At 39.3% G+C, this 288358-nt stretch overlaps 1 protein-coding gene, 2 long non-coding RNA genes and 1 pseudogene across 4 annotated transcripts; all 4 read right to left on the minus strand.

The window, feature by feature from the left end:
* Positions 1 to 11729: 11729 nt before the first annotated feature.
* Positions 11730 to 16031, minus strand: LOC306665974. Its single transcript, XR_013765152.1, has 3 exons — positions 15861 to 16031; positions 14700 to 14849; positions 11730 to 13158 (listed from the first exon to the last, which is right to left on the minus strand). It is a non-coding gene; the product is annotated as an uncharacterized lncRNA (long non-coding RNA).
* A 37201-nt stretch (positions 16032 to 53232) lies between these two features.
* LRRC1 (leucine rich repeat containing 1) lies at positions 53233 to 178409 on the minus strand. The gene is given in 15 exon segments (XM_079147641.1): positions 53233 to 54663; positions 56213 to 56349; positions 57365 to 57537; positions 64150 to 64265; positions 73633 to 73716; positions 75525 to 75643; positions 77775 to 77919; positions 80256 to 80330; positions 80696 to 80759; positions 81047 to 81103; positions 94301 to 94390; positions 98192 to 98270; positions 130954 to 131034; positions 131037 to 131070; positions 176980 to 178409. Coding segments are annotated over 15 exon segments (1572 nt in total). The 5' UTR covers positions 177139 to 178409; the 3' UTR covers positions 53233 to 54504.
* A 15908-nt stretch (positions 178410 to 194317) lies between these two features.
* Positions 194318 to 194897, minus strand: LOC306666937 (ER lumen protein-retaining receptor 1-like; annotated as a pseudogene). Its single transcript has one exon. The product of its transcript is annotated as an ER lumen protein-retaining receptor 1-like (transcript).
* A 78907-nt stretch (positions 194898 to 273804) lies between these two features.
* On the minus strand, positions 273805 to 281228 carry LOC306665930. Its single transcript, XR_013765146.1, has 4 exons — positions 281130 to 281228; positions 277825 to 277868; positions 277308 to 277519; positions 273805 to 274778 (listed from the first exon to the last, which is right to left on the minus strand). It is a non-coding gene; the product is annotated as an uncharacterized lncRNA (long non-coding RNA).
* Between the last annotated feature and the right edge of the window lie 7130 nt (positions 281229 to 288358).

Below are 288358 nucleotides of genomic sequence, written 5' to 3' on the forward strand. Positions count from 1 at the left end.
CAACTTGTTACAACTTTGAACTAAATTATCTGCTTGAGATTTTGTAAAACTAGGGTTTGTATAAATTTGGACCACAAATCAAGTAACAGTCCCTGGTTCAAGTTCTCATGGGAAATTTCTCTTTTCCCTGTCTCCACCAATGTGTGACATTTCCTTGCTGGCCTCTCTTTTTGGTGGGTGAGGGGTCTGCTTCTCCTTTCCCCTTCACTGCCCTGCAGCCCTCAGGTTTCTTGGGGGGTTTCTTCTTAGACTCCTCATTCTTGGCCATAGTTTTTTCCTAGTGGTAACATAAAACATGGTGCATCTTGCCAAAAAGGCATCTCAGATATTATGAAATATGGTTAAAGAAAAAGGAGAATGCATACCAGTGGGTATGTTGATAGTCTGCTCCAGGTGTGAAAACATCCTTTAGAAGTTTTATAAGATGGAGAAAATAATATTCACTCAAACTCTTCTAAGTGGGAAGTTTAAGTAAATTGGAATAAACATTTGAGAGCTGCTATACACTGAAATTCCTGAGGCGCACGCTTGAACCATAAACCACCTTCCAAGGTGTATGTGGGTGGTTCGAGTTCATTGATGAATGATTGTTGAGCCATGTGGGGTATGGAAGCGGGAGGCAGCACAGAATTCTCCAGATATTGCAGGAGCCACAGTGCCAATGGCCCTCCTTTCCTACAGCCCCATCCTCTAAAACAATCAAACATAAATATAAAATATCAGTTAGAATGGTCCCCAAATACTTATGCCCATGTGGCCACATATCACAGCATGTCTTGAGAGAGAAATCATGAGGGCATGAGCCAGGACATGGTGGTGGGGACAGAGAAGTTAGGATGAGAGCTGAAGAGGTAAAGGTGGTAGGATGGAAAGACAGGGACTGCAGGGACCTTGGTTTCTGGCTGAGATGACTCTGTGTATGGCAATGTTATTAAGTAAACAGAAGGCACGCACACACACACACACACACACAGTGCATTTGGGAGACTAGAAGAAAATTCGACTATTTGGGGATACACTGTATTTGAGGTCTCTACACCCAAACATAATCTAGATAATAGACCATTCAATACTCAGTTGGGAATGAATGGAGGAAAGGTGAGATCCTTGAAGCTTGGATACAAATAGCATGCCAAAGTTAGCCAGCTGAAAACACTCATAAAACTGGAAATGCCGCTAAGGTCTGAATGTGTTACATAACACACATCTGTGGTTCCTTCTAAGAACGCTACACAATACGCACAATCTAATGCAAATGCAGAAATGAGGGTGAGAACCTGGAAATAACTTGTCAAGGGCACTCACTAGGCCTCCCGATTGTCATCATAGTGTGTAAAAGGAACTCGGTAAATATTGGTTGACTGATGCCACCACATAATGAGAGCCTAGGTCAGGGCTCTTTTCACCTGCCAGATGGCTTCCCTGGTAGACAGCTGCTACTTCCGTAATCCCCTGTCCCTTCTTGTCTCCCACCCCTTACACCCTCGTATCTCTCTTCCTGTCCTTCACTCCTCTGTCTCCCATCTTTCTTCCTTGGTTCTGCAGTGTTTCTTTAATCTACTGCATTTTCATCTACAGATGACCCAAAACCATTTACAAGGAACCAGCAAAGTAGAAAACAAACAAGATAACAATGAAAACAACCAAAAAACACAAAGCATCAAAAACAAGGCAGACAAGCACCATACGTGTCAGACATCCGTACACTTTAAAACTCACAGCAGTTTAATTTTGCAAATAAAAAAATTACATTAAGTTTAAATTAGGGAGATGTTTTTCCAGAGAGCAATGTACAAACATTACAAACTCAGACGCTCACTGGGATAAGACTAATATTACACAGTGGTTGTGATCCTTTCTGACTATAAAATTTTTGCTCATGTGTGGGGCATTATCTCTTTTCCTGCTTTCTTGTGTGTCTTCTGAGGAGAGAATTTTCTCAATTATGGTGGCCACCAGTGACCTTCTTCACAATGTCTTATTGCAAATTTTGACTTGGGGGACCTGTTTAGTACATTGTGTAAGTAAAGGCCTGCATAATGTATTATTTTAGGGTATAAAAAACATTTTAATCTGTTAAACAGGGGCAGGAGGCAGATGAATTCCTTACAGAAATATCAATGCTCATAAACAACCTTGTGGTTCACATGATTGTGCTGAGGACAGTGGCTATTTCTGTTTACAAGATAACTTTTGCCATGAAATGAAAATAGCACAAGCATGTTTACTCATCCAATCAGCTCTTTTGGTAAGGAGAAGGCCAAGAGATGATTAAAAACAATTTTTAAATGTTTAAATATTTAAATTTTTGTGCATAAGTCAAATTTAATTTTATGACATTGCTTGACATGCACATAAAATGTAATCATGTAATTTGACAAAAATCAAAGGGATCATGCTTCTTTGAACTTTTTAGCAGGATGAAAAGGATTATTTCCCTAATTCCCCCAGCATATTTCAAGCACAATGCTGAAGGTACACGTGCTTTTTAATGATTGTAAGGAGGAAACAGAATGTACAAAATCAAAGAACTATGGGGTCTATCAATTATCTGCCTTGAAATAAAAATCACAAATAAATAAGGGCTGGGGATGGATCTCAGAGGTAAAATGGCCCTTGTTTTAATCCCCAGTACCAAAAGAAAGAAAAATAAAAATAAAATGAGACATTGCTGTAAGCACTCCCCAGTAAGCCTGCTTCCTGCATATCTCCTCCACCTCAGAGTCTGTTTCCCAGAAACTCAACTTACCAACAGTAAAGCAAATCCAAAAGTAAATAAGTTTTTAATAGTAATCAGGAAACAATTTTCTTATTTTCTCTTCAAAAATTGTAAAGAACAATTTTCATAAAGTGGAAGCTGAGCACCAAGCCACCCACAGATTTAAAAACAATGCCTGTACATTTGTTCAACCCTCAGAAGAGGGGCTGTGCCAAGAAAGTTCACAGGAAAGTTTATCTCAAACATACTACTGGAAAATTCCCACCTTCTTAGCTTGGTTCTATTCCACCTGAAATGCTGTAACCTAAGAAGCAGGCAGAGGTCTCCTGTGATTAACCTAAAGTGATGCATAAATGTGGGGAAATTTATGTCCAAATACACTGTCAAGTGGCAAAGAAAATGTGGGTGTCTGTTGAAAACACCCCCAGGTTGGGTGAAGCTTTTCCCTTGAATGTTTAATAGGATGGAGAAAAAACCACACGTGGTTCTTATTCCATTATATTATATGACCTTTCTTCCCCAAAGTGCAAAAGACATTATGAAACTATATTTCCCTTTCAAAAGTTAATGTTCACAATAGGCCCGTTAAGTAGGCAAATGACTTGCCTCTTCTGTTATTATCAACATGCCCTGTTTACAAACCCAATCTCTCTCTCTCATCATTGCGCCTTTCTCACTTCATCAACACACCCACTACATCTCACTTTTCCCTTCCTGCCTCCCATCCTGCCACAAGCCAGTAAGCTTCCTCCATCACTTCTTACCAATTGCAAGAGACCATAGATGCTAACTGATGAGAAGCTTCCTAGTGAATTTGCTACCACTTTGCCCTTTTATTCAATTTGACTCTTCCCTCCCTCACAATCAAAGACCAATCTTGGGGGACACCTAACTTTGGGGAACCAATTGAGAGCTGGAGTACTTTGTACTTTTATGTCTGTCTCTCTACCATTACTACCCCTGATTTTATTTTCTCTAAAGAGTTTTATAAACTTTAGGACTGGGGCTGCCCCTGGAATTGGTCACTGGACTCCCTAAACTGATTTGGTTTCAAGCACAAGAGCAGCAACTGTGGGCAAGTCAACTATCCTATTTGTGCCTCAGTTTCCTAACCATTCAAATGTGGATAACACCAGCTCACAGCATTGTGAGAATAAAAATGGATAGAGCTAGTATATGAACTGCATCCCAACACATGATAGTAATTGCTCAGTAAAGAGGAGCTATTGTCTCTTTTTGACAGAATGTTGATAAAACCATGAGTCCCTTTGATGTGAGAGAGACTTAAGTCTAACAAATAGAGTACAGAAAGAAAAAAACATCATAACCTTGCAATAGCCACACCTGGTCCTTAGACCCTTGCAGAATGACTTGCTTTGGGCTTGGGCCTAAGCTGTGTCCTGGATCAGCTCCCACCTGAGAGTTTATACTGATGACAACTGCCCCCTGATCATTACTCAGCACAGGACTCTGGGAATTGAACCTGGGGTCAACATCATTTTCCCTGCAGAAGCAGAGTGTGGAGGTTGAGGGATGGAGAGAGATTTTGGAGAGGTGCATGAAAGTTGGAAGCAGTGGAAAAAGAATAGAATAAAAAAGGGGAGACCGCTATGGATGTATTTAAGATCAAGGCTTTTTTGCTTATTTAGGATGGGATTTAAAGATTTTTCATATAAGTGGCTGGAGATATGGGGGCAAAGTGGATCATGTGTTGAGCAAGCTCTTAAGAAAGAAAGGATCAGAGAATGACTAGGAGAGCTATTTGGAAAGAGGACTAAGATCTAGAGAAAAGAGAATGATTTTACTTGATAAAGCCTAACTTTGCTCCATAAAATAAGGCTAAAATTCAGACAGCACCTAAGTGGGCTGCTTTAACCATTTTTAAAATATCACATGTCTTCCTACAAGATGCTAAGTATTTTCAATCATGACGCCTACTAGTCATGCAATGATGTTGCTCAGGCCATCCTATAACAGTAATGGAACCCAGAAGTGATGTGAAGGGCATACTCCAGCTTCTGAACAGTCTGACAAGGGGATCATCCCTGGTATAGGTCATAGAGTATCCCAATGTTGGCAGGATAGGCTATGCTGTTGGCAGGGTCCAAGGCACAGACTTTCTGAGGTTGGTTGATATGGCAGCCAAGATCAGGGTGCTCAGATGGGCACCTAGCTGTAATAAGAAAGCGGCATGTCCATCACCCTCTAGTGGCAAAAGTTGCAGGTGATTTGTCTATAAAGAGCCAGAAAGTAAATAGTTTAGGTTTTGAGGGCTATTTGTTCTCTATACTTTAAAAAAATAGGTGTGGCCATGTTCATAGAAAACTTTATTTACAAAAAGAAAATATAGACCACAGTCAGTGGTCCATAGTTTAAGAACCTTGGGACCTTATTATTCTAGTAGGGGATCAAAAATGTTTGATAATGCACCTTATAAGCCCGAGGGTGAGGGCTGGTGGCCAAACAAAAGCCTACAAAAACAGCCCAAGCAAGCTTTATTGGAATATGGCTCTTGGGCAAAATTCCCAGCCCTCCCGGGTACAGGTTAGGGTGGAGAGCGGGAGAAAATCGCATGTGGTCCCAGTTGCCCAGGCTCTTTATAGGCCATAATAGGCGGGGGTCCTGCTGAGTGATAGGTGAACGTAGGGCTCAGTGGGGTTTATCTGTCCGTGTTTGATTGGTTGCTCTCTGGCGCGCTGCTTGCTTCCTTAGTTGTTCTGCTCCCTCCCATGCAGCCGCTTAAGTTCCCAACCTAACACTCCTGAAGCACATTGCCTTAGCAGGGAAGAACATCATTTACAAAGGGACCAGCCATTAAACACGTACTAAAAATGAACACATTGGAAATCATGATGTGTTAAATGATTATCTCTACTACCCAGAATTCTAGGAAGGTAGTTTTTACGATTTTTCTTTAGACAATAAAAAGCAATGCCTTTTAAAACTTATGTTTCAGTCTCTACTTCCATATCAGGTACCCAATTTTGAGGGTGAGGAGGGGGATAATGGATTAGGGGAGAGTAAGAAGACTTGGAACAGTTGGACGAGGTGATCTGACTGGTTTGCTAAGGTCCCTAATGATTATTGTGCTGCATGAAGAACACAGGGGAGATTTGGGAACCTGATGTGGGGTGTTTCCCAATCTTGAGATCCATGATTGGGAGATTTTCTCCATCAGTCCAGTTATAAGGGCAGGTTGTGAATCTGGAGATGTTGAGTAAGAGTTGGTTCTGACTGGCAGACCAGCATGTGGGCTAATGTGCCATCAGGCAAATCAGGAAGTGTGAATATAATCTAACCTCATCTGGCCATCAGACCCGCAGTCTTTTGTCTTTTGTATACTTTAACAAGAGCCTAAAAGCACAAGGCTAAAAAGATCAAAATGCTCTTAAGCCTGCATATGCTTCAGGGTAAGAAAAGACCTGCTAAGCATTGAAAACCTTCTACTATATTTGTCATCTAATTTTCTAGAAAGTCTTGGTATTATTTCCACTTTGCAATTGAGTTAACTAAGGCTTGGGGAAATCAAGAATATCACCCCATTCCCACCAGGTCATAACATTAAATAGGTGCAAGTTTCTTACACTAGAGCAGTGGCTCTTTTAAATGTATTTCTTGGAGGAGGAAGAGGAGAAGCAGCAGCAGCAATAACAGCAGGGAGCTTGTTAGAAATGCAAATTCCTAGGTCCTACCCCAGATTACTGAATCAGAGACTCCCGGGAACAGGGCTCAGCAATCTGATGCATGCCCAAGTTTGAGCATTACTGTGCAATATTATCTTCAAGAAAAAGAGGATACTGTAATATATGCCAAGTTCTGTTGGTGAGCAAGATAGGTTCAGCTATGCTAAGCAGCCCTGTGGAACCTAAGGAGCTAAGGGTGAGAGACATGGCATGTCCCTCACATTAAGCAAAGCAAAACTAACATAAAAGGTGTGAAGAGAGGGAAAAAAACCACAACAGAGTTTTATATTTGTTCTTGACACTGTTTCTACTACCCAACTACCTACTACATGGATTTGCTATACTTGAGGTGTGGAACAGACTAGGCAATTTGCCAGGAGTCAAATTACCACAATGACAAATACTGAGTTTCATCAAACTGCTTCTACCTAGGTCCCAGGGACACACCACCTTTACCTACCAACAGGCATTAGAATGAAGACAGGAGGCCATTGTTGGGAAGGGATTAGACGTCAAACAAGAATCTCACCTGCTGGTCATTGTTCTACACTGAACACCTTTCAGGTGTCCAGGTGAGAGAACCCAGCATGGATGAGAGTTACTTAATAACTATCAGGCTCTGCAAAATGCCTCCCAGGTGCATTTGCCATCATCTGTGAGAAAGAAGGCAGAGCAGGAGCGTGACAACTCCCGCAGCCATCTATGGCAATGCTCCTGGCCCTCAGCTGTTCCAAAATGATTAGAACCACAGGTAACCCCAACCCTACAGACCCAGCCCACAGCCTGTTCTCGAAACTTCCCAAAGTAACTCCGAAACTCACCCCACCCATTATGCCTCTAGGCCAATGGGCAGGACAAACTTCAGGAAGAACATTCAATGCCTGGACAAGTAACTGTGTTGTTTTGTTTTTCCAAGCAGTGCTGAGCAAGGTTTAAACAAACAGCACTCACACCTACAGCTGGAGGAGGGGCAGGAAGCTTCAGTCAGGTGTGTTAACAGGAACACAGGACACTCGGGGACCCAGACAGCAACAAACTGTCTCCCAGGAGAATCCATTTCCAATGAACATTTTCTTCAGGTGCTCAGTGAAGTGCTGTTTCATGGTTGCTTGGGCAACTTTTAGCAAGCTGCTTTTTTAAAGCAGTAAACATCCTTTATGACTTACCTTGAGAAATCACCTAAAGAGTTATTGTAGACTGGATTTATGCGGTATCAGGTTGTAGGGTGTCGCGTGCTGTTACACTCTGGGACAAGCCTGCTTCTTGCCATGGGAAGAGTGCACAAGACCTCCTCTTGATACTACCAGGGCGACAGAGCCAGTTTCAAATAAAGTTGACTACTGCTTAGTCACACAAGTTTTCTATTCTTCCTGTTTTCTGCTTCTTTGATTAAGAGCTAGTTCCTAAATTAGAGCAATCATTATTTGTCAAATCTTTCACAACAAAGATTTTATTTTTTAAAGGAGGATTTTAAATAAACCATGAGTCAGTCACCTTTCTTTTTCCCCCACCCCCAACTGCATGAAGGTTGATCTGCAGCACCGTAGGTTTCTAAATATTCATTATCTATCTTTTCTCCAAGGGAAGGCTATTAAAAGTAGTGAGGTAAAAAAAAAAAAAAAAAAAAAGAAAGGAAGAAAGAAAGAAAAAAGAAAGAAAGAAATCATTCCTAACTAATTAGCTCACTCTAGAGCTAACTGCCAATTTTGGGAACATGTCAAAGCTCTCCGAGAACAGGTTACTGAATCGTCACTTCAGTGAATGTTGAAAATATATCAATTTTTTTCTGGTCACCCACTAACTAAATAAGTTATGTCCTAAGTTTCTTATGATTTATAATGAGATATGATAAAGCAAAGAACTCCTGACATTTCCATAGCAATTACCTTGGACAACAGGATGGGGACTGGATGAGAGGTTTAGAGGTTGCAGAGTCGGAGCATTTGCAAACACATCTAGACACAAGTGAAGACCAAACTCTGCATAAATTTCACTCTGCTTTATGCCAGTCCTTGTCTATAACCTAGGCCTAAATCACCTCAAATGCTAAAATAGAACAATCACCACTATGATAAATGTGACTCTAAATTAATTACAGGTTTGCAGTATTCTGTCTGGGTGTGGGGAAAGGCAAAGCAAAATAAAGAAGTCACTGAACAGACAACTGGTCAACTGAGATGTGAATTTAAATTCAAACTTCTGTCATTTATTGTTTGATCTTGGGCAAATTATAAACTGAGTCTTAATTTTCTCCCTTGCAAAACAGAAATGCTACCATCTACCTCATGAGGTTGTCCTGGAAAATTTAAATTGGGTTCAGTGAGCTGTGTGGGCACCTAGTAAGTGCTCAGTGAATGGGACAACTTCCCACACCCTGGACGGCTCATTAGGGTTAGAAGTTAGATGTTGATGTCTCAAAAGAGATATGAGAGTCAACTCAATCAGATTCTCGCCCAGTCAGAACTCAAGAGCCCTTGGCTAAGGGCCAGGCCTGTCACAGTGACTGCCTGGTCTCACAGTTTAAATTACCCCATCCTTCTGGCCAACTGGCAGGCACAAAAACTCATCTCCAACTCTCTGCACAGCCTGCTGAACAAAAGTAAGCAGATCAGGTTCTTCTGGTTGGCTTCCTTTTCCCATCAGCTGTGTGCTTTTAAAGGAGAAAACACCCTAGCAAGAGGGGAATGTGATCCACTCTCCAAGTAAGGTTGTGCTTTTTCTCCCAGTAGGTTTTTCTCCATGGATGATCCATGTTTTAAATCTGCTTGTCCCTCCTGATACATAAAAGCCTCGAGCTTTTTTTTTCTCTCACATAGCAAGAGGTGAAAAAAGAAAAAGCTATGAAAATGCAGGGTGAAATAAAGACAATGACCACCACAGACCCAAGCCTAGGACACATAGGACATGGCAAAGTGGGGCCATTTTGTGGTATACAGAGCCTTTTCTCAATTCAGTGTATGATGGTTTCTTGGTAGAAACTAGTTCTATCTTGAGAACTAGTTATTACATTCAGTTAAAATGGGGAGGTTTCAGAGAGACCATTGCTAAACTTACTATTAAATAAGTTCACCAGACAAATTGATTCCTTCATACATTACATAACCCAAGGGTCTGTAGATAAAAATGGTAGGTGAAAAAAGAAGGTTTTCAGGCAAAGTCTTCCTTGTCAGAAGTAGTATGTGTCCTTGTTCCTCAGACCCTGCCCACCTGATGAATACTATTGGCTAGGTGGTAGGAACCAGAGCTGCTAACACACTAATGGCAGAAAGAACTGTAATAGCAGCAGCACCCACTCCCTGAGTTTGTGTTTTATGTATCCCATTTAGTCCTCCCTCTAACCCTCTAAGACGTATTTTGCTCCATTTTAGAGATGAAGGACCCAAGACCACAGAGGTCAGCTTATCCTAATCTGTGTTGTGGACCGTGAGTCCAACCTATCTCCATACACATAGGATTCCAACGGCATGCCATGTAGATTCAAAACTTTTAAACCAAAGTGCTATTTTAAAGGGTACACTTGATCTCTGCTTTTAAAAATATTATTTCATTGTGCCATCACAACTTCTTATGGATCTATCTTAAAACATAATTTTGTCCCTCTAAGATGACTCAGTGCTGATTTTATATTGATAATTTTTGAAGGTGGGTGATGGGTATATGAGGGTCCACTCTGCAATTCTGTTTGTTTTGAATTTTCCATAAGTTTTTTTTTTTTTTTTCTTAATTGGCTCTTGGAAAGTTGGATGAGGTTAAGTCAACAATAATTGGTGAAGTGAGATTTCAATTCTCTGAGGATGTCACTGAGCTGCGATATCCCTATCCGCCTTCTATTACTAAGCAGCTCCAGTGCACAGTCCCTCTTGAGAAATTTGTGCAGCCTTACCACACACCTGGTAAGCCCCTGGCAGCGTGCTGGTCTATTTTATAAAGATGGGCCTGGCTGTTCAGAGTCACTCTCTGACACTGAAAGAATTTCTCCCAGGAGTCACCCTATCAGGTGCATCTTCTCAGGAGGGTGTGGTAGATCTCACTGTAGATGGTGAAAGGGCTGCTCTCAGGTTGGTGAAAGCAATTCCACTTCCTTCCTTCCCTCACAGATAGCCAGCTAGTAAGTTTTTAGATAAAGTTGTTAGGAATATTCCTTTAAACTTTCCAGGAAAAAAACAACATCTGGCAATTATTTTGCAATTTCTTATTGTCCCTCCTTTTATCATCAATAACTTTGATGATTTTATTTCATCTAGTTTCTTTTGACTATTTTATCTGCCAAGTGTAAATCCTTGTCAAAAAGACGGAATAAAGGACTAAGAAAAAAATGTGGATGAACAGATCCTACTAACCTCCTTTCCTGCTTCGACCAGTCACTTCCACAAAACAATAGAAAAACACACACAACCAAAACAACAACACAACAAAAAAACAAGCCAGGCATCTTATTCCTCCTCTTGCCAAAGGAAGGGCCCATACAGGGAGAGTGGTGGCCAAGCAGTTTTGACACGCTTCAAGAAAAAGTCAGAAACTTTTGATACAGCCTCTCAAGGGAAGGTATGCTGTCACATAATTCACTTTCCCTTCTTGAAAAATGTTTGGTAGGTTCTCAAGTTGGGATTGTTTGGTTGGTGCTGATTCCATTGTGAAGCTGAAGTTGGTTTTAGCATATGAAGTTAAAGAGCATTACAGCTCTCCCAGCATAAAAGATTAAGATGAAAATAACAGGTCCCTAAATAAAATCAATTTGCTTATCTATCATTGGCCCATGTGTTAGAGGCATTGTCTTTATAGGTTTAGACAAAACTACAGTATGCCGAAAACTTAAAATGGAGGGGGAAAAATGGATTCCCATGGATTAGGGAGCAAGTACAAAAGCAACTAGCCAAAGCCACTGAAATGCCATGTACTTTCAGGTCAATGAATAGTTTTGAAATATACACAACCTAAAATGCTAAGCGAACCCAGAGTAAATGTAGAAGAAGGTATTATATATGGTTGTTTAAAAACAGGTTTTCAAGTAATCCCATTGGGCAGACAGCTACAATCCAAAATTATAAGCCAGCACTGAGGGTAGTCCTGGGCTCTGGCCTGCGTGGGAGTGAGGACATGTGAATGTGGTTCCCATCAGAAGCTACTCGAAACTGGAAACTTACATATTAAGGATGGAAGTACACTGTCAAAGAACTCAGCTACCTACTATCATTCGAACACAGGAAGGAGCAATTAACTTTAAAAGCTATATGGTCATTGTCCAGATGAGTTTATTTCATGGAGAAATTCCCCCCTCCCATCCCAACCCCCCCCCCCCCCCCAAATAAAACCCACATGATATGATTTTCCCAGACACAACACAGTGACTGGCACTTTTCAATTTTCTTTTATCACAGCATACAAAAAGAGATGAACAGAAATACACCAAAGTATACCCCATACCCCTTAAATTAGCAGATTTAAAATTAAATCTTGAATCAGTATTTTGTTAGACTTGATTTAAACTCTATTACAAATTAAATTGCACTTATAAAGATAGTGACATTTCTATGACGGTAATAGTAATTTTATTGTGGTCTTATATCTGGATATAAAACTTTTAAAGCTTCTTCAATAAGAATCATACTTTCTTTTGCAGTACATAATTTGTTTATCCACTGAATTCTGAACTGGTTTTCTCTTTTTGTGCTTTTCTGCTCTGTTATACAAATGGCACACACCTTTGGAGGAGGCACAGTCTGATGCTGCACTCATTCGAAGAGACTGGTAAAAAGTTAAAAGTGTAAGAAACAAAATATTAGCAGTTTAAATCCTTTGGTTCATATTTAAAAAAAAAATCAACCGATACAATTTACTAACCATTGATATTCATCTTTTTGGTTAAAACAAATCCACCAGGTAGATTACTGATTAAAATGCAACACTGCTTTAAAGTACCACATTCCTATTCTCATCTCACTGCTTGAGGACGCCACTGTTTATAATCGGTTTGACAAGACGCAGGGTACAGTAAGGCACAAGTGGATGGTACAAATAAAAACAAATACTTTAGGATCGGTTTGTCTTCTGCACAAATACTAAAATATGTACCGTCTTCAGGATAAAATAACAAAAAAGAAATACATACTTTTTGTTATGAAATACCTATACAAAAATTTTAAATTTACACCATCTGAGCTGCCAAAAAAGTTTTAAAAAAGTATCAATTTTTTTTTCCCCCCAGACATAAAACTAGCTCTCATCAGTAGGTTCAAGAGAACTTGGGTTCAAAAGGTCCAGCACTGTATGGAAAGAAAGAGGATAAAAATTCCCCTTCCTGCTCTACCTCTTCCCCACATAAGAGAAAAACAAAGGCAGATGTTTACAGTAGTGTATTCTACTATTACAAACGACTGAAATTCAAAAACAAACAAAACAAAACAAAACAAAACACCAGGCCAGGAGACAGCTGGGCAATGTTGGGTTGAGGAAGGAGTAAGGCACTTCCTGGGCGGGAGCAGCATCCCAGACCCTGGCCACAGGAGGCGGCAGGTGACAGCAGGTGCTGGGTGAAGACACGGCTCCTCAGAAGCAGACAGGAACACCTCGACAGCAGGGAAGACACGGGAGGTAAGATCTGCAAGCGAATGCTACCAGAAGTGGTCACTCGGTCGATGGCGTGATTGACCTCGTTTTTGTTTGAAATCCAGTCCTTTAGCAGCATTCATATCATTCCGTAAATTCTCTACTGTCTTTTTCATGTTCTTTAACTCCCCTGGGTGTGGAGTGGCTCGCCTTAGGAGCGTCTCTAAAACAGTGGAGTAAAAATTTTGGTTTTATTCCATGACATTTTCAAATATGCAGCTTCAAGGTGTTAGCATTCCCAATACAAATCTTAACAATCCTAGAAAGTATTAACTAGTGTGGGTGGAAAAGCTTTCTTCAGCGTTTTGTGCATTATCAACTGTTCACTGACAGCTAATGGAAGATGAAATGCTGTCATGCAATTTACCTATTCTCGATAAAAGGATTACCTATAGAATAAAAACACTAAAATGAGATGAGTATAAATAAAAACAGTTTCTACAAAGAAAAATTTAAAAATTTAAGATATAATTATGGGGTGTAGAGGAAGAAAAAATAAAGGAATAAATTCAAAAGTCCTAAATTAAAGTCACTTTAATGTTCTATTTACACTCAAAGTGTTCTGGCTTCCTTCAACCCTTGAGGCATGGGCGTTGGAAAGAAGGAAGCAAGAGAAAAGAATTTCATTTCTTACTAGGCTGCTGAGTGTGCTATTTACATGATCTACTGGTGAAAGTTCACATTCTCCTAATAAAGACCATAGCACTGGAAGTTAAGTAAACAGGGTATGGACGATTTTTAAATTGTGTATTATTTAATGTTAGATTCCCTCTGCTCATAAAACAGGATTTGTATCATTAAATGGCTGGACCTGGAGTTTCAGGAGACATGCTAGGTAACAAAATAATGGAAGAGCATTACTGAGGCAATGAAATAGCTGGTGAAATAATCATACTTTAACAAGTCTTGTGGTCAGCATTAATGAGACACTGAGCTGAAGTTGTAGGGTCATCCCTAATTCTCATTTGCTCTCCACTACTGTAAATGCCCCAAATCCTATCTGGTGACAGCTGGAAAAACAAGTACTGTAGGCAAGAATTTAAAAACTGCTCTTTGTTTTGGGGCTGCAGGTACTCCCTCTAAGCACTGATTATGAAAATCTTAATTAGTACAAGGAGTTTAAAAAGCCAAAGTCAACTGGTAGGAAGATGTCAAGAGCTATTGCAGACTCCCAGAGATGCTGGATATCTGAGAGACATTTTCAAGTATGAGTGAAAGAAGGGGTGAGCAGTAGTTCTTTCACATGGATTCCTAATTACTGAATGACAACTCGTTAAGTAATCCAACTATGATCACCAGTAGTGTACATGAGGGCTAGTGGCCTTGTTTTATGAAGGAGGAAGGAAAGTCTGGTACTAAGACACCACGGCATAGCCATAACCCGGGAGAGAGGAAGAAACTCCATTCACAACAAAAGAGAAAAAAAATCCCCATTTTGAGGAAAATATGAAGATGGGGAGAAAGAAAAAACTATCACAAAGAAAAAAAAAATGCACCATAAACTATTCAAACAACAACAAAACCTTCATTTGTCTCATTTACATTTTATACCTAGAAATGCCTAGTTTATTTTCTAAAAAAATTCCTAAATGCTGAAGACAAAATTATTGCATGAAAACAAATAAATGCTTGTTAGGTGCCACTCTCAACCTTGGAATTTTGAATTTTGAATTTTCATGAAGGCAAAGAACCTCCTTTCCCATACCGTTTCATTGTCGTCTTCATCTTTTCATCTTCCAAAAATCGAATTGCGCTGACCCTGTTTACTGCACGCTTGTTCCAGGCTTCCTCGGAGACGTCGCTGACCAAGCTCTCCAGGGCACCACAGCGGGGCAGATTCTCTGTAGTGACAAAGATCACATCAGCAGGGAACGCTGGCTCATGGGACAGGCAAGGGCTAGGTTGCAATTCTGTGGCTGACTGGGCAGAATCCACATGGAGAACCAGGGATAAGACAAAAGAGGGCAACCACTGTCTCAACTTCCAAGTCTTTGTTGTTGTTGTTGTTTTTGTTGTTGTTGTTATTGAAAAACAAAAATAATAGCAAAAATAAAACAACACAAAGGTACTGAGAAGGGCTCTCCCTTTCTTTTAATGATGTATAATTCTTTCTGAGATCATATAAAACATTTGCTAAATGAATATGAATGAATACGTTTACTATTTCATTATAAAATGTCCATCACTTCAAGAGTCCTTTCTCACAATTCTCTGACACAATCACTTCAAATTTCTCTGACGGTGATATGGCTGTATGTGTTGGATCCTGGTACTTTCCTTAGTGACATTCTACCACATTTTTTCTTGTAGGGTCTTAAAAGCTCACCTACCACAGCTGGAACTCAAAAGGTAGTTTTGGGAACACCCTGCGTGGGAACTCTGATTCTCCCATGGTACTCCAGTTCTATCAGACCAGTTCTCATAAAGGATTTAATATAGCATTTTTGATTAGTGTGACTATTTTTTTTAAAACCACACAATTTATACACAAAGATACAATGACTTGAAGTAACTCAATGGTTTAAGGACAGTATGCCAGTGGTATTAGGTGCTAATCTTCCAAACTATCAGTTTGGATTTAAGAGCCTGCTACCTTGTTTTGGAGTATTACTTTTTCAGCCTTAACTATAATTCAAAAACCAAGGCTGCTTACATAATTTCAGACATGATAAACAGGTGTGAATACAGGATGTAGGGGAACCTTCCCAGAGAAGCCCCACAGTGACCTCCCCAGGTTGCTGCTTCAGAGCAGATCAGACAAAACACAATCACATGTGAGGATGGGAGGCCTTATGCAGAGACCCCAGCTCAACTCACTCTGGCAGCCATACGGACACTGTCCCTAAATTCACCTTGGCAAGGAGGTTCAGAAGGCAGCTGTGGAAGTAAGACACAGGTTAAAATCTTCTCTCCTGTGCTGTGGTCTGTGTCTGTCTGGAACGTGAGCAGAGGCTGGGACTGGTTGTCAGATAACCACAGGGCCTTCAACTTCAAGGTAGTCAGTGATAAAGGCAGATGCAACACCTGATACCAAACCAAAGGAGATATCACAATCTTGAACTTTGTCAGTAAACCAGCCCTCATCAATAAAATGGAAAGAAAATAAAAAGAGTTTCCTGAAATTGTGGGTCCAAGTGTAATAAGACGGTGTCTGTAAGATACGAGACTTGCTCTTCACAAGGTGATTCTTAGTAGGGTACCACACTTGCCTTCACTGACACCAGCTCTCTCATGAGGAATTCCAGGCCACAGGGCAAAAACATGAGGAAATCGCAAGATAAAATTTAACTTCTCTTATAATTTAGAGAGAGAGAGAAAAATATAAAAGTCGGCATAACTGAAGGACCTTGAAGCAGCAGTTCTACTACTTCCAATGGCCAGGGTCCTCACTGACAGGGCTGATATGAGGTAGGAGCACCTGGCAAGTCAGGGTGAGAGGAAGGAGCTGCTATAGTGTTTAAGCTGCAGCTAAAATCAAGATTGAAAATCATTTTTCTCTGACTCCATTTGCTTCCTCTAGGGAGATTATTTCACATATTCCATTTAAGTTTGTATCTTCTAGTTTCTAGACACTGCCACTTCCTGGACTCCTAGGTGATAATTAACATGTACGCTGGACTGTTGCTGTTTCAAATGGGGTAGTCCCTATGAAAGCACTTTAAAACGTGACACCTAAAGACTGGTTTTCTACTGATGTTTGCACAAATTGGCAGAAACTAGTCCAATTTATTAGATAAAGACTATGACCAGAAATCACAGTACTTGGTACTTGCAAAAAAACCTGTTTTACTGCATGTACTGGGCCTCAGCCAGGGAAGATTTTGCCCCAGCGGACATCTGGCAATATCTAGAGACATCTTTGTTGTCATGACTGATGCTAATGGTATCTTCTACTTAGAGGACAGGGAGACTGTAAACATCCTATAATGCACAGGGAGGACCTCAAAACAAACACTTATCTGGCCAAAATGTCAACTGTACCAAGGGTGGAAATGTGCTTTAGTGAAAACCAAAGCTTCACATTCATCAACCAGTTCGTGAAAATAACCAAACCTCTATGAATACCAGGAATGTAAAGTTTAAGAAATTTAAGGTCATACTTTATCAGATGTTTTCACTCTAAGAATGACTCCATGTTACTAAATATGTGAATTATAAATTCACAGAAGGGAATTTACAAGAGAGATATACACCTATCTCTAACTTACATGGGAAGTTTATCTCTATCTTACCAATAAATTAATGTCGCATTATCAGACAGTTATACCATCTTAAACTAACAAATCTTTTGAGAAATACATTATAGCTATGTAGAGATAATGTATTTCAATATTATAAAACAAATCTGAGTGAAAGGTAGGCACAAACTGGTTATGTTACTTTAATAAATGAAGTTAAAAAAAAGTCACTGCATAGAGAATATTAACAGATACATTAACAAACTTTTTATACTACCATGCTTTGAAAACATTTCTTATGCATTAGCTGATAGAGATAAGAAAATATTTTCTTATTAATGGGTGAGGTAAAGGCTAGTCCATTCCACATGCGGGTACAGGGTACAGAGCTAAGTACAGTGCCCTTGGAACTTAAAAGGGAGCAAGGTTCAAAAGGGAGGTTACACTCCCACGTAAGATACAATAACACTGAGACTGCATATGTGAAGTGCCCTGGAAAAGACTACTTATTGAATACTATAGTATTTCATTAATTAGGGCCACACTGGTTGAGAAATAAGTATTTTTCAATCCTAGACTCCATCAGTACAGTGAGGATGTCCCAGAGAATTGAAGGCCAAGGAGATTCCCAGCTCCACTGCTCCTAACTCAGAAGTATTTGTTCCTCAAGTGGGACAGAAAGTGAAATCTCTTGTGCTTACACAAAAATTATTTCTTCTTCCACCCGAAGTCTGTTATGCATACATTCAAATGCAAGGAAATGAAAGACATGTATTTGCCAGGGGTTGTGACAGGGATTTTTTATTTTTATTCATTATGTATTTTGAAAGCATAAAGAACATCGGACTCTTTCATTTTATGGAATAAAAGGATAGTTTCTTTTAAGAAATTTCCCCTATTTCTTCTAAATAGGAGTTAAGCTAATATCTTCTAAAATGCTGAAAGTTTCAAGTCTTGGGCAAAAAGATTCTAGTCAGCATCTTTATCTTTCTTAATCATGACAACAGAAGGAAAAAAAAATCAAGACTTGTAAGCTGGCATGAAACACAGATACTCAAACAGGGTCATCGTAATGCCTCAGACTAATAACTGGCTTCCCAGCTGAACGCTGAAGCAAAGGTATAAGTAAGACGTAAAAGGAGCATCTCTAACAACGGCTTCAAAGGACGACAAACCCGATGATAAAAGCTAAAATAAATTACTAGACTCGACAACAACAGATCTTATAATCACATTTCAACTCAGACTAATGAGTTGTCTAAAACACCAGTTTTCTCACAAATAATCCAAGTGCCAGCTTTGATATGCTGCTCACCAAGTGCACAACACATACAAGCTTGTTCTCAACCCTCTTGTGGATACGAATGTTGCCCATAATGTGAGAGCAAAACAGGCCCGGTCCCTGCAGTCTGCACACAGGCTCTCAGGCTGGGCCAAGCTTTGCAGTGACTCACTGTGGCCTGGGGAGAAAAGACACACACTCCTTTGTTTCTCTTAGGTGAACGAACCATCCCAGCTACAAATCAGAAAATAGATAAAAAATACATCCAGGTTTTCAGAGAAGTTAAAAATACATTTTTGGTTAAGTCCAGTACTTTCTATACACTATAGAATGAATAGAATCAACACAAGAAACCACAGCTCCATTTGTACACATCTCATATGTTCTATTTAGGATCACATCCCCCAGAAATAAAAAGCCTGCGGTTACTATTTATATCAGTGCTACAAGGACCAAAGCAAATGAATAACCACACTCTGAGCCTCTTGACTCCAGGTATATCAGTGACCAGTCCAACCTGCAGTGACCTTCCATGCCCCAGAACTACCACAGCAAATGCTTGCTCAAGCTTAGTTAATAACTAAGCACGGACTTCGGATTAATACAACAGTAACCTATGGTTGAGCACTTCTTAGGATTTAATGTTTCATCTGTTTTTTACCCCTTTCAAGAATTTTTTTTTTTTTTTGGCGGGGGTCATGGGGAGGGAGGTGCCAGGAATTGAACTCAGGTACACTCAACCACAGAGCCACATCCCCAGTCCCATTTTCTATTTTATTTAGAGATAGGGTCTCACTGAGTAGCTTAGTACCTTGCTTTTGCTGAGGCTGGCTTTGAACTTGTAATTCTCCTGCCTCCACCTCCTGAGGCACTAGGATTACAGGCGTGTGCCACCATGCCTGCTGAATATTTTTAGTTTTAAGTGAAGTTTTCAAAAACATTTGAGAACCTAATCATTGAAAATATTCAAATGATACCAGAATCTCTAAAAGGAAAGCCACTTGTGCCCTCAAGACTCCATCCTTCCTCAAGGGAAACTACTATTAACATTCTGGTACACTGCAGAGATAAGGCTTTGTTTGGGGAAACAAGAAAATAAAATGAGAGTGCTATATATCATTTCTCATTCAGCATCATGTCACTTTGCATAGAAATCTCTCATTTTTTGTTCCTTAACATTCCAGAGTATGGTTAGACTGTTGTATTATCTTTTAATACTTTAATTATTGTTTTAGTTAACATATATACAGCATGACACTCAAAGGTATGAACAATTTCCCCATTGATAGTCCCTATTTCTAGTGTTTGATACTACCAACATTGTAAGGAAGATCCACAAATACCCAATTTTGTATACTTGGTGGATACTCCCATGGCGAGGGTTTAAAAGTTAAGGTTAGCTGGTGATAACAGACCCCTGACTCCTTACTGTCACAGAAAGTTTGATATTTAGTTCCTTATGATTTGGATCTGGAATGTTTCCCAAAGGCTCATGTGTTAACAGCTTGGTGCCAATGCAGCAATGTTCAGAGGTGGGGCTTTTGGGAAGTGACTGGGTCATGAGGGCTCCAACCTCACTGGTGCATTAAAATAATTTGCATTATTTAATGAATCAGTGCATTAAAATAATGGCATTATTGGGAGGTGGGAGAAACTGCAGTTGAAGGAGTGGACCCTTAGTGGTGCCTTTGAAGACTATATCTTTTCTCTTGTCTCTTTCTTTCTCTCTTTCCTTCCTTCCTGGCTGTCATGAGGTGAACAGCTTTCTTCCACCTAGCCCTTCCACCATGATGTTCTGCTTCACCGCCATCTCAAAGCAATGGAATCAGCTGACCACGGGTTGAAACCTCTGAAATTGTGAACCAAAACAAATATTTCCTCCTTTAAGTTGTTCATGTCTGATATTTTGGCCACAGTGATGAAAAGCTGACTGATACAGTTTTCAAGAGTGCCTCAGAGTCATCCTTGCTCTAAGTAGTCCTATCAGACCTGTAAAAGAGTTTCTGCAAACTAGCATGTAGTTTCCCTGCTGGCGTGTGTTAGTTTTATATGCCTGAAAGAAGAGGCAAAAACTTCTGTTGTATGTGGTATGATTTCCTGTAGTGTGATGTTTCTGGAAGCCATAGGGCTGATGTGGCAGCCTTTCATTCTGGAAAGGCTTTTTTTTTTTTTTTTTTTTAATTAGTTTCAATACTGATACTTTTATAAAAGTAGTGATTAAATATTTTAATAGGCTTAAATTTTGGTTATGAACCTATCTGTGCATGGACTAAATGTCACACTTAACTGACTCAGATAACAACTATGTTACTCAACTTTTTAATTGGATTTCTCCACCCCAGCCCAAGCATTATAAAAATTTAACTTTCCTTTCTTCTGAGAACTGGAGAATGAGGCCTCCACTCATGTGAAAAACAGTTTTTAGAAATGAGGCATCTGATCCATCCTTCTGCTCAAGAATGAACAATGCAAACGCATGTGGCAAAAGCTAGGGAATGTTTGAGTCACTGAGTTTCTCCTGCTGGAGGTGAGAGGTCAGGACAGAATGGCTCTGCTCTAGTCCAAAGGCTCAACATTCAGCGGAAACTGATCTTGAGCTTCTAGCAACCACTTAATGGTCTTAAGAATCTATCAAGATGTCCTGAAAGCATTAACCTTTACTTTAAAAAAGGCGAGCATTCTCTGAGGCCATAACTCACCTCCAGATCCAAGTTTATTTAGCCCTGATGTCCACGACCCATTAGCAAGAATGAAAAATGGTGGCTTGCACCTGACCTGAGTGGCCAGCAATTCAGCACTTAGGAGACAGTCCCCTAAACACTCCATACACTGTTGGACTTTACCTTACGTAAAATCACCGACCAGCTTTCCCTCAACAAACACATTTTGTCCTATCTAACCATATCGCATTCAAAAGCGATTTTTAAATTCCTTTTGGTAATGGAACCCATGACATTAGACATTCTACAGTGCCAGATTATTCACTATACAAAACTACTGACATTTTCACTTAGTCATCAGTTCTTACCAGGCATCTACTATGTGCCACGCACTGTGAAGAGATAAGTGACACAATGACACAGAAAGCACAGTATCTACCTTGAGGTTACTTCAGGTGTCAGAGTGTTTGACCATGTAAACGGGTAATGGTCACAGAGTGCTGTAAAGGCTACTATAGGAAACTTCTCAAATGCAGATTCAAGGGAGGGCTTCCTAGAGAAAGGGAGCTTGCTGATGAAGACCAAAGGTAGGGAGATAGAGAAGAGGGCCTCAGATTCAAGAATGGCTTGTGTAGGCTCAAGTGGAAGAAAGTAGGTATGACATTGGGAGGAGCTGAAATTAGCTCAGAATGAAACAAAGTTACATTCTATAAAGGTAAGGAACATATTCCAGAAACTGGTAAGGGAGCCAGAACTTGAGAAATAGTGCTGCTGTAACTTCAGGGATGATAGAAGGGTGAGTCTTAACTTTTTTTTTTTTTTTTTTTTTTTTTTATTATGAAGCATTGAGACATTCTGATATTAGCTGTGAATCCTCTTACCACAAAATTTTCTCTGCAAACACAATTATATTTACAATTTCAGAGTGTTCAGAGTCACTAACAAAGCATAGTTCAGAATCCTGGTTAAAAATGAATTTGGTCAGATGTAGTGGCACACCCCTGTGGTCCCAGCCACTCAGGTGGCTGAGGCAGGAAGATGGCCTGAGCCCTAGAGTTCTGAGACCAGCCTGAGCAACATGGTGGGATCCTGTCTCCAAGACAATAATGACAATAACAATAAAACTAAAATTGATTTGAGCTTTCTTTTTTTTTTTTTGCAAATGAGGAAACTGAGCCCACTGAACTCACAAAAGTTAGTTCTACACAACAGGAGAGAAAATCCTAAATGCTCCCTTCTCAGGCCAGCACTCTTATTACATTACTGTACTGTCGTCCTAGGAAGCATTTCTGTGGAAATGTCCACTTAAACATTAAAATACACCATACTCAGGTTATCCCCAACCTTCTCTACTCTACCTAGCTCAATTACTCCAGTCCCCATTTTAAGAGCTTGCTGGAGGCCTGGGCCATTCAACTCATCAGTACAATATTCTATAAGACACAGCAAATGTGGTCAAGACTGGGTGTATGCACGCTTTCTCCTCCCAAGCAATGCAAACTAAGACCTGCTCACCTGTTTCCTGCCACATCTAGGACATGGAGCTCTGTCGCCTGTGACACCTCTGCAGGTATTCGAGTTAGTCTATTGTCACGCACGCAAAACACAGTGAGGTTGCAGCACCCGCCAATCTACAGTGGGGAAGAAAACACACGGCTTTTTCAATTTTGTGGAGGGACATGGGGCATGGTATCTTGTTTATTAAACAGCATGGAAATACCACATAATTGTAAGCCTCATTGATGACCAAATGTGATTCATTTAAATTATACAAAACCTTAAACATACATGTTCTGCATTAAATTGAGAAAATAAACTCTACTGGTTAAAAAACTTCACTCTGGAAAAAGGAAGTTATTTTCCACTGCTGATAATAATCCAAATGCATCTGCTAAATGTATGAACCAAACTATATAAGTCCAGGCAAACATTATTTGTAATATAGGAGTTCAACAATTCTAGTTTCAAAAGTGAGTCCAGAGATGATACTGATACATACACGTATACGGTTCGAGACCTGCCAACTATGTTGACTTCAAGGTTCTCAATTCCCTAGTTTAAGAAAAAAAGCAGGGGTTTGGGGAGGTCTTATGGATTATACATTAATTTCTACCATACCTCTATTAATAACTTTTGATCATTCACAAATCAATTGTGTCAATTCTCTTTCCCTTTAGGAGACATAATACCAACAATATTTTAGCAAAAAGTAAAATTGGCAATACCACATTCATTCTCTCAGCTTATGATCTGCTGATAAAGCATATAAGCCAATATCTTCATCCACATAATATTCTTTCTCTCTTTTTAAGTAAGCAATTTGAAGGTAACTGAACTTATATAGAGTCTGGTCTTCACAACAGCGCATGAATGGAATTCAATGATTCCCTTCAGCCATGGGCTGTGGTTTTACAGTCAGAAAAACTGGACCAAGGGGGTGAAAAAAAATAACTCTATTCCAGACACAACAGTCTGCAGGGACTCCATAAAGTACTAATTCTGGTATTCGCATCCTAAGAGTGATCACTAGAAAGGCTTATGAAGGAACCTATTGATGTCTCTCCCACACATGGAAAAATACTATTCCAGGCCTCCCACTGGAGAAGGAGCAAGAGACTTGAATCCTGGTGATATCTGATATATCTTGTGCCCTTCTCTATTGTATGTGTGTTTAATATGATAATATACTCTAAAAAGCAGAATGCATATTTATAAATTTACTACACTGTTACCCTATGTATGTTTTCATTCTTTCTCCCTTAAGTGTTAATATAAATATTTCAAAGTAATTTATTTAATCATAGTAGTAACCACAATGGATGTAAAAAAGTATAATAAGCATTAAATACACTAAGGACTAACTTGTCTCTTAAGCACATGGAAAGCCACTCACCAAATAGAAATGTTATGAGATTATTCCCTTTTTTTCCTCAGTATCCAAATATTCATATTTTTCATCCTGGAAAACCTGGTTTATTCACGGTACTCTAACATATACCTTTTATTTTTTTATCCTAATTTTTTTGTCTTTTTAAATCTTACCAATCACCCAGAATTAGCTCACTGTCCTCTAATCCCTCCAAAAAGTCTTTCTAGAAACCTCTGGTCTATAATATGATAAACTGCTCTCTACGTTTCCTTCCTAATTATTGTATAACATGCTGGAAGGACAAAATACCTCCTGAAGATTCTTAAGATCATGTGACTAAATTCTTGTTTAATTTGTATATGTTTATATATAATCGGCTGCTTGACAAGTATAATACCCCTCCTATCTATGGCCATGTGTAACCTGTATACCTACCAAATTTTTCCATTTAATTGTTTAAAAATTTACTTGCTTGTAAAGGACTATTACTTAGGTTATCTGTTTCTCCGTGTAGGAACAAAGATAATGAAACTCTTATTTGTTCTAGTAAGAACCACAACAGTAGACTCTCTTAAGTTTAATAAATACAGAGCCCCAATAATAGTATCCTAGAAGAGACAGACAACTGGATCTTTCATGTGGCTTAGCATTTCTTTAGTCCTTTGAGCAAGGAAATCATCAGTTTTACTGAGAGGTCTAGGAATATTATGGAAGGAAAGAATTCAAACCCTGATCCTTTTGAGTATTGATATTATTAGATTCTCCCTGATAAATTTAGATAGTACTGACAAAGATCTTGTGGGAAGGGATACCCATGGTTCCCACAGGGAGTCTGTCCCCTCCCCCACCCATTGTAAGGGCATCTGCATGAGGTCCACGTGCTATGTGGGCCTGAGTGGAGGAAGGTCTTCCAGGTGAGCACTCAGCTGAGACTGGAGATACCTTCAGCCAGTCATACTTGCCTAGCTTTGAAGAGACAGACTTTATTTCCAAGAGTGGCAATGCAGATAATATCAGTTATGCATGTGATCATCCCAGGGGACAGTGAGGCTGCAGTGATTCTGATCCCCAGCACCACAAAGAAAAGAGTGAGAAAGAAGAGATTAAAGGAAGGAAAAAAAGGAAGGAAGGAAGGAGGGAGAGAGGGAGGGAAAAAGTCTAAGTCCCCTAAGATAAACTCCAGTATAGATCAGTTCTTGGAAAACTCAAACTATACTTAAAAAAGTTTTAAAGCACAATGAGGAGCACAAAGTGCATAAATAGTGCCTTGTGGGGGGTTATTTTTTAATGCTTTTATTAGTGCATTCTGATTATACATAAGGGGCTTCATTCTGACATAAGCACACATGCATGGAACATGATTTGCCCCATCTCAGTCCCCAGTGCTTCCTCTTTCTCTCCCTCCTCCATTCCCATGTTCTCCTTCCTCTACTCTACTGGCCTTCCTTCCATATATTTATTTTTAATTGGTGCTTTATAGATAAACATAAAGGTAGAATGTGTGTCCATAGCATAATTTTGTCATTTTCGTTCTGCAGTTCCTCCCTCTCTCTGTGACTTCTCCCTTTCCTTGTATCCCCTCCTCCCCTCTAGTGATCACACCTCTATTTTCATGGGATCCATCTCCACCTTTTTTCCCCTTATTTTGCTCTACCTTTTACATATGAGAGAAACATTCAAGACTCTTCACTTTTGAATCTGGTTTATTCTGAACACTTCAGATGAATACCTTTCCATACAAATAGCCAATAATGCCGTTATTTCACTGACCTTCCAGGAACTTACTAGATAATTAGAGTAGTTAAATTACATCTTTCACCTCTCCGTTCCCTTCCAGATACTGAGAATGGAAAAGTCCATTAACAAGTCCATCTGCAGGAAAGCACATCTTGATGCTACCATGGCAACACACTACCAAACACAAAGGAGACCAGTCCTGAGAGGACAGAGAGAATCATGCAGCCCACCACTAGCAGGAGGCAGAAGCACCTCAAAAGTGATAGCTAGGCAACATGGTCATTTCCACACTGCAGTTTTTAAAACCAGAAGTACATTGCTTTAGTTATTTAATTACACAGCTGCAAAAGAAAGGCCTACAACTATTTTCTCTTAAAACCTAATATATTCTATTTTAAAGGAAATATTCTCTCACATACTTACACGAGTGCTCTATCTCCACAGCTTCTTGCTATGGACTGACTCTTCCTTCCGTTTTTCATTAGCTGATCTGAGTTTGTCTGAGAACAACCAAGAAGTTTCCTTTCCCTCTAATGAGTTCCAATGGGAACTTTGCAAGTTAGCTCTTAGGAGATTTCAGAAGCCTCTACCCGTGTCCTAAGAGGGAAGGTAGGGCCAGATGATTGGCTGCCTCACTAATATCCTACATGGAATACTACAGCACCAGATCCAGCAGAGGCTGGCACCGGGAAGAGTTTAGAACACTTACAAAGAAACTATTAAAATAAAGTAAGATGTCCAATGCCTCTGACTCTGAAAGGGCAGGGGAAGAAAATTCATCGATCAAAAAATTCATTTTTAACTATACATCTTTAGAAAATTTTCTTCATGGCTATTAAATTACTGAATTTTATTTATAAATACCTAAAATTCTATCATGCCATAAAGACATTAAAAACATCTCCCAGACCCTAGAAGTTTTGATGGCATTTCTTCATTCATCTTGAAGTCAGTGAACACTAACTGTGTATAGGGTCCTGCCAGTGACTAGTGTCCCAGTAGTGAAAAGCAAACCAGGAAATCTGTGTGAACCAGTATTCTCCAACCATCCCACGTCAGGGCACTCTTAGCAGCACATAACCCTCTTTTTACAGGAAGCATTTAAGTTAGGGATTCATTGGTAAGCAGGTCATATTCTTCCTACAGGATTATATAAATTAATATGAACAGAGCTTGGCCTTCATCAACAATACTTCGGGAATTTATGACAAAACAATAAGAAAATCTCCTAACAGGCAGAAAGTCTAATTACAGGAAGAGACCCAGTGGGGGCAGAAGCACTTAGTTTTTCACAATGGATAATCCCACCCTGGCTTCAGCCCTCCAGGCCCACCACCATACTTAGAAGCCTGCTCAACTGGCTTGCTTTCCCTTCCATCCTGGACCAAATTCCAATATGTGAGTTGTGCCCCAGCCCAGTAGGTTTTAAACTAAAGATCATAAACTCCTGTGAATATATTTTTGAGAGAAGCTTTTTTTAAGAAATTATCACGTTATGATTTCATTTCAAAAGTAATTACATTTTTTTCTAGAGAACTTACATGACCTTCTAATGACTGTGGGACCCACGCTGTCCCCCTTCCCTTTGCATGTATGTTTATGATCACTACTGTGCCCACGCAAGGCCAAATAACACCAGTGGGGAAGGTTGCCCTAGAATTGAGTGAAAAAAAAATGGTATGAAAACTGAGCTGCCATACAGACCTTGGAAGTCTAGAGAACCCAGATCATTAGGTCTAGAATGCTCTAGAGTGTATGAATCTCTTCCTCTAATCTCCTTTCCCATATCTACTTTTTGTTTTTTAGATTTGGGGTTTTGTAGTAAAACAAAAATTAAATTGGCTTATCTAAATAACAGATGCAGGGTTAAAACATTCATTGTTTAAAAGAGAAAATAATGATAGTCATGATAATGACTCATGTGACACTCTATCATTCTCTAAATCCTAAAAGTTGAGGTGATACTTAAATAAATTTCTCCCCCAGTTAAACTGGTTGCAAGCAAATTAATGTTAACAGATCAAGGTCATCTGACACTTTAAGGCTATTCATGGGCATTAAAGAGGCAGTTTAGCCTACTTGTTAAGAGCACATCCTTTAAAATTGATATCTAGAGTCAAAGCAAAGTTCCAACACTTAGTAGCTGAGTGAACTGAGTGACCCAGTTTCTTATCTGTAACACAGATGAGATTGCAATGGTACCTGCCTCTGTAATCATTAAATGCACTTAATATACATAAAGCACTTTGACTCTACCTTGAATATAGGAAAAACTTTACAAATATCATTATTATCCTTTTCACAGTATTGTCTGATCTGTAGATTTAATTTAGTTTCATGATCATATAAACATAAACAAGAGTGAGTATATAACAAGCTTGATTATGGATTGCATTCAAATAAAAGCATTGCTTAATTGACACGGGTGAATAAGAGTGTTTTTTGAAGAGTTGCACATTTTACACAAGTTTTAAAACTCTTTTCCTAGCTATTGCTTATCCCACAAGCTTCACATGTTGCATAATGAAGATGGTATATTCTAGTGTCTGGGAAAAATATACTTTCCCTATCAAAGATGACTTGAGGGATAATAGCTAGTGATTTCTCAGGCAATTTCATCTGAAATTAAACCAATTATGGCCAACTTACCATCCTGCTGCAATTTTAGAATATGATTCACTGAAGGGATCGACAGAGCTTCCAATGGAAGAGTTTCTAATGGAGATGGAAAGTCATGGCCCTGCTTCCCCAACCTCTGAACAGAAAACAGCATGGCAAACACCCTGAGTTAGAATCTCAGTCATTTGAAAAGATTCAAGTCAACTGATCCCTGAATCATGTGGTTCCACATTTCATTAGCCTCATTCATTTTTAACCAGGTGACTAGGCTATGTGAAGGAACATGATTCAGCTCGATTGAGAGAGAGGGAGGTAGTTCTATGGAAAAATGAAAGATGAGAAGGCTGACCAATACCTTGGACCACAAACATATCAAAATCACATTTATCAATATCAATCAAATGTTGAAACAGTATTCTAATAATACAGTACTAAAATTTAATAATAAAAATGAAATAGCTGAACTAAAAATAAAGTTTTTTTAGAACATTACTGGCAGCTTGAGGTGGTGACAAAACTGGAGACAAGGCAGAGAAAAATCAGAGCGACACTTCCTGCTCTGTGGAAAGACTGGCTTCTTCCCTTGGGAAGCAAGAAGCCACCTGAGGTTTTCCAGGAGCAAGTGACTAAGGTAAACAGGACAAGGCAATAGGAACACAACACACTATAATGACACAGAAGGTGACCAGACTTCAGGCAAGGATGGGCTTTCATGAGGATGCCATGATGAATTTGTCTGGATAGTAATAAAAGATATCTGAGTTCGAGCCGAAATTAGGTGCATCCAATTTCCGTGAGTGGGGAATTCCAGTTCCCTCTAAAACTACTTTTTCCATGGTTAACAAATATGAGTGCCTACAGTGCTGCCCCAACAACCCAATTGTCACAGTTAGTCCCTACTTAAAAAGCAAGCAGAGCAGGGGCAGATGGAGAAATGCATTGGTCAGGCTGTGGCAGGCAAGTGTTTCGCATATCCTGGAAATACAGTCATCACGAGAAAACCTAAACTTGGGTAGACCTTTTCACCCATGTTTTTTCAACTTTGTATTGTTTATTTTGAAAGATGTATGGCAGATGAGGAGCATCGAAGACTTTTAGATGATTGGAGCCAGTAAAGACCAACCACCATCCTGAAGTCCTGTGGGCTCAGTGCTAGGTCCTAGGAATACAAAGGTGGTCATGGCGATGGAGAGATGTGACCTCAGCAAGGAAGTTTCTCTTGGAGAAAAGGCTGCCTGTTACCAACTTTTCAGGTAACCACTGGGATGAAAGTTCACAGAAAATTGGCCTTATCTATTTTGTGTACTACTCTATCCTCTGCTCCTAGGATAGCACTTAGAATTTGCCCAGTAAATCGTTGCTTAATGATGAGGTGAATCGCTGACTATTCCTTTGGCCATTCTAGGAAGTTCCAGGTTTCAGGCTCCTAAAGGTTATATCCTTCTTTCTCTCTCATTTGATTTCCTTGAATGATTGTCAGTGGCTGGATATTGAAGCACTTTTAAATGTAGGTGATACTTAAACTATTGCTGTTATTAAACGTCTGATTAAGTCTGCTCTCATGGCAAAAGTATCTTGCCTAGTGTTGATACATCATTCCCCTCTCCCTTGGCTTCAGCTTCTTCATCTACAGTGTGAATATAATACCTCCTACCTTCCCCACCCAGAGGATCTCTGGGAAGAATAAAATGAGGGATGATGAAAAGCTCTGTGAGCAGAACTTGACCTGCAAGCACTGAATGAATAGCTACATATTCATCAGGGTCATGACTTTAAATCTGTTCTGGGGCTCTGAGGAGTTCCTGTTTGCTAGCTGAAGATTAGTTTTCTGTTTCATGAACTAGCTGTACAGAAAGCCTACTATTTGCTGACAAAAGTGAGACCCTGGAAGAAACTGACTGTGATGAAGAGATCCACCCACAGATGCTTTCTCCCCTCTTTGTTACATGTAATTATGAAAATATCAGCATATTAAGAAGTTGAAAGAACTACACAATGGATATCATAGATCCATGCTGTAGACTGAATGCTTGCCACTCAAATCCATGCGCTGAAATTCAAGTCACCTGTGTGATGGTGTTAAGGGGTGACTTCTTGAGTCCTTGATTAGCAGGTGAGGGCAGAGTCCTCAGGAATGGATCAGTGCCCTCAGACCTCAGAGAGTCCTCTCACCCCTTCTCTTATCTCATGCCTTGATCTTGGATTTCCAAGTCTCCCAAACTGTAAAAATTAAATTTCCGTTTTCTATAACCCACTCAGTATGTAGTATTGTGTTACAGCTGCCAGAACAGACTAAGGCAAACTACCACCTAGATCTCCGGTGGTTGACACTTTTCTTTGTTTACTTTATTGAAGTTCTGTCTATCTATCATTCATCAATAACTATTTTTGATATATCTTAAAGTGGGTCATACAAACAAGCATATTTTACATTAAGTATTTCCGTATATATCATTCACCATGCTTTGATATTTGTTTACAGTTATAAGGTAAAATTTGCATATGGTAAAATGCAAAATTCTCAAGATAACCATATAATGTTTTAACAAACACATGTAAAACTCTTGCCACTTTTTTAGATCCTAACATCATCCATATAAACAAACAAGTTGCCTCTCACATAATTTGAATCTCAGTCTCCTAGGAGAACAAGAATTCCTAAAAACAGGAACTAGGTTACTCTATACCAGATAGCAAGTTGGTCAATATAATTATATTTCTTGCAATTTCAAAGAATAAACTCCTCTAGGATTATATCAAATCCTGACATTTTCAACCCTTAACCATCATTAACTCACAAACATGCTTCTCCAGTCCAGAAGAGAAATTTTTTGGAGACTATTATAAAGAAAATAATGTTAGAGAAAAGGATTCATAGCTAATAAAGAACATCATATAGTTTATATATTTTATCTAAATGATCAAAAAGTTGTCAGGCATCTGTCAGCCACCAACCAGTCTCTAATTCACTGGCAAATTCAGTGAGGATTATTATTCACTTTTTTCCACCAGGTAAAGTTACAGGAATTTAAGAAATGAGTATAATAGGAGGTTCATGGCTCTTAGGAGATGAATGATACACAAGAGGCCCGTGATACCCCCAAAACTCCATGTGAATCTAACAGGGACAAAATGCACATTTATCTGGGGAAATGACAAATGAGTAGATAACTATATATTAAAAACCTATACCCTAGAAGCAAGTTCAGTGATATTCTGGAAGGGCCCAAGAGCAGAAAATAGAAGAAATAAACATAAATCACTAAATCCAAAAGAGTCCCTTAAAATTTCTGATAAGCAGCAGAGCATTGAACTTGAGTTTTCCTTCTTTCCTTTACTCCATTTATCACTGATTGTAGGTACTTGACCATAAGGTACTATTACTGACGATAATCACACAGCCCAAGGACAAATCTTGTAAGTAAACAGAACAGCTATTGTTACTTCCTCCTGGGGACAGGACATTGAGACTCAAAAGGACTTGATTGCTAACTCACATAGCTAGTAAAAAGTAGAAATTAGATTGCTGGTTTTCCGCATCAAAAACATTTTCCCATAACGTCATAGGACATTGCATTCACACAGTTTCAGAAGCTGAGAAAACAGGGGTGGAGGTCTAAGATTGTGAGAGTTCATCTGCATCCTCAGGGCCAACAGAGAAGAGGTGACCTTCAGAAAGCATCAGGGACTGTCCCTGTTTCCAGAGTCCCCATTAACTAACATTCACTTGAAAAATTCCTCAAGGACCTTGAAGAGGAGGCTTTCTGGTCACCCTCTCACCAGTGTTGCCCTTGCAACTGAGTCAGAACTCCATGTCCCTGCTCCCTGGCTCCCTTCCTTTCTTATGTCCTATGAGGCGTCTTAAACCAAGATGATACATCAGGAGTGGGTGTCGAGTAGTGAGGTTTCTGGAACTGTTTCCTAAAATGTGTAATACCTGGGGGGGGGGGCGGGAAACACATCTAGGGAACCCACCAGAACAATACTGGGGTCCAAGAAGAATGAGGCTTGTGTGTGGGTTAATCACTTGGTCAGGAGAGTTAGCAGCCTAGACTTCAATCCCAGTTTACTTACTGGTTCTGTGGTCCTGGGCAAGTTACTTAATCTCTCTGTGCCTCAATTTCCTCATTATAAAATAGGAAATACATTTGTACCTACCTCATACGGTTATTACAAATATTCTAGGAGTTAGTATGTGAAGCTCTTAGGACCACGTCTAGTGTAGAGCAGGTGCTGTGTATCTTTATGATATATTGGACTGAGTGAGATTCATGGAGCCACTCAGAAACTTAAATAACTATGTAAGTTATTAGTTGTCCTTACATTTTTAGGTTCTTGAGCTCTCCTTGAAGTTGGGGTTACCGGGTTGGAGGGGAGTCAGCACTCCAGCTGAGAGCCCTAATGTAAGAAAACCCACGAAAACCACGCCGGACACAGAAATCACATAAGGGAGTTTATTAAGCAGAGTGTCTCCCTGCAGGGTAAAAGAGAAAATGAGAGGAAAAGAGAAAGGGCGTGTGCTAGAGAGAGGGGAAAAGCAAGGAGGAGAAAGAAAGTGAGTCGGGGGAGAGAAAGCATGAGAAAAGATGGCGGGTAGCTATCCTTAAGCAGTTGAATTCTGCCGGGTTAAAGGAACCAATAATGGAGAAGGATTCTTGCAAGCTGACTGATGAACCAATAGCTAGCTAGGATGTTCACAGACTGACAGTAGTTGGGAGGCGGGGAAATGGCTGCAACAGAAAGGGCAAGGGAGCAGGTTTATACATTACATTACACCTAACATCTGCCAGATAAAGGGGAGACAGAACAAAGGGAGAGCCAGGAATGAGAATAAAGAAAGGTCATGTGTTAGGTAAAGCCAGAAATATGACTGGGAATCATAAGGTGAAAACTTACCTGATACAGCACAATGAGAAATCTGGATTAAAAAAAACTATCCACACACCAATGCCTGAGAATATCTAGGCCCCAAGTCCGGTGGGAAATCTAAGAAATTAGGTAAGAGAACCATGACTCCAGTGCTGAGATTGTCGAGGGCAACATCCACCATGAGTCAAACAGAGCCTTTACAACGTACCTCCCAGCAGAGGAAGCAGGTGGTTGTACTCCACGTGGTTTTGTCTTGCTTCTGGCAGACTGGCAGCCACAGGGCAACCTTCCCCACAGGGCAACCTTCCACTCGGGAGCTGTTAGCACAAGTTCACATAGAATTCACACTGCTTGTGTGATTCCCCAATTCTCCAATATGAAATTTTACCTTAAAGAGGTCTCTGACCCAAGAACTTTAAATTCAGAAACTTAAAGATTTCTCACAGATAAAACTTTAAAAAAAATCAGACCTCAGTCAGATATCAGCAAACACTGAAGAAATATGCCACCTTGAATGAAAATCAGCAAAGTGATAAATCACAAAAGCAGACCCACAAATACCCTCAAAACTGGAGTAATTGTATAAAATCTAAAATAAGCTTGTTAATATTTTGAAGCAATAAAAGATAATTGAAAGTATTATAAAGAAGCAAGAGACAATCACAGTTGACCAGGCATTTCTGAAAAAGGACAGAGAACTTCTAGAAATAAACTCTCTATATAGGTTGAACAATTCATTAGATAAGGTTAATGAAAGACTCAATGAGGTAGAATTTAGATCTGAAGGAATTACCCAGAAAGCATTATGGAGAAATGAAGTGATGATGAACAAATATGAAGAAAAAGGGAGAAGATACCATTAACAAACCAAAAGGAGGTAACTGAAAGAATGGGGAGGGGCAGTATTCAAGAGAGTCTATCTGACAACTTTTCAATACTGAGGAAAGATTCTAATCCTCATATTAGGAAACCCAAGCAAGGTAAATAAAGAGCAATATCAGATAAATCATCACAAACCTGCAAAACACCAAAAGAGAAAAAAAAATCTTAAAAATTGTTAAAAAGAAAAGACAAAGAATTTATAATTTGACTAATACCTAATTCTCACAGAATAATGAAGCCTGAGCCGGATCTATCTTCAGACATCTGAAAAAACTGTCAATCTAGAAATCTATATCCCATAATCAGACCTGCGGTAGAGTAAAATAGTTGAAATAGACACTAAAATTTTTTCAAAACCGTCTTGCATGTTAGTAAAGAGCTGCAGCCCTGAGCCCCGCCCTTCTCAGGGCCTTCAACAACCCCCTTCCCAGAATGACCCCTGACGCCAGAGTGTGGCACAGTGGTGAACCTTCAGGACTGTCACATTCCTCTTGCCCTCCCTGTGTCCCACCCTCCCAGGGACCTATCAACCCCACCACCTATCACCCACCAGCCAGCCCTCTAATTTCCCACTTGTCCCTATCTCTCCTCTCATTTCCCCCCTGACCAAAGCAAGTCTGCAGCCCTGTGGGGAAGATGGCACCCTTTCCAGAGCGCGGACATGCAGGCAGTTGCCCAGCACCCATCTAGTTTGCCAAGCTGTGGCTGTCCACTGAATTCTCCTTCTCAGTTATCCTTCTGTGGCCACTAGGGGGAACCATAGCCTCTGAGGATTTACCTGAGGGAAGTGGAGAGGGATGGAGGGGAGGCTGGCAAGTAATAGAGGCCTACTGGTGGTCAGTGCACAGTAGGCACTCCCATGGCAGGAATCCTCAATGACTCTACGCCCAGCCTATAAACTAAATCAGTAGTTACAGTCTTCCCACAAAGAACACACAAGGCCCAAGTGGCTGAGAAGCGAGTTCTCCTGAGTATTCAAGGAACAGATAATTCCAAGTTTATGCTAGCTAGTTCTTTCAAAGAGAGGACAACAGGGAACACTCCCTAACTCATTTAATGAGGCTTGTATAAACTTGATGCCAAAACTAGACATGACCATTATAAGAAAGCTAAATTCCAGGTCACTTAGAAGCATGGGAGCAAAAAATGCTTTAAAAAACATCAGTAAGCCAAATCAAAAAAGATATAAAAATGATGATACAGCATGGTCAAGTTGAATTTATTCAAAGGTACAAAATGGATTCAACAATAGAAAATCTAGTAATGTAATTCACTACAAAAACAGATTCAAACAGAAATCATGTTCATCTTACTAGATGCAGAATGAGCTCCAATAAGAATCAGTAACCATTTGTTTGTTTCTTAATCTCTTATCAATCTAGGAATAGAAAGGAACAAGCTTAATCTAGTCAGTTTACCTATTTAAAATAGCACACACACACATGAAGGCAGATGCTGTGGTTCATACCTGTAATCCCAGCTACCCACGAGGCTGAGGCAAGAGGATCTCAAGTTCAAAGACAGTCTCAATGTCAGCTACTTAATGAGACCCTGTCTCAAAAAATAAAAAGGATTCAGGGAGATGACTTAGTAGAAAAATATCCCTGGATTCAATCTCCAAAATTATAAAAAAAAAAATTTTTTTAAATATTTTGCTTATTGGTGAATCATTCCAGGATTCCCTTTAAAGCCAGGATCCAGAAAAGATGCCCACTGCTAAAAATGCTCTATTCATTACATTGGCAATATTTACTAGTACAAGTAAGAAAAAGAAATATAAGCTGTAAGGACTAGAAATAATGAAATCTTTCAGTATTTGCTAATAAAATGCTTATCATTATAGAAATCCAAATTAATTTATACATAAAAGCTAAAGTTAATGAATTTAGCAAATCTGCAGGATGTAAGATCAAGGCATAAAAACTATTTGATTTTACAAGCCAGGAAAAGGAATTTAAAAGAAAAAGCAATTTAAAGAAGGTAAAACTGGGACTGTTTCTGATAATGGGAAGATAAGGTGAATTTAATTTGTGTTAACCATCCTACACAGGAAAAACAGGAAATCTATTCGAAACACATTGTGTTTTATAGCTGAGAGGACAATGAAATGAGTTTATCTCTATAGAGTATCCAAAAGACAGGCACGGGAATTTCATAGAGAATAGAATACTTTTAATTCCTGAATATTTATCAACTTTACTAGGTCAGAATATTATTTCACATATATGTCATGAAATATTCATATACACATATGTGTATACACACACATGCACACATGTATGTAATTTGACACCCAGCAGGTTAATAAAAATGAAAAGTCTAATAATAGCAACAGTAGTCGAGGATACACAGCAATGGGAACTGTTATTCATTGCTAGTATGAATTGAAACTACTTAGGAAAAGTGTCTCCCAGTGAGTCAGACATGTACATACTCTTCCACTCAGAAATCCTATTCAAGGATGGTAATCAAACAGAAACCCTTGCAGATGCGTGGCAAGAACCATGTTCAAGAATGACCACAGGAGCATCATTCATAAGAGAAGAAACCATGATGCCTTGGCGTCAGCCAAGAGGGGACAAACATACCAATACTGATGTCTTCACGTCCCAGGACATCATGCCATGGTGAGAAGGAACACCAGCCACACATATCACCATGAAAAATCTCAAAACGTTACCTGTGAAAGAGCAAGATCCCAAAGAACACAGACTATCATTCCATATTATCAAGTTCAAAATTGGGCAAAACTAAACAATGTGCTGATTAGTGATAAATGCTCATGAGGTAAAATTAGAGAAGCAAAGGATATATATCAAATATTCTGGAGCATGGTCCCCTCTGGAGTGTAGCACAGAGGGACATGAGCAGTCAGGGTACACAGAGGAATTAACAATCAAGGGTATTGTTCTATTTCTTGAGCTATATGGTGTGTATATATACATATATATATATATATATATATATATATGCTCATCTTGTTTATATCATTATGCTTTTAAAATACACATAAGAACTCTTTATGTACATTATATTTATTGATTTAAAATAACAAATTTAGAAGTATACTTGAGAATGGGGAGATGTTGGCTGGTCCAGCAGTCACATACTAGAAAGAGAAGTGGCTTCTGTGGTATTCTCTGAGGACGTGGGGAGGTAGTGGCTCCCTCAGGTACAAATTAGTAGCCTTTTCACAAAGTTGCTCCTCTGGCTCACTGATGTTAGGCCTCCCCTCTAAAACCAAGCCCTTGGTCCCTAAAGCCAGGGTGTCCCCTTTCTAATTCCATAGCAACAGGAGTACTTATTCCACACATACCTTGTTGTGAAAGCAAGTCATTTTGCAAATGATCTGTGGCAAAATGAAGGTGAGGCCACAGCCACTGACGTCATTGTCACTCCCACACCTGTGAAGCCAGCAAATCTCAACTGGAATATTCCAGAATGCAAGTTTTCTTCCACTTGACTCCTTTTAGCCGCTCAACTAAGTTAATTCTGAAGACAAATTTATCCTCTGTGACATTTGGACTTAAAATGGACTTCAAGTCAAGACACTTTGCTCAGGAGAATCTGAACTCTTAAGCCAAACTCCTTAGGTTTTGATCTTCACCACAGCGTCTTCTGTTTCCACAGGATTCTCGCTAACTCAAAAGTTTCCCTGATTCTATTCACTCTCCTCTCCAAAAAGCTGCAGAGGAGGAGTGGAAAATAACACACATTCCTAATTCTGATATATCTGAAGTGCAAAAGACAATCAAATACTCTTTAAGTATGTACGAACGTAGTTCACCAGAAAATAGGCTCAGTTCTTAATTTCCGTGTGTTGTATTTTCTCACTTTAAAACAGTCTCAATTCTCAGTTCAACTTAATTTTCAAAATCACATCATTTTAACTTTCAGCTCTTTTTTCTTTAATGTTGGCAAAAATCGCTTGGAATAACAAACACATTTCTGTTTTCACAAGTTAAAAATACAGGTGAGAAAATTTTAACTGATTTACCAAATGAGCCTGATGTAGAGAAAAGTCATCATAAAACAATATTACGTTTTTATCCTCTGCTTTCTCTAGGCTTTTGGTGAAAATTGAGGCTGTCCCTATGATTTCTCTGGTTACTCAGCTAATGCAAACATCCTCAGCACAGAAATGTGAAACTCCTGGCCCCTATCACAGTCTAAGCAGGCGCAGATGTAAAGTGGTGCCTTCTGCCCTTGTTCCAGCAAGGCCGGGCCCCAGGCAGGACTCCAGCCCTGCAAGAAAAGGCAGGATGAGCATCTCCCCTCTTTTACCTGCTGGCATTTCTCCTCTGCCTCTGCCAGCTTGCTTACCTGGTATGGAATTTCCTCTCCCTCCAGTGTTGAAGAGAGAGGGAGGGGAGGAAAACTGGGAAGGAAGGAACATTCAGCCCTGGTTGGCACTGTTGAAAGCTATTTCCTGCACTCTGAGCTACCAATGGCAAAAGGCTACTGTTTCTCTCCTTGGCGCTTGTGTGGATTTCTTGATGATCCCCTTCATCATGTGGCTCTTCCCTGCAGCTCTCTTGCCTCAAACATATGCATCTCTATCCTGTTTTTTTTTCTTGAAGTTTCTAGTAATCTCTCTAGTCCTAACTTCAGTTTCTCTAGGCTGAGCTGTATTAGCTCCACCAAGTGGCCACCTTGAAGAAGACCTGAGATTACCCTGTTATGGGGCACAACTTAACCGAGAAGTCCAAATATGAGAGTCTTTATTAAGCCGGCCGGCTGTCTGTCTCACACAATGCCCCAAAAAATGGCTATTGGGAGAACAGCCCCGACCATGGGGTTGTAGGGGTTCTTATACCAAAAATCACATTAATCATAAGTGTCTGTGGCCATGATTCGAAATTACACATTAACATCATGAGATCATCGACAGAGGGGGAAGTGGGTCAAAACGACCCTTACACCTAGGTACAAACTAAAGAATGGTTACTAACGTCCACACACTGTTCACATGGTACATTGTTTAGGAGCAATTGGAATAAAAGAGAGCAATTTTTCTTTACATAGGAATTATCATTCTGTATTGTTAAACATGTCACATTGAGCACAGAGGCAGGGTGTTCCCATGGGAGAAGCTTATTTCCTACATAACATGGAGTCTCAGAGCAAAATGGAGTCTGTTTAGTCATTTCCCTTAGAGTCTGGCCTATAACATTCTCATGGAGCCAGATCTGTCAGCCCATCACAACCCCATGCTTCATCTTTAAAGTTACCTGAATGTCATCCAGGGAAAGACTTGGGACAATTATGCGTGCTCTAGTCCATCCCAAGAGCTCTCCTTTACACCACAGCCCAGCCCATCTCCGGATGTTTAGTCCTCTCAGGAGACTGTCTATCGTTAGCCCATGCTGACCCTATACCTCTAAGGGGCACATCTGTAGCTGTCTAGAGGCTGTCTAGAGGCTCTTACAGGTCTTTAAGACAGGGGCAGCCACCCTCACTCTCTTCCCTGGTGGCTGCTGGTGGGGGAAGGGGGCTCATAGCACTGAAGCTTTTTCTACATACTCTCCCACTCTGGCTGCTTGACATTTCATGTCCTCATAGGAATGACATTCAGAACTCATCAGTCATCTCTGTCTCACCGACTCTTCACAAATCCCATGAAATTACTGTTTTCTGCAAAGGATCTCCAACACAAGTTTCACTTAATATCCTGTCCCACCAAGTAAAGAGTGAGGCAGCTAGGACTTAGCTTGCTCAGGGCAACTGAACAGATAACATAAGGAAAGGTATGATGGAGTGAGTGTTTCTCCAAGCAGGAAGTGGAGAAACACTCAGTTTTCTTTCAAAGAAGAGTGTGGCAGATGTCGGGGCAGAACTGAGTGGACAAGGGATTTCCACTGTAGATATGGGTAGAAGAAACAGGTTGATTAAAGGGAGAGGGGTAAAATTTCACAGCAGATGGGATATGAAGATGAATAAATAAAAGATAAATAAGCATTGTTCTGTATCTACCTAGTCTGAGGTCCTCCTTTTATCATTCCTAAATGAGGTACTCTTTTCTGCCGTCTGATTTTATATTACTTCCTCAGTAGAGAGACAAATTTACTTATTAGTAGCAGCAGAAAAGGAAGGAGCTACTCAGTTCTTCAAGCGTGTTCAGAGGTTGCACTCTGTTAGATCCTGGAGGAATGAGAGGCAACAAGACATATCTCTGCTCACAGACAGTTCATTTCCTAGATGGGGGAAAACCTCAAGGGTTATCAGAGAAGAAGACCCTGGAAACAGGTTGAGATAGATAACTGAGGTGCACCAGAAGGACCACATGTCGGAAAGGTCATTCCAGTCAGAGGGAGCTGCACAAACCAACCCTCTCTGAAGGTTAATGGTGCTTGTAGCAAAACTGAACAGGCTGGTGTAGAGCAGCTGGAGCAGAGAATCCTATGCTTCCCCAGGAGGTTGCCCCTTTTGGAATTAGTAAACATAGAGCATTTTATGAAGGGAAAACAAATGAGATTTGTATTTTGGGAGGATCCATCTGGTTGGCAGGTTAGAAGGGCACATGGGATTTTGAAATTGAAAGCAGGGACACCAGGTGATGGCTGCCCCATCATGGGTAGGAGTAAGTCAGGTTGAGTTGGGTCAGTTGTGAATCTGCTTGGGGAGTTAGTCTGTGATGAAGGCCATGTTAATTGGGATACAGGATAACTATGCCAAGGAAACCCAAAGTATAATGACTTAAGTAATACAGATGTTTCTGTGTGTGTGTGTCACATAATACTGTAAATGTGAGGATGGTTGGAGATGGAGGTCAGCCAACAACAACCTGGGGCCACCTCACGACCACCACTTGTTTTGTGAATGAAGTTTTATGGAAACACAGCCATGCCCATTCATTTCCCTGTTGGCTATACCTGCTTCCCTTCTATAGGGGTAGACTTTATAAGGGGCCAGAAAAACCTGAAATATTTATGTTCTGACCCTTTACTACCCAGCCAATCTGGGGGCTAGGGCAAATAGATGTCTCCAAGCCTCATCCAAGCCCCCAGGCTGGAATGGTGAGTAAAGATATATTCCTCAGGGTCCTTCCCAGAGGGTCCAGGGAGGTCGCTGCCATGGTCTCCATTTTCTAGCCAAGGAAAAAGAAACAGGAAAGAAGGTTCACCTGCTCTCAGCCCCAGTTACCCAGATACCACCTCTCCACAGAGGAGGCTGGGAAATACAGTCTCTCCCCACTTGGTCATGGTTCCAGCTGCAGGTTCATGGCTACCACACTTCATGTATTCTAGATACATATATATTCACTTTCTGATATCTCGGAAACCAGGATTCATCCTACAGTCACTGTCACCCTGGATTAAAATGCAATTTTCCCTAAGTTGGCTTCTATCTACTTCTTCCACTAATCTAGGGGCATCCCAACTTGTTACAACTTTGAACTAAATTATCTGCTTGCGATTTTGTAAAACTAGGGTTGTATAAAGTTTGGACCACAAATCAAGTAACAGTCCCTGGTTCAAGTCTCTCATGGGAAATTTCTCTTTTCCCTGTCCTCCACCAATGTGTGACATTTCCTTGCTGGCCTCTCTTTTTGGTGGGTGAGGGGTCTGCTTCTCCTTTCCCCTTCACTGCCCTGCAGCCCTCAGGTTCTTGGTGGGGTTTCTTCTCTTAGACTCCTCATTCTTGGCCATAGTTTTTTCCTAGTGGTAACATAAAACATGGTGCATCTTGCCAAAAAAGGGCATCTCAGATATTATGAAATATGGTTAAAGAAAAAAGGAGAATGCATACCAGTGGGTATGTTGATAGTCTGCTCCAGGTGTGAAAACATCCTTTAGAAGTTTATAAGATGGAGAAAATAATATTCACTCAAACTCTTCTAAGTGGGAAGTTTAAGTAAATTGGAATAAACATTGAGAGCTGCTATACATGAAATTCCTGAGGCGCACGCTTGAACCATAAACCACCTTCCAAGGTGTATGTGGGTGGTTCGAGTTCATTGATTGATGATTGTTGAGCCATGTGGGGTATGGAAGCGGGAGGCAGCACAGAATTCTCCAGATATTGCAGGAGCCACAGTGCCAATGGCCCTCCTTTCCTACAGCCCCATCCTCTCTAAAACAATCAAACATAAATATAAAATATCATTTAGAATGGTCCCCAAATACTTATGCCCATGTGGCCACATATCACAGCATGTCTTGAGAGAGAAATCATGAGGGCATTGAGCCAGGACATGGGGTGGGGACAGAGAAGTTAGGATGAGAGCTGAAGAAGGTAAAGGTTGTAGGATGGAAAGACAGGGACTGCAGGGACCTTGGTTCTGGCTGAGATGACTCTGTGTATGGCAATGTTATTAAGTAAACAGAAGGCACGCACACACACACACACACACACAGTGCATTTGGGAGACTAGAAGAAAATTCGACTATTTGGGGATACACTGTATTTGAGGTCTCTACACCCAAACATAATCTAGATAATAGACCATTCAATACTCAGTTGGGAATGAATGGAGGAAAGGTGAGATCCTTGAAGCTTGGATACAAATAGCATGCCAAAGTTAGCCAGCTGAAAACACTCATAAAACTGGAAATGCCGCTAAGGTCTGAATGTGTTACATAACACAATCTGTGGTTCCTTCTAAGAACGCTACACAATACGCACAATCTAATGCAAATGCAGAAATGAGGGTGAGAACCTGGAAATAACTTGTCAAGGGCACTCACTAGGCCTCCCGATTGTCATCATAGTGTGTAAAAGGAACTCGGTAATATTGGTTGACTGATGCCACCACATAATGAGAGCCTAGGTCAGGGCTCTTTTCACCTGCCAGATGGCTTCCCTGGTAGACAGCTGCTACTTCCGTAATCCCCTGTCCCGTCTTGTCTCCCACCCTCCTTACACCCTCGTATCTCTCTTCCTGTCCTTCACTCCTCTGTCTCCCATCTTATTCTTCCTTGGTTCTGCAGTGTTTTCTTTAATCTACTGCATTTCATCTACAGATGACCCAAAACCATTTACAAGGAACCAGCAAAGTAGAAAACAAACAAGATAACATGGAAAACAACCAAAAAACACAAAGCCATCAAAAACAAGGCAGACAAGCACCATACTTGTCAGACATCCGTACACTTTAAAACTCACAGCAGTTTAATTTTGCAAATAAAAAAATTACATTAAGTTTAAATTAGGGAGATGTTTTCCAGAGAGCAATGTACAACATTACAAACTCAGACGCTCACTGGGATAAGACTATATTACACAGTGGTTGTGATCCTTTCTGACGATAAAATTTTTGCTCATGTGTGGGGCATTATCTCCTTTTCCTGCTTTCTTGTGTGTCTTCTGAGGAGAGAATTTTCTCAATTATGGTGGCCACCAGTGACCTTCTTCACATGTCTTATTGCAAATTTTGACTTGGGGGACCTGTTTAGTACATTGTGTAAGTAAAGGCCTGCATATGTATTATTTTAGGGGTATAAAAAACTTTATAATCTGTTAAACAGGGTCAGGAGGCATATGAATTCCTTACAGAAATATCAATGCTCATAAACAACCTTGTGGTTCACATGATTGTGCTGAGGACAGTGGCTATTTCTGTTTACAAGATAACTTTTGCCATGAAATGAAATAGCCACAAGCATGTTTACTCATCCAATCAGCTCTTTTGGTAAGGAGAAGGCCAAGAGATGATTAAAAACAATTTTTAAATGGTTAAATATTTAAATTTTTGTGCATAAGTCAAATTTAATTTATGACATTGCTTGACATGCACATAAAATGTAATCATGTAATTTGACAAAAATCAAGGGATCATGCTTCTTTGAACTTTTTAGCAGGATGAAAAGGATTATTTCCCCTAATTCCCCCAGCATATTTCAAGCACATATGCTGAAGGTACACGTGCTTTTTAATGATTTAAGGAGGAAACAGAATGTACAAAATCAAAGAACTATGGGGTCTATCAATTATCTGCCTTGAAATAAAATCACAAATAAATAAGGGCTGGGGATGGATCTCAGAGGTAAAATGGCCCTTGTTTAATTCCCCAGTACCAAAAGAAAGAAAAATAAAAATAAAATGAGACATTGCTGTAAGCACTCCCCAGTAGCCTGCTTCCTGCATATCTCCTCCACCTCAGAGTCTGTTTCCCCCAGAAACTCAACTTACCAACAGTAAAGCAAATCCAAAAGTAATAAGTTTTAATAGTAATCAGGAAACAATTTTCTTATTTTCTCTTCAAAAATGTAAAGAACAATTTTCATAAAGTGGAAGCTGAGCACCAAGCCACCCACAGATTTAAAACAATGCCTGTACATTTGTTCAACACCCTCAGAAGAGGGGCTGTGCCAAGAAAGTTCACAGGAAAGTTTATCTCAAACATACTACTGGAAAATTCCCACCTTCTTAGCTTGGTTCTATTCCACCTGAAATGCTGTAACCTAAGAAGCAGGCAGAGGTCTCCTGTGATTAACCTAAAGTGATGCATAAATGTGGGGAAATTTATGTCCAAATACACTGTCAAGTGGCAAAGAAAATGTGGGTGTCTGTTGAAACACCCCCAGGTTGGGTGAAGCTTTTCCCTTGAATGTTTAATAGGATGGAGAAAAAACCACACGTGGTTCTTATTCCATTATATTATATGACCTTTCTTCCCCAAAGTGCAAAAGACATTATGAAACTATATTTCCCTTTCAAAAGTTAATGTTCACAATAGGCCCGTTAAGTAGGCAAATGACTTGCCTCTTCTGTTATTATCAACATGCCCTGTTTACAAACCCAATCTCTCTCTCTCATCATTGCGCCTTTCTCACTTCATCAACACACCCACTACATCTCACTTTTCCCTTCCTGCCTCCCATCCTGCCACAAGCCAGTAAGCTTCCTCCATCACTTCTTACCAATTGCAAGAGACCATAGATGCTAACTGATGAGAAGCTTCCTAGTGAATTTGCTACCACTTTGCCCTTTTATTCAATTTGACTCTTCCCTCCCTCACAATCAAAGACCAATCTTGGGGGACACCTAACTTTGGGGAACCAATTGAGAGCTGGAGTACTTTGTACTTTTATGTCTGTCTCTCTACCATTACTACCCCTGATTTTATTTTCTCTAAAGAGTTTTATAAACTTTAGGACTGGGGCTGCCCCTGGAATTGGTCACTGGACTCCCTAACTGATTTGGTTTCAAGCACAAGAGCAGCAACTGTGGGCAAGTCAACTATCCTATTTGTGCCTCAGTTTCCTAACCATTCAAATGTGGATAACACCAGCTCACAGCATTGTGAGAATAAAAATGGATAGAGCTAGTATATGAACTGCATCCCAACACATGATAGTAATTGCTCAGTAAAGAGGAGCTATTGTCTCTTTTTGACAGAATGTTGATAAAACCATGAGTCCCTTTGATGTGAGAGAGACTTAAGTCTAACAAATAGAGTACAGAAAGAAAAAAACATCATAACCTTGCAATAGCCACACCTGGTCCTTAGACCCTTGCAGAATGACTTGCTTTGGGCTTGGGCCTAAGCTGTGTCCTGGATCAGCTCCCACCTGAGAGTTTATACTGATGACAACTGCCCCCTGATCATTACTCAGCACAGGACTCTGGGAATTGAACCTGGGGTCAACATCATTTTCCCTGCAGAAGCAGAGTGTGGAGGTTGAGGGATGGAGAGAGATTTTGGAGAGGTGCATGAAAGTTGGAAGCAGTGGAAAAAGATAGAAAAAAAAGGGGAGACCGCTATGGATGTATTTAAGATCAAGGCTTTTTTGCTTATTTAGGATGGGATTTAAAGATTTTTCATATAAGTGGCTGGAGATATGGGGCAAAGTGGATCATTGTTTGAGCAAGCTCTTAAGAAAGAAAGGATCAGAGAATGACTAGGAGAGCTATTTGGAAAGAGGACTAAGATCTAGAGAAAAGAGAATGATTTTACTTGATAAAGCCTAACTTTGCTCCATAAAATAAGGCTAAAATTCAGACAGCACCTAAGTGGGCTGCTTTAACCATTTTTAAAATATCACATGTCTTCCTACAAGATGCTAAGTATTTTCAATCATGACGCCTACTAGTCATGCAATGATGTTGCTCAGGCCATCCTATAACAGTAATGGAACCCAGAAGTGATGTGAAGGGCATACTCCAGCTTCTGAACAGTCTGACAAGGGGATCATCCCTGGTATAGGTCATAGAGTATCCCAATGTTGGCAGGATAGGCTATGCTGTTGGCAGGGTCCAAGGCACAGACTTTCTGAGGTTGGTTGATATGGCAGCCAAGATCAGGGTGCTCAGATGGGCACCTAGCTGTAATAAGAAAGCGGCATGTCCATCACCCTCTAGTGGCAAAGTTGCAGGTGATTTGTCTATAAAGAGCCAGAAAGTAAATAGTTTAGGTTTTGAGGGCTATTTGTTCTCTATACTTTAAAAAAATAGGTGTGGCCATGTTCATAGAAAACTTTATTTACAAAAAGAAAATATAGACCACAGTCAGTGGTCCATAGTTTAAGAACCTTGGGACCTTATTATTCTAGTAGGGGATCAAAAATGTTTGATAATGCACCTTATAAGCCCGAGGGTGAGGGCTGGTGGCCAAACAAAAGCCTACAAAAACAGCCCAAGCAAGCTTTATTGGAATATGGCTCTTGGGCAAAATTCCCAGCCCTCCCGGGTACAGGTTAGGGTGGAGAGCGGGAGAAAATCGCATGTGGTCCCAGTTGCCCAGGCTCTTTATAGGCCATAATAGGCGGGGGTCCTGCTGAGTGATAGGTGAACGTAGGGCTCAGTGGGGTTTATCTGTCCGTGTTTGATTGGTTGCTCTCTGGCGCGCTGCTTGCTTCCTTAGTTGTTCTGCTCCCTCCCATGCAGCCGCTTAAGTCCCAACCTAACACTCCTGAAGCACATTGCCTTAGCAGGGAAGAACATCATTTACAAAGGGACCAGCCATTAAACACGTACTAAAAATGAACACATTGGAAATCATGATGTGTTAAATGATTATCTCTACTACCCAGAATTCTAGGAAGGTAGTTTTACGATTTTTCTTTAGACAATAAAAAGCAATGCCTTTTAAAACTTATGTTTCAGTCTCTACTTCCATATCAGGTACCCAATTTTGAGGGTGAGGAGGGGGATAATGGATTAGGGGAGAGTAAGAAGACTTGGAACAGTTGGACGAGGTGATCTGACTGGTTTGCTAAGGTCCCTAATGATTATTGTGCTGCATGAAGAACACAGGGGAGATTTGGGAACCTGATGTGGGGTGTTTCCCAATCTTGAGATCCATGATTGGGAGATTTTCTCCATCAGTCCAGTTATAAGGGCAGGTTGTGAATCTGGAGATGTTGAGTAAGAGTTGGTTCTGACTGGCAGACCAGCATGTGGGCTAATGTGCCATCAGGCAAATCAGGAAGTGTGAATATAATCTAACCTCATCTGGCCATCAGACCCGCAGTCTTTTGTCTTTTGTATACTTTAACAAGAGCCTAAAAGCACAAGGCTAAAAAGATCAAAATGCTCTTAAGCCTGCATATGCTTCAGGGTAAGAAAAGACCTGCTAAGCATTGAAAACCTTCTACTATATTTGTCATCTAATTTTCTAGAAAGTCTTGGTATTATTTCCACTTTGCAATTGAGTTAACTAAGGCTTGGGGAAATCAAGAATATCACCCCATTCCCACCAGGTCATAACATTAAATAGGTGCAAGTTTCTTACACTAGAGCAGTGGCTCTTTTAAATGTATTTCTTGGAGGAGGAAGAGGAGAAGCAGCAGCAGCAATAACAGCAGGGAGCTTGTTAGAAATGCAAATTCCTAGGTCCTACCCCAGATTACTGAATCAGAGACTCCCGGGAACAGGGCTCAGCAATCTGATGCATGCCCAAGTTTGAGCATTACTGTGCAATATTATCTTCAAGAAAAAGAGGATACTGTAATATATGCCAAGTTCTGTTGGTGAGCAAGATAGGTTCAGCTATGCTAAGCAGCCCTGTGGAACCTAAGGAGCTAAGGGTGAGAGACATGGCATGTCCCTCACATTAAGCAAAGCAAAACTAACATAAAAGGTGTGAAGAGAGGGAAAAAAACCACAACAGAGTTTTATATTTGTTCTTGACACTGTTTCTACTACCCAACTACCTACTACATGGATTTGCTATACTTGAGGTGTGGAACAGACTAGGCAATTTGCCAGGAGTCAAATTACCACAATGACAAATACTGAGTTTCATCAAACTGCTTCTACCCTAGGTCCCAGGGACACACCACCTTTACCTACCAACAGGCATTAGAATGAAGACAGGAGGCCATTGTTGGGAAGGGATTAGACGTCAAACAAGAATCTCACCTGCTGGTCATGTTCTACACTGAACACCTTTCAGGTGTCCAGGTGAGAGAACCCAGCATGGATGAGAGTTACTTAATAACTATCAGGCTCTGCAAAATGCCTCCCAGGTGCATTTGCCATCATCTGTGAGAAAGAAGGCAGAGCAGGAGCGTGACAACTCCCGCAGCCATCTATGGCAATGCTCCTGGCCCTCAGCTGTTCCAAAATGATTAGAACCACAGGTAACCCCAACCCTACAGACCCAGCCCACAGCCTGTTCTCGAAACTTCCCAAAGTAACTCCGAAACTCACCCCACCCATTATGCCTCTAGGCCAATGGGCAGGACAAACTTCAGGAAGAACATTCAATGCCTGGACAAGTAACTGTGTTGTTTTGTTTTTCCAAGCAGTGCTGAGCAAGGTTTAAACAAACAGCACTCACACCTACAGCTGGAGGAGGGGCAGGAAGCTTCAGTCAGGTGTGTTAACAGGAACACAGGACACTCGGGACCCAGACAGCAACAAACTGTCTCCCAGGAGAATCCATTTCCAATGAACATTTTCTTCAGGTGCTCAGTGAAGTGCTGTTTCATGGGTTGCTTGGGCAACTTTTAGCAAGCTGCTTTTTTAAAGCAGTAAAACATCCTTTATGACTTACCTTGAGAAATCACCTAAAGAGTTATTGTAGACTGGATTTATGCGGTATCAGGTGTAGGGTGTCGCGTGCTGTTACACTCTGGGACAAGCCTGCTTCTTGCCATGGGAAGAGTGCACAAGACCTCCTCTTGATACTACCAGGGCGACAGAGCCAGTTTCAAATAAAGTTGACTACTGCTTAGTCACACAAGTTTTCTATTCTTCCTGTTTTCTGCTTCTTTGATTAAGAGCTAGTTCCTAAATTAGAGCAATCATTATTTGTCAAATCTTTCACAACAAAGATTTTATTTTTTAAAGGAGGATTTTAAATAAACCATGAGTCAGTCACCTTTCTTTTTCCCCCACCCCCAACTGCATGAAGGTTGATCTGCAGCACCGTAGGTTTCTAAATATTCATTATCTATCTTTTCTCCAAGGGAAGGCTATTAAAAGTAGTGAGGTAAAAAAAAAAAAAAAAAAAAAGAAAGGAAGAAAGAAAGAAAAAAGAAAGAAAGAAATCATTCCTAACTAATTAGCTCACTCTAGAGCTAACTGCCAATTTTGGGAACATGTCAAAGCTCTCCGAGAACAGGTTACTGAATCGTCACTTCAGTGAATGTTGAAAATATATCAATTTTTTTCTGGTCACCCACTAACTAAATAAGTTATGTCCTAAGTTTCTTATGATTTATAATGAGATATGATAAAGCAAAGAACTCCTGACATTTCCATAGCAATTACCTTGGACAACAGGATGGGGACTGGATGAGAGGTTTAGAGGTTGCAGAGTCGGAGCATTTGCAAACACATCTAGACACAAGTGAAGACCAAACTCTGCATAAATTTCACTCTGCTTTATGCCAGTCCTTGTCTATAACCTAGGCCTAAATCACCTCAAATGCTAAAATAGAACAATCACCACTATGATAAATGTGACTCTAAATTAATTACAGGTTTGCAGTATTCTGTCTGGGTGTGGGGGAAAGGCAAAGCAAAATAAAGAAGTCACTGAACAGACAACTGGTCAACTGAGATGTGAATTTAAATTCAAACTTCTGTCATTTATTGTTTGATCTTGGGCAAATTATAAACTGAGTCTTAATTTTCTCCCTTGCAAAACAGAAATGCTACCATCTACCTCATGAGGTTGTCCTGGAAAATTTAAATTGGGTTCAGTGAGCTGTGTGGGCACCTAGTAAGTGCTCAGTGAATGGGACAACTTCCCACACCCTGGACGGCTCATTAGGGTTAGAAGTTAGATGTTGATGTCTCAAAAGAGATATGGAGAGTCAACTCAATCAGATTCTCGCCCAGTCAGAACTCAAGAGCCCTTGGCTAAGGGCCAGGCCTGTCACAGTGACTGCCTGGTCTCACAGTTTAAAATTACCCCATCCTTCTGGCCAACTGGCAGGCACAAAAACTCATCTCCAACTCTCTGCACAGCCTGCTGAACAAAAGTAAGCAGATCAGGTTCTTCTGGTTGGCTTCCTTTTCCCATCAGCTGTGTGCTTTTTAAAGGAGAAAACACCCTAGCAAGAGGGGAATGTGATCCACTCTCCAAGTAAGGTTGTGCTTTTTCTCCCAGTAGGTTTTTCTCCATGGATGATCCATGTTTTAAATCTGCTTGTCCCTCCTGATACATAAAAGCCTCGGAGCTTTTTTTTTCTCTCACATAGCAAGAGGTGAAAAAAGAAAAAGCTATGAAAATGCAGGGTGAAATAAAGACAATGACCACCACAGACCCAAGCCTAGGACACATAGGACATGGCAAAGTGGGGCCATTTTGTGGTATACAGAGCCTTTTTCTCAATTCAGTGTATGATGGTTTCTTGGTAGAAACTAGTTCTATCTTGAGAACTAGTTATTACATTCAGTTAAAATGGGGAGGTTTCAGAGAGACCATTGCTAAACTTACTATTAAATAAGTTCACCAGACAAATTGATTCCTTCATACATTACATAACCCAAGGGTCTGTAGATAAAAATGGTAGGTGAAAAAAGAAGGTTTTCAGGCAAAGTCTTCCTTGTCAGAAGTAGTATGTGTCCTTGTTCCTCAGACCCTGCCCACCTGATGAATACTATTGGCTAGGTGGTAGGAACCAGAGCTGCTAACACACTAATGGCAGAAAGAACTGTAATAGCAGCAGCACCCACTCCCTGAGTTTGTGTTTTATGTATCCCATTTAGTCCTCCCTCTAACCCTCTAAGACGTATTTTGCTCCATTTTAGAGATGAAGGACCCAAGACCACAGAGGTCAGCTTATCCTAATCTGTGTTGTGGACCGTGAGTCCAACCTATCTCCATACACATAGGATTCCAACGGCATGCCATGTAGATTCAAAACTTTTAAACCAAAGTGCTATTTTAAAGGGTACACTTGATCTCTGCTTTTAAAATATTATTTCATTGTGCCATCACAACTTCTTATGGATCTATCTTAAAACATAATTTTGTCCCTCTAAGATGACTCAGTGCTGATTTTATATTGATAATTTTTGAAGGTGGGTGATGGGTATATGAGGGTCCACTCTGCAATTCTGTTTGTTTTGAATTTTCCATAAGTTTTTTTTTTTTTTTCTTAATTGGCTCTTTGGAAAGTTGGATGAGGTTAAGTCAACAATAATTGGTGAAGTGAGATTTCAATTCTCTGAGGATGTCACTGAGCTGCGATATCCCTATCCGCCTTCTATTACTAAGCAGCTCCAGTGCACAGTCCCTCTTGAGAAATTTGTGCAGCCTTACCACACACCTGGTAAGCCCCTGGCAGCGTGCTGGTCTATTTTATAAAGATGGGCCTGGCTGTTCAGAGTCACTCTCTGACACTGAAAGAATTTCTCCCAGGAGTCACCCTATCAGGTGCATCTTCTCAGGAGGGTGTGGTAGATCTCACTGTAGATGGTGAAAGGGCTGCTCTCAGGTTGGTGAAAGCAATTCCACTTCCTTCCTTCCCTCACAGATAGCCAGCTAGTAAGTTTTTAGATAAAGTTGTTAGGAATATTCCTTTAAACTTTCCAGGAAAAAAACAACATCTGGCAATTATTTTGCAATTTCTTATTGTCCCTCCTTTTATCATCAATAACTTTGATGATTTTATTTCATCTAGTTTCTTTTGACTATTTTATCTGCCAAGTGTAAATCCTTGTCAAAAAGACGGAATAAAGGACTAAGAAAAAAATGTGGATGAACAGATCCTACTAACCTCCTTTCCTGCTTCGACCAGTCACTTCCACAAAAACAATAGAAAACACACACAACCAAAACAACAACAACAACAAAAAAACAAGCCAGGCATCTTATTCCTCCTCTTGCCAAAGGAAGGGCCATACAGGGAGAGTGGTGGCCAGCAGTTTTGACACGCTTCAAGAAAAAGTCAGAAACTTTTGATACAGCCTCTCAAGGGAAAGGTATGCTGTCACATAATTCACTTTCCCTTCTTGAAAAATGTTTGGTAGGTTCTCAAGTTGGGATTGTTTGGTTGGTGCTGATTCCATTGTGAAGCTGAAGTTGGTTTTAGCATATGAAGTTAAAGAGCATTACAGCTCTCCCAGCATAAAAGATTAAGATGAAATAACAGGTCCCTAAATAAAATCAATTTGCTTATCTATCATTGGCCCATGTGTTAGAGGCATTGTCTTTATAGGTTTAGACAAAACTACAGTATGCCGAAAACTTAAAATGGAGGGGGAAAAATGGATTCCCATGGATTAGGGAGCAAAGTACAAAAGCAACTAGCCAAAAGCCACTGAAATGCCATGTACTTTCAGGTCAATGAATAGTTTTGAAAATATACACAACCTAAAATGCTAAGCGAACCCAGAGTAAATGTAGAAGAAGGTATTATATATGGTTGTTTAAAAACAGGTTTTCAAGTAATCCCATTGGGCAGACAGCTACAATCCAAAATTATAAGCCAGCACTGAGGGTAGTCCTGGGCTCTGGCCTGCGTGGAGTGAGGACATGTGAATGTGGTTCCCATCAGAAGCTACTCGAAACTGGAAACTTACATATTAAAGGATGGAAGTACACTGTCAAAGAACTCAGCTACCTACTATCATTCGAACACAGGAAGGAGCAATTAACTTTAAAAGCTATATGGTCATTGTCCAGATGAGTTTATTTCATGGAGAAATTCCCCCTCCCATCCCAACCCCCCCCCCCCCCCAAATAAAACCCACATGATATGATTTTCCCAGACACAACACAGTGACTGGCACTTTTCAATTTTCTTTTATCACAGCATACAAAAAAGAGATGAACAGAAATACACCAAAGTATACCCCATACCCCTTAAATTAGCAGATTTAAAATTAAATCTTGAATCAGTATTTTGTTAGACTTTGATTTAAACTCTATTTACAAATTAAATTGCACTTATAAAGATAGTGACATTTCTATGACGGTAATAGTAATTTTATTGTGGTCTTATATCTGGATATAAAACTTTTAAAGCTTCTTCAATAAGAATCATACTTTCTTTTGCAGTACATAATTTGTTTATCCACTGAATTTCTGAACTGGTTTTCTCTTTTTGTGCTTTTCTGCTCTGTTATACAAATGGCACACACCTTTGGAGGAGGCACAGTCTGATGCTGCACTCATTCGAAGAGACTGGTAAAAAGTTAAAAGTGTAAGAAACAAAAATATTAGCAGTTAAATCCTTTGGTTCATATTTAAAAAAAAAAATCAACCGATACAATTTACTAACCATTGATAATTCATCTTTTTGGTTAAAAACAAATCCACCAGGTAGATTACTGATTAAAATGCAACACTGCTTTAAAGTACCACATTCCTATTCTCATCTCACTGCTTGAGGACGCCACTGTTTATAATCGGTTTGACAAGACGCAGGGTACAGTAAGGCACAAGTGGATGGTACAAATAAAAACAAATACTTTAGGATCGGTTTGTCTTCTGCACAAATACTAAAATATGTACCGTCTTCAGGATAAAATAACAAAAAAGAAATACATACTTTTTGTTATGAAATACCTATACAAAAATTTTTAAATTTACACCATCTGAGCTGCCAAAAAAGTTTTAAAAAAGTATCAATTTTTTTTCCCCCAGACATAAAACTAGCTCTCATCAGTAGGTTCAAGAGAACTTGGGTTCAAAAGGTCCCAGCACTGTATGGAAAGAAAGAGGATAAAAATTCCCCTTCCTGCTCTACCTCTTCCCCACATAAGAGAAAAACAAAGGCCAGATGTTTACAGTAGTGTATTCTACTATTACAAACGACTGAAATTCAAAAAACAAAACAAAACAAAACAAAACAAAACACCAGGCCAGGAGACAGCTGGGCAATGTTGGGTTGAGGAAGGAGTAAGGCACTTCCTGGGCGGGAGCAGCATCCCAGACCCTGGCCACAGGAGGCGGCAGGTGACAGCAGGTGCTGGTGAAGACACGGCTCCTCAGAAGCAGACAGGAACACCTCGACAGCAGGGGAAGACACGGGAGGTAAGATCTGCAAGCGAATGCTACACAGAAGTGGTCACTCGGTCGATGGCGTGATTGACCTCGTTTTTGTTTGAATCCAGTCCTTTAGCAGCATTCATATCATTCCGTAAATTCTCTACTGTCTTTTTCATGTTCTTTAACTCCCCTGGGTGTGGAGTGGCTCGCCTTAGGAGCGTTCTCTAAAAACAGTGGAGTAAAAATTTTGGTTTTATTCCATGACATTTTCAAAATATGCAGCTTCAAGGTGTTAGCATTCCAATACAAATCTTAACAATCCTAGAAAGTATGAACTAGTGTGGGTGGAAAAGCTTTCTTCAGCGTTTTGTGCATTATCAACTGTTCACTGACAGCTAATGGAAGATGAAATGCTGTCATGCAATTTACCTATTCTCGATAAAAGGATTACCTATAGAATAAAAACACTTAAAATGAGATGAGTATAAAATAAAAACAAGTTTCTACAAAGAAAAATTTAAAAATTTAAGATATAATTATGGGGTGTAGAGGAAGAAAAAATAAAGGAATAAATTCAAAAGTCCTAAATTAAAGTCACTTTAATGTTCTATTTACACTCAAAGTGTTCTGGCTTCCTTCAACCCTTGAGGCATGGGCGTTGGAAAAGAAGGAAGCAAGAGAAAAGAATTTCATTTCTTACTATGCTGCTGAGTGTGCTATTTACATGATCTACTGGTGAAAGTTCACATTCTCCTAATAAAGACCATAGCACTGGAAGTTAAGTAACAGGGTATGGACGATTTTTAAAATTGTGTATTATTTAATGTTAGATTCCCTCTGCTCATAAAACAGGATTTGTATCATTAAATGGCTGGACCTGGAGTTTCAGGAGACATGCTAGGTTAACAAAATAATGGAAGAGCATTACTGAGGCAATGAAATAGCTGGTGAAATAATCATACTTTAACAAGTCTTGTGGTCAGCATTAATGAGACACTGATGCTGAAGTTGTAGGGTCATCCCTAATTCTCATTTTGCTCTCCACTACTGTAAATGCCCCAAATCCTATCTGGTGACAGCTGGAAAAACAAGTACTGTAGGCAAGAATTTAAAAACTGCTCTTTGTTTTGGGGGCTGCAGGTACTCCCTCTAAGCACTGATTATGAAAATCTTAATTAGTACAAGGAGTTTAAAAAGCCAAAGTCAACTGGTAGGAAGATGTCAAGAGCTATTGCAGACTCCCAGAGATGCTGGATATCTGAGAGACATTTTCAAGTATGAGTGAAAGAAGGGGTGAGCAGTTCTTTCACATGGATTCCTAATTACTGAATGACAACTCGTTAAGTAATCCAACTATGATCACCAGTAGTGTACATGAGGGCTAGTGGCCTTGTTTTATGAAGGAGGAAGGAAAGTCTGGTACTAAGACACCACGGCATAGCCATAACCCGGGAGAGAGGAAGAAACTCCATTCACAACAAAAGAGAAAAAAAATCCCCCATTTTGAGGAAAATATGAAGATGGGGAGAAGAAAAAACTATCACAAAGAAAAAAAAATGCACCATAAACTATTCAAACAACAACAAAACCTTCATTTGTCTCATTTACATTTTATACCTAGAAATGCCTAGTTTTATTTTCTAAAAAAATTCCTAAATGCTGAAGACAAAATTATTGCATGAAAACAAATAAAATGCTTGTTAGGTGCCACTCTCAACCTTGGAATTTTGAATTTTGAATTTTCATGAAGGCAAAGAACCTCCTTTCCCATACCGTTTCATTGTCGTCTTCATCTTTTTCATCTTCCAAAAATCGAATTGCGCTGACCCTGTTTACTGCACGCTTGTTCCAGGCTTCCTCGGAGACGTCGCTGACCAAGCTCTCCAGGGCACCACAGCGGGGCAGATTCTCTGTAGTGACAAAGATCACATCAGCAGGGAACGCTGGCTCATGGGACAGGCAAGGGCTAGGTTGCAATTCTGTGGCTGACTGGGCAGAATCCACATGGAGAACCAGGGATAAGACAAAAGAAGGGCAACCACTGTCTCAACTTCCAAGTCTTTGTTGTTGTTGTTGTTTTTGTTGTTGTTGTTATTGAAAAACAAAAATAATAGCAAAAATAAAACAACACAAAGGTACTGAGAAGGGCTCTCCCTTTCTTTTAATGATGTATAATTCTTTCTGAGATCATATAAAACATTTGCTAAATGAATATGAATGAATACGTTTACTATTTCATTATAAAATGTCCATCACTTCAAGAGTCCTTTCTCACAATTCTCTGACACAATCACTTCAAATTTCTCTGACGGTGATATGGCTGTATGTGTTGGATCCTGGTACTTTCCTTAGTGACATTCTACCACATTTTTTCTTGTAGGGTCTTAAAAGCTCACCTACCACAGCTGGAACTCAAAAGGTAGTTTTGGGAACACCCTGCGTGGGAACTCTGATTCTCCCATGGTACTCCAGTTCTATCAGACCAGTTCTCATAAAGGATTTAATATAGCATTTTTGATTAGTGTGACTATTTTTTTAAAACCACACAATTTATACACAAAGATACAATGACTTGAAGTAACTCAATGGTTTAAGGACAGTATGCCAGTGGTATTAGGTGCTAATCTTCCAAACTATCAGTTTGGATTTTAAGAGCCTGCTACCTTGTTTTGGAGTATTACTTTTTCAGCCTTAACTATAATTCAAAAACCAAAGGCTGCTTACATAATTTCAGACATGATAAACAGGTGTGAATACAGGATGTAGGGGAACCTTCCCAGAGAAGCCCCACAGTGACCTCCCCAGGTTGGCTGCTTTCAGAGCAGATCAGACAAAACACAATCACATGTGAGGATGGGAGGCCTTATGCAGAGACCCCAGCTCAACTCACTCTGGCAGCCATACGGACACTGTCCCTAAATTCACCTTGGCAAGGAGGTTCAGAAGGCAGCTGTGGAAGTAAGACACAGGTTAAAATCTTCTCTCCTGTGCTGTGGTCTGTGTCTGTCTGGAACGTGAGCAGAGGCTGGGACTGGTTGTCAGATAACCACAGGGCCTTCAACTTCAAGGTAGTCAGTGATAAAGGCAGATGCAACAACCTGATACCAAACCAAAGGAGATATCACAATCTTGAACTTTGTCAGTAAACCAGCCCTCATCAATAAAATGGAAAGAAAATAAAAAAGAGTTTCCTGAAATTGGGTTCCAAGTGTAATAAGACGGTGTCTGTAAGATACGAGACTTGCTCTTCACAAGGTGATTCTTTAGTAGGGTACCACACTTGCCTTCACTGACACCAGCTCTCTCATGAGGAATTCCAGGCCACAGGGCAAAACATGAGGAAATCGCAAGATAAAATTTAACTTCTCTTATAATTTAGAGAGAGAGAGAAAAATATAAAAGTCGGCATAACTGAAGGACCTTGAAGCAGCAGTTCTACTACTTCCAATGGCCAGGGTCCTCACTGACAGGGCTGATATGAGGTAGGAGCACCTGGCAAGTCAGGGTGAGAGGAAGGAGCTGCTATAGTGTTTAAGCTGCAGCTAAAATCAAGATTGAAAATCATTTTTCTCTGACTCCATTTGCTTCCTCTAGGGAGATTATTTCACATATTCCATTTAAGTTTGTATCTTCTAGTTTCTAGACACTGCCACTTCCTGGACTCCTAGGTGATAATTAACATGTACGCTGGACTGTTGCTGTTTCAAATGGGGTAGTCCCTATGAAAGCACTTTAAAACGTGACACCTAAAGACTGGTTTTCTACTGATGTTTGCACAAATTGGCAGAAACTAGTCCAATTTATTAGATAAAGACTATGACCAGAAATCACAGTACTTGGTACTTGCAAAAAAACCTGTTTTACTGCATGTACTGGGCCTCAGCCAGGGAAGATTTTGCCCCAGCGGACATCTGGCAATATCTAGAGACATCTTTGTTGTCATGACTGATGCTAATGGTATCTTCTACTTAGAGGACAGGGAGACTGTAAACATCCTATAATGCACAGGGAGGACCTCAAAACAAACACTTATCTGGCCAAAATGTCAACTGTACCAAGGGTGGAAATGTGCTTTAGTGAAAACCAAAGCTTCACATTCATCAACCAGTTCGTGAAAATAACCAAACCTCTATGAATACCAGGAATGTAAAGTTTAAGAAATTTAAGGTCATACTTTATCAGATGTTTTCACTCTAAGAATGACTCCATGTTACTAAATATGTGAATTATAAATTCACAGAAGGGAATTTACAAGAGAGATATACACCTATCTCTAACTTACATGGGAAGTTTATCTCTATCTTACCAATAAATTAATGTCGCATTATCAGACAGTTATACCATCTTAAACTAACAAATCTTTTGAGAAATACATTATAGCTATGTAGAGATAATGTATTTCAATATTATAAAACAAATCTGAGTGAAAGGTAGGCACAAACTGGTTATGTTACTTTAATAAATGAAGTTAAAAAAAAGTCACTGCATAGAGAATATTAACAGATACATTAACAAACTTTTTATACTACCATGCTTTGAAAACATTTCTTATGCATTAGCTGATAGAGATAAGAAAATATTTTCTTATTAATGGGTGAGGTAAAGGCTAGTCCATTCCACATGCGGGTACAGGGTACAGAGCTAAGTACAGTGCCCTTGGAACTTAAAAGGGAGCAAGGTTCAAAAGGGAGGTTACACTCCCACGTAAGATACAATAACACTGAGACTGCATATGTGAAGTGCCCTGGAAAAGACTACTTATTGAATACTATAGTATTTCATTAATTAGGGCCACACTGGTTGAGAAATAAGTATTTTTCAATCCTAGACTCCATCAGTACAGTGAGGATGTCCCAGAGAATTGAAGGCCAAGGAGATTCCCAGCTCCACTGCTCCTAACTCAGAAGTATTTGTTCCTCAAGTGGGACAGAAAGTGAAATCTCTTGTGCTTACACAAAAATTATTTCTTCTTCCACCCGAAGTCTGTTATGCATACATTCAAATGCAAGGAAATGAAAGACATGTATTTGCCAGGGGTTGTGACAGGGATTTTTTATTTTTATTCATTATGTATTTTGAAAGCATAAAGAACATCGGACTCTTTCATTTTATGGAATAAAAGGATAGTTTCTTTTAAGAAATTTCCCCTATTTCTTCTAAATAGGAGTTAAGCTAATATCTTCTAAAATGCTGAAAGTTTCAAGTCTTGGGCAAAAAGATTCTAGTCAGCATCTTTATCTTTCTTAATCATGACAACAGAAGGAAAAAAAAATCAAGACTTGTAAGCTGGCATGAAACACAGATACTCAAACAGGGTCATCGTAATGCCTCAGACTAATAACTGGCTTCCCAGCTGAACGCTGAAGCAAAGGTATAAGTAAGACGTAAAAGGAGCATCTCTAACAACGGCTTCAAAGGACGACAAACCCGATGATAAAAGCTAAAATAAATTACTAGACTCGACAACAACAGATCTTATAATCACATTTCAACTCAGACTAATGAGTTGTCTAAAACACCAGTTTTCTCACAAATAATCCAAGTGCCAGCTTTGATATGCTGCTCACCAAGTGCACAACACATACAAGCTTGTTCTCAACCCTCTTGTGGATACGAATGTTGCCCATAATGTGAGAGCAAAACAGGCCCGGTCCCTGCAGTCTGCACACAGGCTCTCAGGCTGGGCCAAGCTTTGCAGTGACTCACTGTGGCCTGGGGAGAAAAGACACACACTCCTTTGTTTCTCTTAGGTGAACGAACCATCCCAGCTACAAATCAGAAAATAGATAAAAAATACATCCAGGTTTTCAGAGAAGTTAAAAATACATTTTTGGTTAAGTCCAGTACTTTCTATACACTATAGAATGAATAGAATCAACACAAGAAACCACAGCTCCATTTGTACACATCTCATATGTTCTATTTAGGATCACATCCCCCAGAAATAAAAAGCCTGCGGTTACTATTTATATCAGTGCTACAAGGACCAAAGCAAATGAATAACCACACTCTGAGCCTCTTGACTCCAGGTATATCAGTGACCAGTCCAACCTGCAGTGACCTTCCATGCCCCAGAACTACCACAGCAAATGCTTGCTCAAGCTTAGTTAATAACTAAGCACGGACTTCGGATTAATACAACAGTAACCTATGGTTGAGCACTTCTTAGGATTTAATGTTTCATCTGTTTTTTACCCCTTTCAAGAATTTTTTTTTTTTTTTGGCGGGGGTCATGGGGAGGGAGGTGCCAGGAATTGAACTCAGGTACACTCAACCACAGAGCCACATCCCCAGTCCCATTTTCTATTTTATTTAGAGATAGGGTCTCACTGAGTAGCTTAGTACCTTGCTTTTGCTGAGGCTGGCTTTGAACTTGTAATTCTCCTGCCTCCACCTCCTGAGGCACTAGGATTACAGGCGTGTGCCACCATGCCTGCTGAATATTTTTAGTTTTAAGTGAAGTTTTCAAAAACATTTGAGAACCTAATCATTGAAAATATTCAAATGATACCAGAATCTCTAAAAGGAAAGCCACTTGTGCCCTCAAGACTCCATCCTTCCTCAAGGGAAACTACTATTAACATTCTGGTACACTGCAGAGATAAGGCTTTGTTTGGGGAAACAAGAAAATAAAATGAGAGTGCTATATATCATTTCTCATTCAGCATCATGTCACTTTGCATAGAAATCTCTCATTTTTTGTTCCTTAACATTCCAGAGTATGGTTAGACTGTTGTATTATCTTTTAATACTTTAATTATTGTTTTAGTTAACATATATACAGCATGACACTCAAAGGTATGAACAATTTCCCCATTGATAGTCCCTATTTCTAGTGTTTGATACTACCAACATTGTAAGGAAGATCCACAAATACCCAATTTTGTATACTTGGTGGATACTCCCATGGCGAGGGTTTAAAAGTTAAGGTTAGCTGGTGATAACAGACCCCTGACTCCTTACTGTCACAGAAAGTTTGATATTTAGTTCCTTATGATTTGGATCTGGAATGTTTCCCAAAGGCTCATGTGTTAACAGCTTGGTGCCAATGCAGCAATGTTCAGAGGTGGGGCTTTTGGGAAGTGACTGGGTCATGAGGGCTCCAACCTCACTGGTGCATTAAAATAATTTGCATTATTTAATGAATCAGTGCATTAAAATAATGGCATTATTGGGAGGTGGGAGAAACTGCAGTTGAAGGAGTGGACCCTTAGTGGTGCCTTTGAAGACTATATCTTTTCTCTTGTCTCTTTCTTTCTCTCTTTCCTTCCTTCCTGGCTGTCATGAGGTGAACAGCTTTCTTCCACCTAGCCCTTCCACCATGATGTTCTGCTTCACCGCCATCTCAAAGCAATGGAATCAGCTGACCACGGGTTGAAACCTCTGAAATTGTGAACCAAAACAAATATTTCCTCCTTTAAGTTGTTCATGTCTGATATTTTGGCCACAGTGATGAAAAGCTGACTGATACAGTTTTCAAGAGTGCCTCAGAGTCATCCTTGCTCTAAGTAGTCCTATCAGACCTGTAAAAGAGTTTCTGCAAACTAGCATGTAGTTTCCCTGCTGGCGTGTGTTAGTTTTATATGCCTGAAAGAAGAGGCAAAAACTTCTGTTGTATGTGGTATGATTTCCTGTAGTGTGATGTTTCTGGAAGCCATAGGGCTGATGTGGCAGCCTTTCATTCTGGAAAGGCTTTTTTTTTTTTTTTTTTTAATTAGTTTCAATACTGATACTTTTATAAAAGTAGTGATTAAATATTTTAATAGGCTTAAATTTTGGTTATGAACCTATCTGTGCATGGACTAAATGTCACACTTAACTGACTCAGATAACAACTATGTTACTCAACTTTTTAATTGGATTTCTCCACCCCAGCCCAAGCATTATAAAAATTTAACTTTCCTTTCTTCTGAGAACTGGAGAATGAGGCCTCCACTCATGTGAAAAACAGTTTTTAGAAATGAGGCATCTGATCCATCCTTCTGCTCAAGAATGAACAATGCAAACGCATGTGGCAAAAGCTAGGGAATGTTTGAGTCACTGAGTTTCTCCTGCTGGAGGTGAGAGGTCAGGACAGAATGGCTCTGCTCTAGTCCAAAGGCTCAACATTCAGCGGAAACTGATCTTGAGCTTCTAGCAACCACTTAATGGTCTTAAGAATCTATCAAGATGTCCTGAAAGCATTAACCTTTACTTTAAAAAAGGCGAGCATTCTCTGAGGCCATAACTCACCTCCAGATCCAAGTTTATTTAGCCCTGATGTCCACGACCCATTAGCAAGAATGAAAAATGGTGGCTTGCACCTGACCTGAGTGGCCAGCAATTCAGCACTTAGGAGACAGTCCCCTAAACACTCCATACACTGTTGGACTTTACCTTACGTAAAATCACCGACCAGCTTTCCCTCAACAAACACATTTTGTCCTATCTAACCATATCGCATTCAAAAGCGATTTTTAAATTCCTTTTGGTAATGGAACCCATGACATTAGACATTCTACAGTGCCAGATTATTCACTATACAAAACTACTGACATTTTCACTTAGTCATCAGTTCTTACCAGGCATCTACTATGTGCCACGCACTGTGAAGAGATAAGTGACACAATGACACAGAAAGCACAGTATCTACCTTGAGGTTACTTCAGGTGTCAGAGTGTTTGACCATGTAAACGGGTAATGGTCACAGAGTGCTGTAAAGGCTACTATAGGAAACTTCTCAAATGCAGATTCAAGGGAGGGCTTCCTAGAGAAAGGGAGCTTGCTGATGAAGACCAAAGGTAGGGAGATAGAGAAGAGGGCCTCAGATTCAAGAATGGCTTGTGTAGGCTCAAGTGGAAGAAAGTAGGTATGACATTGGGAGGAGCTGAAATTAGCTCAGAATGAAACAAAGTTACATTCTATAAAGGTAAGGAACATATTCCAGAAACTGGTAAGGGAGCCAGAACTTGAGAAATAGTGCTGCTGTAACTTCAGGGATGATAGAAGGGTGAGTCTTAACTTTTTTTTTTTTTTTTTTTTTTTTTTATTATGAAGCATTGAGACATTCTGATATTAGCTGTGAATCCTCTTACCACAAAATTTTCTCTGCAAACACAATTATATTTACAATTTCAGAGTGTTCAGAGTCACTAACAAAGCATAGTTCAGAATCCTGGTTAAAAATGAATTTGGTCAGATGTAGTGGCACACCCCTGTGGTCCCAGCCACTCAGGTGGCTGAGGCAGGAAGATGGCCTGAGCCCTAGAGTTCTGAGACCAGCCTGAGCAACATGGTGGGATCCTGTCTCCAAGACAATAATGACAATAACAATAAAAACTAAAATTGATTTGAGCTTTCTTTTTTTTTTTTTTGCAAATGAGGAAACTGAGCCCACTGAACTCACAAAAGTTAGTTCTACACAACAGGAGAGAAAATCCTAAATGCTCCCTTCTCAGGCCAGCACTCTTATTACATTACTGTACTGTCGTCCTAGGAAGCATTTCTGTGGAAATGTCCACTTAAACATTAAAATACACCATACTCAGGTTATCCCCAACCTTCTCTACTCTACCTAGCTCAATTACTCCAGTCCCCATTTTAAGAGCTTGCTGGAGGCCTGGGCCATTCAACTCATCAGTACAATATTCTATAAGACACAGCAAATGTGGTCAAGACTGGGTGTATGCACGCTTTCTCCTCCCAAGCAATGCAAACTAAGACCTGCTCACCTGTTTCCTGCCACATCTAGGACATGGAGCTCTGTCGCCTGTGACACCTCTGCAGGTATTCGAGTTAGTCTATTGTCACGCACGCAAAACACAGTGAGGTTGCAGCACCCGCCAATCTACAGTGGGGAAGAAAACACACGGCTTTTTCAATTTTGTGGAGGGACATGGGGGCATGGTATCTTGTTTATTAAACAGCATGGAAATACCACATAATTGTAAGCCTCATTGATGACCAAATGTGATTCATTTAAATTATACAAAACCTTAAACATACATGTTCTGCATTAAATTGAGAAAATAAACTCTACTGGTTAAAAAACTTCACTCTGGAAAAAGGAAGTTATTTTCCACTGCTGATAATAATCCAAATGCATCTGCTAAATGTATGAACCAAACTATATAAGTCCAGGCAAACATTATTTGTAATATAGGAGTTCAACAATTCTAGTTTCAAAAGTGAGTCCAGAGATGATACTGATACATACACGTATACGGTTCGAGACCTGCCAACTATGTTGACTTCAAGGTTCTCAATTCCCTAGTTTAAGAAAAAAAGCAGGGGTTTGGGGAGGTCTTATGGATTATACATTAATTTCTACCATACCTCTATTAATAACTTTTGATCATTCACAAATCAATTTGGTCAATTCTCTTTCCCTTTAGGAGCATAATACCAACAATATTTTAGCAAAAAGTAAAATTGGCAATACACACATTCATCTTCTCAGCTATGATCTGCTGATAAAGCATATAAGCCAATATCTTCATCCACATAATATTCTTTCTCTCTTTTTAAGTAAGCAATTTGAAGGTAACTGAACTTTATATAGAGTCTGGTCTTCACAACAGAGCATGAATGGAATTCAATGATTCCCTTCAGCCAATGGGCTGTGGTTTTACAGTCAGAAAAACTGGACCAAGGGGGTGAAAAAATAACTCTATTCCAGACACAACATTCTGCAGGACTCCATAAAGTACTACTTCTGGTATTCGCCATCCTAAGAGTGATCACTAGAAAAGGCTTATGAAGGAACCTATTGATGTCTCTCCCACACATGGAAAAATACTATTCCAGGGCCTCCCACTGGAGAAGGAGCAAGAGACTTGAATCCCTGGTGATATCTGAATATATCTTGTGCCCTTCTCTATTTGTATGTGTGTTTAATATGTATATATAATACTCTAAAAAGCAGAATGCATATTTATAAATTTAATACACTGTTACCCTATGTATGTTTTCATTTCTTCCCTTAAGTGTTAATATAAATATTTCAAAGTAATTTATTTAATCATAGTAGTTAACCACAATGGATGTAAAAAAGTATAAATAAGCATTAAATACACTAAGGACTAACTCTTGTCTCTTAAGCACATGGAAAGCACTCACCAAATAGAAATGTTATGAGATTATTCCCTTTTTTTCCTCAGTATCCAAATATTCATATTTTTCATCCTGGAAAACCTGGTTTATTCACGGTACTCTAACATATACCTTTTATTTTTTTATCCTAATTTTTTTTGTCTTTTTAAATCTTACCAATCACCCAGAATTAGCTCACTGTCCTCTAATCCCTCCAAAAAGTCTTTCTAGAAACCTCTGGTCTATAATATGATAAACTGCTCTCTACGTTTCCTTCCTAATTATTGTATAACATGCTGGAAGGACAAAATACCTCCTGAAGATTCTTAAGATCATGTGACTAAATTCTTGTTTAATTTGTATATGTTTATATATAATCGGCTGCTTGACAAGTATAATACCCCTCCTATCTATGGCCATGTGTAACCTGTATACCTACCAAATTTTTCCATTTAATTGTTTAAAAATTTACTTGCTTGTAAAGGACTATTACTTAGGTTATCTGTTTCTCCGTGTAGGAACAAAGATAATGAAACTCTTATTTGTTCTAGTAAGAACCACAACAGTAGACTCTCTTAAGTTTAATAAATACAGAGCCCCAATAATAGTATCCTAGAAGAGACAGACAACTGGATCTTTCATGTGGCTTAGCATTTCTTTAGTCCTTTGAGCAAGGAAATCATCAGTTTTACTGAGAGGTCTAGGAATATTATGGAAGGAAAGAATTCAAACCCTGATCCTTTTGAGTATTGATATTATTAGATTCTCCCTGATAAATTTAGATAGTACTGACAAAGATCTTGTGGGAAGGGATACCCATGGTTCCCACAGGGAGTCTGTCCCCTCCCCCACCCATTGTAAGGGCATCTGCATGAGGTCCACGTGCTATGTGGGCCTGAGTGGAGGAAGGTCTTCCAGGTGAGCACTCAGCTGAGACTGGAGATACCTTCAGCCAGTCATACTTGCCTAGCTTTGAAGAGACAGACTTTATTTATCCAAGAGTGGCAATGCAGATAATATCAGTTATGCATGTGATCATCCCAGGGGACAGTGAGGCTGCAGTGATTCTGGGATGGGTGTTTCATCCTGTCTCAATCACCTGCAAGACATCTGGTCTAGGGCCCTACAGCTGCAATATGTGCATATTTTCAATTTGTATCATGCTGCATATATGCTGCATAGTAAAAACATTAATTCATTAAAGTGGGCCAGAGAGGGCTCTAAAAGTTCAGGACATGCTAATATCTGAGGAAAAATAGTATTAACTTCCAGTGGAGTGTTCGTAGTCTCATTCTCCGTGCCCTCTTTTCTCTTCCCACCCATTTGGGATATCAAAGTGTGGAAAGCAATTGTGTTCAAGTGCCTCTCAGGTCCTCTGGTCTGTCAAAGCAGGCAGTGTGACTCCTGATCTCCATTGTCTCAGGTGTTTGGGAAACAATTCCAACAAAGAGCATATGTTGTTGCAGAGTGAGCTTGGACACACTAATAACTCCTAAAAAGCACATGCTGTCCCAGGCAAACAATCACACAGAGCTGTTTTTTCCAACTCAGCCAGGCAGGGATAGCACAAAGCTTTGATTTTAAGAAAAGATTATTAACTGAGGCAGGAGGATTGCAAGTTCAAGGCCAGCCTCAGCAACTTAGTCAGGCACTAAACAACTTAGTGAGACCCTGTCTCAAAAAAAAAAAAAAATAAAAAGGATTAGGGATGTAGTTCAATGGTAGAGCAACCCTAGGTTGGATCTCCAGTAACAAACAAGAGAAAGAAAAACAGAAAAGATCATTAAGCAGTTGAAACCCTAACTCATAAAAGATAAAGCTCATTACAGAAGTCAGAGGGGGATACAGTGCAATGGAGCAGGCGGATGCTTTAAGGTCAATAGGTAGGGGTCAGGATTCAGGCTCAGTCTTAAGTTTGTGGTTTTTGATATATTATTTTCACTGAAAGTAACAATAAGAATCAAATTAAATTAAACCACATGTATAATTTTGTGCCTATCATAATACCTAGTCTACTGCTGCTGCCAAATAAATGTGGTAGCTATTGTTTTTCCAAAAAGTGAAAGTGGCAGATCCATGACATGATGAGGCCAATCAGCAGTTGGTGGCTACTCTGTTCTGGGACTGTACTGATTCTGGCCATCCCTATGCTGAGCTCACCCTACAGGAGACCACCTTTAAAAACTGTCTGACAGTACATCTCAGTGACGTTTTGTATGAATATCAGTGAAGATGTGGAGCACTGTATTATGCATATCATTCATAGATGTTTTTGCTTTCTCTTTTGGATTCAGAAGGCAGCATTTGAAGGTTCCATGGTGGTCATCAGGATACAATGTCCATATCACTTAGGAATTCTGGGAAGCAGAGTCACTATTTAAATAACTTATTACCAGTTATGTAGGCAGTTGGTATTTTTAAACTTCCCTTAAACCACATAATAGCACCTTCCCAGAATACAAGGGGTTGGACTTGGATTCTCTGAAGATTACAGAATGTGGCTGTTCAGCTGTTTTGTGCCTCTGTTAACTCAAAATGATACTGTCCTTAACTGTCTGGCACTGATCTCAGGGTCAGACCAGTGAACCCCTGAGTGAAGCTTCACAGGATCAGTTTCCACTAGGTGTTACCTGACCCGAGGTCACAGTGCCCAGGAGGAGGTAATGAGAGCGATTCAATTCAAGACCTATAGTCACTTTTGCTTACATTTCACTTTGCAAATGCCTATCCTTCCTGTAAAGGAGTTACCATTTTTTTTCTTAGTATCTTCCTTCGAATATTTGTTACAGATTTGAACCTACATTTTTCTTTGGCAAAAAGAAAAACTTAACAAAAAGCAAAATACCAGTTGAATAGAAATAAAATGATGCATAATTTTTTAATCCCATCACCATCTGTGGTATATTATTCAAATGTTTCCTAACTTCATAAATATTTTAGAAACCATGTGACTTTGGGATTCCCTGAATTATTGGGTCACCGACATTAAAATATTCACTAATCACTATGGCCCTCTTTTTACTGATTACTATAAAGGAACTTGTGCTGGCTGAAAAATAAAAAACATATATCCATAGGAAAAGCACAATCAAGCAAGATAACTCAAATCCTACCATAAAGGGAAAATCAGCACTAACCTTCTGTGGTGTACTCTTTCAGTATTCTTGCCATTCATTTGCAATTATACACATACAGATTAACAAAATAAGGACTAACACCATGATCTTTAGCATATATGCCACCAAGAATATTTTCCTATGTCATTATGTTTGTAAAAGGATTTTCACTGATGATTATTTCCTTCTACAGATGTATCACAGATTACTTAACATATCACCCATGTTTAATGTTGCTAGTCAGTTCTGCCACTTCTTTGCTGTGTGATCTTCGGTAAGTCATTAACCTCTCTCATTTTTAGTTTCCACAATCTGTTGGATGTTGATATGATTTACCTGCACTTCACGGAACTGTTGTGAAAATCAGACAAGCATGAAAGCGCCTGACACAAAACCTGGCACAGGTTACCTACCTCTGTGTACACTTAGCACAGTGCCTGGCCTTTGTGCGCTGTATTGCACATGCTTGGTATGGTGCATGGACTGTTCCTATGTGAAAGGTGACAGATATTCTCATGTGTCATTCTTAGGGTATACCCATGGATATTATCTTTGGATAAATTTCTAAAAGTAGAATTGCAAATAAGTTATGTATATTTTTAAAGTTTTTAATATTACCAAATCTCTTCCTAAGAGACTTAATGATTTATATTTACATGATAATATGCACATTTGCAAACATTTGGGCTTTTTTTAATCTCAAAAGTTTGATAGGTTAAAATGTTTTAATATTTTTGTGAATATCGATGAGGTTGAAACTGGTTCACATTAGGAACCATATCTATTTTTTCTTCTGTGAATCATTTATTTGGTTGTGGTTTTGTCTATTTTTCTATAGTGGGCACATCTTTTTCTCAATGCGTGAAGGAATTTCTAATAGAGTTAAGGAGAAAACTTCTCATTTGAGACGTGGTAAATGTCTTCCTACCCCTAGGCTGTACTCAGAAATCAGAAATCTAACTTTCAGATAGACAAATCCACCAACTGTTTCTCTTATGACTTGTTTCCTCTTTTAAGTTTAGGAAGGCCTTCTCCATCTTGAAATTTGGAGGCCAACTACATTTTATTGTAACATTAGGTTTAATATTATCTTCTATCAATAACTCATTCAGAATACAATGCGAACTGACACTAAGATAATGTTAAAGTGTAATAACAAGGAAGAAAGCTATGCACAAATAAATACTTTATCACCACAGATACTTCAGAATATCAGAATAATATTTATGGAAAATTACAGCGCTCCTGATTTACAAAAATAAATAAATAAATAAAAGCTTCTATGAATGATCTTCAAGTTCTATCTTGTCTCATTTGACTGAATAACTGAATGAATGAATACATGTAGTGTAGTTGGGGTCACTCCATTCTGACTCCGTGGAGACAAAACTGGACTCTAAATTGTGTATATACTCAATTTCTTCAAGCCAGAAATTTTGGGTGGTTTGGGCTGTTTAAAGGTAAGACAGGGCTAGGGAATATTATGAAGTCACTGCTTTCATTCCTCATATCCACGATCACACACATACCAACACCCTGCCTATCTGTGAATCTCACACTACGCAGGCTCTTTGCCTTAACTCTTCCATGAAAAACAGGAGTGTTTACAGGAATCTCCCTTTCCCAGAAGCATATATACTTAAGCAACAAGATGAGAAATAAGATACAAGTAAGTGGCTTAAGAACTCAGAAGCATGCCACAGGGAGCAAATGAAGCACATCTAGCCTTTCCGACAGAGACAGAGTCGTGACAACAAGCTACAACTTAGTGAAGGCAAATGAGGTATGAGTGATGCCTTTCAGTATTTCTGAATAACTTAAAAGTGTAATTCACAGAAAAGCATTCTTTTGAGACAGAATAATCTGAACAAATTTGAAAAACACATAATAATGTAAGGTTCCAAGCCATGCAGTCATTTAAAAAAAAAAAAAAAGTTGAGTGTATATCCAGTATTTTACAATGAAGAACACACAAAACAGTCAGCCAATTTGAATCTTCATGCATTTAAGAAGCAAAATGGAAGTTAAAGATGCAGCTATGGTCTGAACAATACTTACAAGGTAACAAGTTTACCTGACTTTTCTAAATTTCCAAGCAGCTAACAATTAAGAAAACAAGAGACATTCATTGATTTGCAAATGTTTACTACAAATAACAGCACAAAACACAAACAAAGTCTATTATTGTGACCCACACAGTACAAACATTTTCCCCTAGATCATTTGGGGAAAATAAAGGCAAATAAATGCTGCTGCAGACTAAGGAGATGTGCCATAAAACTGACAATATAAAATACTATCAAATTAAAATTCAAAAAGACAAAATCTAGGAAGAACTACATAGCACACTAAATCAATGCTGATTAACACAGCTGTGAATTCTGGACATATACATCTAAGCATTTCTGTTTAGATTTGTCATGTATGCAATTTAATAGTTCAAGAAAAGTAATAAATTTAAGAAAAGAACCTGGTCAGGAAAATGCAGGATTTGATCAAATGATATCAAGCATGGAGGCAGAGCTGGCACACGCACACAAGCGCGCACATACACAGTCACAGGCCTATCACGCTGCACAGAGACTCATGACAGGAGGGCGCTGTCCAGGTCAAATGATGCCAGGCAAGGTCAGGAGGCACTTGGTGGTTTGGTCACTTGACCCTGATGGTCAGAGACAAGCATGCAAACCACTCCTGCTGGGCTACCAAACTGACCCATAGCAGAATTGGAGACACGTGTTCAATGTGTTTTCTACTCTGGGAGCTCAGTGTGGGTAAGTAGGACTGAAGATGCACTGGAAAAGAGCCTGTTACTAAAAATCAAAATGTTTTCTGCTTTATTGGGTGGCTGAAGGAAAACATAAGACTTTATTCCTGTATAAAACTCTACATGCCAGAAGACCAATCATAATTTCTCAGAATAGACAAAATGTGATAGCTATATGGCTTTAAACCTAGAAATATTTTTATAATATTTTCACTTTTCATATCATGAAAAGCTATTCTAGTAAATTTAAGTGGACACAGCATGTATGAGGTATAACCTTTTAAGCAGGAACAGTGTCAGTTACATTCCTTTTTATTCCTTTAAAATGAAAAGAGGACTCATGCCAAAATGATGGTAATAGTTTATAATAACCACTTTCTAAAGTTCTTGTATAGAATGTGTAGCTATGAAAGAAAGAGTCCAAAGGAGGTCCAGAGAAGCTGGGGGGGGGGTGTAAAACTTATCAGCAATTAACATTAAACTTTTAACAGTGCTCTCCTTAGCATTTGCCTTGAAAATACTCCTTCACGGTATTAACTTTTTACAACGTCCAAACTAAAGGTAATGTGTCTTTTCTTTCCTGAATGGAAAATGATCTACCTCCAGATCACATGGATAAAAAGACTAGGTGGAATCTCAACTACCTGACTGCCTGTTTTTACTGACCAAGAGCAGGGAACTGGCAACTGGGAGGCTCATCTCTGGAACCTGGTTCTACCACATCCTAGCTTTGTGAGCTCCAGGAAAAAGAGCCACTGGCCTCAGCTTCCTCATCTGCAAAATGAGGATATACATCATCATGACTTAAAAAGCTGTGTGAGGATCCAAGGAGATAACATGCTTGACAGTGTATGACACCAAGGAAGGGAGTAACTGATCTTTCCTACTCCTCTATGTGTCTGTGTGTCCAGTCTATTCCCCAACTACAAGTGCTATTCATCAAGAGTAAAATTAATGTTCAGAACATCAGCTGTGTTTTGGTTTATTGCTTAGAGACTGGAACCAAAATATTGTGATTTGCAGACTCTCAGTTGTGTTCCAGTTTAGCTAAGATACAGACTTAAGCTTTTCTGCTGGTGACAGTTTAATTTAGATCCCAGTACTCATAATAAGGATGTCATACTCCATGTGCCACATTTATGATTAATATCCTCTGCTTCCATTTGGTCATCTTACCCAGGAGAAGACTGGGCACTTGAGCAGAAAACCAAATTAAGGAAAGGAAAGAAGAACCCAAGCAAAGCTTAGATATCCTCAGAAGCAGCCCCAAGAAAGGGGTTCTAAGTGGCCCTCAGGTTCTAGCTGATTGTATGGTAGCTTTGAAATCATTCCAAGACAGATGTTGGAAAGAGTCAAAACAGAGAAAGATGAAGAAAACTGCTCCTGGCAAGTTATGGTGTCATATAAGGAAATAACCCAGCAAATGGGGACTCTCACCAACCACACTTTGGTGGGAAAGAGGGAAGGTGACTTAAACTTGGTTTTAGCCTATGTAGCTAATAGAAAACCAAGCTCAGTGTTACCCTTTTCCAATCAAACTCTCCTAGTTCCCAATGGAAAAGCAAGGATTCCTCAAAGAGGCCAGATACCTCCTGGTTTGCTCTACCATGTCCTCCTTCCTCATTATCTGCATTTCCACCTCCCTAGATAGAATTCAGATGCCTCCAATTCCACACAGCTATTCTCCACAATGGGTGGTGATTGTCTCTCTTCTGCTTAGAGCACTGATGAGGGAGGGATGGAGGGTGGAAAGTTCTAGAAACCTGGCATTAGATGTCCCCTCACCTACCTCTGCATGTACACCTTTGTGAAGAGTTCATTCACTCTCATCCCAGACAGGTACATGGTTCAGTGCAACTTTTTGCCCAGAAATATCAAGACCCATTTTTATAATCCCAGTGGTTATGGAACAGTTTTATTTCATATTAAATTTAAAATTTACAGTCAAACCCAAAGTCATCCACTTCCTCTTGCCGAATTCCAATCACATATTTCTGTCAAGGGTGTCACCATTCTCTATATGTCAAACCAAAAATGTCCATCTCGCTCCCTTTCAAAATCCAACCCTCTTTACTGGTGTTCATTCTTGGATATAGTACACTCCTTTCAGCTTTATGCTCACACTAAAAAGTACCACTTAAGTCTTTTAAACATTAAAAAATATCTTTGACATTTTCAATCCTTTGTGAGTCATCATTATTTCTTTAAAATTATTGTATTATTTCTCTAAAAGCACATACCTCTTTTGGTAAAGAGACTAATTTATTTCTGTCTGCGTTCAAGTTGCTCAACTTCTTAAGTTTTCCAATGCTCTTAGGTAAGGTCTGTTAAAATAACATTGATATTATTAATTGACCACACTTTTAACATAGCTCAGAGAAAAAGAAATATTAGCAAGAACTTATAGGATATCCAGCAAGAAAAGCAATAGTTCTTCCTGAATATCAGATATTTGTAATGATCACTTGGGGAAAGTGGAATGAGGTACTCTGAATTTTTGTTGAAATGACAATATGTTTCAAAGAGATGAAATGAAAGGCAGAGACACAGGAACAGGCAAATTATCTGGTAAAAAAGAAACGGATGCTCTTCAACTCAAGTAAGTGAGAATTTGTACCCTTAAAACTCATCCCTGCCCTGCCTACACTTTTGAGAACCACACTGGGATGGTGGCTTTGATGACAGTCCTGAAGTGCTGGGGCAGGAAATCAGAACCCCAAGTAGGGGTGCAAAGAGGCCAGGGGATAAGGAGGCTCCACAGGGATGAGCGAGCAGGCTTGGTGTGGGAAGCAGAGCCCTGCGGGAAGCAGGCCTGGCCCATGTGAAGGCCTTCAATACTCTAATGAAATCGGAGGTGAATGTTATTGTTTTCAGTATTTGTAAACCTTAACCGCTAACTAGGGCAGAAAGATCTGGTAACTTGCTCCATACCTGCCAAAGGATGGCTATGTGAACAACCTGAGGAAGGAGTTCACTGGGCTCTCCCACCAAGTCTGAGTCCTCATTCCTCTCCTGCTCTTTTCATCTAAAGTGAACTACTTATTTTACTTAAAAAAGAAAAGTGCCACATACAGTGGCACACGCCTGTGATCCCAGCTGCTCTGAAGACTGAGCAGGAGGATCCCAAGTTCAAGGCCAGCCTGGAGGGACTCTGTCTCAAAATAAAAATTGTTTTAAAAGGCTTGGGAATGTAGCTCAGTGGTAGACCACTTGCTTAGCATTCCTGATATTCTGGGCTCAATCCCCAGCACCAAAATAAAGAAATAAATAAAAACAAATAAATAAAAAGGAGAAAAGGAAATCAAGAAGGAAAAAGAGGAAAGGATAGGTAAAAAGAATAGTGTCAAGATGAAGATGAAGAAGAGAGAAAGTAATTTCCTTTAAAAAAGGGGGGAAGAGTACTTTCCTAGGAAAACAGACTGAAGAAAAGAATAGTGGCTCTAAGACGAGGGAAGGAGAAGAGAAGGAGAGGACAAAGTGCAGCAGGATGACTGGAGAGGCACAGGACAAGGTGGGAAGAGAGAGACCAGCAGCCCTGCTGGCCCACCCTCAGCAGGTGGTGCACACTGCCTCTGCCCTGGAGGGAGGTGAAGCCTGGTCCCAGCCAAGACACCTGCAGCCACCTTCACCTTCCTTTTCTAAGGTAGAAACAGCAGAAGCTTAAGCAAAGCTCACCAGATGCCATGGTCTGCTACCCCTGAAAAGGCATTCCCCAGCCCTGAGCCAACCAAGCCTTTCCCTGCCAATCACAATTTCTTCCCCTGCTCTTCCCATTTGCTCAAAGAACCCAGGGACAGACCAGCAGAATCACCAATCACTGCATCTTCTGACAAAGACATCAACATACCCAGGGACAGTGGCTCATCTCCCTGTCTCTCTGGGGGCCTTTCTGTGGTGTCAGTTCAGTCCCTATATTGTAAGCACTGCTACAAGGACAACATCTCTGACAGGGGAACCTAAACACCATTTTCTTTGCTTAAGCAGGCTGAAAACTGATCATCTGGTCATGCATTGCTTTGCAAATCCCTTTTTGAGTTGTAACATGAGGACATCGGCATTTAGTCCATTCAAACTGTAAGTAAATGGAATCTACCCTAATAAGTCTTCATCTTAACATGCAAACTGTACTCACCAGGAGCCTATTTTCTGTAAGTACTAACTCCGTGAGACTTTCACAATCCCCAACTGCTTCAGGCAACTGTGTGATTCTGTTCTGATCCACCTTCAAGATTGACAGTTTCTTTAGTTTTCCTGCAAGAGGGTTATTTAAACCATTAGTTACAATTGTTTTCCTAATCACCACTTAGTATTTCCTATCTGCCATTCTTTTATGTTTTAAACAGTGACTTCCTTTATCCTCACCCAGCTTTTCACATTATGAAACTGTATCACTCTCATCTAGATCACTAAAGGTTGAGAGTTAATATATTATGTTCAGAACATCAAAAACAGCAATTAGAAGCAAATAATTTTAAAAAGCACTACCTAAAAATACCATTTCAAAGCCAGCAATTTTAAAGAACAAACAGCTGGCTCTTGATGCATCTTTAAGAGCTGGAGTTGTTCCTGTGTAGAAGGGACCTTTTTTTAACCCAAGAATAATCTTTACTAAAAATAATCAAGTGTAACTTATTAAATCACCTGTGAATGAAAATGACTCAGTGAAGATCCCTGCAGTGAAGTATTTCTACAAACGCAGAACAAGGCAGAATCTGAAAAGTCATACGAAGAACTGATTTTACTACAGCAGGGCACGAAGACTTGACACACTGGCGATGCCACAGTAAAGAAGAATGCATCTAATTGCAGCTTCCTCAGAATCCTAGATCATTCAGATTGAAAACCTGGGTCATTTAGATTGTGGCTTGCAACTACAAGTTAGGGGACTGAGTCTGCAGAGCCAAGGTCCTTCATTTTCTACTGAGAGCCATTAGCATAATGATACTTTCCCCATTAAATCAGAAAACTGCCTCTATACAAACAAAGCTGGAAAACAATGCTCAAAGGAGTATTGTGCCTTGTGTGCAGCCACAGGGAAAGGAAGGAGTAATTGATTCTTAAGCTCTTTATTTAGCATAATCAATAACCTACTAACACAGCCCCTGGAGGGCTTCCACCTTCCTCCCTATCAGGCAATGGGGGCTGATCTCTGCATGGTAACTGCACCCTAACAGAGGGGTGTCCTCAATAAGATACCCTGGCAAGCAGTCATGCAGCCTCTTGTGAAATACTTCTAGCAATAAGAGTACTTAGTGATAGGAGTGTAATCATAATTTATGACAAATACCTTTGTATTTTTAAGGTTCTTTCTTAAATGGAGATTCATAATCTTTTCATTTTCACTGTCTGAACTAGAAGATGTAATAAATCTTCTACAGACAGCCCTTCAAATGCTTAAAGTCAGCTCCTCCTGCTTGCTACTTCTTCCCATTCCAAGCGACATGTCATGTCCGGTTTCTACATCTGCTTTCAGGTGCCATTTATGATCTTCAGTGAATATTTCTACATAGAGTCAAACTCCCTACCAATTTTACAACGATCTGTGACCAAAGTGCACTGTCTGCATTCCTACTGCGTTGCTATTATCAGCTAACCATTCACTTTGACCAAATACTAGACAGGAAGAGGTCCTTCGCCACATAGCTTCTCCAACTATTGAAAATCTTTTAGAAACTTCCTTTGATGTTTTGTGCAAAAGTTAAAGACAATAATCCTATGACAATTCTATGGTTAAATATAGGGGTTTTTTTTTGTTTTTTTTTTAACAAGTTCTAAGCGGCTCTGCTGTAGGGAACTACCAGTTCACATCTGTTTATAACTTCTCTGTTTCATTCCTCACACTGGGTTGAGTTCCTTTATGGTAAAGGAAAAGGCTGAACTGACCTTTTTTTTTTTTTTTTTTTTTTTTTTTTAAGGAAATAGCCTAGAATGGTTAAAGATTGTTCTCAATGAACTAGAAAATATTCAACTCAATCATAGCACTCCTCCTTTAAAATTACCTCCCTGGGTCATGCAATAAGTTCCAAAAAACTTTCTCATAGTAGGATGCTGAATTAGAAATATCTTAGGGACTGCTCAGATGCCTAAACACCTTCTATTATTTGGGCTAATCCCTACTGAAATCATTGAAACCAGAATGTGGATAAAGTAGATATGAGTCAACACTTAATACTAACAACTTTTTTAATTGCTACCAAACCAGAATGACAGGAATGCTTGCACAGAGAGAAAATTCCATCTCCAAAAACAAGCAACAAGGAGACTCAAAGAAGCCACATTTCCAGCACTGGAAAGTGAGCTCCAGAAAAGAATCATGGTGAGCTCCAAATGCTCAGTCAAACAGCAGGCAACACCTTAGCAGTTAGTCCTTTTCAATACTTACCAATGCCATCCGGGATTGTTTCCAATAAGTTCTGGGAAATGACTAAATCTGTTAATGAAGTCAGGCCACTGATTTCTTCAGGAAGTCTTTCCAACCTGTTTTCAGAGACATCTAAGCATAGCAGGTTCTTCAGATTTCCTATTTCCTACATCAATGGCATGAAAAGAGAAGCTCATGTTTCAATCCATCAAGGTACAAAGGAATTTGTTGCAGTGATTTTTCACAATCAAGTTCCAAAGTCCTAAGGATGTATCTGTAGCATACACCCACTGTGAAGGCAGAGAAAAAGTCCTAGACCTCCTTCCAATGAATCACAGAGAAACTACTGGGAGGGAGGCCACACCTCCACCTCAGGCAAGCAAGGAATCATTATCACTTAAGAGATGAAGAGAATGGCATTAAGAGGGAAGAAATGATTGCAAGATCACACAATCAGGAAAAACGAGGGAGGCTAGAATCCAGTTCTCCATGTTTGGAATCAATCTCCAGTACGCAGTTTAAAGTTTAGTGTGACCCCAGGATCTTCTCTGGTAAGAAACCATCTACTTTAGCTCTACAGAACCTGTAGTACTTGTTAACACAAACCTCACAGCAATTGCTCCCCCAGCAAAACTGGAACACACAGGCCCAGGGAGATCTTAAACATCAGCAGAAGAGAAGCACACTGCTTTTAATGAAAACAGTCTATCCAGGATTAGGAACAGCATAGTTCATGCTGTTCAAGAGTCACCTTCCCTTTCATTCCTAAAAGGCCCATTCTGTGTCATAACTGTCTTCACGTTCCAACCCTATTTCCTTACATTAAATTCCTACTCTCTTTACCCTCTTACTTTGACTAATAGCTCTGCCTCTTGCATTCCATTTTCTACTCCTTTCCAAGTCCATTCTATACACTGATCTTAATTTCCTTCCTGAAAACATAGCTGGTCTAGTCATACAATCATACACCCTGCTACTCAAAAAACATGTAGTGGCTCCCTGGTGTCTACCCAAGTACAAATTCCTCAATCTATATTTAATTTGGTCGACCTATTCTTTCCAGTTTATTTCCTGCCTAACATATGCCTCACCTTCCTGCCTCTGTATATCCTGTCTATAGGAAAGCAGACTACATTTCTACTAATTTTAGGCCAGACCCCTGAAGTTATTCTACTCTTCATTAATTCCTTTTAATAATGTCTTTGCATCCTTTTCATTCCATTAGCAGTGAAGACAAAAAAATAATTCTGATTGAGAATGTAAGATATACTCAGTCCTAGTTTAACACAAGTCAATACTATAGTGGAAAAAGAGCATTTTAAAGTAACCATTTATAACATGGGCCACACATCCCACAGCTGATGTTTATCACTCTCTTGATAATTTAGGTTATTTTTCCCCCTATCCTCTGACTCCTAAGTTAACTAGCATTCTTTCCATCAGGATTTTCTATATATTTCCTAGAGAAATCTAAGTATTAGTCAAGCCTACCCACTATGGTTGCTGATCTGTCTTCCCAAAATGTAGCCAAAATCTCAGAAATAGACTCTATAATTAGTTTCTTAGTTCCATTTGTCATTAAGTGGCATCATAGCAACCTCAGTGCTATAACTACAGGAATTAAAAATTAACATGCAGACTTCCTTCTAGTGTCAAACTTCTTTGCTTGATCTGGTATTCTCCACCCAAAGCACAGCGTCTATCACGACCGGTTCACACAACCAAGTGGGGAAGCACCCAAACTTCCTCAAAATATAGACATCTACATTATGAAATCTACATTCTGACTGTAAAAAAAAAAAAAAAAAAAAAAAAAAAAAAACTGGCTATAAGATACACCAAAGAATAAAATTCAGTAATAGTGGGGGAAGATGAAATAACAAGAAATGGCCTTTGTGCTTGGGGAGGACTTTTTCAGATTTCTCAGTTTCTCTGTCAGAAACAGGGTCTACTTGTTGGACCCCACTCAGAAAGGGAGCCCATGTGAGGTCCTACGTGGTTCTCACACTTGAGAGCAGCAGGGAAACCTGGATGCCATGATATGCCAGCTAGATCACGAGTGGTATTTGGAAAAATAGTGAAATAAAAGCTTTTAATATTGCTTATACCAACTACGATAGGGCAAAATGTGGTCAAATTTATCCCAAGCACTTGGCACATCAAAAAGAGTAACAGAAATGTGTCCTGCCAGAATCATGGGTCCCTGTAACTTATAAATCTGCTGGGTTTGAATTAAGTTATCTGGTCGCAAGGATGAAATAAAGTGCAGACCTCACAAACTGAAGGCTATATTTAGCATCATTAGAAATGGTGGGTTGAGGTTTTCAACTTTCCTATGGCAATGTGGAATGATGAAAGCTCAATACAGTTTTCCAAATGTGCTTTTTCAATCAAGTTTCTGTTTTTGAGATCCTTCTTGAGAAAATCTCACACAGAAGCTGGGAACTCACAAGGTTTACTGCTGTTCTATGTTTTGGGAGAGACACTGAAATTCCCACTTACCTGAGGTAATTCTGACAGTTGATTTCCATCCAACCAGAGATCCTTTAGATGTAAAAGAGCGCCAATAGATTCTGGCTAAAACAAACAAACAAAGATAATGTTATGGTAACAAAGATGCCATTGTTAGTCTTCCATTAGGGAGAGGGAACCCTAAATCATCATATAATGACTGGGTATGGGAGAGAATGCCTGTCTTCAGTTCTCTAAGATCAGGCCCTCCTCCTCCTAAAAATGCCCCAGTCTTTCCCCTCAGGCCCTAACTCTCCAGTCCTGACTCTCCCTATACCCCAATCACAATTCTGAACCCCTGAGAACTGTGTTCCCAGCCATATCTATGGAAATTCTGGCTTTGTAAGCATTCTTCTAGACCTCCCCAAAATATTTTGTGATCATAACTAAGGACAAAAACAAATTTCCATCTCTCTTGGATACAGACTTACCAAATTATATATTTCATTGTTTCCTAAATCAAGTTCCTCTAGCCTGCGCAGCTGGGTGAGAGAGCTATTAAAAAAACACACACACACACACACAACAAAACAAAGTGCTTAATAGTGGACTGAGACATGCTGAGCAACGCAGTATTCCTCACTTGTAGTTTCCAGGAATAGCACGCATTTGGATTTTATGGTAGGAGATACTACACAGGAAGGACTATTATGAGAAGGCTGGCACATCGCTAACTTTCCAAAGGACACCGGATCTTCTTTTGAAATAGTCCTTTTATATATATATATAGACTTCAATTCAACTAGTCCACACCCCCCCACCCATTTCCCCCAGAGACTCACTCAGGAAGATAGGTCAGAAGATTCTCTCTCAGTTCCAGAGAAGCCAAGTTATAAAGACTAGAAAGGAACACAAGAAAAAAACTATAAGGGACATTCCTGAGATTCTTCCTACTCCGCCTCTGCCACACACACACTCAACTAGTAGTGACTCTTAATAAAAGTCTCGTGTCACTTCCCAGGGTAAAAATATCTATTGCCACCACCTCCACCACCACCATGAAATCAACATCATCTCTACCTCCCAAAGGTTAATAACAGATGATAAAATCAATACAAGTGGAGTGTGTCATGACTACAAGGTATCCTTACTCAAATTTCTTACACATTTGGTATGTGGAAATAATTCACTAAAAGATAACCACTAAAGATCGCCATTGAAGGATAACCACCCCCTGGACCAAGACAGAAGCCAAATGCAAGCTTTAAACTTCCGTATTTTGAAGATACTGTTAACATAAAAAAACGGTAACAGCTTGAATCTCAAGGAGGAGCTCAGAGCTCATCTTCCAACATGGGCAGGAGACCATTCCTATTTTAAAGCATTGGGTTTTCTGAAAACACTTTCCACCTAGGAACACAGACTCACAGCACTGGGGAAATAACTCCTGTTTAAACACATCAGGGATAATGGAGCAATGCCTTACAAGGTGCCTGGAACTCAGGACTGACCTAACAAGTGGCAGCTATAGCAAGGTTGATTTTATCCTCACTGAACCCTAGAAATGGTGCTCTCTGCAGAAGACCCCCCCCCCCACGCCTCTTTGGGTATAGCCCTGTTAGGAGCATGATGAAATGAAACAGATGTTCTCCCCAGACTGAATATCTGGGTTAAATCCTGCCAGGCAGTGGCAATGCTGCGTCACCAGAGACCCTCACGCACCCAAGTTATGTGAGCCCTGCAAGACACACTGATTCAGAAGAGGAGTGACTGGTCCTTTACCACAACAGGCACCTCAACTCAACACCACCCCAAACTCATATTTTGCTAATATCACCATAGTTACATCCAGATTTGGAGGAATTTTATTTCTGAGCGTACAGAAGGAATCAGTTATTATCCCAACGTTTTAATCTGCCTTAATCCCCCACTCCCCACTTCCAACAAAAAAAGCTGAAATCCTGTATTCTAACAAAGCTGGTTTTGTAACATCAGAAAATTTAAGTCTGATTCAAATGAACACTATATACACAGCATAAAACCTGTTTGACAGAAAATATATCCTAATGGTACTATGAAATGTAAATTCTACATCTTCTTTAGTATTAGAAAACTATCAGTTTTCATGATTAAGGCCTGAGCAAACAAATTCCTTAAAATGTATGTTTCAAAAAATATTTTTAGTTGCAGACGGGCACAATTCTTTTATTTATTTTTATGTGGTGCCAAGAATCAAACACAGTACACCTCACACATGCTAAGCAAGTGCTCTACCACTGACCTACAATCAGTGCATTTTTTTTTAAATAAAACAAAATCCTTGCTAATAGGCAATCAAAGACCAATGTTTTTCAAATAAAAGGTAGCTCGTTGAGAAGTCACATTACCTAGTTCTACTTTTTCTTGTCCAGCTGTCTTTGTGAACAAAATAACAAGGGGGAAGTGGAAGGAAGGTGGTTGAGAGGTACTGATACCCAGTTCCCACTTCCAGAAGCCACTCTAACCTGTAAAGAATGTTGGTAAGCAATGCTTGAAGAGTCAAAGTTTTAAAATGAAGAGCTTTGTTTGAAGTATTAAGTATTCATGCAACCCCTAAACAGTCTTACTAGGGAGGTAGTAAGTCCTTGGCTATTTCCACACTTAGATTTTTAAAACTCACAGATAAGACTGTCATTTTTATCTATCAACATTCATTACTTTCACACCTATTGTGACAAACTAAGACATCTGTTGATAAAAGGAAGAAAGTCCTTCTTTTCTTTTTTTTTTTTTTTTTTTTCAGTGCTGGGGATCGAACCCAGGGCCTTGTGCATGCAAGACAAGCACTCTACCGACTGAGCTATCTCCCCAGTCCCCCAGTTAAATTTTAAAACTTCTCAACTCTGAGTATCTGCATATGTCTTCCCTCCTTAACCATAAAAGAACATTGGGATTTTTATCATTTTATGTATTTTAAAAATATGACACACATTTTAAAATTATCTTTAAATTTGTCTTGAAGGTAAAAGGCAAAGACCATAGTTACTAGAAGCAATGAATACACAGGCAAAAATACTACCGAAATGCCAACAGGTCTATGGCATAATTCCACCCTCATCATGCTAACACCCCAAAATCATATCCTGTTAAGTAAAACAGTGGTGCTACAAATACTCTTAGCTTCTGCTTTTTGGAGAATAGGGAAAACATAGATGGAAGGGTGCTATATTCAAAGACAACAAATGGGTTTTATTTGTTTGTTTGTTTGTTTTTATCTGTTTTGAGACAGGGTCTCATTATGTGTCCCAAGATAGTTTCAAACTCCTGGGCTGAAGCAATTCTCCTGCCTCAGGATCCTCAGTAGCAGGGACACATTTGCACCCAGAAAAAAAGTCCTATTTTTGTAACTTACAAAACTAAAAATTAACTTTAAGAAGGGTCTTCCTCAGGTAATGTTCCCACTATTTTAAAACTATTTAGAATAAAAATATTTGGGCATTATAATTAGACTACATCCATAGACCCACTGATGAAAGTCACTCTAAGTCTGAAAGCTCAAATCCTGGCCTATACCTCACTAAGAAGATGAATTTGTTTGGCCTGAGGTGCTTCATTACTGGATCTCAATGGCCCCTAAAACAAAATCATACCTGGTATGACAAAGAGGGATTAGTATATTTTCCCTTCAAGTTCATAGAGTCAGTTTTTAACCTTATCTCCTTGACAGTCCTTGTCCCTAAGTGTAGTTGGGTACCTTGCTTGGATGTGTGCCAAGTCAGGTCTTCAGAAAGACTGCTCCTGACCATAGCAGTCAGCCCCACCACTGAAAACCTCCTTGAAAGAGAGTCCCTAAAGAAAGTGAGCTGCCTCCTCTAGCTGCTTCTTCACTTACCATGCACTGTCTGTAATTGGTGACCCATGAGACAAGAAAGAATAGAAAGCAAAGAAATGGCTTTGTACAGACTCGCACCTCCTGCTTAAGCCCAAACCTCAGGGTATAACCTGGAGAAGTCATTCTCCATGCAGAGCACTACTGACCGAGTCCAGAATGGCACCACGACTTTCATTCTCATCAACAGTTCACCTGGGAAAGTCTAAGACCAAACAGCAGAACTCTACCAGCCCATTCTAGAATGTGGTTCTCCAAACTGCGGTGGCAGCCACTGACATCCCACGGGGTCTGTACAAACACAGAGTGGGAGCAGTGACACTAGCACAAAACTGAGGGATCTTCTTTTCTGCTCTTTCAGAATACAGTACCTTCAGTAGAGACTTCAACATAGTGCCCCTCCTCCTCAAGGCAACCTATTCAATTCAATTCAAGCATCCTGCATCTCTTACAGCTCCTCACAAAGAATGGGCTGCTGAAAAGTATTCCTAGTTTGGGCAAATTTAACCTAATTCTGTACACTTCAGAGCCCGGGCTCTTAATCACTAGGCAAGAGAGATGAGGAGACCCACTCCCAACATGCATTTGTCCATTGCCTCTGTTAAAACCCAACATTACAGGGACACAAGAAAGCATCAGGCACATCTAATGCTTTCACAAATGTACTTAAAACGTAGTTGGAGAATTACTAGTCTTTAACAGTCCTACTACAGAAAATGATATTGGCAATTTACTTATGACAGACATTATAATAACTGCTTTACCATAATTAACTTCATGGATGAGCAAACTAAGGCACAGAGAGGAAACATAAGGTCTCACAATTTTAAGTGGGAAAGCCACTTCACCTGGGTGTTTGCATTTCTAAGGATGATGTTCTACTTTCTCTCACTTTTAAGTGGTGAAGTCAACATCTGGAATTGGAAACACATTTATACTCAAATCCACATATTCAGTAAAAAGCATTCCTTCCACCTCTATCCTCTACCAATCCACCTTCCTACCACCAAGACCATTCTCAAGGGAAATGACCTTTTAAAAATTTCATTATGTATTCATCCAGAGTTTTCTTTTGTGCAAAGATAAGCAGGCATGAATATAATCTCTTTTTTTTTTCACTAGAAAGGTAGCATCTATATACCTCTGCCACTTTGCTTTCCCCAACTGACAGATCTGTGTGTCATTTACTACCTTGTACATATCAGCTTTTGCAGTTGTACAGTATCTTGATGTCTACATATACCTTAATTTAATCCAGTTCCTTACTAATAGATATTTTACTCTTTGATTTTGATTTCTGATAGATCAAATTTATGTGCAATAATGCATTCATCCTTATCATCTAACATAAAAATATGATTTGCTCTCCTCCCTGCCACTCCTACTACTTCCGCTGCCAAGGGAGTGGAGGGGTATCGCCATGCCAGCTCCTCAGGGAGAGAGTGACCAAAGCCCAGCCTCTCAGCACACTGTTCCACATGGGTTATAACAGCAGCACAAACGTTAGACTCTTGTAAATTGGAATGTAGTCCAACTATATTTTTAGGGTTCTATTTCAGGGACTGGATGAGTGGTTACTTTAAGGAATTTACATCTGTTCTCTGCTGTTTTTAAAAGTCCTTTTAATCCACTTGGATTCCAATGTCCCCCGCCCCCATTTTGGTGATCAAAATCATTAAAATGCTAAAAAATAAAGTAAAACTAAGACAGACCAGGCAAACAAATGGCAGTACACTGCAAAACCACTAAAATAATTAGAAAAAAATCTATTAACATTTATGGCAACATATTTGATTGGAGAAAACAATACTAATGGGGGATGGGGGTACTAACACTTTCATATTTCTGATCTTTCAACAAAAAATTAGTAATCTGGCTACAAGTTTCCTTATGGTGGCCTTGCTCTGGAAATCATTTTGTATTGTATTTTCTAGTAATTTCCAGGTGTCCCCAAAGAGCATTAAATATGGTAACAGGTATCAAAAAGATTTTCTCCTCTTAGGTCACACTCTTAACATAATATAGATACACAGTCCCACACTAAGTGGGCCATGGGCTCACTTAGTTTAAGACCACTCAAATTAAGGTCACCGTTCCCAAGGGCACCAGACACAAAATCAGACCTGCATGCTCTAGTTCAATCTGCAGGAGAACCTAAGGCCTACTCACTTGCACTACTTCTATCAGAAAATTTTCATAATTAAATGTTTATTGATAACAACCACTTAGTGGCTGATAGCTATCCTGGGTACTGCGCTAGTTCACCAGTTAAGTTCCTACTCCTCTAAGAATGCTATTTTTTGAGGAGAAAATTTAATTAAACGGGCAGTGGAAATATTTAGTCTAACTTATTTTTTTTAATAGTATTAATTTTCTTAACAGCAAAGAACAAGAACTGTCCCAGAGAAAGTTCCACAAGGTAAAGACAAAGCAGCAGACTCCAGAGGGACACAGGCTCCCGGACCCCAACCCACTCCATCAGCTCCTGCTCATGCCCTCTGGCCTGCTCTTCCTCTGTAGCAGCTGAGCACTTTGAAGGCTGGTTACATGGACCTGCCAAGTGCAAGCAACTGGACAAAGGACCTCAGTTCATTACTCACAGTTACATGACAAAGCATTTCCAATAAGAAAAACTAGGTCACCTTCCCAGTTACAGCATCATCCTTCAGCAGTACTGGGTTTTGTGAAAGGTCCATTTTTTTTTTTTTTTTTTATTGAGATACAATTCACAAATTATAAAATATACCTTTTTAAAGTGGACTATTGTGTGGTTTTTAGCACTTTATTTACAAGGTACACAAATATCACCACTAACTCATTGCAAAAAATTTTCACCTCCCCAAAAAGAAGTTCATACTCATCAGAAGTTATTCTTTACCCTCTCCCTGCCCTATCTGCCCTCTAGCAACCACTAATCTATTTCCCATCTCTATAGTTCTAACTAAACATTTTTGTACAAATGAAATCAGAAAATAGGTGACATTTTGTGTCTGGTTTCTTTTACTTAACATGTTTTTTCAAGGTTCATCCATGTTGTAGCACATAGCAGTAACCTCATTCCTTTTTTATGGCCAAATAATATTCTACTGAATACATATACTATATTTTGTTTATCTATTCACTCACTGATGAAAATTTGAGTTGCTTCCTTTCTGGCTATGATCAATAATGCTACTATAAATATTCATGAACAAGTTTTTTTATATGGACATATATTTTTAATTCTTCTAGGTATATATAACTAGGAGTGGAATTGTCAGGTCCTATGGGAACTAAGTTTGACTTTTCAAGGGACTGCAAAGGGGCTGCACAATTCTACATTCCCATCAACATATAATGTTTTCAATCTCTCTAAATCCTCATCAATCCCTGTTATCATTCATCTTTTTGATTATAATCATCTCAGTATGTACGAAGTGGTTATCTCGTGGTTTTGATTTGCATTTCCGTGTCACTTTTGAAAAGTAAAAAACACTGTGACATGCTTGAGTAGAAATCAATACAACTGATCTTAAGAAAAAGGTTTTCATTATTAAAATGTGCCTTTGGAAGACAAATTCATTTACACATTAAACCAGCATTTGATAACTCCTTAAAGAAAAGTATCCTCCCTGGTTTTTCCAAGGGAATCTCCCATGTGTTTTTAGTGATAGTAAAGTGAAAAGCCCTTGTTAACTATGTACTGTTTTCAAGGGCACATGTAAAAAAAAAAAAAAAAAAAAAATCATTTAAAAAATCATTTTTAAAAAATTAGATATCTTTCTTAAAGCCTATGCAAATCTGGGAACGCTAGGGCATGCACTGGATGCCCTCTGGCTCCTCCACTGCCACCTGTCACCTTCAGTGACATGGAAGTCATATATTGAATTTTACCCTTCTTCTAAAAGGGTCTTTAAAAATTGCAATATGCAAAGACCTTCATGAAACAGAAAGGGCCTTGAAAGTGAGGAAGAAACTAGTGCGCTCATTGTGAAAAGCTCGCCGTAAAGAAACTGTGGCATCTTCAAGAAAGTGCCAGTGTCAGCCCCAGCACCCGCCAGCAGTGCACACATGGCGGGTTACCTATCTCCAGCGTACCAGGACACGGGCGCTGCTCAGGGGGGTCAACGCCAGCCTCTCGAGTGCAGTGCCCAGAGGAGCACCCGCCTCACCGCAGCCACTGGCAACGTCTCTCCCCCATGCCTCAGCTCCCTTCGCCACACACAAGCTAATACAGCTGCTCTCGCTGCTTGTCAGAATTAGCTCTAAGCTTCCTGGCAGAAAAGTAAATGTGATAAATGTCAGAACTGTTATTAAAAAGGAAGCAGCTTCCCATTCTTTTGGCAAGATATTTTTTCCCTAAAAATAACTTTTTCTCTCCCTGATACCTCTTTATATCAGAAAAAATAAAGCAATATTAAGAGACGGTAATCAATCTTCTTTAGAAGATTTTAGAGCAACAGAAGCCATATTTTCATAGTTGTTTCTTCATAACAAATTTTCAAAGAAACTGAATATCCAGCATTAGGCCAGAAGAGGGGCTGCCTAGGAATAGGCCAACAGGGTCCCAGCACAAAAACCCCGACTTTCACCTGTCTGCCTACAATGCGCTGCAGGAAGTAAGAAGAGGAACGGAGGCAACCCAGGGAGCCTTTGTCACATGCAGGTGCTGAGGATGAGAAAACCCTCCTGTTTGCAGACACAGGGAGTTGATCATTATGGATTGGATGTGTGGTGTCCCCGACAAGCTCATGTGTGAAACAATGCAAGAAGGTTTAGAGGAGAACCTGAAGGTGGGTAGGTGTGGCTGGAGGATGTGGGCACTGGGGCATGGCTTTGGGGGTATATATTTTGTATGTGGTGAGTGGAGTCTCTCCTCTCTGCTTTCCTATCATCATGTGATCTGCTTCCCTCTGCCACTCTCTTACACCATGATGTTCTGCCTCACTTTAAGCCCCAAGGAGTGGAGCCAGCTGTCTATGGATTGAGACCTCAGAAACTGTGAGCCCTCAAATAAACTTTTCCACCCCTCAAATTGTTTTGATTGGATCTTTTAGTCACAGCAGCAAAAAAGCTGGCTAAAACACCAACCAAGACCCTGCTCTATCAGAGTACAAGGAGCACACTCCAATTACATACCTCCAACCAGCCAGCAAAAGACGACGGCTTTTACTCCTCATTACAAGGTGGGCCAGGAAACCTACAGGCGTGGGACCTATTTCACCTTTCCTATTGGGTAAGGCGTGACAAAACAGGTAGAATTTCAATCATTAACTGAGGAAAACCCTCAGCCCTTTTGGCAAAGAGAGGAGGCAGGTAAAAAATGTTAAAGTTCACTTTTATGAAAGGTTTTGAAGTCTGGTTTGAGCAGAGTTTGTAAGGATCTATAGACAGCATGGTAAAAATTTCACCATGCATGCTGCTATCATAAACTACAATTACCAAGTGTCTGAAACTGCAGTCTCCAAGCTTAACTAGAAAAATAGTTGTGGCAGATTTTTTAAAGCAAGCATTACAGACCCAATACTCTGCAGGTAACAGCAGAGTTGCACTGGCACAAAAGAAACCGAGAGACTCTCAAACCCCAACGAGATCCCTGCTTCTCACTCTCCACAGGCCCTGGAGAGACACCAAAGGAATCCCTGGGAGTACAGGAAGTGGATTCTGGGAACCACTGGCACAGAACTGAGCTGACCCCCAAACACTCTATTCTAGAATGGCAGTCTCCGTCATTTAAGAATATACCTTCATAACCCTTACATTTATTTTTAAAACACAAATATATATGCCAATATAGTGTGTATATTATATACATGAAAAATATACATGAAAACAAGAATTTATAGAAGCTTTTAAAAAACAAAAGAAAAATATTTTCATTAAAGAGACAAACATATTTTCATCTCTCATCTGTTAGAACAATGGGATTGAATGCTTTATTGTTTTAAAAATCTTTTGTTTTACATTTGGTGACAATTAGTTGTATTTCTTTTGGTTTAGTGACTGTAAAAGATTTAAAAAGATACCTCACAAAATTACACTAATTCAAAAAGAACCACCTCATCAGCTTCGTAAATCAACATACTAAGTTTTAAAATTTCTTCTAATTACAGAAACATCTGTGTTGAGATTCAACTGGTAAGTTACCATCTTCTCTGATGCCAATTACTTGTTCATGAAGACTAATCAGAAGATGCTGCACTTTTGTATATTTTAACAAAAGGTGTAAAAAAATCCACTGGGTGAGTGTCCCACTCATTGGTGAACAACACCAGTGCTCTGAAGGACTGAGTAACGTGTGGATGTACTGGAAACTATCTCCTGTTGCAGAAAAGGGTCAGCAAATTTGGGACATGATTATTCTGGAAAAGAGAAATGTGCCAGAAAGCCAGTATTCCTCCATGTAATTCAAAAGATTCCATGACCCCTCTTCATCTCATTACAAAGTGTTATGAGATTCTACTATAGCCAGGCTCTGAAAGTTCAACTGAAAATCTGTCAACTTTAAAGTGGTGCAAAAGTGATATGCATTTAGTGGAATTCTGATCTTTTCCTGAGCTAGTGATATTCATTACCATACCCTTTTTTTGCGATGCTGGTAGTGGCACTGAGCTGGGACTCCCAGTCAGCCACATGATCATGAAGGAACACAACCAACACTAACATGTATGGAGCTGCTAAGCTATGCTCTTCACTAGGGTAGGTGCATTAAATGCCTTTTGATTGATGATACTTTCAACTTACAATGGGTTTATGGCAATGTAATTTCCACTGTAAATTGGGAAACATTTGTATTTCAGACTTACTTTTTCAAACCAGACTAGTGGTTACCTGCGGTGTAGCCACTAAGCATTGGGCATGAACTACGATGCTTGGCAAAGCACTGAAAGTTCACCAACCAGCATAGTGCTAAACCCTTTTGCTTGTGGGATGCTCAATCTCCTCTCCAGAAACTTCGCTACACACAGCAAGCAGTCACATGGGATTCAGGGACTGAGTGGAGGATGCAATTCTTTCTGCACTGTTTGGATTAAAACAAAACCCAATATCTTCTCATACACCAACGGGTGATGCAGTGCACTCCCGGAGCACTTAAGACAGCAACAACTTACTGCAACCTGCACAGAGGCACCCAGAGAAGTAGCAGCAAACTTACAGGGGCACCACAGAATACTTCGGATTTGAGAGCAAAACAGCAATATTCAACATCTGTTGGGCTTCATGAGGACCACTAGCTCAGTAGTTCAGTTCCAACATTAGGCAGCACTATGTTCCTCCCAAGGATTTTTAGTGACTACTGTGATAAAAAGTAAGTACTGGGTAACAAATCAATGTGGAAAAGGGCAATGAGGTGGTGGTTTGGGAAGCTGAGCAGAGCGCTCAATAGGTACTCACATCCCATAGTAAAGAACAGGGCATACTTAAGAATAAAATAAAAAGATTCCTTCAACTTATTTACAATTTTCTCCCCAAAAAATTAGTTACAAGGTTGTTAGGACATAAATACTTAATTAAGTTGTTTGGACCTAGCTATTTACTAATTAGAACTATTAGGGTTCTAGGAGCACTAAGAAAAACTTACTGAGCCCATGAAGCCCCTCAGAACCAAGGTCTATGGTGACAGCAAAGTAGGGGGAAAAAAGACTGGCACCAAGAGGCCAAATTTTAGTTCCAGTGTTCCCAGGAACTCCCAGAACCTCTCCAACATAACTGAGCCTGGGCAAATGAACACAGGATGGGAGAGAGGCTTGCAGGAGCCCAGCTTCAAGGCACTCACTGTAAATCTGCTTGTCCTATAAAGCCTGTGGCCCTCTCCTCCAGTCTGGGTGTTCCTGCCCATCCCCAGGAGGCCCAAGTCCTTGAGAAATCCCTAGCTCTCCACGTTAATGCCAAGTACTGCATTAGGTGCCAAGAGGAGAAACAGAGGACCTGTCTTCATGGGTGCTCAAAAGGTCAACACTAATGTGGCTTACTCATTTGATTACATAAGCAGGGTGAATTTATGCAAAATTTGTACTTCACACTCTATAAAAAGTAAGTATCAGTCATTCAAATGGCCTGAAGATTGAATAGGTGTGCCTCCTTCTTTACAAAACCATTTTCTGAGAAATTGCACTGGTTACTAAATATATGGTTAATCAAATATGTTAAATGCTATAAAGAAACCAGCTGAGAATCCTTTGTGAAAATGAGGAATCTTTTCCCTGAGGAAAGTTCCTAAGTTGTCCAAATATAACTTGCTTATGTCTATCTGAGACTTTCTCAACAATTCACTATTTCAGCTCTTTCAAGTGCTTCTTTATCATGGCCTAGGATCCCAGGGGTGCTCAATCCTCTCACAGGATGTTTGTTCTTTGATTACTTCTTTCTACGAAATCTGTCTGTACTCAGAGGACAGGTTATTACTTGAACATGCAGAAATCTTAACTTCAACAGGAAGAAATCATAACATTTCTTACTATAGTACCAAAAATATTAACAATCAATAAAGGAAACTCTATTTCTCATTTATGTTCGAAAACTGACCTAATAAAATTAGTTCAAGTTCAAAGTGGCATTTTTTTTTTTTTTTTTTTTACAGGGGTTGCGGGGGAATAATCAGTATGTACAGTGCTCTAATGGTAAACACAAGCTGATTAAATCTAAAAAAAAACAAAAACAAAAAAGAAAACTACCTTTATTATCGATAGAAAGTGCAGATACACAAAAAGTCCTGAACAAAAGCAGGTACAGATACGAACAGAGGATGGAATAAGAAATATTATAATTTATTCTAAAATGATTATTAAACATTTTCCATTAAAACAGTGTAGTAGAGTGTTTACTCAAACTCCAGTCTAATAAGAACATATTTTCTCTTAAAGCAATAAACCTTTCTAAAAAGACATGAAGCAGAAAATAGGGAAAGATAGGAATCAGGGGCTAGAAGGGAAGACCACTGGGCTAGCAGCAGGCTGGGAATGAATGGGAGGGAGCATACCAGGAGAACTGGACTTCAGAGACCCTGAGGAGCAGGAGGAGGCAGAGTCAGTTTGAGTGTTTAGTAGCTACTATACTTAAGGATTTTAAAATTACAAATAAATGAAACTTGATATAATAAAAGTAAAGTGTGAGTGCATGAACTCCACAAACTCCACAACAGAATAAAACTGCTGTTCCTCTGCCATGGATCCTATACACTCAGGGTGCACTGGGGGCTTCCCATCTCCTGTCCTTCCTGCAAGCTAAGGACACAAGTTTTGATCAGCAAGACAACTGGCACAAATTTAAAACACCAGTGCATACCTCAGGAAAACATTGACTTGCTGTGTGAAACAGGGTCCCAGGGTTTCCAAAAGAGAGACAGAGGTGCCTGTTGAAAGCACCTGTCGACCTCTGGAGAGAAAACCTTTGCAGGACAGAGTCAGATGGCTGGGTTCAACCCTCACTGTGATTCTCAAAGGGCAGGTTTGTTTTGTCTTAGAACTTAGGCAGGACAGGTAAATGGTGGGAAATCACTCCAGATAAGAGTGGGAACATTGGTCCCTGATTAAGGTCAGCCAATTGGGCTTTTAAGCGGTTAAAGAAGAACCACTTCATCACCAGACTTAACTCACTAGGTCCTGAAGAAAAGAAAGTCTGATGAGATCATTCAACTAGTTATTTGCGGGAGTGTCTAACAGCATTTACTCACCAGCACACATCCCTTCCTCAAAGGATCTGATCTCCTGCTATGCCTACCTCCCCCACTGCTTGTATACCAGCAGCGTGGAAGAGTGCCATCCCCTCCCACTCCTGTTTTCCAAACACACCATCCATCGTCACTCCCTGTTCTTGGGACTACAATTCACAAATGCTGTCAGACACAGCTGCTATTTAGGGGCACATTCTTTAAATCTGCAGTGGAGTTCTTTGTGTACCCTCCTCCCTAGTATGGTGTAAAATTACCATTAGCAGCATAGCTTCCAATAGTATTTACTAAGTACTAGTAAGTAAATTAGTTACTTTGCTTAAGTTAACTACTACTTTGGAATCCATTAAAGAGAACTTCCAAACACATGAGGTTTCTTACAAGTAGCAGCATAGTTCAAAACCATTAAGATTTAGGAACAACTGAATGCAAAAACACAAGAGGTTGGCTATGATCTTTCTTAAAGGTAATAGTGAAGAATAGCTTTTGAAAATAGAGCTATGAAAGGGGAGAAGGAGGGAGCTAATAATATAGATGCCCTTTTACCCTGATAAACACAAACTTCACATAAAAACTTACTTGCCAATATTTTCAGGCAGAGACTGTAATGAGATGTCATTTACAGAAAGACATGTTAAATTCTGTAATTCAGGAAAGCTTTCTGGCAACCTACAACAACAACAACAACAAAAAAAAAACGTAAATTAAAAAAGAAAAGCAGTATGTATTAAGCATATGATGGTGACTTCTCTGTGCTAACTGAAATTACCTTCAAAATTACATTGTAGGTGACATATGCTTTGTCTTCATATATGTATATGACACTTGCAAAGAAAAAAATAAAGGTTTTATCTACCTAATAGAAGTACAGGGGCATGATGAAATACTTGTTGAGGGGGTAATGCAGAAGTAATTATAAAGAGAGCAGGTGTGCAGGTTCTAAGAATAAAGGGGGAAATATTGTGGGACTACTAAGCACTATGAAAAAAAAAAAAAGAAAAATTGCCACAGCAGCTGAAAGTGCCTATGAGTGTAAACACTTTATTGATTAGCAGAAAATAAAGAGGAAATTTCACCCGCCCACAAGATTATAACAAAACACAAGACAGCTGCTCAAAATGTTTATTCCTGTAGCTTATAATACCCAGAGCAAAGGATTTCTTAAAATTGATCAGCTGAAGCCAACTGCTACTTTCTTAACTTTTTTCTTTTAATTCAAAATGTCACTCACTTGAGATAATTATATATTTCACGATGTTCTTCTACACAAAAGCAGGGGTTTTTTTATATGTCCTTACACTCTGCAGAATAGTAAGGCTTCAAAATAAAATCATTATTTAAAATTTACAAAGAAATTTTACTTTCAATATTCCTTTGATTACCAGAGTATAGGGAGAAAAACAAAATCACTAAAGGCAAAAAGATCTCATTGCATCTGAAATAAAACACAATACATACACATAAACCTGTTAGTACAGACAACAGAACTACAAATCTGTTACTTTTTTCAGCAGGGAGAAACTTCTGGCTTTAATGACAGCCCCTAGATTGAAATCTTTCATTTTTCTTTTTCTAGATTCTTTTTTGGGGTGTGAGAATAAAACATGTTACAATTTGACATTCAATATAGGTTAATTCCGGACTGCAAAATCAAATTCAGGCCCTCAGGAACAGGGTATTAACTAGAATGTATATAATCATTAAATTATGTTTTTGGAACAGTTAACAGTTATGTTTAGAACAGAGCTAAGATTTTTACTTATAATCTTAAAAAGTCAATACATCTGGTTTGCCTGAGTTTTTACCAGACAGTATATATCTTTTTTTTTTTTTTAATTTTAAAACTAGCTGAAAGGGTCTTAAACATAAACAAATGTTCTAAATGTCTGATTTGCATTTTTGCAGTTGTTAACATTCACAGCCATGCTAGTATAAGGTGAGGAGGAAGCAGAGACTTAAGTCCAGGGAAGCTGAAGTCTGAGCTTCCCACTCACTAGCTGCACCAACTGAAAAGTCCAGCCCATCTATCTGAGCCTCTGCTTCTTCAGTCATAAAATAAGTGGTCAGAGTCAGCAACCAGGATCCCTTCAACTCACAGCATACTTGAAAAGCGGAAATGGATTGCTTTAAGAACTCCACCAAATAGGAGCCCAGGATAAAACAAGTAAAGCCTCATGCAACACAGCTGTGTACTAGTGGAGAGTTGCGAGAATGGTGAAGTCAAATGTCCCCAGGCAGAAGAGAAGGAAAACTGAATAAACCAAAAAAGGGACTAAGCAATGAGTGGTTAAAAAGGCTGAACAGCAACACAATGAGAATTTACCCACTTGCCTAACCCTGCAAACTGCCTTAAGCAGGGTTCAGTTCAACAAGCATTTATTGAGCACTTTACTCCATTCCAGAATTATAGTTTGGCTGGAAATACAGTAATAAATTAATAGAGGAAAACAAGTAACTTCCTCAGTCCAATTGGGAAGTCCTGGCCAAAGGGATAACTGGTTAAAAGGATAACTTAAGTGTAAATTTCAAGTGTTATGAAAAAGTTCTATAGAGGGTTCTATAAAAGTTCAGAGGAGGGGGCCATGAGGAGTTAGCAGGAAAGGCTTCCTGAAGACATGCAATGCTCAGCTGCGTCGTTGGGAGGTGAAAGGGTTGGTAGAGTCAGGAAGAGACAGGTGTGAAATGAACTAACTGGGGCTAAGAGTGTGGCCCAGTGTAGTGCACTTATCTCGAAAGTCTGATCTTCAGTACCACAAAAAAAAAAAATGAAGTAAGTAGAAGCACTTTTACAGCAGAGAGTGATGACTGATACAGGCAACAGAGGGCAATATGGGTGCAAAGACAGGCTAAGCTGAGCGGGGATGGGGAGGCTTGCGTAGCATATCTTGGAGCAGTGACTATTTGACGGGGACAGTGTCATGATGTCCCCTAATAGCTCATGTGTGAGACAATGCAAGAAGGTTTAGAGAAGAAATGATTAGATTATGAGAGCCTTAACCTAATCAGTGAATTAATCCCCTGAGTGATAACTGAAGGCGGGTAGGGCATGGCTGGAGAAGGTGGGTCACTGGAGCATGCCTTTGGGGTACGTATTTGTACCTGGGGAGTAGAGTCTGCTTTCTGATCGTCATGTGAGCCAATTCCCTCTGCCACACTCTGCCATGATGTCCTGCCTCACCTTGAGCCCCAAGGAGTGGAGCTGGCTGTCTATGGACTGAGACCTCTGAAAACGTGAGCCCCAAATAAAGTTTTCTTCCTCTACAATTATTCTGGTTGAATCTTTTAGTCACAGCAACGAAAAAGCTGACTAAAACAGGGAGCTATAGAAGATTTTAAGGAGAGAGGCAACTGATGGAAGATGGCTAGGAAAGAGGACAAGATTTGAGGACAGTGATGAGTTAGGACAGGGATGAGTTAGAACACTACCAGATTGCAGCTTGCTGGATCACTATTTTCCAGTCATAAATGGTAAAGGTAACTTAATCACTGAAATTCAAAAAAGGAAAACCAGAAATATTTTAAAATCATATTTATTTCTTGAAAATAAGGATAGAGCAAAAACAAAACAGGACATTTCTCCAGCACTCTAGACCCACGATGTCCCAAGCAATTCTAAAACAAATAAGATGAATCCCAAATTCTACTTCAATCTCAAGAAAGAATACCATTCTACTAATGCTGCTTACAGAACCTTGAGGATTCTAGAAATGGACCCACTTGGACCAGAAAGACCTCCAGAGACATCCAAGAGATGTCTATTGCCATGTGAGCACCAACTCAGTTGCCACGGCAACACAGACAGCTGGAGGCCCGCAGTCAGTGGACTCATGACTAAGTCAGGAACCATATGAGAGACTCACAGCAATGCCAAAAGGGCAGAGCTGGAGTAAGTAGCAAAACATCAACAGGTGGCTTTGTTTGGAAGGATAAACCCCCCAAAATTCCCAAGGCTACTGCTAAAGTTAAAAAAAAAAAAAAAAAAAAAAAAAAAAACATGGTTTTGAGGGGGTTTTACTTCTTAAAGGAGAGTTATAGGAAAGTTGAGATTCCAAATGTTTTATTACTGGAGAGAAAATACAGATCTAATAAGTCTTCTCCCTGGTTAATTGTGGTATGAGCTCTCTGATAGTTTGGATCTCAGTCTGGATTTATCCAATAAGACAGGAGGGATTGATGGGGGAGAGATGAACTACTACATTTCTTCAGAAATGCACTCCTCACTCCTGTTTTTGTACCCTTCTATGTTCTCCCCTTTATCCTACAACATCCTTTCAGTGTTTTTATAGACAGCACAGTATGCCTTTCATTGTGCACTATCTATAACTAAATATTTAGGTGAGTCACCCATCCTCAATAAAGGTAATAATGCAACTAGCACCTCCAAGATAGGTAACCTGGTAGTGTCCTTCACTTGGCTTTTGAAAATGATATCCTTAATACTACAGATAGAAGAATAAGCAGAAAGGTTACCTAGTCAGTGGGTTTCCGCTGAAGTCAGCTACCTGCAGTGCTTTACAGAATGAGATGCTTTCTGGAATCTCAGGAATATCTGTAGAAGTAAAAAAAAAATTTATCACCATTGTTAATATTTTCATATTTTTCAAGCTGGACCCCTGTCAAAGGGAATATCCAAGGGCTGGGAGTATATTTCAGTGGTAGAGAACTTGCTTAGCATGTGTCCCTGGGTTCCACCTCCAACACTGGGGGGTAAAAAAAAGAATATCCAGAAATCACTACCTTCATTCAATGTGGCATAGATCTATAAAGGAGTTTTGTACATTTATTCTTGCTTTTCTAATAGAAATACATTCTTAATGGAAGCATTCTTAATGGAAGAAAAATTATTACAAAGAACCACCACCTGACTACCACCAAGTCCCACCCTATCACAAGTCACTGACAGCATTCGGTCCTAATTCCTATTAGACTTTTTTCTTATGTTTTCATAGGGTTGTATGAGTACAAGTTTGCTAAAGAAGCGTATCTTTAAATTATGGATTTTCTTCTGTTACAAACAAAAATGGAAATAAAGTACAAAGAAAACTGAAAACACCAACAGTCTTATCACCCCAAGATAAAATTTTGCTCTAAAGCACTTTCAGTTGTCATTCACAAACACACAATAGGTTGTTGTTATGGTTTGGATATGAGGTGTACCCCAAAATCTCACATGTGAGACCATGTAAGAAGGTTCAGAGGTGAAATGATTGGGTTTTGAGAGTCTTAACCTAATCAACGAATTAACCCCTGATGGGAATAACTGAGTAGTAACTGGTAGGTAGGGTGTGGCTGGGGGAGATGGGGTACTGGGGCGTAGCTTTAGGGTATATATATTTTGTATCTGTCCAGTGGGATCTCTCTCTGATCACTGTGATGTAAGTTGCTTCCCTCCACCACCCTTTCCTGCTCAAGCCTGACCTTGAGCCCAAGGAATGGAGCCAGCCTTCTATGGACTAATACCTCTGAAACAGTGAGCCCTTAAATAAACCTTTTCTCCTTTATAGTTGTGCTGGTCGGGTAATTTAGTCCCAGCAGCAAAATAGCTGACTAAAACAGTTGTATTTCATGATATTTTTTCAATTTGTATTATACAAACTTCTTTTCCTTGATCATTTTTCAAATAGTCTTCCATTCCTAATGGCAGAAAAACACACTGCATATATTTTCAGACTTCATTTAATCAATCCTCCATTGTTGGACATCTAGGTTCTTTCCAAGTTCCTGATGTTATAATTATATTTATGCCAATTTCTGATTATTGCCTTAGGCTAAGTTCCCAGAAGTGGAATTACTGCTTCCAAGGCATTAACATCTCTTCAGCACTTGATAAACATTAAGTTGCTTTAAGGGGGGGACAGTCTGTACCTATTTATACCTTCACCAGCCTGTCCAAGATGCTCAATTCAACATCTCTCCTTTCTTTTACATTTAAAAAAAATGTCAATTTTGTTGGTAAAATAGTCTGGCAACATTCTAATTTATATTCCTTTTATTACTAATGAGGCCTTACTGGCCACTAAATATTTGTGATTTTAAAATGACGGAAGCTGTTATTTTGAATTCCTCATTCTGTTGGTACAAACCCTAAGATTATAGCTCTTTGGGCTTTAAAAGTTTAGTTCATACCATTTAATTTCAAGAATACATTTACTTTGGACATATTAACATGGAGAAGGGTGAAAATAGAAAAGGTCCTGGTCCCATGCTGTTTCTTCCACCAGTTTGACAAATGCAGGCTGAGCCAAAACATACTTAATATTTCTAAATTGGGGGTAGAGAGGAGAAGTGAGAAATAAAGGGAGGAATGGAGTATTGCTCTACCAACCTCAGAGTAATCAAATGCCACATGAGAGTTTTTAGTTCAAATTTAAAAGTCTAAAACATTTGAATGTATGGTGATGTTTTTCTCATAGTATTATCTGATTTGCACGTCATGTAAGAGTGGAGAAAACCCCACTAAGATCCTAATTTCATAAATATGATAGGTAGGTAGTAGGTAAGCAGACAGACAATGTTGTCCACAGTTGGGTCTGGAATGGAATTTTAAAACTCAAAGCATTTGTGGGTTCTGAGATACAAATATAGCAGCAGCCTTTTGATAAACATTACCTTATTTATTCCCTTCAAAAATATGTTATTTTAACTTCCATTGTCCATAATAGGCCCTAAGGCTCAAAGAGATTAAGTGACTCACTGGTCACTACCTATTTCACCGAGTACTGGCTGACCCATGCTGAAGCCCAGCACTGCCATGTTCAACAATGAACCAACACACCTAAATGCAGGACAGGATTCAGCACTGCTGCTGAGGCAAGTGAGGCAGCCACATGCCATGGTTTGCCTCAGTCGGGAAAGCACTGGCCAACCTGGACCCTCCGTAAAGTCTCTCTCTCCAGCACTTTGGGTCCCAGGGAGTAGTCTACATGAGGCTGAAAAAAGAGGTGCCTCACAAGTGCTGAGGAAGAAGGTCCAGCCACAGTTCAACACAAATTATACAGTGGCCACTGCCCTATCAAGGACAAACAGCATCTGCTCAGGGTGAAAAACAAGGATACGTCAGTTATGTAGAAGTCTTTACTGTTACTCAGAGCATCAAAAGCATGAGCCTGAGAAGAGGAGCCAACCAAGGGCTGTGTGAGTAGTGACCCCAAGAAACTCTGGGCAGAGCTGGTCTGGAATCCAGGGACCAGGGATAATGGCAGAGGTGTCCAGAGAACACAGCTGAACCAAATCCAGACAGAGGCAACCCAGAGGTCTGGAATGGAGGAAGGCATTCCCTTTCTAGACTAAACTGCACACACACTGTAGCAAAGAGCAAACGGGACCAAACTCCGTTTCTGCTGTGCTCTGAACCAGTGACCATAGAGGAGAAGCCTAGACACCAATGTGACCTTGATACACACTTCCAACTTAGGGTCGTGGTAAGGATAAAGAGGGCCAAGCAAACTGAAGAGGAGGAGCATCATTAACCGAAAGAGATTTCAAGGATTTTTGCTGATTTTTAAAAATTATTTGACAAAAATTATTAAACCCTGAATAGGCATCTACTTACATATAAGTAATAGAAATACATATTATATATTTAGTATTATTATATACTCAGTATAGTGATAATACTCAGTATTAATGAGATTTTCATCTAGTCATTAAGGTATAGTAACACAAAACTTCTACTTGCTAACATTTAGCTCAAGCTTCCATAAAGATAAAAAAAAGAAAAATGTTTTAATCATACTTTATTCATATTGGCCTAATAAGGCCACATAAACCCAAAAATAAAATCATAAAATTTGATATTTACAAAATGTCTCAGGTTGATTGTAAAATTTTTTCCTTACAAATTTCCTAAGATGATCTTTTAATTTGAACCCACTTTAAGTTATCATTATTTCTGATTAGAATTGCTTTCAATTGGGCTGGGAATGTAAACACCAGCGGTAGAGTTTTGCTTAGCCTGTGTGAGGCCTTGGATTACATCCCCAGCGCCCTAAAGGGAAGGGGAAAAAAGAAAAAAAAAAAAAGAATTGCTGTCAATTAATAATAAAGGAGTGAAAGGAAACTCAGAGTAGAGGAGGGAGAAAAGGAGGAAGGAGGAGAAGGAATTGAAATCAAATTCCTTGTATGTATAATTTTGTCAAAATGAACCCAAATACTATGTATAATTATAATGCTCTTAATAAAAAAAGAAACTATTAAAAAAACTTAATGAGCTTCTACAAGTATTTAGAAAGTGATTAGAATTTCACTAATACATTTTCATTAGTTTTTAAAGAGGAAGAAACAAGGTAAAGTAATACTAAAACCACAAACTGTTTTGTTAGAATTCAGGTAGCATTTCTTAATTGAAATGGCAATTAACAAATGACAAATGTTAATTAGAAACCTATAAATTATTTACAAAAATAAACTATCTGATTCTGTTTTAGTATCATTTAGTGTATCTCATGTATTTATTAAAATTGCATTTTTATTTGTTTTCAATATTCAGAAGTACTTTATGTAATAAAAGGCATCATTACTATTATTCTAAAAAAAGAATTACCATCGATTAATAAAATTTAGTCATATGGGGTGTTCCCCACCAAAACTGTAGTTTACCAACATAACTGCTAATTATAGCCTGCATACAAGACATTCATAATCAGTCCTAAGCTCCGTTGGTGCAAAAGGTCTTCTTCATCACCACCAGGCTGACAACCATCCTGGTACTATTTGCCAGAGGGCTTGTGAAAAGGAATATAGCTTTCACAAAAGACACTGTCACTTAAGCAATTTAAAGGGCACTCCCTGCCCTTCCTGGCAGTCTTATTCATTCCTCAGTGTCCATTTTTAACACAGCAAGTTGAGATTCTACCCCACCCCACCGCAAAAGCAATGAATAGATAAGCTTACTTTATATGCTTCTTAAGAAATCAAGGGATTCCCACATCCCCAGGATTTTCAAGGTGGACCACGACCTTTCTTGAAAATCTCTCACTATCCAAGAGACCCTCTTGTGATGGAGCCAGATGACTAAACAACATCTCTGCTTCCCCCACGTATGTGAGACTTAAACAAGCACCCTGGGTCATTTCCTTTCATGGAGGATGTGGACAGCCAGTCTATTTTGTCTCTCATGTTATAATAAATTCTTATGAATAAACTATTCACAGGCATTCCTTCTTATTCTATATAAATAGTCCCTTTTCCTCCTGGTTCAAGAACTGTCTGACATAAGTAATTTATAATGCTAGGTCATTTCCACTGAGAATACCATGAATTGCAAAGCAAAACATAATGTAAGACTTAAAATATTTTTGAAGCCATTCTCTTAAGATTATATAATTCATCTCTGGGTCTGCCCCCCACCCAATGTAGAAGTCACATGAGGAGGCGCTACAGCTCTGCTTCATGTACAACCAGAGAAACAACATTTGTACCCCATTTGTGTACAATGAGTCAAAATAAATTTTAAAAAAGATTGATGGCATTTGCAAATAGAAAGTTAAAAGAGACTAAAACTGCTTAAAGATGGAAAATTATTATCTATCAATTAACTGTCTTTTGAATAATCACAAATAACATTTTAAACTTCATTCAGGACACATCAAAATGGAAAGTTAGTAAGTTGACATTTTTTAAAAGTGGAGCAAATGCTAAGCAAGTAGGCATCTACAATTAATCCATCACCACTACCATCTGCACAGTAAGGTAGCAAACATCAAATCCAGTACAAGGTGCTAACAAGGCCAGGGTCTTACAGAAAGAAAAGCAGACCAGTTTCTTTCTCCTGGTTCTAGCCTCACTGCATTGTGGTGGTGGTGGGAGCTTGCAGTGGGGGATTTACTGAGCACCATGATCATAAACCAGCAACAACAGCACCCAACCACATGCTTACTGGGTACCAGTCACAGTTCTAAACACCGTGCTGGCCTAAATCTTTGACTTCAAAGAAGGTGCTGTCATCATTTCCACTCTCTTGAGGAAGAAACTGAGGCCCCAAAAGGGTAAACACCATTCCCCAAGTGAACAAGCCGAGCAAGTGGGAGGGCCAGGATTTAACCCCAGGCATCCTTCTCCAGAGCGCATGAGCCTCCCCACGACACCATCTCTTCTCTAGAAAGAACAAGTGAAGGTCAGCAGGCGCGCACCATTTGTGAGTGCCCAGGATGGTGCTGCCCGGACCTCAGCAGCTCAGTCCAAAAGACCAGGCAGGAAGCACATCTTCTAAGCTGACTTAGGGCAGATGCAAATGTTCTCTTTACCTACATCTTTTGATTGAACAAGCCAAATTAAAATTCATTTTCAAGATACATAATAAAAATACCAAAGTAATAAAGAAGAAACCTTTTAATATGAAGATTCTACCTTATTTAATTCTGTGGGGCTGTTAACTTTTGGTTGTGACATACTATTAAAATTGAGCATAGTATTTGATTAAGTACAAAATACTAAAATGTTTCATGATCATTTCTTGCTCATTGCACTTACAAAAAGGCAATATAGTACCTTAAAACTTCAATTAAATCTCCCACAAATGCCCCCAAATAAGATTAGTCCTCTCATAGTGTCCAATACTTCTCATTTGAACATTCTCATTTGAACAATGATTATCTATAAAATTTATTCAATAACCTTCCCACTAGACATATCATCTCCTAGGTCAGGGACAAAACCTCTACTGTCCTCTGCTGTGTTTCTACCTTTACCACAGTATGGGATCATGGTAGGTGCTCAGTGATACTTTCTGACTAACCCCCAGGTCTGGAATCAAACAGCAGATATCCTGACAGCATTCTCATTTGATAAAGATAAACTCAACCACTCTGGGCCTCTGCTTCCTCATGAAAGGGATTTTAGTATCTCTGTCTTATCCACCTTACAGGTTTACTGAATGGTAAAATGAGATAATGTATATAGTAGCTTGGTAAAGTTCACAAATGAAGGAAGAAAAGCCCCCCTGAATGGCTCAGGTTGGTTTTAAATGTGGATCATTTTTTATATCATCCAGGGGGGCCTAAGGTATACATTTTCTCACCTTTCTCTTACCCTTGGCACACATTCAGACCAGAGGGGTAAAATATCAAGAAATCTGTCCACGTAGTAAGAACTACTGAGTTTTTAAGCATTTTGTTATAAGTATTCAATCTTAGATTTGTTTTAAAAAGAGTGCAACTGTATAAGTAGTCAAGAATTTGAGGGCTGGGGAGATAGCTCAGTTGGTAGAGTGCTTGTCTTGCAAGCACAAGGCCTTCAATCCCCAGCCCCGAAAAAAAAAAAAAAAAAAAAAAAAAAAGGAATTTGAAGACATATCGATGATGTTAAACAAATCAGAGACAAACAAAAAATAATGAGATGAACAGATCACCATCTGTACCATCACAAATAGAGTTACTTCACAAACTGCCTCTTAGTCCAAAGGCAGAGACAACCCTGACAGGCATCAGCAACTCCTAAGTCAGCACACAGAAACCAGAGGCTGCTAACCTTCCACATCAACATTCTGTAAGTCACCTCAAAGCTTGGTCAAGATAACAATTCCCGGGGGGTTTCAAGATGGCGGACTACAGGGTGGCTGCATTTCATGTTGCTCCCGGACTCAAGATTCAAGAAAAGGAGATATTGAGAGACTTGGGACCAACTCAAAGCCACTGGGTGAGTCTCTCCCGTTGGGGAGGCGTCCCAGATGGGGCGGTAGTCCTGGAACACAGGGAACTTTGTGAAGTAGAGTTGCCCAACGAGACACCCCTAGCCCTGCTGGAGCAGTGAACACGGACAACTGGGAGCATCATAGAAGAGTCCGCTCAGCACAGCGCTTGGACTCTGAGCAAACCACCGGGGCTTAGGCGGCTGCCCAGAGGAGGAGGTGTGCGGTGAGTTGTTTGGACTCAGAGCAACCACTCCTGAACACGGCGCGGGGTGAGGGGGGGTTGCCCGGAAAAGCAGGAGTGCTGCAGGTCACTTGGACTCCAAGTGACTGCCCAGGGCTACGGGAGTAGGAGGTGCGCCCACACTGGAACACTGGGTGGCTGCCCGGAGGAAGAGGAGTGCGGCAGGTCGCTGGGACTCAGAGTGACTGTAAGGGGCTCCAGGTGGCTGCTGAGAGGAGGAGCCGCATAGCCAGGCGATTAGGTACAGAGCAGGGTCCCAGGACTTAGGTGGCTTCTTGGTGAAAGAGCCGCACAGAGACAAGCTGAGGGGCAGAGCGAAGTTTCCAGGACTTCGGGCAGATTCTCTGAGGAGAGGCAGCCTAAGGAGACTCGTCTGCGAAGGGTGAGGCTCCCAGACCCAGGAGGTAGGTCCGGGCCCCTGGGAACATTGCAGAGGAAGGCAGCCCAGCCCAGGTGGTAGTTGTGGATTGAGGGGAACCTCTAGGAGGGGAACTGACCAGAGAGACCTCCCCACCAGGTGAGTCTTCCCTGCCAGGTGAGGTTTTCCCACAAGGATGGTAAAAACAGAGACACAGGCCCAAACAGGCCTTGCCTCAGCCCACACCCTAGTTCCCCTTTGGATGACCATTGGTCAACAAGTGGAAGCACCTCTGCCCACTAGCAGGGAATATACCCCACCTGAAGGCCACCACCTCTAGAGAGGCAGCTTCCTTGTGAAGCACTGCATTATCAACTTCCTCCAAGACTTCAGGCTACCGAAGGCTAAGGGGATATACAAGAAATCTTCAGGGACATTATAAGTCAATGAAGAAATCTGCAAAATCTCAGCAGTCCATTGATACCTGAACAATATGAGAAAACAAGGGAAGAAAATGCCCCAAACAAATCTAGATGTTACATCAATAAAATCCAATGACAGGATGGTAGAAGGAATGACAGAAAGGGAGTTCAGAATGTACATAATTAAAATGATCAGGGAAGCAAACGATGTGATGAAAGAGCAAATGCAGGCATTGAATGATGAGATGAAAGAGCAAATGCAAGCATTGAATGATCTCACCAATCGACAGTTAAAAGAGCAAATACAGGAAGCAAAAGATCATTTCAATAAAGAGTTAGAGATTTTGAAAAATAACCAAACAGAAATCCTTGAAATGAAGGAAACAATAAACCAAATTAAGAACTCATAGAAAGGATATCCAATAGGATAGAACACCTGGAAGACGGAACCTCAGATATTGAAGAAAAAATATTTAACCTTGAAAACAAAGTTGAACAAACAGAGAAGATGGTAAGAAATCATGAACAGAATCTACAAGAACTATGGGATATCATGAAAAGGCCAAATTTAAGAATTATTGGGATTGAGGAAGGCTTAGAGAAACAAACCAAAGAATGAACAATCTATTCAATGAAATAATATCAGAAAATTTCACAAATCTGAAGAATGAAATGGAAAATCAAGTTCAAGAGGCTAATAGGACTCCAAATACACAAAATTATAACAGACCCACACCAAGGCACATTATAATGAAAATACCTAACATACAAAATAAAGACAGAATTTTAAAGGCTGTGAGAGAAAAGAACCAAATTACATTCAGGGGGAAACCAGTACGGATATCAGCAGATTTTTCAATCCAGACCCTAAAACCTAGAAAGGCCTGGAACAACATTTACCAAGCCCTGAAAGAAAATGGATGCCAACCAAGAATCTTATATCCAGCAAAACTTACCTTCAAATTTGACTATGAAATAAAATCCTTCCATGATAAACAAAAGGTAAAAGAATTTACAAAAAGAAAGCCGGCATTACAGAACATTCTCAGCAAAATATTCCATGAGGAAGAGATGAAAAACAAAGAAGCAAATCAGCAAAGGGAGGAATTATCCTAAAGGAATTGTCAAATAAAGGAGGAACCAAGTCATGTCAAAAATAAATAAATAAAATTTTTAAAATGAACCAAATGACCGGGAATACAAATCATATCTCAATAATAACCCTGAATGTTAATGGGCTGAACTCATCAATCAAAAGACATAGACTGGCAGATTGGATTAAAAAGAAAGATCCAACAATATGTTGCCTGCAAGAGACTCACCTCATAGAAAGAGATACCCATAGACTAAAGGTGAAAGAATGGGGAAAAACATACCATGCACATGGACTCAGCAAAAAACTGGGGTATCCATCCTCATTTCAGATAATGTGGACTTCAAGCCAAAGTTAGTCAGAAGGGATAAAGAAGGACATTTCATACTGCTTAAGGGAAGCATAAATCAGCAAGATATAACAATCATAAACATCTATGCCCCAAACAGTGGCTCATCCATGTATGTCAAACAAATCCTTCTCAATTTCAGAAACCAAAAGACCATAACACAATAATATAGGTGATTTTAACACACCTCTCTCACCACTGGACAGACCTTCCAAACAAAAATTGAATAAAGAAACCATAGATCTCAATAACATAATCAATAATTTAGACATAACGGACATTTATAGAATATACCATCCAACCAAGAGCAAATACACTTTCTTCTCAGCAGCACATGGATCCTTCTCTAAAATAGACCATATATTATGCCACAAAGCTAATGTTAGCAAATACAAGAAGATAGAGACACTACCTTGTATTCTATCAGATCATAATGGATTGAAATTAGAAATAAATGAAAGAGTAAAAAACAGAAACTACTCCAACACCTGGAGATTAAACAATATGCTATTATATGATGAATGGATAACAGAAGATATTAGGAGGGAAATTAAAAAATTATTAGAGGTAAATGAGAACAAAGAAACATCATATCAAAATCTCTGGGACACTATGAAAGCAGTACTTAGAGGGAAATTTATTTCATGGAGCGCATTCAATAAAAGAAGTAAAACTCAACAAATAAATGACCTAACACTACAGCTCAAAGCCCTAGAAAAAGAAGAACAGACCAACACCAAAAGTAGTAGAAGACAGGAAATAGGTAAACTCAGAGCTAAAAATCAACGAAATTGAAACAAAAGAAATAATACAAAAAATTGACAAAATAAATAGTTGGTTTTTCGAAAAAATAAACAAAATTGACGAACCTTTAGCCACACTAATAAAGAGAAGACGAGAGAAAAACCGAATCACTAAAATTCAGAATGAACAAGGAAATATTACAACAGACACAACTGAAATACAATATATAATTAGAAGCTATTTTGAAAATCTATACTCCAACAAAATAGAAAATTTCGAAGACATCAACAGGTTTCTAGAGACATATGAATTGCCTAAACTGAACGAGGAGGACATAAACAATTTAAATAGACCAATTTCAAGTACTGAAATAGAAGAAGTCATCAAAAGCCTACCAACAAAGAAAAGTCCGGGACCAGATGGGTTCTCAGCCGAGTTCTACAAAACCTTTAAAGAGCTCATTCCAATACTTCTCAAAGTATTCCATAAAATAGAAGAGGAGGGAATCCTCCCAAACTCATTCTATGAAGCCAATATTACCTTGATACCTAAACCAGACAGAGACCCATCGAGGAAAGAAAATTTCAGACCAATATCCTTAATGAACATCGACGCAAAAATTCTCAACAAAATTTTAGCAAATTGCATACAAAAACATATTAAAAAGATAGTGCACCATGATCAAGTGGGTTTCATCCCAGGGATGCAAGGTTGCTGCAACATCAGGAAATCAATAAATGTAATTCACCATATCAATAGACTTAAAGTCAAGAATCACATGATTATTTCAATAGATGCAGAAAAAGCATTTGATAAAATACAGCACCCCTTCATGTTCAAAGCACTAGAAAAAATAGGGATAGTGGGAACATTCCTTACCATTGTAAAGGAATGTTTACAATGTTACATCTATGCTAAGCCCATGGCTAATATCATTCTAAATGGTGAAAAACTGAAAGCCTTCCCCCTAAAAACTGGAACAAGGCAGGGATGCCCTCTTTCACCACTTCTATTCAATATTGTCCTTGCAACTCTAGCCAGAGCAATTAGAGAGACCAAAGAAATTAAAGGGATACGAAAAGGAAAAGAAGAACTCAAACTACCCCTATTTGCTAATGATATGGATTATATACTTAGAGGAACCAGGAAATTCCACCAGAAAACTTTGAGAACTCATAAGTGAATTCAGTAAGGTAGCAGGTTACAAGATCAATGCTCATAAATCCAATGCATTTTTATACATAAGTGATGAATCTTCAGAAAGAGAAGTTAGGAAAACTACCCCATTCACAATAGCCTCAAAAAAAATAAAATACTTGGGAATCAATCTCACAAAAGAGGTGAAAGACCTCTACAATGAGAACTACAGAACACTAACGAAAGAAATTAAAGAAAACCTTAGAAGACGGAAAGATCTCCCTTGTTCTCGGATAGGCAGAATTAATATTGTCAAAATGGTCATACTACCTAAAGTGCTATACAGATTCAATGCAATTCCAATTAAAACTCCAATGACGTACCTTACAGAAATAGAGCAAGCAATTATGAAATTCATCTGGAAGAATAAGAAACCCAGAATAGCTAAAGCAATCCTTAGCAGAAAGAGTGAAACAGGGGGTATTGCAATACCAGATCTTCAACTATTACAAAGCAATAGTAACAAAAACGGCATGGTATTGGTACCAAAATTGAAAGGTAGATCAATGGTACAGAATAGAGGACATGGACACAAACCCAAATAAATACAATTTTCTCATATTAGACAATGGGGCCAAAAATATGCAATGGAGAAAAAATAGCCTCTTCAACAAATGGTGCTGGGAGAATTGGAAATCCATATGCAACAGAATGAAACGAAACCTGTATCTCTCACCATGCACCAAACTAAACTCAAAATGGATTAAGGACCTCGGAATCAGACCAGAGACCCTGCAGATTAGACCCTGCAGATTAGTTTAGGACCAGACTTCCTCAACAGGGCTCCCATAGCACAAGAAATAAAAGCAAGAATCAATAACTGGGATAGATTCAAACTAAAAAGCTTTCTCTGAGCAAAGGAAACTATCAGCAATGTGAAGAAAGAGCCTACAGAGTGGGAGAAAATCTTTGCCAATCATACTTCAGATAGAGTACTAATCTCCAGAATCTATAAAGAATTCAAAAAACTCTACACCAAGAATGCAAATAACCCAATCGACAAATGGGCTAAGGAAATGAATAGACACTTCACAGAAGATCTACAAGCAATCAACAAACATATGGAAAAATGTTCAACATCTCTAGTAATAAGACAAATGCAAATCAAAACCACCCTAAGATTCCATCTCACCCCAATTAGAATGGCGATTATCAAGAATACAACCAACAACAGGTGTTGGCGAGGATGTGGGGAGAAAGGTACATTCATACATTGCTGGTGGGGTTGCAAATCAGTGCAGCCACTCTGGAAAGCAGTGTGGAGATTCCTCAGAAAACTTGGAATGGAACCACCATTTGACCCAGCTATCCCACTCCTTGGCCTACACCCAAAGGATTTAAAATCAGCATACTATAGAGATACAGCCACATCAATGTTCATAGCTGCTCAATTCACAATAGCCAGACTGTGGAACCAACCTAGATGCCCTTCAATTGATGAATGGATAAAGAAACTGTGGTATATACACACAATGGAATATTACTCAGCCATAAAGAATGATAAAAATATGGCATTTGCAGGCAAATGGATGAAATTGGAGAATATCATGCTAAGTGAGATAAGCCAATATCAAAAAACCAAAGGACAAATGACCTCGCTGATAAGTGAATGATGACACATAATGGGGGGTGGGAGGGGTTAGTGTTAGGGTTAGAATTAGGGTTAGGGAGGGGGGAAGAATGGAGGAAGGACTGTATAGAGGGAAAAAAGGGGTGGGAGGGGTGGGGGGAAGGGAAAAAATAACAGAATGAATCAAACAACATTACCCTATGTAAATTTATGATTAAACAAATGGTATGCCTTTACTCCATGTACAAACAGAGAAATAACATGTATCCCATTTGTTTACAATAAAAAAAAAGAGGTTAAAAAAAAAAAAGATAACAATTCCCCAAGTAGAGTTTAATTACATTTACATTTTTGGCCTACAAAGACAAAATATATTAAATGGAACCTCCAGGTAAGCTCACTTGACTTTTCAAATCAACTGTTAACACTGGTACTGAGTACCTTCTATATTCAACAGTACTAAACTGCTATAGTTGATTCAAAGCAAAACACAGGATTATATAACTTGATCCTTATCCCATCCAACATGGTCCAACATTCCTATGAAAGAAATTAATGAATTAAATTGATTTTCTTGCTTGCACACTGATTTCTCAAAATTCGAGAGCAACTTCTGATGAGGAGATGTGCACTACAGCCACTGTGGCTCCTCCTGGTCAATGCTGAACTGATGTGCATGCTTCAGCAGCCAGTCATCATGGTAGCAAGGGTACATACAATGACCTCCTTTCAGCCATACAGACACTTCTTTTTTTTTTTTTTTTTTTTTTTTTAAGCACAAAACTTAGAAATTGATAACCAACTCCCTATTATTGCTTGAAGAAGGCTCCACTGAAATTAGTCACCTGACAGCAGTTGTCACTGCCACCTTAGATACAAGTGATAAGTCCTAGACATTGGCCAAAGAACAGGGGGCAGACTCAGATCAGGTAAAGAGACACGTACGACTCCAAAAAAGAGGAACCGCTTTCCTCTAAGCCCACCTGACTATGTTACTCCAAAGGACAGCTGCCATTTTTGAGGCTCTGTTAAGTACCAGGCACTGTGACTGACATTTTACATATATCATCTCTAATCCTTGCAACAAACTCTAAGATAGAAAGTAGCAGTCCCATTGACAGATGCAGAAGGAGGTTCAGAACATTAAATAAATTGTCCAAGGTTACCCTGCTGACATGTGGAAGAGTAGGACTATGGAATTTCCATTCCTCTCCTGGGGAAGACTGACAAGTATCGGCTGAGATCTGCAAAGTCAGATTTGATCGGCTCCAGACATGCTGCTGGGGTTAGAGATGCTAGAGGAATGTACAGGGAGACAGGGTAACGAAGGAGAAACATGAGATGCTGTCTGGCGGTCAGCTTATCCAGAGATGGGGGTGCATGAGCAGTGTAAGGTAAGAGGAACAAGAGGGCAGGGAGTGACCTGACTGTTGCAGGTGGAGAAGAGACACAGGCGTCCCAGAGATCCAGCAGGCAGAGAGGAAGAGAACTGCAGGAGCAGCCACAGAAGTCAAGAGAGCAAATAGAGTCACCCAGGTGTGAAGGATGTAGACTGGGCTGAGGATGCAAGCAATGAGGTTTGGGGGAAGCTGGACCTCAAACGTTGAGGAACCAGTGGATAAAGAGGAGGAGATGAATGAGTGTAAAACAGTAGCTGCCAGATTCTAGTGTGAGATGCAGGTCTCATGGTTGGCAGATAAGAAGAATGGGGAGAATGTGATAAGCTTTACTGATCATCAAGACAAATTTATTTACTTACTTAAGAGGACTTTTATTTAATTGGAGATTATAACCTGACTGGCAGATTAAAATCTGTCTTTTACTAAATGATGATGATAGTTTTGCTTTTGTTGTTTTTAATAAAGAGTCTGCCATCCTGTTGGATCCCATTAAAGAAATTACACTGCTCAGGTTGGCTGGCACCGATCTCAGAGGCTACAGCCAGATTTGTGATCAATTATGTGAGAATTTTATAGAACTGTATTCATTTCAGTTTAGGCTCATAGCATAAACTCTAGAGGTGACTTGGTCTAGGTAAGACAGAGTAGTTCGAAAACTGCTTTCAGTTACAGTCCAGCAGGGCTTCCCCCAGCTGGATCACTCAGAAGACATTAGTGTAAAAGAGCACACATACCTATAGATGGTGTGAAAGGTAAGAGAACATTAGGCAGACTGAATGTTTCTTATCTGAAATGCTTGGGATCCAAAGTGTTTAGGATTTAGGAATTTTTCAGAGTTGGAATACCTGAATATATATAATGAAACACTTTGGGGAGGGGACCCAAGTCAAAGCCCAAAATGCATTTATGAATTAATTTCACCTTGCACATGTAGTAGGTAATTGTATACAGTATTTTTTATTTGAGTGACACCCATCACATGAGATCAGTGTGGAATCTTCCATCTGTGCAGTCATGTCAGAGTTTCAAATCTTGGAGAATTTGGGATTTTGGATTTTCTAGTGAGGGATGTTCAACGTGCATACAGGAATTTTGTCAGGGTCATTATGAAGAGAAGTGGGTGGCAGGAGGCTTTTGCTGGGGATGAGCACCAGCTCTGGAACTCACTCCACATGAAATAGCCATATGAAGGAAAGAGATCTGGGAGATGACCTTATTGGGCAGCACTCTGGGCCATTCTTTCAGACATAAACATTACCAGCTTCCTAAAGCCTCGTCAATTAGGGCATGGTCTCCTGTCACATTTCCTCATAGAATCTTAGATTTTTCTGAAGTTTTTCAAATTCTTAAGAATATGACTCTTATGCAAGTTCACTCATCCCAAGTCTATTTAAACCCTGAGAAATCAAATACTTTGTGAGCTCTATATTCAGCATCGCTCAACTCCCAAGCCTTTGTACACTGAGCCACTGGCCAGCTGGGGCAAGGAGTCAGTGACTGCTGCTCTGTTATCTTTCCCTTCTGGGGATTTCCTTTTCATGTCTTCTGCCTGTTCCTCACTCCACATCAAATAGCCATATGAAGGAAAGAGATCTGGGAGATGAACAGACCCTTTGCTCATGCTCTGTTGGCAATTCCTGGCTGTTTTGTTCTGACATGACTGGTTCTACCTCAGCTATGCTTCCCATCAAGTGCTTCATTTATAAAGATGTCTTAAAGCCCTTAGCACCTCTATCACCAGACACTCTTGAAGAAAATGGAAAGCCGTTCACCTAACTCCAGTTGCACTATATGACAGTGCTTGGGGAAGGGAAAACCAGGATGGAGTGACTGGATCTAATCTTCCTTTCTCTGTGGTTTGGAGGGACATACTTCCCAGTTTCATTACCTTCTGCTTGAGTGTGCAGGTGATTGGCTTTACGTAAATCATATATCTCTGTATGTCATGGAAATAAAATATAATTTATATACAGTTTTTAAAACACTATTCCATTAAATCTACAAGCTTGATAACCTGAGGTAGAGTATAACTTCAATTAGCCTGGCAACTAGGAGGAGAAAGAAGGGGATTATAGCTTGGAAAGAGCAGCAAGGTTAAGGGAAAGTTCATTTTAATGTGTTTGGGTTTGATCCATTTATTTCAAAATTCTGAGCAGTCAGCAGAGTAGTACACAGAAGTCCTTCCTCAGAAGGAAACAAGGAGGGTGGCCACACGGGGCGAAAATGGGATCAGTTTTTTCCAGAACCCATCTATGTGGAAGAGACAGAAGGGGAGCCTGGGAGCAGAAGGCCACAGTACAAGAAAACCCCCTAAGTCAAGAGAAAGATCATGGATGAGATTCACAGACCCAGGAGAAGGAAATGACCAAATCCCATGATCTTAAGGAAATGAGTTGCCACAATATGAAACCCTTCGGGGCACAAATGCACACTGAGTCTGCTTGGCAAGGCCACAGGGTAGGAGGGAAGGAGGAAGGGAGGGCCACACTGGCACAAACACAGGATCCTATTATGTATGAAAACCATGAATCAAGACCTGGCCACAGACAGAATTCAAAAGTACAGGAATAAAACAACGAGCAGTGAACAGAACAAGCATGTAAAAAGAGATGCTGATGGGCTGTAGTAAAATACTGAATGTTGTGACTTTGGGTACATTCAGTACATCATATTGCTTCATTTAGATTTATTTACTATGGGGATAAAACAAAGTCCTTGTGTGCCAAACAGGCTGGCTAATTATGACAGTCTGAAGGCTGTGCTGAGGGCTGCCTGACTCAATCCTGCTTAAAAATATCTGGGATTGTCAAACAAGACTAAATACGAATGCATGATCCAACTCTGCTTTTGCTGCCACAGCTGTTCTTCTGGGTGTTCAGAAAAAAAAATGTTAAAAGAAGAATTTTTTTCAAATGCATCCCATTTATCATATTATTCGAAGCATCACAGCCTTACCCAGGAGGCAGCCGGCCCTATCGACAAAGGTGCAAGTCCCACCAGCAGTTCCAGTGCACATGAAGGCTGACTGGCAAGGGCTCTGCATGGTGCAGGAGGGAGTGCAGGACAGAGAAGGAATGCTTTGTGAAATTTTATTCTGTATAAGTCTTAGTGCTTGTACTGGCAAAAAAAAAAAAAAAAATCCCAACCCAGAAGGTTTTCACCTCATTCCGGCCACTGTGATGGGCTGGGCCAGGCTCTAAGGGAAATGACTAAACAGACTCCATGTTGCTCTGAGACTCCATGTTATATAGGAAATAAGCTTCTCCCATGGGAACACCCCACCTCTGTACCCATCATCAGTTACTTAGTGTGACATGTTTAACAATACAGAATGACAATTCCTATGTAAAGAAAAATTGCTCTCTTTTGATTCCTACTGCTCCTAAACTATGTACCATGTAAGCAGTGATTTTGCGGATGTTAGTAACCATTCTTTAGTTTGTACCTAGGTAAGGGTCATTTTGACCCACTTCCCCCTCTGTTGATGATCTCATGATGCTAGTTTGTAATTTCGAATTATAGCAACAGACACTTATAATTGATGTGATTTTTGGTATAAGAACCCCCTACAACCCCATGGTCGGGGCTGTTCTCCCAATAGCCATTTTTTGGGGCATTGTGTGAGACAGTCAGCCGGCTGGCTTAATAAAGACTCTCAAATTGGACTTCTCGGTGGTGATCGGTCTGTTCTTAGGTTGCACCTCATAACACCAAAACTACCAAAATAACCTTTACACCTCAGCCTCTCCTTCCACGCAGGGCTGGTTTCAACACAAACATGTCCTGAGGCACAAGACGCTGATACCCACCCCCAAACACACACACAAACTTAACCCAAAAGTGAAAAAGCACTTCAGAATTTTAAATGTTAGGCATCATATGCAATAGTATGAAGAGAAAGAAAAAAAATGTGGACAGTTTGGCATTCTTTGTACTTAAGCTCTTTCCAAAACCAAGAAAAATATATATGATTCTGATTAACAGCTACTTACTCTTCAACAAAATAGCAACCAAAAATCAAAAACAAACATTGCATTCATCAGACATTTCACTTTTCACTCAAAATTATAGACTTAGTTATTCTCATTTAATATGGACAAAATTAAAACTGCTGGTATTTCTATATCAAAATTCTTTAGGAAATGAAGTCTCCCAATTGATAAAGGGTTTGATGTAGAAAATTCAACTTCCCCAAGTCTTCCCCCTCTTCCTCAGACTGCAAGAATCCCCTTTCCTGAGTCCCCCCCAGGAGCCCATGTGGCCCAGCCTATGCCCCTAGGCATGAATCCTATGGTGCCAGCTTCTGTGATGCCTGGCATTACTTTTTAAAATATTCCTTATCTTTGCTGCTGGGATAAACATCCTACTAATTTTGTTTGCCTCTTACATCTCTACATCACGTACAGTGTTGTTAACTGAGAAACTCAGCTATGGGCTGAAGGAGTTGTTCACAGGACCAGGAGTGAACAGCTCTCTAGAAGGTTACGGCCAGGTAAACTAGACAGAATACATTCTCAACAGCTTTGGTCGGGCATGGTAGCACAGGGCCGTAATCCCAGCAACTTGGGAGGCTGAAGTTGGAGACCAACATTAGAAACTTAGTGGGAACTTGTTTCCAAGTAAAAAAATTAAAAGAGCTGAGAGTTATAGTTCAGTGGCAAAGTGCCCCTAGGTTCAATCCCCAGTACTGCATGTTCAGGAGAGAGCGGGCAATCTCAGTTTTTCCCAAAGCACAGCCCCAACCCATATCTAATACAACTGCTGAGTATCCCAGAGGTTGGAGACTCTCAAACTTTTGAACACATAAAAATCACCTGGCACCATGAAGGGTGCCTAGCATATCTAGAGCCTAGGTAAGAATCTGCATTTTAACCCAACACTTCAGGAGATGTACATAAAGGGGATCATAAGCCAACCTCTGAGAAATTCCACAGCATTTAACTTTAGTGGTTCTCAGACCTAGCATCTCAGAATCCACTGGAACTATCATCACCTGAGAGTTCGAAAAGGCAATCTGGGGCAGAATTTGGGCCCAATAATTTGGGTTAAATAAAAACAAAAGGAAACAAAAACAAACAAACAAAAAACCTACTTCAGGTTAATATGCAGCCCTGGTCACTTTAGTGTGGTATCTGATAGTTAGGCCCAGTATTTACTCCCATAATAAAGCTATTTCTGCCCTTATGCTGAAGCAGATACCACTTTTTTTTTTTTTTTTTTTTTTTTGGTGGAGGGGAGTACCAGGGATTGAACTCAGGGGCACTTGACCACTGAGCCACATCTGCAGTCCCATTTTGTATTTTATTTACAGACAGGGTCTCACTGAGTTGCTTAGCACCTCGCTATTGCTGAAACTGGCTTTGAACTGGTGATCCTCTTGTCTCAGCCTCCCGAGCCGCTGGGATTACAGGCATGCACCATCTCACCTGGTCAGATTCCACTTATAAAAGCTGTGCTGGAGGTTTGATTAGACAGTCTCAAATGGGAGATAAAATAGCAGCACAGCAAGGGAAAGCTGTTTTGTTGCTCAGTTGAGGCAGGGAAAGGAGTGAAGAAAGGAGGTGGGGGAAGAGGATGGAAAGGGGGGCAGGTGTGCAACAAATTCAACTGCATCTTTCTCATTTTTAAACAAAATTGATTTTTTAAAAAATTCCTCTACCTATAATACAAAGTGCATTTTTTCAAAAGTAACTCTTAAAAAAAAGAAGTTAAATCAAAAACAGTACAAAAGGCATTCTGAAAAGAACTCAAAAACATGTTTTTATTACACAAAAGAATACAACAGATAAAGAGCTTACGAGCTTAAAAATTATAAGCTGTCAACTGACAAATGGAAAGGTAAGATATTTACAATGCATTTAAATTTCACAAGAAGAAACATATCAGAAGCTATACAATGAAATTGGTGTTATCCCCTTCACGGTATCCATCAAATGAGGCATGCACATATTCTCTTCTGGCATTGTCTCTGGATAAATATTCTGAGTAACTTTTGGGGATTACAATGAGTAGTTCTCAAAACTCAATGTTATAAGAAAATTTGGAGAATTCTATGAATTATAGAAAATACAAGACTGGGAATCAGAATAAAATACATAGTGTGTTTCAGCTAAATGTCACCTGGAAGATGATGTACTGTGATATAACAGATCAATTTCCATGTCCCCACAAGCACCCCATCTGAATTTAGGATAAAAATGTAAAGGGTGAAATATTTGCTTTGTGTGTAGGGGGTGGTTTCAGTCATTATAACACATATTAGTTTATAACCAGGCAAAAATTTTCTGTACAAGTTGAACCCATAACATTCTGAACATCATGTTGACACTCAAAATGTTTAGATTTTGGATCAATTCAGATTGCAGAGTTTTGGATCAGGGATGATCAACATGTAGTTAGTTCAGACATTGTTTCAAAATTTAGCCAAAGAAGGTCCTTTTATGTTCTTCTACAAAAGGCTCCCTACTCAAATTCAAAGTTGCATGAATTTTCTTGGATTTAAATGCAGCCTTCTGGAATTCTGCTCTGGAAATTCCAATTGCATAGTCCTTGGGTAAGCTGGAAGTATGCAGTTTTAACAAGGACTCTATGTAGGTGGTCCCATAGTCCATCTGGAGAAAAATTGCTCCAAGTAAAGGAAGATGAACCATAATCCAAAGTTTAAATTTCTAAATTTGCTCCCATTGTTCCAGAAAGCCCCTTTCTCTGTGGTCTGATGGTCACAAAGGCTTTCTGCTATGCTGACCTCTAAAATATTTTTCTGTCTTCCCTTTCAAAGTGACAAATGTGATTTTGCCAAAATGGCTTGAGTATCTCTGGGAGTGGACTGCATCTTATCCCCTCTTGACCAGGACTCTTCCTTCTGCTATACTGTGACACCACCCAGCCTGATGTGCAGAGTGCACAGTGAAAATATCTAGGCTCTACAAATTAATGTAGAACTTCTGAGGTACTTCTTCTTAAGAACTTAAAATGCATTATAAATATCGCACTTCCTAATTTCATGGAAGTGCTAAGCCTGTCACCTTTGATCTATGCTCTGCTAGTCATGTATCAGATTCTGAATAGATTGACTTTATTTACATAATCCAAAAAAATCTGTACTCTTAGTTGGATAAAGGTGCTGCAGACCTTATACCCTGGTATCCAGTCCCACCTATATGATAATTGTTCCTTCAAATCAAAAACTAACTAAAATAACACTCTCTGCTTGTACCCAGTTTCTCTCTAAAATTACAACAGAAGGGATGGAAACATTAGTCCCAAGGGCAAAACCTAAGAGATCATCCCCATCACTCATTTGTTCACTTACCAATTACTTAAGCAACAAGATTCATGTTGAGCCATGTGGCAGTAGGTACAGAGGCAAAGGTGAATAAGAGAGGCACAGTCTTCACCCACTATGATTTCACAACACAGCTGAGTAGAGGGTTATAATAAAAATAAGCCTAATGTCAAGGGTCACACGCCACACTGGCAACCTCAGCCAGGATGGGGAGAGTCTGGAAGTGGAAAAGGCAAGTAGTTGACCTTGCCTTCACTCAACTTCATTACCTTTATATAATGACCATATGATGCTTTTCTAATTCTAAAACTCCCCAAGTGAAAGAAACTTGGAAACACCATGTGATAAGTGCAATCATTAAAGGGCCTTAGAAGGAAGAAGCATTATCTGCCTGTGGTCTGCAACACTGAACGTGGAGTAACGGGCCTAAAGTGACCAGAGCCCACCTGTCCTAACCATAGCCAATGACTAGACTCCAGAAAGCGATTACTGGTGACTGCTTACCCCATTCTTTGCCTATATGGTCTGCCTCACTGTGGGAGCAGCCATGCCTGAACAGCTCCTTCCCATGCCAGACACTGATTAAACATGTACATGTTATGAGCAGAATGTTAGGAAATTCCTTCATCAATTATATCATCATTAGCTGTCCAAGACACACACCACCATAATTGCCCATATCCCTCAGAACTGGTAGATCCAGCAGGAAACAGTGACTGCTGTTGTTTCCTCCAGGAAATGGTGATTGCTGGTGTTTTTCAAGTCTTCCTCTGATCTCCCAAAACATTAAGGGAAAAGCATCAAACAAGCAGCAACGTGCAATGTAAATGACTTCTGACATTGCTTTTGCTGTCACAGATGACCTCCCAAATGCCTAATTCAATGGCAAGTTCTCAGTGCTCACTGATTGACCATTCTGCCCCATTTTACACTGCAGCCCCCCTGGATGACGCTCTTGCAATTCTGTTCCTTCCCAGCTTCCTTCTCTAGGGCCCCCCTGCCCCCGCCCGCCACCCTGGGATGGTGGAGGAAGAGGGTGTTTTGTTTTGTTTTGTTTTGTACAGGGGATTAGACCCAGGGGCACTTTGCCAGTGATTCACATCCCTGGTCCTTTTATTTTTTTAGACAGGGTCTCACTAAGTTGCTGAGGCTGCTTGCATGGACAGTGCCTCCCCAAGGTTCTGTTTGTCTACAGGCTGTGCCTCACATTCTCGTCTACAACATCAGCTTAATTTGCAAGCTTTAGCTCTGGCCCATGAGGTGCACCACATCTAGATGCTTAACTTGGTGACCACCATTCAGTCATTCCCTTGGTTGACCTTTTCTATAATACCACTCAACACTGCTGACCAATCCTCCAGCCATTCTTTCTCATTGTCTTACAAGAGTCCCCTCTTTCTCTGCTTTTCCTTAAATAGGGATATTATGCACAATCATCTGCCCCTCCAACTCCAATATCCTCTCCCTGAGAAGTTTCATTCATATTGTAGCTCCAACCATCGGTGCAGACAGATGACTCTTAAACATGTATCCCTGCTGAGTCTCAAACCCTTATGTTCAGCTGCCTTCTGAACATCTCCATGTAGAATCCCAAAGGCATTTCACCCTCCACATGACCACAAATAAACACATCTTTTCTCCTCAAATCTGCTCATTTCTTCAGTGTCTCCCATCCCTCCCATGGTGGAAGTGGGAGTTTATCCCAGGTCCAGGCTTCTCATCTGTCCTGCCCCACCACATCCAGCAAGCTTTTGGCTGGTTACCCTCATGCCTTTTGTGGTGTCTTCTACTTTCCTTTTCCCCTCTCCAGTCCCTTTACTTTTGACGTGGATCTCTGGCCTCCTGCATCCAGACTGTCTTTAATCGACTTCCCACTCCCTGCTATAGACAGGAAAATATGTGAGCTACTCCCCTGTGTGGCTCCCAGGGCTTCCAAGAAAATATTCCTTTAGCCAAAACAGGCCTTTCATGATCACACTGTCATCCACCCCTCTAGCTTCATCTTCACCATCAGCTTCAGTAGTATCTTGCATTTCCCCAAAGTCATCATACCATTTCAATCCTTCAGACACACATTCATGCTATTTCATCTGTCCAGGGGAGCCTACCCCACACTTTGTCTTTACCTGTTGCTTGTCCCTCACAGTCTGAGTAATTGTCATACTTCCAGGAAGTTGTTTTGACACTCCTTCCTTCCCCAACAATGACAGAGACCCTCTCCCTGGACTCCCTTGGGCATACCTCTGAGACAGGGCTTTCCACTTTGTCCTGTCATTAGGGCTTGACTTGATGCTTCTACTCTTCTACCCTAAATCCCTTCAGGACCACCACTAAACTGATTTGCCTCTATTTTCCAACACAGAACCCAGATACCTGGTGCTGGTTAAATACTTAAGAAATAAATAAAACTCATTCTAAAAATCTACTCCTGCCTCTATATCTTCATCTCATTGAAACAGACTCTATCTATCCAAGACATTCACTGGTGCTTTCTTGTCCTGTATGCAATAAAATACATTGCCTTTATTTAGAGTATTTCTTTACGATTCCCATTTGAAGCCCTAGGGAAGGACCAAACAGTTGCTGCACAGCAAAGGTTTTCTGGAGACAAGAATAAACTCAACTGGTAGTGGAAAAGAACTCTAGAAGACGTAGGCTTCTGTTCAGGGAGTGCCAATAAGCCATAAGGAGGAGGACCCTTCACAATACAAGAGCCAAAGGAAGGGGCCTAGACCTGCAGGAAGAGTAGAAGTAATCTCTTCTTTAATGACCTTCATGAAAGCTGCTGAATAGAACAAGGACCTAAGAGGCAGGAGCTTCTTAAAGCACAGGTCATCTCCATAACAGTGATAAAACCCATCTCTGTGGCATCTGACCCCATTTAGGGCTAACTTTAAACTGGCACAGGTCTGTGCCTGCTGCCTTGCCCATTCAACTCAGGTCCCTGTGGCAAGAGTTCAGACCCCTGGGACTCTGATGTCACTGGGGCTTCCTCACAGTTCTAAGCTGCCTGCAGTGCTAAAGGGGTGCTAAGTTCCTGGTACCCAGTCCTGCAGTTTCGCCTAATTTGCTGAGACCCATCTGCTCATCTTAACACTGTACTCGTCAACCTCATGGAATGGAAGGTCTATTCTTTAATGTTTTGCAACACCATCGAACAAAAGTTGAACAAGGTTAAATACTTCAAGACATGAACTACCAAGCACTTTCACAAACAAAGTATATGTTAAGTAAACAGAGACCTGATTGCTTCACAGTGTCTTTAAAAAAAAAAAAAAAAAAAAAAAAAAAAACACTGCACATTTATACTTGGTCTGTTTCTGCCCACATTCTTTCCCCTTGTACCTCTGTAACAACATGGCCCTAGGGGTAACTGTGCTTCCCTGACTTATTTCAACACAAGAAACCTAAATCAGGTAGAGACTTCTGACCTGCTTACTCACCTCTTTCTTCTGTCAGGTTGGCTTTTAATTTACCATATCCTTCTGGAAATTCCCATCCTGTGCATCATGTATTCCATTCAACCTATAGCTTCCTATTGGTGTCATAGATCTGCTCATATTTTCTCCACTGAGGTGGGCATCAACCATTCTATTCAGGATCTAAATAGAACGAAAGGTGGAAGGAGAAAGAAATTGCTCCTTTTGGCTTCCTGTCTACCTGTTTGAGCTGGGACAATCGAGTTTTTCCAGCCCTTGGACTGGAATTGATACCACTGGCTCCCTGGTTCTCTGGTCTCAGACTGGAATCATAGCACTGGTTTTCCTGGATTGACAGCTTACAGAGGGTAGACTGTGCAACTTCACCTCTATGATTATATGAGCTCATAATAAATCTCGTCTCACACACATACACAAAGTACACACCTATGCTCTCTCACACACACAAACGTCTCCTATTGGTCATCTTTCTCTGGCATAAAACTATACAATTCTAGCATTGCATTAAATGCCACATGTGGCAAATGATCTAGCACTCACCAACAGTCAAATTTCTCAACTTTTTCTCCTAGCTAACTGCATTTCTAGCTCTTCTCAGTGAAGTTAAGGATATAAAACTGGCCAATAGAATGTGAAAGAAATAATGTACACTACTTCTTGTCATCACCCTTAAAACTCTCCCATACATAATCTTCCATTCTCTCCCCCTCTTATAAGGACCTTGGATCCTACAAATTGAAGATGTGGTAACCCAAGAAGGAACAGCCTGGATCTCTGAATGACTATGTGGAGCAGTCTTGCACCATCAGCTTCCCAGTACTACTCCTCTCTCACACACACACCAAACCGAAAGTTGAACAGTAATAAAATTGTGTTGATTCACTGAGATTTTTTTTTTATCAATAGTTAATCTATTCTGACTAATGCACAAAGCTTATTAGCATTTTACCTGGCAGAGCAAACCCTTTGTAACACAGGAGTTAGCCATCCAGTAAAAAAGAGAAATAATGCCATGAGAACTCAGACAGTTTTAGTTCTTATTATGTACTATTATTTTGGAACATATTAAAATTTTCAGTGAATAGATAAAGCATGGAGTTATTTACAGTTTTAATGATACTGTTGATTCCATAAGGCTATAACAAACATTTGAAATAAATATGTAGCAAATAAGAACAGCAACCATGCTGAGAAATTCATTTACCAACTCTCTCCAAATCTGCAACTGTTAAGTGTGAGAACTGTTAAAGATTGCCTGTTTTTAACATCCAACCAAAAATGCCCTATTCTTTTAAGTCTCTTTCAAATCAATTGCTACTGACATCTCCTACTGACTCCAGTAACTGACATCTTTCTGTGTCATGAGTATTTAGTATTTTATTTCTGCCACAGTATAATAATCATTCATGTGTAGTTCTTTATATGTTTTTATGTTTGCCTGTAGATTTACTTTTTGAAGCGACAGAAGAAATTTAGTATAGAGTCTTACACTTAAGAGATACTCAATAAATATTGAAGATAATGATAATAATAATAATAATAATAATAATAATAATAAAGGGCTATAGTATTAATGGTAAGCAAAGCATCAGAATCAACGGTGTTTTCAAACTAAAAGGAATCCAGGATCATTTTTATTACTGACTTTGAGTAGACATGTAAGTTAGACAGAGGACTTATTCAACACTTTAAAAGTTCATTTAAAAATCAAACCATTTCTACATATAAACCCCAGGTTAAGTTCTTAGTGAAGCTTCTTTCTCAACCCCAGTCTTTCCCTCTTGACTCCGTAGTCCCTTTCCAAGATTTGTCTTTTCTAGCTTGACGTGCAGGGAGTACCTATGCAGCGGTAAGAGTGGCACTGTCCCCAGATGAACAGAGATGCCTTCCTGCCATCAACTGCTGGAGGCTCAGTACTACTTAGCTCCAGCCAGATGCACATGACAAAACAGGTACCATCAAACCAAATGAAGCAAGTTATGTGGTCACTCATTCTCATTCACTTTTAGAACTGGCTATCACCCTGATACCTACAGAAACTGATGAATTAAAATGGGAACAGAAACTGTCATCCACATGTTGGAATTGTTTTATTTCGGGAGAAACCACTGCAATTATTTCGTTAACAGCTTGTTCAGGATAAATCCACCATTGTTTTAGAAAAATCAGGATGTAACACAGAACATAGTATATAAAGACTGAGTGAATGAGTCGGGGGTAGAGGGAAGAAGATAAGATGCTTCTTAAAATAGACAAAACATTTAGAGAACCTGTGACTAAATGAAAAACTTGTTGATCTAAAAAAAAAAAACACCTTTGGGTATTGCTTTCAGATTCAGATCTATTACAGACCTGCAAAATTTAAAAAAAAAGAAAAGCGATAATTAAGTCATATAAACCTACAATTTCTTCAGTACAATCACAACATACCTGATAATAGAATATTAACTGTATGAAGAGAATGAAGAGTGACAGCAGTTTACTCTTTCATGCATATGTTCTGGCCTAGCATGCAGAAGGCAGTCAACCCACAGAGACTCTCCTACATAGGAGCAAATAAGGACTAAGGAATGTCAAAGGAAAAAAAAAAAAAAAAAAACAAGAAAGAAACGTAAGGTATGCTCATCAAAAGGAATCTATTTGTGAAGTTTATCCCTTCTTTTGCAAAGTTTGAAATGGTTTCTATGTATCTTCAGATTTAAACAACGCTCCCTAGAAAATACTGTTTGTAGCATGAAATTGGGACTAAAAAATATCACAGTAGTACAATTCCTTTCCACTTCAAAAATAATTACTATAATCTGGAGTTGAAGCATGTAGTATTTTACTACTAGTAAGTGAGTAAAGTCAGTATTTTTTTTCTTATGTGAACCCCTTTTTCCTAACTAAAGAGAAGGTAAAAGTTAAGCCAGAGAGAAGGTTCACAATGGGAAAGCATAAGTACTTGCAGAGAGAACAAGCTCTGGGCCAAAGATCACGTAGCATGAGCACAGGAACAAGCTTCCCTTTGCCTGTAATATTTTAACAGAGATGGTGACATGGACTCTCTATTGTAATGTATTCTGTCCAGTCACTTGGGCAGAGTGCTAAACCTGGGCCCAGATTAGGCAGCAAGAAAGGAGGGAACAATGACTTCACTGTGGCAAGTGTGAAGTTCGCCTGGGTAAAAACTGACTTCTGCTACACTTCTGGTGTGGGTGTAGGTAATTGTTACAAAGGGAAAAAAAGAAGGCAAATTGTTCATAACTAAGGAGGAGGACTTCTAGGCACAATAGATTTACTGCTTGCCAGAAAGGTTTTCTTAGTGCATAATCAGAAGTAAACACAAGGTCCTCTCAGCAACCCTCATGCCTGGTTTTAGATTTCATTCAACTAGCCAAAAGCTACAGACCACAGACACTGATCAGCATCCCCAGGTTGGACACAGGACAACTACCCCAAGCATCTAATTAAAGCTAACCTCTAGGAAAGAGAAAAAAATGGCCCTGTTGGTAGGGGTCTGCTTACCTGCAGTGCAATCCTGGAACTAACAATGATTTGTACCAAAACTCTCTTATTTTTTAAGTTCTTATTAACTCAAGTTTGCAAAATAATTAGCCAAGGTACGTACTCTCTGACCATGGTTTTTCTAAATGTAGTGCTATTTTCCTCATAAGAGAAATAAAATCGACTTCTTTGGTATGGTACACAAATACTAATCAGAGTTTCTTTACTTAAGCTGTCTATCTTCACAATCTGTCATACTGGCATAGCCCCCTATATTCCTTACCATTTGTCTCTTTCTTTAAATTTGAATTAAGATTTATTTTTAAAGAAATCAAATTGTTTTAAATCACCAACATGAACACAAAGCTATTATCACTACCATGAATAGAAGATAAATACAATAAAAATACAATATAGTATTATAAAACTTTACAGAAGGCAACCCAAAAGGAATAGAATTGGGGGGGGAAAGGATAACTTTATCACCATGATTCACTATTAAAAATTGCAGTTTTGCAGTATCACTAAAAATCATCTCTAGTAATGCCAGTGGTATACGCCTTATACTTCAGGGAAAACTAAACTAAATGGATAATGATATAGCACAGTGATGTAAGTCAAATTACAGCATAGACTATAAATTCAAATTACTAACCCTTAGGGCAGGATTCATGATGCATTAGGAAAGTCTGCCCTAGATTCTTGGACAGTAAGATCCTGCTAGGGGGTAATGTCTTTTCTCACACAAGCAGAGGTCATTTTGCTTGAATAGTTAAGAATCAGTGAGCACACATGCATCGTATCCAGGCATTAAAGCACAGGCACGTCACCACAGAAAATAGCTTCAGACCTTAATTCTAAGCCTATACAATTTGACAGACAAAAATGGGTGTGGTAACAAATTCTCAGGTAGCCCATTGCTTGATCAAGTCTGATAAGTATTATCCAATACATTTGAGTGAGCTGATACCAAGACCCTGCCTTCCTTCCTCCATGGCCAAACAACATTGCTTTTAGAAAAATTAAGAATTAAGGAAGCCTTTGAAGGTCTATCCAGAGGTGGCCAGCCCTTGTAATGGCCTTGCTACAACCAGGGGCTGGGCAGGAGAATCAGTCCTCCGATCAGACAGCAGGCATCTTCAGTTGCAGCAACAGAAAACCAGAGGCCAGAAAGGCCTCCAGACAGCAGCCCCGGACCCTCACAAAATGCCTGCATCTGCACTGAGCAGGGTTGTCACACTGCTTCTCGGGCTGCAGGCTTTGTGACTTTTATTTACCAACTCAGTTGCCTTGGAAAGTCACAATGATGTGATTTTATCTGCAAACAAACATACACACAAAAAATGGGAAAGGAAACACAGTGAGATTTACCTGACCTGTAAAACAGCCCAAGACCCCTTTCCTGTTAACTATGGTAAATGGTGGCCTTGTTCTGTTGTCATCTGTGTAGGGTTTTCTCTTGTTGTTGTTTGATTGTTTTTTTTGGACCTCAAAGAGAGTCCTACATCCCACTACCCTCCCCTGCTACCTTCCCTGCCACTCCCACCACACACATACACACACACACACACACACACACACACACACACACACACACACACACCCTTCATGCTACTGAAGCCAGGGCAAGACTCTGCCAGGAAGGCGCGCACACACACACACACACACACACACACACCCTTCATGCTACTGAAGCCAGGGCAAGACTCTGCAGGAAGGGAAGGGGACAGTTTGCTCCCCTCAAAATTTCGAACTGCCTGAAAAGAAGGTACAAGATCTGCAGGAATCCTTCACAGAACTCCAAAACTTGTGAAAGTGAGGGTTAGAAATGAGGAAGTTAGAAAATGTATAGGGTAGGCATCCCAAAGAGAGGAACCATTTTTGTGTTCTAATGCTGAATTCCATGAAGCTTAGTTTCTTTTATCAACATGGTGGAAGGCAAAAATGGATGTGTGGCCTGAGGCATGTAGCCCTTCTTTCTAGCTGTGAATGTTTGAAAAGGAAGAGTTGAGAACTGGTGAGATGGGTGGCAGCTGACCAGTGATACTTCCCACAGAGCATCCCAGTAGAGTTAATAACAGGACTGGAAGCTTTCTCCTCTTTCTCAAGTATTTCTGGATCCCTGCTTGTTTTTCCTTTCTAATACCAATTTCAAAATTGCTATTTTTATTTCTTCAGATTTCATGACTTCAGTGACCATTTTACATAGTTGCTGCTTCTAGTAGAGTTAACAGCCAGACATTCTTTATAACTAAGGTCACTACTAGACAAGAGAGTCATTTCCATCATGTACCCCCACAGACAGGTACTCTTGAAGATAAGTCTCAGAGGCACCTTCTGGCCAGGCCAGGCCTCAAATGCCTGCCCCATTCTGACCACTCCCACTCCAGTGTAAGTGCCCATCACCAACTTTGGTGTGAGTGGTAGGGTCATACTTTGCACTACTTGCACTTCCCTCCCAAGGAGCCAGCCTCAGGGTGGCCCATTGACTTGCAGCCTGGGTCTTATGGTTGACATATAAAGATAGCTGGGTCAATTGTTTGTCACTTAGAAATGTGTTGTTGGTAAATTTTCACATCTGGGGAAAAGAAACCAAAAACTGCAGAGAGAGAGGTCACAAAACATGATGTGCAGAGGTCACTACAAGCCAATTCCAAGAGAACAGGTCAGTGGTGACCACAACAGAAGCAGATGCACTGTAAGACAGAGGCTGTGAACCTCCAAGATGATGTCAAACGTGCTTTTGGAATGTCAGTTCACTCCCAGCCTTTCTATCAAATCCACCTTATATAAGTTGATCTGGGTATCTGTAACCCCACAAATCACTCTAAAATGAGCCAAAAAGCCAGGTTATGGTTGTTTGTTTTCTCATTTTTCCAAATATCTTCAAGGTAAAGAATTTTCACAAACAGTAAAAGTCGATATCATGTCAATATCACATGGCTTGGACAGAAGACAGGTGTCAGTGTATGGGATCAGATAGATGACAGCAGTTTAAAAGCAGTTAAAAGTGGGAAGGGATCATTTTTCTTCACTGTGTTTTCAATCAAATACTGCTTATCATTGCTGCATTATAATAATGATCCACAGAAGAATATGGTATCTGGACCCTAGGGTTTCTGTTGAAGACAACAGATTGCACTTTTCAGACCTAAGGTTCACTGAAAAGAAAGAGTATTATAAGAAAGCAAAAGCAAAACACAAAACAAAAAGGGTATGTAATCTGAGAGAAATCATTGTCCAGACTATATTTAGGCCTATCCTGAGGGAATTTTATCAGAGTCCTTGTAAGAACTGAATTCCTTCAGTAAAGAGGATGGTCAGAGCTACCATTGGGACTTCCTCAATCCCACATGCCCTAAGAAGTAGGCTGGAGGCCTATGCGGGGAATTTTAAAGGTTTGACCAAGATTTTAACCAGGTACCTGTTTAAAAGTAAAAGGTATGTGGATATAAATACCCTGCTGAAAGATCAATGAAAAGGAAGCCTTTTAATAACGAAATCTGAAAATCAAACTAAATTCATAAATATACCACACAAAATCAGGTGGACAGAATCTCCACCAACCTAATTAGAAATAAATTAAGATGACAGAAGATGCCAGAACAGGTCTGCTCACTGCAGTTAGAGCATACAAAAGCACTGGGTCAGAGCCAAAAGAAACCAACCCTGCCCCAGGGCACACTTCCCCACCTGCAGCAGCACTCAGACAGTCACCACCAGCCCTCAAGGTCATGTTCAGTGAAATGAACGAGCTAGGTCAAATGAATTCCCAGTCAAAGCTTTACTCCAAGAGTCAGACTGAATACACCTCGAGAAATCTGTCAGCTAAATAGTGTTATGAAAAAACTGGAAGGTGAATGCTTTTATTAAAAATGCACAAATTTCTACAAATAACATACACATAGATTTCTCATAACTACCAGGAAAAGCATCTCCAATAACGTTTATTTACCTACATTTATTAAAAATGCCTCCAACATGTGAAGAGACAATCCAAGAAGAATCATTTTCTTACCATTTCGGGACACATCAAGTTCCACCAGCTGCATGAAGTTTGCTATTTCTGGAGGGAGCCGCTGAATTTCATTATCACTAGTCCAAGCTTTCGTAATTTGACTAGCTGGAAAAATTGCTGAAAGACAAATAGTTTTACATACATTTTATGTGTATTTGCGAATAAACTTTTTGGCAAATAGGAAATGGAAAACAGTGTGTATCTTTTAAAACTAAGACTGTACCACTGTCAATTTCCTAATTTGGGTAGCATACTACAGTCAAACGAACAAGATGTCATTGGCATAAATATCAGAAAGAACTTCTCAGTAGTATTTTAACAACTCCCAATTAATCTATAACTATTTAAAAATAAAAAGATTTTAAGAATCAACGTGCAATTTAATGAAATTAACATTAACATTTAAATTGTCTTATAGTTATGTCTTCTACTATGGAAACATGTTAAATCTGCAATGTTAAAAAAATATGCAAAAATAAGACTGAAATACTTTAAAAATATTTTTAAAGAAATGATTGCACACAAGAAAATATAATAAATATCCCACAAATGCATATAGGAGGGAAATACTTTTGACCAAAAATCTAAAGGATCTGCATTGAATACTTCCATCAGTGAAGACACATGCACAATGAGCATGTGCCTTTTAAAATCTTCTATATTCCTTTTAAATGAACTAAAATGACACTATAGTCATTTACATAGAGATAGGCATAAATATGAAACCATGCAATAATCCCATGAAGACAACTAAAAACGAGGGTACAAGAAGCAACAACGTACATCTAAAATCCTTAAAGCCAGAAAATATATGTGTATTTTTTCCCCCATGCTAGGGATTGAACCCAGGGCCTTGTGCTTGCAAGGCAAGCACTCTTACCAACTGAGCTATATATCCCCAGCTCCCAAAGCTAGAAAATAGATGAGTGAACGGGAACTAATAAAAGAACCAAAATGAAGCTAAAATTTAATCCTGTGAGGTAAGAAGCCAACAAGAAATCAGATCCAGGTACCTCTGAAGAACTGCCAGAAATTTCATATTATAAAACAGTTAAGCCCTCATATTCTCTTCTCTACCCTACACAACCAGTGGGAAACTGGAAGTGTTAACTCCAAGCACAGCTAAGCATGGCGGAGGGCAAGGGTAAGGTAATAAAATGAAAACCAGGGGACCTAGTCGCAGCCTGATCAGTGAGCTCCAACCTGTTTTCTGCCCCCAGGGAGACCCCAGTCAGGCATGTGAACATACCCAAGCCAGTGTCCTCCAAAGAAGCTCCAGGACACGGACACACACATGCACACACCACCTCTCCCCCATCTCCAGGGCCTGAAACTTATATTTAGAGAGAGCTAAGATTGTCTGGGCACTTGAGGAAGTCCCATAATATGCAAGAAAGAGAGTAAGCACACATACACACCTCAGAGGAAGCAACTTGACATGGGCAGGAGAATACTTCATCAACCAAAAAATACAATCAACATCCTCAGAAAAATCAGACAAAGCAGAAAGAATCCATATGAAGCATGAACTGGAAGTAAGCTCTTAGAAATTAAAAAATGTTCTAGCATCAACAAAAGATCTAATAAAAGAGGTAAAAAATAAAGTTAATAAAATCTCTCAGAAGGACAATGAGATGGGAAAATGGGAGAAAAAAGGCAGAAAAAAGTCTGCTACATTCACGTAATATGTCATTCAAACAGAAAACACAAGAAACTGCAGAACATGCTTTTCTGGTTCAAAAGGCAACAACCTGGCTAGACAAGAAAACAAATGAAATAAGACACAACCAGGGAATACCGTAAAATACCAGAACTCCAAAAACAAGAAGATTCTAAAAGCTCCCAGAGACAAGTGGAAATAAAGGAAAAGGCCATAACGAAGAATTGTAAATCAGAATGGTACTGAACTCAACAGCAACACTGAGTGAAGCACTTCAAAACCCCAAGAAATCGTTATTCCCAGCCCCAAATTGCACACCCAGCCAAGCTGTCAATCAAGTGTGAGGACAAAATAAGGACCTTGCCAGATATTCAGTCTAGGAAAATATATCCTCCCTGCGTTTTTCTCAGGGATCCATCAAAATGAGAACGTAAATTTAAAGAAAGAGATAAGATCCAGGAATCAAAGAATCAGCAAAGCAAAGGAAGACAAAAGAAACATCCAGAACCATATCATGAAGGGAATTCTGAGTCAACTGAGCAGCAAGCCCTGAGAGCAACCTGTGCACACTGGAGCGAAATGAGCAAATTGTACAGTGTCCCCAAGGGAATTTTTAAAAAAAATAAATTAAAAAAAAAAATTTGAGGGACTATCTAATGTGTTTGGAAGTATCAAGAGGAGTTTCACAACTATGTCAGAACATTTACTGAAAAACTAGAAACAGGAATAGAAAAAATAAAGTAAGGAAAAGGACACGGGCATTAATAATTCCAGGAAAAATATGAAATATAAGATATAATCATTTTATTTTATACACACACATATGATTTGGTTACAAATACTACTTAACACAGTCATAATATTAACCATATCTATACTGATAAAACCAAGTTGTGTCAATACTGGAAGGATGGAATAGAAACTAAAAGCTAAAGCCTCATCTTCCATGAAAGGAAATCAGATACCTGTTAAGTGAGGGGAAAAAAATCAAGCATTACCCATACAGAGGCATATATTTTGCACAAATAGGCAAGAACTGGGTATTCTCAAAAGCCCCCAACAGCCAGGAGTGGGGAAACATAAGCCTCTTGCTGCTGTTCTTCACTGTCGTGCTACACAGCTTATTGGATTTTTCCAACTATTTGCATATATTACTTTGCTAAAAATAGAAATTGGATTTACAAAGGGAAAGTCTCTACTAGATTACGGATGCTCCAAATGTTAATTCTGAATAACATTTAGTAGGCGTCTTCTCTTTTTTATTAGTAAAAGGAATTGATATTTATATAAACATATAAGAAGGTACTGCCTTCTGGAAAGCAATTGGGCAATATATAAAAGATAAATGGTTTTCAAGTATACGGACATACTTCTGGGCATCTGTCCTTGCAATATAACTGAAAAAAATACAACACACATATTAATTATCTGCAAAAATGAAAAAGTACAGAACACATTCCAAATGAGAGAAATGACTCTCAAGTTCATATAGGCAAACAGTAAAAATGACCATTATACAAGATCACAGAATTTGAAAAAGATTTATACCACAAACATAATCAAAAAAGACCCGAATTTCAGGTATACTATGTAAAAGGGCTATGTATGTAAGAAAACACTCATGCTAAGTAACAAAAATATTATATGAACAATATTTTGATTTTTTTAAAGATAGATATTTTAAAACAAAATGGACTATGAATCTGAGCAAATGATTGTACCAATTAGCCATACACAGTAATGAAGAAATTGCTCAAATAAGTTAAATAAATGAAGGACTGATCCTTTGGATTTCTTTAATCATATAGTTAAGATCTGATTTCTTAAGGTATTGAAATGTCTTTATGCTAGTTGTGGTAAAGCATTAGCTAACACCAAGCCATTCAATGGAGTCACATATTTGAATAATTGAGCTTATGCCAGTTGTTCAAAGAGTCTGACCAGTTTCATAATACATCAATGTGTTTACTCAATGTGTGAAAAGCTCCACTTTGTTTTTTCAGCAAAGGCATAATAGCAAAAGTACAAAACACATCACCAATTCCATACTTTCAGGGACCATTCAGAAATAACACAAGAAATCAAGTCAATAAGGTACTTAGATCTGCAGTGAACAGTTAGTTAGCTTTATGTCTGTGGAAATGAAAGCCCATAAATCCCCCAAACTGTCCAAGTCCTAACAGCATACAAATGTAGGTTTTGCTCTGCCTGTCAAAGCATCCTCAACTAGAGCTGCCATGACTATACCTCACAGTCCAGTTGAGAAAGCACACCAGATGTAAAAGAACCCTATGTGACATGATCCCAAATCAGTTATTTCTCAATCCTTCCTTCATTATCCTGATGTGATCTTAATATGGTGTCCAAATGCTTCAAACTACCTACTTTCTTCTAAGATCCATGCGATGCCACTAAATTACATCAAATCCTCAAATTTTCACTTCCTCAGATTAGCAGGAGAAAAGAACATCAGAAAGCCATAAACCCTTCTGCCTGCTTTTGAGATCAGCCAGGGCACATGAAGAACAATTCACATAGCCGTCCTGCCAGAGCGACTCAGCACTGAGTAGTCATGTGACAGAACACACAGGCCCCATTCTTCAGCTCACCGTGTTGATTATAGTCTGCTGACCCACTTAGAGCATGTTCTGTGCAATTATATGCAAAGAAACCCAAATTGCCTCAGGTTGTTACTCTAGGCCACTCTTCTTAGGACCACCATTGTTTTTAATTGATACAGATTCTTTAGCTAAACAAAATGCTTCTCTTTTCCTATTCTCTATTTCTGACAAGATTCTTTTTCCTCCTCTACCTCCCTTCTACCTTTAAAAAGAGGCAAAAGAAATCTCAGTCCCAAAAGATTTATGTCCTTTTTTTTACTCTATGACCAATGATCAGTCAGGGTCCCCAAGTTGCCCAAACTTCTTCATAGTGTAGAGACACCAGTACAAGTCCGTGAAATGGACAATAGTGTAAAGAATGTTACTAACTCCTGAAAAAAACTGTGACTCCAAACTAGATGACACCAAAATTTACACACAGATTCTCTTCTAGAGATATGGCAACCCTTCACCTTGGTCTTGACCCTTTAACAATTCTACACAGCTCTGTCCCCATCACTCAGACTGCCTTTTGGATCATACAACTGTAAAATAAGATAAACCAATTGTTCTAACCTCAATTACAAGATCAATACTTAATGCAGTATACATCATTGGTTATCAAGAGGTATTGCTCTTTCTGTGACACAAAAAGTGACTGTGACTTCATTACTCAGAAAATCTATTCCGAAGTATATACCTTTAAAAAAAGAATCTCTCATATATATTTTTCCAGAATACAAACTTATACATGAATGTACTTGCCAGAATTATTCATAATTGACCCAAAATGCAAATAAGCCAAACAACTGTCAACAGTAGATCTAATATGGTATATTCTTATAACGAAATTCTACACGGCAATGAAAATGAAAGCTATGCTGTTAGTCATAATGTATATCTATCTAGAGACAGTTTTCACACAAAGATGCCAGATACAAAAAGAATACTTACTATATTCTCCATTATGTAATGTTGAAAAGTACTTGCACAAGGGAGCAAAAATCTACAAAGAAAAGCTAAGGAGTAATTACTATTAAATTGGGGCTAGTGAACTACCTCTAGAGTAAGGGTTGATGACTCTAATGGTAAGGAAGAGCATGCAGTGGGCTTTTGGGAGACCTGGCAATGTTCAGTTCTAACCTGAGTGGCAGTTTTAAGTGTCCACTTTGTAAACCTAAATATGCACATTTTTTAGCACTTTTCTATACATGTGGCTTTATTTGCCAATAAGGAAGTATTTTTACTGCTTTAAACTACTTACTATTAGGAAGAAAAATACCAATTAGCACCAAAGTTAGCTTATTGGATTTTTCAAACTTTATGCATGTATTACTTTGAATTACTTTCAAAATATCTGCATATATTACCAATTATCATTTAATTCATCAGAGAGAATGAAAATGAAAAGCAATGGCATTACATCTGGAGGAGGGCATGGAGAAGTAAATTCACCATTATAATCAAATTATAACACCAGTAACAATAATGATGGAGGAGTTAGCCTTTACTTCAAGATTCTTTATGTATGGCTAAGAACTTTGCACAGATTACATTATTCAATCATGGCAAAGATTGCAACAATGCTAATAACTACATGTAACAGTTAGCCTTTGTCACATAATAAGCCCAAATTCTGTGGCTCATAACTTTTTAAAAAATTTTTGTCACTCATGCAACTACATTCAGCTAGGCTGTTAGATCTGGGTAGCCTCACTCATGCTGGGCAGTTGGTGCCACCTGTCAGCTGAAGTTCCTCTGTTCTTACAAGTTCTCTGTCCAGAATTTGAGTCAGAAAGGATTTTAGCAAACACTAAAAAATAAGAACTATGAATTAAATTAGTGTTAATAATACTTTTTCTCCCATGTGTTTTGGTAAAGAGTTGAGATCAGCCAGGGCACATGAAGAACAATTCACATAACCTGGGTGAATCACTTGATTTCTCAGGTCTTCTGTTTTCTGGTGTAAAAAAATAAACATCAAGTGATCATAAGGCTTTTTTTTTTTTTTTTAAGTATTCTTTTTTTTTTTTTTAATCAAAAGGCTCTTTTTATGCTACAAATTATAGGACTACGTTTCAAAATGGCTTCAAAGAAAAAAATCTTATCAGCACACTTAATATTAAGTTTAATATTAAGAATGGCATTAAAATGTATAAAATTACAGCAGGGCAATTAGCAGTTGCCTAGGAAATGGGAAATGACTGCTGAGAGGTATGAAGTTTCTTTTGGAGTGGTGAAAATGTTCTAAAACAGGCTGTGGGGATGGCTGAATAACTGTAACTGTATTAAGAACCACTGAATTATGTGCTTCCCATGAGAAAATGGTACGGTTTGTGAATTATATCTCCATTAATACATAAAAAATACATAGAATTGACAGACATCAATGAAAAAGGATCTTCTTTTTTGTAACAAAACACTAAGCTGGCGATACAGAGATATTTTTACTTAATTGAATCACCAGTGAGATAAGGATGTTTATCTCCAGTTAACAGATAAAGAAATTGAGGTCCAGCAACATTTAGCGACTTCTCTGACGCAGCATATTGATTGACTACATTCTTTAAGAAAAAATTCTAAAATATTACCATGTTAGAGTAATACAAGAGTACAAATTCTCAGGTAACTACCTGGCAAACAAAAAACATTTGTGAAACTACATTCTAATTAGTCATGTAAAATGAAGTCATCTAGGGAGAAAATCTTAAGTTAGGAAAGGAAAAACTACTAAAATTATGCCAATGCTGTATTCTGTCTTGATTAATGAGTTGCAAAGGAAATAAAGAGCATGCTAATGAATTCTGCATCTCAGAGCACATAAGTGGCGTTGCTGTCAATCAATCCAGGCAGAGTAAGTAGACATGAAAGAAATCTAGACAGATAAGCAAGTGAATCAAATCTAAAGAAGCATGGGTGTGGAGACCTAATGAATATCCAGATAAAAAACCTTGGGCAAGAGGAAGGCTGAAAGAGACAGGGAAAGTAGAAGGCAGAATCTAGTACAGGTTATAATACGAAATAGCAAAAGGGCATCTGAAGAAAAATGTCTTGGTCTAGTTTTTGGAGGGAAAAAAGGAGATATTACTGATTAACAGGTATGTTCTGGTGAAACTTGAAAAAGATGACACTTCCTATTCAACTGGGTATTGGGATATCTTGGCAACATTGAACAAATTCCAGAAGTGCAAACTAGAATTCAAAAGAGAATCACAAATAATGAAAACTTTGATGGAAACCAAGAGAACTGGGATAGTTACATTAGTGTAAAAGTCAAAAACTGCAAAAAGAGACAAAAAAGGACATTATATAATGAAGAGAAGGTGAATTCATCAAGAGGATTTAACAACTGTTAATACATGCATGCATTCAACATCAGAGCATCTAAATACATAAAACAAACATTAAGGGACCTGAAGGGAGAGAGATAATGCAATACAATGATAGCAAGGGAGGTGAAAAGTCCCACTTTCCACAATGGAAAGATCATCCAGACAGAAATGTAATATGGAAACACTGGACTTGAACAACACTTCAGACCAACAACAGAATGTCCATTGTCCTTGAATGCACATGAATATTCTCCAGGATAGATCACATCTATCCTGGGCAAACCAAGGCTTAGCAAATTTAAGAACACCAAGATTATATCAAATATCTATTCTAACCCTAAAGGTCTGAGATTAGAAGTCAGACGAATTTTGGAAAATTCACAAATATGTGGAAACTGTCACCTTCCTAAACAACTAGGGGATCCATGAAGAAATGAAAAAGAACCTTAAAAAAAAAAAAAAAAAAAAACTTGGGACAAACAAAAATGGAAAAATAACATACCAAAACTTAAGGAGTGCAGCAAAAGCAGTTCTAAGAGAGAAATTTATAGCAATAAACATCTATGTAAAGGAAATAAACAAAACCCTCCAATGCCTAATGTTACACCTCAAGGAAGGACAAAAAAGAGAACGAACTAGGCCCAAAGTTAACAGAAAGAAGGAAATAACAAAGAGAAGAGCAGAAATAAGTGAAATACAGACTAGAAAAAACAACAGAAAAGGTCAATGATACCAAGAGTTGGTTTTCAAGAACAAAATCAACAATCCTTAGGTACCTAAGAAAAAAGCACAAAGACTCCAAAGTAGAAATGAAAGAGACATTGAAAACTGATAAAACAGAAATACAAAGGCCCATAAGAAACCACTGTGAATAATTACATGTCAACAAATTAAATACCTATTAGAAATGGACAAACTCCTAAAAACATACAACGTAAAGACCAAGTCATGAAAAAATTTAAAAAATCTGAAAAGTCAAAAATGAGTAAAGAAACTGAATCAGAAAGAGGGGGAAAAAAAAAAAAAAAAAAAAAACAAGTCCCTCATCAAACAGAAGTCCAACACCTAACAGTTCCATGGTTGAATTCTATAAACACTTTAAAGAACTAATATATAGCCTTGGGGTTATGGCTCAGTGGTGGAGTGCTTGCCTAGCATGTGTGAGGCAACAAATGGGTTCAATTCTTAGCAAATTTATAAATAAATGATTAAAAAGGAAGGTCCATCAACAACTAAATATATATAATATACATATATATGTATATTATACATACACACACACACACACACACACACACACACACACACACACACACATATATATGTGGGTACCAGGGTTTGAACTCAGGGGCACTCAGCCACTGAGTCACATTCCCAGCCCTATTTTGTATTTTATTTAGAGACAGGGCTCACTGAATTGCTTAGTGCCTCGCTTTTGCTTAGGCTGGCTTTGAACTCTTCATTCTCCTATCTCAGACTCCCAAGCTGCCGGGATTACAGGTAATGTTAATATTAATCCTTCTGAAACTCTTCCCATCAACAGTCAATATCCTTGATGAATATATATGCAAAAATCCTCAACAAAATGCTAGCAAACCAAATTCAACAACCCTTTAAAAGAATCATCCACCACGATCAAGTGGCATTGATCTCTGGGATGCATGGATGATAGATCATCAACATCTTCTCATGAAAAAAATTTCAACAAATTAAGCATAAAAGGTACAAGACAATAAAATAAAAGACATATTATCACTGACCCACAGACAACATACTCAGTGGGGAAAACATAGAAGCTTTCCCTCAAAGATCAGGAAGAAGATAGGATGCCCTCTCTGCCACTTCTATTCAACACAGTATTGGGAGTTTCTGCCAAAGCAATTAGAAAGAAAAGGCTGGGGTATAGTTCTGTAGTACAGCATTTTCCTGGAATGTTCAAGGCCCTGGGTTAGGTCCCCAGCACTTCAGAGAGGGGAAAAAAATGAAAACAAAAATAAAAGGTATCCAAATAGGAAACGATGTAAAACTGTCACTTTTTCCTAATGACATAATCTAGTACAAAACTCTGTAAACTCCACCAAAAAAAAAGTTAGAACTAAGAAACAAAAAACAAAGTTGCTGAATATGAATTCAACACACAAACACCAGTATCATTTCTATAGTCTAAAAATGAACGGTCTGAAAAAGAAATCAAAAGAACAATCCTATTTACCATAGCTTAAAAATAAATACTTGAGAATAAATGTAACTAAGGACATGAAAGACCTGTACCCTAAAAACAGAAGATAATGAAAGAAAATGTGAAGAAATCCTAAGTTTGTGGATTAGAAAAATTAATATTAAAAAGTTCACACTACCCAAAGAGATCTATAAATTCACTGTTAACTTCTGTCAAAATTCTTTCATTTTCAGAGAAATCCACCTTAAAATGGAACCACAATAAGAAATTCAAGTAGCCAAGACAATCATAAGAAGAAGAAAAAACACACACTCACAAAGTTGGAAAAAATCACACTACCCAATTTCAAACTATATTACAAAGCTATAGCAATTAAAACAGTAGAGTACCGTCAAAAAATAGAAAGAAAATAAGAAAGAAATAAACAAAGAGAAAAAGACACATCAACCAATGGAACAAAGCAGAAACCCCAGAAATTAATTCACATGTGTATAGTCAACTGATTTTCATCAAAGGTGTCTGGAATATGCGATGGGAAAATGGCAGGCTCTTCAACAAGAGAAAACTGGGTATCCACATGTACAAGAATGAAATTGGGCCCATACCTCACATCATATACAAAAATCAATACAAAATTGATTAAAGACAAAATCCAAGACCAGAAACTACAAAACTACTAGAAGAATACACAGGAGAAAAATTACATGACACTGGTCCCAGAAATGATATTTTGGATTTGACCCCAAAAGCAAAAAAGAAAAAGACAAATAAGATTATGTCAAACTAAAAACATTCTGCACAGCAAAGGAAAAAAAATAGTGCACAGAAACAATGTACATATTGGGAGAAATATCTGTAAGCCATTTATCCAATAAAGAGGTAATATCCAAAATATATAGAAAGCTCAAGCAACTCAATAGTAAGAAGACAAACCCAATTAAAAATAAAAAAATTAAAAATGGGCAAGGGACCAGAACAGATTTTTCAAAAGAAGACACACAAATGGCCCACCAACATAGGAAAAGAAAAAAAAAATTCAACATCCCTAATCATTAGGAAAATGCCAATTAAAATCATGAGAGATTATCTCTCCCATATCAAAACCACCATCACCAAAAGATGAAAGGTAAGTTTTGGTGAGGACATAGAAGGCAACTCTTACACATTGTTGGTAGGAATGATAATCCAGGCGTTATGGAAAACAGTACGGAGGTTCCTGAAAACACTAAAAATAAAACTACCGTATGATCCAGAAATTCCCCTTCTGGGTATTTTCCCAAACAATTTAAAACCAGTTTGTTGCCATGTTTACTGCAACATTCTTCACAACAGCCAAGTTATGAAATCAACCAAAGTGCTTGTCAACAGTTGAGCAGATAAAGAAAACGTGGCTTATATACACAATGGCATACTATTCTGCTTTTAAAAGGAAGGAAATTCTGTCATTTGTGGTAGCATGGATGGGACTGGACACTTTGCTAAGTGAAATAAGCCAAGCACAGAAAGAAAAATACTGGATGTTCTCTCTGTATGGGATCTAAAACAACTGAATTCATAGAAACAGAATAGAACAGTGGGTTCTAGGTGAAGAGAATGAAGAGATGATGCTCAAAGCATACAAACCCTCACGGTATTACATACACACACACATACAGTATACACTGTATACTGTGTAGTATACAGTGAATACAGTTAATAATAGTACTTTTCAAAATTACTAAGAGAATTTCAAATGTTCTCTCACTGCAAAAAATGTTAGGTATTTGAGGTGATGGATATGATAACTGGATTGATTTAATGATTCCACACTGTATTCATAAATCTCAACATTACTTTATATCCCATAAAATTATATAATTATAAACTGGCAGTTTACCATTTAAAAATTAGAAATACTAATTCAGAAAATAGAAAATTTATACCTATATATCACTGGGACAGGTAATAGATTATAAATATGAAATGAGATAAAAGGTTTAGTTTCTCAATAAAACTAACCATTTGTTCTATAATCTGAAATTGGGAGAGATATTCTTCCTTGCCCATTTATTCAGATTATAAATGCTGCTGGGAAAACTGAATATTCACAAGCAAATAAATGAAATAATCGCAGGAAAAAAGCTTCTCCTGCTCTAAAACATAATTTTTAATAGGCTGTTTTCAACAGCACAGGACACTTTTCTTTAAGCAACAACAACAACAACAACAAAGACAACTCATTTCCTTACATGGCCCTAACGGGTCTCAGATAAACCAATTTCAGAGAGTCAAATTAGTTCCCCACTGAGTGCTAACATGTGTGTACTTGAGCATTTATAACAAAGATGCCTACTTTAGTTTGCTCAAACTAGTTTTCTAATTTTTCTTTAGTCTGGCCTCCACCAACATTTTCTATATTCTGGCTTCTCTCATTTGCAGTATATTTTAATACTTTCAAGGTGTTTTCACACATTATCAAGTGTCACCATTAATGAGCCTTAATAAAGATGTAAATGCCTGAAGGCTCCTCCCCTCTCCCATAAATTGAAATAGCTCAGGGGCAAATCACTTTGCCAATTGTGAAACCAGGAATGCTTTATTTATTGTACTATGATCCAAAAAGTGAACACAGTTGATAGTGGTATCTGCAAACACTTGAAGAAAAGAAAATTTATTAAAAGCATGAGAGAAGCCACGCATAGTGGCACGTGCCTGTAACTCAGCTACTGGGGTAGAAGGATTCTCCTAAGGTAGAATAATTGCAAGTTAAGAGGTCATCCTGGGCAATTTAGCAAGACCTTGGTTCATAATAAGAACAAAATAAAAAGGCATGGAATGTAGCTTCAGTGGTAGAGCGCTTGCTTACTAAGATGCTGGATTCAATCCTCAGTATTGTCGGAGTGGGGAGGAAGATAGATTAGGACAACATTACTTTACTAAGAACCCTGCATGAGGGGACCAGCTATTGACATGAGAAAACAAGGTTAAAGGAACAGACAGAGAACTGACAGGAGGTGGACTGAGCAGGGCTGGCCAGCCCAGGGGAAGATCAACTATGATGAGGGAAAATAGATATCCACCTGAAATACTAACAAAAAAGGAATGAGTAAACACCAAATGCAAACAATGAACTATAATAGGGCCATTAAAGATTACTTTCCTAAAGAAAATATTTTGTAAAGATGAATCTATATGTTCTAGGGTCAAGAGAAAAAAGAACATAGAACGAAACACAGCCCTAATTTGTTTAAAAAAAAAAAAGTAACAGGACTTTCACAAGGAAAACCTGATTTTAAAAAGGTAAATTTGCTGAGGGAAAAAAAAAAAAAATTAATCAAAATGATTAAGGATCATTCTACTTTTTGGTATTGATGTTTTGAGTCACAGTAAACCAAAGAAACTACTTATGTGTAAAAAGGATCATTGTCCCTTGACAAATTAACCAACTGTATCCAGAAAGGAATAATTGAGAAGATGTAAGTATAATCAGTTTATGTGGAAAGAAAGGAGTTATTGTCAGACACGATAGTGCACACCTGTAATCGAAGGGACTCTGGAGGTTGAGGCAGAAGGATTGCTAGTTCAAAGCCAGCCTCATCAACTTAGAGAGTGAGGTCTTAAGCAACTCAATAAGACCCCGTCTCAAATAAAAAATAAAAAGGGCTGGGGATGTGGCTCAGGGATTAAGCACCCCTGGGTTCAATCCCTGGTACAAAAAAAAAGGGGGGGGGGGTTTTCAATAAGAAATCAAACAGATATTCAATGAAGTTTACTGAAGTGCTCTTATATTTGGACACAGGATCTTCAATAAGGTTGAATTTTCACACACACTGTACCCAAGGAATCATTGCATGACTCAAATGGAATAAAATTTTGTTGAGTGGGGGATTCTGTCATACACTCTGAACAATTTATCCAACTAATGGCAATAATAAGCACTCTATGTATTATGTGCCTACTATCTGCAGGGTTAGAAGTAAGAAGATGCCCCAAAACAATAGCTCTTGACTCCTAAGGACATCCAGGAGATGTGACAGGAGATACAAGGTAGGATATAAAAATCATTATAAATGATACTCAAGCTCCGATGAAAGGGATAATAAACGTCTCTGATAGTCATAAACTACATTTGTTACACTTTCTGAGGGGGAAAAAAAAGGCAATTAGGCTATTCGATGTTCAATCATGCCACACCAAGAGGATCAAAGATTTCTACCAGGCATCCAATGGAGTGGATTCATAGAAACTGCATTAGGAAGATTCTCTCTGAATTTTCTCAGTAAATACACCAACCTTCAGATGAGTACTGTCTTCTGAAGTGATAGGCTCAGCAAAGAAAAAACTCCTATAAGTAAAACTGCTAAGTCCTTATCCTGCATGAATAGAATCTCTCAGAATCACCACCTAATGTGTTTTCATCTTCTGAAGAAATAAATGGACACCACCAGCCAGGGTATGACCTGTCTGGACAACAAGCAAGAAGGATTTACTTATTGACACAGTACTTTAAAAATTTGTCTAAATTAAGGGCTGGGGATACAACTCAGTTGGTAGAGTGCTTGCCTCACATACACAAGGTCCTGGGTTCAATCCCCAGCACCACACACACACACACACAGTCTAAATTAACAGATTGCATTCACTCCAGAATGGCCACAATCTTCTAAGGTAACATTTAATGACACTTTTAGTGCATATAAATTATATAAATTATATGAAAAGGACTTTATCTTATATTCTCAATAATGTTGAAGACAAGCAAACTGTTGTAAACCATTATCAAAAGATCTTGAAGAATAAGGGAGGGACCTGACTAACCAGGTCCCTTATTCTTGAAGAATAAGGGAGGGACCTGACTAACCAGGTAACATATTGCAGCCAAGGATTCATCTCCTAATAAACTACAAAATGGATTAAGCCCTGCAATGGTAGCCATGATGTTGCCATATTTATTTTGGACAGTTGATTTCAAAGAATTGTCGAAGTATTTTTTCAAAAGCAAAGGGAGGGTATCATCAAACAACAGAATACGAAAAGAACAAATAATCCAAGTATCAGATGCATACATAGTGAAGTCTCACAGAACTCCAAGCAATTTAAATATGCAACTTGGTTCTTGCATTTACTAAGAAGCCATGAGAACAGAATTAATTGTGCAATGCTGTTTGTTCAGACTGTCAGGCCCTAACTGGATTTTAGGCACTTGAAACAATACAATGATCTAATTATAATTACTATAGAATTTACCATTGAAGAAGGGCTTAACTTGCCCCAGAACACTTTCTAATATATTCTAAATACACATGAACTACAATACATATTACAGCATTTCTATAATTACAAGTTAAGATTAAATTGGTGTGATTTTAGTATAAGGGTTTCTCTTTACCAAGATAGGCTTATATTACAGGTCCTGTAAGAGGCAGCCTAGTACCTTCAAAATAAATCCTCTCTTCAGTATTTAAATTTCTCACACATACTAAATTCACACTGTTTCCTACTGGTTGACCAAAACAGTTAAGTGAAAAAGCAAAATGGAAAAAACTAGAGTATATTCCCTAGCAACTCACAAACAGTGATGCAAAAACAAAACAGATCTCATGCTGATTGCCACATTTTAGCTCCACAAACTGTACTAAATATTAAATTCTAATATTAATCCAGATGGGAGAACTATAAACACAAGGCCCAACTGAAAACTTTTTCAATTGCCCTACTGTTTAGGAACAAGAGAAACCATTAGTATCCAACAGATTCCACTCAGCCCTCTTTTCTGCAGTTACATCTGACTAAATGCTCAGGTCTACCAAATCTGCTTTCTTTGTGAGGAGAAAAGGCAAAGCTCTCCCAGAATCACTCTGTTAAAAGCTGTTCTTTTCAAAAATCTTTAAATTACTTTTGCTGTTTACCAGCAACCCACGTAAAAGAGAAATACTCCCAGTGTTCACTCAATACAATAATGTACAGAGATGACGGGTGGTGGCCTGGGGCCACACAATGAGCCACCCCACTATCGCAGCACCTAAGGACACAGTTCTCAGGCTGTAACTAAGTTCTTTAAGTAACTTCTGGCTGTATGCTTGCATTTGCTGACCAGCTGGTTCCTCCATATAAAAAAATATATACTTAAGACCAGAGGTCATACATGACCTCAAGAGTTGTCAGAGTCAGAAATTTCTTTGTGACATGCAATCAAAAAGAATACTCAAGAAAAAGGGGATGTAGGCCTTCTATAAGATACTCCCAAACAAAGTACAAGAGACAACAGCATTCTTTCAGCTCCTGAACTTCCAGGAAGCAAGCAATTGCTCCCAGGAATCCAGACAGGGCATGTCATGTCCTCCACAAGGTCACTGGGCAATTTTCTGAGGTAGCTAAGTGATCCTTGTGGCTTCTTTGCTACCATTTCCCATTCTCCTACTCCCAGCTGAAAGTCCAAATTTTTACCCAGATTTGAATAAAATAAGGAAATGAGGCCACACACATCATGGCTCACTAGATCTTATCATCAACACCAATGGGGGTCTGCACCTGTCCGAGTACAACTGCCTCCTTTTCTTTCTGGAAAGCACCTTCCCCAATCTGGGTATTCCAGGCCCAGGATCCATCAAACTTCTTTTCAGGAAGAGAATCTCATATACAGGAATTAAAGCAATTTAAAATTCATGTGCTTCATTACTACAGTAGCCTTTAAAAGTCTGATTTCAAAATCTTTTACAACAATAATTTTCACAAAAGCAGCTCATAACAATGAAAAATGCTTCTGCTGTGCCAGACACTAGGCTATGGCTCTGCATACATAATTTTATTTAATCCTAAAAACAACCCCGAGTCAGGCAGTTATTTTGATTTTACAAACGATTAAACTGAAGCACAGAGAGGTCACACACCAGAGCCCAGATTACACAGGTGTGTCAGCACCAGGACTCAGATTCATCGCCTACCTGCTATCAACAGCACAGCAAAGATACAAAGTCCCCTAATTTGTTGACTGTCTGCATCTCTGCACACAGGTTGCTTAATCTCTCTAAAGCCTCAGTTACTTCATCTGTGAAAAAGACACAGCAATAGTGCCTATCCCAATTCCGTGAGTGAATACTAGTAACACAACAGTGGCAGTACTTGGGCAATGCTTAGTATGTTAGCTACAATTATCATTGTAGGGATTATACCGCCACATACCACACCCTCCTCTGTTTACAAGTTACTAAAATTTTCAAGTAGAAGAAACTCTGATCCAATTATAATATCTTGCTGTCCTTGGAGTATACTGTCAGGACCTGGCTAAGTGCTAACAAGAGTCATGCTGATACATTTTAAGACTTCCAGTCATTTTCAAAAGCTGAGAACGACCACACACAAAAAGACATTATACACAGAAATCAGCAGACTGCTGGGATCAAATGCTTAAAGGGGTCAGAAGAGATCTTAAATAACAGTTAAGTCCAGTAACTACAGTGTACCAAGTACTCAAGCAACTACTCAAACATGGCAAGTAAATTCAAAAGAGTGTTTCAAACTAATCAAATCACCAAAACCAAAACAAAGTAAAACTGAACTAAAACACACATGAAAGGGCCAAAAGGATTTCAAGGGAGCTCAGCAATGTAGAGGGCAAAATCAGGCAAAACTGAACGAAGAGTGGCACTGAAGTAGGCACAAAAAGAGCAGAGGCAGGAGTGGAGTGGGAGCCTATACAGAAGAAAGAGCCAAGTGCACTAGGAGATGGAGATCTTTCTTGTTACCCAGCTGCTCAAGTGATGGCCTGCTTGTTTCAGATCCAGAAGGATGATGCCCTGGGATAGGACTCCTGTACCTGAAGAGCTACCAACTAAGCCTGGGGCACTCAAGACAGCAAAAAGACTCAACTAGACCTCTGGGCTCCCTTCCAACACCAACAACCTGTGATTCTAATTACAAAAAGGAAAGAAAACAGGTAAGACAAATTACCCACATTTCTGTTACTGAGCCTTTAAGAGCCTCCAGCTCTCCAATGAGGCCTGTTTCAAACATTCACTTGTACGTCAGTGTTAGAAAGCCAGAATGCATTTCCACATGCACAGAAACAGAAAAAAGTATGATTAAGTTTTCAAGGAAGCCTATGAAAGTCTATTTGGTCCCTAGTGCAGTAAAAATACATCTTCTCAAAGCTTATCAATGGCTGTGCAATAGTCAAAGAACAAAGTACAAACTCCTTAGTTTCACATCCAGGGCTCTCCTAGCCTGGCACATTCTAACATCATTAACATTTCTGCAGGTTCTGAGAGCTTATAAAGTGCTTGCTCATGTCCCAAGCAACCAACACAACACCCAGTGAGCCATCAGCTACTCACTGAACTTTAGAGAGGCATCACGGCATGTAAAACATCAGAGCCACACCTCAAGCCAGCCTCTCTGGCTGCCAAGTCCAATGTCCTTACTAACTCTGCCCTGGTGGCCTTTCTAACTTCATTTCCCACATCCACAAGGCACCACCAGTTCCAGCCCCAATGAATAATTTTTGCTGTCTGGTATGACTTTACTGCTCCCAATAAACCTTCTCCAGCTATCATTGTCCTGAAATGCCACCTCTTGGAAGCCTTTACCAATTATTTACTGGGGCAAAACAAAGGTTGCTTCTCCAGAGCAGTTTGCCTCTCTGCTCCTTCACTAGGCAGACAAGCCCCCTGTGGTAAAATAAATAGTAAACCACATTAAAGAAACACTTATCACAGTTCTCCTACTCTATAGATATTTGATGCCCAGTTGCCCAGTGAAGTAACAAGGCATTTTGATGGCTTTTTATTAAAATTTTTACTCAAAAATACATTTTAAGTCCCAACTTAGTACACTTGGAGTACATCTACTCATTGTAAGCATCCCATCCCCATTCTCACAACCCCAAGTTAGGCAAATGGGGATAGGGAGCAGCTTCTGTCAGAAGAGGAGTCAAATCAGTCAGACTTCAAGAATGACTGGGACAATTGTTAAGCACGTATATTCCTGGGTTTATCCATTAACGCAGAATCTCCAGGAACCAGGGCTTACTTAGAAGTAGGTCAAGGGCAATGTGGACTTGAATGCTAGGAGACTGACTGAATACGGGCACCCTCAGAACAGTGCACCTTAGCAAACACAAGTTTCTAATGTTATCCGAGGTGACTTTTTCAGTCTCTAAGCCAGGATGGGTCATCCCTTCTTATTTCAAGCTCACCTGGAAGGACTAGGGAGGTTCCTCTATTCTAAGCATATGCCAAAATGAGATTATAGGTTAGAAAAAGGTGTAATCTCTTTAAAATAAGAAGTTAAAATTAAAAATCAAGACCCATTTCACAAGCAGGCCCTTGCAAAGGCACAGGGAGTGGCCAGCTGTGATGATGAGGCAACCACAGGAAGGATGGTGTGTGACTTGGAGGGGATACAAAGATCCCGTGCAGGCACAGTGTCAGCAGGCACGCACATCAGTCCTGGGGCATGCCCTGGTCCAGTGTGTTCTTTTGAGAGGGATGGAGAGAATGATCATCACAGGACAAAAAAAGAGAAGAGAGGGTAAAATGTGACCAGGCCATTCCTCCACCTGAAGACTCTCACAGGACACAGTAACTTACACAAATGCATCAAAGAAACCAAAAACAACCAGAGAAGGAAAAAGAATACAGCTATAGAATAGGAACACAATTGGGAAAAGAAGGGGGAAAAAAAAAGAACACACTATAAAAAGATAGTAGAAAATAGAATCAAAAGGAAATAAAAATCAAAATATCAGAAGTGGAGTGCAGTTTAAAGATTATCTAGTCTATAGTTCTCAAGGCTAGACAACCTTCGCTCCCCGACTGGCCTTCCTCTGCTGCATTATCACCAGATTCCTGGCCCCACCCTGAGAGTCTGATTCAGCAGGTCTGCAGTAGGAGTTTACAAAGATTCCCAGATGACTCTGATAAGCAGCCAAGTCTGGGAGACACAGTACCAGACCTGGTTTTATAAACAGGGAGATCAGCTGGTGGGAGGGCAAGGTTGAAATGAGAACTCAGTTCCCTTCTTCCCCATATGAAGGTCTTCACTCCTCGGCTAACACTGAATGATTTCTGGTTCTATTTGGGAAAAAAAAAAAAAAAAAAAAAGATCTTTTTTCTGAAGTCACTATCAACTTTGCAGAGTGCCCCTTCCTTGTGCATGTTGAATGCCGCAGAAAGCACACCTATAATGTTGATGAGTCCCTATTTCCCACTGCATTTCACCAATTGCCAACGTTAATTTTCAAAAGAGTGGCAGTAGAGAGAGTTCACTGTATACCAGATGGAGCCTGTGTCCAGGCTTCTTGGCCTAAGGCTGCCCAAATGAGCAAACTCCTATATAATTACATTTTTAAGATAAGGCAGCTAAATTTCAGAACCTGATCACTTTTCAAAGATTTGTTCCTTTACACAGACCCATAAAATTCCCCATCCAAAGTGCATTTCTCCCCCATTATTGTCAAAATTTGGAATCTAATGTCATTAACAAATTTCAAAGGAAAATTTCATGCTCTTCCTCCATGTATGATTTACAGGCAATAGTAATAATGCACAAGACACTGGAACACAGTAACCAGAACAGCAAGGCTAATGAAATTCAGTCACGTCCCATAAAGATCTGCGGAGAACAGTAAATGGCCTATAAATATTTGAAGGCCTATCATGGTAAAAGAACTAGACTTGATTGGTTTTTTTTGTTGTTGTTGTTGCAGGGTCCTCTACTCAATTCTCTACTCAAATGTGGGCCTAATGACCACTTGGTATGGTTTCATGAAAGAAACTGATGAGCCAGAAATATAGTTGATCTAGAAAGTTCCTTCATGACCCTGGGATTCTGCAATTTCAATTTCCATGCACACTATTTTCCCACTCAAAATTTACCAGGGTTCTTAGGTAGCGGCATGCAACATGCACATAGCCTATCATTAACTAGCACAAGTACAACGTTTATAAGAAGCCGGAACGATAATCTACAGATATCTGGGGTCATAAGACAAAATTCAGGTTATAACATGATGTCAAATCCTCTGGTCAGTAAAAAGAAAAATAAAGGAAGCACTGACCAAGTCAAGGTAGCAAAAAACTTAGCACTACTTTTCATGAGTACTGGAAGGAAGAAAGATTTTGCAGGGCCATTATCATCACCTTGACTTTTTCCTGCTATGACATATGTTCTTTATAAAAGAATTCATGTCCTTCACTTCATGATTTACAAAGAACTTTTAAAAGTGGAAATATAGTTGATTCCTATTAAGATCATCCATACTAATAGAACCTTATTTTATTTTTAAATTATGAAGTTTACAAAAAATTTCAAAGTTTACCAAAAAAAAAAAAAAACCTCATAGATGAGAACAGCATTGTGTGGGAATGGCAGGCCCACAAAGAGGGCTATGGCAGACACCTCAGACCTAGAACAGGCTAGCACAGCTTTAACTCTGGACTTACAGTGAGGATCAGGGGGAACTGGAAAATTTGGAAAACGGAAAGTTTAAACTTGGGAAACACATCCAAGCACCCAAGCTCTGAGTGTGTATTTGGGGTGGTTGTGCTGGAAGAGCCAGAAGGAAGGCACAGTGACAGTGTTTGCTCCTACAGCCCTCCTTTCCACACACTGGAGGGCCTACATCTCAATTGGGCTCAGCCTTCCTCACTCAAGGGAACATGCTTACAACTCTCAAGAATACACTCATGGGTTAAATGTCTGCAAGAATTCACAGAGAATGAGTTCTTTGTGTAGTCATTCTTCCCCACATTCTGAAGAAGCATATTCCACAGGGACCTAGAATGGACCAAATGGAGTGAGAGAGAATTTAGTTACAGTCAATGAGATTTCAATACTATGCTAGTGACACATGAGGTAGCCATTTGTCTGGTAACCCTGACTGAACCACAGTTAAAATGAAAACCAAAAGCAACACTGTTCACAAGTCCAGTAGGAACTGGCCTCTCGCCCAACAACTACAGGAGCACTGGAAATGTGCCCTCCCTAGCAACCTTCAGTAAGATGTGCTTTCGCTGCTCCAAGTCCTTACTTAAGAAGATAATGGAAATGTGAACAACTTTCCTGGATCTCATAACACTAAAGCTACCTTCCTAGGTTAGACTATAGCAACACCAATGGAATATATCTCTTATTTCTCTCTTGACCTCCTGCACTCCAAGGGTATACTTCATTCAAATGCACTTTCTCTCGCTTCACAAGGACCGTTAGTTTCCCAACTGTTTAAACACTGAAGAGGGGATTTTAAACCATGCTCCTTGGTCTCTCCCAGCATCTGAACCTTTGCTATTGCTATCTCCTCATCTCCTCAGCAATTTCCCCCCTCAATTGCCTTGCTCTTCTCATCAAGGATCTGCACTCCTTACTAGCCACCTGACACTAACGGTAGTAAGCGGTTCTTACAGGACCCAGAAATACACAGCTGGGGTCAGAACAAAGACAAATAGTTTCTCAATGCATGACAAATACCATTATTATATTTTTCTTTAACAAGTTTTATTTCAAAATCATCACTGACAAAGCTTAAATACTTTTGACTGGCCCATTCAAAAAGCAAAAGAACATAATCACACAACATTAAAAAAAAAAAAAAAAAAAAGAAGAATGAATGGGAAAAGACTAGCATTAGGAAGCAAAGCATTAATCTTCACATCTTTCCAAAGTTAATTTTACAATGTAGCAGTGATAAGAAGGTCCAGGGCAGTTTCTTTAAGTGCAGGAGTTCTGAGAATCTACACAGAACAATACCCTAGGATACAGTTCAGAGCAAATGTATTCAGAAGAAAAAAGCAAGTGACTACTTCTTAGACAATAGTCAAGACGAATCAATATTCTCAGAAAAATGAGGACATGAAACAGAGGCACCGCCACCATGAACCACCAGCACCACATTCCTGAGCCAGGCAATCTAGCCATTAGGCTTAGAAGGCACAGTGCCAAGGGCCCAGATAGTTTTAGTGGTCCTTAAAAGTGCTTTAATTTCTTTTAAAAATGAATGATAATGAATATGTAATAATGAATCCAGTCTGGACTACATTTGTCTAGCACAATCATAAAATATAACTTAGAATTCCATTATGAAGAAAAGGGTCAATGAAGGCAAATGCCTACGTTAGGACCCAGAAAAGGCACACATGGCTTCGTCCTTAGAGAAAGGCAGAGGTTAGCAAAGCAAGTTGCTCAGGGTTCAAAGCAGGCCAGGAGAACCCACAGGGCATTCAAATGATGTACACCACTAACACAAATGCTTTTCTGCAGTGAAAGCTGAATAAAGAACTCTGCATATTACAATAGGCATAAAGAAAAAAAGTAAGTTTTGCTTTTGATTGTTCAAAGAAAGCTTGGTGTGGGTGACAGATTCTTAAGAGCTTTTTGCAGTAACAAAGAGAACAAGCACTGATACCTGAAGAAAGAACAAGCGTCATCGTGTTCTTAAGAACTTTCTAGGCAGTCGGCACTATGGGATGCAAGAGCAGTAGCCCACAGTGCCCCTATGAGTGCTCATATTTTAGCATGTTGGTTTTCTTTTTCCCCTGTCATATCATTTTTTAAAAGCTTTCTATCAAACTTTGATTTTACTACATGGTCACTTCAGTGTCTAACCCATTTCATTAAAGTACTACACCACAAGTTATGTCTGATGTCCTTAAACAGAGTACCAGGAATTCAGTATGGTTTGTGATAATGCCTTTTACAGTTTCCTGGACAAAAGAGAGAAATGTAGGCTGAAGGGCTGAAGGATAAAATGGGGTGGGGGAGGTGGTCAGTCAGACTAGTTGAACAATCAAAGTCAATTTTAAAAATGTTCTTCAGTAGGCTTATTATCTGCTTGTTAGAAGACTACAGGGTATGATGCAGGGCTTCAAACTATTCAGTATTCTAACTAATGACTTCATGCCAGTGATAATGATCAGCAGTGTGCCCACCATGTGCAAAGCTCTGTATACGTTGAACACACTAACTCATCCTGCCCATATCAAGAACCTGGAAGATAGAGATTGTTCCATTTATACCCAGGAAACAGCATGAGGACAGAAGCTAGAAAGGTTATCTAACTTGCTGAAGGTCATACAACTAGTACACAGCAGAACAGAAGCCTAAATTTGTCTCTAGCTGCTACTTTCTTTACATTCGATGACCCATTTACTTCATTTTCTGGGTTCCTGAAACTAACTAGTAAACTGTATAAAAATCAGACGAAAAAGGAGTTCTTTTAAGGATACCTGCTTGAAAAACTGATGTGATAATCTAGTAAGATTAGACTTAGCCCCATGAACTGTGAAGTCTTGCACTTAGGACCAAAGAACTAAAATTCAGTGCAGAATCATGGAGACCTGGTTCAAAGGTAACATCCATAAACAAAGCTTGGGGATGGATTTAACTGTAAGCTCAATGTGAGTCCAAGAATCACAAGCCTAAATTATGTATGCTAACTACAATATGAACACAAACCAGTAGTTATTTAAGTATGCATATGCTGCATTCATAAAAAGCATTATTTATTAAATTGTTTTTTTATTTAAAAAATGTAGGCCCGTAATGAAGCAGGGGGTGGTTATTTGCTCTGGCTGATAAATCTCATTTGCCACAACACATTTTAAGGACTTCAGTGAGAAATAACATTTCTATAGGATCATAAACAGTGAAATTAAATAAATTAGGAAAATCCTTAATTTATCCTGAAAAGGGGTGTTGTGGGTCTGGAACACAGCAGATGGTGGCACACTCACATGCCCTCAACACACGTGGGACCCCTGCAGCCTTTTTCCTTTCCGTCTGACTTTACATTTCTTTGGTCCAAGAATGAAGCTTTCCTACTCCTTTACAGATGCCCAAACAACACCCTATCAATCTATGACTAAATAACTAAATATTGTTCTGCAATTCAGACATTTAGCTCATGGCTTACTGTATATTCAGGTAGTAAATGTTAGGCCCTTCTGTGAATGGAGGGTAGGGAAACGACTCTCTTTTTCAAGCACTTTTCAAGTTCCATTTGAATGACATCTATCTTTTCCTCCTTCCTAATCTACCTGCCAGAAGCACAAATCTAAAAACAGTAATATAAATGCAACGAGCAACAAAGGGCTGTGTGGAGACACAAGACTGAAGGAGATATCCAGACACTATTTCTCCAGAACACCTTCCCATTTTGAACCTCCATCACTGTACCACACTGCCACCCAACTCACCTTTCTGGCAAGACACTCCAGTTATCACGGAACCCTCAATTGCCTATCTTTTCCACAGCTCTTGGTGTTTCTTGTTTCTGATCCTACAGAGTTTTGATCCCGGTTCTGATCATCCTTTGCTTAGGTCGGGGCTGCCACCTTTCCAGTCTCTCAGCTTGAAGAGTAGAGAGCTGTTCCACACCCTCCCTGGTCCTGCACTCTTAGCAACTACAAGGGTCCGAGTCCTCCCTGACACTGGGAACTCAAGATATATTTGTTTGCACCAAAGCATTTAGCTGCTCTGCGTGAGTCTGTATGCTCTGCCTTGAATGACTCATACCTCAAAGATAAAAGCATGAAATGAGATTAAATGAGGATTTAAATACCCACTCTCATATCCTAGAAGTGACAGGAAGTAGATTTGGCAAACCACTTTAATGACCTTGATGCCTATTCTGGGAAAGAATCAAGGACATATTTCAAAGCAAAAAAGAAGAGGAAGAAAGAAAACTTTTAATTTAGAAAGCACTTGCTTAACTTCTCCCTTCTGTATCTCCTTTATGCTCATAACAACATACATAAACATACATTCACATAGCCACACAGAGAGCTTAAAATTATTTGGTAAAAACAGGATGTTATACAATTTTACCTACAGCTTTCTTTTCTTACATACAAATCTACTGAGAAATTATGACAACTAATTAATAAAACTCTATCACACCTCTATGAGGACTGGACCACAGCCAAGGTGCATATGTATCACAAGTTATTTGACAAACTCACTGACAGGCATTCACCTTCTTTTCCCTGCTGGGATTTATTTTACTGTTGTCTGCCACCACAAAGTGCACTGATAAAAATCCTTCAATATACATCCTGATGCACTAATTCTATTTTTAAAACAGGATACCAGAACTGGAATGGCTGGGCTAGCTCTTCGGTTTTGGTACATCTTGCTACATGACTTTCAAAAGAGCCATATTATTCACATGCCCACCACAGCCCTATATCTTGAAAGTAGGTTTTTAAAAACATAAAATATGTTAGTGCAGAACATCTTTTGAAAAATATGAAATAACAAAATACTGGCTTTCCTCAGCCTTGGAAAGAGGCATGGCACACCCCTGCTCACTGTACCTGAACGTGCTGGCTTCATTTTTTCCACGTCCACACATTACACATCCAAAATAGAAAACACTCTTAAAATATCGGTAGAAAATTCTTTTTAAAGTACTGACCACACAGCACATATAGCATTGGCTTTATACAATTAAATGATGCAAAAATCCTTCTATAGATATGCACAGAATTAAGATTAATAATTGTTTTTGAGTATGCTCATGATGAGAGATGCACAAATTAAGACTCCTCCCCTCAGGAGCTCAGAGTCCAGTGAAGAAAAAAACCTGCATGCCAGACACACAATGCCAGGTGGCAGCCGTGTGGCTGGGTGAAGGATGTCCTCCAGCTTATTTGCAGCCAGCTGGCTAGGTATGCAGGTAAGGCACTGGACAATCAGTGCCTCTGAGGAAATAGGGGTTTCAAGTGAGTTTTTCTACCTTTTTAAATATTTCTGGATTTGCCTAGGTTTGAAAAGGGGCATCAATGTTATCTCTATAACAGAGGGAAAAAAAAACTCCAAAAATACTCACCTAAATGAATGTTTTTAGCTTAAAAGATAAAGCACTAATTAAAATTCTATCTTCTTGATCTTAAAAGAAGCCAGTGTACTCAAATGATTTTAAGGAGAAGAGAACTGGATGTGTAGAAGTAATTCAGACTGTTTCTGATAGTTCAGCATACATGAAAGCATTTAAGGTAATGGATGGATCAGAAAGCACTGGAAAGAATAGGTGTTATCCCTGTTCTTTACCCTTCCCTGTAGCCCTCCTGGGGTAACTTTCAAAGAAATGTTTAAGTGCTATAGTTCAAATCCGGATGTTCCCAAAGCCCATGTGTTAAGGGCTTGACCCCAACATGGCACTACTGGGAGACAGAACGGTTAAGAGGTGGGATCCAATGAGAGGTCTCAGTGCACTGGGGTATGTCCTTGAAGAAGAGAATAGAGTGCCAGCCCCTTCTCTTCCTCTCCTTTTCTCCTGGACATACGGTGAGCAGTTTCCTTCTACCATGCAGCCCTGCCTCAATCAATGTACAACATGCTTCTCAACACAGGCCTGAAGGCAACTGGATCAACCAATTATGGACTGAACCTCCAAAACTGTGAGCCAAAATAAACCACTTCTCTTTATAAGTGGATTATCGCTGGTATTTCCTACAGTAACAGAAAGCTGACCAACATATAGAGTATTCTAGAAAACATGTAAAATCTTGAAGAAGGAACTTTAACACTGCTTATATATTCTGACTATAATAAAGCTGTGTTCAAGAAAGTGATTATAATCTTAGCTCAGCTTTGATTTTTGGTAACCCAAAATAAGCACAAAAGGCTTTTAACTGATTTCTACAGTCACCAGGCACTCAGCCTTTCCAGCTCAGTCATTTCTTTTTCCTTGTGTTTCTTTTGCACAAGATTCAAGAACCTGTTGGAAGATATACCAGGGGGATTGATTCCAATCCTAAAATGCTACCATATACTCTGCCAGGTAACAAACACAGAATCTTTATTGTACGAGTAGAGAACACAGACCCAACAATCTATTTTGTATTCAAAGACTAAATTACCCTGAATATAATTACCAAGTCAAGAATGAGGAAACATACCAAACAATAAAAAAAAGTGCCCTTTGGTACCATGTTCCCCATAATTTATATGCTAAAAATATCTAATAAATAGCCCAGAGTCAAAGGCATTGAAGATTAAAGACTCTTCTACTTAAAAACTGCTTCTGAAACTGGAATTACATTAGACTTCATGCATTTGCCAAAAGAGCCCATGTTATAAAAGCAAAACTTTCAATTAAATTTTTAAATGATTAGCAAGAAAAGAATGTGGAGTTATTCCACTTCAGAAGTTACAAAGGGAAGATAAAAACTAAAAGCAGCAACATGCTTTGGGATCTGTCAAACCTGCTTATATCCTGGACACAGGAAGCATTTTGTTTTGACAGAGCCATGGGCTAAAGCCAAAGTATTATTTTTCACTACTAGCATTAAAAACAAATAAAAATAAAACTTTAAAAAAAATAGGTCTGTCTTTCAGGAAAATTAAGATCATATCAGCCAAGGTAAAAAGTTTCACAGGAACGACTCCGCACAGAGTGAACCCTGACTTCGTGTTTATGATCACAGGGAATAGGAAAACTCACCTAAGTCTGCCCAGGGAAAACTGATGTCTTAACTTCCCTGCAGGCACAAGAAAAAGGCCAGCTCTCACAGAATGGACAGTTCCCAGGCAATGGCAAGCCAAGAGTATTAACAATTATCCCTGCATTTCAATCACCTGAGGAGAGGGCTGGATCTGAGTGAGGCCTCAGGACCAGGACCTCAGGACCCACTCCACTGTGTGTGTGTGTGTGTGTGTGTGTACACATGTACACATGCAAATATGTGGCGGAAGAAACCCTACAACAGAGTAGAAAAGAGAACTGCAAATTTCAAGTAGCAAACTCTTATGGGCCCAAGGTAGAATAATGACGTGGGACAACATCTGTGACATCTTTAACTACCAGTGTTCAAAAAAACAAAAAAGACCCCATCATCTGTGTGCCTGATGAAGCACTAGACACTGTACAACAGACACAAGGTGTGATATGTGGTCCTTACCCTCAGGTTAGTTACATACTTGTCCCTCTGACAAGGATGTCAGAAATTCAGAATAGGGATGGGGACCCTTTATTTCTAATATAGATAGCTGGCATCATATGTGACAAATACAGCAGCTTTATGTACATTCACTGAACTCCTCTCAATACCCTTGATGAATCACTGTTCACACTTATTAAGCAAACTGAGGCTCAGAATTAGTAACTTTCCAAGATCATATAACCAATATGGGGTGGAGGCAAAACATGAATGTAGGTCCACTCAACCCCAAAGCCCTTCTCCAATGTTCCTCATTGTATGGCCCCAGAACCATAAGCAACAGTCCCCTGGAACATTTGCGAAAACTAGATTCCTGGTCTCACAAACATCCTCCAATGTATGGATCAGAATCAATGGACATGAACTCTAGAATCCATATTTTTTAAAGAACTCCCCAGGAGCTTCTGATAAAGAACCAGTACAAACCACTGTGACAATGCCTACCAGTGACCAGCCAGAGAAAGGCAGCCCAGCTCTTTATTGGACAGATACACAAGAGGTTTGACAGTGAACCTGACTTAACATGTCTGTATTGTTCAATAGTAATGCTACCATAGAGCCACAAACATTTCATTCTTTAGATCATCACATAGGGAGCCCTCATCCCAATGATTCTTCATCTAGAGTCTCCATAGCTCAATGGGCTCAGAAAGGAGATAATACAGGTCCACAGTCTATTTTAGTATTTCTAAGGCCAACAGAAGTTGCATATTTATCTCCAAAAGACTAATTAAAGGTTATTAGATGTTTGAAAATGAGAAACTGTAACTGTTAGACCCTGAATAAACAGAACATATTTATAAAACGTAGCAACCAATTGAACCTAGGGGTGCTTAACCACTGAACCACATCCCCAGTCCTTTTTATTTTTTTATTTTGAGACAGGTACTCACTAAATTGCATAGGGCCTAGCTAAGTTGCTGAGACTAGCCTCAAACTTGCAATCCTCCTGCCTTGGCCTCCCAGGTTGCTAGGATTACAGGTGTGCACCACCATGGCCAGTACAGTACAGTTTTTTAAGCCATGCTGAAAATGTAATGAATAAGTCACACAGAGTACAAAGCAACTACACTGTTCAAATATCTGTGTAGTTCCTTGTTTGGACCTAACCTGGGCACCCACTGCTAAACAGAATAGGTACTGTGTCAATACTTCATAGATACATCTCATTTTTACACAGAACTATGATATTTTCCAGTTGATCCTTAGTCTTTAAACAGTTCTTAGTTATCCCAATCATCAAATGAACCTTCAAAGGTTCAAAGATTTGCAAACCTCAGAAATAGGTGAAGAGGTAGGTGGCATGAGGGTAATTCCCAAAAAGTTTCAATGGGGTTTTAAAATGAGGAGCAAGACATGCCTTTGGATGTGTAAGTGCCTGTTTATCTGCTAAATGAAAATGAAGTTTTACTACTGTAGAATTCCGATGCAAAATAGTTAATTCACTGAGTTTAAACACTAAGCAAATAAAAAAGAAAGTTCTTGCTAAATATGAAAAAAATCAATTGATTCATTACCTTAGCCAACTAACTTAAGCTGAATCCTGAAAGAAAATAAAGAGCAGATAGAGAAGTAAAATGAAAAAAAAGAGAAAAAAAAAGTGGTAAGGGATGAATCTACTGCGAATAGGTAAAAGGGGAAATATGAATCAAGAAATAAATCGGGAGAACCAGCAGGGGCATTCCACGTGCAGAAAAGGAGTGCAGGGTTCCAGAAAGACACAGCAAGTTTTTCATCACAATCTGCAGTTCCCTTGAGCCACAGGTTTCAGATTACTATCATGACCTATTAGCTCCCACTGAAAACCTAATTAGCTGCTTACTGAGTTCTTTATCTTTAAAACCTCCAAGCTGGATGGGATGACAAAAAGGTCAGATGTTCTAAGACTCTGACACAAAATTCATAAGCACCTCCCCACTTCACCTCCTCCACCATCTTAGGGATCACCAGGGTGGTCAGTAGATTGAGGGTATAAACAGGCGGCCCACACAGCAAATCCGCCTAGACCCTTGATTCATGCAACCCACGGTGCATTTTTCAAATTGCTGAACACTATTGATTTTTAAGTGTTTTTAAGTGTTGGACACTTAAAAATCAGGACACTTCACATAAAAATTGGTTTGAGGGGTGGAGGTAGGGAGAAAAGCGTGCAATGAAGCAGTAACAGCAGGCCCACATTCCCACCCAGCTGTGCTGGCCAGGTGGTGATGCTGTCCTCTGTAGATGGGGCATGTGCCCTTTGGTTTGCCATGGGTTTGTCTACAGCTAGCTCTCCCCATCCTACACTTTGCCCATTTGGCCCTGCCATGGGTATTTGATTCTGTGGCTCCTAATAGAGCTGACACACCCAACGATCAATCTCAGAAACTCCTGGGCTTGCGTAAAGGCAATGACCTCCACACCCCACTGCTCATCACCATCCACCCGAGTCACACCCTGGAATATTGGCCTCACCCAGAACTGCTTCCTCTCCCGAATCATCAACTCCAGTATCCTGGATATGCCCTCTCACACGGCCACACTCCCACTGTCTGCTGTTCAACTTCCTCTTTGACGACTTGTCCCCAGCTGGAACTCCCTTCTTTGTCATCAGAATCTTCAATGGCCTCATACTCTCTTATTCTGCCAACCCCTATTCTGCAGGAGAAATTCACCTTTCTCTATCCTAGGCCTGGACAGTTGAGCACTCTAAAGATTTAAAAAAAAAAAGGTGAAGACTGACTTAGCAAGAATCTGGGCAAACCCCAACAATGCCCAGTAGATCCCTCCCTTAATTTCCCCTCCACCTTCACCACCCCACAAGCACCTGTGTCCAACCCCCACCTCCATCACCAAGCAGACTACCTTGAGAAAACCGAAGCCACCAGGTTTGACCTTTTATCTACTGCACTCATCATCCCTTTCCTGAAATTCTCAAGGTGGTACACAAGTCACTTAAATTAAGAATCCAACCATTATCTAGAATTTCCCAACCACTGGACTCTCCACTTCAAATCCAGTTGGTCAAAAAAATTGTGCTCATTTGTCTTCTCAGTATTCATCCAATGGAGTACCCATCTCCATTCCTGTTCCCCTCAAATCCATCCACAAGCTGCCATCAAGCTGAGCTCTCTAAATCAATGTCTGATGAGACACTCTTTCACCTGCATTCCAGGCCTTCAGTAATGGAGTTCCTACCCTGGAACAACTGAGCCTCCAATGTCACAGGACTCTGCCGTGTCCCCTGCCTTTGCACGGACTGCCCTGAATCTCCAGGAAGATTCTGCCGCTAGCTCCACAAGCCAGGCCTCATCACAAACTGATCTGCTCAGGTGCCTGATTTCATTGCTAAACTCAGACACCTATGGGCAGGGACTGTGTGCTCACTTCTGCATTCTCAGTGCCTAATAACTCATAGCACACAGTAGGGCCATCAATGTACTTGACTGCATGAGGATCTCAAGGCCACTTCCTGACTGAGTCTGCCAAACGGTGTGAAAAAGTATAGGCCTTTGGGGTGTGACAGATGTGGACTTAAACCCAGCCTTGTCTGATCCCACCTGAGTGTCCGTGGGCAAGCGCCCATCCCAGTTTTCCCATCTGTAAAATAGGACTTTAATAAATAAACAAAAGACCTCCCACATACAGTTGACATGAGGACCAAACAAAGTCTGTTAAAGTGCCCAGACGTGCATTTTGAATACTACAGGCAGTGAATGAAGAGCCGTTACTGGCATTTTTAAAACAGTGACTGAGGTTTCACTCAACTCTTCCTAGAGTGAGGGCAGATCATCCACTGTGTGGGCAGTGTGGGCTTCAGAAACACTTCCTGCCTTTTGGCCATTTTACTCCTCATTAACACCTCTACTAATAGGCAAGAGGGAGAGGAAACGTCCTTCTGTCAACATGACTAATGATGTGTTATCTTTCTATGCTACTGTTGACCCTCTGCCAGCAGGACATGCTGACTCAGCCCACACCCCCGCCTCCCTCTCAGGTGGACAGCAAACAAATGTTAACATGCCTAGTTGAGGCCAGCTGAGTCTGTGCCCACACACAGATCCTCGATGAGACAGACCTGGGCTCCAGATAAACAAAGGCATCATGGGCCCCTGGGAATAAATATGATACCCAGGCACTGAAAGGGAGTGGGTAGACACAGGAGAAATGTGGAAACAACTCAGGATTGATGTTTCTAAACTGCTCCACAAGACAAATAAATAAAACAAATACATTTTTTAAATGCAATGAACTTTTAGAATTTCCTGTGATTAAGGAACTGAATGTCCCCATGCCTGGGACAGACACACAAAATTAGTCCCTGATAGAAAAGAAACTGATAGACAGGTAAGTCCTACCCTGGTAAACATCGTGATACATGAAGCTGGAGGGGTTTGAAGATCCCAGAGATGCAGGTGGGTTGGGAGGGCTTAGCAGCAGGGTTTTGCATTTAAGAAGAATACCCTCAGGAAAGCAAAGGCACGGAGGCCTGAAAAACTAAGGCCACTGAGTCTCAGAAATGTTACAAGTTAGAAAGTAAGTGTACTAGCCTTTAACTTTTATAATACCTATCTTGTGTTTTTGCTCTCACAAAATTTCTCAGTCATGCAATGAGAACAAAATCTAAGGGAAATAGCTACACATACAAGCTTTTTTTTTTTTTTTTTTTTTTAAAGAATACTTTGAAACAGAAGTCATTTCTGCTGAAGGTTCTTCCTGAGCAGATGAAGATTCCTCCTGAGCAGATGGTCCCTACGTTTTTGGCAGAAGACAGAGGGTTAAATGAAAGACTACAACTACCTACTGCTCCCTGATGGGAAGGAAAGGTGTCTGCAAGAACCAAGCAGGCTCTCCGTCTGCCCGCCTTCTTCCTTCCTTCCTTCCTCCCTCCTCGCAGCAGACACTACAGAATGCCTGCCTGCCCCTTCCCAACCTTCCCAACCTCCTTATTCCTGTTCCTGCCTACCTGCCTCCCACTGCAGCACAGAAAACACTAAGCCAGAAACTGTCATTCCAGCCTCTTGCGGCTGGGGCTGGCCTGGGATTCCTCTTTACTTGGGATGCCACCATGCAAGCAGGGCAGCAGGAGAAAGGCCCAGCTGATCAGAGAGAAGTCATTCCAGTGCCCCACCTCCACAGGCTGCTGAACCAGCCCCAACACCACATGCTTCAGGCTTTCTAATGTGAGATCACCACATGCCTCTACCACTGGAAGAATTCTGGGTGGATATTTCTGTTATTTGCAGTCTAGAGCACTACAAACACACTCCTGTCTCTCTAGGGTTGACCCTCTAACCAGGGAAAACTACCCATGAAGTGAAACCACATAAGGTACCTGATGCTTCTATTAGACAACATTTACCCTAGACCTAAACTTAAATATTGAAATAAAATATTGTGGAATACATAAATGTTTTAAAAGACGACATGAAGTACACATCCCAAATAAATATTCTCTGCTGTGTTTACCTTACAAAAACATCTTAATACTGATTTTCTTTTTAAACATAAGTGACTAAAGGGATGGGTCTGGGGTGAGATTGAAGTGTAGGGACTTGATTGACCTTGCTCCTGACCCCATTGAAATTTCTGGGACTTACAACAGTTACCGGAAACGTGGGGCACACACAACACTTCCCCTTTCTCCACTTGCATATTAGAATGAAGTTATGGAAAATCAAGGTATGTAAATATGTGTAACATGCTATTTCATAGGGTGGGGATGTTGTAAAATGCTTATCTTCCAATAACGTCATTAGCATCCATTTGTAGCAGTACTAAAATATACATTTCCAGAAAGTACATTAGGACCTCTTCATAATACTTATCTTTACATAAGATTCAAAACTGCCTCATGAGCTCATCACTTAATATCATGCTTTAAGAACAGGGAGAAATAGTATAAGAGTTGAATTATGAGCAAGACTGTAACAGGCACTACTGTGACAAAGCCAGTGCTCAGGATAAGACTCCTATCATTTTCCCAAACACATGAGCTTTTACTTTAAGAAGAACTCAGCTGAAAGTTACTTCCTGAAGGTAAGAAATACAGCAATAAGAGAATGGGTGCCGCAAACCTTCTTTGAAAGATTATGCTTGAATGAGCTCATTAATATTTGGTGACCTGGTTCTTAAAAAGATCTTTCAGCTCAGTGCTCTTTTTCTTAATGATGCAACAGTAACCCAGGCCTCATAAATGCATCTCTGTTACGCTTTACAGAACAAATGCAACTCCTGGCTCATCCGGGGACTTTTGGTGTGGACAGAACTATCTTCTTGTGTTTGACCTCAACCCAGGAAGACCCAGTGGTTAGGAGCACTGGCTCTTGAACCAAATGACATTATTTCAAATCCCAGCTTTCAAGTTATTTATCATCTCTTATGTCCCAGTGTCCTCGTCCATAAGACAAAGCCATTTATGTAAAATGAGGGTATGGTGGTTGTGAAAATTGAATGTATTAATCACGGGGAGAGTTTAGAAGAGATCTAGGTATACTATTCAAAAAATGTTGAATATCTTATCATTCTCTTTATTTCCAGGCCTCCGCTCCTCAATTCTAGTTCTGGTTAAAACTTCCACTGTGACTCAACTCAAGTACCTATCAGTTTCTATACCACTGTATTCCCTTTTCCAGTCCTCCCTAATTGAATAAATTGTCCTGTCACCTCCCAGTTGATAAAACTAAACATCTACTCCCTGAAGGTATTATTCACTTTCCTTCCAAGACACAGCCCACAACCTACTTCAACTGCCTGATTCCAAGTCACCACTGCAGCTTCCTGGGGCCTGTCCATGAAAGACTCCTCTCCTGGTCTCCCTGCTCCTTCCACTTCTCTCCACAGTCTAATCTCTAACCAGCAAGCCAAGTGAACGCTCTCATATAAATAACATATCTTATGAACTTATGATGTGCCAAACTTCAATTGATGAAGACCCATCCAATATCCTTAGCAGAGTCTCCAAGCTCCACAGAGTTCTTCACCTCAATTGTACCTACCCACACCCCGAGTAGTCCAGCCACACTAGCCTTTTTCTGCCCCTAAACTCGCCATGCTCATCCCCAACCTCTATTGGAAACCCTGTCATATTCCTGCAGCTGCCGCACTCTCCTCAGGGAGGAGGTCACCTCCTTCAAGAGACCTTCTCAGACCTGAGGCCTCCACCTGCATCCCTTTCAACTACATATCCCTGTTTTGTTTTCTTCACAGCTTCAGTCACAATCTGAAATTTGTTCTTGCTTATCTGGTTACTGGTTATCTCCACTACTTAGATGAACACTCCACAAGGACAGATTCTATCGCCGTGCTAGACAGAGCAATGCCTGAAACAGAGCCAGCACTCAATAAACACGTGGAGTGGATGAGGAGAAGAGAAAGGAGGGCCTTTCAGATACAGCAGGGAGCCTCCCGTGTCCCCATTCCTGAGCCAGTAGCCTCTGAAGCCTGACGCCAACACCCCGTCAGAGACACCAGCCACGCAGCAGGAAAGCAGACAGCTGAAGCCTCTCATCCTAGCATACTCCCTGCAAAGCCACCTCGGTCTGATGTTGATCCACAGATGTTAATGGCCAGTCCCCAAACTACATTTCCCAAAATACAGTCTCTTGGGTATCAAATCAACCCAAAAGGAAGCTTCAAACAACCGTCTCTAAATTGCTTGAGTTCACATAATAAGGACACAAAAAGTCCCAGCCAAATTGCAAACTTCACTTTTAAAAGCTGGGAAAATGCAACTGATAGAGAAGGAAAATATTCAGGGTTCAAAAATGGTTGGCATGTGTGCGCATGTGTGTGTTAACCAAGGAAAATCTGCTGATCTTTTTTCCTTAATTGGTTCTGGGAATCAACAACTGACCACAGGAGGGTAAGGGTTTGGAACGGCTTTGCCTTATTATCAAATCCTTGATTATAATGATTAAGCCTAGACTTGTGGTTCTACTAAACCCTACAAGGCAACCCCAGGGAGCATATGTACAACGGCAGCGCCTCTCTCCTAAGGTTCTCCCTAGGGCAGCAAGCCATGAAGTTAGCATCCAAAAAGGCCAGAACTTAAAGGCAGACAAGATCACTCACACCCTCCCTTCATCATTCAGATAAGCAAAGTGGGCAAGACAAGAGCCCCAGATCAGTGCTTTCACTTTGTCATGATGTACGGAGACACGCAAGGACTGCGGGAGCCCAGTGCTTCATGGTATAATCTCCAATCTGTCACTTATAGGTGTGGTCTGAATCCAAATCTAAATCATTTCCCAAAAGGGTCAAAACATTCCCCATGAATGCCATTCAAATATGTATTCCATGTCTGCTTTGCACCAACCATCCCATTAGGCAACAGCAAAACAAAGAAGAAAGGTATACAGCTTTAAGGAGCTTGCTCTGATGGAGGACAGAAATCATTACAGTCAAGACTGATGTCAATGATGTCCCCAGAGACTTCAGAAGAAGGGCAGAAAGACTTCCCAAAGGAATGTTTTCTCCTGAGCTCCCTCCAAAAGGATGGGGAGCAGTGAGCTCGCAAAGGAGTGAAAAGCACATTACCACAGAAGCAATTACGAAAATGAGGATCAGAAGCGTAAAACAATGTATTGCAACTAAGGGCAGCTAACTGCCTCTGAAACACACGGTTTCAATTGGAAAGAGATGGGAAGGGGAGACAGAGCACAAGAATGTGGCAGATTGTATCCTGCAGGTGCAGTAAGCCACTGCAGCACGGACTCATCACACACTTTAGCAAGATCACTAACCAAGTGTACCGAGAGCAGTCTTAAAGGAGGTAAGAAAAAAAGAAGTCTGGACCTGGAACACAGTTGATACCAACAACTCTCAAACTGCACTGCATACTTCCTATCTTCCAAACACTGTACTCAGCACTGTGCACATATTAACAGTCTTCACACAACTTCATGAGGTAGGGGTTATCATTACCATCTTTTTACAGATGAGCAAACTGAGAAAGAGTAAAGTCAAATACCTATTCAAGTTGCAACAACTAAGAGGTCACTGCCCTCCTGTTCCAGAAGCAATCAAGTCAACCCAGAGTAGAGGTCTATCTCCATAACACACAGCATTGTCTCACCTTGACAAAGATGACTGTCTGCAAAGCCCTGCCCACTGCCAGCTCCTGTGAGCCCAGATGCAGTGAAGGCTGGAATCCCAATTTTCTACATTTTAATGCAACAAGCTTCTCCAAGCAACTCTTGGTTTGCACTCACATGGCACTCAGCTACATCAACCACTCCAGAACACTAGACTTCTCTCCCTGACTAAAGACTATGCTACTTGAAGGAAAGAAATGGATGTTAGTCTTCTAAAGACCCAATACGAATATCTGATCAACTGACTAAAGCCTATCCAGATCAATGGAAAAGAACAGCAGTCAAGGATAAAGGCAGCAGAGATACTGAGCCAGCCTGCAGGTTTGTTTTCCAGTCCCCACAAGATCACAGGAATGGAAACCAGGAGTCAGGGTTGTACAGCCCATATCTTCATTCTCCTTTGATATGTCACCTGACCTCTTGGCTTTCCTTAGCTGTCACATAGATAGATCTCTACAATCTCTAGATCTCTACTCCGCTCTGCTTAATATAGATATAGATACAGATATATTGCATTTTATGTGTATTTATAATAAAATACATTACACAAAATATTGCATGTATTTATACATCTGTTTATACATATATATGCATATATATGTGAGTGTGTGTGTCACATCCTGAGAGGTTTGGAAGCCACTTTCTGGCCCTCACAACTGCTCATCTGACTTGTGCTCTTAGCACATGTCAGCTGACAGCTTTTCTTGGTTATCTTTTCCCAGGAACTGGGTGTGGATTGTGGAAAGAAAGGTGACTGCGGTGGTCAGGGCAGACAGAATCCAATCCAGCCAGCCACTCAAGCAATCAGTCAAGTATACCCTATCATTAGGTGTAACACCTCCTCCACCCACACAAGACAAATCCATTCCTTGGGGTTCTTGGAAACAAAAATAACCCAATTTCTTCCAACTGAATCAAATTCTCTGGAATCAAGAAGATAGAGCCTAGATAAGTAAACTCTTCAAAAATAATAAGGGAAAAGTTTTTAAAAATCATATCTTAGTTCTAGGAATCCAAGATATTTTACACAACACACACACACACACCATTAGAACTTCTAAAACACCACATGCAATAGTAAATTACCATTCCTGTCCACTAAATAACACCTAAGAGAAAGTTAATGGACATCCAGAAGTCTCTTCTATGCATTTACCAAGACCTGGCTCATGATCTCATCACCCTTCACAACTATCTTATGAAGCAGAGGACAAACATTTCTAGCCCTGCATTCCATGTGGAGTTCTAAAATAGGCAAACTTACCTTGCCTTCCATGAACACAGTGAGAAGCCTGAAGCACTCACTGGATGCTCACCCAAATAATGCAACAGAGTTCCATGGCACAGCAAGACCATAGGGAAGAGTCGTCATTACTGCAAAGAACTGTTCATGCTGCTATTTCTCATATTCTTATACAAATATCAGTGACATCTTATTCCTAAAATTTCAAGTCTATGGCTAAGGGTCCATTTTTAAGGAAATCCCAAGTACGTATTTAACACAGGGACTGCAGATTCTGACTGAGAGAATAGTGCACTAGAAGGCTGAGGTGGGGTTAAGGTGCTTTCCTCTGGAAGCCCCAGGACAGAGGGGAGTGAGGACAGTGATACAGACTCATTCTACCCTTTCACCATACTGAAAATATGATTCAATCTTTGTCAATTCTAGAACTAGTTTTATTAGGCAAATAGTTATACTCTTTCTCAAAGATTTGAGCTATTTTTTGACATTCTAGCACTGAGTTTACTTTCAAAGAACTCTAGAATAATAAGTATTCTCCAAGTGCTGGTCTTTCAGAGCATCAGCAGAGGATGGTGAAACTGAAGTTCATGACATAGTACACACATAAGAATGCATTCATATTACTCAGAAAAACAGAACCTAAATGTCACTGTGGGTACAGTTTTATACACTTGATGACCACATTTATCTGAACAAAACCAAAAATAAACAGGCTCTTCCCACTCATTATACATCAGGCTATTTTTCTCCCAAGCCAATGCCTACATACAAAGCTTGCCATGTTTTAGTTGAATGCAGAGTCATCTCACAGTCAAGGAAACATGCCCACAAAAGGGGGAGAATGTTTTATACTTGGTGTCCTACAAGTATCAATGAAGCACTCAGTGAGTCAGCTCAGAAGGTGGTGTGGCAGCAAGAACCGGATGGAGGGCAGGGGTTCCCAATAGGGAGACCTATAGTGAGCATCCCCCCATTCCTCCCGTAGGTACTCCTTCCTATCCCAACACTATCCCCTCCTCTGCTCCAGAATTATCTTTCTAAAGACAGAAATCACCTCTGGATTGAATATCTTCCATGAGCCTCCCTGCCTATAGGACAGAGCTCATCTCCTCAGCAAATCAACAAAGTCCCCTCCCTGGTCTGGCTGCAGGCTGCTCTCTAGTTACTCCCTACCACTGAGACACCTCTCAGCAACTGCACCTGGAAATGATCAGTTCAGACAACACTCTTTTTCTCTCTCCAGTCTAGTTTGAATATGACCACCTCTAAAGTCTTCTCTGAGTTCTCCAGAGAGTATGAAACTCCTCCAAACTATCAGCTTCTGCAGAGGCTCCCCCTGAGAATGCTCACTTTGTGGGCCTCCTCACTCCCAGGTAGCCTCCCAGGTGTGCAGTGCAACATAGAGATAAATGCACACATGCAGAGGGAGTCAAATGCTCCCTCCAGAACTAACCTTGACCCAAGTCTCTTAAATAAATTTCTTAAATCTCAGTTTCATTTGAAAATTTAAAACTATAATGGCTAGAATAGGTTGTTATTCAGTTTAAGAGAAATGGTTTATGTAAAGCACTTAATACATTGTTTGGAACTCAGTAAAATCTCCAAGGTGGTGCCTATTATAATTATGTCACAGATACTCACTAAATGTTTCATGATCAAAGAGACTCTAATCTTCACTAACCTGGAACAAATTATAACTTCCCTAACTCTTAGTTTTCTCATCTCTAAGTGTAGAGAGTAAGAGGAGGTACTGGGGAAGAACGAGAGGGTTGGACCAACACAGAAAGCAATCAAAAAGCAATTAGTCACTAAATTGTACAGTAATAACAGGATATCCGAAAATGAAACTGTTTCCCTAACCTGAGAAATCTGTGGATCAGCAAGCACTACAAAGAGAAAATATTCCCTTTGGATCTCTTTTCTCTTAAGCAATGACTTAATCATCTTTATTTTTCTTAAAAACTGACTTTTTAAAAATAATTGACTTACTGTTTTTATTATGCTATTTAAGAAAGCCCAAACCTAAAACTGGGAGGCATGTCTTCCTGTGCTTTAGTTCTTATAAAATTGTAAAGTGAAACAATTTTCAAAACCTGATAAAAGCCAAGAAAGGAAAACCCGACATAACAATGATGTGATTTTACAGACAGACACTGCAGGGCCACTCACAGTGTATTCCAGACCATGCTCACTCCGCACGGGCTTCTTGTGTTCGCATTCTGAGCGGCTACACCACCTCAGGCCCTGTGACTCCCTGGGCTCCCCATCGCTCTTTTCTAACAAAATGCCATGATATCTTGGCTCACTCAACTTTTAATCATCATCTGACCCTAACACATCATTTCTGTAAAATGTCCTTATCTGTTCTTCCCTCATTAACTACAATTAAAGGAGTGTTCAATGAAGCACAAGCAATAAAATCATATGACACTAATCACTTATAATCGAAATATAAATGACACACAGAATTTGTGATTTTTAAGAAAAAATATTATTGAAAATTTAATTCTGATTTTAAAAACACCCAGGAAAATATTTTTAAACTTCAGTTTAAGAAACACTGTTTTGTAATAAAAGGTTCTTGCCAAAGTATTCACAAGGATTTTGTACAAGTTAGAGCTAACTTTGTGTTGATACTTTGAGCAGTTTATACCCATGACCTTTTTAATTCCCAGAATGACACCATAGGGTAAGTACTACTCTAACAACTGAGGAAACTGAAGTCTTCAAGAGATGAAACACTGTCCTCAACTATCTGAATCCAACACCTGTGCTCTCTGCCCTTCAAGACAAATCCTAAAGAGCCTTGGCAAAATATGACCAGCAATGGACAACACAAACCCAGGGGAAACCAACCAGGAAGGAGAAGAAAGATGGCATTTTGAAAGAGAAACGATAGATCTTGTTGACAGAATGGATGAACAGAAAGAAAGATAAAGATAAATCCATGGACTTTTGAGATATGAAGAATGGCTGTCCCACCCCTCAGAAATGGAACTGCTGGAAAGAGATGCCAGTTCTGAAGATAAGATCTAAACTGAAACATGGCTGGGTGAAGACAAAAGGAACTTATTTCAAGAGGGTATGGGTATCCCCTTAAAAGACTGCAGCTGGGGATGTTGCACTTGAAGTCATATTCATAGAAAATATGTTAACAGTGCATAAAAATTATTTCAAAAGCACAGAAGAGAAGGTGAACAAAGACTCACAAAGGCTCCTGGGTTCTGAAAAAGATTTTTGTCATTATTAGTTTTAACCAATTAAGTCAGACCACAGGAAGGGGAATTACCATGGTTAAGAAATAGGGGCAGCCTGCTAATGACAACATGTTCAACGACTCATTAATGCAACAAGGACTTGAGCTCACAATGCACCAGGTACTTCCCTAGGTTCAGTCATCAGCATCCCTGCCCTTGCAAGGTTTATGTTCTCCTTGGGGAGATAGACAAGCTACAAGTATGTAACTACACAGTATGAACTTAGGTGATGATAAGTGTCCTAGAGCTAGGAAAAATAAAGCAAGATGTGAGAAAGAAGGACCACAGGGAGCAGGTATTTGAGAAATGAGCTGACACCCTACAAATGATCAACTGAACACTAAGAGGAAGTAACAGATGAAACTCAACTTTTTAAGCTGGGAAGACTTGAACACATTCACTTAAAGTTTATTTGCTGCCTACTATACTAAGCACTGTAATGGTGCTAGAGAGATCAGAGCACAGCACAGGTTTGGAGGTATTTGAGAAATGACACACACTGAGGAAAAAACAATGGCATCTGAAACATGAGGGCACACAGAGGGGAAGTCAAGATCCCATAGCACAAAACCAGACAAAATAACTTCCCCACATGGATGGCATTCACTTCCGAGGTCACTTCCACCTTGAACACTCTGACTATATAAGAAAAGGATAGATGCTAGAGCAGAGAAATGCCTAATGCAAGAGAAAGATGCAAAGGAGGAAGATTTCACAAGGCTCAGCAACATTCATTCAACAAATACATAACTGCTTAATGATCAAGGGTGAGCAAATCATGCAAGCACTTCGAAGAAGTTAAAGTGACATCATCTCTGTTAGAACAGATCTCCAAAGAATCACACAGCATGGAGTAGCACAGAGGGGAGCAGCAGATAGATGGGAAAGGATGGTGAGACTACCATGCAATGGGGAGCAAGCTAAGAATGAGGCTTCTGAGGCATCCTCTGAATAACGGTGGTTCTGAGAGGTTGCCACAGGTGAGCGTTAGGTGAGTGACCATCACATCTGCTGATGAGTGTGTTCAAAGAGGTGCCCTCTCTACACCAAACTCACCACATCTTTACCAAAGACATCTGCTCCCCACAAAGCTGTGAACAGCACATAGAAGTCACAGCTCCTTTAAGCTCTACATTCCCAAAAACTAGCGAATCACGGAGGCTTAACAAATGTTTGACAAGACCAAGTTTTAATGAGATGTGTATAAAAGGGGGCACTGAATAATTGAAGGTTTGATATGTGTGAGAAATAGAACAGCTTAGATTCCTACTAGTTGCCCAAAGCAGTTGTAGTTGGTGCATACCTGAATGAACAAGGATAGAGACTGCATCTAACCAGCTGGATAGCTCTGAGAAAGTCACTTCAATTCTGAATTTCAATTTGTAAAAGGAAGATGTTGGAGCAAATGAGAGGTTGCAAGCCTCTTAGTGGAGAGAAGGTATCTGTTATTGTCCTGAAGCCTGCTGTCAGGTAGGGGGTGCAGGCTTCCCCTTAGGCTGTGCTTCCAAATTACAGATATGAGAATACACAACTGGTAACGTCACCACACACAGGGATCTTTGAGGCTTATCAGCAAAAGAGCATCCATGTGGCAAGTGAGGAGCCAGGAGTTTGAAGAAGAGAGCAGGGGCAACGGTGAGCAGAAGCAATGAGTTACAGAGATCTTAGAGGTGAAACAATGGAAGGAAAGATTATGAATGGAACTAATATCAATACTTTCAAGGTGGCTGTTCATTTCTTATATGTACACACCCAAGTAACTCTGGTAAAATAAGTCAGTAAGAAACAGATCTTACATGATCTCAAAACTTACTAAGTTAGGAGCTTTAAGAGCAATAATTACCAATAAGAAGACCACCTCTAGCCCTTGAAATGTTTATTTACTATATTTGCAGAGTGCCATTAGACTTTATTTTGAGCTTCATATTTTGAGCTTCTGAGTTTCCATTTCTACAATCAGTAGAAATACCTGACATTTCTAAAACCTATAATTTCCCATGCCAAGCTAAATTCTCAAACATTACAAGAAAACCCACAAATTTGGTAGAAGGGAATGAAAAGCCAACTGAGTCAAAAGAAATCTTCCAGTTCTACAAAAGAAAGCAAACACCACGAAGAGCACTGACTGCAACATTTCTGGTTGAGTAACTTTTCACTCAATCTTTAATAACTTAATTCTGGAGTCCTAGAAAAGTATTACATTACCTATTCCACATTTCAATGCCTAAAATTATGTAATTTAAAGCAGTGAGTGTGTGTGTCACTTAAGTCATATTTAAGGAAGCTAAAGTCCAGACAAAACCATGTATTTGAAAATTCCTGCAAATAATAAATGCCTGAAAGAACTGGATGGCTTTTCTGCTTCTAAGCTAAATAAAGCCTGGGAGGGGGGGAGGGGGGTTTGCAAAGATCCTAGTGAGGATAATCTCTGTGATTACACAGAGCAAACCATCCAATCAATTCCACACAAACCAAGAAAAGTTCATCCAAGAAGAATAACAACGCTTGAAATGTTGACAAAAACACAGTTCTGATTTTTCAAAACACTGTCAGCGCTGCAGAACATATCAGGTCAGTTTAACGAGCCAGAACATTTGACCAGTGTTTCTGTAACAATGACGCGGTTTGTGTTTAACCAAAAGACAAGCAAGATACTTGAGTTTCGACGCTCAGGCCTCCAGGTCCTCTCCCCGCCTTCCAGCAGTCTCCCTACTTCCTGCACACCTTTGGATTGGCACACAATGACTTCCTGCACACACCTGAATTCAGGATATCTTCCTCCTTAGAAGTTCCTCAAGCTAAATTCCCCAGGTGAACCCACGGACTAACAGTTTGCAGTTCCTTGACCCTTCAATAAAGAAAAAAACTGCATATGTCGCTTGAAAAGTTCGGCCGTGGAGGAGTGATTAATTTACGTAAACAATTCTGAAGAGGCTAACACATCGCTGAAAGGTCAGAAGTAAGAAGGCTGAATGCGGTTGCTCTGGGAAAGACAGCTGCCAGGCTGATCCACCCGCAGAGCCTCTGCTGACGTTCACCTCAGCGCCTACCACGCAACAGGTCCATGCAGGCAAGGCCCAAGCAGCCGGCATCTGGGTATCTGGGCACCTGTGCCCAGTTCCCCAGGCCCATTTTTCCTCCTGCCCCCACCTCACTGCCGCTCCCCAGGGCCACTGCAAGCCGGCCAAGCTACAGCATTTCAGAGAACAGCCCATCTGCGATAAGGCCTGGAGCACATTCCTGCTAAGATGCCGAGATAGTGTGGTTCACTTGCGCGCTGCCCAGGTCCCAAGGTACTCACGTACCTGCTTGACCAAAAGGGAGAAGCCCTGGCCAATGATGGGGAAACAAAGTGAGGGGAACGTCCCCGGGGGCGGGATGCGGTGTTTGGTAGCCTCCAGCTGGGAACATTCCGAGCCACCTGGCTCCTCACCTACCCGGGCACAAGTACCTGGTGTTAGTACCTTGACGTGTAACTTAGCTACTTACTGGCCCAGAATGTTTCTCCAATCGTACAAACTCTAGTAACTACTTGAAAGAAATCAAGTTGCTTTGAATAAAATGTAAAAGAACTTTTACTGGGAAAGGATGGAGTTAGAGAAGCAAGGGAAGAAAGAAGCAGGTGAATGCAGGAAGTGTTTCCTGCTGGACCTGCCGGCCGGCCAGAATCCAAAAGGTGGAAAAGCAGGGGAGAAAGGAAAAAAGGGGTGGGAAAGGGCTGGGCGCGCTTCTCCGAGACCAGGGAGCAGGTAAGGCCGGCCACTCACCTCGGGCAGCTCACGGAGCTGGTTAGCGTCCAGCAACAGCTCCTCCAGGCTACGAGCATAGCGGTAGATTTCCTCGGGGACGTAGACCAGGGAGCAGTGGCGCTTGTCGATGGTCTCCACATGACGGTTGCACCGCCACAGGGGGATGCAGTGGAACATCGCCGCCCCCCGCCGGAGCCAGGTCCCGAGCCGCGGAGCCCCGGGCTCTAAGCCCGCTCTGCCCGGGGGCCCCGCTCCGCGCTGCCCGCTGCAGGCTCCGCGCTCCTAGCTGGCCCCAGGCTCACTCGCCCCTCGCGCCGAGCTCCTTGGTCCAAAACGCTCGGAGGAACCTAGGGCGGGATCCCTCCGGCGTCCCAGCGCCCCCGCCCGCCAGCCTGCTAATCCCCTCCCACCCTCCTGCCGCCGCTGGTGCTGCCGCGCGGAGCTTCCTACTTGCTGCTGCCGCGAGCTCTGAGCATGCGCGCTGCTGGGCGCCCGCCGAGGGCGTTTCCCAGCCCGAGGGATGCTCCGCTCCGGGTTTTCCTGGAGACCTGGATCAGGAGAGGGTCGAGAAACCTGCAGGCGGTCGGCTCACCGTCCCCCAAGTCCGGCTGAGCCTGGGGGAGCATCGAACCCCTTGAGGAATCCAGATTCTGAAGGGGCCTGAGGCTAAGACGAGACGGAGAAGAGGCGTTCTGACAGGAGCAGACCAACTTTTAATTTGTAGTTTTACTTAACACGCTCTCCTCTCTCCCCTTCCCCAAAACAACTTTCTCTTCCGGGGTCATGCAGGACCGCCCCGAAGCGTACCTTGCGCGTTGTGGGCGCTAGGAGCTACGCGATTTGATGTTTTGAGGTGTCTACACTGCCCTCGCTACTTCATTCTTGGCCACTTGTGTGCTAGCTGATCGCCGCAGCCCCAGAAGTGTGAGCGGGCGCTCCAAGCCGGACAGTGCGCCCCCGTCCCCTGCTGTGCCTGGTGGTCCGCGGGCACCGCCTGTAGGCTTTGTAACCGTGGAACGCATCTTCAATAATCATTGTTCATCTACATAGTAGTAGAAAACTCTCCTCTCCGTACCAACAAAAGCATAGGAATCTAAGAGTCTGCAAGATTCTCCTGGACGCGGTTGCACCCGTTCAGGGACTCAAGTACAGAACGAGCAGGCAAAGGTGCGTTTGAGCGGGTTCCAAACCCTCCAGATGTTAGCCCCTGGCGACTAACCCCAGCTGGAGCGGAGAACTGTGGAAAAGGGGCAGGCCGAGGATGCCAGGTGGCTCTTGGCCTCTCTGCAACAACACTCTGTCCCTTACCAAGGGTGGGTTGCTTCCCAAGGAGCAGCTGGGAGGACCTGCGAGGCCCGCTATTTAGTGATAAAGACCTCGCCCCTCCCCCCGACTCATTCCTATGGAACAAGGCCCGGAACCCTGTTCTGCCCCTACTCTCCTGCAACTGCACAATACCCGTCTCGAATTAACCAAACTCTCTCTTCACAACGGGTTGCCGGTCAAATCTAGGTCAAATACATTGATAGGTTGTTTTCTTGGTGTCTTCTCTGACTTCCCGCCCGGCTGCCCACCCAGGTTCCCCCTTCCCTCGCCCCAGCGTCCCACACCTTCCGGTTCAAGTGTATTCACAATCCAGGATCCACCTGTGGTCTCTGCCACAACTCCACGCCAAGCTAGCTCTACCACAGTCACTCCTGCCCCCAAGCTGCCACAGTTAAAATCTAGAGACAACGAGTTCACGTTTCTGCAGAAGGCTGAAAGCTGAGCATGCTCAGTGACCAGCACAAAGTTTTGTCTGAAAGTTGTTTCTGCACAGACCCTTCAGTCATTTCCAATTGTGCACTAGACAATTTACCTGATGAAGTGGGGAAGGGGACATTTAATCATTTAAACTCTACTACAAGGCTCGTTTCTACCCAAAGAGTGAGGAGTCTTCCCAATTTTACTTCTACCCCAGCCCTGTCATCTTAACTCTATCATTCCAGTCTTCTGTTTCGATTCTCCTGATCTGATTCCTACATTCTCAAATAAGAATACCTGGACTTTGAATCTCCATGCCTACTCCTTCATTGTTGCATTACAAAAAGGTGTATACAGTCCATTTTCTGCCACTCTTCATGGATAACTGTAGTTCCTGACTCAGACATCTGGAAAGAAAAACAAGTTACTACCTCTGCAAATTTTCCAAACTGCTTTTTAAAAAATTAAAATAACGAAGGTTGACCCTTCAGTTTAAACTAAGGCTAATTGTGAGAGACAATCACATTGATTTATTTTAATAAACATGTGTTTTAAAGACACGACTGGTCTTTTAAATACTCAAACCCCAATAAGCATTCCCTGTGTGCCTGTCCATGATGCTTACACTTGTTGTTTATGATTATTTTTATATCACCTTAAATCCTAAAGACTGTGACCTCTTGAATAACAGATACTGTATCACCAGCTTGAAAGCTACCACAGTGCCATTTGCATGATATTTAGTTGACAGGTTTTGTTGAATTGACTCTGAGAAGTCAGTGGGAGAATTTGATTTTCTTTGTTTCCAAGGATCTGCCAAGAATTAAAAACAGCATGGTAGTAGAGAATTACACCCTTTCAACTACAAAAATAGGGGACCAATTAACTCTATTCCCCTGAAGAGTTTAGGGGTTTCCCTCTTGATACAATTTCTAGCTTCTTTCCCTGTATACAGATGAGTGTGACTTGATATAAAGAAAATTAAAACTATAAATCAGTGTCTTCCTAGGATAATGTAATTCTTTCCTTTTAACTGTGAACCATTTTTCATAACTTTTACAGTTGTTTGAACTCTGTCTTATCTGCTATCTAAGAACTTTGTAGAATTGGACAGGTTGCTTAAATTTATAAATGTCAGATACATCATTTTTCAGTTGAGGACAACAGACCATGGGATTGTTAGGAGAATAAAATGAGATGGTGTATGTAAAATGGTAAGCAGAGTGTCAGACACATATCAGTTCAATCAACAAATATTCATTGTGCATTATATTAGCTGGCGTCTGGAGTGGTTTTCAACAATACCGGCCTCCTGGTTGATCTCTGTAACTAACTTCTAGCTTTTTCTCTCTCTGATCACTCATTTTGAGGAAGATAGGTGTCATATGGAGCAGCCTAATGGAGAGGTCCACCTGGATTGAAAACTACTAATGACAACTACCAAGGAACCAAGGTTTCTTGCCAGTAGCCCTGGTGGTAGGACTTAGAAACCAATTCTTTAGCCCCAGGCAAGCCTTCAAGTGATTGCAGCACCAGTTGATAGCTTGACTGAGGACACTTGACCCAGGATCCCTCAGCTAAGCTGCTCCCCAATCTTAGCCCTCAGAAACAGTATAAGACAATAAATGTTTGTTGCTTTAAGATGCTAAGATTTCAAATAATTTACTGCACAAGAACAAATAGCTAATAAATGTACATACTAAGCTTCAGGCATTGTGTTAAATACTAGGAATAAAACAAAGAACATGAGACATCTTAGCATCATGAAGCTTATACTCCAAAGGTAAGAGAGTGATAAATGCTCAATTAATGGTTTGTTGTTGTTTTGTACACTAATATTTTCTAGCATGGTATTATCATTCTATTTTTGTTTTAAAGTGAAAATCCACAGTGCAACCTGGTAAGATAGAGATAGGGGCAGAATATGAATTCAAGGTTTGGGCATGTGAAATTGCTACTTATTCACTAGAAAGAAAGAAAGAAAGAGAGGGGAGAGGGAAGGAAGAAAAAGAAAGAAAAAGAGAGAAAGAAAGAAAGATGGATAAATAATCCCAAGTGTACTGAAGATATGGAGCAACTGATATTCATGCATCATGGGGCAAATATAAAGTGGTAAAGCACCATGTCAAATAATTTGAAGTTTCATATAGGCATATACATACCTTAATCATCCAGCCATTCTATTCTTAGATATTGCCACAGAAAAAATGAAAGCATATGTCTAGATAACAGTTATTTACAAACGTTGATAGCAGTTTCATTTATATTAGCCAAAATCTAGGAAAAAATCCAAATATTCTTCAATAGATAAATATTGTTTAAAATGTAGCATATTGAAACAATGAAATAAAACTCAGTAATAAAAAGGAATAAAACATGTAACAAGTGGATGACTCTCAAAAACATTATGTCAAATAAAAGAAGCCAGACAGAAAAAAGTACATACTGTATTATGACATTTATATAAAATTCTAGAAAATGAAAACTAATGTAAAATGACAACCTAGATCAGTGGATACATGCAGCTAGATTTGGAGAGGGAATGTAGGGGGACAGACTGTTGGTAAGTGACATGAGGGAAATTTTCAGAGTGATAGAAGATGTTAACTATCTTGATGAGGTGGTAGTAACATGGGTATATACACTTGTTAAACTCATAAAATATACTTAGAGTAGGAACCTTTTATTATGTAAAGTTTACATATTTGTAAAATTAGTTTTTAAAAATGATCAAATACTGTACAAATAAATGAATCCAACAGGCAGTTATAAATTACATCTAAGGCTAGGTGTCATGTGTGGTAGCTGGTTAACAAATTTTTATTGAGTGTCCGTTTCATGCCAGGCCCTGAGTTAATTTGCTGGGATGACAAAAAGGAACAAGTCAGCTTTTAGTCTAACTGGAAGAAGGGCAGTTATCAAAGGGAATTATAACAATTATAGCACAATGATAGTGGGATATAAGTTTTTCCTTAATCTAGAAAATCTATAAAGAAGTTGATCTCTTTGTCCTATCATGCATCATTCAAGTGACCCTCTGAGTTATTTATATACAGATTAAATAGCAAATTAGATCTTATGCCAAACTGGACATCAGGAAGACAGCTCAATTTGCATAAGGATGTCAGAGCCCTCTTGGAAGGGAAGCACTCAGACCTCAATTCTTGCTTCCCCAAATTTGAATTTAAAGATCTTTTTGTATTTCCCTGCTATAAGGAAAGGCTATGTTCAAACCACTCAAGAAACTTGTGGGCCTACAGAATTCTATGACTGTTAGTTTAGAATTCAATCAGAACCAAAGTTGTTGTACTACAGTCTCTCAAATTTCCTATCATTATTTAAATTGAAGTTATATCCTCATTCCATTGCTTTTTAATTAAAATGTTTAGCCTATCTACATTTAATGTAACTGGGAAATGATTAGATTTAAGTCTGCTACTTTATTGTTTTCTGTTTCTACCCTCTGATTTTCATTCCTCTGTTCCTGTTTTCCTATCTTTTGAGTAAATAAATATATTTTATAATTTTATTTTGTTTTATCTATCAGTGATAGTAGTTGCTCTGGTTAATATAATATTTGATTAAATTTTCATAGCCTACTTGGGGTAAGTATACCAATTCATGTAAAACATAAGACCCTTGCAATTGTTTGTGAATATGTAACAATGAATCCAATTATTATGTATAAAGCACTAATAAAAAAATTTTAAACACCTAGCATCTGCCACTGAATCTATCTTTTGCAAGGCCTCTGCCACAGCTTCTTAGTCTCCTCCATCAAAACAGAAGCATTTGCCAACTCCCTGTTACCATTTTTATGCAGATTGTATGCAGTATAAACCCCACAGCAAAATTTAAAAATTTTCTTTCAACAGTCATATGTGTTTTAAAGAAATAAGAGGAAAAAATATATTTTATATTTATTAACTTACTTACAATTTCTAGTGCTTTTCATTCCTGCCTAGAATCACTTCACCTTTTGGTGAAGGTCTGTTGAAAGCAGATTCTCTTTGTTTTCTTTAATCTAAAATGTCTTTTTTTTTTTTTTTTACCTTGATTCTTTAAAAGTGTTGTCTGTAAAATTTTGGTTGACAGTTTCATTTTTTTTTCTTTTAACACTCTAAAAATTATCTATTGATTTCTATTTTGTTTTATGAGAGTCAGCAATAATCCAAAGTGGAGCTAAGTATGTGTATTGTGTCATTTTCTGTAACCACTTTCAAATATTCTATCTTTAGTTTTTAACAATTTAGTATTTATATGTCTATACTTATGTTGATGGGGCTTACTGAGCTTCTTAAATGTGTACATTTATAACTTTCATCAGATTTAGGATATTTTCAATCATTACTTCACATATTTTTGCTCATTCTCTTTTTTTATACTCATTTTTAAAAGATTATATACTGTGACATTGTGTGTGTGTGTGTGTGTGTGTATATATGTACATATATATATATATGAGGTTCTGTTGACCTCCTCCAATATTTTTTTCTCTTTATTCTCAAGATTGGAAAATTTATATTGGTCTAGTTTAATAATTGGTCACTGGTTCTTTCTTCTATCATCTTCAAGCTGCTGTAAAACCCATATGTGATACAATTTTAGTATAGCTTTTAGTTTCAAATTTTTCATTTCATCCCTTTTTTTTTTTGTAGTTTCTGTTTCTATGTAAAGATTTCTTGTGTGCTCATTCATTAAGAGTACACATCTTCTTTAACTTAAAGTAGGGTTACATCTGAATAAATCCATCATAAGTTGATAATACATTTGAATCTTAACCCACTAAACATCATTCAGTACACAGCAACACAGTACACTGTAGATTATTAGTTATTTACCTTCACAATCATGTGGCTGAGTAAGAGCTCCAGCTCACCACCAACTACCCAGCATTATATGAGTATCACATTCAATATCACTAGTTCAAGAAAAGATCAAAATTCAAAGTACAATTTCTTCCAAATTTGTATCACTTTCACAATGTCATAAAGTTGAAATAATGTTAAGTTGAACCATTACAAATCATAGGCCATCTGTTCCTTTACATACTTGATCATAGTTGTAATACCTGCTTTAAACTCTTATAAGCTGATACCAACACCTGGGCCAGGTGAGATTCAAACTCCCTTAACTGCCTCTTCTTTTTTTTAAGTGTAGGTCACATCTTTCCATCTCTTGTTATGCTTATAATTTTGAATTGTGTCCCTGCCATTTTGAAGGATAGAATTTCTGGACTCTGTTATATTCCTCCAAAGAATATTTTTCTCATTTTGATGTGTATGTTTGTTTTAACAGGCAGTTAGTTTGGATGAAATAACATTGAAGCTCTTATTTTCATTGTGGCTAATAGCAGTGATCATATTCAATTTTTTATTCAATTAATTTATTCTTAATTAGGTTCCTTGATAGCTGAACCACACATAATTTATGGGTCAGGCAGGGATTTGGACAGTTTATTTGCAGACTTTAGAGTTTCTGTTCTCACTCACCAACTGTTAGATCTTCCCCCTCTCACTCTCCAGCTGGTCACCCTGGCTCTGATTAATGATACTTCAAACCAGTTAGACTGGTTTACAGATGCATTTTAGCTGATCTATGTAGTGGAGATTAACAGACTAACATTTATGCTTGTCAAAGTCATAAAAGCAGGAAAATGACCCATCTTCCAGCTATAGCCACCCTTCCAGTTTCTACTTAATTTTTGTCACTCCCCAGTACCTATAGATAGTTGATTTTTATATTTTGTTCAACATTATAATCGTTAAATGTAGGGAGACTGGTCTTATGGTAACTGCTCAGTTGTTATTGCAAGAAGAAAAAACTATCCCTTGATTTTTGTTTCCAAGTACTGGGGATTGAATCCAGGGCTTTGTGCATACAAAGCATATGCTCTACCCCTGAGCCACATCGTCAGCCCTTTTATAAATTATAATCATTTATTTATTTACCTGCACAGACTATAACACCATAAGAACAACCTAAAATTTTGTATTGCAATACTTTTAATCTATTCCTCAACTCGTAGAAATTACAAATGAGCAATTTGAGTTTCATATGCTCTTCTATTTTTTCAATCTCCTAATAAATGTGCTAATGATGAGTCAAATATTGAAAAACATTTTGTCTTGATGGAAATGGACCAAACGTTATCGGTTATGTGGCGTGGTGTAAAGAATTCCTGATTCTGCATTGAATTTTTTCATCTGTCACTACTGGTGATAAGATCTGTATGAGTCACATTTAACTCAAATATTTATTTTCTTCATTTTTACAAAAGAAATGATTAAGCTACCCTCAGAGAGCTGTTGAGAAGATGGTGGGTTAATGTGATAAAAAAAAAAAAAAGCTGTCTGTAGTACAGAGCACTACCCAACAGGCATTAGTCATGGACAATACTCCTTGCTCAGTTACTAGTCAAAATAAAGCATGCTATGTTAGTGTTTTGTTTGGGTTAACAACATGTACAATATGGGATCGGTAGATATAAGATTGTAAAGTATCTCAACAGAAAAGAGATTACATTAAAGAAGTTCCATCAAGACTAGCAGCTAGAGGTACCAGGGAATGAAACTGACCAAATTATATTGTTAAACTGTGTGCATGTACGAATATGTAACAGTGAGTCCCATTATTATGTGTGATTATATGCACCAATAAATTTTTTTTTAAAGTAGCACCTGCCACTGAATCCATCTTTTGCAAGCCCTCTGCCTCAGCTTCACAGTCTCCTTCTCTAGAGAAACAGGATCATGTGGGGTAAAATTTAGGGGAGGCTCACAAACAGACTTCCATAGGATGTAGCAAAACTCTCTGAACAAAACTTTACATTTCAAAAGAACAGGTTAGCAGGCATCACCTCACTTGATCAAATGTATTGTTTAGTTATTTAAACAAACACAGATGTCTTATTTATTTTCCACCTTTATCTACAAAAGGTTTAAGAAAAATTATACAGATAAGTCTCTTATATCTCTCTTACTTTATAGTTATAGTTCCTAGGATATAAATTAAATCAATGTAGACATTCTTTGCAATGATGTCCAGAATATGCAGCACAATAATAAAGAAAAAGATGCCAATGAGTACAATTGCCCTTTCTAACGAGCAGTGCCATTCAAATTATTCAAAGACCATAAATAAAAGAAACTTAACTTAATTAAAATAAGCTTTTAAAGGGCATATTTCTCCAGACAAATTTGCAGCACTTATAAAGGTTTTGCAAACTTGACTGGAGAAGAAGACATCTTTTAGGCCCGGGAAGCTTGAACTGTCAAAGCTTTTGTAAAGTAAATTAACAAAACTTCCAGGCTGACAATTTAAAAAATATTTTTAATTATTTAAGAGTACCCAATAGTTTATTTTTATTTCCCAATTTTATTACCAATAAAATAATAAAGGTCATATTTGAAGTACAATATTTTGATTTTATTCAAGTATATTCATTTATATTATTTTATTTGTTTACCCTATTTTATCAGACTATCCAGAGATCCCTTTAACTTTAATTCATTCATACTATTTTCCATTACTACACCAACTGACAAATCTTTCTCTCACTTTCTTCCTGCAAACTATAAAGGAGAAATATTTTCAAAGAGCACCAATTTGTTGTCAATATTTTATTTTCCTAATATATGAGTAGCTTATAAACAAATATATTTCTTTTAATTAATTCAGTATCTTAAAAGAGATGTTTTAAAAAATAGCTTGGGTGGAAATATCAGTATCTGATATAATTATTGACCTGTCTTTGGGACAACCTGAATCAATTTATAGGAAGACCACTGAACAGATTTGTTCTGCTTAAGAAAATCAAGCATGAATTTACCTAATCATTCACCAAATTTCAGTGGGGAGATAATTCCTGCTTCTCCCAGGATTTGTTGCCTTGCCAAAAGGACTTACTAAAAGGCTTCAAGGGACAATCATATAATGCAACTGAAACTGAAGTTTATTTCCCATAAAGTTTCATACAATTTTTTGTAACTACATATCTAATGTAGAAAGACAGTATAAACGCATTAGTCTTGAATACATTATGTTGTTTGTGAATAGTTGAACCAAAAAACACCTGTAAAGACACAATTGAAAATTTTTAAGCCAAGCAGAATATGAACCCTCAATGGACCATTTTAATTTCTCTCAGACATACTGTACAACAAGAATTTGAGGAAATTCACATTGAAGGCACAACTTGCTAAAATTCACATCACATAGAAAAATCTGATCTCAGATTTTTAAAGATCTTAAGAGATACAGAAAATAAGACTTCACATTTATAAGTAAAAATTAACCAATTCTTTTCTGAAGTATAAAGTAAAATTATTAATAAAAACTACTGAATTAGAAATTCAATGAGTGTCATTCCTGGCTTCTCAACAAAATATCACTGGACCGCAAAGAATTCACCTTTTCACTGCTTATTTTCCCATCTCTGAAGCAGGTGGCTATGAAGTTCTCAATAGCTCTGAAAGGACTATGATTCATCTTCTTCAAAATATTCAGCTGTGCTGGGCATGGTGGTACACGTCCGTAATCCCAGAGACACGGGAGGCTGATGCAGGAGCATTGCAAGTTCAAAGCCAGCTTCAGCAATTTACTGAAAACCCTAAGCAACTTAGCAGGACCTTGTCTCAAAATAAAAAATAAAAAAGGTCTTAGATGTGGTTCAGTGGTTAAGTGCCTTTAGGTTTCAATTCCTGGTACCAAAAAAGAGAAATAAATTCAACTAGAAATATTTTAATATAAGTAAAGGGCAGAAAGTCCACCATAAGTAAATCATCCTGTCAGGTTTTCAGTTTTGCAAACATTCTCTTTCACAATTCACAAGCAATATACCTCTGTCTTTTCCTTATCACTTTTTCTTTCCCACTTCTCCAACGAATTGTCACCATTAAACCTGTTTACCACCTGTCGATAGCCCCTTCTCTTCCTTTTTTTATATATTCATCTGGTTCCTCATCTCACTTCACTTTACTGAAAAGGAACAATGCAAAAGTTGAATTTGTTAGGAATGAGAGGCAGTTACAGACAACCCATAATTAAATAATATCTCTAATTGAAATAATTAAATAATGTCCCTAATTTGAATAATCCACAGAAACGAAAGAACTCACAATGTCACACTTTCACTGTTGGATCTACCTTTTTAACTTCCAAGAAGGTAATATTTATATAAAATACATGTATTAATACTTATACAATAAATTTTTAATATTTATAATACATATTTATAATATTTTACCATATCATATCATGCATACTTTAGTATTTTATTTTAAACCTAAATGGATGCAAATATCAATTTTGATCCATTTCAACCCCTCTTGGGAGGTTAATGCAACTAGAGTACCATACCTGAAGGCAGCCAGGAGGGAAAAGGGGAAAGGAGACAAGTCACAGGCAGGGAAGACACTCTTCCCTGGGGGTGGGGGCTGGTGGAGTTCACTGTGACTTATTTGGGAATAATAAACAAGTTACCCTCCAAGTATGGGCTAGGAGTGGTATTTTTACTTCCCCTATAACTATCTACCTGATTTCTGATGTTCACTTGGAGGGAAGCTGGGGCAGGTGTGTGTCTATAGAACAAAGAAAAGGAAGTAGAAAATGTACCAAGGAGACAGCCAAAGCAGCCATGGTTTTAAAGAAGCAAATTCAATCAAAGGAAAAGTTCTGCCATGCATGAAATGGAAATGGAAAAGTACAGCTGATGTGATAACTTGTAAGACTATGCAAAAGATCTGATTACTGTCACTATTATTGCTATTATTTTGTGGATTGTGTTGAAGTTCTGTTGCTGTTACAGTCCATTATCCAGCAAGGCAATGCTGATGTTCCCAGAGTGTCTAAATCCCTTTTGTAAAAGCAAAACTGACTTTTCTAACAAGAGTAATGAAATGAGATAGAATGGATTACAACTTCAGGCTGGCTCCTTAAGACTATTTAAACCATGAGGTTTAAATAGACAGACTCTAACATAGTCCCAAAGGGTGTCTTAGTATTCATGCTTTTGTATTATTCCCTCCCTTCAGTGTTGGTTGGACTTATTCACTTGTTTCTAATGAATAAAATACAGCCAAAGGATGTCACTCCTAAGATTAGATTGTAAGACTGGCTCTCATTTTGAGTGTTCCCTCTAGTTTGAATTGCTTGCTGTAGGGGAAGCCAGCTGTCATGTCCTGAGACAGCCCTGAGGAGAGGTGACATGACTAATGCTTAGGAGCAGATCTCCTACACTTGTCCACTGTCACATCACTGAGCTTGGAGGAAGATTGTAGAGCTCCAAGTGACATATTGGTTGTATCCTCCCAAGAGATGATCCCAAACCACCTAAATAAGCTGTTCTCAGATCTCTGGCCCACAGAAAATTTAAACTGATGAATATTTGCTATTTTAAGCTGCTAATTTGGGGGCGATTTGTTGGAGCAGTAATAGATAATGAATACAGACCATAAAAGATAGCAAATAAGAGTGAAATGCTACATGAAGGCAGTGGAAAGTCAGAGTCAAGGTGGGCAAGAGAGAGGTAAAGAGAACAGTGCTCACTGAGTAGCTATGCTGTGCAAGACAAGATGTCAGACCCCTCACAGGCATATGTGAGGTTATTTCCACTACCCTACCACAGTGGCATCAATATCCTCATACTGCACACAAGAAGCTCAAGGCCCAGACCTCAGTAATCTTCCCAGCATGACACAGCTAGTCAATAACAGATGACAGATTCTGAACTTTGGTCTAAATCTGAATTCCTGCTCCTACTTCAATCCGAATAGCAATGAAAAGGGAGAACAAACGCTTTGTGGCACTAGAAAGGAGAGAAAATGTACCCAGCTGAACATTTCAGACACATGCCTAACGTATTATGTGATAAGGGATGAAGGGGTGTATGATCAGGGTGCTATGGGAGTGTGGGAGTGTGAAGCCAGCAACATCTCATTCTGCTTGAGGGGTGGGAGGGGATGGCGGAACGTCCACAGAGAGGCTTCTCCTAGAAATTAATAGCACAGCCTCTCTACTATTCCTTGGGGAGCCGGGGCTCTAGACTCAGACCAGTTATTGGTTCTGTAACCTGGACAAGTTACTTCTTGTCACAGTTTTCTTATCTGAACTTATTAAATTAGGCAATGCTTGGCAGAGATAGGTCATATGGCAAGTATTTAGTAGATGTTCTTAATTCATAATAATATGGTTACAATTTTCTCTTCAAAACTGACTATTTCTTGTTAAATGTGTAGTACTACCTTTTATAATCATCAGTCAGTGATTTTTTTAGGGGAGAAAAAACTGCATAATTGGGCAAGAATTGAGGGAGGAAAAAATGTGACAGAGACTGTGAGAAAAGGAAAAAGGGGTAAAAGCAAAGCTATGTGTTTTGAGATAAAGAGTATGAGACAAATGAACAGCTGGGAGCAGGGATGGGGAGGGGGTTCAGCATGTGGACCCTCTGCAGGGAGCAAAGACTGTGCATTTTATGGATAATAATGCTGTCAAGAACAACGTCAGGCCCACAACAATTTAATGAACTCATTCTTCCTTTGAGCAAACACTAACTGCAACCTACTGTACGCGCCATCTTCCTTCCTAAGGGGGGCATTGCAGAGCTTATGTTCTAATAAGGCAAGACAACACAGATTGTACACAATAAAACTACATATGTTAAGTGCAAATACACCTAAACTTTGATAATTGCTAAGAGCATGTTAGAACAGAAAAATAAGCTGGAAGTAGGAGGGTGGTGTACTGCCTTAGGTGCTCAGGAAAGTCCTGGTGGATGCTGAAGATGACAACTTCACAGTCCCTTCAGGGTTCTTCCCTGCCGAGAGCCTGCAGCATCCCCGAGTGTCAAATAGAGGGAGAAGAAAAGAACTGGAAAACCAGACATTTGTTTCAAAATTTATGATCAATAAACTTCTAAAGTGGAAAGGCTTTGATTTCTTTTGCAGACAGTTTAACAGTGCTAAGCAATCATTCCTAATAAAGAGAATGGATGACTCACCTAGTCAGAATTCCAAACATGCCATTCTTTACCTACATTGATTGGTAGTCTCCCTGTATTGTTTGCAGGGCTGTCTGAGACTACAGGGAGGCAAGTGGGGCACTTGCATGATCCTGAGAGGGATTGCCCCCTTAAATTTTGCACCCTAGGTGTCTCACTCACCTCACCTTAGTCCTAGCTCTGATTGGTAGGCTGGTTGGCTCTGTGGTTAAGTTTTTGCTTTTCATTGTAATAATTTTTTAATCCAATGATATGTGCTTATTAATGTTGATCAATAAAAAGAAACTAAAAAGTAGAAAGTAATAAAGCACCCCAATTCATACCTCCCAGAAATAGCCTGAATTAACAATAGGCAAATATCATTACAGACCTCTCACTGGAGACAGAAAGTAGATGGACTGTAAGCAATGTAGGTAGAGAAGCAAGTTTGAAAGAGATTATTTTATAAAGGTAGGATAATACTACACATAATTTATTAATTACATTGATTTTTGCTTAAATTTAACCAAAGGAAAAGCAGAGACATCATTGAAACTGAGGTAAATGTTTCTTTACCCCAAAAATATTCATTCCTTAAAGACCCTTCTAAAAGTAAAGAAAAATGGTTATTAAAATTATTCAAATTTGGAGAATGTAAGGGAGAAGGGAGCAGGGAGGCTGTGTTTTTCAAATTTAGTGCTGATCTTGTCTAACAAGAAAGGATGAGGTTATTAGCACACTTACCCTTCCCTGAGACTGCTGATTTGTGTGTGTGTGTGTGTGTGTGTGTGTGTGTGTGTGTGTGTGTGTTTTATATCCTATTCTGGAACCATATTTGGTCTAGTAGCCTAGAGTTACCTCTGTAATTGGCTCATGCCAATCTCCCTGTTTCTGGCATTATCCTTCTACAGAGAAATTAGGTTTTCAGTGTGCTATGGTCTAAATATATGTGCTCTTCTCCCCCAAATTCATATGTTGAAATTATAACCTCTAAGTTGATGGTATTAACAAGGGGGACCTTTGGGGAGTGACTAGGTCATGAGGGCAAAGCCCTTATTAATGGGATCAGTGCCATTATAAAAGAAGCCCCAGAACACTGCCTTGTCCCCCACTTTTTAATCATTTTTCCATGTGAAGCCACAGAGAAGTCCCCATCCATGAGGAATCAGCCCTCATCAGACACAAAATCTTAAACTACCTTGATTTTGGAATTCCCAGCCTCCACAACTGTGAGCAGTCAATTTCTGTTGTTTATGGATTATCCAGATTTAGGTATTTTGTTATAGTAATCTGAAGAGACTAAGACATAGTGCTTCAATATGAAATGTGAATGGACAACCAGGTATAAGAATATCTTGGGGATGCCTTCAATGGTGAAAAGAAAAACACAAGATAAAGGGAAAAAGTAGTTTAGAATAAATAGAAAGAAAAAAAATAGGAGTTACATTTCTGTCAAGACAGCATAATGGATTCCGCAGACCTGTTATCTGCAAAGTTGCTAAAAATTATACATCAAAAAAACCTCTGAAAATTGTCCTAAGAGCAAACAGCAAATGAAGAAACATTTATTTAAGAAAATCTGCTCAAACACCTCAAGAACAGTGAGAATCTGTGGTATATAGATTAAAGCCTCTTCTATGTTCTTCTAGCTCCGTGAGAAGCAGCTCCATCTCAAATGCTTTCAACCAACAATGGAATTTCTTTTCCCCAAAATTCCAGTCAAAAATCTCTATTCCCAGAATGGGAGAGACATTCTTTTTCAGTCATTTCCTGAGGCCAGTAGAATACTGATACCAAAACCAGACAAAGATAACAGAAGAAAACTATAGCCTATTATCTCTTATAAATGAAGGTAAAAATGTTCAAAAACTAGCAAATCTATAAAAATGCACATAAAAGCAACACATAAACATATTAAAATAATTTTATATATGAAAACAATGTTAAAAAATTATACATATATATGAAAGCAACATGTAAAAAGAATTATACTCCATGACAGAGTGAGACTTGCTCCGTAAATGTGAGGCTTCTTTAGTATCCCCAAATCAATTAATGTACATATCAATTGAACAAAACCCACAGGATCATCTTGGACACAGGAATTATATTGCAAGGTGCAACACTTCCCCCAGGCTATGTTGAATCAACAGCCCGGACCTCTTTAGAGCTAAGGCCACCTTATTTACTGTGTTCTAATATTAATGCACATAGCATATGGCACTTGCTATGTGACAAGCCCTCAGAGAACCACCTTACATATAGCAATTCATTTAGTTTTTATAATAATTCTGTGACAGAAGTACTAGCACTGTCACTCTACTTTGTAGTTGAGGATACTGAGGCACAGAATGAGCACCATGAGTGCAGTCTGTGGGTGAACTTTTTAAATATAATGATAGTCCTGTTAGCTTATTATTTCTGTCTTGAAAAATTGCCAGTCCCTGTTTCTTAGACTGAGTTTCCCCATAAGGAGTAGGCAGGGAGCTGACAGTTGTTCCATGAGTACTCTTTACTATATTTTTACTGACTTTCAGAGAAATATGTTAGAAATAACATAAGGTTGCAGCTCTTATAATAAAGTCCTCAGCTGAGACCTTAAAATAGGCATACAAGAGAACTTCCTCAACCAGATATAGGACATGGATGAAAAACACAGCAAACATCATACTTAATGGTAAAAGAATGAATGCTTTTCCCCTAAAATTAGGGGAAAACCAAAGAGGTCCACTCCCACTACATTGTGCTAGAAGTTCTAGCCAGGGAAATTAGGCAAGGAAAAGAAAAATAAGACATCATATCAAAAAGGAAGAAATGAAAATCTCTATCTACGGACATGATCTTATGTACAAATAATCCTATGGAATCCACCAAAAACTATTAGAACTAAGAAATGAGTCAAGAAAGTTTGCAGGATACAAAATCAATATTTAAAAATCAATCACTATTTCTACAGCATTGCAAGAAATGATCTGAAAATTAAATTACACCTAACAATGGAGCAACACCTGCCAAACATTAAAGGACACAGTTTCTCAATCCTAGTCTGTATTCAGGTGTGGAGGTAACATAAAGACATTTTTCAACATGCAAACCTCAGAAACTGTCTTAGGAAGTGAAAAGCACCCAGAAACCACTCCGGACAAGGAACTCACGTAAGAGATTTTATTAAGTGGACAGGCAGAGTGTTTGCCCACAGGGTGAGAGAGAAAGAGAGTAAATGAGAACGAGAGCGAGAGCGAGAGCGAGAGCGAGAGAGAGAGAGAGAGAGAGAGAGAGAGAGAGAGAGAGAGAGAGAGAGAAACAGAGAGAGTGCGCACAAGAGTGAGAGCAAGGGAGAGAGAGAGAGAGAGAGAGAGAGAGAGAATGGCAGTGGAGCCATTCTTAAGTAACCAGATTTCGCGGGCTAATAACAACAGACCAATGGCTGGCAAGGAGGTTTGTGGGCTAACAATCTGGACCGATTACTGGCTAGGAAGTTCACGGGCTAGTAATCTGTGTTATAAAGTGGTGTGGGGGAGGGAGAATAACAATGGCAGCAAAATAGCAGATCTGATGCTAATTTTCCTCCCTTTTTGTTTTTATAGATATCAAGGGTGGAATGATGGTCTTTCTTCTGTAGCTTCTTCCTGCTGGTTAGGGGTGAAGAGACTCATTCTGCCAGTAGAGGGAAGGCTGGACCAGGCCAGCCACAATGGCGATGAGATCACAAAAACCCTCAAATGGTAGCGCCAAATCCAGTTGAAGAGATAGAGGGTACAGTATACACCCAACACAAACAAGTAGTGGCTCATGATGGTCTCTGCCTCACCAGTCTTGCTCACCATGAACAGCTGTGGCAAGATGGTTACTGACTCCAGGTAGAGAGAGAAGGTCCAGAGGTTCATGGTCGACCAGGAATGCCAGGATGGCCATGGGAAGACAAGGAACTCCACCTGGAATGTATCATGGTTCCCATTGTAAGTGGCTTTGAACTTGCTGTAAATCATCTAGACCGTGGTGAAAGAGCAGGCTATATAGACCACCTTCATGCATGTGTTGTAAAGTGAGATGTAGATGGTGAAGAGGTCTAGGTAGCGGGCAGTGAACACACAGCAGACAGGACCTGGTTCTCCCCAGAAATCCCAGCACACGAGCACAACTTCCAGATTTTTAGCAGTAGCAAGACGATGGCTAGGAGGTGGGAGAGGTCTCCCAGGAATCAGAACAGATTCATGGCTGGGGCAGCTCTGGCAGGGCTTAGCTGGAGGGAGGCAGGCTGGTGGGGGCTGCCCACTGGAACTGCTGTTCTGGCGGGCAGTGGGCAGAGTGGTGGGCTCCCTCTGGTGGGCTCCACTAGGCTCTACAAGGGAGAGCTGAGGCCAGAGCTGGTGACCGAGCTAGAGTGGGGAAACGGGAGGAAAAGGAGAGATTAATTCCTTTTCATCTGCACGCTTGCTCACAGAGGTTACGTGGCCATTATGTGGCCATTTTGGATTGATTATCTAAAGGATAAGTTTTGGTGGTTTTAAATACCCCAGGGGTGAATATGCCGGAATGGAGGACCCAGATCCCATGGTGGAGACTGACACAGCCAAGTTAGTGTCCAAGGCATCCCGAGGTTACAGACTAGTTGGCTGGAGACAAGAAGGCAGCACAGAGATGGGGGTCATCACCCAACCATCAGTGTGTGCTGGCCAAAATCTGAGAAAGTTGAGGACTTGACATCAAGATTTTCAAGAAAGAGAGTGAAGAGGAGCCTGAACCCTGAGCAAGAATTTCCACCATAAAGATCGGGGACCCACCCATCAGATAAGGACAACTAAAGGGGCCAGCTATAACTATAAAAGTCGTGGCTGGGGGAACCCCCACTCCTCAACCAGCTCGAGGGCATGTCTCAAGTCAGTAGAGGAGTGTTTAAGTCGAATTAGGGAAAAACTCACCAATCTGGAGGCTGGTGGTGAATGTGGAGGAGAGCGTCTGGGCGAATTGAAGGTGAGAGCAGCACCTCTGAGTCTGGGGCGACAGATGGGATTCCACCTGCCTAAGTGATGGGAGAAGAGCCCATCCGAGTCACAGCACCAATGAAAGCACCCAGAAACCACTCCAGATGTGAGAACAGATGTAAGAGATTTTATTAAGCAGACAGGCAAAGTGTCTGTGGGGGTGGGGGGGGGGAGCGCAAAAAGTGTGAGCAAAGGAGAGAGAGAGAGAATGGCAGTGGAGCCATTCTTAAGTAGCCAAATTTTGCAGGTTAACAGATCAATGGCTGGCGAGGAGGTTCGTGAACTAACAATCTGGACCAATTACTGGCTAGGAAGTTCGCAGGCTAACAATCTGAGTTGTAAAGTGGTGTGGGGGCAGGAGAATAATGGTGGCAGCAAAATAGCAGATCTGATGCCAATAGGAAGTTTCCAGAAAATATGCTGAACAAAAGTAAAAGAGAAGAATTTTGGAGAGTCTCAAAGGATGTCCAAAAGCAGGTCTAGAGAGTGACAGGTTGAAACAGCACAGGGGTTCTGCAAGAATGGCACCAAATAAAAATGGCGGTGCTTTTGAAAAACAACGATGAGAATTAAAAACCAAAAATCAACAAAATTTCATTTTGCTTGTTTCCCAATAATCATAGGGAAGATATTTAAGATATTTAAGAAAGAAAGGAAAGATGCTTATAAAGATGAGAAGAAACTAAAAGGCATATAAGAAAGAGGATAATTATTTGATTCTGCAATGACATTTATATGCAACTATTCTTCATTAATTTAGCTGAAAATTATGATATAATGTTGAAGGATGGAGAGTTGAGATGGAAGTAAAGAATAAAATCCTTATCTTTCTTAGCAGAAGGTAAATTTCCTCAAATTGATAAACTGAGAAATGTGTAAGTACATGTGTAAGTACAATACTTCCAAAACAAAGGAAGGAAGGAAGGTAGGAAGGGAAAGGAGGGGAAAAAAAGAAAGAAAAAAAGCCAAAAGGACAAAAGTGACCAATTCTTCGAGATAAGAACTAATGAAAACAAGGAATGGAACTTTTATTAGAAAGTATTTCATTAGAAACTTTTATATTATTTTATATGTATTTTAAGAAAGTAAATATGTTTTGATAAAAACTTTCATTAATACAGAAGAAAGAAAAATAATATGGAAAACAATTATCAAATATACTGGGATCTGTGGCATTTTGGGATCACAGCTGCGGAAATATATGAATAATGTGTTCTCCAATTTGAGGCAAGAAAGAGGCTAGTTTGTTGTTATTTCATGATCCTGAATTTATTGGAGACCTAACCCACATTCTGATCTTATTTTTATTTGTTTCCCTGTTTTTGGTATGCCTATAAAAATGAAATTTGGTATGATGCTTGCTAAAGTTTGAATGTATCCCTCCAGAATGTGCATGTTGAAACAGTCATCAACATGCTCGTGTTAAGAGGTAGGACATTTAGGAGGTGATTGAGTCAGTAGGTCTTGCCCTCATGAACAGTATTCATGACCTTTTAAAGGAGGGGTCAGTGAGTTGTCAGTCCCTTTTGCCCTTCCATTTATTCTGCCATGCGAGGGCATAGCATTTGTGCTGTAGGGAGGAATTCTGCAATAGGGCCTCATATTTGAAGCATAGATGGGGTTCTCATAAGACCCTGAACCCACTGGAGCCTTGATCTTGGACTTCTGGACTCCAGAACCATGAGAAATAAACTTCAGTTTATAAACAGAAATACCCAGTCTCAGGCATTTTGTTATAGGCAACACAAATGAACCAAGACTGAGTTAAACATTTTTGGGTGAGCATGTGCCATAAGTGATGCTGTGTTCTTCATTTTACAACCCTTCAAAGAAATCAATGATGCTAAATGTGATTACGTGGTAAAAGTTGTGGCCAACAGATTCCTCCATTTTAAGACCATGTCTTTTTTTTTTTTTTTTTAAATCATTAATGTGTTTCTTTTATGAAAAACAAGTTGATGCATAGGTACCACATAAATATTTTGTTTTCTGACAAACTTTCACCTATAATTCATTGATCATCCTTGTCTGTATAAGTTATTTCAGTGGGAAATACAAAAATCACACTTTTTAAAAAAAGTCCTGTTATTCCTCCTGAATTTGTTGGTTGGCATTCTTCTGTGGAAAAGAGTTTTCTTCATTTATTTAGGGATATAGTAAGACCACTAAATTTTAAAAACTTCAACTTCTACTAACTATTGGTATCTTCTCCAGAGTTGCACCTCTATAATTTTGAAGAATTTTGCTTTGTACAACTCTTGGGGATAGGAAGTGTGCCCTTGATACAGTAGTCATTGTACACTTATATAAAAATGATGACAATTTTCTGAAAGACAACAGGAAAACTCCTTGGGGAAGGAGTCCCTGTACTAACTTATACAAAGTCAGATTTAGGCTAGGGACAATATATGCACCCCCATATCTGAATGCTTACCTTGGAACCTTCAAAATCAGCATGTATAAACAATCCCAGCAGCTGGTTTATTCCCCAGGGGTTCCTCCTCCCCCAAACTCTGTCCCACCAGGCACATTTGCTCCATTCTTATTTCTTACCTACTACTCTTTACCATCCACTGGAGAAGCATTGAGGCAACACTAGAAACAATTTGGGATATTCTCTGGTGTGGAGAAAGAAAGGGTAGGTGCATGTCATTCCTGTACTGTGTACCATAATCTTGTCTCTTCTGTCCTCTGCCAGAGTAAATGGAATCCACCATCAATTTTTTTTCTCCCTATGCTTCTAATAGACTGCATCTCTGCAATGCTGTACATTTTACAATATATTTATAAGCAAATGAGAAATTACAAGGCATCTCACTCAGAAATATTTGCACATCTAGTCAAGGCTTCTTGGTAAAAACGGTCCACATCTAGTGGAGTGGAGCAAAGTGTTCTCTTCTGGGCTCATTAGACATCTGCAGGGTCACTCTATTCCTGGTTTACCTAGAGCTACTGTCTGCTTAAAAGCTGTCACATCCACCTCCCTTTGTGCTCTGTGTTAGAGCAATTCACAGCAATGGAAAAATTTCAGTTCTTTTTCTCCCCCTCTTTCCCAGGGAACCTGTTGGCAATTACAGCCTTCACTTGACAAGATCCTTTTGACACAGCACAGCTGAAGGCAGTTGCCCCAGGAGGGTTCAGCTGTTTTAGGAACCGGCTGACAGTTATCTTCCTTCTATTTCCCCTGGCTACCACTTTTGTTGTTAAAACTTTTCCCGGACCTTTGGGGGTGGTTATTTCTTCTTGTACCATCGTGACAATTTTCTTTTCTCACTATGGGTGCTATCACATATAATTAAGTTCTGCACTCCAAAATAAAGACAGAAGTGGTGATTACATTACCATCAGCTGAACGCCGCCACTCCTAGCCCTACAAAATTCAGAGAAGTCCTGTGTTGACTTTCATTTTTGTTTGTTTTAAGTAAGAACTCAGTCCATACATACATGAAGCATTTCAGTTTAGAAACTAGAAGATGAGTTTGAACCATCCTATCTGTCTTTCTCAATCAAGGGCTTTCAACCTCGGTACTTTTAACATTTTGGATTGGATAACATTGTTGGGTTTGGGGGTCCTGTGACTTGTAGGATGTTTAACAGCATCCCTGCCTCTGTCTCTAACCACCTGATGCCACTAACTCCCCTCCCCCGAATTGTGACAGCCAAAAATATCCCCAGACACTACCAAATGTCATCTGGGGGTCAAAACTGACCTCCAATGAGAATCACTGCTCAAAATTGATAAAATAGTGTCATGGGCTGTACTCAACTTGTAACGTACATTTCATAGTTTTCTTCTTTTCCTGAGAAGTCTCACAAAGCCTCTACCTTACACGAATGTATAATAGAAATCAACTTCTTAATCTAACTTATTTATCTAAAGAGTTATCCAAAACGATTTCTAAAGAGTTTAACCAACTGGAGCAGGGATAAGAAGGAGAATGCTCTCACTCAGTGCAATAGACTAAACAATGCCAATTTATCCACAGTGTGTGACTTTAAAATGCTAGAAACAAATTAAGTCAAAAAAATAAGAACTTGTGTCATTATGCCATATTATTCCCCTTCTGTTGATTTGTTTTGAAGAATAAAATATTTAGGAAACTTTAGCAATTCTACCACCAGTAAGACTAGGTTATTTCAAAGGTTCCCTCTAAAATGATTACTCCAGGAACTAAGATACTTACACAGAGATGAAGGTTGATAGAATTTTTTGGGTAATCTCAACATGACTTCTGGGGACACTGACATCCCTTGTGGTAAAGCAGTTTAGCCAAGGACATATGGTGGCTGGATCAGGAAAGGTCTCCTCAAGCCCCGATCCACCAACTCTGCCTAACATGGTATGTGCTTCAAAAACCCAGTGAGGAGCAACAAAACTGCAAACTTTTTGAAGAAGGGTGAAGTTCATGCCAAAGAGATAATGAGAGAAAGGAATGCCACAGAGTATCTTTGTCATCTTACAGCTTGGCTCAGGTTTGTGCTGGCCCACTCTTGTAGAACAGTTTTATTTATATACGAGTCTGCTCTTGATGCTGTTTGTGTCTAGCAAGTGACTGAGACACAGCCAGCATTCAATAAATATCTGATAGGCAAATACTGGGTTACCAGTGCAGACACTATAAGATGGTGGGGAGGAGGGGGAAGGAAGGGAGGAGGAGGAGGCGCCTCTAAACACCACAGGAGAATCCACAGAGAATAGCTCTGATTTCTCTCACTCTAACAAGCAATACAAGTTTAGGAGGCAGAAACTTCTCTTGTTTTATCAAAGATGTAAGGAATGAAGAGAAAGGGTGTGTCTCTGGACGGAAGGCAATTTGGGAGCTCTGCAAAGGTGTAGGATAATCTTTAGCCCAGAACCCTTAGGAATTCTGGAGTTACTTCTTAATTTTTCATTTTAAAGATGATCTGGAATTAGTCTAAGATACCAGTGGGTATTAAATGTCTGTAGCAGGTGGAGTCATCATAATACCTGATCTCAAACTATGGTAAAGAGCTATAATCACTAAAACAGCATGGTATTGGCACAAAAATAGATGCAAAGACCCATGGAACAGACTAGAAGACAGAGAGACAAAGCAACATACATACAGTGATCTGATCCTTGACAAAGATGCCCAAAGCATAAGTTGGAGAAAAGATAGCCTCTTTAACAAATAATGCCAGGAAAACTGGATAATCACATGCAGAAGAATGAAACTAGATTCTTACCTCTCACCCACTCAAAGTGGATCAAAGACTTAGGCACTAGAACAGAGCCCCTGCACCTAATAGAAGAAAAAGTAGCCCAGATCTTCATCATGTCAGCCTAGGATCTGACTGCCTTAACAAGACTCTTAAAGCATAAGAAGTAAAAGCAATAATAAATAAATGAGATAGATTCAAACTAAAAGACTTTTTCTCAGCAAATGAAACAATCAAGAAAATGAAGAGAGAGCCTACAGAATGGGAGAAAATCTTTACCACACACACTTCAGGAAGAACACTAATCTCTAGGATACATAAAGAACTCAAAAACCTTAATAACAAAAAAACAGATAACCCAATCAAAAAATGGGCTAAGGAACTGAGCAGACACTTCACAGAAGAAGAAATACATTCAATCAACAAATATATGAAAAAATGTTCAACATCTTTAGCAATTAGAGAAATACAAATCAAAAACTAAGATTTCATTGCACTCTAGTCAGAATGGCAATTATGAAGAATATAAACAACAATAAGTGTTGGTGAGGATGCAGGGGAAAAGATACACTCGTACATACATTGCTGGTGGAACTGCAAATTTTTTCAACCATTATAGAAAGCAGTATGGAGATTCCTAAGAAAACTTGGAACTCCTTGGTTTAAACCCAAAGGACTTAAAATCAGCATATTACAGTGATTACAGTGATGCAGCCACATTAATGTTTATAGCAGCTCATCTCACAATAGCTAAACTATGGAACCAACCTAGGTAGTACCCTTCAACAGAAGAATGGATAAAGAAAATGTGATGTACATATCACATATATGTGATATTTATGTATGTGTGTGTGTGTATATATATATATATATATATATATATATATAATGGAATATTACTCAGCCTTAAGAATGAAATTATGGAATTTGCTGGTAAATGGATGAAGCTGGAGAATATGATGCTAAACAAAATAAGCCAATCCCATAAAACCAAAGGCTGAATGTTTTCTCTGATAAGTGGATGCTAATTCACAGTAAGGCGGGAGGAGCTAGGGAAGAATAGAGGTACCTTGGATTAGGTAGAGGGTAGTGAAGGAAAGGAAGGGGATATGGAGGGTAGGAAGGATAGTAAAATGAATCAGACATTATTACCCTATGTACATATATAACTATATGACCAGTGGAATTCTACATCATGTACAATCAGAAGAATGAGAACTTACACTCCATCTATATGTGATGTATCAAAGTGCCGTCTACTGTAACGTATAACTAATTAAAACACATAAAAAATAAAAATAAGTTCAAAAAAATTAAATAAGAGGAAGACCAATAGAGTAGAAGAAGGGGATCAAGGGGGAGAGGAGGTTGGGAAAGAGTATAGTACTGAGGATTCAAATGGAGAAACTGTTATATGCATTATGAATATGTTCAAATGAAACTCACTACATGCACAAAAAATAGTAATTAAAAATATTTTAATAAAAATGTCCGTAACAGGGCTTCTCTAACTCTAGTGTGTGTAGGAAGCTCCTGTGGATCTTGCTAAAAGTCCGATTTTGATTCAGTATGTCTGGAGCAGGGCCTGGATGTCTGCATTTCCAAAAGGTTCCCTAGTGAGGCTGATCCTGTTGGTCCATGGTGGTACAATGCATAATCAATTCAGAACTGAGTCTGGTTGACAATTATAATGCAATACAATAAAATGAATGACAACCTACTCATTTTTTCTCTATTCCTTCATGAGCAGTACTAGAGGATATTAAAATTTTATTCACTTTTACAATAAAGATTATCGGGAGTCTATTATATATATAAAAATTATTCTACAACATGAGAAAGATACAAGTATAAACCAGGAAGTGCTCTTAAACTCAAGGTGTTTCAAACAAATAAAGATAAAATACATGTATAAATAGCGAGAGTTTAAAGTAAAAGATAAGTTCGTCTGATTACAAACAAAATTCTAAGGTTTCAAATAGGGGAGGTAGATATACTTGGGAGTCACCTGAGATTCCAAGGTTTTGAATCAAATCGACCCAGGTACCCTCAGCATGGTCTGGAGCCAGTCACATAACATCTCCAAGCCTTAACCTCCCCACCTGCACAAAGGAGGCAAAACAGTCCATGCTTCATAACCACTAAAAGAGTCAACGCCTGAACCCAGCATGTATGTACTTTGGTAAACATTATCTAATATTGCTATTACCACTATTGTTATTAGTTTGGAAGAGGGGCCATTTGACTTGCACTAGGAAAAAATGTATGCTACTTAGGTAGAGGAAAAGAAGGAAGCAGCATAAACAAAGCGAGTACAGATCTGCAACTTTGGCAGGAAACAAGCAGGGCAGTAGGAGGAGGAGGAGGAGGAGAGACCACAGTCAGAGCTTGAGGAACTCTCAAATTCACCCAACATGGTAGAAATGAGACACACTGCAGTTTCTAAGCAGGTGGATGGTTAATGTGATTTCCTTCTAGATGAACTGGCAAGTTGCTTTTTATTTCCCAGTCAATTCGTTCATTCGTGTAATTCTCTTTTCCTTTGGTTTTAAGGATGCTCACTATTCCCAGCTATTCTCTTTGCTTCTAGTTCTGCATGTCTAAGTGCTGTCTAGTTCATGAGGCTGTGCTGATTTTCTTTGCCTTCTTGAAATGTTTCCCTAGCACAAGAATCCCAACCCACAGTGAGTTCTTTGCTTCTTATGCCGTCATCTATCTTCTACAATAGAATACACATTTTCTTAAAGTGTTATTAGGTATTACATAAAAAATGAGTTCCATGTCCAAAAAAGGAGGAAATTCTGGGTTAAGAAAAGTTATTCAGATTTTAATGTGGCATAAGTCCCCAGAGTCTTTAATATATGAATATGTTGGAGAATCTCCAAGAAGGAGACCTAGTGTGAGCATTTCCCCAGCTTACAAGACCATGTGACACTTTTCACAGAGCATCTTGTAGGACTGCTGTTTTTCAGAAGTGTTTTCTGTGACCTTCAGGCAACATTTAGCATGATATCTTACCTTTGCTTTTGCATTTAATTTCATCTTCTCTACAACCAACATTTAGAAAACGCCAGCAAAAGAACAAAATCTTAACTGTACACAGAGATGCTCTCTATGTATTTGTGTGTGTGTGTGTGTGAGTCCATAATTCAATCTGCCATAAACTGACCCTTAATTTAGGGCCACTGCTTATGGTTGTGCTAATTGAGAACAACAAAATTTTATGAAGTCATTTTCAGTCAAATTCTGGACATTTTTAGGGGCAACATTCACCTCTACTACCGTATAAATAGCACCTGCCCAAAAAGTGCACAAATAGGCCCATTGCCTCCTCCCCCAGGACTGTGCCCAGTGCCCAGGACTGTGGTTCATGGGTTTTTGTCATTTGCACCAGAAAGCAGAACACAGAAAATCTTCATATACTCTTAAATATTTCACTTACACAAAATCATCAATTAGTACCATACACTTCACCAATGATTTTATTAGGGAGAAAGCTGAAGGAATTTACACCACACATCTCCAGTGAACATTTTAAAAATTACCCATTTGACATTTCTATTATCCTGAAAACATTACAGCTTTGCCGCTAGTGTGGGCATTTTTTGTCCTTCTTCACACTGAATTTCCTCTTTTTTTATTCTTTGAACTACTGTTATAATGCATAAAAATGAAAGTAGGTATCTTCAACAGAACTTTTATTACATCAGGGAGAAACAAGTGGCATTTGAAGATTTTTAAGGACAAAATAGGGATGCCAGCAAAACAAATCAACAAGAAAGCTCTTTACTGTCAACAAATTATAAATGCCTGTATTTATCAACTGGCTCAGATTACACAATGAGATAATGCTTACGCCATGCATTATAATCAGTTTTTATGCTGACTTGATAAAGTGTGGTACCCCACCTCTCTGAAACCTTCAGTAGCTCATAAGATCCTAACAGCAGTGTGTGAGCCCTGAGCATTCCCAGCAAGAAAACTGGGCACTGTGCTAGCAGAGTGAAAAGTCGTGCTCCCCACTGAAAAATGGGCAGAGAACTTTAGACTAATCTTCAGGCAAGTGCCATTTGTACCTGGTGGGTGGGCAGTAAAGGTCCATGAGAGCGGAACAGTTAACATCCCAGTGGATGAACCTAGAAAATAGTCCTCTCAGACCTGCTTCTCCTGCAGCTGCTACTAAAGGCAGGTGACATGCTGGGAGCACAAGGCCTTAGCCTGAAGACAGCCCCTTTCTTTCACTGAAGGAAAAACAGAAGCCTAGTAAAAGGAGAAACACATTTTATCTTTGAACTACGGAAAGCCCTGTGGGGTCTTTGGATCATTTTGTGACGCCATTTTCTGTCAGATCCTGGAGATTTGCATAAATGGGAAACAGTGTATATTGGCTTACACCCCACTTTATCACGTTTGACACTTTGCTCCTCTGATGAAGTTACTTTAGTGCAAAATAGAAAAGGTAGGCAAAACAAGTTCTCTTATACTGGTTAAATCCTGAGCTGTTAATTAACAGCAAATCTGCGGGAATATTTTATGACACCTTTTGATGACCCACAGGCTGATTCTAGCTCAAGAAGCCTTTCTTCCTTCTTCTTAACCTTTATTTTATTTATTTATTTTTATGTGGTGCTGAGAATCGAACCCAGTGCCTCACATACGCTAAGCAAGCACTCTACCACTGAGCCACAACCCCAGTCTTCTTCCTTTTTTTTAACTATGCTCACTTAACAAGGAAACTTGTGGAGCAGGCAATGGCGTCACGGCAAGCTTGTTTCAAGAAAGGCACAATGGTAGACAATAAATATGAGTTGACAGGACTCCCTGAGCCCAAATAGCTGCAGTGCAGGTTTAGACCCACCGGTATGCGAGAGCATTAGAAATCCCCCCAGTCCAAGAGAGTAGTGCTTTTCATGATTGAATATAGTTTGCTGACTCCAGTGGAATACAGTAATTTCTTCTAAAGATGTGGGCTGTGTCATTAACATGTATTCTTTATTGTCCCACTTTCTCTTTCCTAATTCTCAAATTTACATTCTTTTGCTCTGTAGGTCTCTGAAGGGCTTTCCCTGCCACACCCCATTGCACATAAGACAACAAAAGTAATAAAGCTGTTAGTTATATTTTTTAGGAAACATTTGTTAGGAAATATTTTTTTCTGTTGTATAAGCAAAACTAGCTCATTGTAGAACATCTAGAAGGTCGAAAGAGTATTTAAAAATATGTCTGTACATTGCCATTGCCCTGAGATAAGTCAATTTGATCTTCTCTCGTGGAATTCGTAATTATGATGTAAGTGATTGGAAGTGGGTCAGGAGCCATAGATGCGTAGAACAAAGAACCCAAATGTTAGCAGAACCCAGAAAAGATATCAGCAACTCTCACAGCTGAAGAAATTTAGACCATTTGTGTAGAAGTGTGATTTGAAGAACAGCAGCAGCAGCAGCAACATGAGTTTGTACAGTCTCTCAAGTAGAATCCCAGACTGAGTGAACCAGAATCTGCAGGTGATTTGCATGTTAAAGTTTGGTATTCGCTGCTCTAGATCATCGGAGTCCACAGCTGGGTTTGAATCCTGGAAAACATTCTTTCTGCATTTGTGAGGCCTGATGGTATGCTGTGCCTTCCTGTGTTTCATGAATCCAGATACAAGTTCAAGAAGTTAATCAGTGAAAGAGCCAGGATTCAGACGGAGTCCATCCAGTTAACTATGGTGTTATATTTCTAGTCCCACTCTCCAGTGCCTTGCTGTTTTCCTATTAGTTTTAGCCTTCCTTTAGATATCTAATAAAATTTCATCATTCTTTTCATATGGAATTTATATATTTCAATATATTTTTCAGTATTTGTTCATTTTTACACAGTAGGTTTTCATGCTCCTTTGAACTATTTTTTTATAATATTTAGGATTATACTTATAGTATAATTATTTTTAATTTTTTATTGTTTTTTCTATTTAGTTATGCATAACAGCAGAATGCATTTTGATTCATTGTACACAAATGGGGTACAATTTTCATTTCTCTGGTTGTAAATGATGTAGAGTCACACCATTTGTATAATCATACATGTATATAGTATAAATTTTATGTTTTTTAGAAAATTCATTTCTTTTGACTGTGCTTGATTTGGGCCTTTTTCATAGTAGAAAAATATGATTTAAGTCCCAGAAAAACTACAGAAAATAGATATAAAGTATCTGAGGTAAAATCTTAGGCACTGCCTTTAGGAGGAAGACTCAAGTCTTTGACAGATCAAGTTTTCTACTATGACTTTACTAATCACTTTTTTATGTTATGAGACACAAAGACAATGACAGTAGCTATTAGGTCCATGGTTTCTAAACCCTGCTGCATGCTAGAATTTCCTTGGAGCTTATAAAAATCTCCATATTCTGCTCAGGTTGAACCCCTACAAATTAAATCAAAATTTCCTGTGATGGGTGTCTTTTATCAGTGGTTTTTAAAGATTCCCAGGCGATTCCAAAGTGCAACACAGTATGGAGACAATGTGCTAAATCATACATTCCTTAATAACAGCACCTGACAGACTTCTGGTGTCCCTGTTTAATAAATTCGGATTTGCCAACATTGGGTTTCTTTGCTTAAAGTGAGGCACATTTAAAGCATCTGATACTGATAGCAATTATTCTTTCTGTGTGTAAGAAAATGGAGAGTTTGGGGGATCCATTCCACAGTTTATAAATTAGAATCTGCAATGAGTAAGATCTTGGGTTAATTCTCTTGCACGTTGAGATGTTAGATGCACTCATCTGTCTCCTTCTCTGGGATATAACTGCTGAAAGGCCTACACTAGACTAGAACCATCCTTGTTTCCCCAGTGGAACCAGATAGTGCCTTGTAGACCAACAGAGCTCAGGAACTGTTGACTTTTAAGTTGGGTGTATGCCATAGTGTGCTGCTGATTCAATATAAAAAAACTGGGATGTAAAGAACATTCTTAGTATCAAAGAAAAGATAGATGTTCCTTAAATTGCTTATAGAATGGATAACCCTTGTCACAGACTCTTTTAGGAGCCTAATGAAAGATAATTTTTCTATCCTTAAAATTTCTGCTTAAGTCTGGGTATGGTCATGCCTGTAATGCCAGCTGCTTAAAAGGCTGAGGCTGGGGCTGGGGAGATAGCTCAGTCGGTGGAGTGCTTACCTTGTAAGCACAAGGTTCTGGGTTCGATCCCCAGCACGCCCCCCCCCCCCCAAAAAAAAAAAGGCCGAGGCTATAGGATTGCAAGTTCAAGGCCAACCTGGGCAAATTAAAGACACCCTATATCAAAATAGAATAAAAAGGGCTGGGAATGTAACTCAGTGGTAGAGTGCTTGCCTAGCATGGGCAAGGCTCAAGGTTCAACCTCTAACATTGAAAAACAAATCTGCATCCATTATTATGGATGGTTCATACATTATGTATTATGGTTCATACATTCCTGGAAGTCCCTATGTAGATTTCTTCCCATGTCCAAGGCTAGAGCAGTTGCTGAAATCTTGAGGTATATAAGCAACTTTCCTTCATTTTCAGAATTAAGAGAGAGCCAAGTGGGATTTTTTTTAAAGTACTAAGGAAAATTTAATTAAAAGGCTAAACTTAAAATAGTTTTACAAGGACATGGCAAAGGTGTTTGTTTATTTGGGCCTTTACACGTAACTCTTAAGAAAGCGTTTTGACCAGTACTTTGGTTTTCTTCTCTCCAGGTACTGTGTTTCTTTAGTAACTTTTAAAAACCTTAAATAAATCTATGATCTAGACTGACTATGGAATTTAACAGAAGAAGAGAATCATGCATATTAGCATAGATACTCAAATCCAATCTAAAAGAGAAGGAGCAACCTGAATAGAAAAAAGAAGTGGAAAAGTTCACTTCCATAGACTCCATACCCAGGCAATTAGTTCTATTATTGAGACAGAAAGCAGAAAGAACAAAAAATATGTTGTCAAATACATGTGCCTGGAAGTAAGATTGGAAAATCCTTCTAAATTGGGTTGGGTACACAATTCCAATTTAAGAAAGACTGATGATAAAAACATTTTCTACAATTTTGCTGTCTACCCATGTGAATCATAATCTAATATTTAGTATGTGGGTATTAAACTTATTTATTTACTTATATCTTGTTTATTTCATGTAAGATATAAAGTGGATTCTGTGGATACATGTGCCAAAGAGATGAAAAATAAGTGGAAAACAAAATTAAACACAGGTCAAAAACTGTATGCTATAGATTCTGCGTAATTGGGATATGACAGCTATTAGTTGCTAAGACACAAGGACTACTAATTGAGCTATAAGTTTTATTATATTAAAACAATGAATGTATTCACAATATCCTAAAATAAAAACAGATCTATTGTCCCTGTAATTGAAATTAGAGAGAAAAATGCCTTCTGCATTGTCATGAAGAGAATCATATTAAAAATTAAAAAAACATCCCCAACTTCTGTACAGCCACAAGCTTCATAAGATTATGGCATCACAAGTCAAAACTACACTGAGATTTCATCTCACTCCAGTCAGAATGGCAGTCATCAAGAGTACAAACAATAATAAATGCTGGAGAGGTTGTGGAGAAAAAGGGACCCTTACTCTGTTGGTGGGATTGTAATTAGTACAACCACTATGGAAATCAATATGAGGTTTCCTCAAAAGACTAGCAATGGAACCACTATATGACCAGCTAGACCACTCCTCAGTGTTTATCCCAAAGAATTAAAGTCATCTACTACAGTGATACATGCATGCCCACGTTTGCAGCAGCACAATTCACAATAGCTAAACTATGAAACCAGCCTAGGTGTCCATCACACAATGAATGGACAAAGAAAGTGTAGTATGCATACACAATGGACTTTTATTCAGCCATAAAGCAAAACAAAATTATGTCATTTTTAGGAATATGGATAGAACTTGAGATCATTATATTAAGCAAAATAAGCCAAACATGGAAGGTCAAGGTTTATGTGTTTTCTCTCATAGGTGGAAGCTAGAGAGGAAAAAAGAAAAGAAAGGTGTGGGGTGGGAATCTCATGAAAATCAAGGGGAGAGAGAATAGAGGAAAGGGACTCAGGAGGAGAAAGGAAGGGAAGGGGGAAGTGCAGGGCAATGATATTGGCCAGATTATATTATTATATTATATGCACATATGAATATGTAACAATGAATCCCACATTATGTACAACTATAATGCGCCAATAAAAATATGGATTAAATAAATAAATGAGGGCATCAAGTTCCTGAGCATAAATTTCAAGGAAAAGTAGACAGGATACATGTTTATCTTGTTCACTGTAAATGTTATCTGAACTGCCACAACACTCTTTCTCTACCCTGACTCTTATAGGGAAAGGTTCTATGTGCACTTCAATAAAAGGAGGTCTATAACTATCTCAGGAAGTCCTGCCCTCAGCTGCAGCCTTGATTATAAGAGTTGCAACCTTGTGTTATTTCTAACATTTTTCTCTGAAAGTCAATAAAAATATAGTAAAGAGTCAACTCCCTGCCTCCTCCTTATGGGGAAACTCAATCTGAGAAACAGAGACTGGCAATTTTTCAAGGCAGAAAATTCTAACAAGCTAACAGAACTATCAGTTATGGGACAGTAAAAACATTACATTTAAAAAGTTCACCCACAGACTGCACTCAGGGTGCTCATTCTGTGCCTCAGTATCCTTGTCTACAAAGTAGGAGTGACAGTGCTAATACTTCTGTCACAGAATTATTGTAAAAACTAAATGAACTGCTATATGTAAGGTGGTTGTCACATAGCACGTGCCATATGCTATATGCATTATTATTAGAACACAGCAAATGAGGTGGCCTTGGCTCTAAAGAGGTCTGAGTGGTTGACTCAGCACAGTTGGGGAGATTTGGGGACAACCCTATGAGCTGATTCTTTCCTGTTTTTCTCATACAATTCATACCTGAGATGGCTAGTGCTAGTAGCTGCCTTTAATGTCAAAATCAAATGGACAATTCCTTTCTTCCTGCATGGATCTATTTCACCTACATCTTCTGAGTTAATGGCATATTTGTAATGAGATTTTAATTTTTCCTTGAGTATTTGCTATTTAGTGAAGCAGGTGTAAAGGAAATGGTAGGCAAAGGAAAAGAAGGACAGAAAGAGAGGACAGTGGGAACAAAAGCCCAGACCTAAGAACTTCTGGAAAATTTAGTCAGCAAGCTTCAAAATATTGTTGCAGGATTAAAAAGACAAAAAAAAAAAAATGTGAAAGTTTGTGGGGCTGTGGGTATATCTCAGTGTCTAGCACAGATAAGACCCTGGGTCTTCCTGCCAAAAAAAAAAAAAAAAAAAAAAAAAAAGTGGCTATCTTCAGTGGTAGGATCAATTATATGTTCTCTCTGCTTTTTTGTATTTACTACATTATCTACAATGAGCACACATTGTTTTTATAATGAGAAAAAAATGAAGTGTTTTTTAAATTAATAAAATGTGTTACTGAAAAACTCTAAAAACAAGATGTTCACAAAGGAAGGAATCCAAATGAATAATAATTGAATATAAACGGGAACAGAAAAACTATGGCGGGGTGAAATCTTATGCTTATTCACTCATAAAAGACCACCAAGAATTTCAGATACATGACTTAGTACAAAGCATTGGCATCAAAACAATTTTCTCAGTTTTCTGAGTTCTGAATGGTTAACGTTACTTGGAAAGTAGAGAGATTCATCATATGGAGACAGTTAAAGTTGGAGACTGGGGTAAAAACCATAAACCTTTAAGAGGCCACCTTCCATTCCAAGAGCTCATATGAGCACTTGACCACCTGCATTGAGTCCCCTGGGAGATTTTATTAGAGTGAGTCAAAGGCCTGGGGCCAAAGAGGACCTTCCCATGGGAATCTTAGGTGCCACAGTACTGGGACCTGACTTTGAGAACTGTGCTTTCCCCTACTACAAATCCGCCTTGTTCCAAAATTTTGCATGATGGTATTTTTTTAAACCCCCAAACCTGTATTTCCATTATGCTATGATAGTTTGATAGGATTCCAGGTTTCTTTGGGTTTTCAAAGATCATTTGCATTCTTTTTCTCATTTAAATCACTCAGAAAGGAGTATTGAAATATTTCTCTCAGCTTCTGAGGAAGCATATTAAAATTTCTTACAGTGATTTAGAATTTGCCAATCTCTTTCTGTAGTATGATTTTTTACAAACATCTTTCACATCTCTCTAGCTGGGTACACATAAGCACATGTTTGTTAGAGTTTCTTTAATTATTCCTCTTACGATAAATAATATCACTCTTTTATCCCTTGTGTTAATGCTGACATTTTATTTGGAAAGTCCAAGCCCAGGGCAGGGCAGGTAAGTTAAAAAGGAAGTGAGATAAGGAAAAGAATATAACACCATGTAAGCGATGAGCTTCCCTGTGGCTAGCCACTACCTCCCAGCCAGCTCAGAAAGCATAATGCTTTGCAGAACACAGATCTCTTCTCCAATATTAGGGACCATCTCTAGAGGGGTTGCAAGAAAAGAAAGAATGGAGAACTTACATGTCTGATTCCCCCTTCTCTCTCACTTACTCTTGATTGAGTTTCATCCCTCTGGGACCTAATTCCCCCTGGTTTTGGTGTTGTATTCTCCCACCATCTACCCCAGGGAGCCAGCCCCAATGCTCTGACATATGATTATTCATCTGAATCCAGAATGAAGTAGAGTGCAGATACGTGGATAAAACACCACTCAAGAAATGGAAGGAGAAGGTAGAGAGAATCTGATAAAGTAGACAAGGTTTGTGCCTGGTACATCCCTAATAACATATGTTCTCATAATACCATAAAGTCAATTCAATCAAAACTGGCATCCCAAAGGAATGGCTGACAAACTCAAAAATCAACTCAATAAATGTGTCAAGATCACTTACTATATCCAAGTTACCATGATAAGTACTATGAGGGAGAACCATGTGCAAGACAGGATTCTGGGCTGCATGAGAGATGGAGAATCTCTGTGGAGAGATTTTGGATTTAGACAGATTTGTAATGTAATTTCTGCTGTACTCCTGATGCTTTGTGAATCCAAACAGAATATTTAACTTTCTAAGCCTTAGTTTCCTGGGGATAATAATAGTGCTTACCTTACAGGATTGTTTCAAGATTCAAATGAAATAATTTCAAATAGCCAGTACATTTGATTGATGCTAAATGTTATTTTCCTCTCAGGAGCTGAAATCGAGGACACAGACAGATAACTGCAAAAACAGCTATTATAGTCCAAGGACAGACAAAGAACCACAGGCAGAGAAGGGAAAGTATAGCCCCAGCTAAGGAGGCTCAGAGCAGTCTTCCAGGTCTACTCTAAACAACTCCTTCCCTTTTCCTGATGGTCAGCCCTTACAAAAATTTTAAGGTGATAAATCTGCTCTTTGGCATCCTTCTTTGCGTGTCCCTCTTCTACCTGATGTTACCTTGTTCTTTGTATTCTCCTGTGGCTTTAAGCCCACTCACATTCCCTGACCAGGAGAAAAAGATAGGGTGGGCCACACACTCCCACCCCAACTACCTGGCTTTAGAGGAGCTGAAATTTGCTAGGAAGTAAACTGACTATGAATTCTAATCATGTGACTGCTGACCCTTACCCTTGTATTGTTTTGTATCTCTGCCTAACTGAAGCTTCTTTCACACAGAAAAATCTCTGGTCAGAGTCATCGTCTATGGGAACATGCAAGTTGATATGGCTTTTCCAGCTTTTCTGGGTTTTGAGGATCTTTCTTTAGGATGCTTAGACCCACAGGCTCTCAAAGTGCAAGACTCACCATAGCGGCTTTCCTGAAGAAGCTCTGGCCAGCTGAGAAATAAGGTCACCTTGGAAGTATGAGGAGTCACAGGTCACGGATTGTTTGGAAACCACAACAGAGCCAGTGTCTGTACTGCCTCCTCTCCCCTTCTGCAACATAAAATTTCCTTTCTAGCCTCTATTCCTTTCTAAGCTTTTTTCTTTTTTTCTACATATTAAACACAGCCTTCACATATCATTTATTTTGCGGGGAGGGGGTTAAGAAAAGGCCTACTGCAGAGCAAAGATTTTAATTTCCTGTTTGAAAAAAATCATATTATTCATGCAAGAAACATGTGAAAACAAACTTCTTATTTAATCAGATAAAAGGGGAGGGGCTTATCACATACTGTGACACATTTCTTCAGTTAGTCACTTCTGTTTTCCCAACTTGCCTGCGTATTTCCCCACAGTGAGTACAATATGAAATATCCCCTCTCTTACTGTTCCATTCACCTAATAGTTTGAGAAGTCTGCTAGCAGGAAGCAAGAATACAAGTGGCACAAATCATAGAGGGCACTTTAATCTAGCAGTGCCTTCCGCAAGCTACAGCCAGTGGATAAGGGGCCCTGCTGTTCTGCCTTTTGATGGCGGGGCAGACCTGGGGATGCAGGGGAAGAACAATGGTTGACACTGGGGCACAATATTGGCTAAACTGCTCACTAGCTGTGTGACATGACCAAGTTACTTCATCTGATGTAGTCTTCATCTCCTCACCTTTAAAATGCCAGTGACAAAACTTTCCTCATGAAATCAACAATATATGAGATCATTTGACTCATAAAACACTGGGAACTTTTGTGCCAGACACTGCTGTTAGCATCATGGGTACAGATTTGAACAAGATAAAATCCTTGTTCTCCAGTAGTACAATTTAGTAAGAAACTCAAACGAGTAAATCAGTGGATTTTGATTGCAGAATTACACTCAGTAGGGGTTCTCAAGATGTACCATTATATCAGGATGCTTAGGGAGCTCTTGAAATTATACACAGCCACCCCTAGGAGTGCAGTGCAAGCCTCTCAATAATTCATTTTTTAAAACTGCTGCTACTTGTACTTAGCAAAGGAAGGCATGTAATTTGTCAGCACTCTGCAATTCTCAGGAAGAGAAATACCTATGTAAACCCACTGGATCCCAGTTCTCCAGAACTTTTACTTCATGTAATATCCTTGTACAGAGTAAGTCACCACCTAAACTTCAACTTTTTCCTGCTTGTTAATGATACTGAATTCTGTATCTTCATTTGGATTGCTCTGCTAACCTCCAAAACAACTGTCTACTGGTGGACAGTTGTCTCTTCCATGAACCACATCAACATTTTATGGGCATAAAAGCAATACTAAACTCAGGGTTGAACTCCCTTTTACTGCTGGACCAATTCCTCCGATATGCCCATTATTGGGATGGACATACAATTTGCCATGGTAATTATGTTGAACTCATCCTAGATTACTTCCATCTTTTCATCATTTTTAAGCAGTCACCAAATATTCTAAGTGTGATCTTTGAAATACATACCATAATATATATTCCCTACTCTTTTACCATTGTTCTGATCCAAATTAAGATCATCAATAGAGTTTTCTGTTATAATGACCTCTTTTGTCTACATTGAAATGTTGTTCTTTCTAAATTACTGTATTCCTTCCCACAAGTAAATCTGATGATGTCATCCCTGTAAGAGTCTTCCAGTAGTTTCCCCTCCCTCCTCTTAACCCCAGTGCCTAGAACTGTGTCTTACTCATCATGCTGGGATTCTGGGTTAGGTTGAAGGACTGGTGTGTGCTAGGAGAAAAGAATATATAAATAACAAAGTATAGGAGACATTATCCCACAGTGAAGTAATTTACAGTCTATTTTGGAAAGTAGCATAAAAGTGAGTCAATAGGTTACCAATGATTTCTTTTTGAATACCTGTGGTATATTGGGTACCAGGTCGGTTGATGTAGGCTGCAATGATTAAAATACATAGTTCTTGCACTTGAGAACATTGCAATGTAATGAATTTGGGGCTATTATACATGTATAAAATATTGCTAGAACATGGTGTTATGGCAGCTTGAGGCATGACTTGAAGGCTGAATAGGATCTGGATAGGCTAAGGAGGGATGCAGGAGGAGATAGGAATCCAAAGCATAACGTCTGGGGAATGGAGGGAAGTTCACTGCACCAGGAGCACAGGGCGCCATGGGAGGAGGATGGAGATGAATGAGAGTGAAGAATTAGGCTGAAACATTCACCTTTCACTCATCCATTTATTCATTCACATGTTCTTCAACAAATACCAATCAAATATTCTCTCTGGAGTCTCTTATTAGTTCTATCAGCCCCCCGGAGCCATGTCAGGGTTGTAGCTTAAGTCAAGACCTTACAAATTGCCTGTGAATAGTTGAAGATTCTAAGTAAAATCACCATGGGTCTATTCCTTTTCCCTCCCTGACTTCCACTCCCAGTCCTTGTAACATGACTTAAACTGCTAAATAGGGCTCAGGAGGCTGAGGCAGGAGGATTGCAAGTTCAAAGCCAACCTCAGCAACTTACTGAGTCTCTGAGCAACTTAGCGATACCCTGTCTCAAATTGAAAACTAAAAGGAACTGGGGATGTGACTCAGAGGTTAAATGCTCCTGAGTTCAATCTTCAGTACCAACCGACAAACATACTCTTAGTATTCCAGCTATCGATTAGAAATGTCATCCTTTAAATCAATTATAATAAAAGAAAACGTCCATTTAAAGGAAAAGAGAGGGTTTCAACGATTGTGCTTACCTTTTTTCTACCACAAATATTTAGAAAAAGAAGGCTCATGGTTTAAGTCAACTCCCTGCTACATGCAGCATGTAGTTTTCACATTTTAAACTATCAGTGTTCAATCATTACTTCTGTCCCAGCAGCCTTTTATTTTGTATATGTGAGTTTCTCCCTATTAATAAACCTCTCGTTTGCTCTCGTTTGAAAGAATTCTTATGGCAATAACTATAATTACGATCCAAGGCTGAGCTGGAAAACGCAGTGATGTGACAGCTTTTGTGATAGAAAGGGTGGAGAAAGAGTAAAAGCTTATAATTTTCTCTGAGGTGTCTTGAAGTCTGACAGCAGCCCTGCCCTTATGATGTAAATGTACAGTGACCTGAAGTTTCAGGAGAGAATAAACCAGAAAGACACACCAAGTCACTGCTACATGGGCCAGTAGTCAGCAAGCAAGAAAGACTCAGCACAATGCTGAATTCTTTACGACTTCTTTAAAAGGAGTAGTCTAGAACAGTATTTCCCAACGTTTTTAAATAGGGGGGCCTCTTGTTGATGTCAAAACTTTTCATTCCTCCCTTGAGATGAATTGTTCTTTTCATATTCACCATTTGAGGAAACACATATTAGCAACAAGGAACTTCAAATTTGTTATACTTTGAAATAAATTGTTTCATTAATCACAATAACATTTATGGATGCCCATAAAACAAAACATACGTGTTTGGGAAATAGGATTTATTCAATCTATCTACAAATCTTGGCCCATTATGTGTATGATCACATTTTCAGTAGCTCAGAAACTTGTGATTTCCTCCTTTCCTTCACTTGCCCTCACCCCCAGGTCACAGACTTGGAATAGTGTCTTCCTTGCATTTATTAACATGTTTGATCTTCTTTTCATAAATGATGTACTATGTCCTAAGTATCCCAGTAGGAGTCATAGGTCCAAAATCAAACAACACCTGGTGCTTGTCCTCAAGGAACTTTATTCAGTCCAGATATATAAATCTTTATCAGTACTATGGGCATGAAGGAGGCATATTAGTTGGCTATTGCCACCACAGTGCTACGCAATCAATTACTCAAAAAAAGTAAGTTAAAATGATAATCCTCAGGTTCATGGTTTGCAAATCAATAGCCAATACACTGGCCTGTACTTGATTCCAGGCTTTTGCTCCTCTCTAAGCTAAAGATTGGAATCAGATCTGCTCCACGTGGCTGTCATCCTCCCTGGACCCAAATATGTGATCCAATCGAGCATGTGGGTCACGAAAGAGAAGACTGCCCAATTGTGCAAAAATAGTTCAAGTCTCTGCTCTTGTCCCATTCACTAAAATTCCATTGGTCAAAGCAAGTACAGCCAAGCCCAAAGTCAAGGGACAGGGAATTCCTGTGACCTACCATTAAGCAATGTTTTTGTGTGGATGCTCTGAAAGGGAAGTGAAGAATTGGGGCCAAAAATTCAATTTACAGCAAAAGAGAAAACCTTGATCTATATCCTGAGAGATGACTATGAATTTATTAGGTGAAATCTAAGCATTTGGCCTAAATGAAATATTCTGGGAGATAGAAGTTGGGACTGTTCTAGGTGGTCTGTGCTCAGTATCTACCATAAAATGAGCCCAACCTTAGGCATGCCAGAGGTAGATAGATCTAGAAGACAATGAATGGCCTCATCCTTTTGATTCCAGGCCCATATTGACTGTGCAGGGGCCATTTTAACACACGGTCTTTGTTGTGATGACAGTGACATTAAAAAAAAAAAAGAACTATAGGACTCCCATTCTATGCTGTCTTCTGCACTAATCCATCCTCCACGCTGGTATCTTCAGAGTACTGAGGGTGTGCCTTGTCTTAGTTTCCTATTGTCCTGAACAAATGACTACAATTTTAGTGGCTTGAAAACAAAACCAGTTCATTATTTTGTACTTCTGAGGATTAAAAACCTGAAATGAGTGCTATGTACTAAACTCAAGCTAACAGTATGGCTCTATTCCTTCTGGAAACTCTAGGAGAGAATCTCCTTGCCTGCTCCAGCTTCTAGTCAGCAACTGTATTGCTTGGCCTTGGTCCTTTCCTCCATCTTCAAAGCCAATATTTAGCACCTTCAAATCTTCCACTGAATCTGAACTCCATCTCCTTCCTAAAGGACCTTCCTAAAGGACCCTGTGGCTACACTGGGCCCCCAGATAATCACAGATGATCTCCTAATTTTAAGAATAACTGGTTAACTAACTTAGTTCCTACTTGATATATATTCATAGTTGCCAGGGATTAGGATGTGAACATCTTTAAGAAGTCATTATTCTGCCTACCATATAGTTCTTGGAAGAAAATGTTAAACATGCCTCCTATTAGTATTATCTTTTATAAAACACCCAGCACTTTCATGTTTTTATGCTCTCACTTTTGCAAGCAGAGAACCATTCTGTGGGTGAATGAGTTGAAACCTAGATACGTCAAATGGCAGCACAGTCTCCAACATTAACTGCTGCTCCTTCACCTGCCTCAGAGTGCTCCAGAGGTATCTAATTTGGTTCCTCTCACTCTAATGCTATTATTTGTTAAATGTCAGTTACATTACCCCGAGGCAGACACGGAGTTTGCGTCTTAACAGTTAAAGAAGGTAAAGAAAATACATTTTTGAAATTAATTAATTTTATTTTTTTGAAGAAAGTGAGGAAAGGGGAGAGCTTGTGGAGGTGGGAAGGACAGTGCAATGAGACAAACATTATTACCCTACATACACGTACAACTATACTGCTGGTGTGACTCTTTACCATGTTCAGCCTGAGGAAGAAGTTGTGCTCCCTTTGTGTATTGTGTCTAAACACATTCGACTGTCATGTATAATTAATTAGAACAAATTAAAAAATACAAAAATAAAATAAAAATAAAGAAAATAACATTTTGTAGACAGCCATTTTGTTCATCATGTGTCAGGAACTCTGACTGGGGTTTTTAATTTATTCTTTCCTATACGTTCAAATGAATAAACCTGGGCCCAAGGTCACAGCTCACAGCACAGAATGAGGCTGAAATTCACACCAAGACCTGGCCAACTTTGACATTGTTGCTCTTTCACCTGCCTCCCCTGGACCAGAAGGGCCCTCCACAGGCGTTTGAAGAAGAGGTAGTGTCAGCTATAGCATTTAAATGTCTAACCTCCAGGCTTGTAGAAACTAGGAACAGTGATCAGACACTGTAGTTTGGTTTCTGTTTGTTCATTTATTTCTGAGTGATGGATATCTTTCCTGATGGAGATGTTTCATTCTAGTCCTCGTTCTGGCAGCAATAAGGGTGTGCTTTGGTCAACTCCTTGCCTCTTTGAGTTAGTTCCTTTTACAATGAGGAAGTTGGAGTGGTGACCTCCAAGTTCCCTCTTGTTCCCTTGAGTCTTGTTTACATTTACACACATTAGCACATGAAGAGCTCAAGCTGGGATACCATTTACTGTGTTCATAAGGAAAAGTTTCTTCCATTATCCCTACTAATGGAAGAACTCATTATCCTCAGTTTTCAGACAAAACTTTGAAACCAGAAGTAAATGATTAAGTTAATCTCTCTTAAAACTATGTGTATTCTGCCCAAATAAGCAATGTCATAAAATAAAATTGTTTCAATATTTCAAAGATGTGGTGAATTTCCTTGAACTATTTTCTTGTCTTTGTGAATATGTGTCTGTGGAGGGAGGGTGCTGGGGACTGAACCCAGGGGCTTACACGTGCTAGGCAAGTGCTCTACCACTAAGCTCCACTCCCAGCCCCCACTGTCTTTTAAACTAAAAATTATTTGAAAACATTCAAGTGTATTTTTAAAATAGAAAATAATGTGACACCTGCTACCTGACACTCAGATTAGCAAATATTTGCATTATGCAGCATGTCAATTTTATAGGAATAAAATATTACAGGTAAAATTGTGTTTTCCTAATCTCATATTCTTTGTCACACTTCCCAGAGGAAAATGACTATCCTAAAGTTGGTGTTCAGTCTTCCATTCCTTAATTTAAGACATTTATTTATAAGACCTGCATATAATATTTTGAGTATTTTTGAAACATATAAATGGCATCACACCATAAAGATTCATTCAATAATTTTTTTTCATCCAACGTTTTGGGTTAAAGATTTATTCATGTTAATAAATGGAGTCCAGTTTGCTCATTTTAATTGATTTGTTGTATTTCGTTGTATGATTATGACATCTATTTTCCTCAATGACAGCGACTTTAAATTTATTTATAATATTTAAAATAATGCTGCAGTGAGCACTTTTCTTTAAAGACATCTCTTTGTTTCTGTGAACTGGAGTTACTGACTATAGTGCTTGTTACTGATCATAACTATGTAAGTATCAGAACATTGAGATACTGTATTATCAATTTATTTGAGTGCTTTTGTCTATTGAATTTAATAAGGAACATTGTCTTCTAAAGTTTTGTTTTATTAATTCACTTTCATTATATTTTGCAAAAAATTGATCCTTAACAGATTGGAAATTTTTTTTAAGAAAACTTTCTGTAATGTATAAAGCTGCTCCCCCCTCCCATCAGGTACAGCCATTTTGCCCGCCTGTTACATTACAGAAATTTCCGGCTTATGCTGTCACCATTTTCCTGCTTCCCATATTACATCCTAACATGCTATTGATTCATCAGTCAGCTTGCAAGAATTCTTGTCCGCTATTGGTTCCTTCTAGCTCCCGAGATTCCGATATCGGGGACAAGTCACACGCCATCTTTCTCTTTTTCCCCTTCTTTTCGCCCTGAGCGGACGTGTTAATCGTTGACGTAAATAAAATCTCTTGCGTGAGACCTCGTGTCTGCAGAGCATTTTTTCTGGGAGCTATTGGCGAGCTGCAACTCAGACAAGCGAGCCAGCCAGAGTTCAGGAGGATCGCTCAGCAGCAGTTACCACCGCGGGTCCCAAGTTGAGCTGCATTTTTCCCCTTACACTTTCTTTCTCAGAATAGACAATTTGAGACTTCTTGCTCTCTACCTAGCAGGGAAAATTCTGGGTTGACATAAAGGTACATCTTTAGCTATAGAAGTTATTAACAAATAGCACTCCAGAATAGTCAAGTCAATTTGCAGTCTCATCTGCAATGTGTATGAATTTTCTTTTTCCCACAGTAGTATTATCAGACTTTTAAATTTTTCTTAATATGATATCTGCAGAATAATATTCCATTTTAATTAGCATTTCATTAATGGTGAGACTGAGCATCTGTTTATATACTTATTGGGTTCCCAGTTGTCTAGCTTTAACAAGGTAGATTTCTCAATTTGAAAGTGTAGGAAAATTATATCTTTAAAAATCTAGCATAAGAGTAAAATATTATAACTGGTATAACTGGTTTTGAAAAGAAAAAGCCCAGGAACAGCTAGTTTTGACTTGATGAAGGACAGGAAAAGCTAGTTATGGCAAATTAATGCACAGGCAGGTACTTCAGCATATACTTGTCTTTCCTGGTATTTTGGGCTACAGACACTCAGTCATCACCATGGGAACACTTTGGTGGAGCAATTTTCACTGAGAATTTTGTACTTGTTATCCAGTTTTGATTATCTGATGATTTCCTGTGCTAATGAGATCAAGGACACATACTAAGGCTGACAGTGCCTCTGTGAGTTTCACTATTTTGCATGATCTGGCATCTCATTCACTCAGCCTTTGGCGATAGATGAAAGAAGAACCCTACAAAGGTGTGTGGAGTTGGACATGTCTATCCAGGCACCCACTTTCAGTCTATCGATAGTCAGCCTGAGAGATGAAAGTGCACATCAGAACCTGCTTCCATTTTTAAAACTTCTCTATATCTTCCAAAAGCATACAAAAAATAGAAATAGTTGGCATGGACTTTGCTCTCCTATTTCATCTCGCTTTTCCTTCCTCCCAGCCTATTATATAAAATTGCCCAGAAAGCCTGCATTTACGGCCTGTTTCACACACTCATTCCGCCTCAGGATGCCTTCTCTTCCAGGATACCTCTGTTGTCATTCGTTGGCTTGGTGTGCTTCCCCTCAATCACAAGTCCACTATTAACCCAGGATAACTGGTTATACCCCTTCATATGCTCTGCTAAACTAAAAATCTTTAAACATTTCCCCATTTATAGAGCAAAATTCTGTTCAATGTGCCTACCTCAGTGAATTGTACAAAAAGAATTTTTATTTTCTTATTGCTTGTCACTGGTGTATAGAAACTCGATTATATGTAGAAACTAAATACCTAACTTTGGGGGGATTTTTTCTTTTTCTTTTTTCTTTTTGTGGTGTTGGGGATCAAACCCAGAGCCATGCACATACTAGGACAGCAATCTACTGATGAACTCCCAGCCTTTCAATTTTTAACTATCAAGTAAGGTGTGTCTTAAGTAAGATTTTTCTAGATATTTTTGTGAATGTAAGTATGTATTATTATAAACATGTTGAATTTTACTAAAAACTTTTTCTGCATCTGTAAAGATGGTCACTTTCCCTCTTTTGCTCTATTACTATTGTGAATTACACTAATGTTTTAATTTAAAACTAATCTTATACATCCAAAACAAACCCAGTTTTGTCATGATGTATTGTTCTTTGTACTATCACTGGACTTGACTCATATTTTTAGAACTTTTAATATATGTTCATGTGAGAAAGTGGCTTGTTATTTCTTTTCTCACATTTTCCTGTCAGGTTTACATATCAAGATTATTTATGTTGGTCTTATAATATTAGTTGTGAAATTGTTTCTTTTTCTATCCTCTGGAAAAGTTTGTGTCACACTGATTTTTTTAAAAATATTTGATAGAATTCACTAGAAAAGCATCTAGAATGGGAAAGATTTTAATTGTAGGCTCGATTCTTTTAATAAATATAGGACTACTCAAATCTTTCTATTTCTTACACAATCCACTTTGGTACACTGGAATTTTCTTTGAATTTGTCTATCTTATCTAAATATTTGAAATTCTTATCATAAAGTTTTTCACATAGACATCTCAGAATCTTTAAAATGACTCTTTTTTTCATTTCTGAAATTGCTTATTTGGACATTTTTCACACCCCACCCCTGGTCAGATGAGTCAGTTTTTTGTCAGTTTAAGTCTTTTCTTAATGATACAGCTTTTGAATTTGTTAAACTTCATTGTATATTTATTTTCATGAATTTCTAGTTTTGTTCTTTGTAATTTGCCTTCTCTATTTTCTTTGAGTTAAAGTTTGCTATTTTTCTTACTTTTTGAAATGGATACCTAGTTCATTCATTTTTATTTTTATTTTTTAATTCTCTGACAGATGTTTTTAAGCCTAAAAATTTCCCTTCATGTGTACATTAGAGGCAGCCTACAAGTTTTGACAGGTCACATTTTTAGCATATTAAATTTATAATATCCTCTAATTTTATTGATTTCTTTGACCTACTGAAAATTTTAGTAGAATATTATTAATTTATAATAATATGGGGCTTGATATTGACATTTGTGTTATTTATTACTGACTTAATTATATATAGTCAGAAAAAAATTTTGTATTATTTTATGTCTTTGATGTTTGTTAAGATTTTCTTTATGGCCAGACATATGATCCATATTTTGATAAGTTCTATTTGTACTTGTAAAAGTTGCAATCTGTAGCTATTGGACACACATTTAAACTTGCATATATTAATTAGGTCAAATTTGTTAATCATGATGCTCAAATCCTCATATTTTTGCTGTTTTTTATGTCTGTTCATCCTATTTATATGATTTACTGAAAAAGGTATACTAAAATTTTTCATTATGATTTTTAGTTTCTATATCTTCTTTTAGTTCTGAAAATGCAATTTTCATATTTTGACACAATGTTCATAGGTAGATTATCTTCTTTATTTTTGCCTTTACTTTGAAGAAATTTACATAAGCATTCTATTAATACGTATTAATATATAAAATTCCACCCTTTAATATATAAAATTCCATCCTTTCCTAATTTGGTTGTCTTCTCCCTTTGAGTCTCAATCACTTTTCCCATGTCTCCTTCCTGTCAGTCTGAAAGGGAACAACCTGCCTCTCCTCTCAGTGGCAGCTCTCTCCAGTCTTGGTTACACATGACATTAAAAAGCTACAGTGATTAGATTCCGAAGAACCATTATTATGATCCAAATGTTCATGTCCCCCAAAACTCATATTGGAATCCTAACCTTCAAGTTGATGGTACTCAGGGATGGAACCATTGAGAAGTGATTAGCCTCCTAAAGGGGATTAGTGCCCTTTTATAAAAGAGGACCCAGAGAGTTTTCTTTGCTTCCACCATGTGAGGCCACTGTGAGAAGGCACTAAGAACCAGGAAGAAATCTCACTACGGACAGGGAATCTGCTGGTGACTTGATTATAGACTTCCCTGTCTCTAGAATGGTGAGAAATAAATTTCCATTGTTTATAAGCCATCCAGGATAAGGTTTTTTGTTATGACAAAGTGAATGGACTAAGATAACCATTCCAGTAGTCCAGCCAAAGTGTGGAGTCATCATAAAGAGCCTGGACAAATGCAGAGATTGTTGGTGTTAAGCATTCACGTAACTCAGTTTTTATTCTTCAAGAGCTGAATGTTATCTCTTAGATGCTATTGGCCTCCCTGAGATTTGATATGTGCACACTCCTACCTTGGGCTTTTCCATTCCCTCTCTGGAACGCCCTCTAGGTAACCTCAAGGCTTGCACCAGAGATGACGTAAAGCACATGGATGAATACTGGGATCCAGTAGTTACTGCAAAAGGAGGGAAGGAATATCATATGCTGAAATATAAAGAAGCTCCATGAAGAGTGATTAGGATTCACCTAGAGAAAAATGGATTCAAATGGGAATGGAGAAGAGCATCTTATGACCAGGTAAACAAAGGCATGGAGCCATGAAAGTGAGGGATTCTCTAGACATATTACTTTGAGTTCAGAGTCCAAGTAGGAACATGGTGAGTGGTAGGCAATTAGGTTAGGAGATCAACCAGAATCACAAAATAAATGGTTGTGAGAACTAAACAAAGGATTTTGGACTTTGCCTCAAACCTCCTCCTTCAAAACTCTTGACTTGCTTCCTCATTAGAAAAAGAGAGTCCCAAGGACATACTCAGAATGATGCTCTTTGGTAATGAGTGAGCAACATTCCATTTAATGATGGTGAGGCACTCAGAAGTGAGACCATCTGGGTTCAAACCCTGCCCTTTTACTTCCTGATATGCTTTGGAAAGGTACTGAACTTCTCTATACTTCTGTCTCCTTAACTATAAGAAGGGCTTAATAAAGATATTAGGCTTGCTGAATAGTTATGAGAATTAAGCAAAATAAAATCATTTTTGTATACAATTTATCACCTAGTAAACATTAACTATTATTAACTTATAAAAATCTGTATTTCTATAATATTTCCCTGATTAAAGAGTCAGAATCATGCCCTAAGGGAGAAAACCTGTAAGCAGTGGCATTAGGTTTACCAGGTAGCCCAATTTAGTAATTACCACCTTCTAATCTCTCCAGTTTCTTTGTGATAGATATGGTTTTTGCTTCTAAAATTTTGTGAAATCAAAGAGCAATGTAGGGGCTAGGGCTGTAGTTCAGTGGCAGAGTGCTTGCCTCCTAGAATGGAGGCACTGGGTTTGATCCTTAGGACCACATAAAAAAATAAAAAAAAAACAAACAAAATAAAGGTATTCTGTCCATCTACAACTACAAAAATAATAAAAATAAAATAGCAATGTGGCAATGGCTGCTGAGATTTGTCTCCATGAGATCTAAGGCAATAAGTAAGGAAAGGACAATTGGGGGATTTTATATTATTGACCATTATTTTGCATCCTAGAAATACTTTTCCTTTGGGGGTTCCCCCCACCCAGATGCTCATGATTCTGTAAGAGCTTGTTTTTCTGATAATGTGTTTTGTAGGTAAATAACTTGGAACTGAGATGTTGCATGGAAGTAAAGAGTCTTAACTAGAACGAGTGAAACAAAATCCAAAATGCAAGGTTGATGCATCAGAAAGCTTTTAGAATTGGGGCTGGGTTCTGACATGTCCTTAAGAGTGTACTGATAAGAGTTGGATGGGATGGGCAGGAGGATGACAGTGCTAACACAACACCATTATTGAGAAAAGTCACTTGATAAATCCTATCTTTGCAAAGAGCTGCTCTATTTGTGGCATTAAAATTAAATTAAGACAGCGCCCTGGAAAACGTAACTATGCTAGGATTCTCCTCCTACTGAATGTTTTCCATGGCTGAGCTTAATGTTTTCAATACTCAGATCTCTAAGACTATTTTCAGTTGCTTTACAAAGGATTAATGAAAACAACTCCATCTAATGTGATTAATGTCTCAAAAGTATATTCCATCCTAGAATTCAGAGTGGATACGAATTCCTGCAGAAAGGCCTTCAAAACAATAAAGTAAAAAAAAAATAAAATATGTCTAAGTATAAAAACTGAAGTTTTTCTTTTGGTATTGAATTCTGTAGTGAACCTTGGTCAATGAGTGGTTATTTTAAAAGAATGCTTATTGTTATTATATTATTTTATTATATTTATTAATTACATTATTATATTATATTATTTAAAATGAATGCTTATTTTAAAAGAAAGCATGCATAGTAGCTTTCCTACTAATGGTAGGAAATTACATAGCTACCTAAAATATTAAATTAATGTAAATTAAGGTACAAATGTTGATGGTGTTCACTTAGAACAGAGATGGACATTTTACCCTTAATGTGCATATTTTATCTCTAACCTATTATCGGTAATTATTTTCCATTGCAACATCACAGACAAATCAGTCCACTTTTTGGATTTAGATCTAAAGTCATGTGTAAAAGAAGGGAAATATTACTACATGTCTCACAAGATTCTTATGAAAATAAACTAAAATCAAATGAGCAATAATTTAAAATTATTTTTAAATTCCAGTTTTTTAAGATCATAAAATACATATATGTGTATATATTTGCTGTTAACTTGGAGCAAAGCTATATACTATGCAAAGCAAAAATGTATGTAGATTTTACAATTAAGGCTAGAGATTTTTCTATCAACTTATCAAGCACTTTCTTTGTTTTCTAAACTGTAAGAACAAATATTTCATTACACAAACATAATTAGTAGTCATTCAAGTGAGCACAGACAGAATTACATAGAAACAACAGGTGCAAAACTCAGACTCATGAATTGCAGAGGCTCAGGATTTGGAGCAAGAGGTCCAAAATACTCAGAAGCAGGTGTTCTAGGTATCCCTGTGGCTCATGAGGGCACTTAGGAGCATTTGATGTGGTAGATGATGACTTGCTTGAAGACAAGGCGGAATAAGACAGCTGACAAGAGGATTAGTGGGATACAAGGGGCTGGAAACTGGAGAAGAGACTAGGTAGGAGCTGAACCCTGTTGGTGCCTGTGCTCCCAGGACCCTCTGTCTTCTCTGACTTCTTGCTCAAGTTCCCTACATTCTCCACCCACTGAATTGCAGACTGTCTTTAGGCCCAGGAGCAACTCTCTGCTCTTTTCATGGCTGCCTCTTTTCCATTGTTAGGATACAGCTTAACAGGTACTTCTTCGTGGAGTCTGCTCCCTTTCAGAAGTCTGTCCTGCAGACCCATCCAAGTTTCCCTGGAACCTCTATCACTATCTGCAACTTTGTTATTTAATCATTTGTATATAGTTCACTATGTGTTGCAGAAGGTGAGATTTGTAAAAGACTGCACTGAATCTCTAGGAGTTTCTGGGACATAAACATACATCAAGTAACTCCTGAACGAATTAATGCATTAATCTCCAAGGCCCCTTCACTTGGACATTTTTTTGCTTGATTATCTCTTGCCCTAAAATGCACTATTGGGTCCTGTTTGAACTCAAAGTCACCTGTTATCACCTTTCACATTAGTAGTGTTATAACTGTGACTAATACTCTTTAGCATATTAATCAGCTAATATGTCCATCCTTTTACATAACAAATTGATTGAACCTAGTTAAAAAAATTTGTGACTTTTTTCCTTAAAAGTATATATAGAGAGGTCCATTTCTCTTTCTTTTTTGCAATTATATTTTATATTTATTAGATGATTATAATTATACATAATAGTTGGGCTCATTTTGACAAAATTATACATGTATAAAATTTGATCTATTCTTTTCCATCTCCAGTCCCTCCTCTCTTCCCTCCCCCATTATCCTTCCTTAACTCTACTGATTTTTCCTTATGCTCTTTATTTATTTATGGGCTGGGGTTATGGCTCAGTGGCAGGGTGCTTGTCTAGCATGTGTGAGGCACTGGGTTCAATTCTCAGCACCACATAGAAACAAAATAAAGGCATATTTATTTATTTATGTTGGTGCTTTGTACATGTACATAAAGGTGGAATTCACTGAGATATATATATATATGTATATATATACATATATATCTAATATTTTTTAGTTGTCAATGGATCTTTTTATTTTATTTATTTATTTATATGTGATGCAGAAGATCAAACCCAGGGTATCACACATACCAGGCAAGTGCTCTACCAGTGAACCACAACTCCAGCCCCTGTGATATAGTTATACATATACATAGCATGATTTTGTTAAATTCGTTTTGCATTTCTTCCTCTTTACTGTCCTTCCTTCCTCCCTCTTCATTTCCTTCTTTTACTCCACTGATCCTCTTCCCTATATCTTTATGATATCCAATCCCCACCCCATTTTTTCCCCCTTGTTTTGCTTTAGCTTCTGTATATGAGACAAAACTTTTGATCCTTGGTTTTCTGAGTCTGGCTTATTTTGCTTAACATGATGTTCTTCAGTTTCAGTCATTTACTGGAAAATTCCATAATTTCATTCTTCTTTATGACTGTATAAAACTCCATTGTGTATGTATACCACATTTTCTTAATCCATTCTTTTATTGACAGGCATTGGGGCTGGTTCCATAATTTGGCTATTGTGAATGGTGCCACATCAATATTGTATGCTGAATTTAGATATTTTGGATAAATACCCAGGTGTGAGATAGCTGGGTCATACGGTGGTTCCATTCCTAGTTTTTTGAGAAATCTCCATACTGCTTTCCAGAATGGTTGTATTGATTTGCAGTCCAACCAACAATGTATAAGTGTACCTTTTCCTCATTAGCATTTATTATTATTTATATTCTTGATCATTGTAATTCTGACCAGAGTGAGATAAAATCTTAATGTAATTTGATTTACATTTCTCTGATTACTAGAGATTTTGACCATTTTTAAAATATACTTATTGGCCATTTGTGTTTTTTCATTTGAGAAATGTCTGTTTGGTTATATTGCCCATTTATTGATTGGGTTATTTGGTTTTTGGTGTTAAGTTTTTTGAGTTTTTTCTATATTATGGATATTAATTCCCTGTCAGAGGAAAAGCTAGCAAAGATTCCTTTCCCATTCTTTAGGCAGGGATGCCCATTTTTAACAATATAGAAAAGTATAGAGTGTCTCATTATAAAATACCTAGAAATACTGGATAAATTATAGCAAACATTCTTTTAAATGCAGAGTTAAGTTTACAAGATAGTATGACAAATGTTCTAGAGATAAAACTGAGAAGGTAACTGAAAATCAGAACAGCACAAAGGAGGTAATAATGTGTGGCTGTCCTCGGAAGGAAGCAGAAGACAGGACGAAGGAACATGCCTGACAGTCTAGGGGTTGGTACAAAAATGCACTTACACAGACAGCAGATGAGGCTCAAGGTTCCATGGAAGGCTTGGAATTGAAACAGAGACTCCTACATGGGACTCTTGAAGGACTTTATTTTCAATGAATGAGAGATCCTTTAAAGAATCTACTCACTGATAGGGAGATGAAAAGGCAGTTTGTTTATTTCATTTGGGGTTCTGAGTGAGGAAAATTTCCCATAAAAATTCATATTTTAAAAATTTGTCCTAATTAGTTATACATAATAGTAGAATGCATTCTAACATGTAAATGGAGTATAATGTCTCATACTTCTGGTTGTACATGATGTAGAGTTACAATGGTCTCTTAGTCATATGTGCACATAGGTAATAATATCTGATTCATTGTACTACCCTTCCTACCCCCATACCCTCTCCCCTCCCTTCACTCCCCTCTGCCTAATCCAAAGTACCTCTATTCCTCCCTAGCACCCTCATCCTTATTGTGAATTAGCATCACTTATCAGAGAAAACATTCACCCTTAGGTTTGGGGAGATTGGCTTATTTCACTTAGCATGATATTCTCCAGCTCCATCCATTTACTGGCAAATGCCATAATTTCATTTTTCTTTAAGGCTGAGTAACATCCCTTTGTGTATCTATACCACATTTTCTTTATCCATTCATCTGTTGAAGGGCACTTAGGTTGGTTTCATAGTTTAGCTATTGTGAATTGAGCTGCTATAAACATTGATGTGGCTGTATCTCTGCAGTATGCTGATTTTAAGCCCTTTGGGTATAAACCAAGGGGTGGGATAGCTGGGTCAAATGTTGACTCCATTCCAAGTTTTCTGCAACAATCTGCAGTCCCACCAGCAATGTATGAGCATACCTTTCCCCCTCATCCTCACCAACATTTATTGTTGCTTGTATTCTTGATAATTGCCATTCTGACTAGCATGAGATGAAATCGTAGAAGTTTTAATTTGCATTTCTCTCATTGCTAGAGATGTTGAACATTTTATTTATACATTTCTTGACTTATCCTATTTCTTCTTCTGTAAAGTGCCTGTTCAGTTCCTTTGCCCATTTATTAATTGGGTTATTTAGTATTTTTGGTGTCAAGTTTTTTGAGTTCTTTATGTATTCTGGAGATTAATGCTCTATCTTATGTACGTATGGTATTTTCTCCCATTTTGTAGGCTCTCTCTTTGTGTTATTGGTTGTTTCCTTTGCTGAGGAGAAGATTTTTAGTTTGAATTCATCCCGTTTGTTGATTCTTGATTTTATTTCTTTGATTTTAGGAGTCTTGTTAAGAAAGTTAGGTCCTAAGCTGACATGATGAAGATTTGGGCCTACTTTTTCTTCTATTAGGCACAGGGTCTCTGGTCTAATTCATAGGTCCTTGATCCACTTTGAGTTGAGTTTTGTGCAGGGTGAGAGATAGGAGTTTAATTTTATTTTATTGCATATGGATTTCCAGTTTTCCCAGCATGATTTCTTGAAGAGGCTATCTTTTGTCCAATGTATGTTTTTGGCGACTGTCTAGTATGAGATAAATGTGTTTATGTGGGTCTGTCTCTGTGTCCTCTATTCTGTACCATTGGTCTACATGTCCATTTTGGTACCAATGCTTTGTGTTACTATAGATCCATAGCATAGTTTTAGGTCTGGTATTGTGATGCTTCCTGTTTCACTCTTCTTGGCTAAGGATTGTTTAGGCTATTCTGGGTCTCTTATTTTTCCAAATGAATTTCACGATTGCTTTTTCTATTTCTATGAAGAATGTCATTGAGATTTTAATAGGAATTGCATTAAATCTATATAATACTTTTGGTAGTACAGACATTTAACAATATTAATTTTGCCTATCCAAGAAAATAGGAGATCTTCTTCAATTTCTTTCTTTAGTATGCCGTAGTTTTTGTCGTAGAGACCTTTCACCTCTTTTGTTAGATTTATTCCCAAGGCTTTTGTTTTGTTTGTTTTGTTTTGTTTTTTGAGGCTATTGCAAATAGGATAATTTTTCTAACTTCTCTTTCAGAGGATTCATCATTAATGTATAGAAATACATTTGACTTATGGGTGTTGATTTTATATTCTGCTACTTTGCTAAATTCATTTATTAGCTCTAGAAGTTTTCTGGTGGAATTTTTTGGATCTTCTAAATATAGACTCATGTCATCAGCAAATAGGGATAGTTTTTCTATTCCCATCCCTTTACTTTCTTTCATCTAATTGCTCTGGCTAGAGGTTCCAGGACTATGTTGAATAGAATTGGTAAGAGAGGGCATCCCTATCTTGTTCCAGTTTTTAAAGGGAATGTTTTCAATTTTTCTCCATTGATGATGTTGGCCTTGGGCTTAGCATAGATAGCTTTTACCATGTTAAGGTATGTTCCTAAAATCCCTATTTTTTCTAGTGTTTTGAACGTGAAAGGGTGCTGTATTTTGTCAAATGTTTTTTTTTTTTTTTTTTTCTGCATCTATTGGGATGATCATATGATTCTTATCTTTAAGTCTATTGATATGATGAATTACATTTACTGATTCAATATGTTAAACCAACCTTGCATCCCTTGGATGAACCCCACTTGATCATGGTGCACTGTCTTTTTAATATGCTTTTGTACGCAATCTGCCAGAATTTTATTGAGAATTTTTACATCTCTATTCGTCAGGGATATTGTTCTGAAGTTTTTTTCCTTGATATTTCTTCATCTGGTTTTCATATTAGGGTGATACTAGCCTCAAAACATGAGTTTGTCAGGGTTCCCTCCTTCTCTACTTCATGGAATAATTTGAGGAGTATTAGGGTAAATTCTTATATGAAGGTCTTGAAGAAATCCATCTGGTCTGGTCCTGGGCTTTTCTTGGTTGGTAGGTTTTTGATGGTGTCTTCTATTTCATTGCTTGAAATTGATCTGTTTAAATTGTGTATGTCCTCCTGATTCAGATCAGGTAGATCATATGTCTTTAGAAATTTGTCAATGTCTTTGAGATTTTCTATTTTATTGGAATATAAATTCTCAAAATAGTTCCTAATTATCTTCTGTATTTCAGTAGTGTCCATTGTGATATTTCCTTTCTCATCATGAATTTTAGTAATTTGAGTTTTCTCTCTTTCTCTTAATTAGCATAGCTAAGGGCTTATAAATTTTATTTATTTTTTTTCAAAGAACCAACTTTTCATTTTGTCAATTTTTTGAATTGTTTCTTTTGTTTCAATTTCATTGATTTGAGCTCTGGTTTTAATTATTTCCTGTCTGCTACTACTTTTGGTGTTGATTTTTCTTCTTTTTCTAGAGCTTTGAGATGTAATGTTAGATCATTTATTTGTTGACTTTTTATTCTTTTAATGAGTCAGTTTAATGCAATGAATTTTCCTCTTAGCACTGCATTCACAGTGTCCCAGAGATTTTGATATGTTGTATCGGTGTTCTCATTTACCTCTAAGAAATTTTTTCTTTCCTCCCTGATTTCTTTGGCTATCCATTTGTCATTCAATAGTGTATTATTTAGTCTCCATATGTTGGAGTAACTCCTATTTTTATTTTATTATTGATTTCTAATTTCATTGCATTATAATCTGATAGAATACAGGATAATATCTCAATTTATTTTGCATTTGCCAAGAGTTGCTTTCTGACAAAATATATGATCTATTTTAGAGGATTCATGTGCTGCTGAGAAAAAAGTGTATTTGCTCATTGTGGATTAAATATTCTATATATGTCTGTTAGGTTTAAATTATTGGTTTTATTTTTTAGTTCTATAGCATCTTTATTTAGTTATTGTCTGAGAGATCTATCCAGTAGTGAGAGAGGTGTGTTAAAGTCACCCAGTATATTGTGTTGTGGTCTATTTGATTCTTGAAATTTAGAAGGGTTTCTTTGATGTACACAGATCCTCCATTGTTTGGGACATAAATATTTATGATTGTTATGTCTTGTTGATATATGATTCCCTTAAGCAGTATGAAATGTCCTTCTTTATCCCTTCTAACTTTGCCTGAAGTTCACTTTATCTCATATGAGGATGGAAACCCCTGCTTGTTTACACAGTTCATGAGAGTGATATGTTTTTTCCATCTGTTCACCTTCAGTCTGTGAATGTCTTACTATGAAATGAGTCTCCTGAAGACAGCATATTGTTGGATCTTTTGTTTAAAATTCAATCTACCAGTCTATGTCTTTTGATTAATGTGCTTAGGTCATTAACATTCAGGGTTATTGAGATATGATTTGTATTCCCAGTCATTTTGGTTTATTTTTGGTTTTAAACTTAGTTTAAACTAAGTTTCTCCTTTAACTTAGTTTCTCCTTAATTGACTTTTCCTTTAGTGTAGTTCCTCCCTATGCTGATTTTCATTGTTTTTCTTTTTTTCATTCCTTCCTCATGGTATATTTTGCTAATTATGTTCTATAGTGCAGGCTTTTTAGTTGTAAATTCTTTTAACTTTTATTTATCATGGAAGGTTTTTATTTCATCATAAAATTTGAAGCTTAATTTTGCTGAATATAAGATTCTTGGTTGGTATCCATTTTCTTCCAGAGCTAGGCATATGTCGTTCCAGGACTTCCTAGCTTTGAGGGTCCAAGTTGAGAAATTTGCTGAGATCTGAATTGGTTTCTCCCTGTACATAATTTGTTCTCTTTCTCTCACAGCCTTTAAAATTCTATCCTTATTCTGTATGATAGGCAGACACTTTTATTATAATGTGCCTTGGTAAGAATCTTTTGTAATTTTGTACATTTGGGGCCCTGTGAGCCTCTTGTATTTGATTTTTCATTTCATTCTTTACTTTTAGGAACTTTTCTGATATTATTTCATTGAAAAGATTGTATATTCCTTTCATCATCTCTGTGCCTTCCTCTATTCTGATAAATCTTAAATTTGGTCTTTTCATGTTATCCCATAATTCTTGGAAGTTCTGTTCATGGTTTCTTACCATCTTCACTGTGTGGTCAACTTTATTTTCAAGACTATATATTTTGTCTTCCTTGCCTGAGGTTCTGTCTTCTAAGTGGATCTAGTCTATTGGTAATGTTTTCCATTGAATTTTTAATTTGGTTTATTGTTTGTTTCATTTCAAGCATTTCTGCTTTTTTTTTTTTTCTTAGAATCTCTATCTCTTCATTGAAGTGATCTTTTGTTAACTGTATTTGTTCTCTTACCTCATCCTTTACTTCACAGATCAGTTTAACTCTGTACATTCTGAACTCCGTCTCTGATATTCTTCTACTGTGTTGGCAATGGATTCTATTATTGTAGCATCTTCATTTGTTTGGGGCACTTTCTTTCCTTTTTTATGTTGTTCATGTGCCTTCCCATCTAGTAGTGTGGATCCAAAGTATTACAGTTTCTACCCTATAGGCTTATAGTGCTCCTATAGGTTTCTAATACCTCACCTTTAAGGGGGATATCAATATTATCAGCTCCCAGTGCAAACATTATGCAGTCTTAGACCAAATAGCTCCTATTAAGATGTTTACAGTTTTGTCACAATAAACAGAAATAATGTGTTCAATTATTGTCTATAATATAAACAGTATGTTTGCAAAAGGGTCTACAATTTCTAATGGTAGATCAAGAGAGAACAGATTTGGTGTAAGATGCTCATGAGGTAGTGGGGAAGAAGATAGAAGTATTAGATCATAGGAAGAGTGAAAGAGGAATCAATAAAAGTTGGCTGTTTCATTGTACACAAATGGGGTACAATGAATCAAAATGTAGTCTGTAAAAATAAAAAAGATTTTAATAATAATAATAATAATAAAAGTTGACTATTGGTCAGAGAAAAGGGAGAAAGAGAACTGGGGAAACAGATAAGCGAGAGGAAAATGTAAGGAGAGAAATAAAAGAAAAGAAAAGAAATTGAAATAAACAAAATAAGGAAAAAAGAAAAAGAAAAAAATGTAAAAATAAAATACACAACAAAACTGTAATATACTATTCAGACACCCCAGTCCTCAGTAGCCTGATGCATGAAAAGTACTTGGTTTCAAAATGGTGGGGATGAGAGAGTGGGAAAAGAAAAGAAAACAAACAAAAAAACTCAAAGGAAAATTGAACAATTGTTTCTGTTGGAGTTCAGTAGTTTCTCTGCTTCCCTTCTCATCCAATAGGTGAGGTTGTCTGGAGTTTGCTGGTATCTCCACTCTCGGAATACTGAGGATTACTAGGGTGGGAGGGTTTGTCTTGGAGGCAAAACTCCTGGAGGCCGGGTATAGCAGTCCTTGTTGGAAGACTGCACCCCAGGAATCTCCACTCACGTGATGTAGAAGCCTGATCTTAGTCCCTTATGTTGCTTGCAGATTCCACAATTGCTGGTCTCTCATTTAGTCTTGAGACTGTATCTCTCCTGCCCCTACCCTTTTGACTTCCCAATCAGGCACCTCTCTCTCTGGAGGTACTGAGGGCTGGTGCTGGAACCTGTGCACCTGTCATGGAGAGCTGTTCTATACTGGGCAGATCGGGACCAGGAGTTGAGAGCTGTGGGCTGGCCATGTAACTGTAAGTGCTGGGCCCAATTGGTGGCTAGGGAGGGGTTGGGAGACTGGGGATTAGGGAGCCAGAGGACCCCACTGATTGCCAAACCATTGGGCCCAGGGCATCAGTGGATGCCAGATTGGGAAGGGAATCAGGAATCAGGCTGGTGTTGGGACCCAATGAGTGCCAGCCTGACTTGGCCCTGGAAACCCAGTGGGTGCCAGACTGATTGGTTGGCTGTGCAAGTTGAGAGAAAGATGCCCTCACACCCTCTTCCAATCTACTGACCCTACGCAAGGCTCTCTCCAGCCTCTGCAGCAAGATGGTGGCTATTAGCACACCTAGCAAGGAGACCTCAGGTGTTACCAAGCCTGCAGGCACCTTGATGATGGTCTTCCAGGCCCTGGCTGGTGTCCCAAGATGGAGGCTGCTGTAACGTGAAATCGTGATGGTGGTAATGGAGGTAATCCAAGATAGTCACATATGTGTCCCAAGATGGAGGTGACCACTTTCAGAAATGGGGCAGTGAGGGTGGGCTGTGTGGTCTCAGTGGGCAGCCACATTCAGAGATGCAGTGCTGTGGTGGGTAGTGGCCCCTAGACCCTGTCCAGTGTCCCAAGGTGAAGGCTACCACATCAAGGTAGCTATGGCTGCCGCTGCAGTTTACCAAGATGGAGGCTGCTGCGCTGGGGGATGAGGCAGTGGCGGTAGGCAGATGGGGAGCCTGCAACACACAGCTCGTGGGAGCACTGCCTGTTGCTTGTATTCTTCATAATGAAAATTCATATTTATGATCTACCCTCCCATGAATTTGAGGCTCACCTCTTATGGCTCAAAATCCCCATGTGAATTATTCACATAAAAGTAGATCCCAGTTTTCTACCTTGGGGGTATTGGACAGAGTCAAATATAAAGCCTTTGCAAAGAACCACATCCTCAACCTGGGCCTCATAACATCCTCACAGAGAAAGACTTGCTGAATAGAAATTCACAATCTAAATTTATAAAATATTCAAGTTACTATGAGCAACAGTCAGCAGACACCACAAACAGCATGATTAAGTGCCTCAGAATTGCAGGCAAGTCAGACACTGATGAAAAATAGGTATGTTTAAAAAGGATTAAAGATATATGGCTAAAAATAAGTAAAATGAGTATAAATGAAAAACACATTCACTGAAATTGAAAACTCCAGAGACAGATTAGAAAGAACAAAGTGAGCATTAGCAAACAGGAAGATGGGTCTGAATGTGGTTCACAAAGAGATTAAGGGATGAAAACCATGAAAAGATGAAGAGACATCCAGGATAAAGAAGATATCTAGTAGTTTCCAGAAGGAAAATACAGGAAAAAAATGGGGAAGAATCAATATTTGAAGGTACAATAATTGAAAATTTTCTAATAGTTTTGAAACACATAAATCAGGGTGAGAAAGTTCAGAAACTCCTAATCAAGATCGATAAAGATAAACCCATTTCTTAATGTATTGTAGTGAAAAAGTAGAATAAGTCAAAGATCTCAACACATAAGTCAGATTTACCCAAAATGGACTATAAAGACATTGGTACAGGGAACACTGTAAGTCAGAAGACAGTGCACTAATCTCTTCAAGGTACTGAGAGAAGGTAGTTGACCTAAATTCTATGTCCAGGTAAACTATTATTAAAATAATAATGATAATCAAGAGTGCACTCCTAACAGTCTCTACTAATGAATGCAAGTCAGGAAGAACAAAAATCGAACTCAGAAGAAAGAATATACAAAGACATATAGTATGCAAACAAGTTAGTAACATGTAGATAATGCTAAAAGTGACTCGATTATGTGAAACAACACCACAAAAAAAAAAAAAAACACATGATTTTGTGGTGACAAAATGGAATTAAAACAAGATGGGGAAGATTATTGGCTGAAAATTTCTAAAGGCTTTATTATTTGGGAGGCAGATAAAGATATTTATTAATTCTAGACTTTGAAAGTCACCTGTGTATGATTAAATTATAAGTATCACCACTAATGGAAATGAATATATAACTCTCGAACCAATAAGGTACTCTAAAAAGTTGTGATCTGGTGCAGTCGAGAAGGTATTTCACAGCTTTACTGCTGAAGTCCTATCTGCTTTGTGAAAGGTCTTCCCATCGTCCAATCAGGGGTTCTCTCTTCCCTGGTATCTTGGAAAAACTGCCTTTCGGGCACATGGTAATGGCCTGTTTCTTGGGCTCCTTTCTTGTGCCTTCCTCATCCTCGGATCCTAGTGCCTGGCACATAGTAAGCACTTTCATGTTTACCAAATGAACGTATGTGGTGTGCGCAAAGTGGGCGCAAGCGGCAAATAAAAAAAGGAAAACTGGATCCTTGCATCCCGGGATGATTTTAAATTGATTTAAACAAATTGTATTGTATCTGAATTGTATCTGGCGGAAAATGTTTTATTTCATAAAAACAAGAGCTGCTTGATTAAAGCAGCAAGCAACACTCTGAGATCAAAAGTAAATGAAGATTAAAAGAAAAATCCCACGGTAACTATTGACAATCTTCCATTTAAAGAAAATCCACACTTTGCAGATTATGTTGATGATGGAGCTGAGCCCTGGATGGACTTTGGAAAGACTGACCTTTCCAGGAAGAACTGGACCATGTTCATCCTGCGACAGCTTCTACTTGGGTACTTCAGGGAATGAAGAGGATCCCAAACCCCTGCTTATCCTTGTTAGGAATGAAATCCTTCACAAATCCCTTGTTGCAATGCAGTGTGCTTAGGGACCTAATGTTTCTCAGCTTTAAGTGTGGAAGGTGAAAGGCCTGATAGCTGGCTAACTGATGAGTTGCTTTGGAAGTTTCTGTACTGAATAAGCAGAGAAAGAAAAGTAAGCTGAGGGAGAGGAGAAAATGGGGGAGGGACTAAAAGGTGAAGGACTATAGCAAATGCTTAAGGCTGACTCTTCAGATTTTCAGCATCAAGAACACACATTTTAAAATGGGAGCTGCCAGTCGAATATGGTGCACATACCTGTAACCCAGCAACTTGGGAAGCTAAAGCAGGAGGATCGCAAGTTCAAGGCCAGCGTCAGCAATTTAACTTAGGGAGACCCTGTCTCAAAATTAAAAGGATGTAGTTCAGTGATAAAGCACCCCTGGGTTCAATTCCCAGTACCAATAAATTAATTAGTTAAATTAAATTAAATTAAATGGGAGCTGCCACAGTTGACCTTCCCTTATTCCCACACCAGATTACATAGGAAGCAGATCTTTGGAGATTTTCTGAACAGTACCAGAGGACTGCGTTAGAGTCTCACAGACACAAAGCTCTATTATCCATGTGGTATTTTTTCCTAGTCCTTTCTTGTCACTCACAGAGCCAAGAGAAGCATATAGAAAAAGAAAATAATCCCAAAGTCATCTTTCCTTCAAGAGGAGGAAGGCAACAGATGATGCTAAAGGGAGGTATAGAAGAGGGGCAACTCTGGACAGGAGGGAAAGGCAGGGCCTGAGGATGGGTGTAGTCTGGGTTCATGTTTATACCTACTGCTGTCAGAGCCATGCAGTATCTAGGTAAGTGCCTTTGACAAATGAATCAGGGTTCTTAAATACAGCCTGTTTCATCCATCCTGATAATCCTTTCTCTCCTTTAGCTGCCTCCACATAAAGAAACGAGAGAAAGGAAACATGCTCTGCTGAAAAGACTAAAAGAGCTCTCTCTCTCTCTCTCTCTCTCTTTCTCTCTTGCTCTCTGTGTGTGCACGTGTGCCAAGTGCAATGTGTTATTAAGAATGAGCTGAGGAACTTGGGAGGTAGGAACATAGTATTTCCACCACACCAAAGAGAGACTGAGGTTAATCTTCTACTCCAGTTCGAAATGCTGAGATTTAAAGTAAAGTTCTCTTTTTTCATCAGTTATCCTCTTTTGACTGTTTCACAGGATCATCAAGCTTTACCAGGAAAGGACTTCATAACATGTTAATCTCCCTGGGCCTGGGACACGGAGGAAATCTATAGGTTCCCAAAGAGATTTTTTTTTTTTTTTTTTCACAATTAGCATTTCAGTCAAAGACTTAACTCTGCAAAAAGAAAGCACAATGTGGACAAGAGTTCTGGCTTCAGCCTGTTTTGATTCTAGCTCTCCAGGGCTCTGAATAAGTCGATTGTGACCTAGCACTGAAAATTAGAGTTTTCTCCTTTAAGCCTCACTGCTCTTTGTACGTGCTTAAAGTGTATGGTCCTCTGCTTTTGTCGGTGAATACTTGCATACTTCCATGGACCTTGCTGTACACATTTGTTGGGAAAATCTTTATTTTCTCACAACTGGGTTTGAGGTGAGAAGAATCCAGTAAATAGGTACGCTTTTCATCAGAGTGGATTAGAGGTAAAAAAAAGCCATCATCATTGCCTGAGTGAACTATAAAAAAAAAAGCCCCTTTCAAAATATTACCTGGGAATTGCTGTAAGTCTTCCTTGACAACAGACACTTGGCATTAGTGAATGAACCACTGTGTTAATTAGAACTCAGACTCATAGCCCAGCCTTGGCTCATAGAATGAACACTGTTTTCTTTTGACCTAATTACAAGATGTTCTTAAACATCATCATTTTATAAAAGACACCATGACTACAAATTGCTTTGTGAACCACATTGTCGGGATTCAAACTGTGCTGCAAATTTGAAGAAGGCATTTGTAATTTGCCAATAAAAATGCAGACCATGAGGAACAATGCTGTTCCCAGGAATGGGAATTGTCTTTGTAGATATTATGTTCTCTTCCCCTAGTATTCTTTGCTTTCCACATAGCCCCTGTCTTTCAAAAAAGAAAAAAAAAAGAAAAGAAAAAAAAAAAGAAGAAAGAAAAGAAAAAAGAAAAAAGTGAGATCAGAATCAGGATGCCCTTTTCTTTTACCAATACATCGTAGATGGCACGGTCCATTGAGTGCTAGGTTAGGTGGTCACTTCTTGCCCCAAGGCCCAACAACAGATTTCTATTATTGTGATTGATTTAAAGATAAATAAATAAATAAAACAACTAACAAATGAAAAATTGCTATGCCATCACCACTATTGATAACAACAAAACTCAGAAGCAAAACATAATTTTCTTTAAATCCATGGACTTGATTAAATACCTTAGAAAGCAATGTAGGTCAAACATATTTGACTACATTGGATCAATATTATAAAGTTTATTTCAATGTTTAGCCTGAGGGGCTACCATGTCTGGAGCTTTACAGAGCCATGATTTGCCCAGGTGCCCTGATACCATATGGGAAAATATCTAGGGTATGAAAAAATAAACATTCCAAGTGACCTATGCGATGCTGCCAGACCCCTGCCAAGACTGAGTTGTGAGAACTCTCTTTAAACACACAACTCCCCTCTAGAGAAATATTCCTGCTGAATATGACTGTATATCCTTAGCAAAAGGACTCCAAACCTCTTATTAAAAAACAACAAAAGAAAGCTGCAGTAATAAATAGGTAGGCAAGGCACAGTTTACCCTGAAGACTGGCATCCCAATAGTAGTAACTCCCAAAGGTAGTCTTTAAAGGTGTGATACAATGCGGCCACCACTAGAGGTCAGACTAGAGGAACAGACCGCATCAGTTTTCAAGATTGAAAGATGGACTGAATTCTGAGTAGACATTTGCACTTACAAGCCTCTCCACTCCTTAACACCATCTCTCTGTGCGAATCACTTCTAAAGGTTAGAAGCAGAGCTGTAAGAGGGCGGAAAGCATACATTGAAACAGTATTTCATTGGGAGAAGATTCATGCCTTTAACAATTTTTCCCGTATTAAAATATTTGAGTCCTTTCCATATGTCACAGACTGTGCGTGGCTCTGGGGATACAAAGAAAGTAGCAGTTAGTTATTTCACTTTTTAGACTTACAGTCTGGGTGGGGAAGCAGACAAGTAAATTAATTAAGAGACTATAATATCTAAATGCAATATGAACACAGAGGAGGTATTTCTAACTCAGAAATATGAATGGAGCAAGGAGACAGTATTTTTCTACAGATCCAAAAATTGAGTTATTTCTCTACAGGTCCAATGACTGAGAGTTCCAGAGGCTTGAAGACCAACTCAGAAATCACTGAAAAAAGAAGACAAGGTAGAAAGAAACTGCTTTTTGAAACAAGTCCTTTCAGTATAACCACATATATGATGGGTTGGGGGAAATCCAAATGCAAAATAAGAGGGAAAAAATGAAATAGCTAGCACTCAAAACTATCATTTTTTTTAACCATAAGCTTTTCTAGATTTCACAATATTTGGAATAAAAACAACTTCCAAAGAAAAGAATACTATAACTACATTGGCCTGAAATGAACCATTTGAATATCATTCCAATTGCATGTGCAGAGGTAGCCCTCAGAAGGCTGCAGGCGAGTCTGGGCCCAAAGAATGATGAGGACTGATGGCTGGTACACAGGGCTGGTCTCCTCACAGGACTCATTTGGAACATGTCCCACTTTCCCAACATGTCTCCCTAATCCACCAGGTGTACCTGAAGTAGTAAATGCTAATGTGGTGGTTCTCAATCCCAGCCACACTTTCAAATCACTTGGGGAGCTTCTAAGAAACACAATGTCCAGTTCTGCCCCAACCTCACTATTCTGGTTTAGTGTTTAAATTATTTTAAAGTACCGTCTGGGTGACATCTATTGAGATTTCATAAAGGAAACATAGTTTCAGCTAGGAATACAGACAACAGCATTTTCTTCTCTTAGCACCCACCGAAAAGAATTGAACTCTTTACTTCTATGTCACTTTTCCTTGCACTTCTACACCTAGGATGATTTGAGGTAAAAATCTGTTATCACAAAGACAATAATATGAAAATAAAAATGAATAGAGGATAGGAAATTTTGCAAAAAAATTCCTTCTTTTCTCCCAAGTCACCTTTAAATTTCTAGAGTCTCCTTCCAAAGGGCATCTGAAAGTTCTTCCCTCTATCCTCTATTTCCCCTTTCTGGCCCTTTTTGGAGTTCCAGCCTCGACTCTGAACAACAGAGATAGATTTACCATCATCTGAAGCTCCCTCATGGCTTCATGGTGAAGTTTGAATGACAGTCCCTATTCTGTGTGAATTCTCATGAAGTACATGTGGTAACATGAGGATTAGCAATTTTCAATTCTTCATCTTAAAGCATTTACAGACTGAGAACCCCTTTTCTTGCTACCACTTACTTCTCATTATCATGCTAACACACTTTGCTATGTTTTTTGGTCTTTGCAAATAATATCCTCTTCATTAGGAGAGAGTGATAGAAGGATGGAGAACAAGGAGGAGGCGGGGTGGGGGTGGTGAATCTGACCCTGCCTTCCCTCTGAAAGTTTGCAGACTTTCCTCCAGTGTGCTCACCTGGAGGGAGGCTGGCACCAAAGGGGCTGGATCCCATAATTGCTCCAGCAGCAGAATTTCCTACATTCACGGGTATTTTGATTCAAACAAGGATCCGAGACAGGTACTGTCAAAACAAACAAACAAAAACCATTCCTCTTCTTGTGCAACAGAAAGTTGCACCAAACAAGAACTCTAATAAGAACTTTACAGACAAAGAGGGAAGGACTGAGAAATTGAGGGCAGAGCAGGCATCATCCTGTGGCTGGAAGGCAGAGGAGACACCGCGCTGGTACCTTTGACCACTAGAGGGCAGGGAAGAGCAGCAGCATAAGTCCAGGAATTCAGCAGTTCTGGAAGTCCCTGAATAGTTGCTAACAGCTGAATATAGTATCCAGCAAGGATGACTGCTTTAGAATTTTACCTGAAGGGTAGACACTAAAGGTTAAAGTTGACATTTTCTTTTAACAATTTTGAGTAATGAGACTTTCCTGCAGTGAACATGTCAATAGGTTCCTGTAGAGATAAGGAGAGAAGGCATGGGAGGTTGCTGGAAATGGTGATTTACTTGGGTAAAGACATGGCTCAGGTCCACTTCAGGGATATAAAGTTAACTGCCCAAGGACTCCCCTGGCCTTCATACCTCTCACAAAACACTTCCAATAGCTCTTCATGTTTTCCATATTTCATAAAGCCATGTCTAAGGGAAATCTAGACAGGGATTTGGTTCACCTGAGACCTGGCTCAAGAAATCAATATGTGCACCACACAGACAGCATCTCCAGGAGGGTTATAGCAATATTTAGCCTCCATACATTCTAGGAAGGCTTTTAGGGATCACAGATCTATTATTTGTATTCCATAATGCTAGTATTTCTACCAACCTTTATTGAATACTTCTATTTATTGAACACAGAGCCTTGTAAGAGAGAATCAAAAGCAAGACAAAAGTGAGTTTTAACTCTCAAAAAATTTCCACAGGTCCTGGAGAAGCTGAGAAGTATTTCATCTGGGGTCTCAACTGGAAGCAGAGGACACACCCACGTTAGGCTCACTCCAGGAAATCTTATTTGCTGATATGTGGGCAAGGTGTAAGAGACCTGGATGAGATGGTATGGAAAGTAGCGTGGGGCTTTAGCAACAGAGCTGCTACCACTCCTGCTGCCAGGGCCAGCGAGGGAATACTAATAAGAACACTGAAGGAAAGAGTCTTGGAGAGAAGACCAACTTGTAAGGAAGTGACCCCACGCTGTAACCAGCACCTGGGACTGCACAGCTGGGGAGGGGATAAGGCTGATGACTTACTGTCTTTTCTCCCTCCAGGTTCCTCCTTGGTTCGTGGGATCTGCATTCACGGAGGCAAAGGAGTTGGCTGATACACTCCTTTCAGGTCAGACTTCCAAAGGAGATATCAGCCTGTATACAAACACATTCACCTGAATATTATTCCTATCATGTGTGCAGAGGCACCTGAGAATGCTGCAGGCTAGCTTGGGCAGTCCTCAGAGAAAGAGGTGGGCCGATGTGTGGACCATGGGATGGTTTCCTTGCAGGAATCAGGGTGTGCCTTGTCTCTGGTTGCTTACAGAAGTTTCTCTTGGATAATATGAAACTTTATTAGATGTGCTTTGGTAAGGATTTCTTTTTATTTATTTTTGGCTGGGGCCCTGACTCTTCTTGAATTCATGGAATATCACATTGTGTCACGTATCACATTGCTTTTGGAAAATTCTCAGCTAATATCCTCTCCTAGTCCTCTATCTCTCCTTCTGGAACTTCAGTGTTAGACCTCCTCGTTTTACTTTTTAACCTGACTGTGACATCCCCACTTTGTCTCTCTACTGCGGTCTGGATCATTGCTTCAAATGATTTCTCGTATACCAATATGCTTTTTGCTGGCATCCAATCTACTGTTCGATCCATTCTGTGACTATCATTTTCAGATTTTAGGAAGGGGGTACAAAATATGCTTCCTTTTAAATCTACCTAGTCAGTTGATAGTCTTTTCCTTATTCATAATTCTGTTTTCATAATTTCCTTCTTCAAACACCTAAATCATTTATATTCTGTAAACGCTAACTTTAAATCTGAGGTTATCTCAGGAGGTTATCTCAGCTAACCTCAGGCTATCTCTTGCTTTAGGGAATTATTTCCTTTTAAAAAAGTATATTAAGAAGTATTCGATTGTGTGAGTTTGTAGTTCTTGTAACCTTACCTGTGGAGATGCTTTAAAGCCTGGGTTGTGGTTGGTTTCTGCAAAGAGGATTTGTGTTTTCATTGGCCAGGAGCAAAAGGGGTAGGAGTGCTATTGGCCTGGTAATATTTTATATTTCTGGCTTGGGATTTGGGGGACCAAGCAGGCAGTGTGAGAGCTCCAAATTAGCTTGGATGCTGGCTCTCATTACACATTCTAAGGAGAGGTGGGTTTTTGTTTTGTTTTATTTACCATTTAACTTAAAGAAGAGATCAAGACCAGCAAGACTCTTTACTTTCCATCTTTGCAGGAATCCTAGCTTAAATAGGCCTTGCAAGGCTCCTGGCCCTTGCCCCTGCCTTCCATGTGGCCCTCCATCCCAGGCTGCTGTTAAAAATCAAAGCTCTAGGTCCCCGTCAACAGTCTTGGGCTGTTTCCTCGGTGGTTGTACTCTGTTCAGGCCTGCAGTCATGGCCTATGAGGATTCACCTAAGGCCCTCATCACCTTTTACCATGCAATTAAAAAAGAATCTTTAAAAAGTTCTTCATCTAGTGTTTGTAGTTAGGGTAGCGGAGATGATTTTGGGATACATTTTCTGAGGTATTCCCCAAAACTCTCAGATCTGAAATAAGAGACCTTTGATAGTAACTCTTCACAAATTACCTTGTACCAATACTGTCTAAACACCAAGTAATTTATTTAGTCCTCAAGACAGTCCTTCAGGAAGGGATGATCAATTCCATTCCAGGTTTCTGTGACAGATTAAACTGCTCAGGATGACAGAGTCATTTGCTGATGAAGCCAGTTTGTCTGATGGCCAAGTCCCTGGTTTTATTCACCATAAACACAGCAGTCATGATTGCTGTCTTCAGGGTTTAGAGACCATCTGCTAAACATTAACAGTTCTCTATTTCCCTAAGTGTTCACCAAGTTCTTTTTTTTAAAGACCAAAGTTAAACTTAAGAAGGCATGTATCAGTCCGAGTTCAGACAGGAAAACAGTGTTGTTCTAAATTTTTCAGGGATATGGGTTTAATGCTGAAATCAGAGTTACAGAAGATGAGAGGAACTGGGCAGAGAGATGGAGGATCTAAGAAAGTCCCTAACCATTTCTGCTGCAGTGCAGCTGGGTGGGGGGGAGCTGTGGGAAGACATGAGAAGCTGTGTGCATGGACCACCAAGGTGGAACCACCAAGGGAGAGCTCATGGAGAGGTCGTGGGAACTTCCACTACTGTGGGCTTCAGCCATGCACCAGTTGGTGACTGGAGGCTGCTGTTGGTTGGTCACACTAAAAGCTGGGGAGAAAACTGGGCAAGAAGCAGAGGATAGACAGGGAAAGCCCTGCCCATCAGCTCCTCTGTATCTGTAGGTCGCTGTGTCTCAGCACCACGGTTTTCCAAGAGAAATGGCCTCTCCTCACATCTGCCTTCCTTCAAGTTCCTCTCCAGACATCTCAAACCCAGAACCACAGAGAAAAGAAGATCCTGCGAAATAGTCCCTACCTTAGGAGAGGCAGTGCTATCGGCCTACAGTCAATCCAGCATAGAGCTCCAAGATGACTACTACAAATGGCTCCTTAAATATCAGGCTTTTAAAAAGTGCAGTACTGCCTTTAAAGTAAAAAACAAAATCAATGAATGCAGTATCTAGTAATGAATGCAGTATCTAGTAATGTGTTTTGCTTTTATTTTTTGCAGAAAGTTTTAACTTAAAATTTGGTACAGCTTTTAAATTTGGACCTGGTATTTGTCAAGAGTCCGATAGTCCTTAGAGTATAAGACAATCCTGTTGTTGTCCAAGAGAAACTGAGGAAGTGCACATTAAAAGAAAATCTCTATATCTCCATTGCAGACTCAAAGAAGCTCTCATTCTGATAACCTTTAAATGAATTACAGTTCCATCTGACTAGATCTAAAGATCTAGGTCTCCCCAAATTATAAGCATTATGAGCAGATTTTCTTATTGTTCCTATGTATTGTTTTCTTTCTTGTTTTGTTATGAATGCTCTCAATAATTTAGTCTTTATAGAAGAAAGTTCTGAAAAGATAAACAGTAAGTACTGTCCTAAATGTTTGGGTCAAGTTTCCTACTTGCCTGAATGAAGCCATCTTAGTGCCTGTATGTATCCTAAACTGTACACAACTCATAGATCTGCATCTGGCTCATCATTGAGAATTGACCCTGTCATGTTGAAAAGGCAGGACAAAGCATTAAAGATGAAGGTAAATCTCAGGTGTTTTCCTACTATTTTAATGCTTGGGGGAAAAATCAAGACTAAGTGGACTCCTAATTATCATCTCATTGACATTTCTGGATGTATTTCTCTATTTTCGAAATTCCACTTTCTGTGGCTGAGAAATTTTTGAGTGTATTGTTTCAGATTTACTTTTCAATGAGGAGGACTCATTTTAAAACCAAAGCTTAACAAGTCCACCGTTAAGACAAATGAATGAGTCTCTGAGCCGCTGAGTGTCCGCAGGTCCTTTTTCCACAGAAACTTGAGCCTAGCGACCTCTAGTGGACACAATGGAGCCCCAAAGCCCAAAACTGAGGAGGCCATTCATTAAATAGAAAGTCTTTGCATCTGTAGTTGTCAATCTTCCCAAAAATCAAAACTGAGGCAATACAAAAGCATAGACCCTCTTCTCCAATCTCTTTACCTCATATTAGTCAAGAAATTTCACCGAGGAAAATTTTCAAATGTTGCTGGCTCTCACCCTGTCACATGCCCTATAAACAGGTGTGCAAAACGGTTACTGCTCTTACATACCGTCCTATCCTTGCATGACTTCGTTCTGCAGATATAAGTGAATACCAATATAGATTACCACTTTTCTGTTTTTTTATACAAAAGGTAATATACTATGCAAAATAAAGCATACTATAAAGTGCAAAATTTTTGTGCTGCTACAATATATTTGTAGGTATTTTCATATCGGCACATGGAAATTGTTCTCACCTATTTTTGAAGTTGTATATTATTCCCTTCTTTGGGAATACCATGAGTTCTAACTGATTCCCCTACTGATGTGTAATGTTTCTCCCCAGTCTTTTTCTATTGAAAAATGCTCTAATGACTAATGTTGCACACAGACAATTTCATGTGTGCTGCATATATGTAGGGAAAAAAAAGTGTAATTAGTAGGTCAAAAATAATTTTGTAATTTTGATAAATATCACCAAATTTCCCTCCATGTAGGTTTTCTTCACCTTTAAAAAAATAGCTTTAATGAGGTATAGTTTGCAATCACAAACTACTTCTTTTAAGTATATAGCTCAATGGTTTTCACTAAACCACTCTGCAGGTAATAAAGAATACATTTGATCTTTGTCCCCATGTTCTTGGCATAAAGTTGGAAATTTGAATTTTCCTGAGTGACAGGAGTGACTTCTGTTATTCATCATAATCCCTCTTTGATGGTACCTGAGTTTATGCCAACTCATGGCAGAGCACCTAGTTAGCTTCAGGATGGGAGCTGGTCACCAGAAAAGCCAACCATATTATCAGAGGGTTGGAACTTTTGACCCGACTCTCTGACTTCTGGGGTCAGGGGAGGGACTAGAGATAGAGTTCAGTCATACATAATGGAATCCACATAAAAACTCTGGACCATGAGACTTAGAATCCTGGTAGGCGAATAACACATCAGTTGCCGAAAGGGTGGCACACTCAGAAAGGGCATGGAAACTGTATCTGCCCTCACCCCACTCCTTGCCTTGTCCTCCTTTCCCATGTGACTTTTCCTGAGTAATAGCCTTTAAGATAAAACTATAACTGTAAGTGTAGCATTTTCAGTGAGTTCTGTGAGTCTAGTGAATTATTGAATCTGAGGGGGCTGTGAGAACCCCTAAATTTGTAATTAGCTAGGCAGAAATGTAGGTAGCATGAGGATGCCTGAGACTTGTGACTATTGTCAGAAGTGGATGCTGTCTTGTGGCACTGCATCCTTAGAATGTGGGATCTATGCTAACTCCATACTGTAACATAACAGAAGTGGGTATTTTGGCAGAGAATTGGGGGTGTCCGAGGACAATACACTATATCACAATCTAGCATAAGGGATCTATGTAGGGTAATGGACTTTGGAAGAAACCATGGAACACAGACCACTACAGGGATAGTGACTCCTGAAGAAGGCCAGTATCTGTTACTGTAACAAAATACCAGAGGTTGTGTCCTTAATTTTAAAAAATGTTTATTTTCCCCAGAGTTTTGGAGACTTAAAGTTCAGAATGGGGCAGCCCCACCTGTTTAAACTTTGGTGAGGACTTTATTGCAGACAACATCACAGTGGTAAGAGTATGTGTGGAAGAGATCACATGCTGAGACATGAAGCCAGAGAGATTCAAAGGCCAGATTCTTTTTGTATCAGTTCTCTCTCTCTTGAGAGCTAACTCACTCCATGAGACCAGCATAAGTCCTTTCCTAAAGCAATGCCACCATGACCTAATGAACTTGCAGTAGGCCCCACCTATTACAGGTTCTGTCACCTCAGTAATATGACCTGGGGACCAGGCTTCCAGCACAAGAACCCTTGGGAGAAACACTCAGCAACATCTGAACCATTGCAAAGGTCATGCTAACGATTTGGGCTGCTGTCCTGAAGCTGAGAGAACACTGAGAGATTTTCAGTGTGGGTGGGGAGCTCTGAACTGCTGTCATTCCCCTACTGACTCCACATCTAGACAACCCTGATTTACTCTCCACTTATTGTGTAAGTGTGGACCTAACCCCCAGTTCCTTCAGGGCAATCTTTTGATTATCAAAAGCCTTTCTTCAGAGGTGTCAAAATGTGGGATAGAAAAGGTCACTTCCCTTGCTGTTCCCTGGCATGAAACTAAGAAAGCAGATAAGCAGCTTCTCAGCAAAGTTTGTGAATGAAAAAAAGGGGTAGGGGGAGACTTTACTGGTATTTAATACTGACATTCAAAGCAGATCAGGGACTCAGGAGGTTGGATATAATACAATAAGGAAGAAATCCCCAGCACCACCACCACTGCTGTAGCCAGAGGCACCAGCAGAGCAGTCCCTCCATGAGCAAAGTGGATGGATAAGGGAATTAAAGGAACCCACATTTTTAGGAGACCCAAGGCATGTCTGGGTAAGGAGAGTTTAGAGATCAAAGACACTGCCCAACTAAACTGGAAGGCATTCTGCACAATATCCTTGTGTGGGAAAGAAGCCACATCTCTCCAAGCTGGGTTCAGAGGACAAAGGAAAAAGCCTTTCTGCAGCTGCAGTGAGGAGGCCATCAGCTGAGGAAGCCGATTCCTGCAAACCTCAGTTTGGTCCAAAATATAGACCTGGAAAACCCACAGTGCATGACATAGAGTGTGCCTAAGTAACTAGAAGAAAACCAAATGTGGAGAGGGGTTTACACAAGGGAACACTGCTCTCCCCAAACCCCTCCTATCTGGCTACTTGCAGGACTGGCTGGCAGAGAAGTGTTGGCTGGCAGAGAAGTCAGAAATTTGAAAGGGTGGGAGAGATTGAGTTTAGAGATGAACTCAAGACCAGGAAACATGGGGTCTGCAGGTGAAGTAGTGGACTAAGAATTGACTCCTTCACTGCAGGAGTGGAACCCAGGGGAGCTCTTTGAGGTGCAATCTTTCTGCATGGACTGGCAATTGCTGGACCCTGGAGATGCACTGATTTAAACTCTCCAGACAATTGGCATTCAGTATAGAATCTGGAGCCTACCTAAGCCTGGACCTTGCCTCCAGAGTTCCTCTCTCACCCTAGCAACCCCACCCTAGGATGGAGCAGGCATCACACACCAGATGATCCCACATAACACTGCTGAGAAGGTAAGTTGAGACTCCTTTGAACTCCAACAGAAACAATTTTTTAACTTTTCGAAGATTTTTTTTTCCCTTTTCTCTGTTTAATTGTGACCTTACTCGTTCATGGATAATTTGTACATATTCATGTTTGTTTTTCTCATTTCTAGCATTTTTGAAGCCAGTTTTTTTTTTTTATGGATCAGTATTTTGAGGAGTAAGATGTTTGATTATTATATTTGTTTTGTTTTTTATTCTTTTTTTAAATTTATTTTTATTGTCAACAAATGGGATACATGTTGTTTCTGTTTGTACATGGAGTAACAGCATACCATTTGTGTAATCATACATCTACATAGGGTAATGATGTTTGATTCATTCTGTTATTTTTTCCTTCCCCTCCACCCCTCCCACCCCTCTTTTCCCTCTACACAGTCCCTCCTGCCTCGTCCAGCGAGTACAATGAAGACTCGGCTCTCAAATGAAGTTTTAAGGTCTTTATTTTTATGGGAGAGCTTCTGAGCCGAGTGCCTGGTTCTTCCTCCTCCTCTACCGCCGCCGTCTTCTTTTTCTTCTCGTCGCGCAGCTCTCTCTCTCCTTCTTCTCTTGCCGTGCAGCTTTCTCTCTCTCTCCTTTTCTCTCGTGAAGCTGCCACTTCTCTCTTCTTCCTCTCTCATCGTGCCGCGGCCGCCTCTCCTCTTTTCTCGTCCCACAGCTGCTGCCTGCCCTCCTTGCCTTGCTTGCTCCACCTTGCTTGCTCTGCCTTGCTTGCTCTAAGTACCCAGCTTTTTGGGATATAATAGCCAATCACCTTAATGGGTCAGGCGTTTGGCTCGTGGAGACTTAATGGTGGGTAATGAGGACATGTACTGATCACGAGCTAAGCACGGACGTGGAGGAGATCAGTCAGCCAATAGAAAGCACTTGCAGCTGGGCTTCTGGGCGCCATAGGGCGAGACCAGCCACCACTGCGGGCCCTACAGGGCAGCGGCCCCCAACACCTCCTTCCTCCATTCTTGCCCCCACCCCCATTATGTGTCATCATCTGCTTATCAGCGAGATCATTCGTCTTTGTTTTTTTGAGATTGGCTTATCTCACTTAGTATGATATTCTCCAATTTCATCCATTTGCCTACAAATGTCATAATTTTATTATTCTTTATAGCTGAGTAATATTCCATTGTATATATATACCACAGTTTCTTTATCCATTCATCAATTGAAGGACATCTAGGTTGGTTCCACAGTCTGGCTATGGTGAATTGAGCAGCAATGAACATTGATGTGGCTATATCTCTGTAGTATGCTGATTTTAAGACCTTTGGGTATAGGCCAAGGAGTGGGATAGCTGGGTCATATGGTGGTTCCATTCCAAGTTTTCTAAGGAATCTCCACACTGCTTTCCAGAGTGGCTGCACTAATTTGCATCCCCACCAGCAATGTATGAGTGTACCTTTTTCCCCACATCCTCTCCAACACCTATTGTTGCTTGTATTCTTGATAATCGCCATTCTAATTGGGGTGAGATGGAATCTTAGGGTAGTGTTGATTTGCATTTATCTTATTATTAAAGATGGTGAACATTTTTTCATATGTTTGTTGATTGCTTGTAGATCTTCTTCTGTGAAGATTCTGTTCATATCCTTAGCTCATTTGTTGATTGGATTATTTGTATTATTCGTGTAGAGTTTTTTGAGTTCTTTATAGATTCTGGAGATTAGTGCTCTATCTGAAGTACGAGTGGCAAAGATATTCTCACACTCTGTAGGCTCTCTCTTCGCATTGCTGATAGTTTCCTTTGCTGAGAGAAAGCTATTTAGTTTGAATCTGTCCCAGTTATTGATTCTTGCTTTTATTTCATGTGCTATGGGAGTCCTGTTAAGGAAGTCTGATCCTAAGCCAACAAGTTGAAGATTTGGACCTACTTTTTCTTCTATAAGATGTAGGGTCTCTGGTCTGATTTCAAGGTCTTTTATCCATTGTGAGTTGATTTTTGTGCAGGTTGAAAGATAGGGGTTTAGTTTCATTCTGTTGCATATGGTTTTCCAGTTTTCCCAGCACCATTTGTTGAAGAGGCTATCTTTTCTCCATTACATATTTTTGGCCCCTTTGTCTAGTATGAGAAAATTGTATTTATTTGGGTTTGTGTCCGTGTCCTCTATTCTGTACCATTGATCTACCTGTCTATTTTGGTGCCAATACCATGCTGTTTTTGTTACTATTGCTTTGTAGTAGAGTTGAAGATCTGGTATTGTGATACCCCCTGTTTCATTCTTCCTCCTAAGGATTGCTTTAACTATTCTGGGTTTCTTATTCTTCCAGATGAATTTCATGATTGCTTGCTCTATTTCTGTAAGGTACATCATTGGGATTTTAATTGGAATTGCATTGAATCTGTATAGCACTTTAGGTAGTATGGCCATTTTGACAATATTAATTCTGCCTATCCAAGAACATGGGAGATCTTCTTCTAAGGTCTTCCTCAATTTCTTTCTTCAGTGTTTTGTAGTTTTCATTGTAGAGATCTTTTGCCTCTTTGGTTAGATTGATTCTCCAGTATTTTTTTTTTTTTTAGGCTATTGCAAATGGAGTTGTTTTCCTCATTTCCCTTTCAGCTGTTTCGTCGCTTGCATATAAAAATGCTTTAGATTTATGCATGTTGATTTTATAGCCTGCTACTTTGCTGAATTCATTCATGAGGTCTAGAAGTTTTCTGGAGGAGTTTTTTGGATCCTCTAAATGTAGAATCATGTCATCCGCAAATAGTGACAGCTTACGTTCCTCTTTTCCTATTTGTATCCCTTTAATTTCTTTGGTCTGCCTAATTGCTCTGGCTAGAGTTTCGAGGACAATGTTGAATAGAAGTGGTGAAAGAGGACATCCCTGTCTTGTTACCATTTTTGAAGGGAATGGTTTCAGTTTTTCTCCATTAAGAATGATGTTGGCCATGGGCTTAGCATAAATAGCCTTTACAATGTTCAGGTATGTTCCTACTATCCCTATTTTTTCTAGTGTTTTGAGCATGAAGGGGTGTTGTATTTTGTCAAATGCTTTTTCTGCGTCAATTGAAATAACCATATGATTCTTATCCTTAAGTCTATTGACATGATGGATTACATTTATAGATTTACTGATGGCAAACCATCCTTGCATTCCAGGGATGAACCCCACTTGATCGTGGTGCACGATTTTCTTAATATGTTTTTGGATATGGTTTGCCAATATTTTGTTAAGGATCTTTGCAGCTATATTAATCAAGGATATTTGTCTAAAATTTTCTTCCCTTGATGTGTCTTTTCCTTATTTGGGTATGAGGCTGATATTAGCTTCATAGAATGAGTTTGGTAGGGTACCCTCCTTTTCTATTTCCTGGAATACTTTGAGAAGTATTGGAATGAGTTCTTCTTTGAAGGTCTTGTAGAACTCGGCTGAGAATCCATCTGGTTCTGGGCTTTTCTTGGATGGTAGGTTTTTAATGGCTTCTTCTATTTCATTACTTGATATTGTTCTGTTTAAATTGTGTATGTCCTCCTGGTTCAGTTTGGGAGGAGCATATGTCTCTAGAAATTTGTCAATGTCTTCAGTAGCTTCTATTTTGTTGGAATACAGATTTTCAAAGTACCTTCTCATGTTAATTTCAGTGGTGTCTGTCATGATATTTCCTTTTTCATCACGAATTTTAGTAATTTGAGTTTTCTCTCTCCTTCTGTTTGTTAGTGTAGCTAAGGGTTTGTGTATTTTGTTTACTTTTCAAAGAACCAAGTTTTTGTTTTGTCAATTTTTTGAATTGTTTATTTGTTTCGATTTCATTGATTTCAGCTCTGATTTTAATTATTTCCTGTCTTCTACTACTTTTGCTGTTATTCTCTTCTTCCTTTTCTAGGGCTTTGAGCAGTAATGTTAGGTCATTTAGTTGTTGACTTTTCTTTCTTTTCTGGAATGTGCTCCATGCAATGAATTTTCCTCTTAGTACTGCTTTCATAGTGTCCCAGAGATTTTGATATGTTCTATTGTCATTCTCATTGACCTCTAAGAATTTTTTTATCTCCTCCCTAATGTTTTCTGTTATCCATGTTTCATTCAATAGCATATTATTTAGTCTCCAGGTGTTGGAGTAATTTCTGTTTTTTATTTTGTCATTGATTTCTACTCTCAGTCCATTACGATCTGATAAAACACAAGGCAGTATCTTAATTTTTTTGCATTTCCTAAGGGCTGCTTTGTGGCATAACATATGGTCTATTATCAAGAAGGTTCCATGTGCTGCTGAGAAGAAAGTGAATCCGCTCATTGATGGATGGAATATTCTATATATGTCTATTAAGTCTAGGTTATTGATTGTGTTATTAAGTTCTATGGTTTCTTTGGTTGGTTTTTTGTTTGGAAGATCTATCTAGTGGTGACAGCAGTGCATTAAAGTCACCCAGAATTATTGTGTTGTGGTCTATGTGATTCCTGAAATTTAGAAGGATTTGTTTGATTTACAGGGTTGCACCATTTTTGGTGCATAAATATTTACTATTATTATGTCTTCCTGATTTATGGTTCCCTTAAGCAGTATGAAATGTCCTTCCTTATCCCTTCTGACTAACTTTGGCATGAAGTCCACTTTATCTGATATAAGGATAGAAACCCCCACTTTTTTACTGAGTCCATGTGCATGGTAGGTTTTTTTCCCACCCTTTCACCTTTAGTCTGTGGATGTCTTTTTCTATGAGATGAGTCTCTTGCAGGCAGCATATTGTTGGGTCTTTCTTTTTAATCCATTCTGCCAGTCTATGTCTTTTGATTGATGAGTTTAGGCCATTAATATTCAGGGTTATTATTGAGATATGATTTGCATTCCCAGTCATTTGGGCTTATTTTTGGTTTTTAAGTTGGCTTGGTTTCTCCTTTGAGTGTTTTTCTCTAAAGTAGTTCCTCCCTTTGCTGACCTACATTGTTGTTTTTCATTTCCTCCTCATGAAATATTTTGTTGAGAACATTCTGTAGCGCAGGCTTTCTATTTGTAAATTCTTTTAACTTTTGTTTATCATGGAAGGATTTTATTTCATCTTCAAATGTGAAGGTTAGTTTTGCTGGGTATAGGATTCTTGGTTGGCAACCATGTTCTTTCAAAGCTTGAAATATGTTGTTCCAGGCCCTTCTAGCTTTTAGAGTCTGGGTTGAGAAGTCTGCTGCTATCCGTATTGGTCTCCCTCTATATGTAATCTGATGCTTTTCTCTCACGGCCTTCAAAATCATATCTTTATTTTGAATGTTAGGCATTTTCATTAATATGTGCCTTGGTGTGGATCTGTTGTTATTTTGTGCATTTGGTGTTCTGTAAGCCTCTTGTATTTGATTTTCCATTTCATTCTTCAGGTTTGGGAAATTTTCTGATATTATTTCATTGAATAGGTTGTTCATTCTTTTGGTTTGTATCTCTATGACTTCCTCTATCCCAATAATTCTTAAATTTGGTCTTTTCATGATATCCCATAGTTCTTGGAGATTCTGTTCATGATTTCTTACCATCTTCTCTGTTTGGGCCACTTTATTTTCAAGATTAAATATTTTGTCTTCATTGTCTGAGGTTCTGTCTTCCAAGTGGTCTAGTCTTTTGGTGATGCTTTCCATTGCGTTTCTTATTTGGTTTATTGTTTCCTTCATTTGAATGATTTCATTTGGTTTTTTTTGAGAATCTCTTTCTCTTTACTGAAATGATCTTTTGCTTCCTGCAGTTGCTCTGTCAGCTTATTGGTATTATCATTCATTGCCTGCATTTGCTCTCTTATCTCATCCTTTGCTTCACGAATCATCTTAATCATGTATAATTTGAAGTCCTTTTCTGACATTTCTTCTAACATACTGTCATTGGATTCTATTAATATAGAATCTAGATTTGTTTGGATCATTTTCTTCCCTTGTTTTTTCATGTTGTTCACGTATCTTCCCCTCTAGCAGTGCAAATCTGGGGTATTGCAGATTTCCCCCTATAGGCTTATAGTGGCCCTATAGGTTTCCAAAACCTTTTCTTTAAGGGGAGATCAATATTAGCAGTGCCCAATTCAGACACTATGCAATCCTAGACCAAATAGCCCCTATGAGGACAATAGCAAAATTGTCATAATAAACATAATGAGTTCAAATATTATCTTCAGTAAAAAAAACAAATTTGCAATAAGGTCTGCAGTTTCTAATTGAGGACAAAGAGGATGCAGAGGGATGTATAATGTGGCTGTTAATGGGATAAGAAAAGAATATACAAGTGTTCTAGATAATAGAAAGGGTGAGAGTGTAATCAAAGAAATTGGATGTTAGCATGCAAAAAAGGGAGAAAGAGACTCTGAGGGAACAGATAAATAAAAGGAAAAGAGAGCAAGAAAAGTAAAGAAATAAAAACTTAAAATTTTTCAATAAGGAGATAAAAGAAAATCTACAGTATAACAGTCATATAGTAATGAAACCTCCCAGTGTTCAGTAGCCTGATGCATGAGGGTACCTGACATTGAGTTTCAAGTCTCTAGCAGGTGTCTCAGGATGGGTTTTGCCCCACCTAAAGATTGAAGCTGGGCTTCCAGGATTATCCAAGATGGCTACTTTGGCTTCCAAATGTGTTGGCTAATGGGGATCTGCAGCTCAGGTGTGGATGTGGTCACCTTGAGGTCCTGGAGGCGGGGTGCAGTTGGTCAGGCAGAGGTCCTGGAATTCGGGTGTGTTTGGGGCTGTTGCAGGATCCTGGAGGCTGGGTGTGGTTGGTCTGGGGTCCGGTGATAGGGCACAGTCAGTTGGTTTGGGGGTTCTGGTGGCAGGGAGCAGTCAGTCGATGTGAGGGTCCCAGAGGCAGGGAGTGATCAGTCGGGCTGAGGGATCCTGGAGACAGGGCTCAGTTAGTCCGACCAGGGGTCCTACGGGGCCTGCCTATTGTCTCAAAATGGTGGCAGCCACGTGTAATCAAACCTGCAGGTACTGTGACAGAGAACTTCCAGGCAACAGCAGGCAGCTGGTGCTCCACTGGCGGTCGGCGATCAGTTTGCTGACTGTTGTCGGACAATCGGGAGGTGAACCTTGTGCGTTGGGTGATGGATAGGTGTAAGGCAGGTGATGGACAGGAGAGGGGCAGGCAAATGGCAGATGATAGATGCTTGACAGTGAGCAATGTGCACTCAAAAAAGGTGTCGATATGCTGGCAGACTGCAGGTGGGCACAGCAGACAAATGGGGTAAACAGCAGGGGATCAATAAGCAGCAAAAACTGCCTCACCAAGAAACAGATATCCTCTGCTTGAAACCGGAGTTACGGAGTGACAGAGAATGCAGCCTCCCTCTAGTCCACCATCTTGGATCTCCCTTGTTTTGTATTCTTTTAGTTTTATTTTTAAAAAATTTTACTTTATATATTTTTCCCTTACTTGTTTTCTTTGTTTCTTATTCCCTCTTTCCTTCTACTATCAGCCAATCTGTATTTTTCTCTCTTCCTTTAATATTTTACCTCTATTTTCTCTCTTCTTCCCTCATAATCATCACATAATACCCTACCTCTGTTCTTCCCCTGTCCACCACTTGAAATTGTCAATGCTTTTGCAAACTTCCTGTTTTTACTATAGCAATAATTGATCATATCATTTCTGTTTATTGTTAGAATTAACATTGTAGACATCATAGCAGAAACTATTTGGTTTAATGCTGTGCATTGTTTGCATTCATTATTATTTGTCTCCCCTAATCAGTGAGGTACTGGAAACCTTCAGAGATACTGTAAGTCCACAGGGTAGAAATTTTACTGCCTCAGATCCATGCTGTTAGATTCATAGACAGACAAACAACATGAAAAACAAGGGAAAAAATCACCCCAAACAAAGATACTTCAACAACAAAATTCATCAACAGCACAGTGGAAGAAATGTCAGAGAAGGAGTTTAGAATGAATGTAGTTAAACTGATCTGGAAGGTAAATGATGATGTAAGGAATGAAATAAGAGAGAAAATACAGAAAGTGAAATATCACTTAAATAGACAGATCCTGAAAGGAACTCGTATTTTAGCTTGGTTTCTAAGTAGTTGGCTGTAGATTCACTGAGTTTAGCTTTGTGTGTGCCCTGGTCCTATCTGTCTGGGGTTTAAGGACACATGTAAGAGATTCTAAAAAAATCAAGCAGCAATCCTTGAAATGAAGGAATCAATAAACTAAATTAAAAATTCAATGGAAAACACATTAACAGACTAGAATACTTGGAAGACAGAGTTTCAGGCAATGAAGACAAAATACATAATCTTGAAAATGAAGTTGACCATGGAGAAAAGATGGTAAAAAACCATGAAGAGAACTTCCAAGATATGGGAAAACATGAAAAGACAAAATATAAGATTTATCAGGTTAGATGAAGGCTCACAGACACAAACCAAAGGAATGCACAATCTTTCCCATGAAATAATACCAGAGAAATTTTCAAATCTAAAGAATAAACTGGAAAATCAAATACAGAAGACTTGGAGGATACCAAATACATAAAAGTACAACAGACCCACACTAAGGCACATGATTCTGAAAATGCTTAACATACAGAATAAGAATAGAATTTTAAAGCTGTTAGAGAAAAACAACAGGTCACATTTAGAGTGAAATCAATCCGGATCTCAGCTGATTTCTCAACCCAGATCCTCAAAGCTAGGAGGTCTTGGAATATATATACCAAGCTCTGAAAGAAAATGGATGCCAGTCAAGAATACTATACCTGGGCTGGGGAGATAGCTCAGTTGGTAGAGTGCTTGCCTTGTAAGCACAAGGTCCTGAGTTCAATCCCTAGCACCCCAAAAAAAATAAATAAATAAATAAAAATAAAAACTTTAAGAATACTATACCCAGGAAAATTAAGCTTCAGAATTGATAATGAAATAAAAATCTTCCATGATAAATGAAAGTCAAAAGAATTCACAACTAGAAAGCCTACACTAAAAAATGTGGGGAGCCATCCATAACTGGTATGAGAACTGGGCGAAGTTTGAGTCATTAACCAGGAATGCTTGCCTTCGGGAACTCACAGTTGGATATCCATTGTTTGAGAATGCCTGAGCCATGTGGTATCCTGCGTTAGCTCAAGTACAGGCACCAGAGATGAGAGTGATCCACTAGAGTCAAATGGCCTGCTTACCTTTACCCCCCATCTTGTTTTTCCCAAGGAAGCTCCTACTGGTCCCTTTTGATCTGTACTGCTATAAATAAAGCAAGTACAGGCTCCTTCTTTGTTAGAGCCAGACCCTTCTAGATGGCTCAATTGGTCATGCCCCGGCTTTAAAAATATTCTTGCCTTTTTTCTTTATCTCTGATTTATATATTTCTTAGCTTTTATTTCACAGCCAGCCCATCATTCTGTTGGGAACCCTTTCCTTCATCCATGTAGGATTTGAGCAAGAAAAAAACATACTCAATGAAGAAGAAATGAAAAATAAAAGTGAAAGCCAGAAAAGGAAAGAAAGACACTAGAAGAATAGTCGATCAAAGAAGAAACTAATTCAACTTAAGAACTAGAAATAAACCAAAATGACAGGGAATAAAAATCATATCTCAATAATAACATTAAATGTAAATGGGCTAAATTCATCAATCAAAATATATAGACTGGCAGATTGGATTAAAAAACAAGACCCAACAATATGCTCTCTCCAAGAGACGTAGCTCATAGGCAAAGACGTCCAAAGATTGAAGGGGAAAGGACAGGAAAAAGCATATCATTCACGTGAATCTGATAAACAAGCAGGGTTCTCTATCCTCCTATCAGATAATTTGGACTTCAAGCCAAAGTTAATCAGAAGGGACAAAGAAGGACATTTCATACTACTTAAGGGAATTATACTTCAACAGCACATAACAATTTATGTCCCAAACAAAAGAGCATATATGTATATCAAACAAAAACTTCTCAATTTCAAGAGTCAAATAGACCAAGCACAATAATACTGGGTGACTTTAACATATCTCTCTCACCATTGGATATATCTTCCAAACAATAACTAAATACAGAAGCTATAGAACTAAAAAGCAAAATCAATAATTCAGACTTAACAGACATATATAGAATATTTCATCCATCTACAAGCAAAGACACACTTTTCTCAGCAGCACATGGATCCTTCTCTAAAAGAGATTATATCTTGAGCCACAAAGCAACTCAGCAAGTACAAATAAACAGAGATAATACCTTGTGTTTGATCAGACCATAATGGAATCAAATTAGAAATCTATAATAAAATAAGTAAGAGAAGCCACTCTAAAACCTAGAGACTAAATAATATACTATTAAATGACCAATGGGTAGTAGAAGAAATCAGTGAGGAAATAAAAAATACTTAGAAGTTAATGAGGATAGTGATACAGTGTATCAAAGTCTCTGGGATACTCTGAAGGCAATTCTAAGAAGAAAGTTCATTGCACTGAGTTCATGTATTAAAAGAATAGAAAGTCACCAAATAACCTAACATTACATCTCAAAGCCCTAGAAAAAGAACAAACCAATACCAAAAGTAGTAAATGACAGGAAATAATTAAAATCAGAGCCAAACTCAATGAAATTAAAATTTTAAAAAAATTCAAATTTCAAAAAAATCAACAAAACAAAAAGTTGGCTCTTTGAAAAAATAAAGTTGATAAACACTTAGCCAAGCTAATAAAAAGAAAGACAGAAACTCAGATTACTAAAATTCATGATGAAAAAGGAAATATCACCACAGATAGCTAAAACAATCCTTAGCAGGAAGAGCAAAGCAGATGGCATCACAGTACCAGACCTTAAATTATACTACAGAGCTATGGTAACAAAACAGCATGGTATTGGCACAAAAACAGACATGAAGACCAGTGCTACAGAATAGAAGACACAGAGACAAATACACATAAATACAGTTATCTCATACTAGAAAAAGTCACCATAAACATACATTGGAGGAAAAGATAGACTCTTCAACAAATGGTGCTGGGAAAACTGGAAATCCATATGCACCAAAATGAAATTAAATCTCTCTCATCCTGCACAATACTCAAAGTGGATTAAGGATCTTGGCATTAGACCAGAAACCCTGTGTCTACTAGAAGAACATGTAGGCCCAACTCTCCATATTGGCTTAGGAACTGAATTCCTCAACAAGACTCCTAAAGAACATGAATTAAAATCAATAATCAATAAATGGGATGGTATCAAACTAAAAACCTGCTTCACAGCAAAGGAAATAATCAAGAACATGAAGAGAGAAGCTACAGAATAGAAGAAAATCTTTGCTACCTGCACCTCACATAGGAACTGAACAGGTACTTCACAGAAGAAATACAGTCAACAGATGTATAAAAAAGTGTTCAACATCTATAGAAATTAGATGCAAATTAAAACTACACTGAGATTTAATTTTACTCTGGTCAGAATGCCAACAAGAATACAAGCAATAATAAGTGTTGGTGAGGATGTGGAGGGAAAGGAACACTCATACATTGCTGGTGGTACTATAAATTGGTGTAACCACTATGGAAAGCATTATGGAGATTCCTCAGAAAACTTGGAATGGAAACACCATTTGACCCAGTTATCCCACTCTTTGGTATATACCCAAAGGATTTAAAAACAGCATACTACAATGACACAGTTAAATCAATATTTATAGCAGCTCAATTCATAATAGCCAAGCTATGGAAACAACCTAGGTGTCCTTCAATGGATGGATGGATAAAGAAAATGTAGTATATATACACAATGAAATATTACTCATCCATAAAGAAGTTGGAGTTGAATTTTTTACCCTCCAATTAAGATTCTCCCTTAGTAGAGTGAATAACATGGTGGACAATTACTGAGCCCTTCGCCCAGGAAGCCATCAGCAGGGGCACAGTGAGATCCAGTATCTATTTATTTTGCTAGGAAAGCATCAACAGGCAAAACAAGTTTGTGATGTTTAAAGTATGATTTGGGGACTTGAGCTTGAAGAAGAAGGAGGAAGAAGAGGAGGAGGGGGAGGAGGAAGAGGAGGAGGGGGAGGAAGAGGGGAGGAGGAGGGGAGAGGGGGAGGAGGGGGAGGAGGAAAAAAGAAAACGTGTTGGAGGGTCAAACACTGGAAACAGAAAAGTCAATTGTACTTCTTGGAGAGCAGAGCAGGAACACACATGTTCACAGATGGACGAGCTTTGAGCTCTGTCAGGTATTTGGGGCTGTTTGGGAGAGTTACATGGTTATGGCTGAAAGCTCTAGGAAATGGAGTGAATTTGTTCAAAATGGAATAAGCTATACTTTTCATTTCCACATTTAACAGTTTTCTTCCATTTTATTGGGAGCATTATCTTAAGTAAAAATTACAGGAAAAAGCATGAGTAAAGCAGGGCTGTCTTTGTCTCAAAATTGATGTAAAAACCCTGGGAATATTTTTCTAAGACCCCTGAAGTCTAGTTGCTCTATCAGAATATCAATTCTCTCTTCTTCTTTTATTGAAATTAGATTTTGAAGGAAACAAACTATTTTGGAAGTTTCCTTCTTTTTCCTGACTTTCTGGATGGCCACCACTTAAGCCCTTGCACTTTTGAAAGACATACTTTCCCTTCAGTTTTCTCTGTCCTCTGCTCCAGAACAGCATTTGCTTCTGAATCCTGAAAGACCCTTGGCACCTTTTGGGTGTGTGCTGGTTGCTCTGCACTGCTCTGATGAATCTCTTCCTTGGAAACAAAGACTCCGAGCCTCGGCCCTCCTTTCTTCGGCCCTTCTTCCCTCCCTCAGGGGCACATTTCCTTCTCTGACATTCAATACAGATTTAGCCTCAGAAACGAGCATCTTAGGAGGCTCTTAATAGAGAAACACGTGCCGTGGTGGTCTGCTGCCAAGCTGAGTGCCTCAGACGCGACTGACCTTGAGGTGATGGTTGGCTCCTAGCACCTTCCTGGTGTGACAGGCCAGGGTGTGGGAGGAAGCCACCAAGGCTGGGCCACCGCTGTGGGATCAGCGCTGCAAAGTCCCACAGCAAGGTTGGAGGCACTTTGACAATTAGAAACACTCCTCATTGAGGTTTAAAAGAACTGTGTATGTTTCATGTGATTATGGATAAATTTTTATTTATTGCCACCGTCTTATTTTGTTAATTCTGTTGACTACACTTTTCATTTATTTCTTTTCCTCCCTGTTGTCTTCTGGATTTTTTTCACCCTGCAGTTTGAGGGTGACAAACACATTGTCTTTATTCTTTCAGTGCTTACATTCAATTTTTTGGGGGGTGGTACCAAGGATTGAACTCAGGAGCACTCAACCCCTGAGCCACATTCTCAGTCCTAATTTGTATTTTATTCAGAGACAGAGTCTCACTGAGTTGCGTAGCACTTCGTTGTTGCTGAGGCTGGCTTTGAATTTGAGATCCTCCTGCCTCAGCCTCCTGAACCACTGGGATTACAGGCATGCGCCACAGCACCCAACACTTTCAAATTTTTGTAAGTAATTTAATGAAGGTCTCAGTAAAACAAAACATATTGATTTTGCTTCCAAAATGCTTTAAGTTCAATAACTCTCTCACAGTTGACATATTATTGTTGTCTAGTATTTTGGTTTTACATTTTTAATTGGAAAATAGTTACTTTAAAAATAAGTACACATGAATATTTAAAATTGTTGTGTGTTTTATGCTTAATGATTCTGTATTCTATATTTGATAATTCCAGTATCTGAAAGTTTATAAAGACAAAGAATCATGTTTTGTTTTGTTTGTTTTGGGATGCGTTTGTGTGTTGGGGGGATTCTGCCAAGTCTCACTCATTCATGCATCTTGTTTCTTAAAATGTTTGGTAATCTTTTTATTATAAGCTCATAGTATGATAGCCTATGGGATATTTCTATTCAAAGAGGAGGTCCATGTATACTGAGCTGTCACTCTGATGGGATCATCCTCATTTCTAGATTTGGAGTGTCCCTTACTGAGTGAGTGATGTGGATTGGAATCCCAGATCCCTGTAAGAGAAGGCCTATGCCTCTGTGTTCTTAGGGAGGAAATTATTATTACTATCAGTGATTTTCTTCACTGCCTCCCAGCCTGCCCTGTCACTGAGACATGACTTCTTCAGGTGACCTGGCTAGAAGTAGAGGGTCTCATGTTTAGTGACCCCACTTGGTGTTGCCTGAAGGTCCACCTTCTTGTTCTCATGGTCTTTAATCCTCCATGTGCTATCCTGGTCCAGCATTTTCACCAAAGCTTAAAATGTGTATGTACTCTCCAAACAAACAACTCACATTCTGTCTTATCATGCATTAAAAATAACATGGCTTATGAAGGGAGGGGAAACAGACAAATAAACAAATCTTATAATCTAGGAACTAATAAAATTTTATTTCTTATAAAATAACAGTAGGTAGAACCACATATTAAATGACAAAAAAATACATACTGTAGTAAATATAGGAAATATCCTTTCCTATGGGAGGAGCCTAAGTAGAGGTTGTGGTAGGTTTGGTCTGAGGAACAACGTTAGAGGACAAGGACATTCTTGAAAGTTGCCCTTTTATTTTGAGACAGGGTCTGGCTAAGTTTCTTAGGGCCTCACTAAGTTGCTGAGGCTGGCTTTGAACTTGTGAGCCTCCTGCCTCTACCTCCTGAGTTACTGGGATTATAAGCATACATCACCACACCCAGTTAAGGTATTTTTCCCCCCACCCAGCTATCAAGGAGACTCAAGGAGTCAGGATTTCTAAAACAGAACAAATCACCAAACTGAGCCAAGAGTAAGAATTTGGGGATGAATGCATTTCACAGACAACATGTATTCCTCCATAGCTGTGGCAGTGGAAGCTACTGTCATTTGGGGCATAAAGCAATCACACTGAAAATCACATATGAGCTGATGCAACTTCTACATTTCACTGACATTTTTCCATTTTCAGACATTGTCCCAGAAAACTCATGTGCAGGAAACACTAGCACAAATGACTAGCTTTGCATTGGCTCCCAGGACAATTATTTTAATGTTTGTCCTTAGGGGTTACCTTAGTTTCTTGGAAGTTTAGTAATAGATTAAAAACTATGTTTTCCGAAACTTATCCTTTGTGTGGATGTTTTCAGTAGGACATCATTTCCAGAACATCTGAGCCTCTCATCCTCTGTCCTTCTGGCCTCTCCAACCCTGCTTTGCACTCAGAGCTCTGTTTCTTAGGTGCCTCTTGGCCCAGGAAACAATACCAAGAAGTTGGGTCAGTTCATTGGAAAGCATTTGAACAACAGTGGCCTTAAAATAATCACAGACTCAAAGTAAAGATGATAAGGAAAGCTGAAGAACAAAGGGACCAACCCCCTTTCTCTGAACAGGGAAGACTAAAATGACATGTCTAGTGTTTGGAAGATAATTGCAGCACAGCATCATGTTACACCAGTGATAGAAAATCACACCAACATTTTATGTGAATTTTTTCCTCTGTCCAGTAGAAGCTAAAATCAGTATCAAATGAAGCAAGCACTTTGTTAATTAATTGAAGCAATAGCATACAGGGAGGCTGTACAGGGAGGCTCCTGCAGAGCCACAAGACTCCAATACTACCACTGGAGTCTGGACTGAGTCCACCCCACCCAATGCGCACCAGCACTCACTCATCTTAGTGCCTATGACTATAAGGAGCAAATCATCATCTCTGCCTCAGGTGACACACCTGACCTTTCCTTGTAAAATAAGTTTTGTGAATTGTTGTTTTTAACAAAAATTTACTTCTTTAAACCCGTCTACTATTTTCTCTATTCCAATTGTCAGTTTTCTTGTGTTGAAAAACCACAAGATGGCAGTCACATTTTATTTTGATCAGTATAATACTGATCCTGTTCCGTAGTAGAAATTCTGATTTTAAATGATATTACCAAAGTCCAAACAATCAGGCATGTTGAACTTTCAAGACGGTAAGTACATCCTATGCATCTGAAAACAAATATCTCCTCCCCATCACCCCACCAAATTTTCCTTTGTCTAAAACTTAGTGATACATGAGAGCACTCACTATTCCCAATGAAGATATCACCTTAAACAGTGAAATCAGTCACTTGCATGGCATGTTAAGATTAAAACTACATTACATTCCTAAAACCGTAAGAATCCTAAAGCAGTCTCCCTTGCCCAAACCACACTGAGTCCTGGAGAACACTGGCTGACACCCAGAAACCAGCTGCGATGCCACCAAAAGGAGATCAGTAGATGGCAGGAGAAAGAGGAAGAGGATTTATTCCCTCCTCTTCCTCCCAGTCTTGCCATGGCTCGAGCAGTGGCACATTTCAGTCATGTATCTCTAGGCAGGCAGCCTTCATTCCCAAATTTAGTTAACACTGTTATCCCCCTTTCATGCCTTATGGAGTAGGAACACAAAGGCTTCCTTCTGGCCATCCCCGGTGCTTCCCCTTTTGTTGTTGGTTTCCTTAACTTCCCACCTCAGCCCCATCTTCTTCATTACACTCTCCTCGGTTAAACCCTTGGAGGGTGCCATCTTCCCTCCTGGCATCCTGGCTGGTATCTACACCTTCTCACAGATTTTTGTGGACTCCTGCAAGCCTGATGGTCATACATTCATTGCTATGTAGGCATTCCTGCTTCTTAGTTTAATAACTCTAAACAACGAACAGTCCTTTTTACTAATTTCTAAACAAAGAAAATTTCAAAAAACAACTCATTTTGTGAATATAGCAGAATTTGCTGAAAGTTCAAGACAATGGGAAGTGGTCTTATCATAATATCATACATCTTAAATAATTCACATTAGATGCATGTAGCCTAGTGTTATAGATCGTAGAGTCTGGAGTTGACCAAACCTCAGTTCTACCACTTCACAGCCACTATGTGATCTTACATCAAACTGCCAGTTTTCTCTGGACCTCGATTACCTGTCTCTCACTTTCTCCCTCCATCCATCCTATCCATTTCCATCTTTCCTCCCTTCCTTCCTTCTATATGTTTAGACATGGTTTGAATGTGTCCCCCCAAGAGTTTGAGTATGTGCCACCAGGAGGCCTTCTCTGGAGGCTGAATTAATGGAGATGCCCAATCTTACTTTAAATCTCCAAACTTTTGAGTCAAATAAGCTTCTTCCCTTTATAAAACTTCCAGTTTCCAGAATTTTGTTATACCAATGGAATACAAACTGACCTACCTTTTCTCCCCAAATATTTTTCTCTCTTTTGCAAAATGGGGTGGTCAGGGCTCTTAGCTCCTTGGATTGTTGTAAGGACTGAACATGTTAATGTACCTAAAATTCTTAGAGTACTGCATGTAATAAGGATATGTATTAGTTATCATCTATCGTGTATTATCATTACTAGCATTCTCCAAAGTTCTTCTTAGCTGGCTTCTTGGTTTCCGTCAGGCTCTTTATCAGTTGAGTACCCTTATTTTGCCAGCTTTCTCAGCCTCATTTCCTTCTTCTCACTTGTTTTCTCTTGTTCAACCCCTAGGGTGGGGGACGCTCTGTCTGTATAAACAATCTGAGTCACTCAAAATCAGTGTGTTCAGGCCATATTGGTTGCCCAAGTTCACGCATTTCCTTAAAGGACAGCAGAGATGACCAGGTTCCAAGTCTCCTCCTGCTCACGACCTACATGGGGAGGAAGTAGGTAACTGTCAGAGGTGTAGGCCCGTAGGACATAAAAACTCAGAAATAATATTAAGAAATAAACACAAAAGATGAGAATTATATTTATATTTATAGCAGGAGTATTGATGGGTGGAAAAGACCTGATGGGTCTGATCTGAACAAAGAGAAAAGCCCACAAATGCTTTATTTATGGTGGAACACACCAAAGGGATTCAGTAAGGAGCTTCTTCAGGAAAACAGGATATGAGTGAGGCAAACAGGATAAGAGTGGGGAAAACAAGTTATTTGGACCTTGACGGGTTACACCCATCTCCAGGGGGGCTGCGTTTGAACCTAGGGCTGTGAGCTAAGGCAGGATGCCAACATGATCTGGCCTTTCTAGAACGGGGAAATTTTACCCAGGAGTTCCCATAAAAGTAGCCTCCTTGCCTTATAATGACTCAAACAAATCCATAGTTCATATATGGCTTCCAATGGCCTCCCTCTTATAACGAAAGCCTGGATCCAGGGGCCCCAGAAGACTCTGTAGGCACAAAGTCCCTTGAGCTTCTCAGATCATCTAGTTAGCTCCACATGTGGGTAGTGGGGTTGGAGGGTTAGAGAATGCCCCAAAGAGGAGAACTGGAGACCAGGACTCACAGAAACTTGGGACCTCGGAGAGTCTGGCCTTAAGGTACCCAACCCAGAAGTTTCTGCCAGTCTATTGGTCCTAAGCACAAGAGGATGACTTAAAAGATGTTGATAAAGTCACTAAGCTCAGGAGTCCTCTGAGGTGCAGGACTGGCATTGTCCGCACCCATTCCTTGGGATTGCCGCAGAGGCTTCTCTTCCTGTAAAGCGGAAAAATGGTATACTCCAGCTCCCATTCCCCTGCTGCGAGGGGTCCACCAATCAAGCTAGAACATGGATGAAGCCTCCTTCCGTTTAGGAGACCAAATCTGCTTACAAGCCTCTTACACAAACAAACTTCTGACAAAGATAAATTAGGAAAAATAAGAAGATAAAAATTAACCTTAATTTTATTACCAAGAGTTATTGCCTAGCAACATTTAAGCACATGTAACACTGTTCAGCTCAGATAAACAGAGCTAGATCAAAACGTACAGATATAAAAACATGTTTATAGTACATAAAACAGGGCATCCAGGTAAAAAATTTAGACAAACAACAAATCATTTTTAATATATCTTATGTGATATTTATTTTTTTAAAATATGTTGCTGTCTGAAATTCAGATTTAACTGGGCATTCATTGCCAGATCTGATAGCTTACGTATATTGTTAAGCACAAAAAGCAAGTTGCCACCTGTGATGCTTAGCATGATCCTTTTTATGTAAAGAAAAATTTCTGTACCTAAAGATGTACACATGCACACCTCTCATAGATGTAAAAAACCAGAAGGCTAGCACCCCCTGATATTGGAGACAGACAGGAGGAGAGATTTTGCTTTTCACTTTACACACTTTTGTGTTACTTACATTTTCAAATATGAGCATATTTTGTGACAAAATATTTTAAAAAGAAATAATGACTGTAATATGAGTGAAAATACTTATGAAGTAAGTGAAAAATTAAAGGGTCCAACTCTACATACAACATAATTATATCTACAATTATAAAAAAAATAAAACCTATGTAAGAACATACACTAAAAACTTCGTGGTTCTAGACAGGGTACCAAGGGTTTCCACACAGACCACTGGTTCAGTCAAGTGGCAATATTTAACTCCGCAGTTGATTTGCTAATCACTCATTTAAATCTTCACTATTGACCCAGAGACCATGGAGGAACTGGAAGCCCAGAGAAAAGACAGGAAGTGCCCGGTAAGGCATGTGACTGTGCGCTCACGGATGAGGTCCAGGATGGTATTGTGCATTGGTCTAGTGTTCAGTTTGTACAATGGTGACATCTTGAGAGTCAAATGTTCTAAGAAGAGTTGGAAAATTTAAGACCCCTGACATCATTTTAAAGGACTGTGGTTTATTCTGAAAACTTTTAATATTGTCTAAGATACTGAGGACTTTGTTATACATAGCAACCATCATGTAGAACTTTAAAATATTAGATCGTATTTAACATTTGCAATCTTACACACTAAACCTAATCTCTATAGGTGACACACAGCCATGAACTTGACCAACTGAGCTTTTCTTTTTTTTAAAAGAAAATCACTCCCCGAAACCTCTTCAAACTTGATATGCTTTTCATGCCACTCAACATACTTTCATTTTTGAATCCTCCAACCTCTTGCACCTCAAAATAGTCTACCAGGCAAACCACTTGTTCCCTTTGATTCTAATTTTAGAATAGCTTTCCTTTGGACAGGGCCAGTAGAGCAGCTGCAAGAGGTGATGTTTGTTCATCCGTGACAAAAAAAACAAAACAAAAAACTTTGCATATGAGAGACACTCTCTCCAAATTGCTCCCAATGCAGCTCTCAGCAGACATAGAGTAGCAAATAATAAATTATATACATATGTAATACTTACTATTTTTGAATGCTATTTCTTACTCTAGGTAGCATTTAAAATTTTAAAGCACTTTTATCTCATCCTGCCAACCAACCACCCAATGAAGTAAGTTGCTAGGAAAGCAAACAAGAATAGCAAGAAATGGTTCCCAACAGTTTAAATGACATTAAAATGTGAAATTTCATTTCTTCATTTACTCATTTCCTAGTCAAAGTCTCTGTGAAATAAATTAAAATACCAGATAAAAGGAAACCTCAGGGAAAGGAAGTCTGTACTGCCCTTGTTGGGCATTTGGTAATCCAATCCAGCCCTCCCTCCTGCCAGCGGTAGCCACAGCAGTCTGCCTATCTCTGTAGTTCATCCACAAAATTCACCTTCCTTCTGGGTACTGCCCCCAAATGATGAAAACCACTTTGGGTTTCTGAGATGAGGTATAGAAGTAAAGGGCAAGTCCAGAGATGGAAAGGCAGGTGGCCACTGGCTTGCTTCATAAGATAGAGAATGTCTGGTCTCAATTCGAAGTCCATGGGTAAGCTGTTTCTTAGTCCTTGCTTAAAATTCCTTAGAGAAACTGTATTTCTGCCCAGAGCATAACTCAGGCATGAAGAATCTGGCTCACATAATGTGACCTTAAATTCTGTTAAACTATATATACTTTAGAATCATCGATGGCCTTAGGGCAGTTGTTAAAATGATGAACCATCCCATGTGTCCTCTCACTGTTTATGATAGTGTTTGGATCTTGCTTCCTACATAAATTTGAGCCATAAAAGGCAGAGACAGCCTTCTCAAAGTCCTTGGCATTTCCCAAATAGTACCAGGACACAGTGCAAGCTCAATACATCTTGTCTAAGTTTTTTGCTAAATCCTCATTGTTAATTCATCATGCTGCATGCTAATGTTAAGAGGGAATCAAAGGAGAAACTAAGCAAGCCAGGAGGAGGCAGTAGCAGCTGCAGAAGCCAGGGAGGTTAGGCCACATGTCTCCATATGGGTTTCTTTTAAATCTCTCTAGAGCCCATACCCTCGTCTCAGGTCCACAGAGCCCTCAAGAAACTACCCTCTGTTCTGGGGAGCCTTCCCCTCTGTCCTACCCACTGGGGCCATTGATGTAAGTGACCTTCCACTGGTCCCAAACAACCAAGAAGTTTTCTGCATCCAGTGACTGACCAGAACTTCTGGAGCTCCAGGCCCATGCATGGGGTGAAGTGGCTACATGCCCTGACAATAGGTCATCTCTTAGACCTGGAAATCTGTCACCTCCACCATGGAGCCTGGGTGACTTTGAACAGCTGATGACCAGTTTGACACTTCATGATTCCAACATTTTTGGTCCCAAGTAAAAGTTTTAAAGCACTGCATGATGCTCCTTAAGACCTTGAGACCTGGTTCTAGGAGCAGGAAAAAGATGCTGAATACCTGGGTTTTATTTTCTTTCTTCCCTGTGCATAAACACAAGACATACCTTCTTTGCAGAATTAAACTTGCTTTATAACGAGAGAGAGAGAGAGAGAGAGAGAGAGAGAGAGAGAATCAAAGACATCAGTGTCAAGAATGCATTCCATTTATTCCAGCTGGCTGCACAGTGAAAATTCCTTTACACATGGCCTTAACTTTCCCCTCCCCCAGAGCCTGCCATCTGTTCTGGAATATCATCATTCATGTGGGGTTACCCCTAGTGGATCTTTTTAGACGATGCTTTGTCATGAACTATAAGTAGCAATGATCCAGAAGAGAAATTAAAGATGAATTTACTGATTGTCCTCCCCTTCCCCCTACCTGAGTAGTACTGAAATGTCTAGTCATATTGCTGAAGAACTCCGGAAATACTTATTTAACAGTGTCTTCTAAGTAAATTCATAATCTAGTTTTCATCACTCTTTCAACCACCTTATGGTCCTTACTCACCAACAAAACCCACACATCACTCGTGAAGTGTTTATTAAGCAAATTCCACGGGCAAATAATGGTAAAAGATACAGGATGAGTAAAACATAAGACATCTCCCCACAGAACTTACAAAACATCATGGGAAATAAACCATGTAATTATAATACAAGCAGGAAGTGATGAAGTACCCAAAGAAAGATACACATATGCTAATATGGGTGTTCTTTCAACAGGTCAGTTTTTAACATTTGGGAGAAGAGGGAATGCCTTGGAGGTATCTGAGCTAGGCCTTGAGTAACAGGTAGGATTTTATTATGTGCAGAGAGGACCTGGTAGCAGAACCATGTAGATGGGGAAGTACATTAATATGGTCAGGCAGTAGTGAGTAATCTGGTGTCATCAACATGAGGACATACCAGGAGGAACAAGAGAAGATAAAAGTTAGACTCCTGTCAAATCAGGAGACAGAGCCTATTCAATCACAGAATATAACTTTATACATTTTTCCATAAGTTTTTGTGAACAATAGTGACATTAGAGTTGCATTGAAAGAAGTCTGAACCAATGTGCAAACTGACTTCCTGTGCTCCCTATATAGAAGCCCGAGGACAAGGGAGCAGACTGATGCCTTCCAGGGCAGTGAACAAGATGGAGAAGAGTAAAGTGACATCTGCCAAAGCACGGGAAAGATATTCAGCACAGTGGATACTACAGTAGTCCACCGTAGTCCAATTTAACAATAGGCAAACCGAGGCATAGAGAGACTAAGTTGTCTAAGCCTGTGTAATCGTCACATGAGTCAGGATTAGAACCTGGTCCATCTGACTTCAAAGTTGTTGTTATCAAATCACATTCGCCTCAACATTGCTGCAGAAATTTTGATATGTCCCATATGACAACAGAGACACAGTTCGATTCTTATGGCATCTACTCCATTTCAGCAACAAATCTTCAAGTCAGAGTGGCAGAGGATCCAGAATGTTGGAGGACATCAATGTAAAAGTAACTGTCCGGGCCCTGGAATAAATAAAGAAATAAGAGTACAAAAATAATAGCATTTTGGCAAGTGCTGATCAATGCTGAAACACTGCAGCGTCCATAGATTATCTCAATTGTCACAGAAGCTTAATGAAGTAAATGCAGTTATGGCTATGCACTGACGGTGTCCCCCAGGTAACCCTATTCATCTTTTTTGCTGAGTCTGTTTACTTCTTTCACATTGGCCTGCACAAACTTTCCCCTGTGACCTCTCCACCAGGACAATCATATTAACCCCCATCAGTTCCCCATCCACACCCCCAATAGCTGCCTTCTTCCTCTCATGTCTGGAAACTGGCAATTCTGATTCTGTCATTTTTGGTGAGCAACTGAATTATTAGGTTGCTTGTAGTCAGAAGTTCAAAGGAAAACTTAGAAATGTCTCTCTTCCTTCAATAAGAGCATGGAACAAAATTTTCTTTCAATATTTCTCATAGCATCTCTCTACTATGAACAGGGATAGTTGATATAGTTTGGGATATATAGTGAGCAAGGCATGGTTCTTAGTTCCTTATCTTCATTAGCTCATTTAATTACCATTAATAAACTGATGGGATATCATTATCTCCAGTTCACAGATAAGGAAATAGAGGCAGAGAAGTAATTTATCTCTTGTTTCTTAGTTAGCTAAATGCTGTAAGCTGGAAGAACCTGTGCTCTTGATTCTAAGAGTGGAGACCGGGTCACTTATGAGCCCTGTTGAGTCCGTGATGCTGAATATTAAATGGTTGTATCTACCCTGGCATAACGGTTGGTAATTCTTGATAACATTACAAAATGAATAGAAACACATTTAAATTGCTTTCAAAAGCCAGGTGTTAAACCTGAGGCTTATAATCTGCCTTCCAGAGGCACCCTCTCCCATGAGGAACATTCACAACCCATGTCATTTGCTGGCATAAGTGGCAATGTCCATCCTGCCATGTTGCAAAGTTATATTACTTAGAATAGTCATCCAGATAAAAAGTGATTTGTGACTGCAAAATGGCCCTTTCCATAACAAAATCTCCCAGATACATTTGGTTACATTTTTCACAAATGGCCTTATCATACTTGGAATCAACTAAGGTATTGACCAAACTGACAATGATTTATTTGTAGTGAGGAGGAAGCCCATCAAGCCACAGCTCCCGAGGAAGCCAAATGATTGAACCTTGCTTTCCATTGGCAAGGAATAGTGTGATTCTTGGTTGAAATGAAGGTGCTGTGGTCTGAATATTTGTGTCTCCCCTAAATTCATGTGTTGAAATCCCTAACCTCCAAACTGACAGCATTAGGAGGCGGGGGCCTTTGGAGATGTGATCAGGTCATGAGAGATCAGGCCCCTTCTAAAGCAGACCCAAGAAAGCCCATTCATCTCTTCTACCAACTGAGGACAGAGGGAGAAGGCATCATTTCTCTGAACCAGCTCACCAGACATAAAATCAGATATCCCCTTAATCTTGAACTTCCCAGTTTCCAGAGCTGTGTGAAAGAAATTTCTGTGATTTATAAGCCACCCAGTCTATGATATTTTGTTATAGCAGCCAAGAAGGACTAAGAAGAAGATGTACACTCCTCCCACAAAAATTTTGTGATTACAATATTTAGCTATAAACATGGGCAGAAAAATAGCTATTTAGATGAATGTTGATTTGAATATTAAGAAAGAAAAATTATATGGCATTACTTTTTGGAGTGAAAAAAAGTAACAACTTTCCATGAGTGAAAATCTCTTTGTGCAGTCTAAATGACACTATCCTAGTACCCTTCCCTGATTTCCTTAGTATGAGTTCCCAGCAGTGGAATGGTTATAACAAAATACTAGCAGGTTCATAATGTGCATTGCCAAACTGTCTGCAAGAAACTCGTCCCCAGCATTTCATAAGAGCACTGGTTTCCCAACCTCTCACCCTCACTGGTATTATCCAGATGCTTTTAAATTTGACCACTGAGAAGCATGCTTAAGTTATGCTTAGTCTGTTTTTCTTTATCCTTGGATTTATGTTCTCAAATTCTGGCCCTGCCTGCTACTCTGACCTCACTTTCCATTCTGTCTCATCGGGCTCTCAGCTCTCCTCCATAAAGTTCCCTTAAACCACCTCTCCCTATTAAAATATAATCTACTGTGATTCTCTCCTCAAGGTTCTGTCTCCATGACTAAATTGCAGCTCTATCAACCTAGGGACTCCATGTTATTTTTTGTTACCATCATATTTTCAGCCTGAAGGTGCCTAGGACATAGGAGACTCCAACCTCAAATATTATTTGAATAAATGAACTAATTAATATGAAGGAAAAAGGAAATAGAACTTGCTTTCACATTGCTCAAAGACCCAGAGTAAGAAAAAGTGCAAAGAAAAAAAAGACCATGTAATATATATGCTATAATATAGATATACAAAGGCCAACACAGCAAACAGAACACAGCATGCATAGGAGTGGAGAGGAATTTTCTGTGGGCAGAACACAAGGTTATAGGAAAATGATAGAGCTGCAGAGGTGACAGAAGCCAGATCTTACAAGGACCTATCAAGCTAGAGGTCGGGTTGCTTAAACTTGATTATGTAGTTTACACCAGGCAGAGAAGACTCCAGTAGACTGCATTTTTAAAGAATACTCTTGAAAACCAGAAAATTTGCTGGGGTAGAAGGGCACTCAGATGGGAGGCACAGAGATGGTGAAGAGGCTGTTGAAACTGTCCAGGAGATAGATTCATGCCATTAACCCAGATAGAGAACCTGTGAGGATGGAGAGGAAGAGACGGAGACAGGACCAACCATATAATTTGAGAAGCCCAGTGCAAAATGAGAATTCATGACCCCTTACAGAAAGCCTTTCCTTCCTTCCTCATTCTTTCAACTTGTCATAGTGGGTTTTTTTTAAATATTTCATTTAATATTTCATGCCTTACTCAGTAATGAAAATTAAATTGTACATTTTTAGCATGAGTTTTACCCCTTAGCAATGTACCATGTGAAATATAAACTGTGAAAATACCACTTTTAAATACAAATGTCAGAGGTTTCAACTCCTGTAGACTCACCAAAATGACACAAGCTGTATCTCATGGCTTATCCTGGAAGATGCCTGGAATTGGTCAGAAGAGATAAATACAGATTTGGACTCAGAAAGATTTGAAGGAAGGCAAAAGGCTCCTTCAAGCATGAGGTCAGCCAAGAGAGCACTCCTGAGCACCAAGACATTCACAGGGCAAGCACAAACCCTCACAGGTACTCGTCTCGTGACGTTCGCTTGGGCCCGATGAATGCTGTACTCCAAAGAGGTCAAAATATGCAGCTCCTCTTTCCATGTCCTGTCGTCCCAAACTCTCCCAGACAGATAACTAACTCCTAAGGATCTTAAGCATCATGTGAGGATGCACTGGCCATGGGATGAGGATAGGTGGGAAGCTTGCTCCTACCAAGAGCCCTCTTCCAGCTGGCCACCTACCAGATGTACTCTAGATCTGTTAGCCTGAGACAGCATTAGCAGTCGCCAGGGCCTGCACCAGTATGCCACAGGGTTCTGGTGCCTGAATCTCCCCCGCAGGCCTGTGCTCAGGTCCCTGAGCCGGAAGGAAAAAACTGGGCACACTGGGCACTGGGAAGCTCCAGAGAGGCCAGCCCAGACTTGTGCATGTGCTCCATTGTCTCAATTCAAAGATAAAATTATTAAGACTTCCAAGATAACTTCTGAGCTTTAAACTCCAAATATGGAGCTTTGCTGATACCCATGAACCTGCTCCTGAACAGAGATGAGAGATATTTTTGAGGTCATAATGACAAAATGATGGGCTTCATTGGGTATGTGTAGGTTTTGTGGGAGTCTTGAGGACTATAAAGAAAAGGAGGAACACATGTCAACTAGTAGTTTTCCATCTTGGGTGAAAGACAGATGGTGATGCCATCTGCAGAGAGGAACAAGGGTGTTTCTACGTTTGATTCTCAAAGTTTCGCATTCTCCACTTACCTATTCTCCCCACGGAGTTCCATTGTCAACAGACAGTTCATTTTCAAAGAAAAAAGTAACAATTCCCAAAGAATGTACAAGATTTGGGAATGTGAACATTTTCATGGGAATCTCTTGACCCAGACTGATACCTGAGTAATAGAAAAATTAAACTATTCTTTAACTTACCACCAAGATTAAAATTTAGGAGAAACTGTCAACGCTTTCAAAAGGCAAAAAAAACTTAGAAAACTTGGAATGGACCCTCCATGTGACCCAGCTATCCCACTCCTTGGCCTATACCCAAAGGACTTAAAATCAGCATACTACAGAGATACAGCCACATCAATGTTCATAGCTGCTCAATTCACAATAGCCAGACTGTGGAACCAACCTAGATGCCCTTCAATTGATGAATGGATAAAGAAACTGTGGTATATATATACAATGGAATATTACTCAGCCATAAAGAATGATAAAATTATGACATTTGCAGGCAAATGGATGAAATTGGAGAATATCATGCTAAGTGAGATAGGCCGATCTCAAAAAGCCAAAGGACGAATGATATCGCTGATAAGTGGAGGATGACACATAATGGGGGGGAGGGAAGGGTTAGTGTTAGGGTTAGAGTTAGGGTTAGGGAGGGGGGCAAGTATGGAGGAAGGAAGCACTGTATAGATGGAAAAGAGGGATGGGAGGGGTGGGGGGAAGGGAAAAAATAACAGAATGAATCAAACAACATTGTTCTATGTAAATTTATGATTACACAAATGGTATGCCTTTACGCCATGTACAAATAGAGAAACAACATGTATCCCATTTGTTTACAATAAAAAAAAAAGAAAAAAAAGAAAAGAAGAAAAAAAAAGGCAAAAAAAAAATCTTGACTTCTATATTTCTCCTATTCCTCCCAACATATGTAATAGGTCCACTGTTTGGGGAATAGTAAGGAGTTGGCTGAAACAAAATTCCTGCTACAATATTAAACATGGTGATGTTAATTCACAATGATTTAAGATAAAAGTTTTCTGACATCTAAAATAAATACTTCAACAAATACTTTTGCTGGGAATCTATTGTGCAGAGGAGAACAAATGAAACATAAGCTGTTCTAGAGCAAGAACATTATAATGATGGGAGAATTTTAAAAAAGAATAAAATCATGGCAGTCTCCTGACTATATTTCCCTTGCCCTTGTCCTGGAATCTGTCATTTCTCCAAGGAACCCTGGTTCTTTTTAGTAGAATTTAGACTCCTACTGCTAATTCAGTATCACTGCTCCTTGGTCCTCAGTAAGCAGAGCTCCATCTATTCACCTGCACACAGAAGCTTGTGCGCACACACACACATACACACACACACATACCCTTTTCATTAACACCAATTTCATGGGATTCATTCTGTGTTTCAACCTTTTCATAAATATAACCCTCCCCACAGACAATGGGAAACCTGGTACACATTATTCTTTTATTAAAATTATAATTTTTAATTCATACTAATTATACAAATCAATGGAATTCACTGAGATTTCTTTAATGCTATTATGGTTTAGATGTGAGGTGTCCTCCAACAGCTCATGTGTGAGACAATGCAAGAAGGTTTAGAGGTAAAATGATTGGGTTATGAGAGTCTTAACCTAATCAATGCATTAATCCCTTGATAGGAATGAACTGGGTGGTAACTGAAGGCAGTAGGGTGTGGCCGAAGGAGGTGGGTCACTGGAGGTGTGCTTTTGAGGGTCACATTTTGTTCTTGGTGAGGGTCTCTCTCTGCTTTCTGATGCCATATTCCCAGCTGCTTTCCTTCACTATACACTTCCTTATGATGTTCTGCCTCATCTCAGGCCCTGAAGAATGGAGCCAGCCATCTGTGGATTGTGACCTCTGAAACTGTTAGCACCAAAATAAATACTTCCTCCTTAAAATTGTTTTGTTGTCAGGTCTTTTGATTACAGCAGTGAAAAGGTGACCAAAACACATGCATGTATTGTTCGTTGATCACATCCACCCACCTTTCTTCTACCCTCTCTCCCTCTCCCCTCCAGCCCTCTGCACAGTCCCTAAGAGCTCCTCTTTAATTTAAGATCATTTTTTTCCTTTTTTGGTTTCCACATCTGACAGAAAACATGTGATACTTGTCTTTCTGTGTCTGGCTAACTTTGCTTAACATGATATCTTCTAGTTCCTGGAAATGACAGAATTTCATTCTTCTTTATGACTGACTACTACTTTTGATATGCTCTCGTGTCTAATCAACTCCTCTCTTGATAAGCAAGTTCTTATTGCTGCTGCCCCTTTCCCTACACACAAGCTCCCTTTACCTCACCCACATGTGCACATTCCCTGGCCACTGGTGGGTGGAAACTCCCCTCCCTCCACAGCCCTTACTGCCTACCCTGGGCCAGGCTGCTCATCATCATGGCTGCCTCTTCCTCCATTAGAAATGAATCCCAGCTCACACTGCCCCAGTGTGGACAAATCTACTTTCTCTTGCTTGGGCTGTGAACCCAATAACAGTCACACAGACCCAACACATGGGCACCCTTCTCACTGGACTCTGAGTCAACAATCTTATCTACACAGTCAAGCAGGCAATTAAGATAGAGAACAAAGGCCAGCAAGCTGGTGTGTGCACTATTAAAGGGAGCAGAGCAGGAGAGGAAAGGTTTGCATGAGGTGGAGCAGCTCTTCCCACCACTGCACAATTATTTACTCTTTAATTTTCCTCCTTTCCAGATTATTAAAAACATCCATCTTCTAGTAATTGAACTTAAATCTAATAGCAGTCATCAGTGACAATCAGAACCAAAGCTAAAGGAAGTTCTATTGCATTCCAAATATTTTTTCTGCCAAAAAATAAGCCACATTTTAGTATCTTGTGTTGCTTATTTTTCAGAAAATTCCTCTTGGGTCAGGTTGACCTGCAAAGAAGGCCAGAACTACTTCGGTGGGCCCCTTACAAAGATTTTTGTTTGTTTTGTTTTGTTCATTTATTAAATCTGAAACATGCTCACAGCTTATAACTTAAGGAGAATAAGTTAAACTTACCAAAGTAGACTGATTGATAGAAACCCCAGAAAGGAGAAATCTTCTCACCTTCCCAAACTCTTTTAACTTAAAGTGGGTTTCTCCTTTAATTAATCAAATGCTACCTTTTAAGGTATGGAGGTATACCTAAGTGGTGTAGGGGTCTTTCCTAGCATGCTCAAGGCCCTAGGTTCAAACCCAGTAACACACACACACACACACACACACACACACACACACACACCTACCTTTTTGATTCCTCTCACTATACCCACTCTTGATATTAACAAGAATTAGAACCCTTACCCCTGATTTTTTTATATTGACCTTGCTCTCTCACCTAATCCTGAATTTTCTTCCTAACTCCATGACAAGTTCTGGGGTTCTATACCAAAGATCACAGATGACCTTTTTCTAAACTATTGATAATCTTCAGGGTCCAGACACAATCTGTTGTAGTCTGGAGTCCATGTGAATAAAAAGAACAGCGTATGTGTGGGCCAGATGTGTGCATAGACATGATGTATAACACTAGCACACAAGCCCAACTTCTTTTCTCCCCACCACTGCCTGAGTCCCTTGCTGCCAGAAGAGTGATTATTTGCCAATCCCTGGTCCTGACTTTGGGAGGAAAAGAGAATGACCTAGATTTAGAAGCCTCTTCTGTTCACCACTGAACCATAATTTAAGTTCATTTTATAGATCTGGTATGACCCCAGGCATCAACCCAAATTCTGGGAGTTCATGTTAGGACACTGGTCCTGAGCTGAGTCCAACCCCATGAAAAGTTCATATTTGTCCAGAATTAAGAAGCTAATGGGAGTGTCTGCATACAGAGCATGCCCCTGACCCTGCCATAGCACCTCCCACCTCTTTTGGCCCACAGAAGCCACCATGCCCTTCTTACCCACACATTGCAGTTGCTTTAGTCAGCTCTTTTCACCACCGTGACCAAAATACTGGACAAGAACAATTTTAGAGGAGGAAAAGTTTATTTGGGTCTCACAGTTGTGGAGGTCTCAGTCCACAGATGACCAACTCCATTCCGCAAGGTCTGAGGGGAGGCAGAAGATCATGGCAGAAGTGTGCGGCAGAGGAAATAAATTCAGGAATGGCCATTAGGAAGCAGAGAGAGATCCTCACCAGGGACAAAATACAAATCGCCAAAGGCATGTCCCCAGTGACCTACCTCCTCCATCCACACCCTAGTTGTCTATAGTTACCATTCAGTTAATCCCTATAAGGAGATTAATGCATCGATTATGTTAAGATTCTCATAACCCAATCATTTCACCTCTAAACTTTTTTGCATTGTCTTATACATCAGCTTTTGGGGGACACCTCATTTCTAATGGGCTCCCTGGTGTGGAGCCCATTGGACACATTACTTTCACTGATCACAATAATGGCTCCTCTTCTCCACACACAGAGTTTCCTTTATGTGTTGTTATGGACGTTTTGCCTATCCCCATTGTTTTAAAAGGACTTGTGATATTTTCTTCTCAGGCTTTCCTTTGACCTTTCATCATACATTCCTTTTTACTGTTCACTCAGCCATAAAATCCAATTGTTTTGTACTAACTCTGTCCATAGTTTTTGTAGAGAGGGTGCCAGACTGAATCATGAGATCTGGCTTTATTCTGAACTCTGTCCATGATGAGCTAAGTGACATTGGGTAAGCCACCTTGGAATGGCAGCTTCAACTTCTGCATCCAAAAGTGAAAGGATGAGAGTAGAAGATCTCAGCTTTCTATACTTTTCTTTCTTTTTTACAATCCACATAAAAGAAAATAGAAGAAATAAAGCAATATCCATTTCATTCACTCAACAATTATTAGTTGAAAATGAGTATGTGCTGGGGATACAGAGGTGAATATGGCAGATAAGGTCACTGACTCTTTTAGAGTGAGATAATCAGCAAATAAACAAAGAACATCAGGTTGTAATCAATGCTATGCAGGGAGCAAAGGATGGTAACTTAATGCAGAGTGACTGAAGAGAGACCACACAGAGGAGGGCATCTCTTCGGAGATGACATGTAAGCCCTGGGCTCTGGAGGAAGAAGCAGAACAACTTTCAAGGCAGAGGGAACAGCAAGTGCAAAGGCCATAAGGCATATTTGAAGAAAATAAAGCAGGTCAGTACATCTGGAGTATATTTGGCAAGGAGGTAGAAGGTACAAGAAGAGGTGAGAGGAGGCAGAGACCCGACATGAAGGACTTTGTGGACCCTGATACAGGAATCCATTGGAGAGTTGTAAGCAGAGAAATGTCCTGGGACCACCTATATGTCCACTTAAGTGGAGTGAGCGCAAGCAGGGAAACCAGTTAAGGGCTACAGGAGTAGTTAGGGGCAGTGGAGATGGAGAATGTAAGCAAATTTGGTTATTTTTTAGAGGGAGACCTGGAAGAACTTTCCAAAATGTTGGAAGGGAGACAGAAACATCCAGAATCACTCTTGGGTAGTAAGGAACTGAATGAATGTTGGTGTCACTTTGCCAATGAGCCAACCCTCAGGTCACAACTAATAAATTCATTAGCCTTTCCAATCTTTTTCTTATATGTTCCTGCTCATCTCATAAAATGGCTTTATTCTTCCATCAGGCACATATTCATTGATTGCCTACCACATTTCAGGCACCATTTTAAAGTTACATAGCAATTTGGTCAATTTTAGTATGGTTGTTCTAAATAGCTCAAGATAGAGTCTAGTTAATCAGTAATCTAAGCTGCTGATGAAATGAATGATTTTTTTTTAGCATTGGCAGGCCATTTGCAATAAATATAGATGACTTAGCTGAGTGCCAGCTGTGAGCAAATTATAATATTCTATAAATCCATGGGAGTTATCCAGGGTAATTCCTTGTCAAACTCTATCTGACTATACAGGTCAATTCTTTCAGCTGAAAGCTTCATTTGTTAGGAAAGGCACAGATTCAAGTCCTCTTCTAGTCTCTGACAAGTCTGTTAGTAGGAATGTACTCAGTCTGATTGGGTCCTTAGAATTAACTCCCTCGTTGCTGCTTCTGTAGAGTACAGGTCTGAGTATACTCCATAAGGTGTTTTTAGTTATGCACATTTGAACCTGAGATCACCACTATTAAACCTCCAGTCATATGAAGTTATGCTAACAAATTAAATGAGACCTTGTATAAATAAGGTGAAAGAAATTGAAGCCTATTTAATTGACTTGAATTAAATAAATAATCTCTGCCACTAATATTGGCCCTAAGTAAAGAATTTCTAACTAATATTGGCCCTAAAACTCACAAATTTGGTTGTTTTATTCCACACACATACCCTCCTGAATTTATTCAACTGTGGGTGTGTGTGTGTGTGTATGTGTGTGTGAGCTCTTGGGATTCTCAAACACATAAATATTAGAAAAATTTAACTAGAATGCAAGTAAATATTAGAATATAGGACTTCCTCCTCTAGGATGTCTAGGATGTAAGAGGAAAGAGTGACTAGGACAAAGGAAGTATATATTGATATTTCAATTAAATGGTCCATATAACTTAAATTCTAAAGTGGAAAGGAAGACTAGACAGTCTGTAGATAAAGGATCTCTATACCAACCCCAGTGGTTCGTATGTGGGAAGGAACAAATGATATTTGCTGGTGAAGAATTGTTCTTGTTACCAAGAAACTAAAATTACCTTTATCAAGATAAAATACTTTGTTTTTTCAGTGCTGGGGGTCAAACCCAGGCCCCACGCATACTAGGCAAGTGCTCTACCACTGGGTCACACCTCCTGTCATACTTCTTGAAGCTTTTTATTCTGCTTAAACAAGTGAAGCACCTTGGATTTTCCCTTATGTCTCTGTTAAGAACACTCCAACATTAAAATTTGCATTTCAAAGGTAAGTACAACCTTCCAGGTAACAATGGTAACTAATAATTTTAATGTTTGGCATAAAATTAGCATGACAAGACCCATTTTAAAAAACACTTTAACAAACTCAATCATCTCTAAATCATATACACACAGCTCTATGTACATGCTGGTGGTTTGCTTGTTTTTTGGTATCATGTCATTGCTATCATGCTGACATCCAGTCCCTAGAGGATGGTCACAATCATTACATGATTTCTATGGACAAATTAGAACAGTTTGGATACCACTTAAATTGTTTCGAATTGCAGTCCAGAAGACAAGCCATGCTCAATATATAAAAATCATGTGAGTGTGTATGTGTATATAAGAATTTTATATTTTATATATTTGCAGAAATAAATGTTGTGTGTGTATACAAATATAGATTTGGAAATAATGCACACCTAAATATTCAGATTTGAACTTTACAAATGGATTTTGTGGTATGGGTCAATATGACATTCACTTTACATAAGGACTTCTACAAGTAAGGCATATATTAATCTTTTTAAATTCATTAATATTTCCCCCATATATTCTTTTGTGTAGACTAAAAAGTAATCACAATGCTTGTATGATAGACCCAGATTTAGTCAGGGGCATGAGAGACTTGGAGAAAGCTTGAAGCTAAACAGTTGCCTTGCTAAGTTATTCAGTGAATGCTATCTTGGTTTGGGCCTTCTTAACACACCTTGTGAACTTAGGTTCTATTCATAGTGTGATAAACTGTTGGGTAGACTATTAATTTTGGTCTTGACCTTTAGATATTATTTGCAATGCAGACGAGACCAGAATAAGGTCTGAAAGGCACATATGTAACAAATTAATTTAAAATATATTTAGAGGGCTGGAGATATAGCTCAGTGGTAGAATATTTTGCATAGCATGTATAGGCCCTGGTTTCAATCCCCACCACTGAAAATCAATCATCAATCAATCACACATGTGCACATTTAGACTCCACCAGGTCTCAAAAGCATTAAGCTCATTGCAGATGAATGTGAAAAATGCTGAACATCAATACTTTGTCACTGCTGTTTTTGCTGTTAGTTGCATGACTGCCAGGAGGGTATTTTGTATAATACAAATGACTAATTTGTTTCCCGACCATGTTAAACATATTAGACTCCATAATGTAATTGCTGTCAGTCACAGTCTTAGTTAAATCCTAAACCACCTACGCTTCCTCATCCCCTTTGCTGGGTTTTTTTCTGCATAGCATTGATCACCATCTGATACATCTTTATGTTTGTTTATTACTCATTTTCCTCTCTCCTACATACTCTCCAGAAGAACAGATGTCTTTGACCACTTTATTTACTCCTTTGAGGAGTGGGATAACTGGGTCAAATGGTATTTCCATTCCAAGTTTTCTGAGGAATTTCATACTGCTTTCCAGAGTGGTTGCACCAATTTGCTGTCTCACCTACAATGTATGAGGGTACCCTTTTTCCCCACATCCTTAACAACATTTATTGTTGTTTAATTCTTGATTGTGGCCATTTTGACTGGAGTGAGATGAAATCTCAGTGCAGTTTTAATTTGCATTTCTCTAACTGCTAGTGATGTTGAACATTTTTCCTATATTTGTTGGCCATTCATATTTCTTCTTCTGTGAAGTACCTTTTCAGTTTCTTTGACCATTTATTTATTGGGTTATTTGTTGTTTTGGTGTTAAGTTTTTGAGTTCTTTATATATCCCAGAGATTAATGCATCGCTTCTAACTTCTGAGTTTGGTTTCCATATGTGAAAAATAAAGGTTTTAGCAATCAATTCACAGAATTGATTTGGAGATTAGAGATAATATATGGAAAATGACTTTCCTTAGGTGCTCAAAAATTAGATAGTCGCTGTTATTTATCTAGATGTAAGACAAGGATATATTCACCTATAGACATATTGGAAATACCCTACAATTCTAAGACAAATTCAGAAACCTATAGTTCCATTTTCAGAGGTTTATAGGAATTAATATAGAATCTAGATTTGTTTGGATCATTTTCTTCCCTTGTTTTTTCATGTTGTTCATGTATCTTCCCCTCTAGCAGTGCAGATCTGGGGTATTGCAGATTTCCCCCTATAGGCTTATAGTGGCCCTATAGGTTTCCAAAATCCTTTCTTTAAGGGGAGATCAATATTAGCAGTGCCCAATTCAGACACTATGCAATCCTAGACCAAATAGCCCCTATGAGGACAATAACAAAATTGTCATAATAAACAGAATGAGTTAAAATATTATCTTCAGTGTAACAAACAGATTTGCAATAAGGTCTGCAGTTTCTAATGGAGGACAAAGAGGATGCAGAGGAATGTAGAATGTGGCTGTTAATGGGATAAGAAGAGATTATACAGAAGTTCTAACTAATAGAAAGGGTGAGAGTGTAATCAAAAGAAATTGGATGTTAGCATGCAAAAAAGGGAGAAAGAGACTCTGAGGGAACAGGTAAACAAAAGGAAAAGAGAGCAAGAAAAGTAAAGAAATAAAAACTTAAATTTTTTCTATAAGGAGAAAAATGAAAATCTACAGTATAACAATCATATAGTAATGAAACCTCCCAGTGTTCAGTAGCCTGATGCATGAGAGGTACCTGACAATGAGCTTCAAGCCTCCAGCAGGCGTTTTTTCAGGATGGGTTTTGCCCCACCAAAAGATCGGAGCTACGGCTTCCAGGATTAGCCAAGATGGTCTCTCTGGCTTCCAAATGTGTCGGCAAATGGG

This window comes from Sciurus vulgaris (assembly GCF_902686455.1).
Source record: "Sciurus vulgaris genome assembly, chromosome: 7".
Classification (NCBI taxonomy): domain Eukaryota; kingdom Metazoa; phylum Chordata; class Mammalia; order Rodentia; family Sciuridae; genus Sciurus; species Sciurus vulgaris.